We start from the raw sequence: 255,771 nt of genomic DNA on the forward strand, positions 1-255,771 counted from the left end.
TACAAGGGCATTTCTTACTTAGTTTGCACTTGTAAGACAAGAGATAAGCAATTTAGGAGTACAGGACATTCTTTTGTGCGGGCGGGGCACGTCCCCTTCTGGGTGATTGTGTGTGTGCATCATATTGATCAATGCCAGCTGGGGTGATTTCTGAGGGCCTCCCCCCCCCATGTTGACAGTCTGGCCTGTTAGCCTTCCATCTGTACTTTCTGCCTCTCAGGGTCATGATAAGCTAGCATATCTGGGCCTCAATGAGGGCATCAAAGACTGTGCTGTCAGCAGCCATTTCCGTGCCCTGTGTGCTCCTCGGTGGGGGGGGGGGGGAACGAGCAAGCTGGTTTGTAAGGGGGAGACTTTGTCTGGCTACATTCCACCCCCTGATGCACCACACTACATCCCAGAATGCAAGGTGGTGGTGATGCCAGCACCTTTTGCCCTCCTTGGGGGAAGTCTAAAAGTGCCCAATGATCCGATCAGTATGTGGGCTATCGCGGAACTGGCTAGGATCACTTGTCAGCTCCATGTATCGGATTTGCGTGGAGGAGATAGCCACATCAGTTAGTCTCCTAACGATGCACAGTGTTATGCAAAACACAACTACTATGATAAGAACAATCAAAATAGTGGTTACAATAGAATGCAGGAATGGAGTAAGAGAAAATTCTAATTGTTGAGCTAACCATTTTAACCATGAGATAGTTACAGCATGTAAGATTTTAACTGCATCTTTGATGGCAGATACATCCTGTTTAATCTGTTCTGAGTGTTTACCTAAAAGCAGCAAGATTGGTTAATTACAGCACAAATTCTTCCTTGTTGGGCCAGGACTATATACTTTGAGATCCACCCATCACTTGCTGACACTCAGACAGAGAACAATTAGACAGGAAGGCAGATGGGAATTATGGTCTAATCGAGAAAGTTCAAACCAGTTACCTCTACCCACACCAGCGTGGGTGGGAGGACGGGACAGAAGGGCCCATCTTAACCTTAGAGCTTCCTCGCACGCGATGGCTTCCACTCCGAGGAATTACAAGCAAGACACTCAGTTCCACGAAAGTTTAAACCGGTTACCTCTACCCACACCAGCTTGGCTAGGAGGACGGGACAGAAGGGCCCAGCCTAACCTTGGAGCTTCCTCGCTCCTCGGTGGCGGGGGGGCAACGAGCAAGCTGGCTTGTAAGGGGGAGACTTTGTCTGGCTACAGTGATGCACTGCACGCTCCAGGCAGTGCTGTGGGAGGGCCAGTGTGATGCACTCCATGTGGCACTGAGGGCTGGCTGCCCTCTTGTCCTACCCCTTCCACCCTCAACCCCACCCCTCCCAGAAGTGCAGAGCCAGCCCCTCCCACCTTCCCCACAGGTGCTGTTGATGTCCCTGGGTGGCAGCTAGCACACATCTCTCTCCCTGTGCCAACCATGGCTATACTCTTCTCTTTAGCTTCTTAGCTCAAGCAGTGCTTGTGCCTCTGCCTGGCCTTCCCAGAACAGGGAAGCACGCTCCCAGCTCCAGAGTAGGCATCGCTACAGGCAGTTAGCAAAACCTCTAGATTTGTCAAAACAATGCACATGAACAAAGCTTGGAAAATTTGGTTCATAATGGTCTAAGATCATGTCCTTTCTCCCTCTCTCCCCATACCCCTCCCTCTGTTCTACATCAGGGCCAAAACACAGAATCCATCTCATGCTTTTTGAGACCCAGCACATGTTGGGACCATGCTTGGGCAGCAGCATTAGGTAGAAGGTCCTATTAGCGAGGAGAGGTTCATAAAACCACCCCATTTACCTTACTAGTGTAGTGGTTGCTCCCCTCGCACAAGGTAGTAAAAACATGGTTTGCTATTCCAGAGCAGATCTGACCAGGTTTTTAAACCATGTATCCAAATTGGGAAAAAGACCTGAATATATCCTGCCATTTTACATAGGCTGGGGGACCAGAACCACATTCTGTGTTGGGGTGATGATTGTGACCCACTTCCATTAATGTGCAAATACACACACACATTAGTAGGGGTGGGTCTAGAGTGGGTTAATTTTAGACTCCTGGTAACTGGTGACAACTCATTGACTTGACTGGAAATTTCCTAGTTAAAGCCCATGAAGTGCTTTGAAAAACTACCAATTCATACTGTTGGAACAGAATTTATTGTAATTGTAATGTGTGTGTGCTTGTACAGCATCTAAAACAAAGGAGCCCCCGAGCCTGACTAAGGACATTTGATGCGACTGTAATACAAATAAATTTATTAAATGGTAGGGATGGTTCTTTGTTACAGATTCCAGTCTCGTCTGCAATACCGAAAGAGAAATTCTCTTGTGCCAGAGCAGAAGAGCTGCTAAGGGAATATTTACCAACCAAACTCGGCAATGTTACTTATGAGCCTGCAAAATGCGCCAGCCTCACTAATGCTTTAAGTGAAGAAATAAAACACTTGGTCAAACAAGTCACGCCTCCTCGGTATAAGTTGGTTGTCAATATCACCATCGGAAACAAAAGCAAAGATGAGACTGTGGGTATAGTGGTGACTAGCCAGTGTCTGTGGGACCCTCATTCAGACAATTTCACATCCTCCCAGTATGTGAATGCCACACTATTTTGTGTTATTTTGGTACATGCTGTTTATTTTGAATAACAATTGAAATATGTCTCCTTCACATAGGAAGAGCTTAGATATGTTACTAGCTACAAGTGAAGTGGGACACTCAGACACAGGTGTTTGATGACAGACTTGGAACAGTGCCATAGCCACAGCATACACAGTATGTGGAATCCCTAAAACAGAATAAAAATGCTAATTAAGATGAATTTAAAGATGTGGAGAAAGAATACGTGCACTGTACATCACGTGTATGCTTATGTGCACAAGATGCTTTGCCATGTCCTTTAGCCATACCTGACTATCACATATGAAAACAAAAAAGCAGACCAGTAGCACTTTAAAGACCCACTTCTACAGGGTCTGTCCCACAAAAGCTCATCACCTAATAAATTATTTTGTTAGTCTTTAAAGTGTTACTGGTCTGCTTTTTTGTTTTCATAGTATATAGACTAGCACAGCTATCCCTCTGTTACCGACCATCACATAGGCCGTGTCTACACTAGCCAAAAACCTCGAAATGGCCATGCAAATGGCCATTTCGACGTTTACTAATGAAGCGCTGAAATACACATTCAGCGCCTCATTAGCATGCAGGTGGCCGCGGCACTTCGAAATTGATGCAGCTCGCTGCCATGCAGCTCGTCCAGACGGGGCTCCTTTTTGAAAGGACCCCGGCTACTTCAAAGTCCCCTTATTCCTATGAGCAGATGGGAATAAGGGGATTTTGAAGTAGACGGGGTCCTTTCGAAAAGGAGCCCCATCTGGACGAGCCGCGCGGTGGCGAGCCGCATAAATTTCGAAGTGCCGTGGCCACCCGCATGCTAATGAGGTGCTGAATGTGTATTTCAGCGCTTCGTTAGTAAACTTCTAAATGGCCATTTGCATGGCAATTTCAAAGTTTTTGGCTAGTGTAGATGTAGCCATAGTGTTTTTCACTGGTTTGTCTCAAAGCGAGGTACGTAGCATTATATAACTGGACACACTTTTACTACCTACTATTGTTTTCCATTAACAATGTGATGTTTTAAAATGCAAACCCAACATTTTTATTTCCAAGCTCATCAGCTGCTGCAGCCTGTTACAACTGGCTGAGCCTGGATCTGCATGGAACTTGGAGGTAGTCAGGACTTGTTGCTAAAGAATCCGAGGGACAACGTCTAGTCTGCACCAGCCAAACGTTCTGCCTCTGGCAGCAGAACAGATTCAGCAACTCCACTTCCTTTGACTTTGACTAAGCACGGCACCTAAGCCTGTGCCAACTTTCAGAATGTGAATAACCCCATTGATTTTTGTGTATATAACAGTAAGCAAGTGTTGAAATATTTTGATTGAACTGCAGGTTTTATTGCTTCCAGAAATATTAAGCTATGTCTCATTGCATTGTAAACGTGGGTCTGCGGAACCTGGGCTTGTGGATTTGGTGTTTCCAAGCCTGTGCTTGAGTACCCACACTGCTTTGTGAACAATTGCTGGATCCAGGTCTCACAGACAAGTTACTGAATCCATACTACTATACAAGGCAGTCCTTCTGACTGGCACCTGTGACTTGACCTCTGTTTACACTGCAAAATGAGTGGGGTTGGACTTCAACCACAGCAGGACTCGGGCTCTGAGCCACCACCCGAAGAGAAGGCTCCTAGGGCCTGCATCCTGAATGTACATTGACCTGGATCAGAGTGATTTGGAATGGGGGCTCAGGTTCAAACCTGAGACAGAGCCTGGTCTTTTTTGCAGTACAGATATACTCTTGGCAATAATCTCTGGATTAAGAGAAAAAAGCAGTCCAGTAGCACTTTAAAGACTAAGAAAATAATTTATTAGGTGATGAGCTTCTGTGGGACAGACCCACTTCTTCAGATCTGGAAAATTCCTGATAAATGAAAACTAAGGGGAATAGACCTTAACAGAAAGATAGAAATAAATAAATAAATAAATGACAAATCAGCTAGATAGGACAGAAGAAGGGGTGGGGAGAAAATTACTTACTGGCAACTGCAAGCGTCTGTTAAGTGATCTGCCTGGGATCACTACAAATATCAAAGATGGGGAAACTGTCCTTGTAATGTGTAAAGTAATGGATATCTTTGTTAAGATCAAGGTGCAAAGTATTGAACTTGAGAATGAACTCCAATTCAGAGGTCCCCCTTTGTAATCTGGTGTTAAAGTCTCTTTGTTTTAGAATGCAGGCTTTCAAGTCGTGAATGCTATGGCCTGCTCCATGAAATGCTTATTGACAGGTTTATGTGTACTCAGATTCCTCATGTCTGATTTACGTCCATTCATTCTTTGGTGAAGTGACTGTCCAGTTTGTACAATATACATAGCAGAGGGGCACTGCTGGCACATGATGGCATAAATCACATTGGTGGAAGTATTAGGAATATGAGCCCCGATCATGTAACTGATGTGGTTAGATCTAGTGTTGATGTCTCCAGTGTAAATATGTGGACAGACTGGCAACAGGGATTGCAGCAGGGAAAAGTTCCAGGATTAGTATTTCTGTGGTGTGGTGTGTGGTTGCTAGTGAGGATTTTCCTGAGGTTAGGTGGTTGTCTGTCGGAAAGGACAGGTCTCTCACCAAGGGCCACTGAGAGTAAGGAAGTATGGTCCAGTATACATTGTAGATTGTCAATAATGCACGAGAGGAGTTTGAGTTGGAGGCTATAGGTGATGACAAGTGATGTTCTGTTATTGGCCTTCTTGAGCCTATCTAGAAGTAGCTGGTTTCTGGGTATTTGTCTGGCCCTGTCAATCTGTTTGTTTTTCTTCTCCTGGTGGGTAATCAAGTTTTATGAATGCCTGGTAGAGATCTTGAAGTTTTTGCTCCCTGTCCATTGGATTGGAGCAGATGCGGTTGTATCTAAGGTCTTGACTATAAACGATGGATCATGTGATGTGTCCTGGATGGAACCTGGAAGCATGTAGGTAAAAGTAGTGGTCAGTGGGTTTCCGGTAGAGAGTGGTATTGATTTGTCTATCAGTGATTTGTACTGTGGTGTCCAGGAAATGGATCTCTCATGTGGAATGGCCAAGGCTGAGATTGATGGTGGGGTGCAGGCTGTTGAAATCGCTGTGGAATTCTTCAAGAGTCTCTTTATCATGGGTCCAAATGATAAAGATATCATTGATGTAGCATCTAAATAGTGCACTGTGACATGGTTGAGTCAAAGAGCTTTTTGTGTGTTATTACCATGACAACAATGCACAGATCAGAGCAGAGTTGCTTACCATGTACTTTTCAATTACAAAATGAAACAGAAGACATAGGTAAAGTTAATGCTAAATGACTCTTTCATGGATTCTGAATTATTACTTCCACTATCATTCTTTTCCTTCCTGGCTGTGCCAAGTTACTGCAGCAGGTACACTTTTTCAGATAGCTTTATAAGGATTTTTAAAATAATATATAAAAATTATATTAAGGACCCTATATAAAATATTCTACACAAAAGCATATGAAAATATATGCATGAGAAACCCAAACTGGTCAAAAGACAAGACATATTGATGTTTGCATGGGAAACAGCTAACAGTTGTGTGCTTGGTCTGCACTTCTTTTCAGAGGAAACAAGTCTGGAACACACTGCTAAAATACAAAATAGGAATCCTTGTTGAGTCCTATGGCTTTCAAACATCTAGTCATATCTTCATTAAATGCTACTGAGCCACAAATCAGCACAAATGGCTTTCTTCTACAAGAATTTATCATTTTCTTAATCAAGTTCTCAGTTATATGGCCTGTGTGTGTGTTTTCCTGATAGCTCCAAGGAAGTTTTTCCAGGGAAGATTCCTGGAAAAGCAAAAAGTTTACATTGTATCAAGTTATTTTAAACAAAAATGATGAACACTTTAAAGAGGTAATGGTCACAATATTTTTTGATGGAGGTCCATGCCAAGGATTTGGTAAATTTCAAGGGCTGCACTCTTTTCTATTAATGATGGAGGTGTGGGCTTTAGAGAGGGAGTTGGGTGCAGAAAGTAGCTTGGGATAGGGCACTGGGGTGCAGCATGTGATGGGGGATCAGGAAATTTGGGTGAAGGAGGGGGTTGTGACCTGAAGTAGGGAATTGCGGTGGAAGGGGGTGCAGGGCCTGGGAAGGAGTTGTGACCTGGAGCAAGAGCATAGGAGGGAGTGCAGAGACTGGGTTTGTGACCTGGAGCAGGGGATTGTGGTCTGGGACAGCATGCAGGCTCTGGAAGGAAGTATAGGTGCAGAAGAGGATTCTGACCTGGAACTGGGGTGTAGGAGGGTGCGCGGGAGGGGGCCCAGGCGTGCAGGGTGTTTGGATTGTGACTTAAGGCAAAAGGGGGTTCTGAACTGGGGCAGGGGATTGAGTTTCAGAAAGGCATGCAGGATCTGGGAGGGGGTATGGGTGCAGGAATGGAGGTTTAGAAGGTTTGTGTTTTGACATGGCACAGCGGTACAAGAAGGGTTGTAGAGGGTGGGGTGCCAGGAGCAGACTTTGGCCAGGAGGTGCTTACCTTAGGCAGCTCCCAGCCAGCAGCCAAGTGGGAACTGTGCCCCCACCTGCAGATCAGAGCAGCCAATTACAGGAGACATGTGCTCTCTGCATGCCGTGTCCCCTTGAGGAGGAGTTTGGACCTCCATGCACTGCCTGTGCCACAAGCACAGCCCAGGCACATCCCATTGGCTGGTTTCTGGCCAATGGGAGCTGAAAGATTGTGCTGATAGTAGGGGCAGAATGTGAAGCCCCCTCCAGGGGTATGCAGATGCAGAAAGCTCACGGCCCACACAGCCAATTGTTTTGAGCAGCATGTTGGGGAACAGCAGGCAGGGAGCCTGCCTGAATCTCCCACTGGGCTGCAAGCTGGTGATGGGCCACAGCCTGGCATGGGCCATATTTAGGTCACCCCTGAATTAGCTAGTGAATGTGAGCAGTGAATGAAAGGAGCTAACAAATCAATACATGGGTTCTGAAAAAGAAGCCTTTTGGATGCAGTTTGCAGTGACTGTCACAGAGAGATGAGAATTTTATAAATACAGTTTTGCAGCTGCTGCAATGATTAATTTGAAGAGGGGAACTATTTCATGATGGACTTTCTAATAGAACTTCTGTCAAGACAGGTTCACTAGTAAGTGATACAGTTGAATATCTGGTAGTTAGGATTTCAGAACATGTTGTTAGACAGATGCTACTGGATCAACACATGACCTTGTCCATTGGTTAGCAGTCAATTCAGGTAACAGTTAGGCAAAAGCAGAGAAGGCAATGAATTATTCACCACAGAGAACCCAGGGATGAATGTATTTATATCAGAACATTACCTGGCTAAGGACGTAACATATTCTGACATTCCAGTACCGAGACTGATCTTGGAGAAGAGGTTTCAAGTAAATGTTTTCATAAGTCCTGAAGCAACCAATCAAGGTTATAAAGGTTTCATCATCTTCATTTTCTGTTATGTACTGGAGGATGGGGAGCATTGGTGCTATGCCCGTACCAGAAGCAATCATAAGAAGTTCTCCATACTAAAAATGAAGCAGAGGATTTTAAATGAATTACAAAAAATGGAAATGGGAAAACCTATTAGATAACTCCATTGCTCTGAAAGGGTACAATAAGCAGCTCTATAATATCTGAGATGTTCTCTAATGGGAGACTGTGTCAGCTACACGTACACACAAAATGTAGTTTTTTTCAAAGGCAAGATTTTACAAAACCCAAGTTGAACAGAAATATTTTCATGATAAGAAAAAATGAAAACTATTTTTCCTTGGATATAAACATATCCCTGAATTTTAACCTTGATTTCAACTAAAATACGCTAGGCCTCAGTTCAGCTACATCCACTGGTGGCAACCCTTGTCAGCAGTGGTTTATATTTCCATGGTAGACAAGCCCAGAGATAAAGATGAAAGCTTTCAAATCTCATACTGTAGAACGTAATTTGGGCACCTGCAGGAAGGAACTGTTTCCTCCTCTATACAACTGCTTGATGCACTGTTGAAGTTCTCTATCCTCCTCAGAGACAGTGGACATTACAAATAAATAATAGTAATACTTAGCACTTCTTATTCACCCAGCTGACAGCCCATACAAAATGTGGGGGAACATTATAATCCCTATTTTGTAAATTAGGAAATTCAAGCAGGAAAGGGCTTGATTTTCACACAAGTTGAAGGAGTTCAGCCACTTGCCCAAGCTCACAGAATATCTTTTGAGAACCCCAGTTTCCTGATTCCATTTAGTGCTCTGCCTGCTGAACTATTCTGCCTCCTTTATCCATAACCATGGACTGGATATCAAACTGCAAGAACTACCAGGTTGGATCTGATATGGCAAACCCTATGAATCCATACAAAATGAGATGAAGTGCTCACAACCAAATGAATTGCTCTCATTCAAGAGCTGGATTGAGGACATATGAGCTGGATCCCAACAGAAATCAAAGCCCAAAGTTCTATTACACTGAGAAGAGATATGCAAAATAAAGGGTCCGCTCCAACTCCTATTTACTTTAGTGGAACCAGGTCTTTCATGAATAAATCTATCTTAAGTGCTATGAAACTTTCAGCTTCCTTTTATGTAGCATACTGATTCTTTGGGACTGCCGTCAATGGGATTCTGGGGTGCTTAGCACACCTCAAATTTGGGCCCTACATGTTCCTACACTACCAATAATTCTGGGGTCTCCTGTGGTACAGTTTGCAAAACCTAATTTATGAATTGGTAAGTTACCTGAGCAGGCTGGAAGCAAGGCACAGGTATGTTGTTCTGGCATTATTTCTTGATATATTTTGACTGTTCAGTTTACTTTGAATGACCTACTTAAATTGCTAAGCCATCTCCCCTTTGAACAAAAGATCAATTTTGATGTATTTTGGCAACAAAGAAGAACATAAGTATAACAACCCGGGGTCAGACCTAATGTCCAGCTAGCCCACTATCCTCCTTCTGACCGTGCTGAATACCAGGTGCCCCAGAGGGAATGAACAGAACAAGTAATCATCAAATGATCCATTTCCTGTCACCCATTCTCAGTTTCTGGAAAAGAGGCACTAAGGAGACCATCCCTGCCCATCCTGTCTAATAGTCATTGATAGACAATCCTTTGTAAACTTATCTAGTTCTTTTTTTGAAGTCTAGTATAGTCTTGGCTTTCACATTATCCTCTGCCAAGGAGTTCCACAAGTTGATTGTGTGTTGTGTGAAAAAAAAATGTCTTTTTGTTTGTTTTAAACTTGCTGCCTATTAATTTCATTTAGTAACCCCTAGTTCTTGTGTGATGTGCAGGAGTAAATAACACTTCCTTATTTACTTTCTCCATACCAGTAATGATTTTATAGACCTCTATCATACCCCTCTAGTCATCTCTTTTCCATGCTGAAAAGTCCCAGATTTAGTAATCTTTCCTAACACGGAGAGCCGCTTCACACCCCTGAACATTTTTGTCAGCCTTTTCTGTACCTTTCCCAAATCCAATATACCATTTTTGAGAAGGGAAGACAATATCCACACACAATATTCAAGACGTGGGCATACCATGGATTTATACAGAGGCAATATGATATTTTCTGTCTTATTATTTACCCCTTTCTTAAGGAGTCCCAACATTCTGGTCACTTTTTGACTGCTACTGTATATTGGATGTTTTCAGAGAACTATCCACAAAGATTCCTGGATATCTTTCTTGAGTGGTAACAACTAATTTAGACTGCGTCATTTTATATGTATAGTTGGAATTATGTTTTCCAATACGCATTACTTTCATTTATCAATACTGAATTAACACTGAATCTCATCTGCCATTTTGTTGCCCAGTCAGGGTTTACACACAGTGCCTTTTCAAGTGCTTGGGGATCTCTAATGACCGGAATGACAGTTCTCATCCAAAAGGCAGAGAATAAGTACCAGTGCCCATGTTCATGGAAAATTTCTCCAAAATTTGATATAACCATTTTTGCTTTGATCTTGGCACCCGCACATGAGCTCAAAATTTGCAGCCTCCCCAGGTGGCATGGACATAAGACTATACATTTCACTGGAATCTGATGATATGTAGTGGGCCATATAAATATATCAAATGGGTGAGATATGGCCCTTGGACCAGGACTCTAACATCGTTCCGCAGGTCAAAATTGTTCTTGAATCACCAAAGCAGTTCAAAGTAATGCAAAACAAATTAGCCGGAATTTTCAGTGATAATTCGGACCAGTTTTCTTAGTTTCAGCACTAAGTAAATGAATGCTCAGCAACTCTAGCTAGGGTTATATAATCTCCTCTGCTCCTCCTTTTCCCCTCCCTCCTTAAATACTTTACATTCTAACAACATCCATTTACTTCAATCATTTTCAAGTGCAGTAGCACTGTACAGTAAATGTGTAAATCCTTAAAATAATCAAAATAGTAATGTGGTTGACAATCTCCCTTTGGTACGTCACACAAAGTGAATCCCACGTGCTGAGCCAGTCCATATCTATTACATAACTAACCTGATTTGGGCTATAAGGGAAGCCTCCAAATGGCCCTCGCCAAAAGACCATGTCTCCTTCAATCCAGGATTTTATATATTGAGACATTAGCCCAGCCTCATAACACTATTAAAAATCACACAAAAGGAAAGAATAATTACACTTTGTTGGAAAGTTTCCCAGCTTAAAGTTAATTACAAAATTATCTTTGCTTAAACAACAGGGGTATAAACATTTCAGGAGTTTTAAAAATGACAGTTCTATTTACAAAATATATAAACTTGTAACAGAAACAAAGACATTTAATTGAAATGATACTGGATCAAATCCAGCCTGAATATAATGTAAACACAATACACACTTATGAAGCCTAAGCTTACTAAAGCTAGGAAAGCCTATCAGAAAGCTCATTTACAAAGCACACAAAGAAGAACTCCTTATAGTCAAAAGCACAGCAAGCTTTCTTGTGTTCTCCAAAGCTCAAAACATGGCCATGTAACACTGCTATTAACTGACTGGGACCTGGATGTGCATTCTGGGTATTGATATTCAAATGAACACCACTACTTTACACTTTGTTTCAGATCTCCCAGATGCTACAATGGCACAGCAAGTAACTACAGAACCACAGACAGAGTTAAAATAGATATTTTTAGTACCAATCTTCTGAATGTGAAGGGATGCTCTGAGATTCTACAAAAATGTTGACATGGACCTCACCAAAAATGTATTCATGACAACTGTTCTTTTTCCTCACCTACACAAACCACTGAAAACAATGCTAGAGACGTTTGCGTGCAGACTTCATGTGTTACTGGCAGGATCAGAGCTTGCCTGCAACAGAGGAAGACACAAAGGGAAATGCTAAAACCATGGGGTCATCCAATTAGTCATGGCTGTAGCAGCATCCATGCTGTAAGATGCTGTCAAGAATATTTTACATTCAATGGGCCTTGCACCTGGTGTAATCATTTAACATGCTATGCAGAGAGAGTGGCAAAGGTATTAAATCAGAATGGTTTGCATGGTGAGCATCTTACACTCACCTTCCACTGCACGCATGGCAACACAAGGTATAAGGCAGTGGCAAAACATCCCTTTTTAGTTCATGTTCAGAATGGGATGTGGGAAGGAAACATTTGGACCCACAACACTCTTCAGGCCCAAATATCCCCCCTTAATCTAAATGAGACATGACTGAACTGGTTTAGAATTATTTTTTTTATAAATAAAAAGAAAAAAATATCTGCTGGGGTGACAGTTGTATGCTCAGTTTCACACCAAAAGAAACTGCAGCGTTATATGATCACTCAGGAGGATGTTAACAGTGTGGCTGGGCACTGAAGAACATGAGACCTAGGGCTAGCCATCTCTGATTACTGAAGGAACTGCTCCAGCCCACTTATGCGGTAGGACCTGAGGCAGACAGCTGATTCCCCAACAAGAGGCAACAAGAAGTTGTGTTAGAAAGTGAGGAAAGGTTCTTGTAGGGAACATAAGAACTCAGAGCCAGGAAGATGAACTCCAGCCAAATAAAACATGGGAGTGACTGTTAAATCAGGACCCAGCTCTGGAAAGGAAGGATGAGGATTTTGAGGGAGATCTTGACCGTGGGTTGGGTCCTAGAGGACAGAGGGTTTCTGTGCACTGAATAATTGGATCCCAGAAGGGAATATTTTAAATACTGTGGTCTGTTCACTTCTTAAGGGAGCCTGAAGAAATGGAAACAAAGTGAACATAAGCCACAAGTAAGGTGCTCAGGTGGTGGCTGACTGTTACAGAGCATTATGCATGGTAAATAGCAACTCCTTCACTCTAAACTGTAGTATCACAAATGTGATAGTGTAACAATAGGAAACAGAGGTGTTTGAACAGTACTTGGATTACACAGTAGTAATAATATAGTACTTCCCAAAATTGCCTGAATAGTGTGAAATATACTACAACCTACACAGCAAGTTATAAAAATGGGTACTTTTCGAGGAGGTGTTGCAGCTCTTCTATTACTGCCAGAGAACCACTACAGTTCCCTTTGGGATGAAAGGTTCTATATAAAAGAAAGGTATTATTACAATCATTACTATTATTACTGAAAGGCAAAACCTGTGTAATAAGCACATATACATGAAATTTCACAGTCAACCTATAAATGTACCCTATTAATGCAGCTCAAATGTAGCACTTTTCTCCCTGATTGCCACAATAATAGCAAAATACCCACCCATAAATGTCTTTCATAAAAGCTACATCCATTTCTAAAAGACTACATTCTATCATACAATGAATAACAAATCCTCAAAGGTATAAACTCTTGGGAGAGAGGCAGAGGCTACGAGGCTGTATTCTAATCTGCCCGGAAGCTGTAGCACTTAGAATTTTACACTTGAAGTGAAGTCCTTCCTTCCCAGACTGCACAAATCCGGAGAGAGATGTAAATATGATCAGAAGAAAGGAACTGATTTTGATTGTCTTTACAAAATAATTATTTTTGCTGGCCCTGATCCTGCAGTCGCTACTTAGGCAACACTTCCATCAAAATTGAGGGGTGAAATCCCAGCCCTTTGAAGTCAATTAGAGTTTTGCCAGTAGCTTCAATAAAGCCAGGATTTTACCCGGAACAAATCTCAATATCAATTTCTAAATCTGAAGACCACAAAACAGATGCTTTATGGTCCTATATATTTTTCAGCAAAATGAAAAATTACTCTGAAAAGCATCTTTAAAGCAAACAATTTCTTAACAAAGGGATGCCAGAGAGCTGGGCTCATTTCCTGTTGTATCACAGACTTTCAAAATCCTCCACTGGCATTTGCACTACATTCCCACAGCAGACTTCAGGAGCGAAAAGGGGCCAGAGGAACATCTTCCCCCCCAGGGTTTCCATGGACAGGATTTAGAACTAAGCCCTGATCTCATTCCCACCACAGTCAATTGTAGGACTCTGGTTTTGATTTTGTAAGAATCACTTAAGAATGAATATGTTGTAAATAACTTATTTACAAGACAACTCTTCTTTTTCAGTTTTGTGTATGTGAAATGTCTGCTCTAATCAGCAAAAAACAATTGCCCCAAAGTAATTACAAACATATGCCATGACACACACTGCTAATTATTATTTGGATTTATTAATAAAGAGTTCTGTACATTCAGCGGAAGAAAAACACAATCCCAAGTTGTTTACCATCTTACCTATCTAATATAGACTACTTACTTTTATTAAAACTTCAAAGTATCCTTCAGCATTCACAGAGCTAACTGGAGTATAAGCTCTCTGAACCTCCATACCATTCACCATCCCTCTGAGAAGAAAAGAAGATGGTACAAGAAACTATTACTGGAATCACTGATTGATACTCTTTGGAGAGAGGAGCAAAGGTTATTGTCTGAAACACACAGCAGCCATTCCTTCCTCCCCATGGGTCATCCTTTGCTGATATAGATGTTCCTTCAATTAGCTAAAGATCCAGGGAATGAAATGACGTCAGATTTCTCTGCAGACCTTTTACGACACTCTCTTGTATTCCTCTGTTTCTCTAGGTAAAGGCACCAGCTATGTCACACATGCAATATCTCCAGACAAATCAGGAAAAGGAGATCAACAAACATTTTGTGTGGCGCAGCTGAATGTGCAGTATTGTGACGAAATGCTAGAGTACTTGTAAATTTAGATTATAAATTAGTTGGGGTAGGGGCTGCATTTTACTCTGTATAAAATCCAGTAAATATATAACAACTGATACATAGTAATGATGCCTAATGACCGTCTATATCTGACACTGATCACTACAAGAAACTAGAACAGATAACAGCTCTTCATATATTGCCCCTTTCTGGCAAATCCTATGCCACGGGAGAGAATGTTTTTCCTGAACTCAGCTGGAAATCAGTCACAAAGCACATGGACTTTGGATTCAATAGTGCAATGTGCTTAGCCATCCCAGGGTACAGGGTCTAACACTCTACTCCTGAGTTAGTACCGATTGCTTTCATGCCTTCACATTGACAGAAATCATCTGCTGAAAAAATTATTTTTTCTTTTTTTCCTTCTTCTAATTAGTTGTCTTAACCATACTTAGTTCTCTTTTCCCCACCACCAACACAAAGCTAACGCTGAAGAAAAATGAAGTTATGGAGTGGTCTTTCACAATAAAATTAACAAACTGAATGAACTCATGAGTTCTTTCAAATGTATCATTATGAAAGCACAGAAATTATGAGTTGCTTGGTATGAAATCTTTGTATACTGACGAACTGCATATTAAGTCATGTAATATAGCCCGTTTAACTGGAGACAAGCATAGTACCTTAACACAATATGTTGTCCTAAACTCAATCCCAGGCTGCTATTTTCTGGCAGCTCAAATTTATACTGGTAGGTGTCCTCTGTTAGCTGTTCCACAGAGCTTATCTTGAAAGCAGTAAATGTATCTGGATTTAATCCTGAATTACTACTCTGCAACAACAACAATAAATAATTACTGGGGTAGATGGCATCCTACATTTCACTTTTCTTTTCTTTCTTTTTTTTTTTAAAGTGTTTAGTGCTAGTGAAACTTAGAACGCCAGAAAAATGTGCCTTGAAAACTCAAGAGACCTGCACAGATTTAGGCGGGTCTCTCTGCTGGTTTTTCCCCTCCTCAGAATACAAAATTTCTTTTCTTTTCTTTTTTCATGTTTTAAAGGTTAGAGTCCAGACCTTATGACCAGGAAGAAAACCTTCTAAACATGACTCAGTGCTATGCTGTTTTCCTGAATGTGCAGTAGGAACAATTGTAAGAGAATTTACCATTCTAACAGAAACCTTAACGCTGAAATCTAACAATGACCATTTTAAATATCAACATGGTAATTATTTCACTGCTGATTATGTTAGTAGAAATATCCAGCTCATCAGCATGGTTGGATTTATTTGAAAGAACATTTGACAGGAATAAAGCCATGCTTTGAAGAGGCAAATAACTGAACGTTACATAAAATATTAATTTTATTATCCTCACTATCTCAACCTGAAAAGGAAAGTGAACAGTGAATGCTATCATAACAGAACAGACACTGATGCTCTCATCTCTGTTTTTTTCCCTAAAAACTTGTTGACTCAGGCTGTGGAATCTCCCCATGTTCTGCTCTACACAGGTGCATACCATAATATCTAAATGCTTTCAGTAGTGCAATAAGAATGTGAACGTATCTATCGTGTGTGTTCTCTCATCCTCTCCCCAGAGGAAGACGTACCTGCAGGGAAGTGTCATGCTTTGGTAAGATTTTAGAGAGCTTTTTTAATATACACGTTGCTATGTATTTACGTGAGACACAGCAAGATCAAAGAAATGAACCTTGCACTTGGAAAGGAAGGTGATTAAGTTTTTGATAGCCCTTAAGTTTCTTGATGAATACATTCCACAGTCTCAGACTGGCCTGAAAGAAAGTTCTGTCTCCTGCACAAATGAGCTTTATCCTTATTGTATCAGCCTCAGGTGATGCGGGCTTACTGTAGTGGCCCCAGAAATGGCACTTTGATGAGATAGACAGCGAAATTCAGAGGGTTTGGCAACTCCCAGTTAAAGCAGGTACAGTGAGGGAGGCCTGAACTCTTCTGTAAAAGACCATAATGCAACATCCTCAGCTACACAGCTATCAAACACTTATAAATACAAATGTGACAGAAGTACTGACTGACTGATGCTATGAAGAAGGCCTTTGAAGTTCCTACCTCTTCCTTCTGTTTGGTCAAGAGGCTTTTGTCTTTCTTTGCTTTGGCTTCTTCCCATTGGGCTAGCTCCTTCTGATACACATCATAGACACATGGTTTGCAGCCACTGCCACAGCACTGAGATTGCAAGGGTTCAGTAGGCATGAGAGAGTGCCAGTCATCACCACTTTCGCTCATTACCTACAAAACACAACGCAAGCATCATTCATGGAGCTACATGTTTTAAGGAAGAAGCACACTTGAATCTGGTGCTAGCTATCTGCTGCTTTAAAGACGTCCATCTCAATATATTGAAAGATTTCACTCAAGAGGCATCCAAACTTTATTTAGCTGAAAACACAGCGGCTAACTTGATACCAGCAATTCTCCAGCTTCATGTGAGTGGGAGCAATCCTCTGCTTTAACACAGGGTTGTTATACTGCACAAAATGGCACACAAAGTCCTCTATCCTGTCAGTGACTGTACCCAATACCAAATGATGCAGAGGATGGTGTAAGAAACACCTTAACATTTTGGTGACTGGTTTATGCCCAGTAAAAAATGTGTTTGCATTGCATATATGTTAGATAGGAAAAGGAATTTAACTGTGGCAGTTCTCAATATTCATATAAATCACTAACGGCAGTGCTAAAGAATACTTTACACTTCTAACAGTTTGAGAACAGTGGGGAGTGGCATGGACCAGGAAACCACTTCCTGTCACTCCCACTGGCTGTGAACAGCAGTCCATGGCCAACAAGATTTGTGTTTTCTAATACCTGAGGAGGAGCTGGTAAAACCAGCAGCCGCAGCTTGCCAAGGACTAACTTTGGAGGACCAGATCTGGCCCATGGGCCGGTATTTGTCCACCCTGACCAAGGAGCTGGACATGATGGCCACTTCCAGAAGCCACCTAAGCCATCTGCCAGAGCCTGCACCCCAACCCCATGCTCCAGGTTGGAACCCTCTTCTGCATCCAAAATCCTTCATGGAGCCTGTCCACCTGCAGTCCTGAGCTACCTCCCATACCCAAAGTCCCACCAGGAGCCCACAATTCAACTCCATGCCCCAACTCTGAGTCCTCTCCTGCACCACAAATCCCTTATCCTCTGCTCCACCCCACACCTGCACTTTGAACCTTTGGTCCTCGCTCCACCCCAGATCCTGAGTCCCCAGATAGAGTCCCCAGTGAGTGAGGATTAGGGAAGAGCAAGCCACGCAGGGAGAAGAATGGAAGGGGCAGGGCAGAGACGTTCAGGTTTGTCCATTTAGGAAGCTGGCAACCCTGGGGCCTATTGGCCTTAGCAGCTGGTGAAAGGGGGCCTAGCATCCCCCTGGTTATGATTCTCTATAGGAACCTTACCAATTCCCAGCCACACACAATAATGAGTCCCAAGCCATGAAACTTGGTGTCCTCCTGTGAAACCTGGTCTTTGGTGCACTTTTCCCCTAAACCATACAGACTTCACAGGGGAGAGCAGCATCTCTTAAATTGGGGGTCCTGACCCCAAAAGGAGTTGCAAGGACACCAGGAAGTTATTTTAGGAGGGGCACAGTACTGCCCATTCACTTCTGCACAGACGGGGCAGACGTAAGGGTGGCCGTGGTGTGAGCCCCACGCGATAAGCTCGCACGGCTCCTTTCCGTGCCGGGCCCCCACAACGGCCCCCCTACAGAAGGGCGGGGTTCAACCGCCGAAAATAGCGGGATGCACCATCTCAACCGCCGCTGATCCCGGCACTGACCGGGACGGTCCAGCGATGTGGCAGGGCCTAGGTGCCGCCCCCAAAGCGCCTCTGCCCAGCTCCCCGGGCGCCACAGTAGTTGTGGAGGTTACCGGGGGGGGCGCCTGGAGACCAAGAGTCCCGCTTGGGGGGCGCAGAGCGAAGCTGACAGGGGCTGACACTTCCTCCCCGCGCCCGACTCCCTGGCTCGGCCCCTCGCACACTCGCCCCGCCGCCGCCCCTTGCCGGGACACAGGACCGAGACAGCCTCAAGGCTCGGGACCTACCGACGGCCGCGCGCGCGCTCTCTACAACGGCCCAACGGCGCCTACAGTCGCGCGGACAACGGGCTCGCGGGGCGGGCCAGGAAGCGCGTACTCACGGGCCATTGGCTGGCGGTGCCGTCAGTCGGCGGAAGAGCGAGCGCGCCCGCGCGGCGTACCCGGCATGCCCAGCGCTAGGGAAGATGGCGGCCTGTAGTCATTGAGTGCGTGGGAGCCCCCGTCGGGAGCCGAGTATGGCGGCCTTGTGGGGGCCCGTGAGGTCGGCGGCCGGGGCGCTGAGGGCGTGGGGCCCGCCCGGGCCGCACCGCGGCAAGACTGTGCACGCCCCGCGCAGGCCGCTGCCCCGCACGCCATGGACCGTCCGCGGGCCGCCCCCGGGGACGCCGCTGAAGGAGAAGCGGCCGGTGCAGGAGCAGATCCCCGGCCTGGAGCAGGTCACCTACGCGGGCAAGCAGCACTTCGTGCCCTGGCTGAGTCGGCCCCAGTTCCCGCCCTGGGACCGGGGCTGGCACCACCCCCGCCACTCCCCGGGGCCGCGCTACGAGGAGATGCCCCTGTACAAGGAGCGCGTGTGCTATGTGTGCCACCAGCGCTGCAAGATGCTGGAAGGTAGCGCGGGGGAGGGAGCAAGAGGGCCCAGCCCTACCAGGGCAGAGCAGGGTGTTGGGGGGACGGCGCTTACGGCAGCGGCCGTGGGAGAGTCAGGGTCAGTTCTCGGCGAAGGCCGTGCTTGCTTGCGTTACCTTCGGCAGCCTAGTGCGACCCTGTGCCTCACGGCCCCAGCCGGAGGGTGGGGAGAAGATGCTGTTGCTGCCATGTCTGCCCTCACCTTGCTAGTCTAACTATATGAGGTCTTCAGGTGCAACAAGCAATGGGGTCATGGTGGTACTTTGGAGTGGGGTGCAGGGCATGGCTTGATAGAGAGCAGCAGCTGAGGGGCAGCTACAAAATAAGGTAACAACCAGCCACCAGCCTGGAACTAGTCCAGACCTAAAGTGTGTCACATAACCTGACATCTGATTTTTGATTACTTTTACAGGACACAATTACATGAGAGACCTGTGCCTTGCATATAGGGGGTGTGGGTCCTGACCGAAAAAGGAGGTGCAGGGGGTCACAGTATTGCCAGCCTTACTGCTGCATTGCCCTCAGAGCTAAGCAGCCAGTGCATTGTGGCTGTTGGGTGAGTCCCTAGTTCTGAAGACAGAGCTAAACCACCAGCAGCCTAGAAGTCAGGATGGCAATACCATTTTGTGCTATCTTTGTGTGCTAGTGCTGGGAGCATCTCTACCTTCAGAACTGGGCTTCAGGCCAACAGCTGGGAAGGCAGCACCATCACCAGTGCCGAAGTAAGGCTACCAGTACTGCAACCTGCCTACAATAACCTTTTGGGACAGGACCCTTCCAATTACACAACCATAAAAATGTCAAATAGGTGAAATCATGAAATTTGTTTTTCAAAATCTTGTGACTACAAAATTGAGCAGAATGAACTGTGAATGTGGTAGGGCCCTACCTATGACCTTAGGTGGAGGTTGCTGCTTGTACTAAAACTGCTCCCATCAATTAGGCATTGAGTTCGTCAAACTAGCTGTAACCAAACTCGTGGTGGGGTGTGGGACCTGGGCTACCCCAAAATCACTCACACAAAATAATAATGGTGCACTTAGTCATCTAGCATCTAATTTTTCAGGAGAGTGGACCAATCAAAATACTGGATGTTTGTAAGGGGTACAGGGCTGTGCACAGTGGGCTTTTTTTTTTTTTTTTTTTGCTGAGAAGTTCCAGCTACTATGATGACTTAAACAAATATAAAGAAAGATGGGCCAGGGTACAGGGACTCTTTTCCTTGGTTATGGGTGGCAGCACTTAATTTCCACCAAATTCTGCATGCCTCAGAATACAAAATCCCATTAAATTTAACATGAAGTGTAAGATGCAGAGAAATTTTACCTCCTTTGCTGAGCAACAAGTACTCTTATTTTCTTGTAATTCATAAGACAGTATACTAGGATTAAAAATGAGTAGGCAAAATATTTCAAATATCTTTAAAATATTGTATGATGTTAGTCTACATGGTGTTAATGAGCCATACACACTTATTTCAGAAACAGTATGTAAATGAAAGTGGTCAGACTATACATAAAATTAATGTTCCTGATAACTTGGTCATGCTGAGATGTATTCTAGATTAGTGATAGCATAAGTGTTTTAGATCCAATGGCTAAGAGCATTTTTTATATTAATTAGTATCTGGCACTGTTAACACAGCTGAATCTCTTCAATAAATACATTTTGATTTGACTTCAAGGGGTAAAGCAAGCACTGTGGCTAACAAAGACAAAGTTAATAGAAGGCTTACCTCCAAAAGTACTTAGTATTATTGATGAACCAGCCAACCAACTAGAGAATCAGGATGAGAGAGTACAAAATGCAGTCTCCCATGCCCGTGTCTGGCATAACACTGAACTTATTCCCGAGAGAGAGAGTTATTGGTAAGTCCTGAAAAGTTAATGACATTTTTACTTATGATGCTGCCTTTTCAGGACAGCTCTGCTTCAACCAGCCCGTTAACATTGTTTTAACTATTACAAGCAAAACATATTTCCTGTTTGTTTAATGTTACTGGGATGATTTCAGTTTGTATCTGGTTGCCAGTCCTCACATTTTACAGTTGTACCTCTGTGCATATGCAAAACTTGTCTTCATCTTGTGTCAAAATGTTAGTTGGGTTTGTACAAACTTAGTTCTGTTTTATCACATCAGCTGATAGATGTCAGTTGTTTTAATAATAGAAAGTAAATATCACTCGACTTAGCACACGATTGGTATATCAGATGGATTTAAATATTAAACAACTGCATTAAGCATTTGGAAATGTTACATAATTTCATACTGAATGTTTTATAGTTTAAGTGTATTTATGCACTGAAATACATTGTACGTTCTGTATACCTATAACTTTCAAAGTCATTTTGCATCCTATCCTATTAATGCTTGTCTCTCATTCCAAAGCCCTGTACTCTTGGAAGACTTGATACATTTGTGTAGGACAATGGCTAGCAAGTATCCTTCCCTCTGTAAAAGAGTGTTGGCTAGAGACTACAGAGTGGCAGCTACATGGGAGAGAGGTTAGTAACTTGTTATTGGTGACAAATGCTTCTCTTCCCTTGTAACATTGAGAGGGAGTAGAAAAAAAAATACTAGCTTTAAAGCCAAGGAGATGGATAAAGACTAAAAGAAAGCTAACATCTGTGATACCAAGTGCCTCAGAATTAGGGATGTTAAAGAGCCAAAATTTGTGTCTTACTCAGTTAACCAGATACCAGCCCTCCCCCAGCTGTTCAGCATTTAAAAGGCTGAACCAGCAGTCAGGCTGGTTAAGTTTCTATCATCCACCTAGATGCAGAGTGGCAGCAGAGGGTGGAGGTGGGAAGAACCTGATCCCCAGAGTGGGGACAGAAGTTGTGCTATCCTCTGCACCAGCTCAGCCTTTTAAATGCAGAGTGGCAGTGAGCGAAATTGCTTGATGTCAGCACAAGGAGGCATAGAGGCTGAGCTGGCTACTCCCTATGTACTTGGGGAAGGGGGAGTGCAGCATGCACCTGTGACTAATAGGTAATAAACCAATAAGCAGATAGATGCTTATCTGTTAGTTGTCTAATTGGTTATTCTATTACATACATATGCTCCAAAATATCTGTTAGTCTGTGAGGTGCCACAGGACTTCTTGTTGTCTATTACATACCTGCTCAGAATCTTCTAGCTTGAACTAGTGTGTTAGGCATAATTGATGTAAGATGACTGGTCCCTTGACCTCAATAGTTTACAATCTGAACTTTATAGAATATGAACAACATTGCAGGGAGGGGAGACAGATAATGGAGCATGAGGAATATAAGCACTGGTTTCTAAATAACTTTTGTGCATCTGTGTGTGCAGTTGTTCAAGCCACTCAAGGAATACAGGACCAATAAGTATCAAATTGGATAAATAGAAATGTTCTCTAAAACATCTGTTTAGGGGTTGGGGTGGGGAAGATGTCTTGTGGGGAAAAAAATTATTTATGCAGTAATACTGTTGTGACACTTCATGATTGATTATACAGTGGTCAGCCTACAGTTTTAATTTTCCATAGAATATTAAACATTAGCAAATAAGACCTAGGCTATCTTTGAATATATGTTACAGTGCAATTATAGCAGTAGAAAAATAAATCTAAGTAATAAATGTGGTGGTAGATTTATTCTAAATTAAGTATCAGTGTGTAGTCAGTCTTTGATGTAATGTTTGTATGCATTTTTTTTATATATGTATATATAGGGTCATCTCTTCTTCAGGTTCGTGGATTGAATGGAATACTTTTGAATGCCATGAACCCGTTACAGCCAGTAGCCTCAAATGATGAGATTCTGGCTACAGAAAACCACACTCTAGAGCCCTTCTTTCCCATCTTTCCTACAATTGATCTTCAGGAAGTTAATGTATATGAAGAGCGAAACGATACAGGTAAAAGTTGTCTAGAACTTACCTAACCTTAACTTGAATGGTTTACTAGTGGACAGAAGGACAGGACTAAAATCTTTAACTTCCAGATTCCCCTCATGTGCTGAGGTTAGATGGTACATAGTTGTTAGACGATGGACCCAGTTGTCTAGTGCTAATATAGCATATTTTACTTTCAGGGAGGATTGATTTAAATCAATAAAAAAATATCAATTTTCCACTGAGTTCACATTTCTTAAACAACGTTACAAATCTGATCACTAACATACGTTAATTTACAGAGTACAGCATTTTACAACATTTAGGCAGGTATACTTTTTTAGATAATAAAAATCAAATTAGCAAATAGTACATATTTACCTGTGTCAAGTTGCAGATGCAGCAGCAGCACATTAATAAGTACTAAGTTGCAAACATAATAGCATTTGTTTTATTAAACGAGACCCTATGTTACATAAATTTAACATTTGCAATTGCAGCAGTCAGTTGAGAACTGAGTGCTATCCGTAAACCTTAATTTTCAAATTTTATTTATTCTGACAAGTCCTCAGAAGACTGTGTATAGTGTCCTTAAAACTTCTGCAACTAGCTCTCTTCTTCCCCATTCCCACTGCTATTTTGATTCGTAGACTGAAAACAAGTACAAATTTTCATGTTTTTTTCCATTCCCAGTCAGTGAGATTTATGTGCATAACACCAAATGATGGATATTCTCTGTGCCTGCATAGGAAGCTACTGCTGTGAAAAGTTGGCTTAGCAACTGATAACTGTTTCAAGATGCCTGCCTTAATTCATTTTATGAAAATTTAAGTGTAGTTGTAACATTTGAGATTTCATTATTTTTAAATTAGAAATTTAGTATTTTATTGCTGACTTTTAAAAAAATCAAAATACTTAAATCAAAAGAATCCATTGTCTTACTGTTAAAGCCTTGATTTTTATCCATTCTGCTTGCTTGTTCAGTGATAAGTCTCACCTGATTTAATAATTACTGAAGAGATTAAATACAAGACTAACTTTGTACTAAACAGAGAGGTAGGAGATCTGAAGAAGTGGGTCTGCCCCACGAAAGCTCGTCACCTAACAAATTATTTCATTAGTCTTTAAGTGCTATGTTTCCTTTTTTCGTTTTGTACTAAGCTTTTTTTTAATCTCATGGACCTGAAATTTAGGTTTTAGAGAGGGTTATCCCTACCCTCACGCTCACACACTGTTCTTCGTGGAATCAGCTAATCTTCGTCCAACCCGATTTAGACCAGAACAACTCCGGGCTAAAATGCTCATGTTTGCTTTTGGCAACGCACTGGCAAAGGCCAAGATTCTGTATGGGGTACGTATGGAAATGACCATTTCACCTCACTACTATAATAGAAGTCATTGTTCATGGAGGCTGTTGTAATATTATCTGAAGGTGCAGTACAGTCTGTGGTTGGAGATGAATAAATTGCAAGACAGCACTAAAGAGTTTTGCTCAGGTATACAAAATTGAAAATGGTGCAATGATCTCACACTGGGATTAGTAGGTAGATTATTGAAATATGTATTACCTGCACTTTACTGTACAGATAAGAGGTATCTGTTGCTGATCTTTAGTTTAGGTGCTTGTTTTCCAAGCTTTCCTACACTATCCCATCCTTGTGCCATAGTCCTAACTTAAAAGTATCAATGCTAGGTGGGAGTGGGTAGCATTATAGTTGAAATTTCCAAGCAGGATGGCCACAAATGTCGACTTCTTGTGATGTGGACACTTCTTCATTTGAAACTGGAGTGAAGCTCTTTAAAGTATTTCATAGGCCAATAAACAGGCACTAGATAGCAATGACTTAGTCACTAATGACCTGGATTAAAATGGAACTGGTGACCTTGAGGTGAAAGCCTGTGAAGTCTAAGTCAAGTCTGATTTTACGATATTTTGAAGTCTGCCATATCAACTAGTGACCTCATAGCCCAGAAATTTATAGTTAACCTTTACAGGTGTGTTCTAATTAAGATGATGGCCAGTTCAGAGTAACAGCTTGTTAGACCAGTAGCAATTATTTTTGTGTATTCATGAAAAAGTAGAAGAGTAGAGTTAAGAATAGACTGGCAAAGGGTAGAAAACAGTTGAAGCAACTGTCTTGGCTGCGGCTGAAGTGAAAAACTAGAATATTCATGTAATCCACTATAAATTTATGGTCCACTGCTATTTGAAAGAGAAATGTAATTAAAATACAAAATTCAAAGCCTGTTTGGATAGAGTAACTTTCTGGGTAAGAACCTGTTAAAGTCTTATCTTTAAGCCGAATGATAATTGTTGATTCTGCATCTTCTCATCCAGTACCTGTTGTAACTCTCTCTCCTCTTTCTCCCCCCTAGAATGATCCCAAAGTTTTAGAGCACCCAGTTGTAGTACAAAGCATTGGTACAGAGGGACGTATCTTCCAGTTCATGGTGTTTCAGTTAAATACAACGGACTTGGTCTCTAGCGATGGTGTTAAAAACCTTGTCTGGATTGATTCTGATCAGTATATGTATGACTACATCAGATATCGTCCAGGCTTATACAAAAAAGTTGTCAAGGTAAGTTTACAGGCTTGAGAGAACTTGTTTACTCACCAGAATTAGTTATTGGAAATCCTACCCCTTTGTGTATATATTTGAACTTTTGAGAACATGCACAGATAGTTAGGACAATAGGCTGTTTAGTTCTGACTATAACTTTGGTGCTCCATTGTGAATGCTTCTAGTGTTGTGCAACGGTCAGGACTGTGTGTGTGAGAGAGAGAGTGTGTAAGGTGTATTCAGCTACATAAAAAGTTAAATTGCAAGGACGGGACAACTTCGGTATATATACAGTTTCATTATATGCTTATTTAAAAAGCTATTCTCCAGTGAAGTAACTAAGAAAATATACGCCTGTATGCAATTGTCAGCTTCAATATAAAGTAAACGGAATATTATCCAATTAGATTAATACCAGTGGAAAAACAATCAAACCCACTTGTCTTCAAGTATAATGAAAGATAGTTGCTTGGCTAAGTATCAGTTCATTACAAATTGAATATCTATGTCTTTTCTCTGTAGCTTCCTCCTGGAATATACGGCTATCGACCTGACGTATTCAAGAAGTTTCTGGCACTGTATTTGCATGGAGCCGTGTAAAATTCGACTCATATCAAATCCTTTGTTTGCTTTCTGCTATTCATCAGAAAATTGTACAGCTAAACAAATGGGATAGTATATTGCTCTGAAATAGTTATTTAAGGGTTTAAAAACTAATATTTGAAATTAGACTTTTTTTCAAGAATGTGCTTTTGAATAGAAGCTTTCATTTCAATAGTTTAACTGTACCACTACTTCATTGTACATATGAACTCAGTGAGACTTACCCAGTATTCCACCATCAGCAAAAGGGATATGCAAACCATTCATTTTTCCATTGGTAGGCGCAGATGCTAGCTGTAGCAGCTGGCAGAGCAAAAATCCAGGTAGAGCAGAATCTTAGCACAGAATGTGTTGAGCAGGTAACTGTCTCCAAAGCAAACAGCACAACAGTTAACTACTAGGTTGCATTTTGTAGACAATACATCCCATAAAGACTTGAGAGTGTGGGCCTTCACAATCACCACACTTTGATTTTATTTCCCATATGGTTTTAATAACCTGTTGCTGAGCTTTTAATTAGTGACTTTAGAATATGAACTTATTGCCATCAAAATAAGAGTTTTTCTATAGGCAGGGAAGTGAAATTCTTCAGGGCAAAATGACTGGTAAAGAGCCTTGTAAGCCTGCCATGGATGGAAAGTGAACTCGCTCAGAAGTGAAGACACAGAGGCTGGCTTTTCTCAGAAATATACCCAGTCTGTGCCACACACACACTGCAGCCCACACAGCGTCATGACAGCTGTCTCCCCCATGTTAAGTATTTCTTTTTCACACTTAGTCTCTCTGTAGCCCCCAACCCCACCCCTTCTGGGGGTGCCTAGAGCTGACCTGTGACCAGTACCAAAATTCATGGCATGGCCTCCTCTTTGAAAAGTGCCTGCTCCTGTTCTATAGCTAATAGTTACAGGGAGTTGGGGGAGACGAGCAGGATTGAGCCCCTAAGTTTGAGCTCAGGTGGACAGCTTGAGTGGGTCTGTGCTGGAGCGGCAAGGGCCACACAGTGTTTTAGCACCTGAGCTCGTCAGTCCACACAGGGTTGGAAACTCAATCCCAGGTCCACTGTAGACATATTGGGGTGCTACTGTAGTAATTGGCCTCAGAACCACACTTCAAGGAGGGTGTTAACTCATCTGACCCCCCCCTTTATTAAAAAGATCCAAAAACATGCCTTAAAGAACAGACGAGTCCAGTCTGTTTAGCTTAACAAAGAAAAGGTTAAGTGTGCTGTGATTTACAATTTAAGTACCTATAGAGAAAACACATTTAATAATATGCTCTTCAACATGCTGATAAAGGGAGGAAAATCCAATGGATGCAAAACAAATTCAGGCGAGGAATAAGGTGTAAATTTTTAACAGGGAAGGTAATTCTGCAGTGGAACCATTTATAATGGGTTGTGGTGAATTGTGTCATGGAGAATCTTAGAAAAAAATCCAGTTGGAATTTTAACAATTGCTGTAGGAATTATTTTGGGAAAGTTCTGGGGCTTGTTATGCAAGAAATCAGAATGGATTGTCAATGCTACCTTCAAGTCTTGAAAAGCATAAATTTTTACCCTGCAGACACTTATGAATTTAAACTCTACCTTCGGATCAGTCATTTGTAACTGAAGGCAAAAGAGGTTGGATTGGCTGTGGCCCATAGGTAAGCGTTTTCTCACTCTGTGTTCCAGGTCCTCAGGACATAGGAGCTAGCAATAACTTGCACTATTTTTCAGGCATACTGTTGAATTGGTGAGCATCCTAGGGCCTCAAATCTGATACCAGTCTCTGCTTCCTTATCTCAGCTGATGTGCTGGCTAAAAACCTCCTAGGTGGTCTTTTAATAGGAAGCATTAGAGAGCCTTAGCCCCCTACTCAAGCTGTTTCACTAGTCAAATTCTGGATCAGCAGGAGTACCCAATAAATCCTGGGGACAGCTTCCATAGAAAATCAAGCTGAGAAATTCAGTATGCAAGGGCAAATGCTAAGGGGGGAAAAAATCAACTGATGTACCACATTTATCTAGATTATATTAATTCTGCTTGCCCAAGAGATGAATAGCTCATCTATTCGAATTGTGTTGGAATCTATTCTTTGCATATAATTACATAGGAATAAATCTGGATTAATAGCTGTACAAAAACTGTAGTGCTTGTCAGGTGCCAACGTTCTACAGCTCCAGTTCAGTCAGGCATTGGCTGTGTCACATGGCTCTCAGAACAATTAAAAGTAGTTGCCCTAGAATAGGTCAAGCCAATGGCCTACTTCCTTAGGTTCCTTTCCAGACTAGGCATCAGGCACTGCAGAGGAAACATCTCCCAGGAACCTCCATGAAAGTAGTTCCCTCCATTCCTGCTCTAGGTGCTGTCTTACCCTTGAGGAACTACTTTTGATCCTAGTTACAGTCTGAAAACAGCCAGTTGTAATAATGATGCAGCAGGAAGTTGTGAGACATGTCACCCGTGGCAGTGTCTCCCCTGCAACTGGGAGAATAACTGCTGCACCGTGATTTAGGCTACAGCATAAAGACTTGTGAGGAATGCACCACCACCTTTCAGCATGGCCCAGGCTGTGCACATCAATAGTTACGGAGTAGAAGTAAGCTCCCAGCAGCGCTTAGCAATGGGCTTTACTGAGGCAGCCCTTAGAGCAGCACCCTTCCTGGCTTTTTCCACTGATGCTTTAGAGACTCCCTCTTCTCTGCTTCTGTGGTGAATGTTGGGCCCAACCCTCCTGTGCCACCCCACCCAAATCAGCTTGGCACACCCTAACCAAGAGTGCTACTCACTGCTCCACACACCAGTCTGACAGCAGCGAGCCAGGCCCAGGGTTCCAAGGCTACGTCTACACGTGCCCCAAACTTCGAAATGGCCATGCAAATGGCCATTTCGAAGTTTACTAATGAAGCGCTGAAATGCATATTCAGCGCTTCATTAGCATGCGGGCGGCAGCCGCGCTTCGAAATTGACGCTCCTTGCCGCCGCGCGGTGCGTCCAAACGGGGCTCCTTTTCGAAAGGACGCCGCCTACTTTGAAGTCCCCTTATTCCCATGAGCTCATGGGAATAAGGGGACTTCGAAGTAGGCAGCATCCTTTCGAAAAGGAGCCCCATCTGGACGCGCCGCGCGGCGGCAAGGAGCGTCAATTTCGAAGCGCGGCTGCCGCCCGCATGCTAATGAAGCGCTGAATATGCATTTCAGCGCTTCATTAGTAAACTTCGAAATGGCCATTTGCATGGCCATTTCGAAGTTTGGGGCACGTGTAGACACAGCCCAAATGTCCCAAGCATTACTCTGGGTTCATTCATGCGTACAGAAGTGGGAAGTAGGCAGGGCAGCATTACACAGCCACCCAGCAAGGAGCCTGGATTCCCACCAACTCAACAGGAGCTTTAGGCTATGTCTAGACTGCAGGCTTCTGTTGGCAAGACTGCTGTTGGAAGTTTTGTCAACAGAGCACACATCCGACTTTGGGTCTCTCAGAGGAGATGAACTAGGCAGGAGCGTTCTGTGGACATCTTGGGCACCTCGTTCCGCAAGTAAGAAGGGATGTTTCCACAGAGGGTTCCCCCTCCACCTCCCCGCAACCTTTGGCCCCATGTGGATGGGCCAAATGTCAGAAAAGCTTGTCCAGACAGTTCCCAGCAACTGAAACAGCCTTAAAGTTCACACATGTAGGAAGGGGCCCACAGGCGAAGTGGGGGGGGACCAGAAAAACAAGCGTTTGGGTTGCTTCCCCACTGGCTCCCTCACAGCTGGGTAGGTGGTAGCTGGCAGGGCCAAGGGGGTTAGTGCAGTAAGCTGTAGCTGTGAAAAGGTGGTCTCCCTGCCACCCCAAACAAAGCCCTTCACCTGTTTGTGGTATTTGGGAACAGCCTCTTCTCATACACTGGCCATTTAGAATCTGGCGTTAAGTTAGAGTTGCCTTTGCCGGGTGGTGAAAGTGTTCAAACACAAGGCAGGTTTATGTACATATACCTTTAGGGCTCTCAATATCAGACCAGCTCCACTGCTCAGGACTGCTGCTTGCAGGAGTGACGACAAGGTAAGTGAGATGGAGCAGTTCAAGTGAAATTCAGACACATGCCTGGGGAGACCAAGTTAGGGGTGAGAGAAAAGAGAAGGACAACTTGGAAAGACAGTAGAAAGATCAATGGCCCATAGCTTCCATAGGAGGAACATGAACACCAAATTAAGGTCACAAGAAGCTCTAGGGTCCATTTTACAAAAAACATGCCATGCTGTAGAGCACAGTCCCACTGGTTAATAGAACAGCTTCGAGCACAGCTCACCCTCACCTTTGCAAGCCAGGGAAGCAAAGACAGCTTTCTTTGCATGAGCTTTGTTCTGGTGAACATGCTTTGAAATCTAGCACAGAAAGTGCCTGAAGCATGTAAAGCCGATCTCTGGGGTTGACACTCAGCTAAATATAGGCAGTAGTGGCATGTCTGGCATTGTAGTAAGATTGTAGAGGCTCCCTGGAGGAACACGCTGTCACAGATGGGCCATCAGTAGAAGCTGGACTGGCTTTGAACAGAGCAGACTCAGCACTGGAGCCTGAGACCTGGCTAGGGTTTGAGAGTGTGTCCTATGTAGGTACAAGAAGGCATGTGTGTCTGAATTTCACTTGAACATACGCGGTGACTATCATAGTATTTGCAACATGCTCTTGCTAGCCCCTTGTTTCCCTCTCTTGTGAGCAGAGACAAAATATACCCTCCTCCTCCTCCTTCAATTGCTGCAGTGCTGTGACAATTCTAAGGCTGGCCCCCGCAGGGACCAGCCAGAGTGTTTTGTGACAGGCTTTTCAAGCAGCTCCCACTCATTGATCTCCTGTCTGTACTGTTTCAACAGGTATTCAGGGCTTAGATAAAACATTTCTTGTGATGATGCCCTCATACTGTGCAAGGGGAGAGTTGTTTCTCAAACAATATGTTCCATTGAAGTGTGCCTGGTATAAAATCAAACTCTACAGGCTACTCTCTATAGTGCTACCAAGTCAACTCAGTACTCACCTGGAACCCCTGCTTGCACATCTCCTCCTCTTGCATTTAAATAAGGGAGATGCAGGTGGCAGGAAATGGGCCCTAGGCTGGGTCCCAGAGATCATTCCTTTGTGGAAGTTGGCAGTTTCTTATTGCTGTATTTTAGTAAATTAGTACAGAATCCCACAGGGGAGCTTCCTCTGTACTCCTGCTCTTAAAATGCAAGAAAACCACAGGTAAGGGCTGTTACCAGTGTTCCCTGTGAGTTGAGCACACGGGCAGCCAGCCAGGAGAGATTCAGGTGCTGCCCAGCTGATTAGCAGCGTTCCTGCTCCCGACCAAAATGGACATCATCATGCATTTCATGGTGGTACACCTCTGCATATGACTTGGTGCACAAAAAGTTTATTCCACCCAGAGGCAGAAAAAATTAGAGGGAACAGTGGCTGTTACTCCTCTATTTTGTCAGCTGAGCAGGGTCATGCCTGGAAGAGCACGCATTTGGAAGCATGCAAAGCACTAGAAAAACCTACTATTGAACGGAGTGGATCTGCTCCATGCATAATATACAGTTCGGAAGAACGTTACCCTGCACTAACATGCAGGAGACCTCAAGGAGCTCCTGGCAGCAGTGAAAGCTAGGAAATATTGTGCTCACCTCTCAGGCATGGGCACCATGCCAAAGTTTGAAGGATCGCCCTGACTGCAGCAGCCTGGACCTAGAACCTACAGCACAGTTCTTCCCCCACCCCCACTACATGAACTCACCCAGCCAGGGATCTCAAAGTCAAGCTGCTCGTAAGGGGCATGAGTCTCTTCTGCTCATCTGTCAGCTCCCAGTCTTCTGTGAGCTGGAAGCTAAATTCCTAGGCAGCACCAAGGACAGAATTAAAACTGTAAGCCAACTTTAAGTCTGCAGAGAATGTAAAAGCACAAACAAAAACCAGCACTTCTCCCATCTCTGCAAGAGCAGGGGTAGGTAGATAAAAAGCAATGATAAATAAGAATCATTTCAAATTAAATACAATTTAAATTAATGCATTTTTCCTTTTAAAATACAAATACATTTAAAAGGAAATCTGAACTGGTAACATGATTTAAGGCCTCAATTTACTATAATTAATTACAATATTTGCAGTTAATAAAAGCAATACTCAAGCAGTATATATTTGCTGCCAAAAGTTTTAAAGAAAAAATCAGACCGTGTAACAAGTGGAAGGCTCTGGCTGTAGTCCTGGAAACAGTTTTTGACGCTAAATCAGTTTGACGCTAAATCAGTTTTTGATAACAGTCGACTCTTCAGCTGGTAGAGTATGTTTTCATTCCAGTTTATTCAGCTAGTTCATTTTGATGACTAGTTCGTTCAAAGTCAAGAAACTGATTGGGAGTCAATAGACAAAAGCTTGTTTTCCTCTTCCAATCTCTAAATAAATACTAGATGTGAGAATATTTTAAAATCCTGAAGGATATGGTGACCACAAATCAAATCAGTTCAATCTGCCAAGTACTGTTAGTCCTTCCTTTGTTTAATAAGCCCTTTTTAAATGAGAAACCTGCTTTGATAAACACTCATTTTTCTTGTATGCGGCACGTTTGATATTTTAAAATTGTTCTTAGCTAAACAAAACCATTGTTGTGCATTTTTAACTTAATTCCAATTTCCATCCAAACAAGGCTTGACTATAAATCACAAATAAAAAGATTGATTTTTGTAAATAGGAAATGCTGAATTATGCATTGCTTAACAAAATACATAAAAATCAACAATGGTCAAATTCATACCATTCTATACCGGAAACCACTACTCTTATCTATGTGCCTCCAGCTTCTATCCAGGACCCACCACAGGATCCACCGTTTACAGTCAAGCCCTAAGATACAGCTGTACCTGCTCCAATCTCACTGACAGAGATAAACTACAAGATTGCTATCATGCATCTGTAAAACTTAATTACCCACCAGAAGAAGTAAAGAAGCTGATTGACAGGGCCAGACAAATACCCACAAGCCACTTACATCATGATAGACCCAGGAAGATAAACAGAACACCATTTGTCATCACCTATGACCCTCAGCTTAAGCCCCTCCAGTACATCATTGACAATCAACAATCTACACTGGAACATATTCCCTCACTTTCACAGGCCCTAGGGACCTGGGGCTGTGCCTGGCAGAGTGAGATTTGGAAAAATTATAAATAGATAAGACATTATCCTTCCCAAGCATAACAATGCCAACATAGACAGCAAGAGTGTGAATTTCACCAGCAGGCCCCCTTCCAGGGCATTTGGTGTACCTTACACCTCAGGAAAGTAGAGCTGGGAGGTGCAATTTCCAGCTTGAGGAGAGATGCCCACACTAGCTCTGATTGAGACACCATGCTAAATATTGCTTGCACCACTGCAGCTCTGGTCTGTCAGAAGGCTCGCAAGCTTCACTTGGATCCCATCCGAGACCATGAGTACATGGCCCCTCCTGCCACAGCTACTCCACAATTTTCAGTGGGCTAGCTCAATGAAAGCACATGCAGATGTGTCTCCTGAAAAGCTGCAGGTCTCACCTTCCTGCTGGGGTGGAGATACACCCCTAAACTTGATCAGGCAGGCCTCATCTTCCACAGCCATGGTAGAGGTTAATGGGATGCAACTACGGGAGAAAGGATGCCCAGGTCTCCATTTTGCATAATTCACAGAGAAGAGCATTTTTGAGTCTTAGACACAGGTGTTGCAGGAGAATGCCCAGATATGACAGTGCGGAGGGGCCCTGGAGGGACCTCTTTACACCAAGCAGTGATGGCCTCTGCAACACGTTCTTAAATCTGATAAACCACTGAAGGTTTACAGGCACAGTAGCCATGGTAAGCCCCCACTAAAGACTGATCAATCACCATAGATATGGCCAAAGATATGCGTAAGCCACCACCCCAATTTCAAAGTTACGTTTGAGGATGGTATTCTGCTTTTAAGTAGACTCGTGCAGAAGTGTCTGCGTATGTCTACACAGCAAAGTTATTTCAAAATAACAGACTTCATTTCAAAATACTTCGGTAGCATCTACACAACGCAACTGCTATTTCAAAATCATTTCAAAATAGCAGTTGGCTTATTTCGAAATTGGTAAACCTGCTGTCCTATGGAATAGCGCCTATTTGAAGTAGGGGGCTGTGTAGATGGGGAATAGCGCCTCTTTTGAAATAAGCCAAAATGTGCCCAATGGCTTTATTTCAAAAACAGACTCTATTGTGTGTAGATGCTGTATTTCAAAATAGCAGAGGGCGATTTTGAAATGCATTTTGTGTGGAGCAGTATTATTTCAAAACGAGCTCTTCCAGAACAGACCGACCCTATACGTCAGAAGGAGGTGCTGAAGAAGAGACAGTTTTAACGGCGTTGAAGAAAGGTCACAATAATTATTCTCAAATCTGCTCCATACGGATCTGACTTGCCAAGGTTCTCCAGATACACAGAATTCTCTTCATACTTGATCCAGCTCTGCGGTATCAGAGCAAAGGGAGTGAGACTGCCTCGCCCAAGTGGAAACGAGAGATTTCTAGAGGGAGCGTAATAAGGAACAGGCTGATGGAAAGCCAGGTGGCACAACACACTGCAATGCCCTGTCTCTCCTGGCTAAACGGGACCACCTGGAAGGTGCTTGAACTCCTTCATCACTGGGGATTCAGGAATGAGGTGTGGAAAGCAGCAGCTGGAGAGGAAAGTAGGAACAGCAGTACCAGGCACGAGGCCCCTGGACAGCAGCCGGCTGGCTTGCTGTTCTGGCAGCTGTACTTAGCTGGCACAGGGAAGAATCTGCAGGCTGGCTATTTTGGGGGAGGGGCCCCAAGCCAAGGAGCTACAGAACCAGCTGTCTAAATGAGCCGTTCCCAAAGGGCCATTAATGTGGTGTGCTGGGATTAGAGGATTAGCAGAGAGGAATTTGACACCTTCCTTGGGGTTTCACAAAGAGCATCAGTGACTTCATTTAGATCTGGGACAGGCCCTCACACAGACAAAGAGAAGGCTTAGTCAGAACTTTGGCTTGTCAACTGCTGTTTTAAAAAAAAATACAAAACAGCAACTCTCTCCAAGGTGGGCATCCATCTTGCTTCTTCAAGCTCTTGCACCCTCACTGGCTTCAGGCCTTAAGCAATCCAGGGAAAGAGGTATAAGACCACATAAAAGTATCTGGGTTTCTCTTTGAAGCAGGGCCCAGTAGGTGCCAGGGACTCTGCTGCGAATAGTATAGGTCAGATGAAGTGATGGAGGAAGGTTCAGCTGTGGGAGGGCAACCTCTGGGGGCTCCTTCACCAAAAGATTTTACAACCAGAATCTGAAAGTCATTTCTCCTCAGTGAGGAGCCATCAGAACAGCTTTGGATTTAGTAATCTAAACATGGTGATCGACTGAAGCAGCCTGGACATCTTGGATCCTGGCGGCAATGGAGGAGTCAGACCAATGCTCCTTACTTTCTGAACATACAGGAAGCTGGGGTGGGGGGAGCTGAGGGGATGATCTTGTCAAATGGCTAGTGCCCAAAAATCACAGAATACTCATGAGTCCTCTTACCCTCTGGTTGCTGGGGGATGGGCTTGTTTTCAGTTATCCCCGTCAATACCGTCAGCCCACTGCAGAGGCTCGGAGAAGTTCAGCCTTCAGATTGACAGCCCTTAAAGAAGAGACGCACAGTCTAAGGGTATTAAGGAATGGTGGGTTTCTGGTGTGAAGAAGCTCATCCATTATACCATAACTAGTGGTGAAATGGAAAAGGGAGAGAGCTCTTCCTACAGTTAACCCCGCCTTACCCTTCCAGCTCTGGAAGGGTGGCAGCCATCTTAAGAACACGCTACCACTATCAGCAATTCATCTTCCACAAGTCAGTTTGGCCCACAACCTCAGACCAGGTGGCCACGTCTGCTTGAACAGTCTCTTGTGATAGCTTCCTGCCTTTTCCCGGCATGAAGGAAGGAGACAGATGCCTTGTGTGGAACAGTGAAGGCTGAAACAAGCACTGCCACCAAAAACAGCTTTCATTAAGCAGGGTGGGATATGGGACAGGTACCTGCTTTCACATGGCTTCACCACTATCAAGGCCACATGAATAAGAACAGCTGAACCCACACCATGATACACATGTCTAGAGTGGGTGAGGAAAAAACCTCTGTGCATGTGGCCCATAACAGCAGTGAAACTACATGGACATTGACCTCCAGACAGTGAATATTGATACAAACAGCTCATGACATGACCATGAGGCCCAGCCCATTGTCACAAGTGTAATGATAAAGCTGATTTGCAGCCAGTCTTCTTCCAAGATGCAACCCCACCCACAGCAGGACCCACGCACTCTCTCATATGGACACTCAGGAAGAGAGTAAAATCAAGGTACTGCACGAACTGGGCACGACTTCTCCCAAGTCTTCAGCCAATGCAGCAGGTTCTCCAGGGCTGGAAAAAGCAGTGGAGACCTCAGAACAGGTGGCTGCTTTTGTGCAGTTTATCCTTGCCAACTAGGTTGAGGAAAGACACTTCCGCATGAGGGCCAGCTCCTCAGTGTGCTTCAGTCAGTGTAAAGAGAAAAATAGAAGACTTTCACTAACTCACATGACGTCCAGCCAGTTAACTAAAGGAAAGCTTGCCAGAAAAGGATAACACTGGATTTATTGCCACCTGCTGGGAACAGTAAAACAACATGGTGGGTCAGCCAGATGTGAAGAGGAGTACAAGACAGAAGGTTTGCTTACCTTACAGTAACTGCAGTTCTTCCAGAGGAGTTACACACAGATTCCCAGACGACAAGGGACCACTGTGAGCTGGTCATCTTGCTGGGTGACACAGGCCCTAAAACTTCACAAAACAATTCCTCCAGCCTGGTCAGGAGGCCAGGGAGCAATGTTATCGGCGTAGCACGAGGGATGCACCAACCCCAGAAAGGCACAGCTTCCTGGCAGAGCAGATGGAATCTGGCTCCCCTCTTGCCTGTCAATAGGCATGACACTGGGTTGTCCATCAGCATCCGTTACTGTCAAACCCTGGATGAAGACCTACCCAGATCTGATAAAACTTGGATGAATCTTTGCAAGAGGAAGGGCTTTGTCTTTGTCTCTCCAAGTCCTTCACCAAAAGAACACAGGCTCAACAGCACACTGGACCATGCGCTGAGTGCACCAGCTATTCACTGGCAAAGCAGTGGTGCAAGAGGGTCAGAACAAACCCCATTCATTTTAGACTAATGTACAGAGGGTCTGTCCTGGGAGACACCCCTTGTGAGGAATGGCAACCTACCAGTAGCGTGCTGGAATTAGGTATCTTAAGCCAACTGGCAAAGAAAGCCCATAGACACTCCATTAAACCCTACCATTTTGTAAGAGACAACTCTGCTCCTTAGAGAATGCAGATGCCCTGGGTGGTAGTAAGGAACTGAGGAGTTGCTGCCCTGCCTTGAAGCCGGGGACAAGGAGCTTTAGGAGGCACTCAACACACAGGCATGGCCCCCAAGAGGCTTTACTTCTGTCTGTGTGGACACTCACTGAAAGAACTTGGCTTTTCCCTCTAACTGCTGGAAGAATTTTTGGTTCATGGCTGTCAGACCAAGGAGAGAGATGGAGAACAAGAGAGTGTCAGAAGATTTAAATTAATCTCTGCTGCCCCCCCATCCCCAATCCCCAGGGTGTCAAGTTTACCCAACAGCTTTCAGAGGTCCTCTTATACCCAAATCAATGGATAAACTAGGTCCAGGATAGCAACAGATTCTGCTCTTGGTAGGTGCAGATGGGTTGCTGGGTAGCAGGAAATGCATGTTATCTACTCAGTAAGCAACCCAGAAACTCCCCTGTACTGTAGATGCCTACAACGGAGCTGATGCAGCTTGCGTACAGTCTAATAATTTGAAAATACTCTTTTAAAAATCAAATGTACAATGCTAAACTTACTTATGAGGTTTATCAGTTCTTTGTTGCTTTCACCCCAGGCCAAGAAACAGCTATTGATTTTCCAGCTGTTCTGTCTTTGAATCATAGGGCATGTGTCATGGGGAGGAACTCTGGAACAAACTCCATGTGTGGACATGCTTATTCAGGATTCAGGGTTGTAATTCCTTACTGAGAATTAGGAAGTGGATCAAGCAACTTTAGAATTAAGTATGATGTGAATTCAAAGCAAATTTATTCCCCATTAACTCTGTGCATGGAAATTTCCTTTCTGAACAACAGTGTCATATTCTAGATTACTTTCCACGTGAAGATGAGCCCCAAGAGTCAGAATGAGAAGGATTTCAGTTTTTATAAGTAACTGGCAAAAGTTGGGTTTCTCTACACAGGCAAGCAACTTGCACTGTAGCTTTCTCACTCAGGGCTGTGAAAACACACACAGTTACAGTGCTGTGAAACACCAGTGTAAACTGGCTTCCAGTGCTGCTAAACACTCCCTGTCCTGGGTGTGGTTTACCTAGGGAGAGCTCTGGGCCTTGATCACACTGATGTGTTAAAGTGCTGATGTGGCCATGCTTTAAACTTGGAAGTGTAGATGAAGCCCATGTAAAATTATATGGGCAGAGAACACACTTAGAAGAAACAGTAACTTTGCCATGCTTGGCATCTAGGTATCCCCTCAACATCACAACTGTTGCGACATGAAAAATATCAAAGTTCTTTCTTCATCAGCCTCATCAACAACGCTCAATGGCCGTTTGTGTCTGATGCCTCTCACTATTTCCTTCCAACTTTCCCGGTCCAGTGGGGAGTGGCTTAGTTTCTGTAAACCAGCTCCGTACCAATCTGCTACATCTACCCGTTCTCTGTGGGGTCTGCCTGTCCTATTCGAGCCATCCATTATGCTGAACACCAAGGTCTTGATTTTTCATTTGTTGTTCATTTTGCAGATATGCCCGAATAGCTGTAACTTCCATTGTATCACCTTCTGCAGTAGGTTCTCTTTTGGCTGCATCTTCCTATCTAATTCCTTGTTGGTGACTTTCTACATCCATCTTATCCTCAGGATCTTTCTAGAACAACTCTTCTCAAATGCCAATACTCTTCTCTTCGATCTTTCATTATCACCCACATCTGACATCTGTACAACACGCTGCTGAATACACGTGTTCAAGATGCTCAGCTTCATTCCTAAGCTAATCGCTTTGCTTTTCCAGATCTTATCCATCGCCTTCAAACTCACTCTAGCTTTCACTATTTCATTCTTACAGTCTAGATCAGGGTCTGCAACCGAAATAGCAAGAAGAGCTATTTTTTTTTTTCAAATTCAGTTACAAAACCAATCCTTCAAGAGCTGCCATGCACGTGAATAGGAGACAGACCTTAACAGATAATGTCAAGCTGTGCTTTTTATCACCCCTATTTTAGCAGCACAGGTACACACACCAGCTAGAAAGTTGTTACCCCCATCTCCAGGCTTTACCCCCAAATCTGCCTCCAATTCCCAGTCTTTACTACCCCCATCCCACAACCCTCCATCCACCCCCAGACTTACCCCGCCTGATCCCCAACCTCCCTGCCCCCCCAGGCTTAACTAACCTCTGTGCATAGTTTCGCCATGGCCATGGCCTCTCCCTGAGATCACTACCACCTCCTTTTCAGTGGGCTGTGAGGCCCTGGCAGGGGGAGGCTCAGCCAGCAGGAGAGCTGGGGGGAGGGTTGGTTGACTTCTGTCCACATAGGGTGGATTCCTGCCTGGCTGGCTTTCGCTTCCAGGCACCCTGCCTGCCACCACTGACTGCTCAGTGGCTTTGGAGTTGCTCCCCTTAAACAGAGTTTATTTTTAAATAAATAAATTCTGTTTAAGTGGCAGCTGCATCCAGAGCCGTGAGAGGAGGCAGCTGCTGCAGCTCTCAGAACCGCAAGTAGCTCCTCAAAGAGCCGCATGCAGTTCCAGAACTGCAGGTTCCAACCCCTGGTCTAGATCATACATTATGTTGCTCCCCAGACACATGTACTTCTGTATGTTCTCTAGTTTGATCCCATCTATGCTAATCTTCCTTCCCATTTCCTCATCTCCAAGTACCATTTTTTTTGTTTTCATCGATGTTCAGAATCGGTCCGTACGCTTCCCTTCCTCATTTAGCACCTGCACCGTTCTTGCTAGCTTCTCCTCATCTTCCTCAATGATAGCTATATCATCCATGAACCTCAAGTTGTCGATTCTCATCCTATGCACAGATATCCCTTCTACCTCTTCCTTGATCTTGTCCAATCGCTCTCTGAGGGAGTGATGAAGATATTCTCCGATACCAGATCTCTTCATCTTGTACCTCTACTAATTTTAAACCAACTTCCCATTTCTCTGCCCATTCTCACTGCTGCCTCTGCATTGCCGTGGATATCCGTCAACAACCGTATCGGTCTGCTGTCCACGCTGTACCACTCCAACACCGCCCAAGTCACTTTCTGACCTAAATTGTCAAATGTCTTCTGAAAAAAAAATCAATGAAGCAATTGTGGATGTTCTTGTGCTTCCGTTGAGCTTTCTCTGCTATCAATCTTAGTGCCAATATCTGCTATACGGTACTTCTATCTTTCCTGAATCCCGCTTGCTCATCCACTAGATGTTCTTCTATCTCCTCTCCGTCTCTCCATCAGTATCATCATCAGCACCTTGCCTAGATGACTTGTTAGGGCAAATCAAAGAAAAGATTAGGAATGCAGGCTCTGAGAAAGACCTAGAGAGTCAAAGGGATAACCACTGTGATAGATGAGCCAATTGACCAGACTGTTCTGGAAGAAGAGAAGATCAGTAAGAAGCAGATTATGCAGCAGACACTGAAGTTGGGCCAAGAACAGAGAGCAATGAAGATCAGAAAGACAGGTTACTCACTGTAGTAACGGTGGTTCTTTGAGATGTGTCCCCGTGGGTGCTCCACAATAGGTGTCGGGCTCGCCCAGCGCCCCAGATCCGATCTTCCAAGCAGTTTCTGCCGGATCGCGCATGCGCCGGTGCGCGCTGCTCCCTTGCGCGCTCCTGGCCACGTGCGCGATCCGGTCCCCGCCAGTTCCTTGACCAACTGCCTCGGATGCTCCTGCAAAACACTAACAGAGATCCGAAGCGGGGAGGATGGGCGGGTAGTGGAGCACCCACGGGGACACATCTCGAAGAACCACCGTTACTACGGTGAGTAACCTTTCTTCTTCTTCGAGTGTCCCCGTGGGTGCTCCACAATAGGTGACTACCCAGCAGTAACCCAAGATAGGAGGTGGGTAATCGGATTATGTGCAGCTTGTCCCCAAGAGGTCCGCTGTCGAGAGACGGGTATCCTCTTGGAATACCCTGTGAAGGGCGTAATGTTTGGCGAAGGTGTCATAGGATGACCAGGTCGCCGCTCTGCAAATGTCTTTTAGCGCAACGCCCTTGAAAAAGGCTGTTGATGCCGCCACCGCCCTAGTGGAATGAGCCCTGGGAGTGGCCAATAAAGGAGTCTTTTTGAGTTCATAGCACATTTTTATGCAGGATACGATGTGCTTCGAGATTCTCTGCGAAGAGAGACCTTCTCCTTTCGATTTGGGAGCGAGAGAGACTAGGAGTCTATCCGTTTTCCGGAAGGACTTGGTCCTGTCTACATAGAAGGCTAGCGCCCTCCTCACGCCAGGAGGTGTAGGCGCGCCTCTTTGTTAGAGTTATGAGGCTTTGGATAAAACGAGGGTAAAACAATAGGTTCGTTAATGTGAAACTCAGAAGAAACCTTGGGAACAAAGGCTGTATGCAGCCGTATGGTTACCGCCTCCTTGGAAAAAAACAGTGCAGGGTGGCGTTGCCATAACTGCCGCAAGCTCGCTCACCCTGCGAGCTGACGTGATTGCGAGAAGAAAGGTCGTCTTTATCGTAAGGAGGCGGAGGGGAACCGTGGCCAAGGGCTCGAACGGTGGTCCCGTTAGCGCATTAAGCACCAGGTCCAAGTTCCACGAAGGTGGAAGCGGTTTCCGAGGGGGGTATAGGTTTACCAACCCTTTGAGGAACCTGGTAACCATGGGATGGGCGAACACCGTGTGCCCTTCCTCTTTGTGTCTGAACGCCGAAATGGCGGCAAGGTGGACCTTTAACGAGGATAGTGAGAGTCCTCCTCTCTTGAGGTCCAGTAAATACTCTAATATCACAGGTATAGGCACCGAAAGGGGGGCCAGCTGTTTGGTAGAACACCAAGCCGTGAAGCGAGTCCATTTCCGCTTGTAGGTCTTCCTGGTGGAAGTCCTCCTGCTACTTTCTAGGACTTGCTGCACTTCCTCTGTGCATGTGCTCTCTAGGGAGCTGAGCCATGGATTAACCATGCTTGTAGTCGCAGGCCTTGGGGGGTGCGGATGCACTATGGACCCCTGGGCTTGCGTGAGCAGATCCGGCGCCACCGGAAGAGGCATCGGTGGACGGTCCGACATGCGCAGGAGTAGGGGGAACCATTGCTGTCGATCCCACGTTGGGACTATCGGGATCATTCGGGCTCCTTCCCTCCTGGCTTTCTGCAAGACTTTGTGGATCAGCACTGTGGGAGGAAAAGCGTAAAGCAGGGGGCCCCTCCACGAGATCGCGAACGCGTCCCCCAGGGACCCCCATCCCAGTCCTGCCCTGGAGCAGAATCGTGGGCACTTCTTGTTGTGTTGAGTGGCAAACAGGTCTATCTGGGGAAAACCCCATGCGTGGAAAATCGGTCGTAGCAGATCGGGACGGATCTGCCACTCGTGCATGAGTGCAAAACGCCTGCTCAGCTGGTCTGCCTTCACATTGTGAGCGCCTGGTAAGTACGAGGCTTTCAAGATTATATTGTTGGCGATGCACCAGTTCCATAACCGGACTGCTTCCGCGCATAAGGCACGGGACCGAGCTCCTCCTTGCCAGTTTATATAAAACATGGTGGAGGTATTGTCTGTACTGATCCCGACGACTTTGCCTTGTATATGGTCTCGAAAGTGTCTGCAGACGTTGAACACTGCTCTGAGCTCCAGTATATTTATGTGCAGTGACTGCTCCGTGGAGGACCACAGCCCTTGAGTCACCTCTTCGCCCATGTGTGCTCCCCACCCTATGAGGGAGGCATCTGTAGTAAGAAAAACCGATATTTGTGGTTGGTGGAAGGGTACCCCTGTTAGCAAGTTCTTGGGGTTTACCCACCATTGCAGGGATTTGCGCACCTCTGTTGTGGGCGACACTACCCTGTGAACGGTGTGTGCTGCCGGTTTGTATACGCTCACCAGCCAGTGCTGCATGCTGTGCATGTGTAACCTGGCGTTCTGTACTACGAACGTCGCCGCTGCCATGTGGCCCAGCAGCTGTAAGCACGTCAGGACCGGCACCATAGGGCTGAAGGTGATGACCTGCACGAGGGAGCCGATGGCCCAAAAGCGAGTCTCTGGTAGATATACTCTCGCTGTAATAGAATTTATGCGTGCCCCTATGAACTCTATGTCCTGTGTGGGGTCTATCTTTGATTTTGCCAGATTGATAACCAGGCCGAGCGAAGAGAACGTGCCTGCTGTGACGCGTATCATGCGTAGTACCTCCTCCTTCGAGGCCCCTTTGAGTAGGCAGTCGTCCAGATACGGGAATATAAATACCCCGTCTGTGCAGGTAGGCTGACACCACTGCCAAGGTCTTGGTGAAGACTCTGGGGGCCGAGGAGAGGCCAAACGGTAGGACCTTGTATTGAAAATGTTCTTTGCCTACCATGAACCGGAGGAATCGCCGGTGAGCCGGATGGATAGTTATGTGAAAATACGCGTCTTGTAAATCGAGGGCTGCGAACCAATCTCCATCGTCCAGTGCGGTAAGGATGGAGGCGATTGTGATCATCCGAAAGCGTTGCTTGCGCAGGTACTGGTTGAGGCCTCGAAAATCTAAGATGGGCCTCCAGCCTCCTGTCTTTTTCTCCGTGAGGAAGTACCTCGAGTAGAACCCTTTTCCTTGCAGTTGCTCCGGCAGTCTTTCCACTGCCCCTATGAGCATGAGGTGGTCTACCTCCTGCTTGAGCCTCGCTACATGGGAGGCCTCCTGGAGGTGGGGCCTGGGTGGAGGTCGTGGTGGTGGGAGCAACTGGAAGGGGATGGCGTACCCCGTGGCTATGATCTCCAGCACCCATTTGTCTGTGGTGATCCTTTGCCACTGGTCGTAGAATGGTCGGAGGCGATGGTGGAATAGCCGCTTTGGATGACCTTGTGCGATGGTAGTGATGGCGCAGCCCTGGATCTGTGTGTCAAACTTGTGGCCTTTGGCCCTGCCCCGAGGACGCACGGCTCTGTTGTGAACGTTGCCTGGGAGTTCTGTACTGCTGGTACTGTTGATGTCGCCCTTGCTCGTAACCCCTGTGGTACTGGGGACGCTGTTGCTGGTACTGGTACCGTCTTTGTTGAGGGTAGTACTTTTTCTTTCTGTATGGAGGGGTGTAAATCCCCAGGGTCCTAAGTGTGGCTCTTGAATCTTTACTGGAATGAAGGACCTTGTCAGTTGATTCAGCAAACAGGTTCTGCGAGTCGAAGGGAAGATCGACTATCTTTGTCTGCAGATCCCTCAGTATACCCGAAGTCTGGAGCCAGGACTCCCTTCGCATCACCACTGCCGTAGCTGTGGAACGTGCTGCTGTGTCCGCAACATCCAGGGCGATCTGAACTCCCGTCCTCGAGGCCGCGTAGCCTTCTTGCACGATGGCCTTGAGCACCGGTTTCTTGTCCTCTGGAAACGAGTCCATGAGGGAGGTTAACCTAGTGTAGTTGTCGAAATTATGGTTCTCTAAATGCGCTGCGTAATTTGCCATTCGCAACAGTAGAGTGGAGGAGGAGTAGACCTTTCTGCCCAACAGCTCTAGCTTCTTGGCATCTTTGTCTGTTCCCCGTCTTGAATTGAGATGTCTTTGATCTTTGTTGCGACGACTCCACCACCAAGGAATTTGGTTGTGGGTGGCTGAACAGGAACTCCATGCCCTTCGCCGGCACGAAGTATTTCTTATCCGCTCTCTTGTGGACAGGCGGAATAGTCGCAGGGGTCTGCCATATCATAGTGGCGGACTCCAAGATTGCTTCATCAAGCGGTATTGCTATTTTGGAGGAGGCCGGAGGTCTCAGATTTTTGAGGAGCTTATGGTGTTTCTCTTGCACCTCTGCTGTCTGGATGCCTTGTGTGAAGGCCACCCTCTTAAACAGCTCTTGAAACTGTTTGAGATCGTCCGGAGGATGGACGTCCCCCGGGGCCGTAGCCTCGTCCGGGGAGGAGAGCGAGGAACCACTGGGGTACACCTCTCTGGACCCTTCCGGTTCCTGTTGGTGATGGTACACCCTCTCGCTAGAGGCTTGCGAGGGAAAATCTCGGGGTTCCATAACCAGTCCCCCCTGAGATACTTGAGTCTCTGTCCCCGTTCGCGATTGCCCTCGGGGATACGAGATCATCTGTGGGGATCTTTCCCTGGTAGATTGCCGGTGGTGTCTATGCCCTGTGTGATAGGGGTGACCATGGCAGTATAGGCACTGTTCTTGGGAAGGTGACCTAGACCACTCCCTTGGTGCATACCCTCTGCGTCTGGGGGAGCGAGATTGTCGAGAGATCTGGGACACTGGAGAGAGCGATTTTGGATAGTATTCCAGCGGCTCAAACCCCAGGAAGGGTGAAGGTGGTCCCAGCCAGGGCGAGGCTGGTTGTAAAAATGGAGACGGGGGCTCCGGGTAGGCTAGGGGGGACCCCTGCCTTCTGGTTGGAGTCTGCAGCATAAGCGGAGGGCTGAAAGAAAGCAACTCCACAGCCCTGTCTGGAGAGGGGCTGCGGTGCCTCGTTTTGTGTGCAGCCTTCCCCCTCCCTTGAGGAGGTAACTCCGCCCCCTGGCGTGTAGGGGATCTCAGCCCCGTCCGCGCCGTGCTCGGCACACTCATGGGCGGTGCCACACGGGCGGTGTCCTCCGGTGCCTGCAGGCTGCGTGCCTGCGCGCTCTGCACTGCCGGTTCCCCAGGGGTCGGTGCCGCTGCTTGCGGTGCCACCGGTACCAGCGCTTGTTTAGCCGCCGCCCTGCCTGTGGTGCGGGGCGGCTGTTTGATTACCGGAGGCTGAGCCGCTTCCACGTGGCTCTCCATGCCGCCACCGATCAGCTGTTGCTGCGGCTGGGGGCTGCGCGCTCCTCCCGTCCCGCTCGCTGTTGCTGCCGGCAGGGATCAGGCTGGGGAGGCTTTCCTCCGTTTTTGTGCTGATGGGGTGAGGGAGGCAGCTTTCCTTTTATGGGCCCCGGAGGGTCCCTCCTGCTGCGGCCGCTCCGGCACGTCTGGCTGGAGGGCCTTGTTGAAGAGCAGCATTTTAAGCCGCATCTCCCTGTCCTTCCTTGCTCTGGCTGTTAGTTTTGCACAGAAGGAGCATTTCTGCGTGACATGGGACTCCTCCAGGCACCTTATGCATAGACTGTGCCCATCAGACACTGGCATTGCCTCTCGGCAGGACTCACATTTCTTAAATCCTGAAGAGGACATTGTTGGTGAGTCTTTCAGTTGTTAACGGGTACTTAACACCTTCTCTGTGCTGTTTTTCCCCTTCTCCGATGGCCTGCCACGGCAGGAGGGCTGATGGCCCTAGGCTCCTGGCCTCCGGTGTTCCGCTTATTACTGGGACTGGACTGAATGCCGTCCCGCTTGTTGTTTTTTTTTTTGAAAAATAACAACTGGCTAACTTGCAGTAGCCTAAGAACTTGAAAACTTTAAAGAAAAAACAGTTAAAACCATTGAATACGCTAACTTGGCCTTAGCCTAGTTCGGATTCCGTCTGCAGCCGACGGCGGTTAAGAGGAACTGGCGGGGACCGGATCGCGCACGTGGCCAGGAGCGCGCAAGGGAGCGGCGCGCGCCGGCGCATGCGCGATCCGGCAGAAACTGCTTGGAAGATCCGATCTGCAGCGCCGGGCGAGCCCGATACCTATTGTGGAGCACCCACGGGGACACTCGAAGAAGAAGGGATGTTTCCGAGAGGGCAGAACAGCCATATAGACTGAAATGCAACAACGTAAGGAAAGCGGCCAGAGAGGATAAGGTGAAATAGTTAGAGGAGCCATGTGAAGATATAGAGAGGTGTTACAGTGAGTGTAAGACCAGTGAGGTGTAAAAGATGATTAGGTATATTAATAGGAAGTGGCAGCCAAACCTGACAGTGATCGAAGACGAGGTGCTCGTGAACAAGGAGAAGATTGTGCAGCGATGGAGGAGACACTGCACTGATCTATAGGAAGCACAGTTGGACCCGAGTGTCTCAGAGAAAAGAAATATCACTGCTGAAAATTGAGCAAGACTGATATTTCCAAGGAGGAAGTAGAAAGAGCAGTGAAATGACTAAACAACAAGAGCCCTGGAAAAAAATCAGATCACAAGACAGATGATCAAATACAGTGGAGAAAGTATACTTCAGCAAATCCACTGACTGTGTAATATATCATGGAAAGAAGGGAAGACACCTAAGGAATGGACAAGATCTGTGCTCGTGACAATACAGAAGAAAGTGCATTGGCGTACAAGTCCTTCCTTGCATTCTAGTAATAATTACCATGATCACACCTTGCCCTAACAAACTCCTTCACTGTAGGATTTCAAAGCCATTTACAAAGGGCATCTCCTCCATTTTGCAGGTGAAGAACTGCAGTACTAAGTAACTCACCCAAATTCAGACTGAACAATTGTCAGAGCCAGGAATAAAACCCCAGTGTCCTGACCCACATTCCCTCCCTGCAGTGTTATCAGCTATCACAAAACTTTTCTGTTAGTCTATAAGGTGCCACAGGACCCTTCGTTGCTGTTACAGCTATTACAGACACTCAGCTAGGAGAACCTTCTTAAGTATGCATTGCTCAAGGTAAGGGGTATGTATATTTTCTAGTGATGAGCACAGAAGAGAGTAACTTTACACTGAACAAAGTCTGCATTTGTGGCCTCATCTTAAGACAATCTGCAGTAGCATTAGATGAGAGAGGAAACTAATCTAACTGCACAAATCCAAGGTTTGTTAATCCTGGGAATACTTCCTATGAAAACCTATGTTCCTGGTTTTCAAGAGGGGAACTGCTCTGCCAGTTGACCCTTATGCTAATGGACTTTGCAGACAGATGGATTTTTCCTTAGGTGCTTTCTAAACCACACAGGGGTTTCAATGCAACAATTCAACTGCGTTGTATAGCTCACCTTGCACCGAGTGGTCTGTGGGTCACCAGCAATGAAACCCTTCCGGGGCTGTAGAGACATTTTGAGAAGCAAGGCATTGGGTGCTGTGAACACAAGTGCTTGCAGAAGTGATTAAACACAAGTCTTCTGGAAAAAGAACAAAAACCAAAAAACACCCCCTGCCCCCAGCTAGAGCATTCAGAGTGTTGCAACAGGTTCTGGGATTGGGGTTGTTTTGTACAGACAATTCCATTTTTACACAATACAAGATGCAAAATATATTTCCTCCTGGAAGGTTTGAGCATTGGCCTTGTAAACCCAGGGTTGCAAGGTCAATCCTTGAGGCGGTCATTTAGGGGTCTGGGGCAAATACATTTAAAAAAAAAAAAAAAAAAAATTCTGTCAGGGATGGTGGCTGGTCCTGCCAAAAAGGGCAGGGGACTAGACTCAATGACCTCTTGAGGTCCCTTCCAGTTCTATGAGCTATGTATATCTCCATAAAAGCTCCCTAGAGATCAGCATTAAAGCACCATCCCTGTTTAAGAAATACCTTTCTCAGATGTTTATTAGAAATGATAGTTCAAACCATATTAAAAAACTTTCCAGAAGCAAAAGAAAAAAAAAAAAAGGAAAATTCAAGTCAAACTTACCTTCCCCAAACCAGTTAGTTACCAGAAATGGACAGAACAAATGTTGGATAATGGTTTGGAACAAACAATTAGCAGTTCACTAGCATACAAACCCTTAGTCAGCTAAAGGCTGAGAAATAAAACATTACTGAGGTTGTGCAATTGAGAACTAGTCCAAAAAGATTTTTCTCCTTACAAAAAAGATTCAACAGGGACCTGGTACAGGTTGAACCTCTCTAATTCAGAACTCTCATCTGGAATACATCCATAATCCAGCATGATTTTAGTTAGCTGAGTGACAACTTATTGTGGGCGTGGCCAAGTTTTCTGCTGTCCCATAAAGTTTGTTCACAAACATCAATCCTGGCTCTCAGTGTTCCATGCTGTTTTTGAGCTGTAATCTACCCATAAATGTCTTCTAAGAGCCCAGGAAGCAGTGTTGGTAATGTGGTAGAAATATTGACCTCCCGTGGTGTGGCAAAATTCTCTCCTCTGGCACAGGTCAGGTCCCAAGGGTGCCAGATGAGAGAGGTTCAACCTGTAATAGATTGTTCTACTGCAAGGTGGGAAGGTCAGGTTCAAAACCATTTCTGTACGTTGTCACAGTTGAGGGTAACTGCACCTCTGTTTGGTGTTCTAGGTTTCTGCCCCTCACCCATCACCACTCTTGCATAGAGGACCGCATCTCCCTTCCACTTGACCAGGGTTTCTCCAGGCATTAAAAATTCCCTGCTGACACCAATATTCCCAGCAAGCCAGCCTAAATAGGCCAGCATGTGCACTTTGCTCTCTCCCCAAACACTATGGATAGCTGACATTGTCACAGCTCTAAGCAAGCACATCTATCGTTAATGTAAAAGCATTTCATATAAGAAAAATAAAACCCTCCATATGCTGCTAATAAGCCTAGCAGAGATCACTCCAACTCCAAAACAGGCTGATCGGAGCCAGTCCTTGAAATCCCAGAGAAGGATTTTTCCTGCAGTTACAAACTTGTAACAACCTTAACTCAGAACCAGAACATTCACATCAAGCTGCTCTTTTGGAGTATTCTCCTCAGACTATCTGCATTAAAAGGTGATCTTGCAGTTGAAATTATGGACCAGGACCACTCTGTGTGTGCGTATGTAAATCAAAGAGGAAGAGGAGTGCGCTCTCCTTTGGATCAGAAGGGTAGCCAAGTTAGTTTGTATCTTCAAAAACAACAAGGAATCCTGTGGCACCTTCATAGACTCAGATATTTTGGAGCTTAAGTTTTTGTGGGCAAAGACTCACTTTGTCAGATGCATGAATGGGGGGTGGGCGGGGTGTTCCCTCTTTAAATCCTCCTCTGGAACCCCCCTGCCCCCCCCCACACTCATGCATCTGATGAAGGTCTTTGCCCACGAAAGCTTATGCTCCAAAACATCTGTTAGTCTATGATGGTGCCACTGGGCTTCTTCCCTTTGGAGTTACACCAGCACTTCTGTATGATGTACCTGAGAACAGCACAAGTTGACGATGTTTATAATTTGTTAACAACAAAGCTGTCAACTCTAACACTACTTTATCATTTCCTCCTTTGCTTACCTTCATCAGGGTTTTGTGCATCTCCTGCAGCAGACTGACCACAAATAAAATCCAGCTTCTTTCCCTCCCCTCCCCACTTTTGTTTTGCACATTTGCAGAACCAGTGCTGGCCCACAGCAGGAATGTTTTGGTTCCCCCTATTAAAGCATGCAAGCTCTTATGAAGGGCAAAGAAGTGCTTGAACTGTTCTGGGCCCCAAGCAATCACTCAGTCTGCTTGTGCCTACTGCCAGCGCTGCTTGACTGATGTCCTCTAGGAGATGTATTGTAACTGGCCTTTTCCACATGTGCACAAAGCACTCCCTGCTCTTCCAGGGATGATCAGCAATTGCACAAAGAGGCAGCCCTTGGAAAGGAAATGGGTGAAATTTTCAACTTCAACATGACAGATGTCTGGCAGACATTGCACGTTTTCCTAGAGTGAAATTCCTTTCAGCCCCCCATGCCAGCAGGGCACCAGAGCTTGAGCTGAGGAGAATGTCACCCCAGAAGTATCTGAGGTGACAACAGCCTGGTGAGGCACCACAGCTAAAAGTCACAGTGAAGCTGCTGCAGCATGGGTCTCAGTGCAGCCTGCAAGACCACCTGCAATACTAGGCACATGCTTGCATTGCTAGCCTGTGCTGCAACATCCTCTCAGCTAGTTGTAGGCTGGCTAGACAGCTAGTCTGAGCTGCCATCACACATCCAATTGCCACCTAGATAAGATTACATGGGTTAGAGTTTGCTCAGAAGTAGCTACCAGCTGGAAGAGAGGAGAGCACCAGGAATATATTAAGCTCCTGATCTGCAGAGCAAACCGCTCCCCTACTTCTCTCTACACTGGCTGCTTAGTGGGCTCAACTTCCCTTGCAACCATGGGGAGGAAAACCTCCTCACCATGCATAGTCTTGGGACAGTGGTCTTGTGCACAGCCTCTTCCACTCAGGGAATTTCACTTTGCCACTGAAGCTTCTAAAGGTCTTTTTAAAACCCAGTTGTCCACGTTTAACAGAAAGGTCCCAGGCCCACCAGTTCTCTCCTGGTGAGCAAAACTCACATGAGACTTATTGCAGTCGGTAGGCACCTGAGCTACACATTGACTTCCGGATTAGCAACCCACATCTTCCAAGTTAACCTGGCCCCACAAACCAGATCGAGGATGGGGAACTGCTGCTTTCTTCTAATGGAGAAGAACCCTGACTTTGTGATGTCTCAGATCTTCTAAGTCCTTGACAGGCAACGCCCTAAGGAAACTATTCATACCACAGAATTCATTTGGGCCAAGTCTACACTACAGGGGAAGGCTGAATGAAGGTATGCGATTTCCAGCTATGTTAATTATGTAGCTAAAGTCAACATGTTTAATTCGGGCTTCTGTGCTGTCTCCTGAGCATTCTCCACTCAGAGAGGCTGATGGGAGCCTGTGCTCCCATTGGCTTCCCTTATTCCTAATCGGGTGGGGAAGGGAGGGCAGAAGTCCCACAGTCAATGGGGGTGCCCTATAAATTTGATTCAGTGAGTCCCCACTAGGTGACCGCAGCTGGGTCGATCATTCTTGTAGCGCAGATGTACCCTCACGCCATCAACTTCCCCAGCTCTGAGAGGCCAAGCTGTGTGTGGCAGGCTCCTGAGACGCCTAGCTTTGAAGCTGCAGCCTGACTACCACTACGGCGACTCAGGTCCACTCCACATGTTGAAATGGCCGCCAGCATAAGGGCTATTCCAATTCACGTCCACGTCTCCAAGGCTGTTTCGCAGCCCAGAGCCCCGTGCTACAGACAAAACTCGGGGCCTAATGCAGCAGGGAAGAGAGCGCTAAGCTGCTTTGTGCTCTTCTGTTGCTCTGGGTTGAAGGAATTCTCCAGCAGCCCCTGGACAGCATCTCTGCACTGCTGAAGCAGCATATAAAAGATGCTCATATTCCACCACCTTCTTAATCCTACCACACTGTATTCAGCCATTCAGTTCCTGCCCTGCATCTTGTGGTAAAAGGGTTAAAAGGGCCAGTCCTCACAAGGTACACTCCCCCTTCCCCCTTAAAACAGTCCAGAAAGCATCAGAGTCATTTGGGGGTGGGGGGTAAGGAAACATCCATCTTTCCAATGGCAAGACTCAGTAACAAACAGCAGAGAGGTGAACTCAAATGTTTATGTTTACATTTATTACAGCATGGAGGGGGAAAAAAGAACCGTTTCATTCAAAAAACCATCCCATACCAATGAAGACAATAATTTAGCTATCCATTTTAAAATACATTAAAACCTGTCTGTCATTTCTCACTTCAAAAAACCAAAAAAAGAAAGAAAAAGAAAAAAAACAAGAAAAAAAAAGAAAAACCAAAAGGAAAAAGATGACCCATTCTGGAGACCACGGATGTATTAGCAATACAACAAATCTTCATTTGAGTTTTTAAATTTTTTTAAATATTAACCTGACTGTAACTATGAGACTGACACCTTTTGCCCACCCCCCCAATCCCACCCTCACCCCCATTGACCTTCTACAGGTAAAGCACAATTAAAATGCCTAGGAAAAAGAAGGCAAACATTTCAAAAAATTCATATTACACACTTAAAAAAAAGTTTGTCATCTCATCTCTTGCAGTCAGAATAATAAAAACCAGCCAATGTTCCCAAAAAAACAGCTCAATGAAGGGGTGCGGGGGGGAAAAAAAAAGAAAGACATCCCTTTAATAAAACATTATCAACAAATATCGTACACAAACTACAATGTATAATAATTACTTTTTTTCCCTCTCTTATTTTAGAACCAGACTACAAGGTAAGAAAAAACACTGAAACAAGATACAATGTTCTCAATAATCGGCACAAAGGGAAAATCCAGCGAGATAATATTTTACATAATATGATATACATGGATCAGAAGTGGAGATTTATAAAACAAAGACCAACTACAGGGTAGTGTAATGTACAGAGATCCCCAGACTCTGGTCAGTGTCACCTTGACATGATGGGCTTTTTACTTTTCTGTAGTCACCTCTACCACGAGAAGATAGATCCCCCACCCCCACCCCACCTGCTTTTGTTTTGATTTTTGTGTCTTTTATTATAGAGTGAGCCTACAGAATAGCAAGTACACATTTTAACAATTACTTTAGAAGATCTCCGTCCAGTTCCAAAAGCGCACACAGCAGAACCCTGATAAGATCACATCTTTTTTTTCCCTTTAAATACAAACCCCAAAAGTCAACAGATGTTAGCTTGAGATCCCAGTTGCCAAATCCCAGGTCAGATTAACCCCCGTGCCCCCCCGCCCCCTAAATTTATTTATTTGGAAGGGAGTATGGAGGAAGGATTCTTACAGGTGAAGTACTGAACTCTCCTTGTATTCCGAGAGGGGGAAAAAAAAGACTAATACAGTGCATGCCATGGTCACAGATAGTAAAGATCACAATTAATTCTTGAGGATGTGATCCTATGAGGGGCCAACTGCATTAACAATGTTCTATGGGGCGGAGGAGTCTCTTCTGGAGGAGGAGGAGGAGGCGGCAGTGTGCTGCAAACAGAACAAAACAGGCCTTCTGAACCAAAACTGCCAATTGTAAACTGTCCAGTTTATTTTCTTTTAAAAAAAATGACTACAACAGAGACATGAGATTTTGTATCTAGACTAGCTTCCTGGTGTAGCACAGCACAAACAGACAACAGGGTTAAAAGAACAAAGCAAAGAGGTTGGAGTTGGGTACTAGAGGCTTCCATTTGTTTCCAAAATAAAAAAAAAGTGTCATGTACATATATAAACCCTTCCGCACAAGAAGGATCTTGTCACGTCTTGAAATATTTTAAGTTTTGTCCTTCATGTTTTATGGAATAAAAAGTTCAGCCTTTTTATTGCATGAAACTAAAACTGGGGCTTGTCCCCCTCTCGCCGCTCTGCCAGTACACCTAGCATCTTCTTGCATAATTTCTTTTAGCTCCTCCAAACGGCAGCTGACTCTCTTTATCCTGGAGGGGAGGGAAATCACACACTCATCGTCATGCTGGGGGAATACTGAAAGAGAGACAAACGCAGAATGAGTACTGGGCAAACAGGACGGAAATACTCAATGCTGCTATGGGAAGAGGGGATAGGAAAGTAAGACTCAAGCTTATGAAAACTATAAAGCAACATAATTGGATATAATAAATCACAAAGATAGAATGTTTTAGAGACTCTTAATTTATCAGCACATAATCCATTCCATAACGTTCTTTCCAGGGAGAAAATAAGCAAAACAGTATGGGGTTGGAGGCAATTTAAATGCTTGCATGTATATAATGCTAAATATGTTGAGGGACTAAAGGGGAAGCTTCTTGCATTGGTAGAGCCAGAAATCCTCTGGAAATACTTCATTGATCTCCAAGGCGAGTGCCTGTTTGCTCACAGCTGAAGGCAAGCATGGTTAGCCGTGGCTGCTTGGGGGATGGTGGGGAGGTGTGTGTGTGTGTGCAGCCTGGAATAAAGCTTCTCCTGAGCATCACTAGACCCACAGTCCCCCACTGAAGTGCAGTTGTGTAAAGGGGGGCAGCACAGACCAAAGAGGTTTGTCTCCAACTCACCACAGCAGCTTGCTTTCACCGGAGTCAATTCCATGCAGACGATGGCCGGGGAAAGGTGTGGGGGGAGATGGGGACGAGACAAGAGTCACGTACACCTTTATTAAAACACCCTAACAAAAGGGCACCTATCTGGGTTCACAACCATGTGACCATTGGCGTCACATTTTTTCTCTCCCCTCAGCCTCACTTGCTACGCCTGGCGCTGCTGCCATCTTGTCTTAGTCTTTAAGCTTTTTGACTCAATACCTTGTTCACCCATAGACCTCAAACAGCAGTGTAAATGGCAGGGAAGGGTTATCCCCACTCTGTTTTTTTTGCCTGGAGAGGGGCTGCTCAGGAGAGATCCCAGAAGCACCCAGCTGATTAGCTGAGCGCCCACAGTGCGTCTATTGGTGGTGCGCATCCGCACATGCCTTAGTGCGCACAAAAATTATTCTGCCCATGGGTGGAAGAAACCAGAGGGAGCACTGACACGGGGGAGTCCTCTGCAAAGCACAGCTATTAAGCAACATTTCCATGGTCAAACAGCCCAGTCGGTAGCACACTCAGGATCAGAAGCCAGGGCTCCTTAGGTCCCAGCCCCCTGCCAAGTTCCCTGGACCACAGCTTGATCTGTGCGAAATGGCAACATGCTTTGACGACTGGAGATCAGCCCCACCCTTCTGGACCACAGGCTCCACCAGGATACAGAAACAGAGGCCCGTAAATTTGGTGACACCCAAAGAGAGGCAGCCTGGAGGAAGAGCACAGAAGCAACTCACATTGTCATTTTGGAAGGAGTGGAGGAAGTTGCCTCCCAGTTCACCATCATCTCTCGGAGTCCCCGGGGGATTGCTAATGCCACTTATGTTGTTTGGAGAATTCTAGAGACACACAAGAGAAGGAGAATGTGACGATGCCTCAAATAGATCACTGAGCACAGCCCGGCAAGATCCTTCTCCAGCAACTACGAACAGCCGGGGGGACAGCAGGACTGCTTTATGCAACTGTCCGCTGGGGCTGAAGCAAACGTCCCCTGGGAAAGGGCTACCGGACGGGAGAACGCCCATGTGTCTCTTTACTGCTCCCCTACACTGCAGCTTCAAATCACACGTGGATTTTTCTTGGGGCAGATGCTTTAGGAACGAGGGAAGGACTACAGTGGAAAGGAACATTATTTGCCATCACGGTCACCTCAGTTCACACTTACTTTTGGAAGTCCATCTATGTCACCTGAGCCTGCAGAAAGCGGGGAAGAAAGAGAACTCTTACTCGCCAGTTAGTTACATCCCTCGCTCCCCAGTAATGCCGTTTTCCTCCTGGGCTAGCCCACTCAGCGCTGGAGCACGCTGGGCGTGTATGCCTAGAATGCCATCCAGAAACAGGAGGCTGTTGCTACACGCAGCTACTCCAGGGCATTGCTAGCAGCAGGCGGCAACAGCCGGCAATGCAGGTCACAGCTGTGCTAATCCCACCCCTCTTCACATTTGCCTCCGGTAGAGGGAATGGCAGGCGGCGGGGGGCCTCAGCTGCCTTTCCTTTGTATGCTCAACTCCAGAGAGCTGAGGCCAGCCCACCTGGCTGCACAGGGCTGGGCACTCTCTGCCTAGCGCTGTGATAATGGCAGGTTAGCAGCAAGAGCTTTGGCTCTCCCTGAGGTACTCCCACATCATCAAACTAGAGCGCCGCTCCTACGCTCCAGGACAAGGCGGGAGACAGACACAATGGGTTAACGGGCCATGCTGGTAAGTTTAAGTGGCTCTTCTGACGCAGTCTATCACTGCTGCTGTGGCTAGAGCTCCAAGTTACACCAGGCGAGTATCTGGCCACGTGGGCAGACAGGCAGCTTGGCAGGTAGGTCCTGGCAAAACGGCTGCGCGGGACATGGGCCAAAGGAATCGGGGTGATTCTCAGGCCTCTGCAAGCTCACAGCCTCCAAAGTCAGTGACCAGGAGCAAGGCAGGAAAAGCCACCAGACAGCAACATTTCCCCGGCTGGATTCTAATCCCGAACGGCAAATCAGCATTAAGGGCTTGTCCCGGGTCAGGTCTAGCAGGCTTCCCGCTCAGCTGGCCTTCAGCTTACCTAAAGAGCCGTTCATGTGATGCGGTTCCATACCTCCCATGCCTCCCATTGGGCCGTCAGAGCCAGGCCCCATAGGGAACTGTGGAAGACAACAGCAGAAAACGTCACCCCACAATAAGAGACCCCCCACTACTCCTGTCGGGATCATGCAGCTCAGCCAACCCACTGGCACGGAGAGCCTCGCGACAGGACAGATGGCCTGCGACCCACATTCTGCCCAGCAACAGGAAGATGACCTGGTTCCCGCTGGGGCAGGACACAGTGTCTCTTAAAACTTCGCTCTCTCCAGAAAGCAGCAGCAAATGGTTTGACTGGTCGCAAAGGTTACGTCTCCATTGCAGAGACCGTGTCCACGCAGCTCCGCTGCCCAACCCCCCAGCGCAGACGGACAAGGGGGAGAGCAGGAGTTTTCCTGACAGCACAGGAAGGAAGCTCTCCGTCAGCATCTCTCCAGCCACCCGCGGCGGGGGGAGATTTGTTGGCCTAGCTGCATCGCTAGGATGTTAGGAGCGGTAATACTTGGGTCCAGCTGTTGGATTTGGCGGGCAAGCAGTGGTGAGACCTGCAATATATGGGAGGTTACAGGCACCGTGGCGGTCCCCTTCTGGGCATTGACTCGCCAGCGACAGAGGGACACGTTTGAAATGGAGACCAAGCGATGTGACTGCGGCTCTGGGCAGGAAGTGTTCACGGGGGCAGGACCTAGTGCGCTCAGCGCATGAATGGGACAGAAGCATAGATCTCTGCCCAGGGTGGCTGGGTTCTGCTTTCACCCTCTGGTCACAACCAGTGTATACAGAGAAATTAATATCCCTCCCTGGGACCGTCAACACCCACAGCATGTAAGATCCCCCCTCACTGCTCGGGAAACAGTGGTCATTGTGGTAGGGGATGAATCACAGCACCCAGCAGACCGACACAGGCTGGGTGCGACAAGGATGGGGGCCTCTCTCCCAACAGGTTAAAAGCTTCAAGACACTAGTGAGGAGGGGGGACTTCAAACCCTCCTTACAGGAACACTGTTACGAACACGTGGCTGAGACCCGGGCTCAGGTACATGCAGGTGGTCACCTTTTCACCTCTCCTGCCACGCCATCAGCACATGCTCTGCCAGGCATGCACCCATGTGTGTGGTGACCCCAGCTGCCGTGCCAGCAGCACGTGGTGCTGTCTCAATGAAGACTCATGCAGCAGCACAATGATCGTGCAGCTTCTGTCCCTCCAGCAGACACGGACACCGACAGCCACGGTTACACATCCTTGAAACCAAGGAACGATGTCTCCAGGGCATGTTACCCGCAAGAGACTCAGCCAAACATGCTGCGCCCTGCTCAGATGGGCTCTCCCTTTCACTCCACTGTGCTTGTGGCCTCCTCCTCTGGCCACGAGCCATATCCAAGATCGCCGCCCGCCACAACCACCTCCAGGCTGAAGAGCACACAACCTCGGCTACCATTGCAAACCCAGGCCCCAGAGCTCTCACCCCATCTGCCAACACATTTCGGCTGTAGCTGAGGAAGCCAGTCCCACCTGGTTTCCTTACATTGCCTCCCATCTTCTCCCGGTGCTGCTACAAACATGCCCCGGGATCAGCAAAGCTTCAATGTATCTCCTTTGCTAGATCCCCGTCACAGCCACCCAGGCTGTGACCATCAGCCGTCTGTCAGCGTGGGGAACGGACAGGCCTCCATTTGGGGCCGACCAATGCAGCTCCTGAAGTAGGCCAAGGGGATCTGCTCTTGAGCAATCTAAAACCCAGATGTCCCATGTATGCCCAGCTCCTGACTCAAGAGAGCAGGAATGGGGAAATCTCACCTGGCTCTGCCATCTTCCTGATGAACAAAACCATCAAAGCGAGTCAGCAGCCTGTACAAGCTGAAGGACAGTCCAGAATTCAGGCCAACTGGCAGACTCTGCTTGGGGAAGGCCTAGAGACCCAGAGTAGCTGGAGGGGCGGATGGAGCACTCTCATCGCTGCTGTAATGGCTGCTCCAAGCCAACGCTTTCAGCTCCTCCCTGACTGAGTACCAAACCCAACAGGCTTCAAGAGGAACTGTCATGCTCTGACCCAACCCCCTTTCTGGCACCCCCTCCACTCCTCCTTCTAAGTGGGCAGGAGTAAGGTCTTCCCTCCTCGGCACACAAACAGGAGGGATGAACCCTCACTGGATCCAGCCAGGGCAGCCCCTTGCACTTGGGTGCCACATCTCAGGATCCGCACCGAACAGCATCAGGCAGATTCAATAATGTATCAGCTCCCTGTTGCCATCAAGCAGCTCAGCTACTGCAAAGACATGGGGGAAGAGTTTCGGTTTATCACCCCCGCCTACCTCAGGCTGTTTCTCTGTCCCTACATCGGCAAAGATCACATCCCTGGCAACGGCCAAGGAAGTTCCCACTCAAGTCACTTTATCTACATGAGCTGCAGATGAGAGTCAAGCCCAGCAAACAGCGGTATAAACAGACAGGCAGCCCATGTGGGCAAAAAAACCCAGACCCACCAAAAACACTTCCTGGTGTATGTGCGCCAAGCTGCAGCACAGAATATAGCCTAAGGGCCTGGTTACAAAGCCCCTTAAGGTTATGTGCACACAGCAATTAAACACGGACAGCCCAGCCAGGTCAGGTGAGTCACTCTCTCGGGGCTGTAAATTTGCTGTGTAGCTATTTAGACTTGGGCTGAAGCCTGAGCTCTCAGACCCTCTCCCCAAAGAGGATCGCAGGGTCCTGGCTCCAGCCTGAACAAAACATCTACACAGCAATTTTTCACCCTACCGTCCAAGCCCTGCAAGTCCAAGTCAGCTGGCCCAGGCCCAGCATGGCTGTGCCACCGGTCTTTTACTCCAGTGTAGATGCATCCTTAAAGGGACAATGTCAATATGAAATAAATGTTGTCACTCTGGTCTGATCATCTGCAACACCCCCCTTCCCGTAATAACAAAAGAGTACCTTCTTTCTTCTCCAGTCTGTGGATTTGGGTTGTGACTGTCAGGAGCCCAAATCCCACTGATGTTCAACATATGCTTTGAAAATCCCTGTCTTTGTGCATTTGACTGCACTTCTTGTCTAGTCAGTTTTGCTGTTCTCCCCTAAAGAGTCAGCTTTCCCTTTGGTGTGTGCTTTAGTTATTATCTTCTCACCCTCTCAGAGGGGAAAGAGTCAAAAAACCTCACAGGTGATCACAAAACCGCCCCCACAAACTGACAAGAGAGCTCGAAAACAAGCTGCGATTGGAACTCAGTTCTGAAAACAAGTCACTTTCAAGTGGACTGTATCACTTTAAATGCAACTGCTCGCTGGGCACATTGCTGACATGATCTTGACCAGAGCAGCACGAACAGCACTATTTTAATGAGCATAAAAAATTAACAAAGTCACTGAGGAGTTAATCACTTTTTGATGGTTTGTTGTATTTCTATTTTGTAACCAATGGCTGAAATCAATTAAAGTGCTCTACCCTCAACTGATGAAGTTAATTATGATTTGTTATGGTATCTGATATGTAAATTATTAGAAAGCAGACTCACATTCGATCTACTGCCTCCAGGCGGTACTGGATTAATCATCGTGTAGATGTTGTCACTTGAATTGGTTGAATCTGTAGAACAGTGGAGCCCAGTAAGTCAGGGTGATTAATTCATTTCTTAATTAAAACAAACTCACGCCACTTGAACTCATTCTTTTCTATTTTATCACCTAAAATTCTCTTTAAGTACCACCATTTTCTGGCTAATTTGTATTTAATGAAGATTCACAAAGTTTTTAATCACAGAAATTCAACTGTGAAAATAATTCAACTACTGAGAATCACAGGGCTTGCTCCTCAGAAGACGTGCAGAAAGATAATTTGCTTCTGTGTATCACTTAAAACCTTAAAAATGATCCGAAGCAACCTTACTGCAATATCGGTATTAAAAACAAATCCCAGAACTGCGCGGAAGAGGAATCCAAACCTTTATAATGCACATGGTAACAGAGAAACCATTTTAATCATGACAAAATCTAAATGCACAAAATTACAAGTGTGCTGCAGTGACAGAACACTGGGGCAGTGACTAACAGCACACATTAACATATGGATTGTTTTATGATGACCTAGTCTGAAATGTAGGTCAGAGTTCTCATAAAAATGCAGAAGCAGAAAGACAGTCATAATATTACATTTTAGCTCCACCCCTGCAGCTGTGAAACACCACCACTACAGAGCAAGGCTACTTCCCTGGAGCCCACCCACCCGCCAGCCCCTCCTATTGATCACCACAATGATTACTAAATCAGCCTTGCAAAGCTGCCAGAAAGAGAAATTTACCAGCCCAGATGCAGAATCTCTGTGCCCACCTTTACATGGGAGCTTTTACTGACCCATCCAAAAAGAACAAAAAATTTGTGGGTGAGGGAATTTGCTTACCCCAGTGAACAGCATTTTGCAAAGCTGTTTTCAAAAACCCCTGGAAGTCCACATTATAAATCTCAACATCACAATGGCAGCCTCCACAGCCTGACATGTTCTTTTTAAGGGAGGAGGCATCAGGGTTAAAATGGGGTGGCAGTGGAAGCTAGGTGGGGAGAGTCTTTGTTTTTGGTTATTGAAATGATTTTTATTCTTAGTTTGATTTTTCTTTTTTTTTTCTGTTTTAAAGAGCAAAGAGAAGCTGGTTTCCATCAGCCCCTAAAATGGTACAAAATGATTCCTGCTTTTTGTTTGCTAACCAGCAGGAAAAGTACATTTTTTAAATCAAAGAACCAGCAGCATTTTGCACATTTCTAGGGTGGCATGTTAACAAGGCTGGTTCACTCTAGGACCACAGGGATTAAACGCCAAGTGACTGCTGCTTCTTGAGGAAACCCATGTGGTCACTGAGAAGGGCTCCCTGTTCTTCTACTGTGTGTGTACTCACACCTGCTTTCAGAGCACCCGCTCTGCCCAAAACACACACTCCTCAGGTGGAGATGTGAATACAAAGCCCCCACTAATACCAAAAGCTTCTTTCAACACTACTGCACAGTGGAGCAGCAGTTGAGTGTGAACTGAGGGGTTCGGGGGTTACCATTCCAAAAGACCCCATATATCTAATTTATTTATTGGGCTGAATTTGTAAGCTGTTGAATTTTACCTGCAGGACTAGGCATGATTGGTGTTCCTGGAGGACCTCCACCACCAGGGGGCCCCTGCAGACAAGATTAAGCACACATCAGAAACCACTCTGATAACATATACTGCAAGAGGTCAGTAAGATCCTGCTGCTGTCAGCAACAATGTCTCACCTTGGTATTCAGCCAAGCATTAATCTCCTGCTAAAACCTTTGATGCACTCTCCTAGCCAAAGTACAATGCTTTGTTTAAGCCCCGAGCAAAACCTGATTTTTTTTTTTTTAATAAAACGCGGAAGTATTTGAAAGGCACATGGGAGACAGTGGAAATCATTTTAAAAGAGGGCCCAGGGACACCATGCAAACTTTTCTTTTTTTTACATCGCCGGGGTGGGGGGGGGGGGCCTGTTCCGGGCACCCAGAACACACACACATTCTAGAAACAAGCACTCTTCACACCTTAGAATTTCTGCCTTTGCCCAAAGGTTCGGAACCAACTCAGGATAGAGGGACACACTGTACATTTAAATAGACTCAGTGTGAATGAAAATTCAAAATACAATCTCTCTCACGCACTCTCTCACACACACACACACACACGCAAAAAGACTCAACGACAAACTGTGCGTCCACTTGAAATCTGACCATGAAGCTGTTCTGACAAAGAACTCAGCCCCAGGCACTTACCACGTATGTACCAGGTGACGAAGAGGAATACGGAATCTAAAAAACAGAGCATAGGAAATAGTCACTTATCTGAATACATCATTTTCCCCAAAATAACCCTATTTGCACATTTAACTCTGGTGCCCACATCCCACTTTGTCAAACTGAAGCACAAAATAGGTTGAAATACACCAATGGCCACAGACAATTCCAACAATGCACTGAATATGCTCGTACCTCTGTTTTAAAACTCACCCCATCCCCAAAACCCTGATCGTTGGCAAGCTACAAAAGGCAACAAAAATTAAATGGTGCAAGAGCAAGGTTGTGGTTGTTCTGCACTAAGTCAGACATGTGGTCTCTGCACGACCAGGTGGCTGTAGGAGGATCCTGTCTCCTTCCTCCCCACCTTTTTATTTTGAGGTTCAGGCAGTGCTGTAAAGTATCACAACATTTCCCTGAATCATAAAGAAAGTAAACAGAAAACTGGCTAAGGAATGGATTAGAATGAAACACAACCTTAAACTTTAGATGCACCAAAGCAGTAAGCATATGGAAGGAATGCTATATAACATAAAAATCTTTAGCTGGATAGCTGTCCACGGTATGGAGGATGGTAAGTGTCTGTGTGGGGCTTTGCCCACATTTAAATTGGCTTAACTCTACTTTCTTGTCTTGATACTCAGACATTTTACTGTAACATCTGTAGACTGGCTGGCTCTAAAGATGAAGCTTTTGTAAGCAGTTGCAGAATAAGACTGGCAATAGCAGTCCTATTTGAAGATACGCTCAAGTGCAAGCTTTTGTTCTAGTCTAATAGAGATAAAAAGAGAAACTTACTGAATTAGCACTGCTGGGATTAGGCCATGGTCTACCAGCACCTGGGCCCCTAGAGGTTAAATGAAAAGAAAGGCTTTTTATACACAGCGTATTGAGATATAGTAGTACAACAACGCAGAACTGGGATTCCAAGTCATTTCAACGCAAGGATCAAAGCTACGGTTAAAGCATCATGAGTTTTGCCTTACATGTTAATTCCAGGCATGCCGGGGCCTAAAGAGTTGGGTGGAGGTCTCATTCCGCCGCCATAGTTCTGCAATGATAACCAAGGATCAGTCTACCATAACGAGAAGGGAAACCGGAGAAGAAAAGAGAAGGGGAAAAAACAAACAAACAAAAACAAGAGGGTTAGTGTGTGAAAATGAACTTTAATAAAAAATTAGATGACAATGAACATACAAGCAATTAAAAACTTTAAAAATAAACAGGACTGTGCAATCTTTCCCTGGACTCTCAGTAAGCTATCAGGGCCTGGTAAAGAATACAGAAGCCAGGCAGATTTTGCAATATGGCCTCCCTACAGGAACTGCAGACCAGACAGTGCAGTACTGGGTCATCCTAGACCAGGACCCGACCTCTGGCAGTGGCCAACAGACACTTCAGAGAAGACAGACTGCCATGGTCAAAGCTGTAATACAATTATTACAGAGGGCAGGAAATTCCCGCCCAACTCCAGCAGGCAAATCAGTTTCTGGCCTGTGTTCTTCCTTTTTCCCCCCTCTCTTTTAATTGGGGGTGGAGGGAGACAAAAACAAAGTAACTGCTTGAAAGATTATTGCTACAGTGTAACGAGCAAGCAAAGGGATGCACAGAAGAGACGCCAAGGGCGTAAATGTTTGCAGCAGCTTTCTAAAGATAGAAAAGGAACAGCCTAGCCTCCTAAGGTCACAGCTCACTTAAAAAACCATGTAGGTCTTAAAATCAATACAGAACAGGGTACATTTCAGTCATGCACAGGCAGATGTATAGAGATTTATGACCCACGGAGCTGCAAGAGAAGGGACTTCCATTTTACTACAGAACTGTTCCCATTGAGCAAATCACTAACTTGTGCCTCTTCATGGTAATGCCAACACCGCATCAAACACCACGTGCCAGGGTGGGATGGAAGGCGATGTGCAAGCCAGAAATGCTGCCAACACATCCACTGTTGTGCAAAACTCCCCAGCTCAGGCACCTGCTCTTTTTTACACCCGCCCCGGCTCTGCCTATCCCAGGAATCACCAATCAGCATACCTGATCATGTAACACCGTGTCTAGTGCAATCCCAAGCCAGAGGATGTTGTGGCTCCAGGAGCAGGAATCGTGCTGAATTTCCCTGTCTCTCACACTGCTGCTGGGCACCTGACTTGGAATCTGGGCACACCGTTTGCAGGGTACATCAGCCCTGCTAAATTCTTTCTATGGGTTTTGGCTGAGGGAGAATGGCTCTAGGAAGCTGCCACTCCCACACATCCAGCTAAGCCACCCAACTCAGCAAACCCACGCCTGTGAGAGGGACAGAGCCGAGAAGCATGCTGACAGCCAGCGCCTGAGAACAACCCTGCAGGCACTTGTTGAAATGGCCAATGAAAAGGATTCTCCCAGGGACTGGGCACTCCCTGTATTTGCAAGTATGGCAGTGCAAATAGCTTAGACCAACCACTTAAACAAACCACCACAGGGGTTTTTCCTTTCCAGCAGAGGAACAAATCTCATGTGGCTCTCAGGAGATGGAAGACTCCCCAGTTTCAGAGCCACTGAGTCCCATTTCTCACCTGCAAACTTTTACTCTCTCCTCTGGTCCCATCTCCTTGAGAGTGTCTCGCAACCCACCCCCCGCCTTCACTTGACTGTGTGCATCTGGACAGCTATCCCTCCGGGACGGGAATGGGGAGCGTCAGCTCTTATTTGCCCTTGGATGAAGACTCCTAGGACATGCTTACCCCACACACATCTTTCGGCAGCCTGGGGAGTACACACCCAGACAGCGCCCCCGCCACCCACCCTCTTGCCTGGGCAGAACAGCAGAGGAGACTGTGTGCTGCTTAGGCAAATAACAGTCCTGAACCCTCTGGGTGCGCAACCTGCAGGTCCCTTCCCTCGCCACGCCACGCCTCCTGACCGACACCATTTCCTGATGCAGGGAAAGGCCCAAAGCCCTGGCAGCTGCCAGCTACAGCCTTCCCCCATCGGTGGAAGGCTCCAGCAGGGGCACGCAAAGGGAGAAGGCGCTGGCAGCTTGCCACTGCCTTTCCCTGACACATGCTGCTAGGGATCACGGTGTGGACAGGGCCAGCCTTTTGCTTTGGCATGTGGCTACACATACCGCACATGCCCTCAGAAGAGGCAGCAGCTGACTAAATCTACACTGCTAAGAGGCTCTTCTCACTGTAAATCAGGAGATCAGTGTCCTCTCCGGCCAACTCCTTGCCTGCTCCCTGGGCTGGAACAATGCCTAAGATGCAGCAGCACAGCGTCCATCCTTATTTTTAACTTTCTCCAAAAACACATCCAATTAATTTTTGGTTGACTTATTTGGAAGTTTGGTTCATCATGAGACTGATTGGGAATTTGCATCTTTTTTTCCTGTTCCCCTGCAACCACATCTGCAGTTGCAACACCTAGGCCAAGTTCCACTGAATTCAACTCCACACAGACATCCTTTGGGCTGAATCAGGCCCTTTACCTTACCTATGCGTTTACAGTAAACCCTCGATACACAAGACTGCTGCCCCGACCGGGGTGGGGGTGGGGGGGGGGGCGTGAAGCACTCCTGTCAAGGATGGCGGCTTGACTCATGGCTGGTGCCCCCCATAGGAGTGGTTTCCTGTCAGGGCAGCGACTGCAGCTCAAGCTGCCACCCCTGACAGAAAGCCGCTCGCTGCGGCAGTTCTCCCAGCTGGGGACCCCGGTGCGCAGACAGAATCTCGCAGCATGGCTGGGAGGAGCTGGGGGGCACGCAGCGGCTTGTGGTGCCGTCTCAGAAAAACCCGACGCAAGCGGCGCTGCGCCTCCCCAGCTGGGAGAAGCCGGAGGCCGCGTGGCTGCCCCCCGTACTTCCCTTAGTTGCCTGCTCCCCCACCCCTCCTGGTCACAGGGCTCTTCTGCCCTTAGCCCTTCCACTGCCACTGCATGTCCTGTCCGGGGTCATATCACTCTACTAGAAGAGGTACAATGGATGGTCAGGAGCTGCAGGTGGCAGGGCAGTGCCTCCTGAGAATGGCAGCCCCACAGTCCTGCTCCTGGGCGAGATGGCACCAGTCTCCTCTGGACACTGCAGCACCTGACAACAGAGTCTGGTGGATCAGCAGGTGCAGTGCACACCTGTATTCAGACAGAAACGTGCATTTGCACAGGGCTCTGAGAGCGAAACAAGGAGCCCTCTAACAGACATGCACCGGGAGTTCTTCAGTGAGAAACGAAGCCCTGTAATTCCCCAGCTTGTAACACCTCTCCTGACCCAGAGCAGCCTACATCATGCTTGATTAAAATGCAACAGTTTTCACCTCTGCTTGTCCAAACTGGAGAGAGCCAGCAGCACTTTCCTGGCACTCTGCTTGGCTGATGGAAGAGCAGCAGATGCAGGTTTTTGTAATCAGACATGTGGGATGATTAGGAGCTTTGTGTCAGTTCTGGGCTGCGCCAGACCATTAAAAAGTGTCACAAAGCAACTGGAATCTAAGTTTGCCTGCTAAAAATGTTTGGGAATTTTTTTCCCCCCCTAAGGTAGAGGGAATCTAGCACAGTGTCACTCCTACACCAAAGGAGACTGACTAAAAATGTATAATCTATCAACTTCTCTCCCTTCTTGTCAGTATTCAGTTTTTCATGAGCTGAATCATTTCTTAACTATCTTCACACACGACCCATCTAATTCAACCTCCCCCAACTCCCCACAAAAAGGAACACCCTGTGCAACACACATTGTTTGCTGCAGGGTTAAACAGCACTGAAGACTCATCATAGGAAACAAGTCTAGGAGGATAAACCTTCATCCACGATATGGTACTACGGTGTTTAAAGTCTATCACAATGAATGAACAGGAGTGAGTCAACATAGTAGCATGCAAATTCACTTGTTAAAAATGAATCAACACAAAGAGAGAATATATTAACCCAGATTTACTTCATTTAAAATTTACTCATAATTGGACTGGTTTCCCTGGTTTGTATGCAACCAAAGAGGGATTTGGCTTCATTTAGGAATGACAGAAGATTTTGTCGGATGTCAAGCTAACACTCATACAAGTGAAAATTCAGGGGAGAATGATGTTTTGTTCACTTAAAAATGTGGTTTGTTTTTTTTTTTAAAATTATGTCCACGCTTAGCTGCTACTTCAAAGGAATCCGACATGTTCAGTATGTTGAAATGCCTGGGAAAGGACAAGAGCTTCTGAAACATGGCTGGAAAAAAGTCACAGGAAAAAAGAAAAGGTGTCTGAATTTTTCTGAAGCTCGTGAGAAGGTAGGCGAGAGATCACTCTGCATATCCCACTGTGGGGGAAAATCCCTAAAATGCATCAGTAAACTCTTCCCCCACTGAAAATCTCCAACATGAAGTTTTATTTTAAAACTGGGGGAAGGGAAAGGACAGGAAACAAAGAATGGCTTCAATGCCAGAGAACTGAAATTGCCAGAGGACGATAGGGAAGAAGAGAATGCAGTAGAGGGAAGCTTTTACGTCCTCATTATAAATAACTTACTTTTTTACATGGGCACTCCCTTTCTTAAGCGTTAACGAGGCAAGCTGGATAATGCATCCACCGTCTCTATCTACACGGTCACAGCTAAACAGCACTGCCTCCGACTAAAGAGCTAGAGGGGCTTCTGCAATATCCCTAAAGAGGCCATGGAGCACTGAAGATACAGCTGTTGGAAGGTGGGCTTTCCAGCTGCAACGCTCTAATGTAAAATACATTAGTGCTAATGGGGAATAGGTGGGAAGAACTCCCAGCTCCTTAAGCCCCTAGAGATTACGAGCAAAACATCCTCCAAACAAACTTTATGAGATCACAAGATGTGCTTTGGCGCTGGACAGAAGAGAAAATGTAATACTTAGGCTTACCTGTGGACCAGGACCCATGGGGCCCATCCCTCGTGGAGGATTCATCCTTTGCATTGGTCCTCCCATGTTCGGGTGCCCTATTGGGAGAAGAACCAATGAAGTTGTTATAGCAGAGTAACCTCACTGGGCTCAAAGCCAACAGCGAGATGCTGGCAGGCATCTCCAAGCCTTTTTACCTTGCTGTCGTGTAGGGTCCATTGAATTGGGCAGCAGTGGCTGCGTACCAGGAACGGCCCCTGGAGGCTAGAAAAATGGAAGTGGGGATGGGGGGAGAAAAATAAGCTTTTAGATATGTAACCAAAATATGCTGTTTAAATTCAAGCACTTGAGAGAATTCAGGTGAATTTGGTGTATTTTTCTGGGAAACAAAGGACTTGTTCTAACCTTCTGTGCTTACACACAGCTCTCACCTGTATGCATCTCCCCTGACAGATTTCTATAAATCTCTGTAATTTGCCTAAGTTTGCTCTTCTGGCCCTCTGACTTTGTTTCACATATTTAGTTTTAAAAACCCCAAATTTCCCCTCTTATCCTTCACACTATTGTACTATTGGTCAAAATTCCAAGCTTCTATTTGTAAGGAAACAGAAGTAGGGGACCGATGTGGTTGTCAGGGTGAGAGAATGCCTGATGAAAGCACTTCAATGAAATGATACTGATACCAATGTAATTTTGAGGTATACACTTGACAAATATGCTATGTAAATGTATTTAAGTTATGTATTTGCCAGTGAACAGACATTTCATCTGCAAAGACAATTTTAAAAATTCTCAGTGAATAGATTATGAAGATGGCCTCAGGAGTATTAAAAATGTACATTTACTCTCATTTCCTAGTATTCAGAATGCTGTCGATTTCTTTTTTCCAAGTCAGACGACACTTAAACAAATCTATTTAAAGTTCAAAAGATGACTTCCATGTATAGCTCCGCACAGATAAAGGGGGGAGAGAAAAAAACCCCAGAGATAGCATCTGCCTTGAGGAAGCAAATGATAAACAATTTTGAAACACTGTTGCCTCTCTCTTATTTGAATACCAACATGAAGCAGATCATGCTGTAAACATTTAGAGACTCTTCAATAAGGAAATACAACTGTTTAGGCAGTCTGGGCCACTTATCAATACCACAAGGGGAGGAAAAGTTTTTATTCCAAAGCTTTATAGATCTACAGCTTGGGAGACAGAAGTAGCAAAACGATAAACTTCTCAGATGTGGGTCACATTGCTATTAATGTCCTTCTCCACTTAATAGTTATTGCCTTGTTTCTTGCTTATCTGGCCCTGCTGTTATGTTTTTGCACCACTGGATCCACCCAATAACCTAGCTAAGCTATTTAAGTGTCCTCCTTGATGTAGCTTTTTTTCTTTTAATTAAGAAGAGTTCAATTAGTTTTAGCCTCTAAATTAGCTGAAAATATTGAGTGACTAAAAACAAAGCTGCAGAAAGCTGAGATTCTGACACTTCCATGCTACAAACGGATCCCTTCCAATGCCTTGCCACAAACACTTCTAGTACGGCACTAGAGCTTAAGACTGAAAGGAAGGGACCACGCAGCTCCACCTAGATGTTATTAGGCAAAATTAAAAAAAGTTTTGCAACACAAAATAACCCACCCCTTACGGACTGGACAGCGTGAAGACAGTGCTGGACTTATTTCAGCAGCAAGAGCTTGAACATGGAGGCCTGAATTTACAGAGCCTCTGTAAAACTGCACTTTGCAAAGGAGTTGGCTTTCTGCATTTCACCAGGCCTGAATAGTGCACAGCGACTGGTTAAGAGCAGAAGTTTAATCAGACAGTTTCACTTTCCTGTTCTTTCTAAACTAGCTGGAAGCTAGAATGTCTAGCAAAGGAAAATGTAAACACGCCTGTCTTTTCTTACATAAGCACATAAGAAATGATGGCGTAGCCATTCTCAAGCGGTGATACATCCCCAATATTCTAAGCAAGATGTCAAGCAGTTGAATTCATCCTCAGGTTTCCCATCTTTAGACTTGACTCCAATCCTCTTTCCTGAGCACTTTATGCCAGGCACCAGAGGCAAGAGGCTGAGTATGTGATCAAGGTCCTCCTTTGCAGGGCAGGCAGAAGGCCTCCATTGTAAAGCACTCCAGAAATAAGTTACGGAGAGTTGCTTAAAGAATTAGTTATTTTCCATGTGCAGGTTTCCTCTTCTTCCTGGCCTGTGAGATTTCACCAGCGCTAATGAGGAAGGCAATGCAAGGAAAGTGGAGGAGATGTATAAAGCTGGGAGGACAGACTCCTTAAGTCCTCCTTCCTCATTCCCTAGAGCCCCAAGAGAAACACACACAGTTCACTCACACACACAGTCCACTCGAACTTCACAAAAGGAGAGCACGGAACAGGGTTATTTTTAAAGATGCCCCATAGCACTGGGAAGGCTGGCGATTACAAGAAGTTTCATCTTATTTAGTACTTGGTAAGATAGTCCATGTTTATCTCTAGCAAACCAGTACTTTGGGTGTAGCAAATCTGTCTCTTGTAATTGACTCAAACTGATAAGGCAGTTGGCTTTAAGACAGCTTTCCCTTTCATAAGTTCTTCTTACAATCAATCAGGCAGCTAAACAGAGATACAGGAAATAAATGGATGCCTAAAAATTTCTAACAGCAAGAACTTGTATGCACTATTTGTGAGTTCCGGTGACAAAGTGATGAGCCACTTACTACTGAAAAAAATAAAAACCACTCATAGAAAAGTATTAAAACTATTAAAAATTAAATGGACATTTCTAAAGCATGTTCTTAAAACACTGTCTTGTTTAACAGAGTGTAATGCACTAACAAGCATTACAAGGTTTATTTTAAAATGTCTTCCTTTGTTAAAAGCAAAATGACATTATTGGAATAGAAACTAAGCTGTAATTAGCAACATTCTTAGGATATACTTACAACTAAAAAGGCCACAGTCTTAGAACTCCTGTTGATAAGTAGGCCATGTTTATAAATATACCACCACCACCCCCATTTTCTTTTAGCATGGAATAAGAAAAATCAAGCTAAAATTTAACCTAGCAGTGGATCTAAGTGTTCTTAGTGGACTTTTTCCCCCCCTAACACCAGGATCACGTGCATCATTTTGATTTTTGAAGGTTCAAAGAAAAATTAATGTTTTAAGCTAGCTTTATTTTAAGCCGCAACCAGTGACAGCACAACTTGGCTTACGTCAGCTGAAATCACAGGTGACAGTCAAAGGAAGCCAAAAAGTTGTGTGATCATAAAGGAGAACTCAGAATTGTGTACATGTAGAAGCATTCTGGACAGTTAAGGAGCTGTTGGCAGTGGAGAGAACACACTTTCTGTGCCGGGTCCTGAAACTGACTATGTTTTCGTGATTGTGTTTTTACCAGGAAGTGGTTTCCTGAGAGTCACTGTGTTATAAACCTTGTGGAGAGAAGAGAACATATTTGGACAGACTTTGTTAAATCAGTGAATTAATGTTATTTGAATGACAGATACCACAAAGACGTCTAAAACAAAAGAAACCTTCAGCTCTAGGGAAGTCTGGCCTCCCCACACTACCAAAGAAGTTTCAGTTTAAAATCCTTAACTTAACTCAGGTAACAGAGGCAGGAAATACAATACCTGGTTTCCCATTCTGATGGGGGGCCGGGGACCTCCTGCGTATCGCGGTGACATAAAAGGCTGTAATTATATGAAATTAGTTCAGTGACAGGATGCACTCACAGCATGGACATAAAGAGAATTGCTACATTCCATACAGACTCTGGTTACAATCCACACATTTTTCTGGAGAAATCTTTTTTTTTTTTTAAAAAAATTAGAAGCTGATAAAAAATGATCTTCACCCTCCATTTTTGCATTTTTCACAGACTTATTTTTGTTGAAGAGAAATTTGTTTAACATACTTAGAGTGATATAAAGCAGCTAAAATTAGTGCACAGGAGACCCAGGATGATTAGACATTTTCCAAGTTTAAAAAAAAAGAAAAAAAAGAAAATTGATAAATGAAGCAAAATAGCCCAGTGCCAAGAACCAAAAGCCAAGCACTTAAACCATGTGTTCCTATTAGTGCTATGAATGCAATTAAAAAAAAATACCCACACAAATCAAAATTCTCACACTATCATAGCTATATCATTTATATATATATATTATACATACAGCTATGATATTTATTTGAAACTTACAAATGGGCTCTCTAATCCACTGTATGTAATCAACTGAATGTGCCAAATCAAAAGAAACAAACATTTCATACTGCCTCTGGCATGATGCTGGAAGAATAAAATTTAAGGATCGGATCCCCAGCTGGCGTAAATCAGCAAAGCCCCATAAGAATCAAAGGTGCTCTGGTGAGTTGCACCGACTGACCATCAGACCCCAACAAGCTTACAGAACAAAAACAGAACGCAAGCCCCGTTATCACTGCCCTACATATTTCTAGTGTCTTTACCTGACTGTGGGGTCCCATCATGCTGTTAGGATTGTGAGGTGGAGGCTGTGCGTGTGGCGAGGGCTGAGAACCAGGTGGTCCCTGTGAGGTCAGACAGTAGAAGGAGGTTATAGATTAGCACATGAAAGCGCAGAGAGAGCTAAAAAGGATTTACTGGTGGATCGCTTGGTAGGGAAGCCAGTCTCATTTTCGCAGAGTTTCTTTTAATTTGTAATAAAAGAACAGTGAATGATGTATGCAGGAAAAAAAAATAGAACATCTGTCAAAGCACACCAGCAACATTACAGTAGATGGTTTAGAATTCAACCAGGCTGCAATGACAAATACCTTTGGATAGGTTTGTAAGTGTGTACAGGGAGAGAGAAGGGTTCTCTGCTGCCTTCCCATGCCTTCCTGAAATTAGGAAACACCTTAAAGGGCTTCCTCTGTATTTTTTGGTCAGTGGTTAACACAAGGTATTAAAAATAGCAGACAGCCACAGATCTCACTTAGGGCACATGCATGTTTGTGCCAGCTATTTTTGAAGTGGAAGCCTATGTTAGCTCCAATGAATGGAAGGCACAATTCTAATCCACTTCTACATGTGTTGTTACCCTTACAGATGCAATGCCCTTCCCCAAGACGAATTACGTCATGATGCAAGTAAAGTTTCTTTGGAGTAAAAGCAACAGTAAACAGGTCTAGGGGAAAAAAGGAAAGATTAGTTCATGTCGCTTTTAACACCGCAAGACAGCAGTTTCAGACTATTTTTTCCTTTTTGGATTGAACACCCATTTTTTAATCCCCCTTTTAAAGCATGAAATGAGTTTGGAAAAATGTGGGCTCTGGGCAAGAACACACTGATGCACATTAATGCAAAAAACAAAACAAAAAACAAAAACAACAAAAAAAGAAACCAAGTCCAAGAACTTGTAATTGGCACAGAAAGCAAATAAGCCTGGTAAGTATGTTATGTGAAGCAGCCACGCACTTCAGGAAAAGCACAGCAGCAGATGTTCTATACCTGCCACATTACTAATTTCAACAAGTGTTCGCCTTCTAGCTGCTGCCAGCAATGGCATGGTTTGTTACCATGAGCAATTTTCTTAATTAACAGACATTAATTAGCCATTTAGCAATTTTGCAAGCATTTGTTTAGCAGCTTTCCTAAACATGAATACCACTGTGATAATGGTACTGATTAGAGGGGTCCCCTAATTAACAGTACAGGGAAGGAAAATTGAAATCACATAAATTAAGAAGGGAGGGGAAGTTAATGAAGGCAGGACATTTGCACCTGCAAATCCTTTGTAAGACGGAAACTTGAGTGCAATGTAAATAAAGTAAGAGGAATTTTTTAAGTGTTAACGCAGAAAGACGCAGCCACAAAGATTACAGGAGAACCAGCCCACCGTCAATCTTCCATGTTCAGTACATAGGCGCATCTAAAGGAATCTCTCTTGCTTTAAATCAGGCTAGGCATAACTAACACTACCTGGTAATATAGGGTAGTACAATAAGGCAAGAATAGTTTTCATACCTCACCAGGCTGTGTCTACGCTAGCCTAAAACTTCAAAATGGCCATTTCGAAGTTTACTAATGAAACACTGAAATACATATTCAGCGCCTCGTTAGAATGCCGGCAGCCACGGCACTTTGAAATTGACATGGCTCACCCAGGTGGGGCACCTTTTCAAAAGGACCCCAGCAACTTCGAAATCCCCTTATTCCTATCTGCTGTTAGGAATAAGGGATGTTGAAGTTGCCCGGGTCCTTTTGAAAAGGAGCCCTGTCTGGACAAGCTGCACGGCTGCGAGCCACATCAATTTCGAAGTGCCATGGCTGCCGACATTCTAATGAAGCGCTGAATATGTATTTCAGCGCTTCATTAGTAAACTTTGAAATGGCCATTTGCATGGCCATTTCGAAGTTTTGAGCTAGTGTAGACATAGCCCTAGAGCCACTGTTTTGAGCAGAAGCCGTAACTCAAAAGGTGCAACACCTCTCTACGCCCCACCACCACTTCAAAAATACCCTCTGAATATTCTCCCCTCACTGGCATGTTCTCAGAATTGATATCACCCTCCCCCCAAAGAAATCATTGCACAGGAGAGGAGACAAAGCTGAAATCATTGCAATTGAACCTCAACCATGTCGGGGATTTCACTAGAACCTTTCGTGACCTTTAAACATTCCCCCCTTGAATGGAAAGAGAAAATAACTCATAAGAAGACAATTATCTACTAAATGCCAACTAGACAAACATAGGCATGGGGTCTGACTGGAATAGTGGATCTCACTAGGAGAAATCAAACACACGAGGGAGGGTGAATCTACCTCTCTTTTGTGATGGATCCACTATGCTAGACACAAGTCAAATCTCGAGGGAAGTTGCCAGTATTGTCACCACTCACCAGCCACATGGAATAAGTAAATTTGGTCCTGCATCCTGCAGTTGACAACATGCAGAGGGGCTGCTGAGCCTGTGAAGAAAGCCACTGAAGTCTATGAAGTCCAGCCACGTGCAGGGACTTGAGTTTAAATCACCACAAAAAATGCTCATGGTAAATAAAAACATGATTCTTCGTTAAATGAAAGGAACTGCAGAGAATCCCTCGGTAGTTAAAACTGCCACAGGATTAAAGAGATCCCATATGATGTACATTCAGGTAGCTTTTGAGTTCAAAAATGGCCATTTTCCACAAGAGGCATTTTCTCTATTTATAGGCCTCACCTACCCTTATCTTTACCATTGGTCTACTTCAGTTATGCAAACTGTACACCTTAAGGAGACATACAACTGCGGTACAAGTGCTGCTCTCCCGCCAATACTGGCTACTCTTCTTGTCCTGATGGAGAATCAACATTGACAGGAATAAGCTCGGAAGCTCATTTGTTACATCGTCACAGACATGATGAACTGATACCTGGTGGACTGATCTCTGCCAAGTCAATCCCTGATGCAGTGGAGATGTACCCATGGATGACACACCACTCCCTCTTCACCTTGGAGCATCCACAGAACAGAGGAGGGCGCAGCGTCCAAACTGACCACCAATTAGGAAGACACCTGCAAGATTGCTTAGAAGGCTGATGTTTCTCTATTCAATACCTTGCACTGCTGGCAGAATGAACCCCTAACTCTACAGCATTTCCCAGAGGGCTGATTCATCTCCCTGGGAAATGAGAGTTTCATCTCACTGCAAAACAGAAAGGCTCAGGCAGAAATTACCACCAAGACCCCTCCCTGAGCTTGAAAGGGCATTTCTAAGTGGCATACCAGCCCCTGAAAGGAAAAAGGAACCCTCTGCTCCTGGTGGAGCTCAGAGTTCTAAGCCAGGCACCATTCTAGGGCCGTCAGGCACACCCACCCACCCAGAGAAATCTAATCACAGGTCTTCAAAAATGCAGTAGAACGGAACTCTGCTCGCACAGCCCTCCCACCAAACCGAACGGCAGGCAAAAGCAGATCTACAGAGTCAGGAAACACCAAGGATGGCTGTTTGAAAGGAGCATTCGCGAGGGCCAGTGGAAGCAGGGATGCAGGATCTTTTCACGTGGTGCAAGAGGCATCTAGTAGCTTACAGCTCCAAGAAGTGAGACCCATTCAGGGTGCAACCCATGACCGCAGCAGGGGACGGTGTGGGGCAGCGAGGGGATGAGCCTCAGTGAGATCCTTCTCAAAGCTTGTGCGAAAAGCATTCTTTAGCGGGGTCCTAAGGTAAATCCTGGGGGAAAGAGGCATAGAGTGCTGGCAGGGACTTGCTGAGGCCAGAATCTGTACGTGACCCAGTAAGTCGAAGAAGGCAGCAGGAGTCGAGATCAGGAAGCCTGAGGGAACCCATAATGTGCAAGGTCCGGATATAGCTGGAGGAACAAACTGACGTTAGACTCCCTGAGAAGGAGCCCCTCCCCCTTACTTGATCATGCCTGCAGGGGAAAGCAGACCAGCAATGTCCTGCTGATATCCCCAAGGCTGTTCCAACCCATCTGCTAGCAAAGCAGCAGGGCTGGATTGCAGTAAAGGCAGATGCTGCCACTGAAGGGGATACAGGCCATCGCCAAGTGCAAAGACTGTCTTGCTGAACCCCCTGAGCATCCAGCACAGCAAGAGGCAGCTACACCACTGGGTGCAGCCAGATGCCAAAGGGGCAGTGATTGCCCTGGGGAAACCTTGGGTGCTCACAAGCACAGCATTCAAATTAAGAGCCCCTCTCTGAACAAGCTGGAGCTGCTCAGGCCCAGCCGGGGGTGGGGTCCATTGGTTGTCAGCATGCCCTGAAAGCAGAGTGTTTCAGCCACCACCCAGGTGAGATTCAAATGCCACCCAGCTGATCAGCAGAGCACACACCATGGTCCACAGCCATCTGCATGTGTTTCTTCTGGTGGACATACCCACACATCTTGGCGCACATAAAATTTATTCTGCTCACAGATGGAAAAAAGTTAGAGGGAATACAGCTGGCTGTTCTCTCCATTCCTGGCAACCAAGCTGGGGTGAGGGAACTTCTGGTAAGGTTGGAGGGCTGGGGGGGAAGAAAAGCTTGAGAAATGTTCTTCTGCAGAAAGAAGGGGAAACATCTGTTCTACCCCTGGCACGGAGGCTGGCAAGGCTGCAGCCGGGGGAGAGATCCAGTGAAAGCAGCACTGTCAGAATTCTGCTGGACTGGCCAGAATACTCAACGATGACAAGCTTGAGTGCAAAGCCAGGGACGACTCCTATGAGCAATACCGCCTCAGTAACTGCACTGCTAAAACCACTCTCTCCTGCCAGCCCAGGCACCCAGGGAAGCTACCAGAGTGAATGAATACTATTCTTTTGTGTTGGTGCTTATGCTGGGAATGGGAAGTGTCTCTGCTAACCCAAAGGTCTCCCACATGAAATCATGTGGCTTGGCTGCATATTCACCTTCTCAGAGGGTATGGTAGGCTAGTCTAGACTGCAGGCTTTGGGCAGGAGACCAGAGATCTCTTGGCAGAAATCTGCTGTATCAGGAGTGTTCTGCCAACCTCCCTGTCCTCCTCGTTCCACAATGAAGAATGGAAACCCCTCTCTGCCGAGACATCCTGACTTCTGGCCCTGTGTGGATGGGCTAATGTCGGGAAAGCCTCCCGACACAGCTCTTGGCAAGTACTACGCGTATTTGCATATCTTTTGCCAACAGTTCTCAGCAATCTAGACACGGTCACAGGAAAAAGAAGATGGTATAAACTGGCACCACCAACAGAAAAACCTTATTAGTTCCCGAACACCAGGTCACCTGCTGATCTGATGGGAATGGAGGAAGAATTGGCCAAGAGCATGACAATCGACAGGCTGAACCTCTCTAATCCGGAAGATCTCGCATCTGGCGACATCTGTAATCCAGCCTGATTTTAGTTAGCTGGATGACCATTTGTCATGGGTGTAACCAAGTTTCCTGCAGTTCCATAAAATTTGTTTCAATCCATCACTCCCAGCACTCAGTGCTCCCTGCTGTTTATTTAGTTGTAATTTACCCTTAGATGTCCTTTAAGAGAGGAGTAAGCAAAGGAGGTGTTGGTAACGCTGCTGGACAAAATTGACCTCCTGTGGTCTGGCAGATTCTCTCATCTGGCACCAATCAGGTCCCTAGAATACCAGACTAAAGAAGTTCAACCTGTAAAAAAAACTTTCCCTATCACAGGATGTATGGCTTCTTCTGTCTGTGTGCTTGGGAGGAGACAGACAGACAGACAGACAGAGAGGGTTGAAATAATTAATGTTAACATTTAACCTGTTTAATAAAAGGATAAATGATGGATTTCTTGTTTTGCCAGGCATCTCAGTAATATCTTCTGCCTTTATCTTAGACAGACCTCAGTTTTAGAACAGAATGGTCTACTTTTAATTGCACATGGCAGCAGGGTGGGGTGGGGGGAGATAATCAAGATCATTATTCTTAAAAGCATCATTTGGCAACTGATACAGGAGATCCACTGTCTTCCCCAAAATGTGTCTCTCCTTGGGGAGGTGGGGCGGGGCGGGGGAGAGAAGTGGCTAGAAGTGGGGGGTGGGGGGGGAAGAGAGAGAGGTGGCTAGCAGCTTTTAATTAAAGCCTTCAGGACACTTCTAACCAGTCAGCAGAAGTATGGGAAATAAACAAGAAGAATAAACATCACAGAAACTTGGTGGGATAATACTCATGATTGGAATGCTGGTATTGAAGGGTACAGCCTGCTAAGGAAGATCATCTGGCACAGAAGTTAAGCTGACTGGCCTGTAGTTTCCCAGGTTATTCTTGTTCCCCTTTTCATAAATGGGTACTGTATTTGCCCTTTTCCAGTCCTTCCTGCTTAGGAAGGACAGACAGGGAAAGAAGGGAGGAGGTGTTGCCTTGCATATTAAAAATGTACACACTTGGACAGAGGTGGAGATAGACATAGGAGATGGACGGGTTGAAAGTCTCTGGGTTAGACTCAGAGGAGTAAAAAACAAGGATGGAGGTCCTACTAGGCGTCTACTACAGGCCCCCTAGCCAGGTGGAAGAGGTGGATGAGGCTTTCTTTAAACAGCTAACAAAATCATCCAGGGCCCAGAATTTGGTGGTGATGGGGGACTTCAACTATCCAGGTATATGCTGGGAAACTAATACAGACTGTCCAATAAATTCTTGGATTGCATTGCAGACAACTTTTTATTCCAAAAGGTTGAAAAAGCTACCAGAGGGGAAGCTGTTCTAGATTTAATTTTAACAAATAGGGAGGAAATTATTGAGAATTTGAAAGTGGAAGGATGCTTGGGTGAAAGTGATCATGAAATCATAGAGTTCACAGTTCTAAGGAAGGGTAGAAGGGAAAACAGTACAATAGAGAATGGATTTCAGGAAGGCAGTTTTTGGTAAACTCAGACAGCTGGTAAGTAAGGTCCCATGGGAAGCTAAACTGAGGGGAAAAACGGCTGAGGAGAGCTGGCAGTTTTTCAAAGGGACATTATTAAGGGCCCAAAAGCAAGCTATCCCGCTGCGTAGGAAAGATAGAAAACATGGCAAAAGACTGCCTTGGCTTAACCAGGAGATCTTGCATGATCTCAAACTAAAAAAGGAATCATATAAGAAATGGAAACTAGGACAAATTACAAAGGATGAATATAGGCAAACACCACAAGCATGCAGGAGCAAGAGTACAAAGGCTAAGGCACAAAATGAGCTCAAGCTAGCTACAAGCATAAAGGGAAACAAGAAGGCTTTTTACAAATACATTGGTAACAAGAGGAAGACCAAGGAGAGGGTAGGGCCATTGGTCAGTGATGAGGGAGAAACAGTAACAGGGAATTTGGAAAAGGCACAGCTGTTTCATGATTTCTTTGTTTCGGTCTTCACTGAGAAATCTAAAGGAATGCCTGACAGAGAATGCTAGTGAAAAAGGGGTAGCTTTAGAAGTTGAAATAAGAAAAGAACAAATTAAAATTTACTTAGAAAAATTAGATGCCTGCAAATCACCAGGGCCTGATGAAATGCATCCTAGAATCCTCAAGGAGCTGATAGGAGAGGTATCTGAGCCTTTAGCAATCATTTTTGGAAAATCGTGGGAGACGGGAGAGATTCCAGAAGACTGGAAAAGGGCAAATATAGTACCCATTTATAAAAAGGGTAACAAGAATAACCTGGGAAACTACAGGCCAGTCAGCTTAACTTCTGTGCCAGGAAAGATAATGGAGCAAGTCATTAAAGAAATCATCTGCAAGCAATTGGAAGGTGGTAAGGTGCTAGGAAACAGCCAGCATGGTTTTGTTAAAAACAGATCATGTCAAACCAATCTAACAGCTTTCTCTGATAGAATAACGAGCCTTGTGGATAAGGGAGAAGCGGTGTATGTGATATACCTAGACTTCAGTAAAGCATTTGACATGGTCTCACATAATATACTTATCAATAAACTACTCAAATACAACTTAGATGGGGCTACTATAAGGTGGGTGAACAACTGGCTGGATAACCGTACCCAGAGAGTAGTTATTAATGGTTTTCAATCCTGCTGGAAAAGTATAACTAGTGGGGTTCCACAGGGGTCTCTTTTAGGACCGGTTCTGTTCAATATCTTCATTAACAATTTAGATATTGACATAGAAAGTACACTTATTAAGTTTGCAGATGATACCAAGCTGGGAGGGGTTGCAACTTCTTTGGAAGATAGGGTCATAATTCAAAAGGATCTGGATAAACTGGAGAAATGGGCTGAGGTAAACTGGATGAAGTTTAATAAGGACAAATGCAAAGTGCTCCACTTAGGAAGGAACAATCAGTGTCACACAACAGAATGGGAAAGAACTGCCTAGGAATGAGTACAGCAGAAAGGGATCTAGGGGTTATAGTGGACCACAAGCTAAATATGAGTCAACAGTGTGATGCTGTCGCAAAAAAAGCAAACATGATTCTCGGATGCATTAACAGGTGTGTTGTGAACAAGACACGAGAAGTCATTCTCCTGCTCTATTCTGTGCTGGTTAGGCCTCAGCTGGAGTATTGTGTCCAGTTCTGGGCACCGCAGTTCAGGAAGGATGTGGAGAAATTGGAGAGGGTCCAGAGGAGAGCAACGAGAATGATCAAAGGTCTAGAGAACATGACCTATGAAGAAAGGCTGAAAGAATTGGGCTTGTTTAGTTTGGAAAAGAGAAGATTGAGGGGGGACATGATAATTTTCAGGTATCTAAAAGGGTGTCATAAGGCAGAGGGAGGGAACTTGTTCTTCCTTGCCTCTGAGGATAGAACAAGAGGCAATGGACTTAAATTGCAGCAAGGGAGGTTCAGGTTGGACATTAGGAAAAAGTTCCTAACTGTCAGGGTGATCAAACACTGGAACGAATTGCCAAGGGAGGTGGTAGAATCTCCACCACTGGAGATATTTAAGAAGAAGATGTTAGATAGATGGCTTTCAGGGATGGTCTAGAAATTGCTTGGTCCTGCCATGAGGGCAGGGGGCTGGACTTGATGGCCTCTCGAGGTCCCTTCCAGTCCTACTCTTCTATGATTCTAAGTGTAAGCAGTGCAAGATGATGGTGATCATGATGATGATGGACTTAGCAGCAAAAAGGAAAGATTGTGAGGAAAACTCCTTATTGGGACAAAAAACAAGCAGTCAGGTAGCACTTTAAAGACTAACAAAATAATGCATCAGGTGATGAGCTTTTGTGGGGCAGACCCACTTCTCCTGAACTGAAGAAACGGGTCTGCCCCATGAAAGCTCATCATCTAATAAATTATTTGGTTAGTCTTTGGACTGCTACATGACTGCTTGCTTGTTTTCTTAGAATAGAGACTAACACAACTACCTCTCTGTTCCTTATTGGGAGACAATGATGTGGATGAAGATGTGACTATGGCTTGAGTGGATCAACTGATTAGTGATAACTAATTCACTTGGGAATGCATCATTCTTCAAGACTCTCTTTGCCTGTCAGGACAAGTCAGATTTGACAAGTAAATTCTCAAGCTGTTGCATGTTAGCAAAAAAGTTTATATTGGCTAATCCTTATGGCTTGCTTAATTAACTACATTTAGAATCTATCACTCAAGTACACAATAGAGAAAGACGCAGTGAGAGAAACAGAAAGTTGTCAGTTGCCACTGAGTGTCGATTACATAATACATGCCCCTTATTTTAGGGCATCATGATCACAGAGCAAAATGGCGATGCAGTAAGTCTATTTTATTTTAGTGTAACAGCTTTCCCCCAGAGAGCCTCATCCTGTATTTGTCGTCTCAAAAAACAGAAGTGATAATAAGTTCAATGAGGTATATGCCAAAATTGAGGGCACTCTCAGCACAGTCTGTACTGTTTTGGTAATTTGATTTAAATCAACAATTTCTTTTGGTAATTTAAAATCACCTAGATTTAAATCAATCTACTCTGCTTCAGACCAGGAAAACTATTTCACAGAACAAATGCTGCAGAGTAAAACAGCAGCAATTTGACAGAGAATGAATACCCCACCCAGCCTTCAAATTAAAAGCACGTCTTTCATTTTTGCCATTTAAATGTATCAGTTGTGAACAGGGTACTTTTTCTCCTCTTTTCTAAGCAAGCCTAAAAAATTTTTTTTTATTATATAGTACAGTTGAGCATGAGAACAGTTGCAGGTACCATTTCAGACACTCAAGAGTTCAACTCTGCAGTATTTGAAAACATTGGTGTATGGACTTTGGAACAGACCCATGCAGATATATTGAGCTCACTCTCCACCACCTCTGGCTTCTCCCTTAGTGAAGTGTTACCTGCAAACAATCATCTGGGATATAGCCACAAAGTTTAAAAGCAACGCTGATGGTCATGAAGCAAGTGTGCTTGAAATGCAGGCCACCCCCTTCTATGTGCACTGCCACACACACATTATATGGAAAGGTGTTAGAGAGATCCAGCCCCAACTCACAATGTCCTCTAAAAGGGGAGAGAGAACAATCCCTGCTCTTAAAACTGATCATTGCAATTCACAAAAGCACATTTCCTCTGAATTCCTCCAGAAAAAAAAAATGGTCTTGGAATGGGATCTGTCCGCATGCTTCCAAACAGACACAATCCTTTTCCCTGCTACCACTTGCTTAATCTTCAGAAAGTTCAGTTTGCCAAAATACAGCTCAGCGTGAAGAACAGCAGTTAACTGAGTCCTTCTCAAGCAACTCCAAGCCTTCCCCCACCCCCAACAGAGACAGGAATGGCCGCTGCAAGCTGCAAACATGTGAGAAATTGTAACATGCTCCCAGGTAATTCAAGACTTTGTGAAACATTTTGTTGGCAAGTGGCACACGGCAGTAAATCAAATCCTCCTGGCCACATTATCCTTCAACAGGAGTAACACTCATGGCAGCTTCTTCTGAATAATATGACTGCAGAGGTACAGTTTATGCAAACATCTCAGCAAATCCGGCATGTTCTTTTCAACTTACACTGCTTGCTCTTTCGACATGTTATGCAGCATAGGAGGAGCTGGAGGTTTTCAAACAGCAACAACAACCAGCATCTGAAAATGTTAGCTACTTCCTGTCTGCTGCCCTGGGGCCACTAAATCCATTGTGCTCAAATTAAACTGGAGCCTTCCTTTCTACTTTCTTCTGCTCCCGCACAGCCCAAGCCCTTCCAGCTTATACAGCAGAGCCTGAGATTCATTTTGTACCTCTTAAAAACAAAAAAAACAAAAAAAAAACAAAACAGAACCTCTGGATGTTGTTATCTCTAAATATTTGCAGATGTTCTATAACCTCAGAGAATTGTATTTCCACCAAGAGTGCCTCTGGATCTTTATTTTCCTCTCTTTTATTAAAATAATGGTTCTTTAGGTTGTAAATCTATTGGTGAACTCATCTGACTGATCACAATGGTTCAGCAATATGGAATGCTTTAAGGGGAGGATGAATTGGCTCCAATCAGGGCAACCACTGCTTCTATTATGGTGCTCAACATATATTACTTAACTTGTCTGACAACCTGGGGTTGCAGCCCCATAAAAAAGAAATCCTTTTTTTTTTTTTTTTTTTAAGAATGTCTAAGAACGTACAAGACTAATTATTAGAGATTTTAGTCCATATGAAGAGGAAAAACCCAAATGTTTTACTTTGCCCTCTCCAAGGGCAACCACTCTATCATATAGAGCTCTTAGCACATCTGCCAGCGATATTGTCAAAGGCTATGGTTTTGGGCTGGTGAAACAGGACATGAAAATAAAGACTGAAAGTGGAGTGCAATCCACAATAGCTGGTTCATCAAACAAACACAGGAAAAGCAAACGGGAGCTTGGAGACTGAATACGAATGGGCTTAGCATGGGCTAACTTTCACTGAAATTTGGACAACAGATAACATACTGGGAACAGAAACTGTGATTGAAGATCAGATTGGCAAAGGTTTGAAGCGGACATCTGACACAACCTTCTCACCAAACAAGCAAGAAAGGTGGCAAAATGAAGTCATCTTACAAATGTGAAAGCCTAAATCTGGGTTACGAGGGTGACTTGGATTTTTGTTATCAGATCAAAGCTAACAAGGAATTGTTTCTGTGTGGGTTACAAGACTGAAAACTTCCAGCTGCACACCAACGTCAATGATGGGTCAGAATTTGGTGGCTCAATTTACCAGAAAGTGAGTGACAACCTTAATATGGCTGTAAATCTAGCTTGGACAGCAAGCAGCAATAGCACTCATTTTGGCAGTGCAGCGGAATACCAGTTGGATTCCACTGCTTCCGTCTCCACAAAGGCGAACAACTCCAGTTCCACAATTTCTGTTCCCAGAGTGCTATCTGTGATTATTACAGTGTCACAGACCGTTTAGTCTAGTGCTTCCCAAACTTGCAAAAGCTGAGCTCCTTTTCAGAGGAATTAAACCCATTTCCCCTCCTAGCAGCCCTACTCTGGATAATTCTCTAGGGCAGTGGTTCCCAATCCTTCCAGTAACACAGCACATTTCAGTGACACAAATAGTTCCATGGCACACCTACTTTTTCCAGCTGAATCAATTGCTATAAACACATTTACATTCGCTACGGTTACAGTCTTTCTAGAGAGGTTAGCAACACAGTGGTGCATACAAGAAGCTAAACAAGGCTCAAATGCATTAATATTTCAAACCCACAGCAGAATACACCGTTTTAGATGGTGAGCACAGACACACATTCAAAATCTGCTCAAGGCCCTGCTAGGGATGTTGAATAAACAGGTAACCCGTGAAGGCAGGCTCTCCTCCTTGACAGCCTGTTGGAGCCAAGACCTGGCATTTAAACCGCCTCCCAGCTCTAATAGGCTCATGTCCTCTCTCCCCCTTGACACAGCAGGGACCCCCAACTCATTTGGCCAGGAAGCAGCATTTCAGTTGCCTACCAGCACGAAGGGGGATCTGCAGAGTTGGTATTTCCTCCCACAGTGCTCTGCAAAGCTGGTGCGGGATTGTCAATTTCCCCCTACCCCACCACAGTGGCTCTGAAGATCCATGTGGAGGGAAAATAGGAGTAATTTCATGGCACACCTGGATAGTTCTCAGGGCACACCAATGTGCCGCGGTACACTGGCTGAAAACCATTGCTTTAGGTCCCCTAGACTTTGGGTTGTGCTGAGGTAAGTGTTCTGAACATCAACCCCTATTCTTTCTCATATACTTTGATGCGCAATGAATAGTTAATGATATTTGACACATCAGCATCTGACTTTGCACACAAATGAATGAATGGGAAGGGCAGGCTGCACCTCAGACATCACTGCAAGTTGTCTCAAACTCTTCACAGCCATAACTACTGGAGACTATTTTAAACAAAGGATGAGAATCTAGGAAACAATCCGTCCCAGTCTTCCCCCACCCACACACTTTGGGAAACAATGGCTTAACTCACTGCTTGATAAACGTTGCTTCTCTTAAGTACCTTTGAGAGACTTACCATAGTGGTCTCAGAAGACATAATTACAGGTATGTGTAGGTGTTCTAGCCCATTTCTGTTACCACGTCTCATTACAGTGGCCTGAACTAAGTAGGCTAGGAGAAACATTTCTTTTAAAAACAAATCCATACCAATAGATAATAGAAGCCTTTTGTTGTTACTGATGAGCTGATTTCCAGCGGCTTTTGTAAGTTCAACTTCTCAACCTTCGTGTAAAATATTAAACATGGAAAATTGCACAAGAAATGTGTGTGAATTTAGTTTCAGAAGTAATTTAGCATAAATGGATTGTTTTATGGGCTGCATACTTTCAGATTGTTTTTAAAAAATAAAAAAAAACAACCTATTTTCAAGTACCTCTGGGGGTAGACAGAACAATGAAGAATGGTATAACAAGGCAAAGCATCAACACAGCAAGTTATTTAAAATTTATATTTAGCTGAAGTAATGTATCACGTTTTAAATGATATATCTCCAGGCACAAATTCCAACACAATAAATTACATTTTGGGTTCCCTTTTTATCATGAGATGTCTGAAATTGTATTTGTTAATTGGGTAGAATCTAGAACTTAACTCCCTTTTTAAAAAGAAAGAATTATAAGATGCCAGCCAGAAGAAGGAAATTACGAAGTGGGTCTTTGCCCACGAAAACTTATGGTCCAAAAAGAAAATCTGCTAATCTATAAGATGCCACAGGACTTCTTGTTTTTGCAGATACAGACAAACATGGCTGCCCCTCTAACAAAATTCTTTATTAGGAAAACTCTGGAATTCTGCAAAATAAGGTCAGAAGCATATAACAGAACCTTCAACTATTCTACCAGAAAAAACTAAGGCTATGGTTACACTAGAGAGTTTTTTCGACAAAACAAGCGGAATGTCCACATGCAAAATGCGTTCTGTCAATAGCTCGTCCACAAAACTCGGCACTTACGTCCTGCCTTTCAGCTATGAGGCTTAACACCGCTGTCAACAGATTCTGCTGGCAAAAAAGCATTGTGGGCATGCGGGGGAGGGTCAGCTTTCTCTCCACAGACAGGGCTTCCAAAACAAATGGGCAGCACTGTGCCTGTTTTGTCGAGAGCACGGCTGGGCAGTCTGGTTGCTCTGTCAACAGAGCAAGACACTCTTCCAATTGGCTTGTGTGTGTGGATGCACTCTCAACAGAAGTTTAGTCAGGCCTGTCAGGAAATCTCTTCCGACAGTGACTTCTGTTGAGAGACAGCTGTAGCGTAACCAGTAGCCTGAGAGATTAGAGGCATTTTCCATGGCAGCAGATACAATAATTTCCCCCTACTTTAGGGCGTCACACTTAATCAGGACAAAATTGGCAGGAGGAGAGGTGTACGTTAAAGGCTTCAGGCCTATCTTGCTATCCAAAGGATCAATGTGCTAATTCAACTCTCAAGCCACATGCACAACAGCGAGGAATGCAACTGCATTTCACAATGTGAACGACAGGAAACTTTTAAAAGAAAAAAACTGTCCTTCAGCAGCAGCATGATTCACCATGTACTCAGGTTCAGGAGAGAGGGCTTTGGCAGCAAGCTGCAGAAAATTCACGGTGTTTAGCAAACCATTCCTCAATTACTTGGAGACTCAAATGGCTGCCGGACACTAAGGGCATCTGAAATGACGACTGACTGACAAGGTTGGATTTAGGGTCCCACAGGTTGCAGAACAGGTTGGCTACCCTCCCTGCTTCAGATCCCTCCCTATAATTGTGACATTCCAGAATCATGGATGTTAGAAGGAGAGACCAACTAGAAGTGACGGAAGCCATCTGTTCCTTGGAAGAACCCAAATACAGACCTCTGCACGCCCAGGCTGGGATTTCACCAAGGCAAACAGCACTGTTTAGAAGACAATGAAGTAAAAAGACACACAGAAAGTGTTTAGAAGGCAATGATGTAAAGGGTGGAGAGGTGAAGAAACAAAAGGACAAGCCAAGACAATAAATCTTTATGCTGGTCCAAATTAATACCAGCGCCAGGTAGAGAATTTCCCCACAAGCAAAGCCTCTTTTCTCCATCTGATGGCTAAGCAAAATCAAGAGCTTTCATTTTTAAAGGGGTATGTGAAAGGCAATCCACAAGTTAGTCCTCCTGGTAACGAACGCACATGACAAAGGAGGCCAACATAGCCCGCTTCATCTTCAGGGAACTGCCAAGGACAGAACCTATTGAAAAGCCCAAGACACAGGAAACCTAGTGCCTACTAACCAGTTCCAAGTATGGGAATGAATCCTTTGTGAAACAAGAGTTGGCAAGTTCTTACCAGCCCAGATACACTGGAATAATGTTTATACACCCATGGTGAATGCTTCCACAAGCACCCACCACTCCCCAGGAAAGCTTTCTGCTGCTCAAACCTCCTGCAAGTTTACTCATGCGGGCCATGAGCTGATTTTCTGCTCAGTTCTGCAGAAAACAACTCCTCTCTCTCCATAACAACTGGGCCCTGGCTCCCCAGGGTTTGCTTGTTGGCACCTGTAAGTGGGATTGAGTTCAGCAGGACAATCTAATGCTACAGCTGGTCATCTCTGAGCTCTTCAGACCATTCTCACTGCTAATACATTTACATGGCAAGCTTTTGGCCATTGCTCACAAAAACTGTCTGAAGCACTAATATGCTGGAAAAATGGGCTATGGTTGTCAAAAGGAACCAGGCTGAATCTCACAGCTGAACTCTAAGTATACTGCTACAGCTTTCTATTCCCTGGAAAAGCAAGGAACCTTCGAAGGTCAAGTTATTCCAGCCCCCTGTGTTTCTGGCAAGAGAGCTCTTTGTTTCAGAAGGAAGAGAAGGAGAAGCTTGTAACAGAGGTCTGAAATTGGGATGATGCCTGGACAGAATATGAAGGGGACTATAAGAATCAGCCCCTTATCTCCTAGGAAAAGAGGCAGCATTTGTGGCAAGCCTCTGGATTGCAGGTCTCATGACTGAAAACCATGTTTCCCTAGCTGGGCTGAACATCTTTCCCAGACGCGATGGTCAACTGGACAAAGCCAGACTCTTCCTAAAACAGCTGCTGGACTAACACCACCACCAATGTTTAGTTCCATGCCCTTCTGGGAAGACATTTTCATTTGGAAGGAAGACAGAAGCTGCTGATGGAAAATGCAAATCCTCTATGGGGAGCAATGCTCAGGAAACAAGCTGAACCATGGCTAAAAAGGACTACTGAAAGGTATTGCTTACTAGAATTCTGCACCAAGGTATCACCACGGGAACCATTAATGATCTGATCTGTATGTGCCCTCATGTGGGCTGGGTCTGAGAAGCCTATTGGCAAGTATCTTCAACAGGCAGAACAAACAGGGTAAGCCCTCGCCTCTTTTCTCACTGGTTCCTAGTGTCATGAGACTTCCCCCTCTTAGGAGGAGATGGGTCGTTTTGCCCTTCTTGTGCTGTCTAGCTGGGGTCAGTCAGTGAAAGAGAAGGCAGGTCTGTGGCTGGTACAAGTAGTAGTGAGAGTAAGAAATCTATGTCAGGCATTGGTCACATTCCAGTTGAAAAGCCCACTTAATGAGACTAACTAGTGAAAAATGGTGACCCTATATGCAGCAGCAGAGAGCAAGGAAAAATCTCCAGTTCTCCTTAACTTCAACATCTTTATTGTATGCCAAGAGCATCTGTTCCTTAATACCATCTACCACCTTAATCTGTATACCAGCAGCATCTGTTCCTTAATACCATCGTCTCCTGGTGGCCTCAGGCTCACACTCCTACAAAACCAACAACGATGTGGTCATATGAGTGGCACACTGACCCCACTAGGGTGGGCTGATGCAGGCTTCATTCTCTGATCCAGCGGGGAGACCAGGCTTGAATGGCGATACATGTATTTCCATGCATTTAGCACTACTCTGTGTTATGGATGTCCTTTTCCCCAGGCAGGAGACTACTGGGGAGAGAATATTGTAACTATGGCAAGAGAACTGCAAGGATCTGGCCTCATAGCTCCAGAAGGGGATTCTTCACATAGCTCAAGGCATACACTGGTGGTGTGGCAGCCCAGCTATTCTGATCTGGGGAACCTAGAACTGCAGGGTCAGATTTACTCTCTCTTTTGGTCAATCCTTATTAACTGGTTAAGCAGCAATCTGGTGCCTACACCAGTAGGAGGTTTTTTTGTTTTTTTTTTGGTAAGGGAAAACAAAGATAAAAAACAGTCAGTTCCCTCCCCGTATTTTTAGAGAGAAAACAGACTGCCACTGGTTTATTAGCAAGCCAAGGCACATGCTGAGCTTTATTACACAAATTGGGAGAGATGCGTTTATGCCTGAAACCCAAGGAAAAAAAAATAAATGAAGTGACAAAGGTACCCACAGCTTTTCCAGCATAAGAGAAATAAGTAACAGACACACTCACAGAATTAAATAAGAGCTACTCAGAAGTGTAATAATCAAGGCTTTAGAAATATTAATGAGAGACATCTGCTGTCATACCCAAAAAAAAAGAAAAAAGAGCATGGCAGCCTGAAAGCTTTACCTAGGCGATGTGTTCTGTATAGCACCTCAATTTCTCCTCCGTTAGTCTCCTTTCTGTTTTACCAACAGGATTACAAGCTAGTAAACAAACGCATTTATTCTGGGTAATCAACACTAAGGAGGTGGCTGAAAAACGAACTCAGAAATCCCACCATCCTTCACAGCTCCCAAGATCTTGAAGCATTAGGGGGCAGTATAGGAACACTGACTAGCTACTGCTTTGTTATGGTGCATCTCTCACACTAACTGCTGATGCATAGCTAACACGGCAACAGACATTGATTTATGTTCAACTTTCCATTTCATCAGAGTGTGTTACAGAGCTACATACAGAGTTCAAACTTTGGCAACAATATACAACCACTGTGTCTTGAGTTTGTGTGTGCACCCCCCAACACACACCATTTATTCATCGCTAATAAAGCCATAAACTTTCCTTGGCAGCTGTTGAGTGGTAACCCTTTTGTCCATTGCTAGGAACAGGAGAGATCTATGCTACTGCTGTTGACATCAGGCAGAAATTCTGTTGTCTAACTGTGCTGGGAAGAGCTTCCCCGATCTGTCTGAAAATGACTGAAGGGAAAGTAGGTTTTAGTACTGCGGGTCACTATTTGGAGGGGAAGGGAATTTTAGTAACCAACCATAGTCTGGCCCACCTACAGTCACATGGTAAACATATCCGCTTCCTGCCACTTGCTCATCAACATTCCCAGCACATACACTGGCAGACAGCACTTGTGAAAAACAAGAAATCCTGTGGCACCTTACAGACTAACAGATATTTTGGAGCATAAGCTTTCATGGGTCTTTGCCTAAAAGGTGCCACAGGACTTCTTGTTGTTCTCCAAGATACAGACTAACACTGCTCTCTCTCTGATACTTAGCACGTGTGAAAGTGTTCCATTTTTATCAAGAGGCCAGCAGCAATGGGGATCTGCCCGTGCCTTACTCCCCTGTGTCCCCAAGCTTCAGCCAGCTGAAGGCTGCATTCACCATTTGCCACCAGCTGAAACACCCCAGCTAATTTTTTTTTTTGTTTTTCACTTTTTATTTTAAGCAATGGAAGAGACTGCTCCAACACAAACTACCCAAGCTGTGGTCTGCAGCTGGGTCATGGCATGCTAGCCTCTCAGGGGCCCCATCATCTTGGATACTGCTAGATACCAGAACTCTGCTGGTCCTGCACTAGGCCCGCAGGCTAAAATGGAAATGGTTTTGCTGTGGGAGTTTTTATGGACCTCACCAGCCCTAAAGCATCTCTCATCCTGCCTTAGGATGCGAGCGCCTCGGAGGCTCAGGACTGTAGGCGCTCTTTCAGATCTGCTCCTTCCCAGTGACCCCTAGGACTGCAACCTCCACATCCATTCCTATGCATCCCAAACCAGCCCCCTTCTCTCAAGTCTGCCCTACTCGTCAGGCTTTTGGCTCTGGGGATGTCCACGCTCCTGTCCAAACTAACCACCCTCCAAATGGACTTTATTTTTGCCCGTAATCTCCACTGACAACTCTACAAGCCTTACAGAAAGACAGGGCTGATGTTACTGTTCTCTATGACTGTTCTTTTTCCATCCTCAGCCCTTCACTGCCTACCACGTTTCTCCTCGATGACTGGAGCTGCTACTTTGGTTTCATACATGAGGCCTCTTCTTCCTTTAACCCTGCAGCTTTTAAAGACAATCCATCCTCCTTTGGTATCTACTTGGTATGTAAAAGGGACAGGGGAGGAATCACCTGTTCTGTTCTTCCCCTCTGGGGCACCTAGCATCGGCCACTGTTGGCAGACAGTATACTGGGTTAGATAGACCTTTGGGTCTGGCCCAATGGGGCCAGTCTTATGTTCTTATCCTCAGTCACCCCCAGACCTTCCCTTCCTGAATTATCTTGTAACCTATGTTAAGCTCACTCTGTGAAAAGATTGCATCTAGAATTTGCAAGTGCTGTCTAAATTTAAGTATTACAGAATAGCATCAAGCTACTGGACTGCATACTAGCCACTAACAGACAAAATCCAATGTAGCAAGACAAGTCTGAAAATCAAAAGGGAATATTCCCTACATTACACCAGCTGGGCAGCCAACAGTCTTTGCAGGGCCAGGCTGGGGAGAGACGGAGGGTGGGAGAGAAGAGAGGGAGCTGGGTGGCTCCAGGCTGAAAGGGCAGGTCTGCCGAGAGCCTCTCTCGTCCAGCCCATCCAACCTGCTGAGGGTTCCACAGTGATTTAAAGTGTCCTGGTTCCAGCCACAGTAGTAGCAGCAGCCAGGAGGCCTGGGCCCTTTTAAATCACCAGGCCCTGGGACACCTGCTCCCTCCACCACCTCCTGCTGCCAGCAGGCAAGTCTTCTTTGATCTAAATTCCACATTATGACTTTACTACCTTTTGGTTTGTTTCTTTGCCTCCATCTGCCAATGGGCTTGTCAGCTTATTGTCCAGGCAGACAATATTATGGTAGAAATCCTCCAATACTTCAATGTTTGCATTTCCTGCGTCCTTTCAAGCACTGCCCTTATCAATTCAGTATTCTGTTCTCCCACAACGATCAGGAATTAACTAAAAAAAGCTGCTAGTGGCTCAACACAGAATCCCGCTGGCAGGACTGCACAGAGCAGGCAGGATTTGCATTCTGAAGTGTATCAAAAAAGTAAAACAATCTCAACACCTAAAACAAATAAAGGTGTTTTGGGTACAAAGTTCAGATGTTGCTAGAAGGTGTCATCTTTTCCAGGGGTGAGCGAGATGGCAGCTGTGGCAGCTTTCCGGGAAGGAAAGGTGTGGGTAGAATGTGGGGGGGGGAGGTACAGACAGCTTTTCGGGGGGATCTAGGAAAGCACAGCTAGTGACAAGCAAACCATGTACAGGGAGTCCTGTAACCCACCAACGGACACCTAGGCAACCACAGAGGGGGGGGCCAGGAAAAAAAGCTAGAGGAAGGGAGGAGCTGACATTTCATCTTCCACTCCCATTCCACACCTCTTTGGCTGAGTAAAACATGTACCATAAACCCTCGATCTAACGGACTGATAGGGCAGAAGAAGAGGTGTCCATAAGTGCTGAAAGTCTGTTAAATCCGAATTCTCGCTGCTAATACGTGGTTATCGTGTGTGATGATACACTGACCTTCCCAGCCCATCGTTCCCTCCCCCGCCTGCCCCGTTCCACCCCTACACCTCCACCTCCCTCTCCCCAGTTACTGAGAAAGGAGCTGCATGCCCAGCCCAGCTCCTTCTACCATCCATGGCTCCTGGCACGCTCAGCGCTGCAGCTCCGCCAGCTCTGAGCCTCCCACGCGAAGGCAGAGTGCGGCTGCTGCCTCCGATGCTGAGGCTGCTGCTCAGCACCACTGTAAGCAGTGGCGGCCAGGTAGCAACATGATCTGTGCACGCAGGGCTGAGGGAGGCGAGCCCCCTTTGGCCCCGGAGGCTCCAGCCGCTTTAGCTAGTCACCCACACTTTTGGGGGGGGGGCCATGTGTGCTGGTAGACAATATTCATTATTTCCACAGTCTGTTAAATTGGGGTCTGTTAAATCAAGGGTTTACTGTAACTTCTGCATCTGCTGCCGCTTTTAGGCATTTTGGAAACCCCAAAGAGATGTGAAGATGCAGGCTGGGGGTAGGGCAGGACCCATTCCTCACACTGCAGAATGAAACTACAACCCTGGAAACACATTTGTTGTATACAAGGGACAGATCTGAAAATTGCTGGCAGCAGCTACAACCTGCAAGGCATCTTTTTTCCTGTTAGTTTCATCCAGTATCCAAGAGGCTGGCTATGCGGTTGGTAACTCTGAAATAGGCCAATCAATATTAACATGTTCTTATTTTGACACAAGCATGCTCAGGAACTGGGGGAATGTCAAACCGAAAGATCCCATCTCCCCACGCTTGCACATCAGCTGCAGTACTGCCATCACAAATCACCATCAGTTTATTGAGTTAAGCTGTCTATTACCCAAGAGCTTCTTCTATATACAAACCATGAACCCAGATAACAAAAAGCAACTTGCCAGGATAAATACTGCCCACCAGCCAGTCCGACTGTTATATGAACAACCACTTAATCCTTAAGAAATAAGGCCATAAGGCACCAAGATTTCACATTGTAGCAACCAGTGCAGGCACACAAAGAGCTTCCAGAGAAATTAAGAACATCTTACAAGTAATAAATCTTAAAGCTTCCATTCCAAACGCTCTTTAGGTCCTTCCCATTAGGACCATGTATATATTATACCACCATGTCTCGAAGCAGGGGAGAAGTAAAATGAACCACGGAAATGGAGAGGACACTTATAGAACTCAGACAAATTCTTACAAGGTGCCTCCTTGACACGCAATGATTTTTGACTCATATTGAATCTGCTTCTGCCTGTGGCTACAATTTAAGCCAGTGTTTGTTAAATGTGTTCAGTGATTGCAGTTGGAAAAAATCAAGTGGTTAACCAGAGGGAAAAGGTTTCCAGAATCAAAATCCTGCATGTTTTGAATTATGCACAAGTTTGTTATGAGCGAAGAATAAATAAAAATCTCTACCAAAAAAAATCATTTTGGAAAAATGTCAATTGGAAAAGAAAAAAAAGATCAGTAAGAAAAATGTGTTGTGCTTACAAAAAGCAATGCAGAAGAACAGCAGAATAATACAATGAACCCTAAAAAAACAAATCAAGAGATAAAGCATCAAACTTTTTTTCTGCGACCCCTCTGGAAACTGCAGTGCTGACATGAAGATATCAAGGACACGCACATGCACCTGATACCACCAAGAAGAATCAGGAAGTTCCAAGCTTACCTGAAAGAATCCTGGAGGGATGGGACCTCCTGGCATTCCATCGTTCGGAGGAATGTTTCCAAGCACTGGACTTGGAGCTGCAGCTGCACTCTGCAGGAAAGAGAAAGATGGACAAATTGATTTCATGTCATATTTAAATGGCAGCCTCTTCTGCCTTACTCCACTATAACAATTAACCCACAACTGATCCCTGCTAGCGTTGAAGAGGTATGAAATCAACCCTCACTCTCTCTGCCCGTTTACCGAATACTGCACTTAACCCCTCAGCTAAAATGGCAGCCCATGAAGGCTGTCGGGTATAACATCTTGGGGGCAAATGTTGGTTCAGTCAACTCCCTGCAGTGTCTGTCCGGGTGCAAGAGGGCAGAAATTGAGCCTAGAGACTTTTTAAAACAAACCAGCAGTTCTGTAGCACTTTAAAGACTAAGAAATCAATTTATTAGGTGATGAACTTTTGTGGGGCAGACACTTCTTCAGATCATGAAAGCTCATCACCTAATACATTATTTTGTTAGTCTTTAGCATGCTATAGGACCTTCCGGTTTGCTCTGTTAGAATACAAACCAACACAGCTACCTCTCTGTTACTTTTTAAAACAACTTCTCCACACCATCTATGGTAAGTAGGTAGTACAGAAATCCAACAGCAATATTGATGAAGGAAGAAATCAGCAAAGATAGCCTCCGCTGAGAGCATCAGCTTAGTTTTTTGTTTTGTTTTTAAAAAATAACTCTTCATTGTTTGGAACAAAACTATTTCCCTGCTCATTTTCTGCCCCCAGCGCATCACTGAGGACTCTGAACCCATTCTCCAGGGCTTCCAATTAAAAAAAAAACAAAAAACAAACAACCTCCCCCCCACCCCCCAATGCCTCCCTTCCCATTTATTTACTTCCTTGTTCCTGCACCAGTGTGCTCTCTCTGAGGTCAGCAAGCTTCTGGGAATGGAGTTTACATTATCCATTAACAACCAGAGGAAGAGCTCATGTTGCAATTTGTCCATGGCCCTGCAAAAACTAAGGCTTTTTATAAAAATATCAGTGATAGTGTTGTGACTCCACTGGAGAATCTGATTTTTTAATTTTAAGTTGTGAAACTTGAGCAAACTATTTAAAAAAAAAAAACAAAAAAAAAACTTTAAAGGCTTTGCTTTATTTTTCCAGGATTTCTCAGGGTGTTTTGTTCTGTCCTCCAAAGAGAGATGCACCCTTATCCCCCACCAACTATGCCATTTTATTATTTATGTCCAGGGAAGTGTTCTTTAATAACTGCAATGTTCAGCTCCATCTACACGCCTTCTCACCAGGTTCCTCCCCAACCCTATGCCTTTCTCTATGTTCTAATTGCTTGGACTGTTATAACGGTCACTGTATGTCTCTGCCGAAAGCTTTTCCTGGTAGACAAATGACTTGGTTTTGTTCAGCATAGTGGACAACCCCTTGCATACACCAGAGGCTACAGGTTTCTTGGGGAATATTTGTTCCTGTTCTAGCAACTGTTTTAATATATACTCCCTCTGTATTAACGAGAAGTCCTGTGGCACCTTCTAGATCTGTAAGATGCCACAGGATTTCATTGTTTTTGCAGATACAGACTGATATGGCTACACCTCTGATGCTTGTCCCTCTGCATTATATAAACCGTGGGTCAAAGGGGGCTTCTTTGACATTCAGATGGATGGGCTGTCAAACCACCACCACCCTCTGGGTTTTGCTGGGTGACGTGGCCATTTTTATGGCAACAGAAAGTAAAGATAAACAGCTGCAAGACTAAACAACCCCACATTCCCTTTCAGCTTATGAACCTCTTAGCCTGCTTTGGCCCTTGACCTGTGGGAATGAACTGAGGATCTCAAATTTGAATTGGGCAGGATTTGCTTGTGTCAAAAGATCAGCAACACACACAACTGGTTGGGTACTTCATGTAAGTGGCAGTTTCTACTAGAAGAAGGAGCAGCATTATGTAACGCTGCTACACAGAAGGAACTGGAAGATTTCATCCATCAACATTGCAGCTGACAAATGTCCCTTCTAGGTCAGGAATTAAAATTTTGCTGTTGCTCTTTTATCCATAGACAAAGAGCCGATACTTCCAGTACCATTTTTTAAAGACCACAGTAATTTGAAAACCAGTGTAATTGAGTTTAATGCAATCAGGGATTACTTTCTTTTGAATTTTTATGAATGTGTGTACTTGATACTCCATAGTGATCTCTCTTTTCCTCTAGTCATTTAAAAACGGCACTCACAAAAGGGGGAGAAAAAAGAAAACAGAGCAAGATCTCTAACTGTAAACATCCTCCTTCCTCTTAATATAAGTCCCACACCCACAGGTCTCCCCTTCCCACTACAACTTCTCTAGAGAGAAGAACAATGGAGAGTCCATTTGTAAAAAGGCAAACTGCAGCTCTTCAAGTGTCATTTACTTAGTGGCAATTTTGACAGATGAAATAACTCAGAAAGCATTCCAGGGACCAAAGTAAGCCTGTGTGGCAAGTCTGGACCCAGACAAAACACACCAGAGTATTTCACCCAATTAGCAGCCCACAAAAGGCCTCAGATCAGAACCAATGGTAGGGAGTTGAGCTTCAGAAAGGCCCATGTGACAGTAGCGCATCAACTAATTGAAATCCTTCTCTCTCACCCTCTCCCTGCTCCCTGCCACATCCTTCGCTCTAAGCCTACAGCCACATTACTGTGCCAGATCAACCCGCCCAGGGTCAAGCTTCCGTGGCTTTGTTTCCTGCACGGTGTTTTCTGGGCTCAAGGTTGACCCCAGAACTCCTCATGAGTGGTGAGGATTAAGGAAGGTTGACAGGAAAAAATGCTCCAGTGACCTTCTTCCATGCAGACAGACATAGCAATCAACTGCTGGTAAGCCCACTTTAGCTACACCACTGGCGTAGCTAAAATTGTATATCAGCGATTGACGGCTATGTCCAGTACAGACATATTCTAAGTGTCATTTGTTCTATGTATTTAAGAGAAGGTGGGGAGGGAAGCAGTGTAACAGCATTTTAAAATTATTCATCCAGTTTCCAGGTTTGGGCAGAAAATCTGCCTGGAGGCCACCTACCTGTATGCCTGGGTTTCAGTTCAGTGTTATCTGAAACTGACAAACTGTCTACATCCCACTGAGAAAAAAGGCTGTGCTGCCAATGCGAAGTTAAAAACCCAGCACAGGAGACTGAAGCAGCAAAACTGAGTGGTTGACCACATGGGCAAATTACTGTGTTGGAATTTTCTTGTGCAGGGGTGTACGTGTGTGTGTGCGCATGCGCGCGCACACACACACACACACACACACACACACACACAGTGCAGACAAAGCCTAAGTGATAACGTACTAGACATAAATAAAGCGCTTCAGACACATGGGATCATGATTATGTACGCGTGTTTTGGGAGAGAGAGATGACGGCCTGATTGTGTGGGGAATATCCTTGCTAGTGAAAGTGCATACTAGTTTCCACACAGAGTCAGGAAAGCGAATGTTTTTACTGAACTATTGCTTTAGGTTCCCCTGCCTTTCCAGGTAGCCACCTCCTGCTCAACCAGCAGCATGCAAGGAGTTGCAAAAGTCGCAGCTAATATCTGTGCAGAATGGTTCTGGGGCTGCCCAGTCAGGGGCGAGTGCTGCTTTTGACTGCATGGGTCTGTAGTTTGCCCCACCTGCCTGCTTTACAGTTTACAGCAGAACTAGTAGAAAGCATTTTTAGTGAAGATTACAGACAACAAAGATCTGAAAGGAATGGACGGCTTTTAAAATGTTGTTGTTCAGCCAGAACATGACGACAACCTCTCAAAACAAAGCCATCCACAGCAAATATCATAAGCCCCTGCTTTCACCCTTGCAAAGCTGATTTGGGCCAAAAGAAGTTCACAGGTGGACTTAAAAAATGAAAAATAATGTTTATAAATCACTATTTAAAATTGATTAAAAACAAGCCTACTTTAAATTTAATTTTTAAATTGACCTAAGGTCCTAAACTTGATAATCTATTCAATAAACACAAAAAAAACTTTTAGGAGTCCACATTTTCTGCCAAATTTTAAAGACAAACCACTGACGTGTTGGAAGTCCCTGGCTAAGCTCCGAGAACAAGAACATATGGAACCGCTAACCCAGCTTTTGAACAATCTTAGTTTCTTCTGCAGGTACAAAAAGAACATGGTCTTCAGCTGAGTTCATTCAAAGTTAAGAAACCAAGTGGGAGCTAAAAAGGCAGGAGAATTTGTTTTATCTCAACCAGTCTAAATAAAACACAGGTGTGAAAGGATGACCTCTACTAATTCTGAAAATCCAGAAGAACATAGCGACCAGAAAGAATCAATGGAATTGGTTACCAATTCCATAATAAACCAGTTTGCTTCAAATGAAAGACGTCTGGGCTTTTTAAATGTATCTGGAACTTTTAAGGTAGTTTCATTTAACGTAAAAAATTGACATGTGAATTTAATTCAATTTAAACTACCATTCAAGTTAAAAAAAATCACTAGTAAATGACAAATGCTATTCCCTGACACAAAAAAAGATGAAGATTAAGTAGTTAAACAATGCAACTTCTTACAGAAGTGTGTACACCCTTTAAGCCAGGGCAAGACATGGTGCGTACCAGCGTAGCACATCTACTGGTACGTCACTGGCATACCCTCCCCACCCCAAAAAAATCATAGACAAACTATTAGGCCATGCTACATTTCTCTCACTTACCCATCACTCCCCTTCACTGTTCTTCTGCCCTCCAACCCTTCATTCATTTGCAAAAAGTTACCGCTTCCAGCTGTGTCCCATTCCTTGCAAGTAGCTTTAAGGAAAAGCCACATGACCCACGCCGGCTCTCCCAAAAATAAGCCTCTCAAATTCAGCACTATTCCAAGCCACTGACATGCTTCAACCAGGCTCCTTTGGACACATGTGTGGCCCCAGCTGTGCAAGCCCAGGTTTAAAATGTGACTTGATAATGGAGAGAGGAAAGAATCCAGTGCCTTGGAATACTACAGATGACCTCACACATACCGAGAAAGCAAAAATGGAATAAGAGGTGAAGTGATGTTTACCCAGGCTGTTTAAAGCCTAGGTTTTTGTTACCACTTATCTAAGTAACACCCTCAGGGGAAAAACACCTCTTACCATTGTGGATTCAACACCCCTTCAGCACAAATTAAGGGCTGAAAATGCAAGTGTGCCTCAGAAGCACAATCCTTCAGATGAAACATCGAAGACCAGCTCTGACATTCCTGGTATTCGCAAAGTTAAAAATAACCAGCAGGAAAAAAACAAACCCACCCATTTCAGCCTGTCTGTATACAGCACAGAACAGCCAAAAGAAGGGCACAAATCCAGTTTCTCTCCCGCTTCACTGGTCAGATTTTAGAAGTGACATGAAATCTTAATTCAGGCCCCCTGAACATACCGCAGTTTCTGTGCAAGGCAGATGAATGGTTTTAATGAGAAAATATATAATACTCCACACCAAACGGCAGCAAATCCACTTAAAACTTCCTTTATAAAGCCCTCTATCACACAAAATGCATCTCTCCAAAGAGGGCAGCATTGCAATAAAGCTGGCAGACAGTATTTTATGGTTTCAAGTGATTTCCAGCACACCATAATCCCCTGGTGGGAAACCTCCCAAAGCTAAGCAGATCCCAAAGCATTTTCAAATAATACAGTTTGCATATCTGGTCACTTCAGGGCCCATCTACACTGAAGAAAAACCTATCTCCTGTGGAGAGCAAAGGCATTGGAAACTGACTGGCTGCTGCCAGTAGGCAAAGAGGGTATGGTTTTCAACACCATGTAAAAGGACCTAGATCAACCTCAGCTAAAATACTCATTTATCAAGGCTATAGTACGCTGTTCAGCACACATTGATAATAAAATCACCATGGCTGCCCTAAGCAATGACAAAGACACCTACACCACAAAATGGGTTTTGCTAACGTACACAGACCCTTGGTCTAATTTAGCTAATACATCTTCCTGCTTGGACCAGAATGTTGCATTGCATTCTCTATGTGAGAGCTAAGGAGCAGAGTAAATGGGGCACAATGCAAATGTTTTCAAGCACGTGCCCATTTCCTGTGAAATCCCAGAATTATGTTTCCAGGATACCTCCTCCCACGCCCTGTTTATATATAAACTTCCATGCACATGTGGCAGTTGGCAGAATTTAATAATTAAAACCCCACCAGTGCCCTGAGAATATTTGCAGGATGGGAGCCAGATTGGCCAGTACTTGATGAATGACTTAAAGGTCCTCCTCCACAACAGCCTACCTTGGAGAAACAGTGCATGGACATTTGGACCAGCTCTGCAAACAGCACCCGTCATGAACAAACTGGTAAAACTCCACTACAATGCCTTCAGGACCCACACTACCATTCTCTACTTCAAGGTGGCGTCTTTCCAGCCAGGGGTGGTCCCTTCTCCACCAGCATCCACATCTGAATTTATTACTGGATTTCTGTGCCCAAATCCCCCACTAACACCACCTCCTCTCCTCCACCCATTTCATGTGTATCTGGACTGTTAACTCTTCAGGGCAGGGACTCTCTCTTTTACTATTGACTCATAAGACCATGACTGGAGGTGTTCAGGTACTACAACAATACAAAACTCGTAGTCCATAAGGGAGAGGACTGGTGCATGGTGATGCAAGAAACTAGGAAAAATGGGAACAAACGGCAACTGAAATGAATGATTGGGAAGAGGTATTCTGCTCTAGAACTCTAGTTGAGCGTTTTGCAAAGGGAAATGGGCCCATTGATGGAGACACAACATTAGATTGAAGATGCTGGATATCTTAGAATCAGAAATACAGAACTAGACGTGACCATCAAAGCTTATCTAGTCCAGTTCCCTATATTCGATGAAGGGCTAGGTAATAACTAGACCATCCCTGACAGGTGATGGTCCATCTGTTCTTAAACCCTGAAATGATGGAGATCAAACAACCTCCCCAGGCAATTTTTTCCAGTGCTTAACTACCTTGACAGGAGACTTTTCCTATTGTCCAAGCTAAACTGTCCTTGATGCGATTTATGCCCATTGTTTCCTATGACCTGAGGTTATGAACCATTTTTTACCTTTTTCTCTGAAACAACCTTTCATGTACTTGAAGACTGTTATGTCCCCTGTCAGGTGCCTCTTCTCCAGACCAAACACATCCAGTTTTTTCAGCCTTTCCTCATTGGTCATGCTCTCTAGACCTTTAATAATAATATTTGTTGCTTTCCCCTGGAGTTTCCTCCAATATTTGTTTAGGGGAAAATCATGCTATGGCCAGAGGCACGGACTAGATGACCCCATTGATTTTTCTTGTTTGTTTGATCCATTTTCTGACAAAAGAAGGATTCTTCACCCGGGAGGAACCTGTGGTCCCACTGAGCCAGTGCATCACACTAAGAACAGCTAGATTTTCCAAGGGGCTGAGAAGCCACAATTCTTACTGGCTACAGAGGAAGCAGGCATGCTAAGGAGCCTGGGAAAGTTTTAATTTTTAGGACACCAAGAACTACAAGGACTTCTCTTGTTGCTTTCATTTGGGTGTTACATAAAGGAACAGATTTCAACTTTATATCTGCAGTTCCAAGAGTATGGTAGGTGACAAGGTGGAGGCCTCAGAGCCCCTCTTACTTAAGTAGGCAGCATGAAATAGTTAATTTGAATCTGCATGCTGCTAAATGTTGAACCTCTCTAATCTGGAACTCTCTCATCCAGCAACATCTGCAGTCTGGCATGATTTTAGTCAGCTGGACAATCACTTATGGACGTGGCCAACCAAATTTTCCATGGCCCCATAAAATTTGTTCCCAGCCACCAGTCCTGGCTCTCTGTGTTCTGTGCTTTTATTTAGCTGTAATTTACCCTTTAACGTCTTTTAAGAGTCCAGTAAGCAGTGGAAGTATTAGTAGTGTGCTAGACAATATTGACCATCCATAGTTGGGCAAATTCTCTCATCCTGCAGTGGTCAGGTCCTGAGGCTGCCAGATGAGAAAAGTTCAATCTATCATTAGTTCATTCCATGACTCCTGCTACCTTCTTTGGCTTTACATATTTCATTTCTCAGTAACTGAGAAAGGTATAAAAACTCCTAAGAGAGAGAAGGTGGGATTTAGCAAAAGCACTCCCCATTGGCTTAGCTCTGGTCCTACTAAAGAAGCAATGCAATTGTAATGCCTTATTAAACACTGTGAAACATGAGAGGCAGAGCTAGACCCATTTGAAGGGTGTCAAAAAGCCCACCCATACATTTACAGAAAGAATGTAAAGGAAAGACAATAGAGAAGTGGTGCAGTGAGTAGGGTCTCCACAAGCACGAGAATGGGAGCTGTTTCTTCAACAGCTTGGGCAGAGCAAGCTGTAGGTAGCAAAGAAAAAAGCAAGGCAGAAGCCGACCTGTGCAAAGCGGCAATACTCAAGAGCACGTCTTTATTACAGGCCAGATCAATGGGCCAGCGATCGATCCAGTGGAGGTCGATTTATTGCATCATCTAGTACAGATGCAATAAATCAACAGGCGATTGCTCTCCCGTCGACTCAGTGTGGTAAGTAGATCTAAGTACATCAACTTCATCTACGTTACTCACATCGCTTAAGTTGTGTAACTTGGATTGATCTCCCATGGTAGTGTAGACAAGCCATCAGATTTGATGCTGAAGGGCATTCAGATATTTTACATCTGATGGGAATAATTACTACGTTAATCAGAGCTGACAAAACAAACTCATCCAATCACTGCAGGTTTAGGCCCATGAACTGCTGTTTGAGTTACATCTTCTTTGAAGTCCCCCCCACCCCCTTGACACATAAAAACTATCTGCTGTAACTGAATGCGTGATAGGTCTTCCTACGGTGGGTATATGTAAAATACAGATTATGAGGGATACAACAGGTAAACATTTATACAATGCAAGATTAGAAAGAATTCTTGTGCAGCTATGTTCATTATCAGATTATACACACATGCTGTTTTTATTTGTCTAGTTATGTTAAAGGCTCTTTGCCAGCCTCAATAAACATGCAGTATTAGGCAAATCACATCTTGTTACATGCATATTGACAGTCACTTCTGGGCGGTAAAACCCTGTTGGCCATTACATGATAGGTCACAGCCACTGCCGCAGGTGTAATTTAGAAAGCAAACAGAGTTAGCACATTCAGGACACCTTGTACCCAAGGATCTCTGCATTCTTGGCCAAGCCCACAAACAGGGGTACAGCCCTGAGAAACTCATTGGCCCGACAAAGCACAGTGGCAGAGTTAGGAGTAGACAGTGGGGCTGACAGCTCAGCGGGGGGCCCTGGGAGTACAACACAAGTTCCCTCCTTGCCAAAAAAATCTCACGTTCTAAACCTATTGGGGGTGGGGATTGTGGCCAGCTTGATCTTCCCATCTTGCTAAATGAATGTGGGGGAGGGAAGACCCCAGGTCTGGAAAAGGGTTGAATTCCACTTCCTTAGACAAAACAAACCTCCCTTTCCCCCCAGTTGTGTTTCTTTATCTACTTATTGACCTCAGCTGATAGCTTTATTTAGTTGCCTGTTCATTCACACCAACTTTCCTGTGGTGACAGTCCATGCCAGACTGACCCTGCTCCAAGCAATTCTGGGAAACAGTACCTCCAGGTTTAAAAAAACAAGCAAACAAAAAAAAATAAAGACACCCCACATGTACACGTGCAAACACTAAATGCACCCAAGCGCCTCTTATCACTCAGCAATGCCTGGGATTGGTTACATCTTTCCAGACCCTGTACTGATGCCAGCATTCAGCGTTCATAGGGAGTAGACAATTTACCTCTGTACAGAGGCCTGAGCTACGCCCAAACCATTGTATGTGCCCTTGAAGCATTCCTGGGTGTTTATACTGAGTTTATCATTTGCTCAACACACAACTCGTGGACCGGTTTTGAATACATCTATTTAAAAAAGAAGCCAAAGAAACCAGAAGCAGCAGAACAGTGAAAAATCTGGATCACAGAGTTTTACTTTCCAAACCTAGACATGCAGTTAACACACCAAGTTGGTTCTCCAGCAGATGCCGTCTAAGCCTTTAAATCGCACACTAATTGCGCTAATTGAGCTAACAGTCTTTGTTTCGTCTCCCTACCCTGAGTCAACCAGCATCTTCTGGTACTGCTGTAGAGATCCAAGCTGTTGGCTTTAGTGTTATTTTGTCAGCCATTAAACGATTCATCAGAGTCATTAATTGATTTATTACTGCTGCCTGTGAATATAGCTTTGCAAATAAAGAATGATGTAGGTCAGAACGCAATAGAAATTGGACAAAACAACACAGCTAGGAGCTGGATACTTGAATTATCTGTAGGAGAGCACTCATGCAAGCCCCCTGACACCAGGGTACAAAAAAAGCCTATGTGTTGCTTGGCGGTGTTGCCAAAAGCCCTGCTAACTGGAACAGCCTATCAGCAGGGGGAAGCTGCGGTACTAAACACCAGCCTTCCAGTGCATGCGGAAGCCATTCAAGCTGTCACCACTGCCAAAAGCTAATAATCATGCACTCCTGTAACACAATCCCCTGTAACTGGCAGCAGAACGAGAAACACAACAGCAAAGGATATGACAATCGCTGAAGTGTTTGAGGTACGGGATACCCAAATTGGGCTCCAGCCAGACAAACGTTCAATGGAAACGGCTGCTTTAAAACCCCCGCTCGTTGAGACGTGCCTTTCTCTAGCACTCTCATGGGCTACTAATTTGCTGTGGAGCCTGAGCAGCAGATTTACAAGGAGCATGCTGGAACTGTCAACTGCCTCTGTCCCTCTTCAGGAGCAAAAACCACCCCTCACCCCTCTCCCATATGCTCTATGGAGCAAAATTTTCCCTGGATAAGATATGGGAGTACAGCTTCACCTGCAATCAGGCCCCTGTAAATCTCATGTCCAAAAGGCACAAGCAGCCAGAAACATCCTTGTACTAGGTCCGGGCATCACCTCCTTTGTGTACAGGTACCAGAATCAGTCCCCATGCAGTACAGGTGTCTGTAATGCCACCTCCCAGAGCCACCGGCAGCCTGTGCAGATTTGTCCAGTAACACAGGAAGCATAGAGGAAAAGGGTTTCCTGTAGTGAAGCATTATCATATCCAATGCATGAAATTCACACACTGAGTAGAGAAAGAGTCTGAAGCCCAAAGGCGTTATTGGCTTTAAATCAAAACATATGTAGCACTTATGGGCAGATTAAAAACAGCGTTTTCCTAAATTCACCTTTAACACGAAATCCACATAACCTAAGTCTGTATTGGGGGGAATACCCATACATATAACTGTTCCCTAAGCTGTCTGCGCCAGAGAAATGTTCTCACGTGGCTCTGTGTGTTTTGGTGAAGGATCTGGAGTTTGTCATTCCAGCAGAAGGTAATGATGGACGCGCCACAGGAATAGTTACTCCGCTCTTGTATCTCACACCTCACTACTGGTGCAATTTACACACATGCAGACAGGGCCCAGGGCCTACTATGGAGAAGACAAACAGCACTTCACTTTCCAAGTCCAGATTAACTATGACAACAATTTGCCTCTGTTTAGGTGGAAGCCCTGCGTGCTGGGAAGTGTCAAGTGAAGGGGGCTGTCGCACGCACTGACCTCTAAATGAGACACAGCCTTCCTCCATACCGCATTCTAGCTGCAGCCTGGAGTCACCCAGCATGTTATTTTCCCCACACAGGGAGAAACCACAGCTTTTCTGCCACAATGCACCTCCATGCTACTATGCAATGGAGGACTGTCAGAATTTAAGGCAAGCAGGGACCATCAGACCAGCTAGCTTGACCCCCTGCATATCACAGGCCGCCATCAGCACCCACCTCCCACTCGTTAATGTCAAAGACCAAGACATTACAGCACGCAAGAGACCAGAAAACAGAAGCCCACTCACCTCTTATCAGTCATGGTACTAGCACTATAAGCGTGGAGCAGATCTGGACTTCAAATCAAAATCCCTCTGCTAATAGGTGTTCCTCTTTCTCAAATTCCACAACTGCACAGCTTACCCAAAGGTAACAAGACTGCAGTCTGCTGGGCATGTTCCGTTACAGTATTTGGTGAGCCCTTTTTAAGACATGGGGCAGAGTTTAATGTGTAGTTGTACTTTAAAAAGCAACTTGGTAATGAACTGGCAGCATCACAGGGCTTTATCTTTACTGCCTAACGAGGACTCCTTTTCAGATGTGCTTGCACTACCAGTTAAAAAGGACAGTACCTTTTCCTTACCACCAGCTTTGTCAACTCAACCCAGGACTGGTGAGTCAATCTGCCTGCCTACTCAAGCATCCCCAGAAGGATAAAAGATTCTGCACGCAAAACTCTGCCCTTGGTTACACATACGGAACCCCCCACAGCCTTCAATAAGCTTGCTCAGGAGTAGCTGATTGGAACTATTGATACACAAAAAGAGAAGTAATAGAGTCCTGCTCACTTGGTTTGCTGCAGAGCGTTGCAGGGCTACTAGGAGTAAAAACTATTCTTGCCACTGAAGTTAGGCGATATGCAAGTATGCACAAGTGGCAGCTCTGCAAAGCAATGCTACTGCATTTTCTCAGACTCACTTTTCAGAGCACCTACCCACTAAACAAAATATGCGCTCCTGCCTGTTTATACATTTCAGTTGTCTCTTAGGCTATGACTATATTACAGCGATTTGTTGACAGAAGGTTTTGTTGGAAGGTATCTTCTGACAAAACTTCTGTTGAGAGGTTGTGGCCAAATTGCCAAAAGCTCTGTTGACAGAAAGAGACAGGACTGTCTGGCCACTCTCTCGACAAAATGGCCAACCGGAAGCACAGCAGACGGCTGCCCTGTGTCCTGAAAGCCCTGTCTGTCGACAGAAGGCCCCCCGGAACGTCCAGACTGGCTTTCTGTCAACAGATATCTGTCAGAGGCTTTTGCCTCATGGGGAGCAGGATAAGACAGTCAACAAAAGTGCCGCATTCTGTCAATTTACGGTCGACAGAACGTCACGGGAAACTGGACGCTCTGTGGGCTTTGTCGGCAAAACCCTCTTGCATACATAGCCCAATAGAATGAGATTGTCAGTCTCCTGAGGCATGGTCCGTAGCACCCTTCAGTGCTACAGAAATGCAAAGAATAAAAGTCAGCTGAGGCACTGACGTAGTCGAGCTGACACACCATTACACAAACTACAGCATGTTCATGACCATTAGACCCAACATCTAAGCACTCATAGCCAAAAGGAAACACTAGTTGTAAAATACCAGTCAAGTAACAAGCAAACCACAGTGTCTGATCACAAGACAGGCGTTAACTGCAGAGGCATGGGGCACTGGGGCTTTCAGGGCTCAGAGTGAAGGGGGAAGGAGGCAAACTGCAAAGAACCCCCTGAAAGCAGCAAAAGAATGAGGTTCCATTGTCAAACTGCTCCCCACTGAAGCCCTGCCGCATCTGATAGGTACGGAAGAGCAGTTGTGTGGTTAAGGCATTTGACTGGCACTCAAGAAGTTTAGATTCTATTCCTGACTCTATCAGAAGGTTCATGGCTGACACTGTTCAGGATGTCCCATCTCTGTGTGTCTGTTCCCATCTGTACAATGGTACCAGAGCACCTCCAGCACTTGAACAGGAGTTATCCTACAAAGATAAACCCCATTTGAGTGCTTGAGGTGCTGTAATACCCTGGTGATAGGTACTGAAGGAAAACCCATTTTAATGGACGCTCAAACTGCCTCCACATTTCTCAACTGCATTCAGAAGACTTGGTAACTGATAAAGCTGGCAAGAAAAAGAGGTTATGAGTATTCATCCCCTCCCCCTGGCTCTCCATGGAGCGATCTGCTTCTGAAAGTTGATCAGTTATGACCTTCCCAATCCACAGTTCAAACGCATAAGTCCTTGCTCACTGATCTTGGCACTCATTCCCATTTATCTTAAGATTGTCTTAATGGTAGCGTTGCCCATCATTGCTCACTTTCGGATGAAACACTTGAAGATCTCCATTTAAGACCTGTTTCCCAAGAGTTCCCCCTTTCTGTATTATATGGCGCTGTATTTCTCTCCTGAAGAGGAGGAATTGACTTCCTGCCCTCTGGTCTTAATCCAGGCAAGCAGAGCCCTGAGGATCCCCCAACCGAGCCACTTCTGCTCAACAATAAATGGCACATTACACTTCACCCTATTTTCTCCTATTTGATCCCATTCCTGCTGCCTTATGGGTACTTCTGCAGCAAGTTCTTAAATTCTGGGGCAAGAACCTTCTGCTTGTATTCAGTGTAAACGATACTTCCAGTTCAGTTACTGGAGTGTTTCTACTGGTGGATTTTAACACCACAGTAAATAACGTTGATAGTGAAAATTATTCTTTTTTTCTGTTGGATTCTGCTCTCTAGCGTGCTGAACAGTTTGCCATTACAAATGTGCCAGATGTGTGTCCTTCCCACGCCTGGGCAGTTAAAAATGCTATTGCTTCTGCAGCCACACATCCAATCCACCCTTTTCCTTCTATCCCAATGGCTCATTCACATATCCACAGCCTACTTGCCACCTCCATTCTGGTCCATTGGCGAGGAGGGAGGGGTGTTAGCTCTGCAATCCTCCAGCCCTGCCAAATGGCTCACCTGCCTGTCTTTTCACCATCACTCCCCTTTGAAGCCCTCTACTGGCTTCCCATGGTCTGGTGTGTCAGTGTTATAGGTCTTAATCCTTGAATTTGAGGGCCCACATCTCACGGCACCCCACCAGGGATACCCAAATGAAGGCCACTTCCTTAGTTTCTCCCAAGTCTGTCCCTTGTACCTCCCACGGTACCCATGCAGGAAACACCCCTTGTGAAGTCAGTTCACCGAGCCACCACTCTCCCTCCTTCCCTTCCACATCTCTCCTGCCATAGCAAAAAGAGCTCCAACGAAGTGCTAAAACTAAGTGGAACCATCAGCGTGTGCACTGCCTCACTGTGACACCTCACTGTCACCCTTCTCCTTTCTCTTCCCCCTACCCTCAACTGCAAGAGCCTCATTAGTTGAGGCCTGTGCGCTCTCTTTGTGGCAGGGATTGAGTCTTCATTAGCGCCAACACAGCACCTCACTTGCTTCAGGGAGCTGAAAAAATAAATGCCAGGGAACAGAGGGCATGATTTTCCCCTGAAAGAAATCGCATACACTTCTTAACCTCCAGCGCTAGAGAAAGAGATAACAACGCCGACCAAAGCCCCTAAGCAAGCCACAGATGAGTCACATCTCAGGCAGCCTTACAAGCCTCCCCCCGCCCCCACCGCCCCCCACACGCCTGATCTACCACGCAAGGACCTATCCTCCAGATAGGAAAGGAGGGTGGCCTGCAGGCTCATTTAACCCTTGATCTTCCAGCTGAGGTCGCCTGATGGTATGCTATTACCTTGAATCTCTCTAATCTGGCACCCTCAGGACCTGAGAATTTGCCAAATTATGGGAGGTCAATATCGTCAAGTAGCATTACCAAACACTTCCACTGCCTACTGGACTTTTAGGGGTAAATTACAGCTAAATCACAGCACAGAACACAGAGCCCAGACTGGTGGCTGTAAACAAAACTTTGTGGGACTGCAGAAAACTCAGCCAAACTCATGATAAATGGTCATCTGGCTAATTAAAATCATGCCTGATTACAGATGTTACTGGATGAGGATTCTGGATTAGAGAGGTTCAACCAGTTCAAGTTTGGGATGAATTGGACTAAAGCTCATCACCATAGGTGGTAGCTAGTTATATACTTATGTCTGGCTTTCCTTCTCTGGAACAGGGTGTCAAACAAGTACAAACCGTTCTATCAGACTCCAGACTCGGCAGAATCTAGCAGATGGGCTGGAGTGAGACAAGACAGAGTCGGGAAAGCTAAGGAAAAAAAAAAATGGCTGAGCATTTGCACATTAGGCTCAAGATAGTCCCTTTCCTCGCCTGCCTTTCAGCATGGCCCCAGCATGAGTGTGCCCTATTTAACAAGGCAGCCCTCAGACAATGGCACTGCAAGTAAACACGGCACTTTCATTTTCTCCCCCTTGTCAGGATAACCACACTGCCATCATATCATTTCTCTCCCAAGTCACAAGTGGCACGAAGCAAAGCTGCTTAGCGGGTCATGCCATTGAAAATTGAAGTTAACCTCAAGACACTTGGGTATATATTCCCCACTTGATTCACAGGCTTAATTCCCTGCTTTGGGTCTCACTTCCCAAGCCAGCGGGGAGGGCAGGCTATGGGGAAGCTTTGTCTCCAGTCAATGCAACACCTGCTTGATGACAGGGAGGGATTTTTAAGGTCCAAAGGGAGCTCAGCAGAGCCCTTAGCATCAGATGATAGTCATAAAGGCAGCATGCTGGAGCGGGGGGGGAAGACCTTAGTGAGGATATAGCTTTGTGTAGAACATACACGATTTCTCTCTCCCTCACACACACCCCTGCTACCCACTCCTCCAGGTCCTGATTTTCACAGCTCAGCTATTCCAGGAAATAATCTTAAAAGCAGGGTATGGAGAGAGAAAAGAGCAATTCACCCAGAGTGGCCTCCAATAGGGTCTCTGTGCAGGGACAGGTTAATGAGACAGGACTGACACGTGTATTCTGCTACGATAACATACTGAGCCACATCAGATCCACAAAGCCAGGAGAGACTTCTCAGCCTGAGGTGAAAGCATCAGGTTCTCTCTCATTCCAAGTTGTATGAGGAGGAAGTGCAGGGAAAGGAACCTACAGTCCACAGCCAGATCCCTTCCCTTTCTCCCAGCTCTTCTAGATGGGAGTTTAATTAAATGAATACATTTCATCAGGGAGCATGAAGCATAGTACTTCGGACAGCTGCTCCTGGACTCCACTGCCAATTGCTGCTGGTTTCCTGCATGGCTGTGGCCAGGTTATTTACCTTCTGCCTCAGCTCGTCCATCTGCAAAAGAGAGCCAGCATTACTTCACCTACCAGGGCTGCTTTATTCACATTTGTGGAGCACTCCGCACCCTTCGACTCTCTCAACCAAGTTTTTCCAAGAGTTGCCTGCTGCCTGCACCAGAATGGCAGGAGGGAACTGGTGCGGGTGCTTCCAGGCCTAGACACTAAGGGTACATCTGCGCTGTGACCAAACGCTCATGCTGCCAAGTTTAAAGCACAAGTCAACTGGCTCGGGCATGGGTCTAAACATTGCAATGTGGACCTTCAGGATTAGACTGGAACCTTCAGAGGTCACAGTTTTCTAACCCAGCAGCCACAGTCCTATCAGTGACTCATTTCAGCCATGAGTCTTATCACAGCCTGGCCTAACCCCTACAGCAGTGATGGGCAACCCGCAGCCCGCTGGGGTTCCATGTGTGACCCGTGAGATATTTTGTTTTCTGTTGCAGGGTTGCCAGATTCCACTGGTGTCCTCAGCCTAGTTTTCACCCCCTACTGGTATTATTAACATCACACCCACATAAAGTAAAGGGCACAGGAACCGAGATGCATGCTGCCCGCACGCAAAATCAACTGTGAGAGCGGTGGGCTCCCTCTGCATCCTATCAAAGCGCCGCTACAGTTCAGCTGACAAATCCTGCGAATTCTACGTATGTAAGCGCAGTTAGCAAGACTACCCTAACACAGGAGATCTTGGTTGCAATGAACTTGTGGCCCAGTGAACTGAAGGAGAGCCACACGTATGACCCACTTGTAACCTGCACACTCAGCCCTCTTCACAGAGAAGGAATAAGTGTCCTCTGCAGCCTAAGCTGAGAGCCCGCTGGCTTTTAGCTCAAACAGTCGTGGCTCTTGCACAGAGCTCCAGGGGTCCCAGGTTCTCATCTGCCCGTGGCCAGTTGCGCACTCACAAGCCTAGGTTGCCCATACCTGTCCTAGGCCGTGTCTACACTAGCCCCAAACTTCGAAATGGCCACGCAAATGGCCATTCGAAGTTTACTAATGAAGCGCTGAAATGCATATTCAGCGCTTCATTAGCGCGCAGGCGGCCGCGACACTTCGAAATTGACGCGCCTCGCCGCCACGCCACTCGTCCCGACAGGGCTCCTTTTCGAAAGGACCCCGCCTACTTTGAAGTCCCCTTATTCCCATGAGCTGATGGGAATAAGGGGACTTCGAAGTAGGCGGGGTCCTTTCAAAAAGGAGCCCCGTCGGGATGGGACGCGTCAATTTTGAAGTGCCATGGCCACCTGCATGCTAATGAAGCGCTGAATATGCATTTCAGCGCTTCATTAGTAAACTTCGAAATGGCCATTTGCGTGGCTATTTTGAAGTTTGGGGCTAGTATAGACACGGCCCTGGAGTCTCAGAGGTGCTTTTGGGGATACTGAAATAATTTTACATGAGCAGTGACTAAATATTCAGTGAGTCAGCAGTGACAGTACTTCACAAACAAACCAAAATCTCAGTTTAAAATCTGGCCTGGAAGTAGGCAACATGAATTCACATCTCCAGTACTGACTTTCAGAGACAGCGGAGTCTGACTGGTGATGTGGTATCTATCTACGTCGCTGCCCTCAGTATAGGCTGCCAGAGCATAGAAGAAAGAATTAACTTACCTGTCAGGACTTAAGCAGACTACATAAACAGGTAAGACTGAATTTAATTGGACTCCAGTTAAGCCTTTTCATCTAATTAAAGTTGCCATGTTTTATTTATTTTTATATAGATATAGAGAGAGTGAGGTTTTAAATTTAACAGCAGTCTACCACACCTCACAGTGACCCGACAGCAGCGTACGGCAGTATGTTGACCACTTCATACAGATCTAAACATCAGACGATTTCCTGGATTAGTCTCACCTTTGGGCAAGTAGTATCTGTGTTGTATCAATAGAACAATTCCCCCGCCCTCTTTTTAGGGGGTCACACCAGAGAGTATAATTGTTTTACAGGTGACAATTTGTTGCATGAAAAAACTGCAGCATGCTAATAACTCAGAAAATTTTAGCAAAACAGCGAGGGTGTGCTGGGAAGGGGAAGGAGTAATTTACACAACGGTTCCAGCAGTTAAAGTTCAACCGCTCCATCAATCAGCTTATAGCTTAATAATGTTTTAAAACATTATGTATAAAGTGTTTTCTTCACTAACATTTTGTACCACTGTACCTACTGTTTCCAAAACTCCCCATGGGGGTAAGAGGGAAAAGACGAAAAGGCCATGGATGAAGAATCAAATATTTGGGAACGTTTCCCTATTAACAGTAATAGCACTTTACTATCACTCATACAGCACTAAAAGCCTGTAACTGTAATAATTCAAGCAGGCTGCCTCTCTTCCAGAGATTTAAAAGCAAGCACTGAAGAAAGTATGAGCCATGGTCAGATAATTCACATTTAACTCTCTCTTTTCCTGTCAGTAATTCTCTACATGTAGGACATTTTTACTCTACCTCTTAAGAAAAACGTACCTCTGAGTAATCAAAGAATGTGTCCAGCACATTTAAGGGTCTATGCCTGAGTCAGTCTAACTTAATATCAAATTTAGCATGAAACTTCAAATAGGGATTTGGGCGAGCTAATTATTTTGCTATCACCAAATTAAGACAATCAATGAACCAGAAGCTGTTCACCATATATGCAGGAATCACTGTGCCATGCTGCCCTATGCAAGTCAACTTAAACCCTGGAACAGCCCAGGGATGCACTTTCTTCACATGCTTAAAAACTTCAGCGTCACATCAATTCAAATCGACCCCAGACTAAAGACAAAACTTAGGGGCTTTTAACCACTGAAAAGAAGGAGGGAGGTGGTGCAAAAACAGGTGGATGGCAATCTTCCATCTCAGGTCAAATTCACATTGCTAACTCCAACCAAACCCCCAAACACTGAACATGGGTACACAGTAAGCTCTGTTTTCACTAGCATTCTGTTACCTGGAATTCTCAGTGGGCATTTTAACCATAAGACATATCACACTTCATTACTCATTTACTGGTATCAAAACAGAGTTTAAGTTAAAAGATAAAGTACGGTTTAATTAATTTTCATATAAGCACAGTACATGTACAGTGAAAGTTAAATACAGTATATTGTTTAGTTAAAGATCAAGTAAACTTTAGTTACATTTTCCATAAGTACAGTGTAGTGAAAGTAAATATAAATTCAGAAAATACAGTATAAGTCTACAGTGCACAATACTGATGTTGTGGGTAAATAAAATACTCTGCATACATTTGTTTCTTAAGAGCTAATCTTGTTTCGCTTTAGTGGTACGCATTGGTAGATATACCTCTCTATTATACAGAATATTTGAACATCTGACAACCTCCCAGTCCCAGAGCTGCTGGATATGGAAGAGTGCACTGTATCACAAATATACATTCAGTTATGGTGAATGTGTCTATGTAACCTAGTTCCTTACAAAGATGATGTAGTCATTTGTGGAGGTTCCTAGAAGGAAAAAGAAGAGGCTATGGTTTTGTCTGCTCTCAGTAAAAGCACTACACGTTTTGGAATGCGATGTTAGGTTTTACTCTAAAAACCACGTAATAGACAGACTAGGACAAAGATTTGGGTTATTGGTGGAAGGAAGAAAAAAAATTCCTGAAAAGGACTGACAGAGTGAACAGTACTGGAAAGCCAGGGTTCTCATCTACTCCTTCAAGGTGTACAGAGGAAAGGGTAAAAGGAGTATTTACTACAAAGGAGACTTTTTAGCGACTAGGAGTTCAGTCTACTTAAGCCAATATTTTATTAGACTTTTATAATACACCATCTCAGATAGCTGCACACCAAGGAAATCCCTAGAAGTAACAGTTTGTCTCTCAAACCAGGAGCAAGCATGTAGTTTCACTCTTTAAAACCCATATTTTCACATACGAAGCCAATGCTTTTAAAAAAGGAAACACTCAGTGCAAGCCAATCGTGTTTCAAAGTAACGCGGAGGTTGTCCCCCTGCAATGGATAATTTCAGATGGCAGCTACACCAGAAGAGCTTCAGACTCAAAACAATAGGATTTTACTCTTTCAATGCCATGGCCCCCTTATCCCCGGGAAGAAAACCCCTTCAGCCATTTACAACTTTGTAAATAATGATCTTGGTAGCATCTCACGGACAGCTGCTCAACAATCTTGACAGTGTTACTGCTAACATTTACAAACATCCTTACGCAAACACACATCATTCTCTGCTGATCTTGCTTTAGCTAAATATATCCCAAGGAAATAGCTTGGCAGTGCTGCAAAATTTCACAGCAACCAAATTTAAAGAAAAGGAGAGAGAGAAAAATCAAAATGAAAGCTGTAAGACAATAGAGTCAGAAAGCAAAGATGGGCAAGAGACTCAGCATGCACACAAAGGTTAGAAAAAGGCCAAATTTTTAACTGGCAATTTTTTTTAAAGAAGTGATGCATGCTCAATAATGGTCCAAAAACCCATTTAAATCGATCAGCTACTCCAAAAGACAGGATGCTAACCTGAAGCAAGGGAGAGCTCTGTTCATGCATCCTCAAAATCATTCCGTCAACTGGTCAACTAGCAAACTCAATTCCAGTTAAGCTTCTCTGGGCCCCTTACAGTACTGGATTTTCCTTTTTTTCTTTTAAAGATGCCATAAAACAGTGATAGAAGGGTGTTTTCAACCTCATTCTCAACTGCTTGTTTTTTTTGATTCACAACTTGTTTTAAATCCGCAGACTCCGGGTTTTGCTTCAGCTCTCAGGGGGGCAGAGCAGTAGAACTTCCCCAATAGCAGTTTCATGGCTCATACAAGAAGCCAGGAACAACAAAGCACTTAATTGTTTACAGTTTCGAGCTTTCCTGTCTTATAGACTAGCTCTGAAACCTGTAGTCCCCTTTCAGACTACACTGCCAACAATCATGGCAGGTAGTTCTAGTTTTGGAAACAGTAGATCAGGGTGAGCCAACTTTCTCTGTTGGGCCCCACTTTTTGTCCCTGCTTCCAGTAGCCCCCTATACCCCCCCCAAACCTGTCTAATGTACTTCAAATCAATGGAGATTTTCGTTATGTTCATATAAAAACCCTTCCAGCACATAAGAAAACAAGTCTGTAGAACGTAAAAACTTAATTGATCTATAAATGTGAGTACACGTACATAAAAAGTGTGACATTTCAACATTTTTAATGAGACGGATGAGCCTGAACCCCAGCAGCCAATTGTGCTGCACCCCCACCCTTAGGAAATATCATCCCCCCCCCCCCCCAAAGGAAGTCTGCCCCTCATTGCACTCCCCTGCAGTAGATTATAGAGGCCGGACAAAGAGACAAACACAGGTCACTTCCCATATGTTTGTCTGGCACATTGTGGGCATTACCATAACCCAGGATAACAAAAACTACACTAATGCAACATTGTTTTCATGCATCTGAGAACATTTCTGGAAATGTAAAAAGTTGCAGTGTCAAGAATAAAACAAACCGTGAACATTGCCTGATGGATCTCACACTTACCACTAAGGGGAGATTTTAGAAAGCACACTAGTCCCATTGACTTTCAATGGATTTTTCTTCGTATCTCCCTTTCCCACCTTGGAGAAAGTCCTCTCCCAAAGTAACTAGGTACAGCACTAGACTATTACACAACTTCCTCACCCTCCTGCCCAGATCCAGAACGATGCCTGTACTTACACAACTTTGGGAAGTGTTTCATTGTGCATGCATGGCCACACTTTACACCTACGAATTAGGAACTTGTTTTTAACTTGGTTCACAGTAATCACCACTCACTGCAGATTTGCTTCAAATTTGAAGAGTTAGAGACTGCATATTAAATAGATTCACAAGGCTAGAAGTCAGGAGTAACTGCAATGAATCAAGCCAGAATAAAGGTCTAATTCATTTTGTAAAAAGGCAAATATATTTTTAAACCTAAAAAAAGAGCGTTAGCCACATGTGTGTATCACAAAAACGAGCTGAAGAAATTTGCACCAAGTTCCCCCCAAAGTTGATCTTCTGCAGTTCCTCAGACCCATCCCCACCCACCGCCCAAAAATTACCTTTTTTCAGACAGTTACTAAGTAAATTCATAGAGTTTCAACAGAAATCATTTTGCAGCCTGAATTACAACCTTCTCAATGTGAACACACCATTCTCAGGTTTCTTCAGCTGGTAGACTGGAAAGAGCTGGCAAATATAGGGTTTCTGAATTTATTTTAATGCCAAATCTCCAGCACAAAATCAATTTTCAATCTAAACATTTAAAAAAGTTTATGAACTTCCAATGCTGTCAAACAAGCGCAAATGATTTTCACTGACGCACACAATTAGCAACTTTAAGAATTATATAAATACATAGGTATATTAATTACTATAAATTCTGCTCTAATAATTCCAGCAACAGAAACACTAGGCTCTTTTCCAGCAATCAATACTATCCATTTAAGGACACACCTGCCAAAAATTATATAAAATAATTATATGAAACTTTCATTAGATAATGCAATTGCTTAGGACAATTAATCTACCATTCATCCATTACCAAGTGGCCTCCAGTTTTATTGAACTCATTGCAGCACGACAAATCAACACCAATAAATTCTTTTCCTTTGACACCTTAACCCACAGAAAATAGTGTCTATATTACTGCAAGAAAGATTTTTTTGGAGGGTTTGGGGGTTCCAGATACACTGGTCACTTCGTAGTGCTCTCTGGACTTTCTCTAAATCTTATGTGGGTAGGTAAAAAGCAAGTATATGGCTCAATTTCAGAGTTCTTAAACAAAAAAGCAAAACAAAGCAGCTGCTAGGAGAAGTAGTTTGCCAGAGTTTCTGCAAAGTTGCAAGCATTGAAGCAGATGGGTGTTTACTCCTTGCAACGCTTCTCACTTCACGTGCTGTTACTACCACATTATAATTACGCGGGGTCATTCAGCCACATGCTCATCAGCATACTCCCCTTCTGGACACACACATGTACTTGCATTTCATCTTCTTTTGTCTCTACCATAAAAGCTGCTTTTACCTCATTCAAAAGCAGAGGAGCTCTTGGAGTTCTCTTACTTAGCTACCATTGAAAAAAGACTGAGGAACTATGCTGGTCTAAAACAGGAGTGTGGCAATAATTTTTGATGGGGAGGCGGCCGATCCAAGAATTTGGAATGTAGGCAAGGGCTGCACTCTTCCATGATATTGACAGAGGAGGTGCAAGGTCTGGGATGGAGCTTGGGTGTACAGGGGAACTTGGGGTAAGGGACTGGGGTGTAGGAGAGGGTGTGGGTTCTGATTTGGAGCAGAGGTCTTGGATGCAGGAGGGGGTTGTAACCCAAGGCAGGAGACTGGGGTGCAGAGTCTGGGAAGGGATATGGATGAGGGGAGGGCAAACGGTTGGGGTGAGGGAGGGTCTGGAGTGCCAGAGGCTTTAATTGGCAGCTCCCAGCCAACAACCCCGCACGGCCCTGAGACAGGATCTCTGCCTGCTGCAGCCCTAGGATGCCCACAACTGCTCACTGAAGCTCTGTTCCAGACTCCAAAGGGAGGGGTAGACTTCTCCTATCGTCCAGAAACCAGGCAATGGGAGCTGAGATATTTTGCAAGGGGTTGGGAGTAGCAGGCAAAACCTTCCCTCCACAGCCCGAGCAGAGAGCTACATGGAGAAAGATGCTCAAAGCAGGGGCTGGCTTCTGTGTGCCTGATCCAGCCTGTGGCTGGATATTGCTCACCCATGATCTAAATAGACTGCTAAACCTGCTCCCCCATCCCAAGTGCTGTCTCCTTAGCAGCATTTACATTAACCCCAAATGGACAACGCACTGCCTTGGCCCCGCTACTACGCTGAAAGTTCTCCCTTCTCATTAGTCAAACATCCACCTCCCCCGGTGGAGAGAACAGGTGAGGGACACCACCACATGCCTCTTCCTCACTGGCACTATTTAGGTATAGCTGGTGCTGAAGTACACTTGGCGAGTTTTGCCTCCCTCAGAACAAAGTTATGACCTTGGGACCCCCCCCTCCCCAAACACACACATGACCAGGGGGGTGGGAAGTTCTCCAGAGGAATAAGCAGCGTGTCCATTCACAAAGAAGATCCCTTCTCAGGGAAGCAGCCGTACCCAATGCACAAGGCAGCTTTCCAAGAGCACCGTACCTCTTCAGGCCACCACAGCCAAGTTCATCATCAGCGTTCTCCGCTGCATAGCGAGAAAACCACACTAACACGGCTGGCCAAACGACAGCTGTTACCCAGTGCAGCTCGCCAAAGAAACGCACAACTGGCGCCAAAAGGCATTCTGGTTTTATTGCCACCTCAACTCTTAGGTGTTCATTGATCGGTCAGGCCTGGGTTTTACTTGGTCCCTGAAAATCTGTTCTTGCATCTTCAATCCCTATGAGTTATTAGTGGTGACCAGAGGGATGGCTACTGCTCTGGACTAGAGTTTAGGATTCAACTGCCAGCTATACCCAGGGAGGCTGGAGCTGTTTATACAGTGGGGGTACTGTGAGCCCTTGAACCAAACTGAAATCCTGTATATAATGGAAGCCACTTCAGGTTGGGGGTGCCACAGCACCCCTAATTCCTGCACCCATGACTGTACCCTAGGTAACTCGCTTACTTTGTTTCGCAGAGCCCACGTGAAAAGGAGCACCACTTCCCCATCTCAGAACGAAGTTATCACAGTAGCTGTAATGAACAGGATATGCTTAGATGCTAGTATGACAAGGTCAGATAGGTAGGAGGGCAGATTCCTATGCACCTACCCAGAGAGAACCATATGAACCATGATAATAGTCATACAAGAGGTAGAAGGTTCAATCTGTGAGAAGTTGCAATGAACTTCAGACCCTGCACTGCATCTGGTGATAAAGGCAGTTAAGCACCTTCCAGTGTCTGGTAGTGACGTGGAGGAGGAGAAAATTCAGTAGTTGTAGAACAGAAGTAGCAGCAGCAGCCTTGAAAACACACACACATGCCCTGAGGATGCAATTAAGGGATTAACTATCTAGGTGAAGCAGAGAAGGCAACAAATCGCATCACCACAGGTCTTCCCAGGTTTAGTATGGGTCAGCTCTGCCCTAAGCCTGCATCGTGATCTTTCTTGTATGGGTGCAAAGGTACTGAAAAGAAAGGCAGAGCATGACAGTGCTTAACACCATGCCTGCTTGTGAGAAAAGGGAGAACTGGCACTTTATGCAATAGCTGTAAGGGAGCAGAAGGAAGAGGGTTACACATTCCAGGCAGTTAATTTTGTCTAGGCTCAAAATGTACATGAGCCAACAGGCTACATCTCTGGGTAGGGGCTACAGTGGAATGTGATATCACCTGAACTCTGTCACTAGGGTAATCAATTTTAGAGGTTTAAGTGATTTTTAGGGCAAGATAAATCTGAAATCTGTTTTCCACTTAAACCTTGCAGACAGAGCCACTGCTTTGCAAACAGCTTTGAAAACCACTGGATATATGTATGTTTAGATCATAAGGGCTGCAGAGCAGTGGCCATATTTTGCTTGCTAAATACCATGCAGTTATGGCACTATATAAATCATAATTAAGTGAACAGGTGTAATACGTCTTTAACCCTAAATCCCTTGTCAAAAGCCTGATGGGACTTCCGTTTCTTCGTGCAAACACACTTCACTGTTGCTGTGTCTGCCTTTTTATTTGGCCCACTCAAAACTGACATCTGGAAGGGGAGGAGGAGAAGAAAAACTGTATTTAAAGTGAGAAGGAAAGAAAAACCCATGGGAAAGAATACCCTGACCTAGATTTACACTCATGAGGTTTCTTTTTTTAAAGAAGTCTCTACTTATCCAAAATGTTCCCCTACATTATGCTGCTAGGACTAATAGAGGTTTTGCCAGTCATGGTGAGCTACAGAGAATGCTATGACCTTTTGAAAATCTGCACGATCAAGATGCTATTACTCCACAGCAAAAAGCACCACACAAGAGGAAGTATTTTGTCCAGCCTCCATCCCCATCTAAACGATGGATCTTATCAATAAAGTGACAGCCGCCCTATTTGCCAGAGTATCTTGAACAAGCATGGACAGATCATACAAAGTTACCAAGGCCATTAACTTTACATTTAAAAGAGCTTAGTGGAGATAAACAGTTCTGAATCTCAAGAAACCCAAAGAAAAGCAACAATAAATAAAATTAGAAAAAAATTAATAAATGAAATTGTTAGTCTTTAAGGTGCTAAGGGCATTTGGGGGGGGCGGGGGGTTGGGAGGCTATAGACTAACACGGCCATCCCTTGGAGACCAAACAAAAGCCATTAGTTTTCAGGTTTGCTCCAACAAACCTCAAAAGTTTTCAAGGGTTAGCAGGAAACTATTTTGTCAGTACCGGATCTCCTAGTTCTGAAAGTCAGTTGCCTTGGGGAAGGGAAAAACCCCTGTGTTAGCTCTAGAAGCATTCATGTTAATATAATTTTTTCTGACTTGCTATGTAGCAATTTATAAACTCTGGCTTCACTATAAAGGTGTGAATGCTGCAGAGAATGACTGGTCAGTCAGGTGCAAGGGAAACAATGAGGTGACTGCAGGATCTGAACTACAGACTTCAGGGCAAGTTCTGGGATCACAAATCAGAACACTTTTTTCCTGCGGGAAGTTTTCCTACCTTATATATTCATTTTCTGAGATGGGGCGTGAGAGAGAAATCAATGAAAAATACTATGGGCTTTCTCCCATCCTTGTAGTGCACTTCCAAGCATTTGAATGCCAAAATATCGCTTTTGCTTAAGCCCGATTTTACTGCTAGCAGCTGTCTGTCATTATTCCACAACACCAATGGAGAGTTTGAGAGCGCTCTTGCAGACCAGGTGAATGCCATCTGCCTGTCCCTGACAAGATGCCCATTTCACTTAGACACAAAGCAGACGGCTATGTGGCCACCATCTTCGTGCAATAACATGAAAAACCTTTTGAAATGCTGCTGTAACCTTTCACAGATATTCAAACAGGCATTGTGTACCTACAGAAGCAGCAACACTGCTCCCCTAGCATCTCCACATTTCAAGCCCTCACACTGGAGAGGGGCATGCTTTCGGAAAGGCCTGTAATTGACTTGCCTACTGATCTGTGAAGAGTAAGTTTTCCACAAAAGCCTTTCTATTAAAAAAAAAAAACCCACCACCCACCTTCCCCTCCCAATGTAACAAAAAAATAAATAAATAAATAAAAAAAATAAAATTACCATTTGCAGTAAGTGGGTTTATAATGAATTCTATAGAACGTTAGTGATAAGTATGAAATAGGTCGACAAGAGTGGGGCAACAATGGCTTAAATGGAGACTAACAGGGCTGAGATAGCAACTCCTTTAACAGTCCTTCATTGCCAATTGTTTGCTGTCTGTGTCCCTTCTCAGGCAGCTCTGGAAGATGATCATTACCAAAAATGCCATCCTGTGCCTTCAGACACCCCTACTACTTGGACACTGGGGCTAACAAGTTTGGCAGAAGCTACCAGCCAAGCTAGAATTGACATAGACCACACGGGCACTCCTGGACAAGAATATCAAAGCTCTGGTGGTGGAAGACTGCAGGAAGCCAAGAGGATCACAGAAGCTACAGAGTTATGTATGGCTAAGCAGGTTTGTGAGACTATCCCAGCTATAAACCCACACAGGGTCAGGCCCGATACTCAAGCAGAGGCTAAAAATGTGGAGCTCGGAGCTGGATAAGAGCAAATGCAGAACACTTCTCAACATCCTCCCCTCTGCTTTGCTCTCAAACTTCAGCCATGGCGTATACTATACAACAAACTACATCACTCTGAGGCATGGAAAATCCACAACCCTCGGAACTAATTTTCTTGCTCTAACCAAGTGGCCTCAATGAGGGGTACTTGCACCCCTTGAGGTACTCAGAGGTCTTACAGGGGGTACATTAACTCATCTAGCTAGTTGCCAAGTTTTACAACAGGCTTACGTAAAAAGCACAAATCGAAGTCAGTACAAACAAATTTCATACAGTGACTTTTTTGTTCAGCTCTGTGTTTTACACACCTGGGTTCAAACACAATATTTATGTTCTAATTCATTTATTTTAAAATAAAAGCACAAGAAACTGAGCAATTTGCCAGTAATAGTGTGTTGACACTTTTGTATGTTACGGTCTACTTTTGGAAGCGAGTCATTTTTAAAAGTGAGGTGAAACTCTGGTCTTGCATGCTCTCAGCAGACTCCTGAAGGGCTACACTTACCTGGAAAGGTTGGGAACCACTGCTTTAACCCAGGCAATTATTCAGAAAACTTCTTCAGAAGTTCTAGAACACTAAACATCCCAGTAACATGACACTGCAGTGCAACTTGCTCAGATACAGTAGAACAAATGCGTGCCTGAAAGTTGTAAGCACTGGGGGCACTTCTAATTTTTTTAAAGGAGATACTTTAGAAATAAAAGGTTGAGAAACACTGCTCTAACCCACAGCACAGACAGCACTATGTCAAGAGGAGGGCTTTTCCCATCAACACCCCTACTGCCTCTCTGAAGCTGGAGTAACTACACTGACAGGAGACGCTATCCTGTCAGCAGGAGCAGCATCTTTACTTAGCACTATGGCAGTGCAGCTACCCCACTGCAGTGCTGTAAACATAGACAAGCCCTCGGTGACTGGAGTAATACACAAGTCAAATGGAACTCCCTTATCTAGGCCTTCTTAGCTGCAGGGATTGCTGGGCGAAGGGGGGCTGGTGGTGCGAAGCACATCTGGATGTGCGTGTCTACACTGGCACAAATCTTCGAAACAGCCAAGCTAATGGCCATTTCAATGGTTCAATGAATATTCAGCACCTCATTAGCATTAACAGGCTTCCGGCGCCACAACACTTCCAAAGTGCCGCTTTTGAATGCCCACAGTGCGGTGCAGCTACATGGGGGTCCTTTTCAAAAGGACCCTGCACCTTTCAAAATTCCCTTATTCTCCTCAGCTGAAGGGGAAAAGGGGATTTCAAAATGCGGAGTCATTTCGGAAAGGACCCCCGTGTAGCCCTGTTGCAAGCGTTTGAAAGCACCGCTTTCAAAGCGCTGCCTCAGGAAGTCTGCTAATACTAATGAGGTGCTGAATATTCAATTAGCACGGCTATTTCAAAGATTTGTGCCAGTGTGGACACGGCCAATGTGAGTGCTGGGGAAACTAAGGGCGGTATTGTCATGGCTCTTTGTGCAGGAATAAAAGTTAAGCCAGTATGGAGAAAAGGGTAGCAGAACCTTGTCCTCACTGTCTTGTCTGATAGTCCCGCGCCAGGGGCAGTGCCCAAGGCAGCCAGGCAGGACACCAGGGCTCTGTTCGCAGTAGGGTTCCTCTACGCCAGCTGGAATACTTTTGTGAACGCGACGCTCTTAGTTCCTGGGAGCAAGTCCCAGCAGCAAGCAGCTACCCATGAATCCTCGCTCCTGGCTTGTCAGTAAGGGAGATGGCAGCCTTGGTGCTCTTCTGTGCCCCTAACCTGCCAATGGATCCATAGGAGAAGATCCTGAGGTCACAGTAACATCCACTGGGGTCAAATGGGCTCGGAAGTCTAGCCACTTAGACCTGGCTGTAGGGGCCTGAGGACTCTGTTTGTATGGGCTTATGGCTAAGGGAGCAGGAGAGGAAGATGTGACTAGAGGCCACCCGCTGAGGAATCCTTGTGGCAGTTTGTCCAATCACCTCCGCAGAATGAGGGGGTTAGCGGGGCCGGCTGGGCTATACAGGCCATAACTCAAGGCAGCAGAGGCTACCAAACGTTTAGCTCCTGAACGGCTGTCACACACTGCCATGCCCAGTCTGCCCAGGTCACAGCAAAATCCCTCAAGTCAGCCCTGAGCTGGCAGCGAGGTTAAATCACAAGGTGTATCAGAGGGCAGCTTGTGGGGCTAGGCAGCACTGGGCTAGAAAGGGTAAGCCACAAAAGGAACACAGCTGAGAAGTGCTGCAGTGGATCAAAGCCCCAACGAGCCTGATTTAGTACTGCTTGATCCTGACAAAGGAGCGGTTTTCCTTCAGCAGTCCTGTGCATTATAATTCAGCCCACACAAGCTTTACAAGGGGGCTCCCTCAGTGAGCCCTCAGAGCTTTTCACCCTGAAGGCATTTCAAAGGCCCGGCAGGGCTTGCAAACAGCACATCCATTTTGCAGCTGTGTTCTTTGAGAGTGAACCAACTGCTGTCCGGGTGCTGTGAAGCTCTCAGGACAGCACATAACAGTCAGACCGGGGAGTTACCGTGAAGTTCTTTGTCAAGTATTTTTGGGCAGGCTTTTTTACATTAAAAAGATGAACTTAAAAAGCTTCCCAAAGAATCCTCCTGAGACCAAGTATCTTTCAAAGCTACAAGGGAAACAGAACTCACTAGCTACCCCAGCCACATGTGGGGCCATGTAAAGGTTAAACGTGATGTCGTGTGCAAGGGTACATACCATCTAAGCTGCCTGCCTCCCAATGCCCCTGCACAGACAGGTTGAGCTTCTGTAGTCTGGCACCCTGGCGACCTGCCCAGTGCAGAACCATAGGAAGTCGATGCTGTCTAGCAGCATGACCAACACTTCCACTGCTTACTGGGCTCTTTGAAGACACTTAGGGATAAATTACAGCTAAACAGCAGAAAACAGAGCCAGGACTGGTGGCTATGAACACAGTCTGCAACCACAGGAAACTTGGCCACACTCATGATAAGTGGACACTCAGCTAACTAAAATCACGCTGGACCAGAGAGTGCCAGACTAGACAGGTTCAATCTGTCTATACAACCTTATCCCCAAGTCCTTGGCACATTCCTTTACATAGGTCGCATCAAGAACAGCTTGCAAGGGTCTTCGATTTGAACTGCCATGTATGTGTAGCCTGGAAATGTAGATTGTCTGCAGGAAGATCCATCTTGATTGGTTGAGGCTTTTCAAGATCCCACTGATGCGCCAATTCCTCAGACACACTCCTGTTTGGAAGTTCCCACATGCCGTGTGCAGTCCATGTGTTCTCTGAATCTCTTGCAAAGGAAATATTTTGACTAAACTAACTGAATTTGGGGACGCATCTCTAAGTCTGATCTGACAGGCCAGAACAGACCAGGTTAAATTTAAATTAATTAATTAATTAATTAATAAGTACATTCACTCTCCTAAGTCCCAGGCTAGCAATCTAAAGGTTGGATGATGACACATGAAAAGAACATCTGGCACTTATTACAGCACTTTAAAACTTCTGTGTGCTGCATGGGCTTCAATCAGCCCCCACAACACCCTTCACCTGCCTCCATTTTACAGCTGCAGATAAAGTGGGTTCGCCCAACAAAACCCAGGCTTTGCTTACACATACAAGCGGTGCCAATTTAACTCAGCTGCTTGAGAGTAAATCCATCAGATCGAAGCTTCTAAGTTGATCCAGTTGAACTGGTGCAACACATGCATGTAAACAAGGCTGAAGGGAATCAATGGGCAGAGGCCAGCAGGTTCCTGGAGCCTAGAGCCATGCTCTAACCACTAGGATGCACTACCCACCAAGTGTTTACATGCTCCTGTGGAGGTGTTACTGTGCCACACTCAGCCATACCTAGAGGAAGAGACCCTGCTTCCATGAAGTCACAAGTTAGTCAAGAACCAACAGGACTGGAGCGCCCAGGGGGAAGAAAAATTAGCAGATGCTTAGCACCCACACGCCCTCATTTCCCCTAGCACCATTTACCTGCTGGCAGCTCCTCCTCCCCCCATCAACTCCCCCTCCCCCGCCCCAGCATCAGCTGTTCCAGGTACTGGGAAGGAAGTGGAGGAATGGGGCCTGTTTAGGGGAGGGGGTGGAAAGAGGCAGGCAGAGGTGAAGTGGGGGTTTCTCCAGGGGTGAAGCAGGGGCAGGAAGCAGTGGAGTAGAGGCAAACACTCCCTGGGTTTTGAGGAAGTTGGCACCTATGCATACAATCAAGCACAGCTACACAAGTGAAATCTGATTTTGTTAAATACTCCCATCAAGCGTCCCCACCCAGCCGTCCGTTCGTGGACTTGCCTACGTCAAACACTTGTGCTTTTAGAAGCACGCGCTGGCCTACAACACACAGTGCAGCTGCCCAATGCCTCAGAACTGAGCTGAACTCGAGTGACGGGAGACCTCTACAGAGAGCTGCCCTTATCTGCCCTCTTTTTGGGGAGGGGGTGGGGCAACAACATTAAATTTTTTAAAAAAGTCAGCCAGGCATTCAATTCAGAAGGCCAAGAGCTATGGCTCCCCCTCCTTCCAGCTTTTGGTCTGTGCACATTTGTAGTCAGTCCTGAACACAAATTAGACTCCATTTACCAAGCGGGTGGGAAGATTTAGGAAGATCCAACCCCCTTTTTGGGCGGTACCTGGTCTCCAATACAATGCAGCAGTAATGGCTGAATAGCGCAACCCAGTGCCAATCTCCCCTCACACGGTTTATTTTCACAATCGCATCTGTTAACCAGCACAGTAGCATCTGGACACCTTAAATTATCATCACTTCCAAAAAAACATGGAAGAAGAACCCCCCACCCATGCAAGGTGATTAATTACCACTAACCAACTCTACCCAGGGGGTGTATCTACAACTCCTCTCCCTGCCGTGACGAACACACCAAAGCAGATGGATTATATACCAGGTCCCAAGTAGCACCATTTGGCTTAGTTCTCACATCCTCTAGATCAGGGGGTGCAAAGTGGGGGGGGCAGGCCCCCTGGGGTGTGGGCATGCAATTTCATAAGGGGGTAGCAGCATGACTGGCTGCTGGGTCTCAGGCTCATCCATCTCATTAAGTATTGAAATCTGTTAGAGAGAGAGAGAGAGAGTGTGTGTGTGTGTGTGTGTGTGTGTGTGTGTGTGTGTGTGTGTGTGTGTGTGTGTGTGTGTGTGTGTGTGTGTGTGTGTGTGTGTGTGTGTGTGAGAGAGAGAGAGAGAGAGAGAGAGAGAGAGAGAGATTTATATTGCTTACATTGTAAATGTGTTTACATTATACCTACTTATCTTCTTACACATGCCGAAAAGGTCTTTTTTCCCCCCCCATATAAACAAACTTCCATCAGTTTGGCTTACGTTAGACAAGATGGAGGGGCCCTGCTAACTGTGGGTAAGAAAAGCAAGGCCCGACATAAAAAGTTTGCTCACCCCTGCTCTAAATATCTGCAAGAAAATGACTAACCTGCAGATTCACTGTTTGTGGCAAAAGCACCAGCAGTTCTCCCCTGGAAGTCAGCTCCTCCATAGACTTTCCATAAATAGGTCAACAAAGTGCTTTACAAAGGAAATTAAGGTCTCCTTTACATCTTGCAGAAAGCATTGGGGGTGGGGGACAACCTGCCAAAGCTCACCTAACAGAGATAGGAACACAAGTGAGGTCTGCCAAGTACCAGCCCAATGCTCTATCCACTGGGCCACACTGTCTGATACCCTATCCAGTCCCATCTTGTGATTGCAAAGGGATCGGATGCCTGTTGAACTCTCTTCAGAGCAACGCTAAAAATATTACGGGGTGCAAAAAAAAAAGGGAAGGTTAGCAGGCAAAAATTCAGGCTACACACTGACGGGTTTATTTTTTAAAAACAAATACAGGACCTGTTACCATGGAGGAGCTGGTTTATTGCAGTTGCCTGTGGGGTGCAGCTCCAAAAGTCAGTCTCCCAGAATGAGTGCTTATTGGAGGCATTTTAAAGTTAATAGAGTAGCTTGAGCGATGCACAGTAAATTTGATGTAAGTTACCATGTAATTCAGCACTATGTGCTATCAGTGGTGGCTTTCTTCACACTCTGAGAAAGCCAGAGACTAATCTTTCATAGAGGCCAGTCAGACTTCAAAGTACCAGTAGGAAAAGTCCTTTTGCTAGGAGGAGGGGGAGGGTGGGTCAGAGCAGTTCGATTTCCAGAGCGATTTAACTCCTAGGTATGTTCCAGAAGAGGATACAGAAGATGCATACATGCAGGCAAGCGGGGTTAATGAACGCAACTGTATGGGGAAGGAAAAGCCTCATTTGTGCATCAACACTGTGCAAGATTTTCAAGGACAATTCAGTACATTTTTCAGCTACTGTTAGCCAAGGACGCCTTGTTTTCCCTTTAACAGGGATCTTGGAGTCTTCAAGATTTCAGCTACAGCTGCCAAGTTTCCACCCCCAACAAACTGTCTTGACCACTAGCCAGAACATTAAGATGGTCTCCAGTTTAGGTGGTTTAGCTGAAATACACTTGATGCTGTGAAGTTCCTGGATGGGGATTTATCTGCATGACTCCCCCAACCCCTTGAACATCTTCAGGGCTAACAAAATCCTCCCACGTTCCCCAGAAAGTTTGACCTTTCAATATCTACCACCATTCCACGCTTGCTTCCAGGTTTTTACTGAACCAGGGGGTTAAACAGCCATGAAGCCATGCCTTTGCTTAAAGCAGTGTTTCCCAATTTTGTGGCACCCCTAGGCTCTACACTCTTCGGTCCCCAAACTCACCCCCTCATCTCCAGGCTTACCCTTTCTCCCACCAGAGGGATGTGGCTGTTCTGGTAGCAGGGCGAGTGAGGGACTCTGAGGCTCCTTGCCCTGCTGCCGCTGAAATAATGGAACTAAATTGGTTGGTTTAACAGCCGGATCCCTCCCACTGCCCTGCCAGCTGTTAACGCAATTAAACTAAGTTCTACTGTTTCAGCTGTGGCAAGGCAGGAAGCCGCAGAGGAGTCAGCTATTGGAATGGAATTAACTCGCGGAACCCTTATTTTCGCTTTGTCGAACCCCGGGGTTCCACGGAACACCACTTGGAAAACACTGGCTTAAAGCATTAGGTATTAAAACAAATATTAAAAACAAAATTAATACAAAAAACAGCATTAAAAACCAAACGAAGTACTTCTTCATGCAGTGCACAGTCATCCCGTGGAACTCCTTGCCATAGGATGGTATGAAGACCAGAATTTTAACAGGGTTCAAAAAAGAACTAGATAATTTATGGAGGACAGGTCCATCAATACTTATTGAGGACAGATAGGAATGGCATCCTTAGCCTTCATTTGGTAGAGGCTAAAAACAGGTGATAGGGCAAGATCACTTGATTATTACCTGTTCTGTTCACTCCCTCTGGGACATCTGGCATAGGCCATTGTCAGGAGACAGGATACCAGGCTAGACGGACCTTTGTTCTGGCCCAGCATGGCTGCTCTTATTAAGAATCTGTGTTGGACCCAACATTTACTTACTGTAGCTTCGACTCCAACCATCTCTGTGATACAAATTCACAAGCTGCTGGCGGGGAACCCCACAGGCCACTGCTTATCTAATCAAGCTCTGCAAGGTTGCACATTCCTTCTGTAGCAAGATTCTGTAATCTCAAAACCAAGCTCCCGATCCTGCTAAGGCTTACACACTTTATCATCGGACCCTAAATCAAAACCAAACTCTCTTTTTAAGCTTACTGGCGTCTGAATAATGAATTAGAAGAAAATGCCCAGGTAAAAACTTCAGGGCCCCCCTAGACTTTGAGAATTTTAGCTTGGACAGGAAAGTCAGTTGGTAATGCTAATGCTACTTCGTTCCAAAAGTTCGCAAAATTCACTTCTTTTGAAGATGCCTCCCCTTCAAAAGAAAAGTTATCAAAAGCTGGTCGCTTTTGCATCAGTTAAGAAGTCAGCTGACTGAAGCAAGCTCACAAATAACCTTAACACGGCAGCATTCCAATCTCTGCCTCTCCAGCCAACAATAAATTAAAGCACGATACAGAGACAGGGCTGAATTAACAGGGGGCTTTAGGGGCTGCAGCCCAGGGCCTCAGGCTGAGGTGGGCCCTGCAGGCTTTTCTTTTTATCTGGCCCACACGTTGCACTGTGGGCCAGACACCATCCTTTAAGCCCTGGTGCCCACCTTCCCACAGGGCTGCAATATGTGAGCACTGGCTCGCTGCCCTGCTCCTCATGGCTGTCCCTGCACAATACCTCCATCCCCACAGGTCCCAATGTCTGGGGACCACGAGGGCGGGTGATGCCTGTAGGCTCTGGCGGCATGCACCGCTCAGATTGGCCTACCCCTTCACTGAGCAGCTGGGCATGCTGCCCACCTCAGGGACAGAACAGCACTGAGCCGGGGAAGGTGGGAATCTTGCCTTCGTCCCACTGGGCCACTGGTCAGGAACTTCCCAAGGTAAGCGCCTCCCAGCCAGAGCCTGCGCCCCTCCTCCGGCAACCTAACCAAGAGGCCTCTTCTGCACCCAGAACTTCCTTCTGCATCCCAAACTCCTGTCCTATCCCTGCCCCCACTGCAGAGCCCATCTACACAGCTGGAGCGTCACCTCCTCCATCAGACCCAGCCCTGAACATGCTCCTGCACTTCAAACCCCCAAGGGGCTCATAAAATTCAATGGCCCCAGACCCAGAGGAAGGTTAATCTGGCCCCGTGAGGAGCAACAAGCCCTAGCAGCAGGAGATATTAGTCTGTCACTTTCCAGGTGCAATACGAACCCATGATGGGCTGGGACTCATTTCAGAAAGGAGTTAATATCACTGGACCTTGTTTAGAGACTTGAATCCCTGACAATGTTTTCTCTCTCTCTCTCACACACACCCACCCACCCCCCCACCCCCACCCCCACTAGTTCTGATAGAAGAATCCAAAGGATTAAACAAACACTGAGAAGAGGAAGTGAATTAAACCTGTGTGATTAAGCTGTCAAATTTGTTCAACTCAAGTAAGAAGCATGGTCAAAAATCCCAGCACTGGCTGAATCTGACTTGAATCCCTGCTAGTTCATGGGTGTGATTTAAACAAGAGACTTCCTGTGACTACAAACTGCCCATAGAAACCTCTTCCTCGGATTGTTTACTTTTTTATTTATTTTGCTTTTATCTGGTACGCAACTATCGCAAGATGCTGGCCACTCTGGGCATTGGGAACTGGAGCCTGGACAGCTGAGACTGTTCACATGAAGGTGACAAGTGAATCATCTCAGAAGAATTGAGGTTGTTCAGCAGGCACCCTTTTCCTTTAGCTTCTCAAAAGGGCTGCATTCCTGCTGCATTTTCCAAAGAACTGAAAAACCCCCAGGGATTTTGCCTATGCACAGAGTCTTAACGCCTACGTGCACATCTGCACAGAGCAGGCAAGGACCCAGTGTGGATGCTGCTGTTACGGAGACCGATTACAAAGGGTTCCATGCTGGACTGCTACAGTGACGAACCCATGCCCACAAGCTGGGCAAAGAATGACCAGCAGAATACTGAGACAGCAGAGCTGGCAATTCTTGAGGCGGCTTTGCCCGATGGTGGCAGTGGGCCAAAAGCACTCACGTCAAAGGCAGGATTTCTTCTGCGGCACTCCCCATGCCCTCCTGCTATCAGACATACGGCTGTTCAACAGCATGGCCCCAGTGTAGGGCACTCCAAGGCAAATGGCCCAATGGTTTACTGGGTGGTGGAACACTGGTAAATCAGATGGTGGCGATAGCTTCTAGAGGTACTCTCTCAACTAAAGTCAGCCCAGTGCTTTCCAAAGTAGTACAGGGTGAAATTTGGCATGCCTTGGCCAGCTGTAGGAGAAGACATTTTACCTCACTACAGACATATTGGCCCATGTTTGGACATTAGGAAAAAGTTCCTAACTGTCAGGGCGGTCACACAGTGGAATAAATTGCCAAGAGAGGTTGTGCAATCTCCATCGCTGGAGATATTTAAGTACAGGTTAGATAGATGTCTATCAGGGATGGTTTAGACAGTACTTGGTCCTGCCATTGGGGCAGGGGGCTGGACTCGATGGCCTCTCGAGGTCCCTTCCAGTCCTAGTGTTCTATGAACAAACCAGAGGTGGGGAAAGTACCCCAAAACTTACTTGAGTAAAAGTGCAGCTGCTTTCATGTTTGGGTACTTGAGTACAGTCTAGATGCACTCTGGGTGTGTGTACTTTTACTCAAGTAGCATTCCAAAGGAACGCTGACAATGAAAGGGGTATTTTTAAAAAACGCCTCCCCCTCACACAGCCGTCTCCTCCTCCCTCACTCCACAGACCCAAAATCTACGTGGGAGGTTGGGGAGAGAAGAAAGAAAAGTGGACCACATCTGTCCACTGTCCAACAGGGAACAAAAAGAATCTGGTACACCAACAAGGCCTACCAGCTTCCAACTACGAGCAACTGCAGGAGGTGGAGGAATTGAGCTTGCAGAGCGACAGGGTTTTTCCAAACTGAATTTGCATTGTATAATTTGGGAGCAAAACTGGAGGGAGGAGAAAGCCGGTAGAATGCTGCAGGAGCTGAAAGTTGGAAGGTTTGCACACTGCTAGCTCCTTGCACTAGAAGATTTCCTGTGGAGCCCTGGAATAAAAGTCAATGTGGCCTCTGGTAGATTTACATCAGCTTCTTGCCTTAGTGTGAGGGACTGTCAAAAGAGGCCCAGTGCTCCAACAGCAGAGCTGTGACACATTTGGACGGAGGCCACTCAGGGCTTCTTGACACCTGACTGTACAGTTTCAGACAAGCATCACTTATGTGCACTAAAACTGCTTTGACAAGAGTTTAGAAATCTTTTCCAACTTTACTATGTACAGCTATTTGCATCATAACATGGATGCACTGGGGGGTTTAGTAACAAGATGCAGAACCTTTCAGCTGAGATCACAGGTTCATACCAAGCTAGGCTGGAAGTAACCAAAGTCTGATAACCAACATTAGCACAAACTTCTGGTGGCTGACTGGAAGCATGCAACACACTCCCCCTCTGTTCTGTGGGTATCCCAGGAAAACGACTGCCACTGTAAGTCAACCCCTGATATTTGCATGCGTGCACGCGTGCACGCGCGCCCACACACACAGACAGATTTCCTCAGACACTGCGGCATTTAATGAATGCATCAAGAAAGCCTGTGAAAACCAATGAATGTACTCCATGCATTAGTGCAAAGCCACGAGTGATCACTTAGCTACAAGCTAGGCAATTCCCATCATGGGAAAGCTTCTTCCACATAGGCAAAAGGAAGTGACATCAGAGGCCAAGGACTTTTATTAGCACAGCACCTTGCTAAGCTTTACAAAGCAACAGTGTGGATTCTAAAGGTTCTCTTATTGCAGGGAAGGGCCCTCCTATCTTCCCGCAGGCTGCAGCTTTTGTATTGCCTTTACTGCAACAGCCCTGACTGGATTCACCAAGGATCATCTTGGAGGGAAGCCTTCGAATGGCGTTACTGCTGATATTACCTTGAGGCATTAACAGCAAAAAAACACCCCTTCCTTGGGCCAGAAAGGGACTGGCAGGGGGAGCGACATAATGCAGCTGGGAGGCAATCACAAGGATTGGCTTTTCCCCCCCCCCTCCCTTTTTTTTGGGGGGGTGGGGCTTATTTTGAGAATGTTTTGATAGCTCTGCCACAAGAGGCCTTTCCACTTCCACCAAACTGGAGCTAACAGAGAGAGAAAGGGACAGGCAACAGTCAAAACCTACGTATGCCATAGAGTGACCCAACAAGGCCAATGGCCCAGACTAAAGCCCCGTTCATCATGCACCATCCAGGGTGTCAGTGTGTCATTCAACCAAGAACAGAGCTATCTCCAGTCTGTGCACATACTGAAAGCCATGCAAATCCACAGATAGCTACTTTACATCCGCAGATACGTACGTAGATACAAACTCTGTATCCACGCATGGCTCTATTTATATCTACGCTGCAGTTGGAGGTGGGACGGCAGTTCAGGCAGACCTGTAGCTAGCTTAAATCTAGCTGGATTGCTAACAGCAGCAAAGACACAGCAACTCCAGCTTCCACAGGGGCTACACCAAAACACACTATCCCCCAGCCCCAGCTTGTTGCACACCCTCACTGTTTCTTTTAACACACACCTACCTGTGCTGCTAATCACACCTCCAACTGCAGTGCAGAGAGCCTGGGAGAGACAGGACCTACCCAGCCCACAGGTGCAATCCAATTTCTTACTGTGATCTCAACTACATGGAAAGGGAGCAGATTTCAAATCAAGACTAAGTAAGGGTTGTGCTTGTCCAACTTGAGACACTCCGAAGACTTTTAAGAGGTTGCTCTGAACTTTTTGAATCAGGCTGCCTTCGAGCTAGTTCAACTGAGAAGCCAGGGTGCCGAAATCACTAAAGCCTACATGCAAATCTCAGCTTTAGTGCAAGAAGGGGGTGCCAGAATTAAGGCATGATGCGTATCACTGCTGTATGCTAAGTGTTTTGCACTGCATGGTCACCTCTTAAAAGGGACATAAGGAACCAGCCTGTAACAGCAGATGTAAACGTTGATAGTAACACCTATGATTACCAAAACACAGATCAGAGAAGAGGCTCCTCCATTTCTGTTTTATCCTGTGAATTTGACAGCAGGTCGGGTTACAGCTTCACCAGTTTGGTTTGAGCAAGTCTCATACGCTGCAATAAGGGAGAGAAAACAACTGGGGGGAAAAAAAAAATGAACATGGCTACAAACCCACACAAACTCAGCACAGGGCTTCAGACACAAAATTTTTAACTCTTTTCAACATACCTACTGTTTCTTAATATACTGTGGGATACTTAATATCTCTCAATATACTGTGGGATTCACTTACATGACAGCCACTTTTACAATAAAATCACCAGTTTTGACTGGGTCTCAAACATGGGTGCTTAAAGTTAAGCTCCAAAATAAATTTAGATGAATTCTCAGTTCCCAGTAATTTCATGTCACAATAAGGGGGAGAAACATCTGAAAATCCCTCTAGAATCATCTGTTTGTGTGAAGGAGAAGGTAGTCAGTGCTTTTGAATCTGGCAGGCCACGCTCATTTAGGAGCCTTTACATGGTTTCAGGAGCATAAAACCTTAACCCTATTTTTAAAATTCTTGGTATGAGTCCGTGCTTACTCTGTGGTTAATGAAAGGGAGAGGAACAGTTTCAGTAACTATGCTTAAACCCATACAAGAAGCTCACAACTTCACATTAGCAAGGCTTTAAGGAACAGATTCGTTCAGAGCAAGGTCATTAACCACACCCAGAAAGCCTTGGGTGTGTTCTCCTTTAGGAATAAATTAACATTTCATACTTTCTTTGCAGACACATGCTTTTCTTAAGCTGACCCTCCTCCTCTAGCTCATCCCAACTGTTGGAGAGATCAGGCAAGTTCTCAGGTTCCAGACAGTTATATCAGGAAAGTGAAAACAAACGTCTGATCTGATCAAATAGACTCCTCTCTAGTCAGTTGGGCTGATCAAGAACACTTCTGCATTTGTTTTTATTGGGGGCATTCAGAACTAAACCTGTACATCAAGCCACCATTATCTGGAGTACATAGATTTAAAATAGAAAAAACTACAATTCAGGCTTCTGGTTTATAACACAAACAACTGTTTAAAAGCCGAGACCAGCCAAAATTAGGTTAGAAACTAATCAGTTACATATTTCTTTATGGTGAAATGGCCCAGTCTCAAAAATTTTCTTCCACATAGTTGCTGGTGTATGCTAGACAATGAGCGAGGACAAGCACAAATGTAAGGGATATTTTGGGGGGCAAGAATAGGACAATGACAAAAAATTCTTAATTTTGAGCAAAAGCTTAAATGAGAAATGCCTACATTTTTGAAATACATGAATATTGGGAGGAGAGAGGAGGAGGAGGACAGAGAAGATTTGCCGACACATGGAAGGCACAATATACAAACAGGAAAAAAAAACAAACTTTTGTAAGCAAGGTAAGTAGTCATACTTGAGGTAAGTCTACCAGGCCATTCTGTGTTGGATAGATGCACAAGACTAGCCAGATTGCATAGTAAAGATGTTGCCACAGGGCAGCCCTACAGCACAGACCAGGGAAATAGTTGCAACCCCTCAATATCAACAGCAAATTGGGTTGCACAAGACTCATGTTGCAGATACTTCTTGCCAACTGGCAATGGGCAGAGAAGACCAGGATGTATTGACACGTTAAGCAGACACAACATCGAGTGTACTGTTTAAATCCAATGGTTTCCAACTGAGGTCACAGAACACTGTTCTCCTCCTCACCTAGAGTGAATGCTGTCTCGGTGCATATCCTCAACCAGTGTTAGTGCACCGCAGATCTTCTCACCCCATGCACTCAGGATGGGGATGTGGGAATGAGGATGTTACAGTGTGGGGCAAAAAAGCAAGATGGTGGGTTAAAACACCATGGAAGTAGTTGACCTATTGGCATAGATGGTGTTCTCCAACTCCTAGTAATTGAAGTATGACTAGCTTCCCTACCACATCTGCCTATTGCTTTTTCACCACACCCAGAGACTGCAGAAATACCACATTTGTATCCACTATCATAGTCCAAGGATATGAAGTGACTATTGGTAGATTTGCAGGGCTGTAAGCAGACCCTTGTGGGCTGGCCATGTATTCTAGGCGCACGAGGTACAGGTTGAACCTCTCCCACCCAGCACCCTTGGGACCTGACTGGTGCCAGACGAGAGAATTTGCCAGGCCACAGGAGGTCAATATTTTCTAGAACATCACTAAACACTTCCACTGCTCACTGGGCTCTTAGAAGATATTTAGAGGTAAACAGCAGCACAGAACACAGAGCCAGGACTGGTGGCTATAAACAAACTTTATGGGACCACAGGAAACTTGGCCACACCCAGGATAAGTAGGTGTCCCTCTAACTAACACCATGCCAGATTATGGAGTTTGCCAGACAAGAGAGTTTCAGATTACTTAGATACAACCTGCAATAGCTTTTATTCAACCAACTGCTATTGGCGACAGACGAGGCTGCACAGAGACCTTTTACCTCACCCACCTTGTCTCTAATATCCTGGGACCAAAGTGACCACAAGAACGCTGCATAGAGGGATAACTAGCAGCTACAATAAAAACGAGTCAGAGTCTGCTTTCTCCTTCACTAAGTGCCACTTTTAATTGGTCATTATGTGTTCTTTAAAACATAAGATGAAAGTAATTTGTCAAGACTGGCTCTTCATTGCTGGCTTGTGACGTACTCAACATCGAGGTTTTCTGGAAACACTGGTGTATAAGATCAGCAGCAATTTCCATTCATGTTTGAAAGTATTTAATTGGGAATGCTGAAATTGGGAAAAGCAAAACATGTCTTCAAGGGTCTTTTCTTGCTCTGGACCCAATATCCGTACGTTATAAACTGAGTAAAAGCATGAGTTGAAGTGCTACTCATAACAAGGCTGCATCGGATAGGTTTTATAGTTGGTTAAGCACCCTTGAGCACTGTACCTCAAAAGCAGTAATGTGGGTATGATACATTGAGCATACTTTCAGGTCGAGCTTGCAGGCTTAAGTATCCATTAAGAGGGAATATCATGTTGGTGAGAATACAGAAATTCTGTCTGGGTGAAAATGAGTAAGTTTTTGTGGAATAAAGTAAGTTTTATAATGGAGCTCCATGAACTGCTCCCTGCATTCACAGGTGCTCCGCTCTTTGGAGGAGTAAGAATGGCATTAGGGTGAAGAAATGGGAAATCAGCACTCCTTGTAGGCCTGCTTATCGCTGATTTAATTCAAGTCAATCCATGGCTCTCTCTATCCATGGGTACACTTGGGTGTAGCGCACTCACAAATATGCTGAAGGGAGGTTAATTAACTGCTTATAAAATACTTTAATGGGATAGGATTCTGCAACCCTAGTAGGATTCACCAAAACAGTACCTCTCCTGGACACTCAATACCACATACTCACAAGTCCTGTTTGCTGGGGTTAAGTCTGGATAGGACAGTTATGCCCTTGTATTCCTCTGACATCAACTGCATTTGGGTGCATACAAATGTAATGCTCTCCTGGGTGCATATGCTGAATTGGATGCATTTAAGTATGGTGTCCTGTCCTATCTTGCCAAAAATCATTCTTAAGCTGTTCACTACTGCAGCATAGCTGGCTCTCCAACATAAATATTAACCCTCTGTTCTAGTAAAGGTTTTACGTTGAATACAAATGTTCTCAATGTCAGGTTTGCTGTCATTTGAGATATGAAACCTCAAATATCCAGATGTTGAAACAGATTCTAAAACATCATGGGTTTGTTCTCTCAGAACTTCCTGGGATAGGGGCGGGGAACCCAAGATGGACTTCCAGGTTTTCTGCTGATCTAAAACCCCTAGCAAAAACACACTGCCTTTCACTGACAGAGGGTGAGTGATACCAGCCTCAAACTTGAGTGCCCATCACATCCTATGGTGAATTCTACTGCAAATGAACAGCTCTGACAGCAAACGAAACATGTCATCAACTTCCCATAAAGGTTTGAGGTCCACAGCTGTTGGTCTCAAGATTTACAGACTGACGTGACCTCAGCTCTCTTCCAGTGCTTTGGGAAACCTCCAGTTTTAGGGACAGATTAATGATATGAAATTAATAGAGCGGCAGTATATCTTGCTTCACAATCTGAAAAGTTCTGCATTGAGCAGATGAGTCCAGTGGATTCGCAGTGATTTAGCACCTGCAAACGGATGTCGCCAATATGTCAGTAAATCTGCTAAATTAGGTGTTTTTAGGCAAGGGTGATTTTTAAGCTAGATTATCTGAAACGGTGCCAAATTTTAACCACCCGTTTAGTCCACTATGGAGAAAACCGACACATTCAGAACCAGAAACTTATCTGTATATGAAATGAGCATGTGAGACAGAGCCTTTAAACAGAAAGGCACTTTAGCTTGACTTCTCTGTTTGGAGGGGAAGCAAATGGGTCACTTCCCCAATGCCCGTTTCAACGTAGGAAAAAGGAGTCACATAGCCTATTCTGCTTCAGACTGATGTAGCCAGTGCTGCTGAGGAAGCAATGTTTTTTTCCTGGTGTGTAGAGAAAAGATGCCACAGCTGTGCTGAGGGACAAGGCATGGGAAACTGTTCCATTCCTGCACATGTGTGAAAACTGACAGCCCTGGCTGAGATTTTTATTAGAGACCAAACCCAACTTGCATAGCTTTCGACCCAGTCAAGAGAATTTCTCCAGCAATCTAAAAATAGGAATGGGCGGTTAAGATGCTAACATTTCAGAACCACGAGTGCTGGTTGAGTATAGCAGCATTTAAGGAGACTGTTGGAATCATGGGGGACAACACCTTCAATGTTTTTTTCTTTCCAAAAACGGTGCATTGATACACACACACATTTTATTAACAACGGCAGCTGGACGGACTAAAGATACCATCCAATATTCCTTTAGTGCCCCATAGATGGCAGCTGGACAGACTTAAGCTGGCTTCAATATTCCTTTAGTGCCCCATCTAGGTGCAACACAGGAAAGGTACAAGTCAGACGTATGACCTGAGCATTTTGAGATAACAGCAGAAGACTCAGTGTTGTGTGTGCAGATGCAACATATCCGTGAACAAATCACTCAGGCTACGTTTACACTATAGTTGCTATTTCAGGATATAAATGTCTCCCAAAATAACAACTCCGCAGCTACCCCCTGTGCTCAAATTAGCAGCACTATCTCAAGCACAGTATTTTGTTTCCGCTACCCCTTATCACGAGGTGGCGGCAGAAACCTGGTAATAGGTGCTTATTTCAAACTCTGGTGCCATTTTGATGGCACCCAGTTCAGAATAAATTAACAAAATAATTTACGCAATCTGCATTGTGTGAATAGCACAAATTATTTCAAGTTAGGGAGACAGTCTAGATGTAGCCTTCCACCAAGATCTAGCCTCTGCATTTTGGAGCAAAGCTGATAAGTATCCATACCAAATACATGAGAATAATGCTCTCTTGCTACTCACGCTGAGGATTCAATCAGAACGCTGACAGCAAATGCTGAGAATGAGCCATCTTCACGCATGATAGGAAAGGGAAAGTGAAGCCAGGAAGGAAAGAGGGTATAAGAAGCAAGAGATGTGAGGTAAGTTGGCAAAACATTCTCTGGTGGAAAGACTACTCAAAATGTATAGTTCGTAAGATCATCGATTAAACAAGTACTTCCCGTGGAATTTTACCTGCTCACTGGATGGTCAAATACTAGTTGGTAAACACAAAGATTGTTCTCTCCTAGGCTTCAAATCCATCAAAGTCAGACACACTTAACTGTCTGGACTTATAGGACTTCCTTGACTTAATTTCTGCTCCAGCACATTACCTGTGATCTCCATTAGGCACACAGATTTTTTTTCCCCTGCTTTTTGACTGCTTAGGAGTCTGCAGCCTATGTCTCTGGAGCTATTAAAGGACTCCTTTGGGGCTCCCAATACTATAATTGCAAAGTAAAAACATACCACCTCCTGATTATTTTCAATGAATATCTAACAGCCCAAAAATGAACAACCTGTACCTAAATAGCAGACTATATGTGATCTCAAAATGTTAGATAACTCCCCCTGGTGTCCTCCAGAGAGGGCAGGTTCAGGAGTGAAAGCCAGGAAGACAGTGGTGTGTACACACACCTGCCCATCCTCCACCCGCCCCCGTGGGAGGAAACAGAACATGCAAAAAGTTTGTGAATGTCTTGCAGTAAACATGTACCATATTACAAATCTTTGTATGATGGGATGTTATTTATTAAAGACCATCTTGTATTCACGTACATTGCAGCTCTTGAATTACTGAATTTTCACAAAACAAAAACAGCAGTCATGTACCACTTTAAGGCTAACAAAAGAATTTATTAGGTGATGAGCTTTTGTGGGGCAGTCCCATTTCTTCAGATCTGGCAATAGTGCTGTACTGGAAAAAGCTTTTTACCAAACTGGAAAAAAAGGCTCTTCTTGCTATTTTGATTGCAGACCCCTGGACTAGCTCCAATAGCAATGTTTCATGTATTCAATAAAGAGGCAATTCACCATCTACAATTAAAACAAACCGTACCTAGGTTTTTGATTCTTTTTAAATTACAGAGGGCATGATGGCACACACGCATTTATGAGCCTGACTGGCAGGCTTCAGCCTCTGGTTAGCACTCTCTAGGCAAGTTTTGCAAATTTTTCAAACACCCATGGGGTGCCGTCACATTTTGGTCTTAGCTGCCCTTAGGGCAATTAAGAGTCTCAAACTGACTCCAGTAAGCCAAGAGAGATTCAGTACATGGGACCTAAAAATATTACCCTCTGATCAGCTGACAACTGTGAGAAGCCATACCCAACAATGAAATGGACGGGCAAAAAGGTAAATTTGATTCACCAATGATCTGCCCCCTCACGGTTAGGTACTTCTGTGGTTTGCCTGTATTATCTGACAACAGCAGGAGCACATTTTCTGGATCCAGAAGTCTTCCCCAAGGGAACATTAAGATAGAAGATTTAGACGGGTGGATTGCTTTAAATCAAGGCGATTTAAATCACTGATTTAGATCATGATGTCAATCACAAAAAAAAAAAGTAGTTACTGATTTAAACCAAGTTACCAAAAAAGCGAAGACTGACTGTGCTTAGAGTGCACTTAACTTTGGAGTATGCCCCACTGAATTCACTGGCACTTCTGTTTTTTGAGAACACAAATATAGGATGGGGCTCCCTTGGGAAAACTCAGATACGTTGAAACAAAATAGGAAATAGACTTATGGTATTAACACGACGGTCCATGACCACAATGTTCAAAAATGAGTAGCATGTATGGCGAGATATAACACAAGAAAATGACACTCAGTGGCAGCTGGCAACTCTAGATTTTTCTTATTGCAATGTTCTATGTTATGGTCAAGAGATAGAATCTAAACCTAGTTAACTGAGGGTGGTTTTACACTAGGCAGATAAGTCGATTGTAGAGACACATTTCTAGTTACAGCATAGCTAGAATTGACTTATCCATAATCAACTTATGGGGCCATCTTCACAGAGGAAGGCGGATGGGAGAAATTCTCCCACCAACCTCCCTTACTCCTTGCGATACTGAGAAGTATAGGGGGTTGACCGCCAACCCCAGATAGTTCAATTTCACATATCGCTACCAGGGTGCAAAACCGTACCCTGGAAGATCGACCCTGACTGAGTTGATCCTACGTGTATTGTAGATGTACCCTCAGCAAACAAGCCATAAGGATTAGCCAAGCTATTTTTTTTCATAGCAACATTCAGCACAGCAAACAGCTTGGGAATTTACTTGTCAAATCGCACTTACAGTAAGAGGCAAAGAGAGTGTCTTGAAGAATGATGCATGGGAAAGTGAATCATTTAAGTTACTAACCAGTTGATCTGTTCAGTCATACCCATATCTTCATTCACACCATCTTCTCCCAGTTTCCCTTATGCTGCTTCATTCTTGCGTATTCCTACCTACATGGCTTACACCTGATGCATTTTCTTCTCTCTCTCTTTTTTTTTTTAAATAAAAAGACAGGGAACCAATTCAAAATATTCCCTGAGGGGATCTCTTATGCCCAGAAGCCATGACCAGTTTTCTGGGCTTGTTTAGTTTAGAAAAAAGAAGATTGGGGGGGGACACGACATGATAGTGGTTCTCAGGTATCTAAAAGGTGCCATTAAGAGGAGGGAGAAACCTTGTTCTTAGCCTGTGAGGGTAGAACAAGAAGCAATGGGCTTAAACTGCAGCAAGGAAGGTTTAGGTTGGACATTAGGAAGAAGTTCATAACTGTCAGGGTGGTCAAACACTGGAATAAATTGCCTAGGGAGGTTGTGGAATCTCCATCTCTGGAGATGTTTAAGAACAGGCTAGATAAATGTTTATCAGGGATGGTCTAGACAGTACTTGGTCCTGCCAAGAGGGCAGGGGGCTGGACTCGATGCCCTCTCAAGGCCCCTTCCAGTCTTAGCATTCTACGATTCTATGAAAAGCGCGAGGGAGTACAGGAAGCTGTGTGAATGCTGAATAACGTCTTCCCCTTCACTTTGAGCCCACCTCACTGTTCCTTTCTATGCTGCCCTCCACCCTTTGGTGTTAAAATAAGAGACAATATATAGTAATGTCTTAACTCCTCTGCTCCTGTTGTTTGGACTTCTATGCTTATAATTTTTCAGTTGCCTAGGTAGAAGACTGGGGGAGGGGAGGGGGGCACAACTAAAAAAATACAGACACAGAAGTCCAAAGAGCAGCAGCAGATGAGTTAAGCCAAGGTCCACCACCACATAAGCACAGAACAAACCGTCCTATCCAGCTTGTGTCTTTCTTCGCACATTACTTTTTAGTCTGCTGAAAAACAGCAACTGAAAGCCCAGAACGGAGCAGAGCCATTACACGCATCCCTCGCCACACGAGCACAATTGGTTCCCAACTTTCTGCTTGTAGATGAAAACTCGTAAGAGACACACTAATTCCTATTAAATTACAAGTAAAAATATCTCTAATTGGCTCCTAAATCAGGGAAGGAGTGGCAGCAGGTGGCGCTGCTTTTGAAGGGTAAGTTAACATTGGATTGGGGAGGGTTACAGGCTGGGGGCAGTTTGGGGCCATGAGCAGGAGGAAGGCTTAAATTCTGGTGGGGGTGTTCAGGCTGCAGGGAGTACAGGTGGTGGTGGTGGGGGGTCTGGCTGCAGGGCCAGCAAGGGGGTTTGGCTGCTGCAGTTTGGGGCAGCGGTGGGGAGGGGCAGTGTCAGACCAAGGATCTGGCAGAGGGGTCTGGCTGCAGAACGAGTTAGGCTGCCACTGCTGCAATACAGGGCAATGCGGCCGGCAGAGGTATCTGGCTGCAGGGCTGGTTATGCTATCAGGGGGCCAGCCTGTCAGTGGAGCCAGTTACGCTCCCACGGTATGGGGCCGCAAGAGGGTCAGGCTACGGGACTGAGGGTCTGGCAGAGAGGTCTGGCTGTGGAGCCAGTTAGGCTGCTGCTGCCACAGTACAGGGCAGCAGGGCCGGTTATGCTGCCATGGGGCCGACAGGGGTGTCTGTCAGTGTGGCCAGTTATTCTGCCGCAGTATGGGGCCAGCAAGGGGAATCTGGCTGCCGTGGTTTAGGACCATGGGGCTAGCCGGGGCGGGGGGAGGGGGGGGTCAGGCTGTGGGCCAGCAGGGGGTCTGGCTCCAGTGGGTTGGGGCTGTGGGGCTGGTGCGGGGGGGAGGTCAGATTATTGGGGGTTGGAGCTGCAGGGAGGGGCTTACACTCGTATTAGTGGGGTGGAGTTCACTCTGAGTGAACTAGGGGAGGTAAAGGTGTCCCTCGTTTAAGTGAGTACTCATAAAGTGCTCATTTAACAAGGGATGAGTGCAATTCATTTTATGAGACTGTCAGCATGTGTAGCACGTTTATGACTAAACCGAATTTTAAGTTATTTTTAAATGATAATGTTAGTATTTTACGGGCGATTTTTTAAAATCAAGAAGTCTGACAAAATTTAAAAAAATCAGTTTTAAATAATCGATTTTTATCTACCCTGGATCAGAGTGCCATGAGCTCCTGTCTCGTCCATAATTCATCCAGCTCATTTATTTACATTCCATTCACCCTGCTCACTAGAACAAGACAGACTGCACACCCCTTCAATGCAGAGACTTAGGCTTGGTCTACCCTAGGAAAGTAAGTCAATTTCATATATGCAATTCTAGCTAGTGCAATTTCGTAGCTAGAATTGACTTACCCAAAATTGACTTATCTGGCTGTCCTCACTAAGGAAGGTTGAGTTTCTCCTATTGACCTGTCTTGGTTGACTGCTGACCCTGATAGGTTGATTTCACACGTCCCTACCAGCTGCATGAAATTGAATCCTGGAAGATCCGCCCTGAGCTGGGTGATCTTCCAGGTAATGTAGATGTGGCCTAAGTAGAAGACCTGGTCGGGGGAAGAAACTGAAAAAAAATATAGGCACAGAAGTCCAAACAGCAGCAAGATGGTTATGGTCACCTGTAATCACTGCAATTAACTTTACTAAGCTGACTTTGCAATTTCAAGACCCATGATCCACTTTTCTTCCCTTCAGTGCAGCTACCCCAATGTGTTGTGCTGCAAATACACTGGCTGAGGGGAACCGTGGGGCACGAAGCTGAGAAGCCTTCCAAATGTAATCCTGGATGCAGCACCGAGACCAGGGGTTACTGGGAACCCTGAAAAGGAGCCTGAGCCCGCTCTAGACAAGATGTTCTTCTGGAGGACTGGAGCGGTTGCCCTTCAGATATCTGTATTAATCCCTCTTGTAAAGCAACCATTACACATGGCTCAGCACAGAAGCCTTCAAGTTACCTTCTTGCGTGTAGCAGGGCCCACTGTTAAGATTTTCTTAAGGTGGAAGCGGTCCCCACCCAGAGCGGCATGCAACTGACAAATCCACCTTACAGGTTTCCCCTTCCGGCTCTCTCCAAGCAGTAGAGAATGCTTCACTTAACCAGAGTCCTCCCATCTGCTTTTGTTTTCAAATGTGTTCCTCAGTCCTGGCCTCTACTCAGCCCCTCAAGTCAATGGGCATCTGTTCTCCTCCACCCCTTCCAATCTGCCCCAAACTGCCATTCTGACAGCCATCAATCAAGCCGTAACAGGCTGACCACAAGACCCAGTGGGACATCATTTTCAAGTCAAATGCAGCACTTCGCATAAATAAAGCTCTGCCCTGTTTTTATGATTCCACAGCTGCTGCTGGGGACTTTGTATGCAACAAAAGTGGGGGGAGGGGGAGAGCAAGGGGAAAAAATGGCAATTCTACTTTTCTGAGTCATAACAATTATGACGTTGTGATAAGAAATGCTTTTCTATGAATTTTTAAGTGTCAGTAATCCTGTTTTGCAATTGTCTCCAGGGAAAAAGGCAACAGATTGAATGAGACTGACAGCTATTTTCATCCTGACAAACACAGCTACAACTTAACCATCCTAGCCGCTCTCACCCTATTCCAGACCCTACTTTGCTTCTACACTTCCTTTGGCCCCTCAAATAAAGGGCTTGCCATTTAAATACATTTCCACGGGAGATGCTTTTGTATGTCTGTGGTTTTGAAAGCCAGTATTTATATTTAAACACAAAGTACAAGGATCAGCGTAAGGAAGCTCTCAAAAAGCATTTGTCATACCGTCTTCGAAAATAATCTGCAGAAAAGTCAGGGAACACAAGAAAACTCAGACTATTGAGAGCCCATGTCTCTACTGGCCCGCTTTGTTAGAACACCATGGTTGTAGGTTCAACACGGGGCTAACGCCAAGCAACCCGTTCCATTGTGCTAACTATTAACCCACAGATGTGAGCAACATGCACCATTATCCCTTGGAACAAACAGCTCCATGGGGTTACCATCTGTACTAGCTCATTCTTACCAATGGTTCAGGGCAGGGCTCCCTGTAAGCTGAGTGCGTGGGTGGCCACCCAGGAGAGAATTAGGTGCTGTCCAGGTGATTAGTAGAGTGACCACAGCCTCTTCCAATGGGCAGCATGTGTTTCTATTGGTGATGTACATAAAAATTATTACACCCATGGATGGAAAAAGTTAGAGGGAACACTGGCCCAGGGCCATATGCTCCAACATGACTATGCTCCAACTTCAGCAAGAAGTCCTGTGGCATCTTATAGACTAACCGATCTTTTGGAGCATAAGCTTCAACGGGCAGAGACCCGCATCTGACGAAGTGGGTCTTTGCCCACAGAAGCTGATGCTCCAAAATATCTGTAAATCTGTAAGGTGCCGCAGGACTTCTTGTTGTTTTTGAAGATACAGACTAAGGAAGCTACCCCTCTGATACATGCTCCAGCTTGCCTCCTGCCTCCTTCTATGAACGTCATGCTGTAATCACAATGACTAATTTCCTGTATTCCCATTTCCCCACCAACATCAGAACAGAAGATCAGAAATGTCCACGGGGACTTTCTGCCATAAAATTACCCCATTTCTCATTTGAAAACCAGCATTTCAGCAGTTCCAACAGAGCACAATGTTAGTGATGCAGTAACTAGAGTCATTTCTAGGAGGGTTGTTGCAAATACACAGCCAAACCCTTTTCCAAAGTCACATCTGAGGCTATCTGAAGTCTGGTTAGAAGCGTCCACTGATCCATGCACCTGCAGAGAGCAGTTTAGCCGGCCACAAACAGCTGAACGAAAGCTCTTGCTCCACTGATTACAGCTTTGAGATCTCTGTGTAAGGAGACCATCAGACTTAAATTCAGTGGAATTCAATGCCAAAATAGGTATCAGTACACCTACTAAACTCATAGGTGCTCTGCCATATAATTTCTAAGACAAATGAACACTGCACACAGCAAGTAACTGACTTACTAATACACATCACATTTCAGGTATTGGTGCTGTTTTTTCAAACCCTGATCTGGACTAGTAGTATGTAAGTGAAATCCTGTGTATCTGGCATATTTTGGTTACTTTCATAATGTCTGCTTTCAGCAGTCATCTTGGGGCATCAGGAGCATTAGATTAACAGGCCAGAAAGACAGGAGACAGGGCAGCAAACACGTTATAATGCTTCAAAACTAGTTTTAAAATGCTCTGCTTTTAAAACTAGACCACAGATCACAATAAAAAATGTAGTAACAACTACAAATGTGTCTCAGTGATAGTCTAAGTATGCTCCGAAAACAAGATCCTTAAATCAAAGGTGTATTTTTTTAAAGCTTGTTAGATTAGGAATAAACCTGTTTATATTTTACCTTTCATGAAAACAGCACCATCGCCAGGGGTAATGCATGCAAATGAATTTGTTTTCTATAGAATGAAATTAATTATGAATGATGCAAAGGAAAGCTGCCATGAAAATGGTGTTTAGTAACTTGATGTTCTGCTGAACACAAATTTTTCTCTTCCACTAATTTCTCTGGAACCTTGCATACAAGTCTGTCTTTCCCTCACTCAGCTCTACACATTCTCTTGGCCCCAGTTTTTGACTGGTTCATGATTATTGCCTATGTTCAAGTGAGCTATGTGAGAAAAGAGCATGTTTGTAGATTTTTGGTTTTGAAACCCTGCATTTCATTATATGCCAACACTTTGCGGCAACCACTAGACAAGGGTAGCAACCCATGGCACGGGTGCCAATCGAGCCAATTTTCATTGGTACAGGAGGTGGGAGCTCAGCCCCACCCCTCCTCTTCCTCCCTGCCTCTGGCAGCTTGATCAAAGCTGTGCTGCCTGTGGATTAACAGAAGACAAGCTAATGCTACCAACCACCACTTAAATGCTAAAGCTCTGCAACTTAATTAAGCAATGAAGCTGTTAAGTAGGACTTCCAGTGACTTTAAAAAGTATCACTGGCACTCAGACCATACATAGAGGTCCAAAGGTCAAATTTCAGCACTCCGCCTCAGAAAGGTTGCTGACCCCTGGGCTAGACCATACTGTAATCCACACTTGTCATCCGACCAGGTAGCGCTTCCCCCCTACCTTTGAGAAAGGAACCACAAAGAGACTACAACTGTATCTGCGTCTGGGAGGCGAGAGGTGCACACTTCAGGTCTGTGTCAGTTCAGCTTAAAAATGCTATTTAATTGGGTAACAAAGTTTTATCGGATAAACAGGGAGAGAGCCCCACCAAGGAGAAAGCAGCGAGAGCAGGAGGAAAGGCCTCAGCCCAAGACTGCCTCGTACAGTTCATCTCAAACTCACTTACAGGCAACCAGAAGGTCACATATGCTCCCAGTAACAAGTGTCCTGCACCTTCATACTAGGCCCAATAGCACTCCATCTTCCTCTGCCAGTGCCAGTCACTTATCTGCCTTTTCTGCAACCTTTGACTTCTTCCCTCCAAATCTCCCAAAACAACTCTGTGTGTGTGTGTGTGTGTGTGTGTGTGTGTGCGTGCGCGCGCGCGCCTCATCATCCCTTCTCCTACACTTTCCACATCAGCCCCATTCGTTGTCCTCTGACCCCGACCCCGACCCCTTCCCCTCCACAGAAACACATCCTCAGCTACTTCCTCAGCTCCCCTCCACCTCAGCTTCTCTTCATCACTTAATGCCCCACCTGCAACCCCTCTACTCGTTTGGCTGGGAAGGAGGGACAGGGGATGGATCAGCTGATGGTATTGTTCCTTCCCTCTAGGGCACCTGGCATTGACCACTGTTGGAAGACAGGATACTGAGCTTGACAGACCTTTGGTCTGAAACAGGCTGGCTGTTATATTCTGACATTTTCCTCACTGACTCTGCTCCCAAAGAGGGTCTCTACGAATCTCCTGCAAGCCAAGTTTTTAAGTCTCCACTTTGTCCAACATTTCTGCTGCTTGACATCCTCTCCTTGACCTCTCTATCCTCACTGGGTCTTACACATAAGTTCGCCGCCTCCTCCTGACTGCATGGCTCTGTGGATCTTATTGTTCTACCCCAGGCGTCTATGCTGTGGGTTTGTCCTAGCCCTTTGTTCTTCTCCCTTTACCCGATGTCTCAATTCAGCTCACAAAATTCAGTTATTCATGTGCTGAAGACTCAAATCTTTCTCCAGAGCTGAAGTTTTGCCTTTGACACTCAAGTCTGCTCAGCATCCAACCTCATGTGCCAGTCTGCCAGATTCTCAATGCTGCGCTTCTTACCAGAAGCCTCCCTGAGCTTCTCCACAAGACCCTTGTCCTGTCCTCATTCAGGTGTCTCTGCTGTGCTGCATAGTACAGTCAGTCAAGTTTGCCTTGTTAGTCAGACCTCAAGCTCTTGTGAACCAGGCATGAACAGCAGAACCCTGAGATACATGCACTCAACTTGTGTTTATCTCAGGTTAAGGTAACTGAGTGGCAGGGAGCTGGCACCTGGGGAAACTGACCAGCTGCTGCACTGGTTTCCCAGTTCCCATCAGTGGAGGGGGGCCAGGAGCCAGACTGATGCCTGGTTCCCAGCTCCTCCCGACTTGCACCAAATTGGAGTTACGCGACGTTGCCCAGGAATGCAACCTTCATGTAATTCAAGGACCTACTGCACAGTTTTTGTAAACTGCCCAGCACAAAGCAAAGCACCTCTCCCCCCCAGCCCCAAATCAGGCATAAAAAAGGGGACCAGATATCTCTGAGACGCCTAAGCAACAAAAGAGCAATGCTCAACATTCTGGGCTGCCAGTTTGTAGAAGCACCACTTGTAGCAAGAAGCCAGGTTTCCCTGCATTCCAGTCCTGGGCATTGCCCACTACAAATTCCTTCTCTTCATGCAAGACTCAGGGAAGTTGCTGCAGTGCTGAACATAAGGACAGGCTGGGGGTGAGGTGCACATGTGCATGCCCTCACTGTTTCACACCCCTGCCTACACCCAGCTCTTCAGTTCCACCCGCCCAGAAGTGCTGGGGCTGAGCTGGCAGCCCCGAAAGCCGTGGTGGTAAAGCAGCCAATGCACAGCATATAAGAAGACTGTTCTGAGTGTAGCAAGGCAACAGACCTCAAAGTAAAATAAGCTGGCGAAGCCTGGCTAGTCAGATAATCGATACTATAATTGCTTCCATTTTGGTAGGATGCACCGTTCTGATCAGGTAGCCTCACGAACCTGTTCTGAGATGAGGGGCTGGTCCCCGCCCAGTGCAGGTGCAGTGTGCTAAGTGCAAAGCAGAACAACGACAAGCATGAAGGAGGAGCGTGGGGGAACCTGGCCCTGCACTTACCAGAGCGCAGCCGCAGAGGTGCCAAAATGACCCTGAAGGGAAGGGCTAAGGTTAGGAGCCTGGGGGTGGAGTAGGGGAGGGAACCAGACAGACTCCAGCTGGCAGGAGCAGCTGCAAAAGCCAAGACCGTGGACCATTCCGAGATCCTTCTACAAACAGAATCGGCTGGGCATTCTCCGCCTGTACCAATCAGCTGCTTGCTCTAAGTCTCTGCCCTTACTTCCCACACCTGCTCCTCCTACCTTTTTGTCCCAATCCTTGTCCCCTGCTTCCCTGCAATAGACCCCCTTTACTTCTTTCCACTCCGCTGATCTCCCTGAACAAAACCAACCCCCAAAACAGAGAGATGAACCTGTTATTGGCCTGCCACCCGGGGCACACCCTATCTGTGCACCCGCATCCCCACCTTGCAGCTGGTTTGTCTGTTTAGCCTACAAACTGTTCAAGACAGGGACACTCGGCTGCTGTTTTAAACAGGCCTAGTGCAGTGGGGCCCCTTTCTTGGTAGGGCCTTCAGCACCATCAGAATAAACATAATTAACAAGGATGTTAAAATGGTTGGCATCAGGATTTTAGATTCATACTGTCTGGGACTAGCTCAGTCTTTCCCTGCATGCTGCCTTTTCTACATCTAGTATTTCTGTTAAACACTGTGCTGTGACAGCACCTAGATCACCCTCCCCAGCATGCTGGGTGCTGCATAAACATGGGGAGCCTGAGTTCCTGACTTCGAGAGCTTTCAGTCTAAACAGACAAACAGGTGGGGAACAGAAACATGGGGAAGGAAAATAACTTGACCACGGCACAGGGCAAGTCAGTGGCAGAGGCTGGTATAGGAAAGCAGGTCTTAATCCTAAACACAATGTCCCAGCCTTGAGTTCCTGCTGCTGCATGAACAACGTAACAGACTAGGAATGCAAGAACGGCTTCTAGTCAGGGTTGAGGATCCTCACATCTATGTAGTGCCTCTGCTCTCCAACGGGCTGGAGCACAGTCATCTGGGTCGACCTAGGCTTAAGTTATTTAAATAGTCAGAACAGAGCAGTGGCCAATGTTCTCTGAGCTTTCCCACTTCACTCAACTTAGTTCTGTGACTAGCACAAGTCTCCTGTTACCTACATCAGGTCTTTTAAAAAAAAAAAAAAATCTTTCAGAATAGAACCATATGAAGTTAACTACTGTCATGAGCAGTGAGCCTCCTAAGGTCTCGCCCGCCTCCCGCATATTGCAGCACTCATTGTTGTATCTGACATGTAAACAATCTGGTTTAGCACATTTCCGTGGTATTTTAGGGAAAAGGGATTGGAACAGCTGAATTTCCCTGGAACCAAGACGTGCTGAAAGAATGCCAACAAATCCTGACGGTCTATCATTAGGAACACGGTGAAAGGCTGGAACGAGAGACATGGCAGGAGCTCACATTAACTAAACTTCAAAATTAAAATTTATTACAAGATGGCAAAGACTAATTTTGGCTCACAGGAGAACAAGAGTTTTATTTTAAAGAATGTTGAGACTTTTGCGGGTAAAACATATTGCCTGCATGCAACAGCATCTTCACCCATTATCTGGACAGAATCACCTGAAAGTCTTAGCAGAAACTACGCCCTCTGCATCACCTGGCATGTCCCTTGGCCACACCTCTCAAAGACAGCTTAAATTCAACTTCAATGGGGAAAAAAAGTAGCATCCTAAGGGCCCTGCAAGTCACCTTTAATGGGAGCAATGTTGTGTATCCGAGAGCACTCAAAGGATTAATTCAATTTAAAGGGAAGTTGCTTCTGGTTAAGCATTTTCCAGTGCGTGACCAAGACAGACAAGCGACAACAAAATGTTAGACACAATTTTGTTAGCGTGAGAATACTGGACAGTGCTGCGGGATTCAGCCCCCCACTCCGTTTGAGACAGAACAATGGACTATATAGCTCAAGCCACAAATATGCAGCACCAGAGGTAATGGATCACAAGCTTACAATCTCTGGTCTTCATAAGAATCCAACAAAAGTCTCTGATTTGGTCTTCTAGTAGTAGGCATCCTTCAGTCTACATGGACTATGGATCGCACCCTTCATAGTTCCATTTGGAATCATCATTTGCAGCGTCGACTGTGACTGAAGGCCTACACGAGAGTGACAAGTCCTTGCTGCATCTGTTGAACCGGTATCTGTTACCTCCCATGTTGGTTCAATGCTGTTAAGCGATGCTGGAGTACCTCTCCAGGCGCAAGCCTGGGCAATTTTTTGGGACCCTGGGCTGCCCAGACACTAGTGTCCCCCTCTTGGCTTTACTGATATATTCCAAAGGAGAAGATAACCTCTACGCCTGGTACCAGCTCAGCTGCAGGAGTTGCCGGGTCAATGACAGAAGCTGGCACAGAACCGCCTTAGGGCTCCCCTCCAGATTTTCTTTCAGGGCTTACTCCCTTAGCCTTACTCCTTCCCAGGATAACCCACAAGGCATGGAGGCAGCTAGTGCAGGAAAGATTTAAGAGCAGGGTTCTCTGCAAGCGGCATGCTCGGGCAGCCCCTCGGGAGAGAGCCAAATGCTTCCTGGCTGATTAGCAGAGTGCCCACAGCTAGGCAGTGCGTTTGTGCTGGTGGCGCAAGCCTCACGGGGCTTGGTGCACATAAAAAAAATTAATCTGAACAAGGATAAGACAGACGAGAGGGTGAACGTAACATGGCATGAGGGCACGTGAGTGCCGCAGGCCAGGAGCGATGCCATTCCAACCCTCACTCTGCCCTGCTGTGCGCCCATTACAACCCCGGCTCCACGCACGCTGGGAAGCGATACTCCCGGAGCGGCCGACAGGAAGAAGGGGAAGATAGCACGACCTGCTCGTCGTTTCACAGAGGGCTGCCAGCTTTTGACTCGCCCAAAACCAAAAAACACCCTTCCTCTGAGGTCCGGTGCTGCCCTGCCTCTTCCCAGGCCACGACCTCACACGCTCCATCCACACGTCCCTCACCCGCCGGGCTGGGGGAGGGCTTCAGCGAGGGGTGCAGGCTCGTTGGGCTGGTGACTGGGGCAAGAGGGGGCAGGCTCTGGGTGGTGTTTACCTCACGTAGTTCCCAGCAACAGCAGCAGCAGCTCTTCCCCCTCCGTCCCCGCCGCCGCAGGCAGAGGCAGGCCAGGCAGCTCTGCACACTGCCTCATCTGCAGGCACCGCTCACGCAGCTCCCATTGGCCATAGTTCCCAGCGCATGGAAGCTACAGAGCCAGCAGCTGGGGAAGGGGCAACATCCAGAACCCCCTGGCTGTCCCTATGCCTAGGAGCCAGAACAGGGACAGGCCACTGCTTCTGGGAGCTGAGGCAGGCAGGGACCCTGCCTTAGCCCCACTATACCGCCAACCAGGAGCACTGACTGGAATTGGCCTGGTCCCCTTTGATCAGGTATTCGTATTCGGTCCAAGTTACACAACAAGTTTCAAACCAAGTCTCACACCTAAGTTTGTTACATTGGACATAAGTCCTCCTGAACAGCTGACCACAACACCTCCCTCTAGGCAGGCACATCTCCATGTGCCGTCATTTGAAGGATCCATATGACAAAACCCGAAGCCCCCAAAGGACCACAGAGCCGGGCACTGTGAGAATGAGAAGAGACAATATGCCCAGAGTAGCAGCAAGGACAAAGGCAGAAGAGTCACTAGCAGAGCAGGGACTCCTAAATCCCAGTTCTGTGCCTCAGCCACTGAATCACCCCTCCCTCTCTCCAGTTAACACGAATACTCTGCCACTGCTGATTCATCAACTGTAACTACAGCACTCTGAGGGCTGTGTGAAGCCCCAGTATACAGGCAGCTAATACAAAAATCAAGCTGGGCGGCTGCAGAGCACAGAATATGGGATGTATGCCACTGTCCAGCTCTGTGGTCAGCACCTTAACACCTGGGGCCCTGTGGTGGAAGGGACAGCTGCTGACCCATGTTTTTCCATGAATGGACTAGTTCAGTGCAATTCAAGGGACTGCACAATCCACCTGGAAGCAGAAATCTCTTGCACATAGGCCCAGTAAGTCACTCCTTAGACGAGCATTTAAGCTGGCAGAAAACCTCCAGTGTGCATGCATAGGATGCAATTTTCAAATGCTTGTAACAGTAGAATCAAAAGTCAGCGCCCGCCCAACGAATGCCACCATTGCATCCCAGTTCGGCCAATATCCATGCCAAGCTTCGGACACCAGGCAGTACTGTTCTAGCCGTGTTAAAGCTGCAATCATTTCACAGTTTTTAAACAAGAGGAAGAAAACCTTTTTTTAATTCAATCCCAATCCTGACCTATTGTTTTCTTTTTTGGCCCAAATTTTTTTCCCCTTTGGCAAAAGATTAATGATCCTCAGACTGTCACAAAAGCTACCAACTGAAAAGAGAGGCTTATTGTACTAACTGTTTTGCCACTCTCTCTGAGGCATCCGTTAACACTAACAGAGATTACACTTCATGTATGAAGTGTCTGGGGTCTTTAAGCACTGTATAACCAGAAGATATTAAAACAAACGAACAAACAAACAGTCAATTTACGTGCAAATGCATTTTAGATGTGACAGAGGGCTTACCAGAAAGAGGAAGGCGACACTGCTTTCTTTTGCTAAGGCTATTGTAATTTGGCTCCCAAGTGTATTAGACCTTATTAGGATGGGTGACTGAATGGCTCAGGGGATTGATAATGGGATATGCAGAGACTTTCACCTCTAGGTCACCCACTAGTTGAAATCCAGCCCAGTTTGAAAGCTGTTCAGGCATCATCCCTTCTGTGGAGGACACAAACCTCGAATCACAAGTTGGCATCCTTGTCAAAAGCAGAGGTCCAGGATGGAACAGGCATGGAGGCAGCCGCCCTCCCCACCTTGGGAGTGCTGTATTATGTCAATCACAGGAGCACACCACATGTTCTTCCTTTTCATTTGAAAAACATCTAGGATGTTCCGACTCCAAGATCTTAAAAGCCTGACCAAACTTGTGTCATTTCTACTTGAGCGATACCTGTTCTGAGAACAACGGGATTTGCTCTTTAGGGCTCTTAACCCAGAACCCTTCACAAGCAGCACACAGACTCAAGGGAAAAGATTCCAGTGTTGCCAACACACAACACTGGGCCCCACAGAACAATGGAACATCCACCGCCCACGTGCAACACGCCTGCAAGGCCTCAAAGTTATCGCCCACGGCAAGACATTGCTCAAGGCCACAGAAAGTACCATGGGATCCCCAGCAGAAAAGTCTAGAAAGCAGCTGCAATTTTGTCCAGTTTGGTAGCGTTTTGTTTTGCTTTTTTTTTTTTTTTAAAGGAAAAAAAAAAGAAACCCAGGTTAAGTGGAACACTTTAAAGCCCACGCAGGAAAACCACTGTTCTTCCAAGCCACATCACCCCTCTGTTTCATCCAGTGGCCTCTTCACCCCCCACTAAAACTAACTCACATTGAAGATGCACATGTACCCCATGCTACTTATCCTCACCACGATCTTCCCACTTCCACCCCAGGGCAGGGACCTAGTTCTGCCCTGTTTGCGCAGAGTGAACCTCTCAGCCAGAAATGGCCAGTTTCCCAGCCTGGAATGCAGTGAAAGTATCAGATTTCACAATTCCAAGGAAGCTGCAGAAGAGCTCTGCACTTTCCCAAAGTTGCTACTGGGCGACTGACGGCCCCAGGCAGCGAACCAGCATGTTCCAACATCGAACCAGGAGGCAATTGCTATCTTTTGACTCAAGAGGTTTAAGACGTGACCAATTGTTTTCAATCTATGGCACTGTGTGTGTAAATAGGCGCGATCTCCTTAGGGCCGTCTTACCTAGCTGGATACAAAGAGTATTTCATATCCTCCCTTGAGTCTACTTTTACACATCACACACTTTTCACATGCTGAAGTGCCACTGTGAGCTCTGAAATAGAGGCTGCTACCCATCCCACATAGGGATGAACTTTAGCTGCAACTACTGTCCTTAGAGCTTTATGAATGAAAGGTGCTACACGTAAGAGTAAGATATCAGCACTGGCTTCTGCTGAAAGCAGTGAGAACCCTCCATAGACCTAAGGATTTCATAAACAAGACACAGTAATAAGGCAAACAAATCCTTTCATTAAAACTGGTTTTGATTACAAGGATGCATGAAGCATATTGCAGAAATTGCCTGATAAGACTATTTGGATCATACTAACCTTGGTAAAACGTTCACAGCACTTGCACAAGTTTTACTGACAGAAATAAAACACTTTCAATAAGACACACTTTTAGGTGGCCAGAAATGTACTGAAGTGTTGAACTGTAATATCTGTTGTGGTGAAACAAGACACTTCAGTGCTCACCTAAATCCTGCTTGCACTGGGAGCCTGCCCTGTTTTCTGCAGCCGATGGTCACCTACTGATGCTCTAGCACAAAATCCTGCTACACACAGGGCTAGAAGCAGTTTGTGCCGCCAACCACTGCTTCCAGCAAAGGCACATTTACAATAGTCCAAATCTCAGGTTTCCTTGTCTGCATTTTGCATTTGCACAACTGCAGCTAACCCTGGTTGTCTCACTTTTGATTGCTGGAAACTCACAGCGTCAGCAAAGCCGTAACTCTGGGCATGGGTGGAAGGGAGACAACATTAAAGCCATTTCTTTCTGCACACAAGGTATGCTCCCCCCTCCTACAAGGGCAAAGGCCCTGATCCTGGAAACACAGTTGGGGTAAACCCACTTAGCTTAAAGTTACTTTTGGGCATGAATGAATCCAACAGTGTCACCAATTTGCAGCAAAGTAGCAGTATGGCAATGCCCAGCCTTTGCACAAAACCGTCTCAAACATGGCAATCTATTTAAGAGGGCCTACAATGAGATGAGCCAGGGTTCTGCAGGTCAGTGGTACGGGATCGCCTTGGTCAAGGGCTGTGTTTGCCTTGTTGGTTTCATTAGCACCCAAGTGACTTCTCAAACATGTCAGAGTACGTGACAGCTCAAGTGTCAATTACAGGCTCCAGAAAGGAAAATAACCCTCATTCTCCTGGCAGCTTTATAGAGAAAGTGATCACTAACCAAAGGAGTAACTCTGGCCAATAGCTGGACAGACTATAATCAATAAAGACCAGCTACGTGAACGCAAAATGCTCACTGCAAAGTCACAGCACAAGCTTGCCAGCTGAAAATTGTAGCCATATGAGCACTCCTCTAAGGTAAAGCCAACAGTCATGTTCTAGCCCAACTACAGGACCTACATCTACACTGGAAAAGCTTCTCTCAGGATTGCCCAAGAAACCTATCAATGTCCATCTGCCAGCCAGTTCGCACACAGTTGGGTAATAAAGCCACCCCATGATCATATGAGGCTTCAACCTGTTGTCTATTGTTTACCTTCCGATTACAAGCAAGGCCCTGCGTGGATATAAAATTTGTATATGCGTCCATATCTGCAAAAGGGAACGGCAGGTACATGTACTGACATCTGCAGAGGCAGCTAACTGTGGATAAAAGGCAGATATCTGCAGATTTGGAGGGCTCCGTTTGTAAGCTCTTTTGGAGAGTTGGTTCCTTCGCTAATGTTGTGTCCAGGAGTTGGACTTGGGAGTTATTTTATGGCTGTAAATCACTAAAAATTAAAAAAAAATCTCATGGGTTAGGTGGGGAATCTGAACAGTTATCGCCAAACAAACAGCCTGGTAAGAAACTGCCACATTTCTGCAGAGTGCCCAAGAACGCCTTTTAAAAAAAAAGCAAGACAACTATTTGGGCTTTTTAGAAGGTACAGTAAAAGCCTGGAGGACTCAACCCATCATTTCTCCACCCTGGCCTAACATAAAGCAAGTCAGAACCAGGGATATCTTCAGCCAGAGCCCAACCTTCCCCCCATCAGAAGGGCTGACATCAAGAAATAAAACCAAAAGTCCTTAACTTAGAAAGAATCTTAAGATACTAGCTGTGCTTCAGTTTGCTTGGCAGCCCCTTCCCTTCCAACTACCTGTGGGCATCATTCAGGCCCCCTTCTGTGACTGCTTTTACGAGCCATGGGTTAAGCCTTTCCCTGCTTGTTTTGGTATTAAGAATCACAAGCTCATCAGGGAACATGTTCTGGATCTGCCCCCCTCTTTAAAGCATACTGCAATACAACAGTGCATTTCTCAGAAAGGCAGGGTGAGGGGAATCTAAACAACTCTGGCATTGCTGGGTCCAGGCAAAGCGAATTAGAAAAAAAATTCAAACTGGAATTCAAATTCTTGTTTAAAAAACAATCAGAAGAGGTGTACCTCAGGCAGCGTGCTGTGAAAACTTACTCCGACCTCCTAGAAAAATCCTCGCTTGGATGGAAATGTGACATGCTAAGCTTCAAGAAGACAAGAGAGGAAAGTTTGTGGTAGTGCATTTGATGAAAATGAGGCCCCACGTGGATACAACAGCTCCCCTCCGCCAACATTTACTGGTAATACTGGTCTTCTAGACCCCTTTACATCTCTTGTTTATAACTGAATGTGTCCAGTGCAAAACCCCATCCATCCCATGCTGGTAAGGAGGAGAAAGGTTCTCTTCCCCATGGACATTTTCAACACCACCAAGTCACTAAGCAGCACAAGCCTTGGCAAAAGTCCCAGAACACATTTTGCAGAATTTCTGCATTCTTCCTCATTAGGACAGTCTATTGACTATTTCCTTTAGATTGGAAAGCAACCTTCACTGCTTCCTCCAAGGCTGGAGGGGAAAGGAGCTTGGAATAATCTTTCCACGAAGATGTGGCACTGAAATCAAGAGCTACCCAGAGAACTAACAATTGCACTGATTTAATACTTCTGTCTCTCCCCCCCTCCTCCCCCCACCTGCCCCCACTGGAGACAGAAGTTATTTGTGGCACCAAGCGCCTTGGTCTCAACTTACATCCCCAGCAAAGATTTGTTTGGATTTTTTCCTCCCACCCCTCCCTGGACAGCATAAAAAATAGCTGAAGACAAAATATGCTAGTGAATGGTACCTGTAGCCCCTCTACAGATGGTATGTCAGCTGTATGGCACTACTCAGCCTTCCCGAACAGAGACTGCCACTTTGGGTATGGCTGCAGTGCGGCTGGGAGCCGAAATTAACATGCACTAGCTCTGCCGGAGCATGCTAGACACTGAGAGTGGATGCAACACCCCCCTATGTGCCCGGGACCTTCACTAGATGCAGTCTATCAGCTGAGATAGAGACAATATTCAGGAGGAACAGAATTTTGGTCAACGAGGGTATGTGTGGAGGGACAGGATGTTAATGGCTCCTCAGCCACTAGGAGTGACTGCACCAAACAAAAGGTGAAAGACTGCCAAACCACCCCGAAGTACAGCATCTGTGGCCGCATTTCTTAGACGAGTCTCTGAAGAATTGTGGGAGCTCTGAAAAAAATCCCCACGAAGAGCAATAAAAACCCTAAAAAGGGACTTTGCATCTTGATCCAAGGTCCTTATAAGCTGAGCTCCTGAGGGGCAGAAATGTAAGTGTCACCCAGCTCTTTAGCACCCACAGCCAACATAATGGGTTTCTGCTGGTGGTGCCCATGTGCACAAGCCTTGGTGCACATAAAGCATATGCCACACGTGGATAGAAAGCATGAGCAGGACCATTGCTGGGAGAAAGAAGTTGCCACAAAGGAAAGAAAATAAAGGATCAGAAGCAAAGACATGGTACCAAGAACCAGACCCTCTGTGGGGGCCATTTACTTCTAACCCAGAAGGCTGTAAAGCAAACCAACGTCCCAGGTGGCCACTGGGTTAAAATGGGTTGGATTAGAGACCCACCTGGCACACGAAGTATTCTTCTGGTCATTGTGTCCTTAGACACAGTTCCATTACTGCAGCCGCGTGCGACACCTCACTGGGAGAATGCGAGTTGCTGGCCCACAGGGTTACCAAGGACAGTTGTTGGGGAGCCGGGTGTCTGCTCCAAAAAAGCAGGAATAGACACCCCAGAGGAGCTGCCTGGGTTGGGTGCCAGTTCCTGAGTGGTGACCTTTCTACACTTCTTCCTGGCCCAGATGCCAGGCAGGCCCTGCTGCTCTTGCTTGTTGTCCCTAATGTCCTGCATCCCCACGGATATAAAACCTGTATTCATGCTGGACTCTGCCGGGCTCCCTTTCACATCACTCAAGTTCACACTCACCCCATCAGCACATACAAGTGCAGGGTAGCCAGGGTGCCTTTACCAGGGCATTTCTGACTAGCTTTAAGGCTACTACCTTAACTGGTGAAGACAGTCAACAATCTGCTCACACGCCTTTAAGCCTCAGGGACTTTCAATTCCCTTTCCTCCCTTCTGCTGAGAAGGCCGCAGGCTGGTGAGTGGGGTTAGTAAGCACCATATGGAAGGGAGACATGGGGACTGGCCCTGTGAGAAGCACAGTTTTAGCACAGAAGCTGTGTGCTTTGCCTGGAAGGGAGCTCACAAGCTTTAGTAACGCAACACCCCAAGTGCTGACCAAACCTGCACCGAGCATCTGAACTTCTGGCTACGCACATTAAGCTATGACAGTATGTCAGTAATTGCAGAAAAGGCACCACCCAGCACTTGCTTCAACTCCACCCTTGCTTCAACAGGCAAGGACCCAAAAATGCCTCTTGAGGAGCAAGATAAATGAGCTGTCAGAGGCAGAGAAGGGAGAGCATTCACACACAAGCAGGGCTAAGAAGTGAGTAAGCACTGAGTGGAGGCACTGGAATATATTACCTAGGGAGGCTGTGGAATATCTGTCACTGGATATATTTAAGAGCAGACTAGAGAAACACCTCCCAGGGATGAGCTAGATGGTGCTTGATCCTCCCATGGGTTCAGGGGACCGGACTTGACCTCTCAAGGTCTCTTCCAGTTCTAGTGGTCTTTGATTGCATCCCAGGACAGTTCTTACTACAGACCCTGTTTACCTCAACACAGACACTTCAGGCTGGAGTCTGCCAAGAGGCGGGACAAAGTTTCACAACAGCTCTGGGGAGCAGAGAGGCCTTTTTGCACTCTTCCCACATGCGCAGCACTGAGCATGTGCAAGGTACTTAAAAAGATTTACTGTGGCAGGAGCCAAAGCTTAACAGATCTATAGGAGGCAGCCTTCAGACCACTTTCTAGAAAGACTCTTCACTGTATTTTGGCTGTGGGTCTTTGCTGCAATTTTCCTAATTGATTCATTAGCTCTCCAGTCAGTCAATGAATATGTTTGGGAAAATCATTAGGGTACAAAAAAGCCAGCTCATACTTGACTCGGTATGCTATGTAATGTGAGGACTAGAGCCCTCACTCACACACCAGCTCCCCAACCCCACTGTTTCAGCCTTAAGCTGCTAAGCCCTGGCCCCACCCCAGAGTCCCCCCAACACCCTTGCAGCCAAACCCTCTGCCCAGGGCCTGAGCCCCCTCCCAGACTCAGAACCCCTCGCCCCACCCCTGCGACGTGAATTTTGTGATGGGCACCAGTATGAAGGTGATGTAGCACAACCAGGCTGGTGCCCATCACAAAATTCATTCCACCCAGGGGTGGGAAAAATCTGAGGGAACGCTGCTAGGAACCCAGTGGCTGACAAGGTAGATTGTGGAGATCCATGAAAGCCACATCCAGGGGTCAGTATCTTGGCACAAAGCACAGCCTTAGCTTTCCAGGGCCGGGAATCCATTCAAGCTGTGCCCATTTGATTTGGGGGAGGGGGGCATTTTCATATCAGCCCCCAGCCAGCAGATGTCTGAAATGTGAAGCCCTCACCCACAACTACTGGCTTTTGGGAAGGAAGATAAAGCTCCTTCTTTCTGGCTGGAGCTGTGGGCCTCTGGGACTTCCCTATTGGGCTTTGCACTCAGATTACAGGAGACTCCCACCTCCTGCCAGCAGCCTGAAAGCTAACGCTCTCCCCTCCCCCCCCGCCCCCCACCCCAAGCCCTGCCTCCTTCCCTACCCCTCAGGGCTTCTCTCACTGGAGCCAGCGAAATCAGCAAGGCTCCTGTCCATTTCTCTGCAGCATTCCAAAAGCTGACCTTCTTCATTGAGGTTTATTAGCAGCATCTACCCATGACCAAGGTGCCTCTAAAATTAGGAGCACAAAGGATAACTCTCTCTAATATGCCATTTTACTGCCAAAGACACTTCACAGTAGCCTATCGCTAATGCAGCTCCTAACTGCCTTCTCCAACTAAAGATCTACCATCACTCTCAATCCCTCACCTTTATTCATTCTTAATACTATCCCGGCACCTTTACAGCATCCCCTCAAAAGATGCATCAGGCCAAAAGGAGCACGTTCTAGAGACAGGGGCCCCAGGGGGACTAGCCCTCCTAGAGCAGCCACCATTCCCAGCATACACTGCAATACTGACAGGTGCGCTGGTACCAGGTGGGCAGACAGATGGTCTTTTGCAGGGCTTCTAGTCTCACATCCTGCACACCCCAGGTCACCCTCAGCATCACGATGAAAATTAGACCCAAAGTCAGACAGCCCATAAGAAACTCAACTATTATGTCACACAACCAGCCAACAGGAAGGGCCAAAGGACACCAATGCCCCAGGCCCCTGCAAAGGCAGTGGAATGGTTTATGACCAATACCCAGATAATTCTGTAAAGTGGCCCCCCCACACACACTGAGCCCCCTGTAAGGCATCAGTTCCCCCTGTTATGTTACAGGCCAGGATTTCCATTTAACCACATTGTAAACAAAAGTTGGCGTTGCTACTCTGGGCCATCAGGCCTACCACGTCATCTCTGGAAGCTGAGGGGAGAAGGGCTCCAGTTTCCAAATGCTACATATTGCTGAAGGCATTTTGCACAATGGCCTTTCCTACAGGGACTGTGTGCATGTGCAGCTGACAATGTAAGGACTCCAAAGAACCTGGTGGCAAAATGTTTGAGAGCATTTACTAACCCAAGTACCAAAACAAACACTTCTGCTGCTTGCTCTTTACCACAGTGGACAACGAAAAGCAGCTCACCTGGTGAGTAGACTGTAGCTTTGATAGACCATTTTCATTGTAACACTGTGCAGCACTGAGTTATAGGTGTGAGGAAACTTTGTGTCTGGTCACACTTTTCGTCCCTGGAATTAGCAGGGAACCCCCAACCTGTTCTAATGCCATCCAAACCCAGAGAAATTTTGGTTATGTTCATATGGAAGAAAAACCCTTTCAGCATGTGTAACAAAATAAGTCTGTAGAACGTAAAAACTCTATTGATCAGTACTTAAATGTGACTACACATACATAAAAACAGTAACATTTCAGCATTTTAAACGAGACAGATGAACGTAAGACCCAGGAGCTGATCGTACTGCATCCCCCTTACGAAATTTCATGGCCCACGCCACTTTATACATCCCTGGACAAATACATACAGTACAAACTTTGCTCGTGTGCTAGTTCTACCCACCTTTTCCAGTTCTAAAGAGTTCAAGTATTAGAGGAAGCATTAGTGAAATTAAGAAGCTACCCAAAAAGACACAGCAATAGAAACTGTGGAAATACAAAGAACACGATATTAAACCCTGAATCCCCAAATGCAGCCAAACACCCACTCGAAGACCAACTTGCTGTAACAAAGATTTCACGCACACATCTTCAAGGGAAACAAAAACCAGGAGACCTAAACATTCCCAAGCACCAACATCTGTGTCAAGCAATCTCACACTGCCATTCATAGCAGAACCCGCTTTATGACTTGATAGCGAACAGAGCATGGCCATAAAGCCCAGTCTGGGGTGACTGGAGAATTCAACCGATTAGGGAGAAACATTGACTTCTCTTCCATGCTAGAGTACTGTGGCCAAGCACGCTGCTGAAAGGCAGGCAGCTGTGGTAAAGCCAGCCTCCCACACAAACCACCTTAGTCCAGCTTTCCTAGTAATGCAAACAGCAAAATCCAAATGAGAGAATGTATTGGCTGGTAGCAGGGCAGCCTAAAACATCCAAGACACACTACCTCAACCCCCAATGCTCCTGAGACTCATTCTTCACAAAGGCATGCTGGTAAGTCCTTTTGTCAGACCAGCTCACTCTCCACAAGCTTGTAGAGTCTTTATTCGGTTTATTTTCACCCCACTTTAGATATACATTAGCCCCTTGCTCTCCCCACACCCCTCTCCACCACACTTTTTGGTTCAAACCGGAGTTTCCTATTTAAAAGCATGTTGATGGGTTTGCCCCTTCTGGTACTGCCTTACCTGAGCAGATCAGAAAGGAGTTTGGTTCACTAGGTTTTCAAAAGTACCTAGGAAACCCCTTAGTTCCTGGAAAATAAAACATATTCTGCTTAGTTAAGATGAATCCCTTTAAGCAAAAAGGAAGTCCTTCTCAGAACACACAAATTTAAAATACCTCTCTCGCCTGGCACACGTGAAACCTGACTGACACCAGATGAAAATTTGCCAGGCGATGGGAGGTCGGTATTTTCTAGAAGGTTACCAACACTTCCACTGCTTAGTGGGCTCTTAGAAAACATTTAGGAGTAAATTACAGCTAACAGCACAGAACACTGAGAGCCGGGTCTGGTAGCTGTAAAGAAACTTTATGGGACCACAGGAAGCTTGGCCACACCCATGATAAATGGACATCTGGGGCTAACTAAAATCATGCCAGATTACAGAGTTTGCTCGACAAGAGAGTTCCAGATTAGAGAGGTTCAACATGTAGTACATATCTGTCTTGAGATTTGTGGCTCATCTACAAAAGACTAGCGAAGGAGAAACATCAGTGCCTCTAAACCAAGTTGATTTATCAATTTTCTATATCATAAACGACCTGTGAATTGCACATTGTCTCCAAAAAGACCTGTATCAGAGCCACACCATCACTGTCATTTTAACAAGGAACCTCTAGCTGGGCCCAAGAAATTCTGAAGTTGTTTTTATTTCAATTATTTGCAAGAGGTATGGTGAGTCAAGCCTACAAGCAGCCCTCTGCATTGTTCTGGCTAATCCAAACAGTTTTTGTTTTGTTTTGGAATGCCAGTAATTCTAGTGGCAGGAACAGCAGCTTTACACTCAGAAATGAACCAGCCGGAGAGCTGCAGCCTCATGAAATAATGAAATGCCAAACCAACCCCTGCATCTTCCACAGTCTCTCAGGTCACCTACCAGATTAGAAGGCCTGTTGCTACGGCAACCATATCTTGCAAGTGCTAGCTGAACTTCCCCATAATTTTTAACCCTTTAACTAGAACAGGAGGGTAATGCCAGTAACGCAATCCATACAAATTTGAGACTGTTGCTTGTTAATATATCAGAAATGTATTACCTTGAGGTACATTGTTTTAGCTATTTTCCTAGAAATTGACATTATTACTAAATAATATAAAAGAATTCCCCCAGCAAACTTCATATGCATCCAACAAGGCAATGAAAAAAAGAAAATCAGGTTATGTATGTGAAATATGAATGTGCAAAGCAAAAAAAAAAATGGAACTTTTACTACCCCTTGTGAACAGAATTAGTGGACTTGTATTACCAAAGATGGGTAAACCCTTCTGTGACAAACAGAAGGCAGACTGAAGCCACGCTAAGGGCGACAGATGGCCAATGCTGTACGAGCACCTTCCAGTTGCCTAAAAGGATCTCACTGTCAAATGACAAGGTTTCTCTTCCCTCCTCCCCCCGCTCCCCTACACCCCAACACAAAATATCTTCATGATAAAAAGATGTCCAAAAATGTACCAGTGATGCTGCAGGCCCACATGGCTCTGTAGAATAGTGTTTCTTACAGTATGTTCAGCCAACAACTTCCAGGCGTGCCAGGTGTATTTGGAAAAAATACACTGATGGTCAATATTTTCTGTTATTAAACCGACACAATCTTACTTCTTCACTGCTCCAATACCTTATTACATTATTTCATTTTGTTTTTTGTTTTGTTTTTTTTTGAGGGGGGGAGAGTTGGGGGGGCATGACTTTTTTTTTTTTTTTAAAGAAAGTTTTCATAGGTGTTCCACGTTAAAAATATTGTTGTTTGGTGTCTTGTGGTCTCAAAAAAAGGTTAAGAAACACTGTTGTAGGAAGTTCTCTCACTTACAGGGGTGGAAGCACTGTGTATCTGTATACACAATGTTTTGTAGCAGCACACTCAGAGAACCTCAAGTAGAAGGCTGGCACTGCCAGATGTTTTGTCAACTTCTTCCGTCATTTGAGAGAGAGAGGGACTTTCTAGGAATTCATCATAGCTGCAGGAAAAACAAATTATCAGCAGGTTTTAGTTGTTTACGGGCCTTGAGCAGGATCTTTAAAAATATCATCTAAATCAGAGGAAAAGTTCAAACACTGGGATATGCCAGGCGACTTCCCATTTCACTGGGAGTAGCCAAGTGTGGGATCCTGCTGCAGAAAGTTCATTTTTCTACCTCCTGCCCTCATGCGGCTAAGTAAATACACCTGCTTCATCTGAATCGCATCTACCCCGGCAGCTCCCACACACACCAGGACAAGGTGAAATGGACTACGATCTTTATCAGTCACACTCAGCCCCCAATTCCACCAACTAAACAAGCACTGTGTATAGCAGTACCGACATGGGTGTGATCCTCAGGGCTAGAAAAAGCAGTATGTCACAAAGGAGGGTAGAATCCAGTCCTCTGCTCCCTGAACAACAAGAGCTAAAAAAGTTTCTAGAGAAGGACTGCAGAGACTCCCTTTTGACCTTCCTAGAATACGATGGAAACAGACTCAACTGTACTCTGCCAGAAACAAGGGGGCAAAGACTACATGCTGGGGAGAAAACAAGGCTCCCAGAAGGTTCTCCTTCCTGGAGGGGTTGAGAGCCTGGAACAACAGGCACACATACGGACCCAGAAGGAGAGGGAAGGGAAAGATGCACAGAAGAGAGAAGAAAAATTGAGAATGGTACAGCTCAAAGGTGAAGCGGAATCAAAGTGCATTAAATCCTTGAGGGAGAGAGCACGCACTAAGTTTTAGTCACCCTCAGTTGTGCTCAGAACCCTTTGGAATTCCTCCTCCCCCCACTGCCATTTGAGAACATCCAGTAGGGAGGACAGGCAACTCATCCCTACCCCTCCTGGCTAGTTCCCACAAGCTCCTGGGAAAGGGAGGAGAATTCCACATTTGGCCTTCGGGGAGCATTCAGCACTGCTGAGGAAAACAACATTGCTAGGTTTTGTGTTTTTTTTTTTTTATTAAGTTAAGTAAGAGGGCAGTCTGCCTACAGCGCCCAGAAATGTTGGAACAAGCGACAGAATGGCAACGGGGTGGGCACGGCAGCCACCGTTTCTGGAGTTTATCGCTGGGCTGCACACTGAACCTGAATCTGGTAATCTGCCAGCTCTTGTTATGTAAGCGATACAGATATGGAATGCTTGAGAAATAACCTAATGGATTCTAAAAGGGACAAGCACCCTGCATCAGCTACGGGAAGAGCTCTTCAGTGCTGCCTCATGATCCCCAGAGAACATGCCACGTATCCCTAAAAAAAAAAGGGAGAATGACACCCCTGTTGGATAGCTGTTGCCCCACTAATTTGACATGGGCAGCAAAGAGCATTGGGTCTGCAGTCAAAGCAATTTAATACTCTGTCATTCGGAGAGTCAAAATCTCTTCAGAGAAGAAAAAAGCCTCAACTAGCAATAGTATGAAGAAAGATGCAATGGAAACGTTAACCATGTAATTGCCAGATTCAAAATATCCAGCCTCATCCAAGTTTAAGGCCCAATCAACTATCAACAGCTCACTTCAGACATTTGATAGATCTGCAACAGGTTGCCCAAGGTGTGAACGTAAGACAATAACTGCACATTTCTCAACCGCTCCCGTCGAGAGTGATGTTCCTGTGTTCCAGAGAGTCATGCCAATCCTTCCGGTTTTCCCGAGGCTCAGACTGGAACAAGTTGCCTACCTCAAAGTTCATTCTAATTTGCTTCTCATTCACAATTTAAAATGAGTAGCACCTACTGGTTGTCAAGAATGCGAGTGCTAAACACACGAAGGTCACGAAGAAAGAATGTCCTGCAGTCCTCCTTTCAGGCAAAGTCCCCACTGAAGTCCGGGAGATTTTTGCCCTAAGTGTTTTTTGCAGGGGGCGGGGGCGGGCCACATCACAGCAAGGCTCAGAGCATGAATCCCATGATGACTTGTAGAGGAAAGTACCAAAAAGTCAGGCACTGATATATAGTCAGTGCCATCAAAGTCAAGGCATCGCTGTACGACACACAGCCATTATTAAGGGATGGGGCTGGAAACTGTTTTATCTTTGCAACTTATCTTAGGAGAGAGAAAATAAGCCATCTTCAAATAGCCAAAGTGGACTAAAGCTTCACTACAGCTTTTTGTCTTCTTCTGCTGCTGCTGCAAGGTTCTGCTTCCCCACACTGCATTATGGGTAAGGACCTAGCCACCATCACTCATGGTCTCTCACTGGACTTCTCCCTTGGGTCAGTTCAACCCCCATCCCCACTGACCTTTTAGCAGAATTGGCTTTAAACGGTTTAGTTTGTCTGGCAAATGCAGAAAGGGCCATGCCATTTTAAAATCACCCCCCAGCCACTGTGCTGTAGTCTGAAGACCCAATGCAAGGACAGTCTATAGGTGGACCATGGGCCAGAATCAAGACTGCCAGACACTACTGAACAGACCCTGAAATCTTCTGATTTACATCACTCTTTTTTCTCTGGCCTCTAGACCTCCACTGCACCTTCACCAAGAAATCTGGAATTTGACAACACATTGGAGTGGCAACCACAGCCCACAAGGCAATCATGCTATGCCGAGCAGGTACACCCGACTCACCAGCCCAAACGAGTTTCAACTGGCTTTTCTTGAACGCATCACCCAAGGCCAGTTAGTGCAGATGTCTTGTGTTTCACTGTACCAGCTGTAGAGTGGACAGGACTGGGTGAAGAGCTTTGGTGAAGAGGCACTGTACCACTCTGCTGCATGCACCTACCCCCCTGTCCTAAGTACATCTAGCTAGCAACAGTTGTCCAAGTAGGTTTGTCTTACGGAATAATACAGGCTATCAAAGCTTTCCAGCTCCCTGAATTACTATAGTTCTGTAAGCTTGATCCTCTCAACACCAGTGCCCGCTCCCCCCATCCCAATTACAAACAGACTCCTGACATATGCGATTTCGACTTAGTTGTTCCTTGCATTAAAAGTTGAAATCATGAGCCATGGGGAGCTGGGAACCAGGTGGCAGCTTGGTGATCAGCTCCCCTGCGCTTGTGGGAGCTGGGAAACTGACCAGCACAAATGCACTGGTCAGTTTCCTGGCTCCCACAAGTGAAGGGGAGCTGGGCACCAACCTACCACCTGATTCTTGGCTCTCCCAACTTGAGCTGAATTTGAGTTACATGTGGTTGCCCAGGAACACAACCTACACATAACTTGGGGGTCTACTTCACATCCATTAGGGGTGTGTTGTTTCCCCCAGTCTTGGCTAGAGAAACCCACTCCTTTATAAACACTGGTCATTTACCACATTAGGCGAGTCTATACTAGAAATCTCTCCCAAACAGCTTAAGACTAAAGCAATTTACAACAAGCCAGCAGCCTCACTCTGTTCCCTGACTCACCCACTCAAAAGCCATAAAGCTCCCTTTTGCTGCTCTCAGAGTCCAGATAACACACTTTCTCAGCAAGACAAGCCTTGTCAGGGAGACCTGTGGTCCTGACTCGGGAGCTGCAAATGCACACGGCTAACAACATTCCCAGTGATGCCAATGAAACAGGTTCATTTTTCCCTCTGAACACACCCATTCCTGCTCCTTGCCAACTGGCTTAAGCAATGACTGAATTAGTGAGGTATACCCATGCTCAACATCTGTAAGCAGCTACATTTACAACCAGAAATAATGAGGAGTGACCTTCTCTGCACAGAAAGACATTTAGGTTCTTTTATTACAGACATGTGGACGAGCAAAATTCATTATCTGCACTAGCTGCCCTTATAACCAGATTAAACACAAAGGCATTTATTTGTATTCCTGGACCTGACAATGCGCTCGCCCCCTTCCACTGCAGTAGCCTCTCCTTCTTGACAAACTAGCAGCATTCAGACAAAACTCATTATTTCTAACTCAGAAGCTAGTCTTCATGCATATACTGAGCTTCATTCCCCCCCAGTGCCGGCCACCATCCAGAGTTGAGTTTTTCAGCACTCCCCAGACTACTGTCCACACAGATCACTCGCTGGTCACTTGCTGGCTGGAGTGCTTATTTAGGGTACTTATACAGCTCCCCCCATTAACGTATTTAGCCTCAAATTCCTCTGCATGGGCAAAGTTCCATCATCCCTATTTTACACGTGGGGAACTCAAGGTCAGAGACCTGAAGTGATTTTTCCCAAGGTGACAGGAAGTTGGGTGTAAAGGAAGATCTGCTCCAATTCCCAAAGTAGCAGCCTAACCACCCATCTCCCTTAGAACGAGATTAATCCCATGGACAGCTATGTCCCATGACCTGGCTATGCGCTCTCCCTTTCATGGCAGCAGCCTTTCCTTCATCTTCCAAAGGAAGTGGCCTGTGTGGTCACATGGTGCTAGGATCATTTCTTCAAGACACTAAAATGTTTCAGTACTTCAGTGACTTCTCCATGGGTGCATGTTACACAGGCGCACATGGGATGGGAAGCAGCATGTGTGATCATGAGCAGCAAGGGAGGCCATGTACAAAGCATGATGAAGATGTGGTACGCAGAACTGGTGTCATCTGCTGCAAATACTGCAGAGAAGGGTCCCAAGGATCTAATTATTTAGCAAATACCCAAGTTACGTACATGGCTCCTGGGTCATTTCATATTCACTTATATCCAATGCATGTTGTGGCAAAAAAGAGGTTGCAATACATCAGTCCCTGAATTATGCAAGAGTTGTGTTCCCACGCACCCTCGAAGAACTTTAATTTCGTGTAACTTGCAGGGTCAGCTTTCTTCCCCAGCGGAAGGCAAGTTCTGCAGCCGGGGAAGCAGCAGGAGCATCTGGAGCTCTTTTTGAAAGGTAAGTCCTGGGGGTGGGGTGGTGGCAGTTGGGGAGGGTTAAGCCTGGTGATGAGTTAGGGCTGAAGGATAGGGGTGTTGAGCCAGAGCCATGGGGCGGGGGGGGGGGGCAAGGGTTATGAGCCCGAGCCATGCACATGGCAGAGGAGAAAGGTTGCACTAGGGCTGCCTGGGGGCCTGCCAGGGTGGTGGGATTTAGAGAGTTGCACTTAACTCATGTTAATGTGAGTTAAGCACAGCTCGAAATTGCACATTTCAAGGAATTACTGTATAAACCTGCATCTCCCTGCTTTATATGTTGCATCCAGTGGTCTGCCCATATCCCAAGAGTTTCTAAGGGGTCTCAGAATAAGGACAATGTGCCTCCTACACCCTCCACCCCAGAGGCAGTGGCTGATTCTCCACGTTGAGTGCACTACACTGCACGCACCAGGGTTCCCCGCATCTCCCCGTCCCACACACAGCCTCCGTGTGCCACCTTCCTCCTCAATTTCAGGGACATACTGCAACATAGACCTCCCTGCCAGAGCCCGCATGCCCCCTCTTTCTTGCTCTCCAGCAGACCTGGGTCATTTACCTTCCCCCAAGGCCACAGGCTCTACCCACTTGCCAGGGTGCTCCACTATTTCACTATGCCAGCACTGGTTGTGTTATCCATGACCCTTGCCCCCTCTCTTCCATTTACTGAAGTCCTCCAGCTGTCCCCCATGTCTCAGTTCTGTGCCTGCCCCTCACTCCTGCTCATTCCCAGGATTCCACGTGTCTACTCCTGACACCCTGCCTTCCTTTTTTGCTCTTCTTTCAGCAAGTCACAAAACTCAATAGGATTCTGACCATCAACACGCAAAACGTTCCCCAAAAGGCTGGAACTGATCAGACGCAGCATTTCACCAGACCTGTGTTACACCCACACAGCGCCGTGCCGTTAAGTCAGCAGCGTTTGTAAGTCAACAGCGCAACATTACCTGAGTAACATTTAAAACTTCATATGGCAGGTGAGAGAAGGCAAAAAAAATACTTGTTTCTCAAAACATCTAATATATTGTGGCCCTCTAAACAGGGGGAAAAATGCATTTCTGTTCCTGACTCTGTGTTCTTCGTGGGAATGATGCATGAGCCCTTGTGTAACGAAGGCTCAAACAATACCATTTCTCCGCCCCAGTCATTTCCTACAGGGCACGTTCAGTACAAATCAGCAAGCCACACAGTGATAGCCTGTTATTTTCATCAGATTACGCTAAGCGTACACGGCTCACAGACCAGTCTTCCACCTGGCATAAACCATGTGCTTGAGTCAACTATCTTGCTGAACAGTCCCTGGTTGCTCCTCCCAAGCCCAGCACTACATCTCTGTAACAAAAGGAAGGAGACTGAGGAGTACGACTAGTTGCTGAGAGAAACAAGAGACTGGACTGCAGGAGCTGCCACCCACCCAGAACACCCTAAACCTGGACAATGCAGAGAGCAAAGTAAGCTGAAGCACCATTAAAAGTTAAAATTAATTAGCTGGCACATTGACAGAGAATCCATTGTGCAGCACAATGAAGCAATCGAAAGTTTTATATAAGCAATGTTGCAAACTCCTTAATGACTGCAGGTAAAAGACAGGCACGCTGTTAAGACATGCCGTGACACCAGCCAGGCTCCAGCAGAAGCAAGAGTAACACTTGTTTTAACACAGCTCGTAAAGCTCATCCGTGGTGCGTCCCACAAGGCTTTAAGAGAAAACACTGGACTGAACAATACAAGTAGCGTTCACCACTGCCCAGTATTCCAGGGCTCACTGTGAAAGCAGCACATTCAGGAAAGAAAGGGTTTCTGAAGGTTTCCTCCTGGCTTCCAGACACCACAGTACTGCACCACTCACCACCTTTCTGACCAAGTCACTACAGTATCACTGAGTTCACAAAGCAGGTAACAAATGTCCTGGATAAGGCCTCAAGTCCAAAATTCCTCGGAATAAAATTAAATTAGTTTCAAGCCACAGCCCTGCAGCCAGCATCCTTTTATTAAACTACACCATGTCAGTCACCAATACCCACCCTCTCTGCCACGAAAAAAACTTCTCTTTAGTACTCCCCATACCAAATACCTTCTGCCTCTATTATCACAGCAACGAGCAACTCACTCTGACAAGATTTATCTTCACCACGCCGCAATGCACACAAGTACCACCATCCCCATACAGCCAGGAGGAAACTGAAGCACAACGACAGTAAGCAACTTGCCCATGGTCATAGATATAATAGAAGCTAGGTCTCCCAGACTAGCACTCTAACCCTTGTTCAATTCATCCTCTCCTAAAGATTAGTTTCCTACTTGTAAGACTTGCCAAGAACCTCTGGCTTCAGCTTTACTCCAAGGCTATTAAAAAAAAAAAAAAAAAACACACCTCATTTACACTGGCCAGATGATGAAATCAAGACAGATGCTGGGAGATGTACAGTTGTTGTTGACATGACAGTCATAAGGCAATCACGACCTTGGCTCCAGCTTCCACAGTGAAATGAGCTTTGTGTTCCAAAGGGTTTGCAGGCATTGTACAGGTTGCACCTCTCATCTGGCACCCTTGGGACCTGACCAGTGCCAGACAAGAGAATTTGCCAGACCACAGGAGATCAATATGGTTTAGCAGCATTACCAACACCTTCGCTGCTCAGCGGGCTCTTTGAAGACATTCGGTGTAAATTACAGCTAAATAACAGCACAGAACACAGGACTGGTCGCTGTAAACAAACTTAATGGAACTGCAGGAAACTTGGCCATTACCGTAAGTGCTCGTCCAGCTAACATCACGCCGGTTTACGGATCTTGCCAGAAAAGGGTTCTGGATTTGACAGTCTCAACCCATACCAAAGCCACTAGAGGTGTAGGAAACACCCATTTCAAGACAAGCCACCCTGACTGTAAAAGCTTTTCCCATTCTCCAGCCAGGGTGTTGATATACACGTGAGACAACTTTGAAAGACCCGAGACAGACCATGGATGAGTCAAAAAGAGAACGAATCAGCTGTTCAGCAACGGTCTGCATCAGAGCAGCAGGGATGCTGCTCAGGATTCTTGCAGTACCTTGTGCTGGACAATGCCAGAGGTTGGGTATTGGACCAGACTGGACCTTGGTTCTGATCTGCTCTTACAGTTCCTTTGCTCAGAGAGCAATAGCTAAAACCACCGCCTATCCTATGCAGCCACGCACAGCCCCCCTGCACCAAACTCCTAAAAACAGCCATGACATCTCAAACTCTCTTTATTGCCTCACATGAGAAACAAATCCGACCACCAGGAGCTGTTCCACACCAAATAAGTGACATGGGACCTGTGGACTTGAACCAGCAATGGCTCAGCTTGTACCCCAACACTAAGACATACAGCCAGAAGCATCAGGGAGAACTGGAGACTCCCCCAACATACACTTGGAAGAGCAGCAAGACTTAGGTGGGCACAGAAGCTAGGCGTAAGCTGCAGTGCAAACTGTCCCCTTGCTTCGTGCAAAGGCAGGGGCGAACACAGGCTGCATATCAGGGAGGGAGGGAGGCTAGGGAAAAAGGAGGGATTCATGCATCTGCCTAGCACCTGGGAGATGTGGGTTGTTTCGGGGCTCAGCCAATCTGGCCACTCAACTGGAGAGAAAGTCACCAGGGAACAGGTGCAAATGGCAGAGAAGCCTGCAGAACAAAGCCACGCTTCAGGACTGCTAGATCACGTGTGTTGAGACTCACGCTGAGGTTACTCCTCTGGTTCAAAGTGGCGACTCTGTCACAGTTCAGTGTCTCAGATACAAGCATGCAGCCTTACCTTGAGATCAAGGACCCTTCGGCGTGACTTACCCAGGGACCCCAGCTGTGCCTGGGAGGTGGGGGCCTGGACGCAGGAGAGGAGAAGAGCCTATAATTAAAATGCCTTACTTCTCAGGCATGCAAGTGCAAACACAGAAGTGGGAAGCAGAACACTGGTTGCCACCACTTTGTGAGCCCTAAGGAGGAAGACTAGTCAAATCCAACAAGAAACTTGTCCACTGGCACTAAGAGGCTGCACATGCAGCCATTCCAGCCTGCCTCCGGGGCATGATGAGGTGGGATAACCCACAGTGCCAGAGAAAGCCCTTCTGACACAGCCAGGCTTCTGCGGCATGTGGCTTGGTCAGAGCAACACAACCCCAGAGTGCTTTTGAATGCAGTTGTATTCTGCCTTCAGATGAGATGCTCTGCTTGGGGTGCAGCAAGGTTCAAGCAGCTATTTTCATTTACTTTGTGCCCCATTTTACAGCGAGGTGCATCCCCAAAATAGAGTAAAACCTTCTGACCCCAAATCCACAGGCTACAGCATTTCCAGCAAGGAAGTTCCACACTCCCCACTTCCTAATTTTGTTCACTGCAAAAAAAATATCCTTCTTTCCCCTTATCCCTTTCACTTAATTTGCTCATCCCAGCACCTAACTGGCTAAACCAAGCAACAAATTCCTTGCGATAAATAAAAAACCCCATGCTCTTGCATCCACCCGGTAAACTGGTGGGTTCATTTAACTGGCTAATATTCTGAGATAGCGCTATCTCCTGTGTTCAGTACTTCCCAGTGTAGAACATCAGCTACTAAATCCTCATCACCTCATGATACCGGAACGATGCTCATTTTGTAAAATGGAAGCAGCGGTGACAAGGATGAAGTTACAAAGCCCATGCAGCAAGTCAGTGCGAGAACCCAGCAGCCTAGTACAACTACTCAATCCATCTTACCCCACTGCCCAGAAACCACTCATCCTCCCCGGGCCAAGAACCATAGAACTATGTGTGTTGCCCATAAGATACTTCTAGATTATACTAGAGTGAAGACTCAATCATACCCATTCTGTTGGAGACCATAGCAAGAGAGAACTTAATTTCAAGTTTACTTGGTAACTTTAGCACAAAAACATAAGAATTAGGTGTAGCAACCAGGACGTACAAAAACATCTTTCATATGAGAAACCCGCACGCTGTTGTAAGAACAAGTTAAACACCTCCTCTCTCTTTTTGGGTAGGACGGTGCCCCTGGCCATGTCCCCTTGCAAAGCAGGTTTCGCTTCCAAGTGTATGGGTGAGACAGCACTGGCTGTAATACATCCTCAGCTTTGAAAGTTTATTTGTATTTAGAAAAATAATCAGAGGTGCAAGCTCAGCCTTGTGAAGCCGCATAAAGTAAACGCTGAAGCAGAGACGGCTCAAGGGAAAAAATGGTGACAGGCAGTAAAGATGGGCAGCAAAAGCTGATTTTCACTACAAACAGCTCCTGCATCCTGGGAGGATAAACGCTTGAGATCAAATATTTAAGGGTTTACACAAACATTTTTTTTTTAAATGTTAGCGTAAGCCACAGCCAGAGGTCTTCCTTTGGACTTTATCTTGACACTACAGGCTGCAGAGTCACTGCCTTTATAAGACATCAGGAGCTGTTAAAACCCCAATCCCTTGGCAACTAGGCTGTCTCCCTTGTGGACCTCCCTCCTGCCCTCTTAGCAAAAACAAACCCAGATGACAGCTCTTGTGCAGCACCAGGCAGAAGCGTATGTCAGCAGGATGGCACGAATGAACTGTGTGGGTTGAAGCAACACTGCACGCAGCCGGCACCCAACAGCAGAAGTGGCAGAGCCCTGTTAAAATCTGCATTTTCTGCCGATTTCTTTGTGCTCCCACTGCCTTCCTTCCCTTCCCCCACCTTAATCCCCAGGGCAACAATCAGTTATGCAAATAACAAGCCCTGCCCCCACTGCTTCCACTCGCCAGTCTAGCTGCTCCGCATCTGCGCCACGTCCTTTACTCGCAAGCCACAGTGTTTCTATTGTTCGGCCCATGCAAACTCTGTGCCACAAATGTTCCCTTTCTGATTGTTACTGTCTCCAACAGAGCACCTCTTCAGATTTCACCTGGTCTTTGTTCTGATGTGATTTAGAAAAGGGGGGGGGGCGGAAATCATCTGCATTCTAACAAGGTAGGTGCCCCCCATCAAACCAGACACAAATTTAACCCATTTAAGCACCAGACAGAAATCAGGAAGCAAAGTTCATAAAACAGGGGCCCTCAAGCTTAGCCAAGAAATGAAATAAAATGCAATAGGCTTTGTTCATTAGGATTTCTACAATATACATGCTGGACATTCAACTCCTACAGAAAGCCCAGTGCCCATCATAATACTCCTGATCCAGCAGAACTAATTGATTTCATATTGGGAAAGCAACCAGAAAGATTTATTTACAAGCTCTGCACTTGGATGAGAGAGACACACACCAGCTGTAAGAGTTGCTAAACCAGATTTTTGGTTTTTACCTATGACCTCCAAGTATCCTGAAGCAATGGAGAACATTGGCAAACAGCTCTTAAAAGGGTTCAAAAGACACTGGAACTTAAACTTTTCATATATTTTTCCACAGCACAAAAGGACATGCTAATTTTAATTTTGAAACCAGAATGTAATATCCAACATCTAGGTTAGGGTTTGATTTTCTTTTTAAATGGAGCTTGTTGGAAGTCAAAATATTAGACGTTAAAAAGGGAAAAGATCTACAGGCGTCACCCAACATTCATCACCCCAGCCGGGAGAGCGCTGTGCTTTTAAAACCACACTACCACTATTCAAACTGAAATGCAAATGCAAGCATCAGCCCTGGGAAGGCAAACTCTGAACAGCAGCCTGACAAGCCATTGCTCACTTGAGTATTTCTCCTCACACAAACAGCGTACAGATGGAGATTCCCTAACCTGTGTCCAGTCTGAAACATCAATATGCCAAAGAGAAATCTACAGATATAAAAACTGAAGACTTATAGTGTCAATAACCTCAATTTGTACTACAGCTTCCATCATTGCTTCTACCAGCCAAACGCATGCCTGCTTTCTAAAAGAGAGATGGCTCCCGAGCAGATAAAGCAGAGACAGAAAACAACTTTTAAAAACCATCTGTCTTTTCACGGCAATTTCCATGAATTAAGAGGAGTGACGAAGGCAGGCAATCCTGCAGGTCAGAAGAGTGTTTGATGGCTCCATGCAAAGCATTATTCTCCCTGTCAAGCCCTGTTTACCACCCTCCCCCATTCCTTTATTAAAAAGGTACTTTAACAACACACATGGCCCAAGCACAAAAGTAAATCAGGACTTACAGTACCCTAGCACTCCTGCAGAGGGACCTGTGTCACCCCCTACTTCCACGGTTTTACTTAACCAGCTTCAACGCCTGCAACGCATCTACTGCCCAGACTCTGCTAAATGAAACTTTATGTCCATGTCTCACCTAAAACTTAAGAGTGATCTAGCCACGCTGCAGAGCTCAGATCTGCGAAGCACATTGCCCCGCGTGTGATGTCGTGAAGTTGACCCAAGGTGCAGCATAGACTCGGTAGAGCATTCCTCCAGGGAACTAGCAACTGCCTCTCTGAAAGGTGGATTAACTACTTTGATGGAAAAAAACCCTTCTGATGACAAAGGAAGCAGTAATGCTCTGGCAGCACAGCCATGCTGCTCTAGTGTAGACATACGCTTGGTCTCTAAATTTCCCCTTAGTCTTCATGGGGCACAAAGAGCACTCCAGGATCTGAGCATTGGCCATCTGTGAGGAGTGAAAAAGCTAAGTGAAAACTAAGGTTAATAAAACTTCAGGTTGAACCTCTCTAATTTGGAACTGTCTTGTCCAGCAACATCTGTAACCCAGCATGATTTTAGTAAGCCAGATGTCTGCATCTCACAGGTGTGGCCAAGTTTCCCATAGTCCCATAAAATTTGTTTACAGCCACCAGACCCAACTCTCAGTGTTCTGTGTTGTTAGTTAGCTGTAATTTACCCCCAAATGTCTAAGAGCCCAGTCACAGTGGAAGTGTTGCTAATACTGCTAGACAAAATACACCTCCCATAGTCTGGCAAATTCTGTCCTGCACCAGTTAGGCCCCAAGAGCATCAGATTAGAGAGGTGCAACCTGTACATACATGCAAACAGCAGGCACACAAAACAAGAGCTTGAAAGGCTGCATGTCAGGCGAGAGGAAGATAAAGGGGACAGGAAGGAGTGATGCTCTAGCCATATAAAAATGGGGAAGTAAGTCTTAGTTTTTCCAAAAGGTTTACCCACATTTGTTTGAAGGAGACAGCACAAGGTTTTGGGTACAAATTGATTTGACCCATCCTCCCCTTGCCAAAAGCAGATCATGCTCTGTCTCTGAGAATGGGCCCCACTCGCATCAGCTCCTTGGCACGTACATTATATGTTCACCCCGATGCAAGTGCTAAAGATCACATGTTCACAGACACAGACCTTTGTTTATTTGGAGACAGGAAATTTTCTTAAGTCAGGGCAGGGCCAGAAGGGGATGTTTTCTACACAGGGGAGAAAGGAAGTCACCCCAACCCACTTTCTGCTACAATCTTGGAAAGTACTCTAGCCATGTGTGGCCAGGAGAGAGCACAGTATTCAGCCTGAGTATGCAACCCCCTGGTCTGCTCCAGGCGTTTTCCCCCAGACCGTGCATCATGAGGATCCAACCAGGCATCAACTCCAGCTCATCCTCACGCAGGGCGAAATTTCATTTTATTTTTTTCTGACCAGAAAGAGACCTGCTTCAGTAAAGCCCAGGAAACCTCAAATACACTGTGTGCTGCACTGCTGAGGTAGTGGCTACTCCTTGCTCCTCCCATCCTGCTGTGTCAGGGCTTAAAGCTGGGCTCTCATCAAGTCACCAGGGTAAAACACATCACCCCTCCCCCACAGTTAGCTGAAAACCAGCAGCATTTTCCGTTTAAAGAGACAGCAACACTCCTCTTGCACACTCCTGTTTTGTTTTGCATTCCCTCCGTCCCGCCCCCCAATATGATTCCCGCAGCTCTTCTTTCAGCCTCAAACTCGCAGCCTTGTGCCATGACAAGACCACCAAACAGGGAAAGGGCTTGCTAAGGTAACAATCTTCCCCAATGTGCTGAGATCTGAACCAATTATTGCTCCCACCCGTTAAAAGCCCTGCTTGACCCACTCTCTGCTCCTCTTCTAAGTTATGGCAGAATACAACCTGTATGCCTGTTTACACCAAACCTGGTGAGCAGGTTTCAATGCCAGCTCATGACAACAGAAGACAGCAAGTGACAGATGTGATATGAATTTTACCAGGTAATGGCTGTGCTCTGACAGATTAGTTGACACATGGGAATGGGCTTCACCTTTGGGTTTACGTAGGTTGCCTGAAAAGCTGCATTCGCTCACTCCCCAGATGGACAAAAGCTGTTTGCTAGGCATGGCTAGAAGATGATTCAGAAGCAAACTGCTTTCTTTTTGCATGCCCTATAAATGTTATGAAATGCACAATTATAAACCCCTACCTGTTGGGGTTTGTGGATTATTTTAACAATGGCCGAACTGAAAGGCTACTTTCTACCTTCCCCAAAGACAAAGAGAGAGAAGCAAACTGATGTACGTTCAACTAAAATGACTCCTTATACCATTGTTATTGTAAACAAAAACCAAGCAGTCCTGTAGCACCTTAAAGACTAAATTTCATTTATTAAGCAATGAGCTTTCATGGGTAAGACCCACAAAAGCTCATTACTTAATAAATGAAATTGTAGTCTTTAAAGGTGCTACAGGACTGCTTGATTTTATTTATTTTTTGTGAAGCTACAGACTAACACAGGTACCTCTGTGAGACACTTTTGTATTACTTCTGATCCAGTACCTGAAGGGTCCCCTCCAATTGAAGAGTCAGGCCCAACTGTGCTAGGAGCTGTGTACACACAGGAAATCCGCACCCCAAAAAGCTAATGAACTATACAGAGAAGTCAGAGGGAAACCACAGACAGAGGGGATGTGACCTCCCAAGGTCACACAACAGATCACCAATGGTACAAATGGGAACACAACCTATGGCTGCCAAGTATGAAGTCACCGCTATGTCCACTCCCCTTGTAAGGAAACAGCATGGGTTGCAGGGAATTTACAACCTTCGCAAGCATTTCTTCCCTTACTTACATTGACCAGTGTTTTGGAACTGAAAAGGGGGGAATAAAAAGTCCGCAATGAACTCTCTTGACAAAGTACTCATCTGTTTCAGAAGGGGAGGGATATTAAAGTCACTTTTGATTCTACCGTAAATCGGTAAATAAAATCATAAGCACCAGCCACATGTCAAAAGTGTATGCTTTTAAAGGGCAAGCTCCACTCTGAGGCTCTGCTGCTCAACAGCAGGAAACATTAACGCAAAATGAACTGTCTCTGCGGTTTGCTGAAGATGAAACCTCAGAAAGCCATCCAATAGCATGGTACAGCCAAAGCAGTTTGTCATGTGTTAACACTCAGACTCGGGACATTTGATATTTAGTTGCACAACATGGAGAATGGGGACAGTTTTCTGTCCATTCTCTCACAGCCAGATTGCAATCAATTGGATGAACCCATTGCGGTAGTCTTCTCTCCCGTCCATTAATCCCTTACCTGGTTCCTTAAGGACAGGACATCATCTGACAGTGGTGCACACACACCCTTTGAAATCCTCTGCACAAGCAAGAATTTCACAGTTATTTCATTTACTCGGCATCTAGGCAAAGGTAACATTTTATTGTGCTTCACAGGCCTCTGCAGCTGCAGCACACAAACACACATGCCATGTTCTGAAATCCCAAAGGATTGTTAGCTCCCTCGGACTGGCCAACAGCGCTTTCGAACAGAGCAAGAGGCTGCTGGAAAAGAGAAAACATGTAACAAAAGGCAGGAGAAAATCCAAGTTTCCAAGCAAAGGAAGGAAACCATCACACAAACAGGAAAGCCTCGCTCATACCCCTACATGTTGCACTGACCTAACGAATCTTCAACGGCCAACCAGAGAGGAGAGAACTTTTGTCCCGGAAGCTTCGGTCTCATTTCGGTGGTTGCACTTAGTGGGTGCTGGTGGCCTGGGACATACAGGAGATCAGACCAGAGACCCTGATGGTCCCCTTCTGTCCTTCAGCTCTAGCTTAATTTTGCTCTCCCTGAACAAGGCCTGCTCCCTGTACACGTACGCATTGCTGCATACCTTGCAGGACCTGGCTGGCCCATACCGTGCTTTTGACAAGCAAGCACAGAGCCCCAATGTAAGAGATTCCCCCCTCTCCCGCCTTCCTACGCGAACTGCATCTGCTCCATTTTCTTTGTTCATCTGAAAGGACCGCGACGGAAATGAATGAATGCTCGACATGCTTCGCATGTAGCCAGAGCTACAAATCTGCCAGCGTCTGGGCCCTCAAACACCGCCCCCCCCCAGCCCCAAACTTTCACGGAGATGGGGGTCAGTCTCAAGAAAACACACTAGAGCCCCTGGGAGGAGGATCTCTGCAGCAAACCACCCAGAACAGCGCCACCTGGCCGCCTGGCGTTCTCCACGGCGGTGTCCTCCCACAGCAAACAATGGAATCCTCTATGACAAACTTTTCTATTGCCAGCATAGCAGTTCCCTCCCCACTAACCACCTACTCCTTCCTCAGTGGCTTTGCTTTCCAAATGCAAAGGCGTTTCCCCCCCCACACCCCACCCCATGGTGATCAAAGCTAACACAGCATGGGGGGGCTGGGGGAGGGGAAAGGCTACTGGAAAGGTGACTCATTTCTGTATCAGTAACATCTGAGCACTACACGTCAATTGGCTAAAGGCTGGTCAGAATGGCCTTTAAGCAAGGGAGAGCAGGGAGGAGAAAGAATGACACAAAAGCCTACACCTCCACAAAGCTGACACAGGGAGAGGACATGGTCTCGCCAGGCAGAATGCTGAGGGATGGGGGAAGGAGGTGAGGAAGAGCTGAACAGACCTTTGAGCATTTTAAATCTTATGTTGAGAAGCATGAGCAACTCCCTTGGGACACTCCAGCGCCCCACAACTACCACTGCACCCCACAAATGAAATGATCCAGCCACAGCTCTGTTACAAGAGACAGGCTAGATTTGGATCTATCAACAGCCACAGTTTGTGGTGGACTCAACTTCAGAGCTATGAGCTCTCACAAGGAGGTGAGGGAGAATCCCCTTCCACCACAGAAGAATAAATTCCACGTGTGTTTGTTTCCCGGCTAGAATACGAAGTGATTGATTTTGCTGCTAACGAGCTTTAAAAAACAATTTCTGAAATTCTGAAATGTTTTTTTTAAATGAAACTTTTTTTTCCCTCCAACCAAACTCTTCAGCCCTTGTGGATTTAACCTGAAGAAAGTTCAATTCTTCCCAAAATTTGCTGGCATAAAATAAATGTTGCTGCTTTACTTTACAGAGGCAGTCAGAAGCAGAGGGGGGAAAAACGTCTGCTTCCATTTGAAACTGTCAAAATTAGCATTCAGTAATTAAAAATCACACCCTTTCTCTTAATAACCTAACCAGCATGATACAATCAGGTTGTGCCAACTCTTTAATCTAATTGACTAATTACAGATTTTAATGTAGTCAGTTACTGAACAACTGTTGACAATTTGTTTTCATTAGGGACAGAACAGGATAAATATTTAGGAACCCCAATCACAAAGAGTACAAGGCGTAAATTCTGCAGCATGATCTCAAGTTTAGTGCACTCCTTCTTCCCCCATCAATATCAACCAAACTGAGGTATTGCTTTTACAACCACACATTCTCCCAGCTCTGCTGCAACCACCCAAGACTTATTTAAGTCTTGCTAGGCATGTTTATCACTTAGATGCAAAAGAGATGATTCTGTCTGCAACAACCATCAGTGCTCTCTGAACAGGGCAACTGTATACTGAGAGTTGAAACAGTATATTTTAATGATACCATTTTTGCTTTTACACATCTTAACTATCAGCTACCCAGACAAGTTTATCAGCTTTGGCTCTTTAAAAAGTGAACTTTATTTTGGGGGAGTGGGACTGGAACACCTAAAAAGTTACATAAGTGTCTGCTTTGAAGTTTATCAAAAAACTCTTAAAGACAGTTTATTCTCATTGAGCAGATAACCATCCTTTTCCCCTCAAATGTCTCCATCCACCAAGAGATGGGTAGAGACAGACCATAAAATCAGCAGGTTATACCAGGATGGGAGAAAATTCTACACTCTTCTTAGGGGATGGGGGTGGAGGGTGTTACTGATAATACTGGAAAGGTGCAAAACATTAAGAAAATTCCTCTATTCAGTTACCTCCTGGGAAACTCTGGCCCTATTGAATGGATACGGACATGGCTTGGAGACAGAGATGGCACTTTTCTTACCAGAGAACCTGCCTGTTTAGTTTGTATCTGAGTGAGCATTTCCTTAGCAATCCTGCAAGGGAGTGACATTGCTACCAATCCCCTCATGCAAGGTCCTCTTTTAAACAGATAAACTTAACTAAATTTGATTCTTCACAGTTTCTGCATGGAACAGGGTCTGCTCTTTGCAGCAGCAGGGCCGATGTTCCAATGTCATGGCCGCTGTAAAGGATCCTATGGCCAAAAAGGGTGTAACTGACTTCCTGGTTGGCCGCTCACAGTGCTCAACTCCTGTCAATGCCAATCTCTGGGGACAAGCTTGTGAACAATTGAGTATGTAACAAGCTGGCATGTGTGTACCCCAGTGTCCCACCAGAGGGAATCCAACTGGCCTCACAGGCCCTATATTGTTCACCTCTGTACCTGAAGGGACTACTTCACAAAAGCCAAGAACAGCTCTTCCATTGATGCCAAGGAGATGGCAAGAAGTACACACATGACCAGTGTAGACTAGATACTGAATATCCAAAACTCCTCCCCGCGATATACCAACTGACTGTTCACATGAGCCCACAGTTGTCTTACGATTACACACACACACTTTGCATCTCTTAGGTTAGTAGCTCTCAACCATGGGCATGTTCCCCTGAAGAACGCAAAGGTCTTGCAAGGTAGGCCAACTCATCTAGACGTTTGCCTCGCTTTACAACAGGCAACAATGACCAAAAAAAATTACCCAATACAGCAGTCCATCAAGTTACGCAAGGGTTGTGTTCCCACACATCCTCGCATAACTTGAATTTCACATAAGTTGGGGGGGGGCTTCCCCCCCCCAGTGGAACACACATTCTGCAGCCAGAGAGGCAGCAGGAGCACCTGGAGCTCCTTTTGAAAGGCAAGTCCTGGAGTTGGTGGGGTTAGTTGCGGGGGGGGGGGGAGGGGTGTTAAGCCTGGCGGTGTGTTGGGGTTGTGCAAAGGCGGCAGGGGGTAGAGTTGAGCCAGGGCCACACAGCCCTGTTGGGGGGGGGGGGGTTTGAGCTGGAAGCACACATCGGGGCGAAGGGGTGAGCCAGAGCCCCGCATGTGGGGGTGGCAATTGAGCCAGAGGTGTGCACGTGGGGGTGGGGAGTGTCAGCTGGAGCCATGGGGGTTTAAACAAGGGCTGTGCAGGGCAGAGCAGGGGGTTGAACTGGGGCCATGCAGGGAGCAGGATTTTGAGCCGCACTTAATTCACATTAATACAAGTTAAGTGCAACTTGAAATTGGACATTGAGGGATTACTGCAGCAAAGTCACAGCAAACTAAAATTTCACACAGGCAAGGACTTGTTTTACACTGTTCCATCTGCTGAAACGGAAGTATGGTTTTTATACGCCCGTGTTTTATTTTATAATTGCGGTAAAACAAGAAAACCAGCAACTCTTCTAGGACTAGTCTGCTGTGACACTTACTTGCTGTGACGTATATTTAGGTCTGACTTTGTAAGCAAGTTGTTTAAGTGAAGTGAAACTGGAGGCACACTAGACTGATCAGATGCAGGGTATAGTACGCTGGAAAGGTTGAGAGCCATGGTCTTAGGGGCTCATGACATCCTGCCTTCCACTAAAATGGGTGGATTTAAACAGCAAACAATGGTGCGCCAATAACAGAGGACAGGGACAAAATGGCTCTTAACAGCTACAACGTATAGATTGATACAACTACAGTTTAGACCAATGGACAGAGGGGGAACAAAAAACACTTTTAAGAACACCAAGATCATCTCCTACAGGCACTGGCTTAAAAGGCACCAAACAAAGACACTGTAAAATCACATTGAAGCTACCCAGGCTAGTGGAAGTTGCAGGCAAAAGACCACCAAAAATATCATTTTTGTTATTATTGTTGGTCATGAAGGAGTAACAGGGGTGCAGATTTCCTCTATAGCTACCTTAGTACACATCTCATCCCTGAAAAGTTAACTCCCACAGTACAGCACCTGCAAGGAACAGTCTTGGCTTGAGAAATTGTTCACTTTAGTTTTCCGGGTCTGTAAGACGCTGTCCAGCTCCTAAACCTGGTGTGCAGCCATTGAGGAAGCATGACTGAAACACTTATGATCGCCTTCAGCCCAGACAAGGCTCTGCTCAAAGAGCCTCAACTTACCTGATTCCCCTACTGAATTACAATTACGCCTATTAGCACCAATAATTTAAGGCTTTCAGAAAAAATTACAAACACCACACCTGCTGTTGCTGCAACACTTCAGGCAACAGTTCTCAAACTGTGGCTCAAAACCCTAAAGTGGGTTATGACCTTGTTTTAATGGGGTCGGCAGCACTAGCTTAGAATTGCTGGGGCCCAGGGCCAAAGGGGAAGCCTGAGGGTTTCAGCCCTGGGCAGGGGACATGAGCTTATAGGCCTCCTGCCTGGAGCCAGATCTCTTGGGCTTTGGTTTGGGGCCACCGCCAGCCCGGAACCAGCCACACCATCTTTTCCAGAACTATTCACAGCTTTCCTTGCACTGCCTGTCTTTCAACAAGACAGGAGGGGTTGGACAGGAAGAGCTGGATTGATTTACATTTTCTAAATTCATTTAAATTGCTAAAAGAGAGTCCTTTACTTTATGTGCAGCCACGTTATCCAGCATTCTAACCCATCAGCTGCCTCAGGGGGACAAAACACCTTTGGAAACCTATATATGAATGGTATTGGAGGGGGGGAGGCGTTAAACCTCATGTGACCGAGAGAGTGGTTATTCTCAATGCTTCTCCTCTCACAAGTTCAGCTTGAAGGAGGTTGCGCAGACAGAATAATGCCACAAAAAGTACGTAGCGACAGTCAACTAGATTTAAGTTCATTTTCTGTAGCTTAAGGCCAAAATCGACTAAAGTGGTCTGGTGATCAAGTTTTCTGCAATTCCCCATTCTGGGTATTAGCTATTTGACAGAAATTCACTGCGGTATTTAAACTGGCAGTCATCACAGCTAACTCAAATTGTATTGGCTTTCACAATGTTGAAATGCTGAACTGCAACCATCAATCGGCCAATTCTGAGATAACGTGGTGGTTGAAATTCCCTGTCATGCTGTACAATCCTTTTGTAGCTCACTGGCTCAGAAGACGCACAATGAAACCTGCAACAAGAGTGTCTGGCAACACAGTGCACACTGTAATACGAGTGTGCTTACAGAGGGGCTTTGCCTACAAGATAAAGGCAACCGTGCCAACAGCAGTAACCTCCAGAGAGAGTATAACATTTTCTATTGGAAACGCACACAAAAATACTGAAACTAGAGACAGATTTTGGATATTTCTGCCCCACATGCTGCCTTTTGCTGTTTCCACAACCCCAAACACCTGAAACAGAGAAGAAACGTGTCCCATTTGATCAGATTTTCACGGCATGTAAGATCCAGAAATAAAGTATATTAATTGCTAAAGTTTGAGTGCAAAGTTCAGACCAGGTCAAATTAGAAGAGTCAACTGGAAATCAATGTGTGTGGCTCAAAATGAATGTTTTTAGTGGTTTTTAACTTTTGGATGAACTGTTTCTGTATGTTGTGGAACATCAACTACAGCAAAAGAATAACAACCTCCTTACATTTGACACACACTGGAAACCCTTACAGGCTGAACCTCTCCAATCTGGCACTTTCATCTGTCAGCACCCAAAATCTGACATGATTTTTAGTTAGCTGGATAACCATTCATCAGAGGTGTGGCCAACGTTCCCATAGTCCCATAAAGTTTGTTAAAAGCCACCAGTCCTGGCTCAGTGTTCTGTGTTGTTATCTAGCTGTAATTTACCCCTAAATGTCTTCTCAGAGCCCAGTAAGCAGTGGAAGTGTTGGTAATGCTGCTAGACGGTATTAATCTCCTGTGGTCCAACAAATTCTCTCATCTGGCATCCGTCAGATCCCAAGAATGCTGAACAAGAGGCTCAACCTGCAGTATTTTACTTGGTCTGAATAGAATAATATCCCCTTAAAGAGCCCTGCTTTATGGATAGGCTCTACTACCTGGTACACCACCTCATCAAAAGCACAGCATTTCTGAAACCAAGTTAAGAGCCCATACTCAGTAGAAACTACATTTCCTAACCAGGGAAGGACCTGCGTTAATCAAGAAATCATAAAAGACTGAAGTGAAAGAATGATTTTTTTTTTAAATATTAAAACTTCATGGGGGAAACTGGTAATTTCTCCTGCTGCTACTATTAGTTTTCATAAGGTTATATTGGAAAGTGAAATGGAAATTACACAGCATGCAAATACCACACTTAATGCTGTGCTAATGAAGTATGCTGCTGCTCTTACTCCAAAGCGCATTCCCTAAGCCAGCTGATCTTGAGATGTGCCTCTTCATGTGTCCAAATGACCACACCTCCAAGATAAACAATGGGAAAGCAGCATAGAAGGGAAGTTTGCCAGGTTTTAAGTGTATTTCAACTGACATATAATTTTTGTGCTAGTTGTCAGGCACAAGAGGTTAAGGCCAAAACATCTAGACCTGATTATTTTACAGTGTTCCATTTACACAAAATTAGATAGTAATCCACTAGTGTATATTGGGGTGGGGTTGTGAATGCAAAGTCTTCTGGTGAATCAACATCATGTTGCGCAAGGCAGACACGTGCAGCCTCTAAAAACCAAGGTTCTGTAACTGGTGAAATTTAAACATGTTCTTCAAATCTTTGACTTGCTGTACAATGTTTTTTTCACATGCAGTACATGAAATTAGTTCTGACCGCTCTGTTCATGATTTGCTAAAATAGATCTTCTTAGCCTCACATTAAATAAAAGAAACAGTAACTGTTAAAGCACTCTCCCTAGTCCAGTACGCCCTTCAAGGAGTTCCCCTTTAAAACTCCACACCACGCAGTTCCAAAAGCAATGAAACTTTCTCTAGGCTGCTTAGGAGACCTTTCTGAATCAGTCATTAACAGGCTGAAAGGGTTGCTGCTTAAGTCAAGTCAAAATGTTACAGCCAGCCCCTTCAGGCCCAAGGAGCAAGGGACAAGGACGCAAACCCGGATTAAAACCACTGAACAGATTCCATACCTTTGGGTCATGCAACGTGCAAGATTTGCAGGTAATTCTTCACACATTTTCAACAATGTTTTCAGCCTCAGCAACAGCTGTTCTGCTTTGAAACAGTAATTTAAGAGAAAGTTCAGATGACAAACTCCCTTTAGACTTGGGTACTCCTTAGGAACCCTGGGAAGAAACAAACATTCTCCCCCTACCACTCTTCCCGGAACAAGAAAATCCTGTCCCTCCTCTTCCTTCTCCACTACATTAAAAGACTGCCACAAACATCACCCTACAGCTAAACGCCAATGGAAAATACAAATGCGTCAACAAGAGATCGCTTTGGTGTTGTGATGTAAGAAGAATCTAGCGTCACAGCCCCATGAACGTGCTGTCTGTTTGCATTTTCAGAGCACTCACACGAGAGGGATCAGCCAAGTACCTCTCTCTCAGAGAGGCACCGCTCCTAATCGCAGAAAACTTACATCGTTTGCTCCCTTTCTTTGGTCAATATTTAAATTTTATACAGGTACTTTCCTCACCCTGAAAAGTACACTACATACTCCTGCTCTGAAAATGCTGATTCTTGAGAGAAAAAACCCTGAAACCTCTGCACTCAGAAACAACTTGGAAAGAAAATAATCAACCCCTTTAAGGCCAATGAGAGGGTGATAAGAATAAAGCATGTAACTAAGAGGAGGAAGGGCAATGGGATGGAAAGAAAGAAAATCTTCTTATGCGTCTTCATAATAAAACTAAAAAGGTAAAGTACTTAGAGCTGTTCCGAAACTGTATTACACTGAGAATTAAAAAAACAATCAGGATTGTGTCTATTTGCTGTAAGCTTAAAGCAATATATATTAAAGAAGTTTATGTGAATCTAATACACTCGTGCCTATTGTTAGAATTATTACCAGGCTAAAAAAAAAAAAAGATTAATTTCTCTAAATACACTAAATCCTCAGACACTGTTATAAGGCTGCTGCTAGCATTGCTACATCTTGCCTGCCAATACCATTAAGCACACCTTTTGCTGCGCACCCAAGACACAACATCCCCCCCCGGGCCCCATCTCTGATCTGCTGTGCCAATCATGGAGCCTTAATACAGTCAAGAAGTTGAAAGTTACAAAAAAGATGCTTCCAAAAATGACTGTCCACAAGGACGCTACTATTAGCTCCAGCAGAATTGTCAGGAACTTGTAGCTCAAGTGGGCCTTAATATGAAATGTCTGCTGGCAAGCAGTCACTTTGTATCCCATACTCTTGATTACAAAGTCCAAGCTTTAAATTTAATTTAAAATAAATAAATAAATATAACTGACATTGCCACACCACTTGAAATGCTCTGAAATCTGTAGCCCACATGGAATGGCATCTGGGATACAAGAGTACTTGCCAAAAGGTCAGCAAGTCACACAATAGGTCTCCTTTTAGGGTAAAAGGCACCACAAAAACACACAGAGGCTGTGTCTGTACTAGGCTCCCTACTTCGAAGGAAGCATAGTAAGTAGTGTTTCAGGAGATTAATAATAAAGTGCTGCGGTGCATATGCAGCACTTCATTAAGCTAATTCTCCCCCACAGCAACTTCGAAACGTTAAACTTCGAAGCATCGGCTTGCATGTAGCCGCGGATAACCTGCTGGTACTTCAAAGTTGCCCAGGCACTTTGAAGTCCCTTTACTCCTCAGACACTTCGAAGTACCAGCAGGTTAGTCATGGCTACACGCAAGCCAGCACTTCGAAGTTGCCATGGGGGAGAATTAGCTTAATGAAGAGCTGCATGTGCACCACCGCACTTCATGAATAATCTCCCGAAACCCTACTTACCATGCTCCCTTCGAAGTAGGGAGTTAGTGTAGACAGCCAGAGTGAAGTAAATCAGGGCAATTTCTGTCCGTTTCTCTTCCCGTGTCATCAGGGGACAGCTCAACAATTCTGGGCTGGGGGAATCAATTACATATCTGCATCCTAAGCCACTCAAGATATTCTTTTTTAACCTGTTTTGAAAACGTCTGCAGGCTTGATGGAAATACCACCTGTAATATACTCTTGGCAAATATTCTCAAACAGCTAGCACTTCACTATTTCTTTCCCAGGAGCATTTATTATTTGCCACCCTGGCAACAAATGCCTTACCAGGCAACGGACGGAGCAGCTGAGAGGTCTTCACCGTAGTCCATAACTCGTGCACTAAGTCATGCTTATTTGTCAAATCCCCATGTATGTTTAGCAGCAACTGGAAGATGCACAGGCAGGTTCAAAGTAGTAACATAACAGGGAGGGAAAAGGTTCTGTGCCGTTTCCTCCTGAAGAGGCTAAGAGCTGGACTGGAAGAAAATGACTGTGTTTGCTGTTACAGGTTCAACTTCTGTAGTCTGGTGCCAAACGAGAGAATTTGCCGGACGATGGAAGATCAATATTGTCTAGCAGCATTACCATTATGTCCACTGCTTACTGGGGTCTTAGAAGACATTTAGGGGTAAATTACAGCTAAATAGCAGCACAGAACACTGAGAGCCAGGACCAGTGTCTGCAAACAAACTTTATGGGACCGCAGGAAACTTGGCCACATGCAGGATCGGCAAACATCCTGCTAACTAAAATCATGCCGGATTACAGATATTGCTGAACAAGAACACACTGGACTAGAGGTTCAACCTGTAGTACAATAGATCTCCCTGGCATTTTCATGCATCAACCTAGCCCCAGAGTGCATCAATGCCTTGGTTCAAATTCCCCTGTCCCTATACCAGCAACTTACGTTCAAGTGAATGCTAGAGCCTAAAAGAGTCTCACCTGGGCAAAAGCAGACAACTCACTTTGCTCCTCCATAGCAAAAAGCAGTCATGTAGCACTTTAAAGACTAATAAAAAAATTTATTAGGTGATGAACTTTCATGGGACAGACCCACTTTTTCAGATCATAGCCGTACCAGAACAGAGCTCCATATACATAGCACAGAGATCCAAAAATTGTTACCAAGGTTGGAAATTCAGAAAAATTGAAATCAAGGTTGGCAAATCAGAAGAGCAGAGGGATGGGAGTTGTGGGAAAGTTAAGAGTGAGAAAAAACATCCATGCTTCTAGCTTCCATCCTGCACAAACTACATGATCCATCCTTCACAGTCCAAGCCCTGAGATGCAATTCAATCTGCTCTGATCCTACTGACAGAGAACGAAAACTACAAGGTCTCTTCCAAACATTCATAAACCTGAATTACCCCCTGGGAGAAGAATAAAAAAAAATTGACAGGGCCAGACAAATACCCAGAAACCAACTACTCTAAGATAGGCCCCAAAAAAGCCAACAACAGACCACCACTTGTTGTTACCCACAGCCCCCAACTCAAACCACTGCAACACATCATTAAAAACCTACAACCTATCCTAATTCATGATGCCACACTCCAGAAGGCCCTAGGTGAGAGTCCTGTTCTTTGCTATAGACAACCTCCCAACCTCATGAGGATTCTCACTAGCAACCACAGGCGATACCACAACAACACTCATTCTGGAACTTTTCCTTGCAACAAGCCCCATTACCAACTTTGTCCACATATCTATTCTGGAGATACCATCACTGGACCCAACTACGTTAATTACAGAATCATGGACACGTTCTTCTGTTCCTCAACTAACATTATACATGCCATCAATGCCCACACGCCATGTATATAGGACAGACTGCAAACACTCTTCAAAAAGAATGAATGGACATAGAGCAGACATCAAAAAACTCCACATACACAAACCTGTGAGCCAGCACTTTAACGGAGTGGCCATCCTGGTAAAGATCTGAAAGTCTGTGTTCTGCTGAAAAGGGATTTTAACAACCATCTGCAGAGGCAATGCTCAGAACTAATATTCATATTAAAATTCAACACATGGTTTGAACAGGGACAGCAATTACTTGACCCATTATAAGGACTCTTTCACATACTTTGTTTTATGTAATCCTCCCCGCCCCACTCTTCTGATTTGCCAAGCTTGAAAACAAGTTTTGGACCTCTGTGCTTCATATATTGAGTCTATTCTGGTAGGGCTATGATCTGAAGAAGTGGGTCTGTCCCACAAAAGCTCATCACCTAATATTTTGTTAGTCTTTAAAGTGCTACATGGCTGCTTTTTTGTTTTGATAGTTTACAGACTCACACGACTATCTCTCTGCCACTATTTCTCCTCCATAGCTGTGCCCTTGATTGCCCTGGGGTCGACCCTGGCCATGATACTTTATATGGCAGAAACATCAAAGACAGAGGAGTCTCACTAGTCAATCCTGATTTCAGTGCCAACTGCCTCAAAACATTCAAGAGCATGAGCAGAGCTATGCAACTGCTGCAGTTAAGGGGGTGCCCCTTGAAGGCCACGCCAACACAATGGGGCTCAAAAAGAATAAAGACTTTTCTCACCCAAGATCCTCAAAAATCCTTCCACTCTGAAGCCACCCCGGCCAGCAAGCCAGAAAGATCCCATCCCAGAGGCAAGTTGCAAAGTTTCCACGTGTTTCAAGTACACAGCACTGGCAGAGCTGCTTGGGGCAATGTCCTCACTAACAGGTTCAGATAGCTGCAAAACTTCCATCAAACAGCAGTCCTGTGACTTCTAGTCAAGGGCTGCTCAGTAAGCACTTTGCTCTATATTACAAGAAAAGCCAGCTGCAGACACCCTTATTGCGCACATCTATTTATCTGGGATCCTCCGGACATGAATCTGCAGAACAGTCACCTTCTCACATCCACTCCCAGAACAAAGTCTTTTCAACCAGCTACTGAAGTTAGGTTCAGTTCCCAGCTGATACCTAAACCATTCTCAAGTAATTTCACTGTTCCAGACGCAGCCCTCAAAGAACAAGGCCTTCAACAAAAAGGGGTTAAAGAAACACTGCAATGCAGCCTTAATGAAATGAAATACCTTCATATTGATATTTTTCAGACCAAGTTATTGGATGTAAAGAGCAAGCATCCCAGTAGCTTTAAGTGCACTTTCTCTGCACTTCCCTCCCTGCATAAAGAAACTGCACTTGACAATTTTTCCCTTTTCAGAGCCATAGATGATGTACTTTTTTCTGCGCAACAAAAAGTTTGCAGATATGTCCTCATCATGAGAATTATCAGCAGTGCTCCCCCAAAACACAGCTACAGTAAAATGCTTTGCTGTCCATTGCTATGTAAAACTACTCAATTCTCCCAATAGCTGGAACACCTCTAAGCACTCAAGATAAGTATCTGAGCTAATTTACATAATTGCAACATTATGAAACACCGTTCCACCCAGTCAGAACACCAGTGATAAAAATCACACACACACACACCCCCAACTGCCAATTGGCTGCATTTGCTTTTCGTGTGCTGAAGAGCTTCAAGCTATCTGACCCCACTATTATAACAAGGATTAAAAATTGGTTACTCACGTAATCATGAAAGGCTTTTGCTTCACTTGAATGTTCACAAGTATCTCGCCTTTCAGGAGCTGCACAGTAAAGATCCCAAAATACGCTGCATGGCACAAAAAGCAAAAAAGGATCCAGTTACTAATTATTACCTATATACTCAACAACAAACATACACTGGCATAGTACAAACTGTGCCAACAGTTCATTAAAAGAGAACAGCTTTCCACCTCAATTGACCTGTGGTCGAGAACATTTAAAGTACGTCAGAATCGTGGATCTAATTTCATTCCCTCCAAACTTTCTAGCAACATCAACTCCAAATAAAAGCATTTCAAATGGTCTCCCTTAAGCATTTTAAGAGGCAAAATTAGTACTGGTAACAATTGCAGCGAGCTGGCAACGTGCTGAATAATTCACGGACTTCTAAAACATCAATGTAATAGGTGATCAGCATTGTCACCTCAGAGTGCCTCTTCTCCCCTGCTCTCAGAAGATGTTCCAGTAGCCTGAGATATCAGCCTGTGCAGATCTCCTGCCTCCTTTCCACACCACTTTCAGTAACCTTTGGAAGAATACCATGTGTATTTTTAAATTCCTGTATCAACCTCCTGAACCTCACCACCAAGTAACAGGTCGGAAGTATTCCCACAAAGAGCGCGCCACACCACCAGCAAAGCCATACAGCAAACTCGATTTCACATGAGCACTCTTTAGGGTTGACTGCCTACAGGACTTCCAGGAACAAACATCTCAGGAAGTGCCCTTAGACTGCTTTCCCTCAGATACATAGCCCCACTGTGCTGACTCACTGCTTCTTGTTGACCTGCATCACTGCATGACAGCATCTTGCCACTTGAAAACCTGAAGATGACTGGAGAATAATTCAGGGACAGTATTAGCATATATACAGCACCAAGCATTCAGATTTCAGATTTGCAGAATCCAAAAGCCTTAATTCTATAGCACGCTCCCAAAACCCTTCTACTGTAACTATGTTGCCCAATATGCCGGCATGGGCAGAAGTCAGCCTGCCTGCCAATGTTCCCTGTAAGCTGAGAACTTGGGCAGCAACCCAGGAGAGATCCAGGTACCCCTCCACTGATTTATTCTGCACATGGATGGAAAAAAAAAAAATCAGAGGGGACACTGCTCCCTATGCATGCAATATAAACTCACCCTCCCCTCACCATATATACGCCCCTCCCCCCAATAATACCACAGGTCTTGCCTTCCAAAACAAGTCCGCATTATGCACTCTGCACGTACCAACTGCTTCTCTCAGCTAATACAATGTTCTCAGTTACTGGAGATGGGAGCTCAAAGTAGCTCCAGCCTCAGTCTCACAAACCCAGACCTAGGGTGTATGCTCTGAAAATAGAGTAGGCATGTATGAAAACTTCATTTTCCTCAACTCTGGCCATATGACCAAAAACTCCATCAAGCCAGGTTTTTGTTTTTGTTTTTTGAAACTTCATATACACCTTTACCACTCACAGTGCTACTGCAAACTTTTAAAAATGAAAAATGCATTTGAAATCCACTGACTAACTTCAGAAACAGAATTACTCTTCCCTTCCTTTTGGGGGCACAACAAAAATTCTCCAGAAACTCTAGAGCCCTGCATGGTTTGCCACAACAGAACACCTATGACAAAGCCAAAAAACAAACTCTGATGGGTCTGTTATTTCCTTCCACCAGTTAGCCCTAAAAGGGAAATGGCATCCTCTCCACTCATCCAAAAACAGCCCCCAAAAGATCAAGTCATCCAGAATCACCACCATCTTTAAGGAAGCAAGAAGAACATTCTTTTGCCCTTGCTCTTTGATGATGTAGAGGGACCAACAACATTTAAAATAACCTGATCATCCAGCACAAATAAAACAGAAACCAACAGGAAGTTCTCCCCTCACAACAAAACAAAAATTTCTACTCATTATAAAAAAATCCAATCCTTTACACTGTTAGTAGATGATATTTATGTTCTCAAACGAGACAAGGTTCAACCCAAAACTTTTATGTAGGCTATTTTTTCTTGTTGTTGGATTAAGATCAAATATTTATCTTTTGGTTTTAGAGGAAGAATTAGGAATGCACACTTACCACCACCACGAATGCAGAAACCCAGGAGGCTCTCCTAGCGTGATATTTTTTTCCCATCGGATCTACAAACAAGGAAGCATGCAAACCCTTTAGAGGAGGCAGGGTGAGAACCAGCCAGGCCATACCGCCAGATAGTCAGGAGGCTCTAAGGCCAACCAGCAATAAATGGCAAAAGGTGATAAAAATTCAAAATGGAGGCCACAGTGGCTGCTTCTGAAAACAAAGGCTATCAGGGGAGGGGGGGTCAAAAATAAATAGAGCCACTTACCTCTGATAAAAAGGTCTGTGCTGACTTCTGCGCTCCTACATGCAGCAAATATTCGTAGACATATAAAGCTAACCTGCCAAGGGACAGAGAGAGAGACACCATTACATTGGCAAACACTCCATGAAACCGTCCCACTTCAACACCACACCACGGTGCCTCCTGGTCTCCTGGGAGATCCATGTTAACCCGTGGCAGGAAAGGGCACGCTACCTGCCTCGGAGTGGGGAGGGGAGAACTGCTCCTTCCTCTTTCACTTCCCCCCGCCCCCACAAAAACTGACCCTACTTTAAGTGGAGGAAACAAAATCACTTCTCAAGGCACATGCACAACTCACCACGCAGCCAGTATCCCAAGTCCCAGACCTGCCTGCAGCCCAGAGCCTCAGCACCTCCAACAACAACAAGGGTGGGGGGGATCTGACGCCAGGGGTGGCTCAACCCTGGAAGTACGTGGGAAACCTGAGCATCTAGAGGGGCGTCTCCAGTCCCTTTATCCCCAACTTCCTTTACCTGCCCTACCTCGCGAACTCCAGGAGCGAGCACCAAGCGAGGGGACAAGACGGGGCACAGAGCTGGAAGCAAGTGATCACGAACAAAGCCCCTTACCCTTTCAGAGACAGGGTCAGACAAAAGGACAGGGGGAAGCTGCACACCTCTCCTCTCCCGGGTCAGAGCAGTCGGAGCAGTGCCCTGGGGGAGACCCCCCCCCGGAGACTGCAGCCTCCAATCCAATCCCACCGCCCCGCGCCAACGGAGGGACGAAGAGGACGCCAGCACCAGGACGCCCCAGCCCCGCGATTCGCGCCGCAGCTGCGCTTACTTTTCCCGAGCCTGCCCGTCCGAGGGCACCGCCGAGCCTTTGCCTTTGGCGAACATGGTCCGCAGTGAAGAGGAGGCGAAGCCGCCGCTGGCTCTGCCGCCACTGCCTGGGGTCTCTTCGGTGTCGCTCGGTCTCCCAGCCCCGCTTCTTTCTCTGCGGATCGCCCCGGCCCTGGCTGTCCCCAACGATCGCTCGCTCCGGTTCAGCTGTCAAAGCCCCAGCCCTGGCTTGGACCCCATCGCCCCAGAACCCCTCCTGTCCCGGCTACTTCCCCTCCTCCTGCTGCCGCCGCTGCTGCTGCCGCCGCCGCCGCCGCTGCTCCACCACCGCTACTCCGAGCTCAACCGAACGTGGCTACACTGTGGATGGAACGCGGCGGGCGTCAACGTTCCACAATTGATACACGCCCCGGCCTATCGGCGAGCAGTGGGGGGGGAGGGGGCCGCTCCGCCCCCAAGCGGCGTGTTAAGGTGACACGGAGCTAAACGTGAGCGCGCGCCTGCTGCAGCCTGGCAGGAGCGGCCGGGTTCAGCCTGCTCGTAAAGGGCCCCCGGGGGTGCGGGACTTCTGCTGCTGGACGCCGGGGGCTGTGCTATTCCTTCCCAGCTCCCGCACTCTCTGGCTTGCTCTTCCCTCCAGTCCCCTTCCCTGAGAGGCCTAATCCCCATCTCCTCCCCGCTTTGCGCTCCTCAGCCATCCGCCCTTCCTCTCTGCCGTATGCCAGCTACATCCACCCAGCTTCCTCCCCCAGGAGCCATCCCCGCTCGCTCCTTCCCCTAGCAACTCCCTCCATCTCCCCCGCCGTTCCCCTGCTAGTCCCCAGCAGCCAGCTAGCCAAGCGCCCACCCCCACCGTCCCCCGGCTTGTTCTTAAATCCCTACCCTGCGCTGGCCGCCCTAATCTCCTTGTGTCCTCCTCCCACGTGCCCCCCGCCGCTCACTGTCCCTCTTGGGGCTATTTGTGTCCCTCGTAGGGAAGCGCTGGGGGCTCTTAGGCAGCAAGCCCCCGCTGATGGGCGAGGCCTCGGAGCGCCGCACTCGGGGGACTGGGGGAGCCTAGCGCAGTGCCGGAGTCACGGGAAGTGGCGGGGGGCGGGGAGCCGGTGTGTTCGCTTCATAAACGAGGCAAACTTGAAAGTCCAGGATGGGGGAGGAAACTGACGAGGGCTCTTGCGCAGTGACCCAGGGGAGCAGCCTGGCGGGAGCCTGTCTGAACCGACAGAGCCACAGGCCCCAAATTGTAATTCAGTTCCCCCTCGCTGCCTCCAGAAACTCTTGACTGGCTGTTTCTAACCCACTCTTTAGGGCCTGTTTCTCTTTAAATATGACAGACCCTGGTTGATACTGTCCCTTTAAAAGAGAGAAACTGAAAAAACTGTGTAAGCGCCCATTGGCTGCAGGTTTGGATACCTCCTAAGGGGAGCCTTGAAACTGTTCGCCTGGCTTGCTTTTTTTTTTTAACTGCGCTGTTCCAATAAACAAGTAACGCCCCTCCCCCCTACATGCCTATCACCAAACAATTAGAGGCTAGGTCAGTGTCCTGGGGAAAACACAGTGGAAGTAAGAAAACTCAGCCTCACAGTTAATCTAAACTAAGAATCACAGAATCCTATGCACTGCCGCTGTGCTACTGTGCATTTGAAAGGGGACTTTTGCACACACTCCTTCCCAGCATGTGTGTGTCTGTCTGGAAAGGAGACTAGGTGGGTTTGGGGGGGGGGGGGGAGAGGGCGGAGTAATGTTCCCTTGAATGCAATGGTCTCCCGAGAAATTGCGGGGAGATAAACCCTATGCACTCTCCTTGACTTAATCTGTTCACTGCGGGGCCACTGAGAAATTTATGTAGAAAGGTAACATTCAGAAGGGCTGCTGAGCAGTCTCCAGTGGAAACTCGAAAGTTTTAAATAAGATTTGTGCGTGTGACTTTGTGCCAGAGGAGGGGCGCGGGGGGAGGGGTCAGAGAGCAGGGGGGGAAGGGAGAAACACAATCTACATCGAATAAAAGGGGGTTCCCAGCCATTTATGTACCAGGGGTACATCGGGTTTTTCTGATCCAGAGATAATCAAATTAGTCTGCTGCAATTGTTAGTGTGAACTTCCTTAAACCTTTTGGTTTGTAGAACACAAAGGTTAGCTCTCGAGTCTACCATTCGCTTATCAGCCTAGTTTTAACAATGTCTTCTCTGCCATTAACTTGAAAGGTTATTGTTAGATAAGTATCAGAGAAGTAGCCGAGTTACTCTGTATCTTCAAAAACAACAGGAAGTCCTGGGGCACCTTAGGGACTAACAGATATTTTGGAGCATAAGCTTTCCTGAGCAAAGACCCACTTTGTCAGAGCTGATGAAGCAGGGTCTTTGACCACGAAAGCTGATGCTCCAAAATATCTCAGTCTATAAGGTGCCCCAGGACTTCTTGTTCTTGTTAGACATGGGCTAGTTGTGCTGATTGGGAGGGGGTGGATATAGTTTGGGGGGACATATTTGGACAAAATTCACTTACTGCTGAAAAATGCTTCTTCACCATTACAGAACACCCACTTGTAATTCCTGCAAAATTCCTTAAATAAGAGACGCTAGGGTTAATAATAAATGATAATTCATTATAAAAATAAAATAAAGCAGTACCCATACTTCTCCCTGCCTTCCCCCCGACCCCAAAATAAAGCCTGGCAAGGTGTTTGGAGCAGTATTTTATGGAAAGTGTTGGCATATACTTCAGGGGCTCAGCTGGTAGATGGAGATGGCTTTCAGTAAACACTGCTTGCTCCTGCTGCCAGACATTTGCACTCAGCTCCTTCCAGTGGCCATCCTTCCAGGGAGAGCTTGGCTCCAGACTGGTACATGAGGCTAAGTAAACATACAGAAACAAAGAGGAAGCCGTGCTAGTCTATACACTATCAAAACAAAAAGCAGTCAAGTAGCACTTTAAAGACTCGCAAAATGGTTTATCAGGTGAGCTTTCGTGGGACAGACCCACTTCTGAGGATGTCCCACGAAAGCTCACCTAATAAACCATTTTGCGAGTCTTTAAAGTGCTACTTGCCTGCTTTTTGTTTTTAAACATATAGACAGTGTGAAGAAGGAAGGGGGGCTAAGTGGTATAGGAAGCACCAGGTGAAAAGTGCCAATATCTCTTTGTTCCCTTACCAATACTGTTAAAAAGACTCAGGGGGTAGCTGTGTTAGTGTGTAACTTTAAAAACCACAAGCAGTCTGTGGCACCTTAGAGACCAGTACATGTATTGGGGTCGTGAGCAGGAGTGCGAGGAGGGGGGACTGTGCATGTCAGTGTAAGGTGTGGGCTCTATCTCTTGCTTTCATCAAAGCGCCACCTCCTCTTTACATTAGTCCCAGCAATGCCTTCAAGACAGAGGGATACTGACATCATGCAGAGGGACAGTTTCCCCACCCACCTTAGGAATGTCAGCTGATAAAGTGAAGAAGCAAAGAAGTAGAACAGGGGCAGCCTGAGGGACAACAGATCCTGTTTGTGAACCAGGACCAGAGCAGTGGGCTTTCTCAATAGAAACTAGCTTTCTTGTTCTTTTCTTTTTAATTTTAAGTGAAATTACTTAATTGAGGAAAACGTCAACAGAAAGGCCCTGTCTTTGGGCTGAACGCTTGAGCCAGTTATCCTCTGCTTCATATGCCATTTTCACAGACATCCGTAGTGAAATAAAAGAAATCTCTCTCCCTGACTGCCCAGCCTCTACTGCTGGATGCTGCAGTGAAGTAGGAGGCCGATGTTTGTGACATCACTTTGTTATCAGGGGAATTTGAGTGAGGGGATAAATTCAGCATTCTGACTTCACAGCAAGCCCCAATAGGAGCATGATGGGCTGGAAAGGAGCCAACTCCCATCTCTACTAAACATCTTCAAAAATGAGGAACTGTGAACACTATTAATTTATATTTAAGCTGGTGATATTTGCAAGTTCAACACAGATCACCTGCAAGTGCTCCCACCAAAAGCTACCTAAAGCAAGAGCCACACTACTGCAGGAGATCAACTATCTCAGGGTTGATCTTCCAGGGTTTTGTTTTGCACATGCACAAAATGGTGCTTTCCAGAGTCTAAGCTGACCCTAAAACTTCTCAAGAGTGGTGAGGAATAAGGAAGGTCAACAGCAGAAATGCTCCTGTTGATCTTCCATCTATACAGACATCAAAGTCAGCTCCCAATAAGTCAATTTTAGCGATGCAAATGGCATAGGAAAAATTGCTTATCGGCAGTTGACTTCTATGTCTCACATAGACATAGCCTTAGTGTAGTTTTAGGAGTAAAATGTCCCAGACAGCAACGATAATGGATATTCCACCATATTTGCATTAGTTCTATGCTATAGTTTAGCACATTTTAAGCTGTCTTCCAGCATCTCCCAAACTATTAAAGGTTCACCAGATTTGTTCAAAGCACTCTAATAATAACCTGGTCACTTGCAGAGTGCAGGGTGGGGTTTAGAAGGAGCTTCATGCTAATGGGGACTTCACAGCCCAACTGGCTAGTCAAAAGTCATGCTGTGTGTGTGTATCCAGAATAACCACTCCGGGCACAATTCAGCAACCAACCCCTCCCTTAGATTAGCATGCCCACCCACTTTAAATACTCCAAGATGTAATGATTTGTTTAGACAGACTAGAAAGCCACTCTAGGGAATAGTCTTGGATCAGTAGGATTAGATACTTTTACTGGACTTTTCCATTGTGATTTGATACTATTTAAAACCCCTCTGGTTTCTAAATTGCTTGATCCCTCAGTCTATAAATAGAACTCCCACTGAAGCCCAGTGGATGAATTTTGAAAGTGGGACTTGCAGATCTCAGCAGGCAGCTAAGAGTTGAAATCTAGGATCTCCTTCTCTGCTGCTGTTTGCCCCGTCTATGAGCAGTCTCCCTCACACAGCCTATGTCTGCACTATGAAATAAAGTCAAATTTATTGAAGTCAACTTTTCACTGCTCAATTTTATAATGAAGATGAGTTTTGCAAATTTCCAGAAAGTTGGCACAGTGTGTCTCCATTGCCTCTATAGAACAAGTTGACACGGTAGAAGTAATCCTTTGCAGTTCTGTATCAGCCCTTGTTACGGGATTCAAAGTCCTTTACAAGTTCTAAATATATTTCAGAGCTCGGTGTAAGTATCTGATTCATTGTACACTGGAGAATCTGAGGCAAAGGCAAGTTAAGTGGCTTGACTAAGATCAAGCAACAAGTCTGTTGCAGAGTCAGAAATAGCACTTGGGAGTCCTGATTGTAGCCACAGCTCTAATCCTTGTGCTTAGCATTCAATCTCTTCTCTGGAAAAAAAAATCAAGCTTTTGTAAAGTTGTATTTTATAATCTTACCTTTCCTTCTCTTCACCTTCTGATGACCATTTCTATGGAAACCTGAGCATAAACAGGAATGGAAAGCCAACCACTAAAACTAACAAAAATTCCTGTTCTCTGCTACTGGCTTATAGTTACAGTTTCCACGGGAACAGATGTTGGATCAGGGGAAAAAAAAAAAAAAAGCTTGAAAGAAACCTTTTTTCAGACTTTGCCTCTACCTTGATGTTGCTGTCCTGACCTCGCCCTGTTAAGAACAATCAGAAACTTGCTTCCAAAGTCTATAGTACTTGAAGCTGGTTAAAGAGTTTTTCAAATTCAAATAATATTAACAATAATCATTTGCACTTTGGCTCTAATTCTGAAAACACTGACGCACTTCGATAACTTTACCTGCAAGAGCAGTCCCATTGCTCTTCCAGACTCAGCATCCTCAAGTCTCACAATATTCCTGCACTAAGGCCCCAGTCCTGTCATGCCTACCTAAGTAATTGCAGTCATTCCATTGGAATGAATGGAATTGTTTGTACCTTAGTCCTCAAAAGACCCAGGCCCCAAACATTCTGAGTAGCAATATTTAAAACAAATCTCCCTCCAGCATGCTTTGATTTGGCTGAACTAACAAGATCTTTAAAAGCCCCTGGAAGCTTTTTTTGAAAATTAAATAGATCTGTTCTTTAATTTGAAAACTAATTTCACAGGAAGTGTTAGTCTTCAAGGTGCTACAGGACTGCTTGTTTATTTTTTTTCTGTGTGAAGCTACAGGCTTACTCCCTCAGAGGCAAATACCACGAAAGGCAACACTGGATTACATGAGACCTCCCCTTCTTGGCTGGTTTAGGCTATTCAGTATCTCCTCAGGTGTGTGGTCTATGTAACAAGTGACTGAAGCAAAGCTGCATTGTTTTACCTGATGCAATAATAAATTGTTTCTATAGAGTAACAAATTCTCACTCTTCCTCTAAGCCTCAGCATTTGGATTTGAGATCAGCACTCGTGCAATTTGGCCCATCACAATCTTTAACTATAACCGTATAGGCTTCTTCAATGCATAATTTGATTTCCTGGAGTATTATAACTTAACTCTTATCAATACCTAATAGCCAGAGAAGCACAGAACACTAGGACAGGAAGGGACCTTGAGAGGTCATTGAGTCCAATCCCCTGCCCTTGCAGCGTGACCAAAGGACCATCTAGACCATCCCTGATAGATGTCTGTCTAACCTGCTCCAGTGATGGAGATTCCACAACCTCCCTACGCAATTTATTGCAACATTTAACCTTAACCACCCTCACAGGAAATTTTTCCTAAATGTCCAACCTACACCTCCCTTGCTGCAATTTAAGCCCATTGCTTCTTGTCCTATCCTCAGAGGCTAAAAAAAATAGTTTATCTCCCACCTCCTTGTAACACACATCCCAGCAATTTGATTGGTTGGCTCTGGTTCTCCCTCACTAAAATTCCCTGAAGTGCCAGTTAGGTGCAGAGTCCATCACTTTCTTCCTCAGTCCTGCATGATGATGCTTGGTCCTTTCAAACAGCTCCCCCAAAGGACAGCCCACAACAGAACTGTGCCAGGTAGTGGACAGCCTGATGAATCCAGTTAGAGAGCCGAGTAGGCCTTGACAAGAAGCGTTTCCCTTTGCTAAGATTGTTCGGACTGGGACCAGAGTAGCAGATCTATCTGTGCAGGAGCAGCTGTGTATGTCTCATCCTATTTCGCTTACTGATGCTCTTGAGGTGGTAGGGAAGTTCTGCTTAAGTTTGGTGATTGAGACACACTCTGCCAGTCAGGGTGGGTAGGGGCTCTGTAGGTTCTCTTGTAGTGCTGGTGGCAGTGGGTGGGCCTAGGCTAGGGTGTGCCCACTGCTAAGCCCCTCCCACAGCCTAATAGGAAGGGCTACTGGACACCGACTCAACTAAGCGCAGGGGACAACTTATGAAAAACAGGGATGGGTGATGCAGGCTATAGGTTTAAAATGAGGGGACTGAAGGGGGAAGCTGAGCAGAGGACCCCACATAGGGCACGCTGCTCCTCAAAGCTGTCTAGGGAGCCAGTGGACACCACCCAGAGGGCCTCTGCCCCGATGCGTGTCACAAGGGAGGAGTGGAAATAGACCCCACAATCACAGAACATCCGCTCGTCCAGCAGCTTCCTCCTGCTGTTGTAGATGGCCACTTTGCCCAGGATGGGTTGACGAGGAGGTCTTTGTGACTTCATGGGGCCATAGATGGGGTGTGTGAAGAGGAACAGGTGAGGGGAAAAGTGCAGTCAGAACCTCAGGAGGAGGTTCTGGGGGAGCCAGAACAGGGGCTACAACCTGGCGCTCCCGAGGTAGGTGTGGACCAGGTTTTCCCTTACACTGCAGAAGGGACCGGCATCAGGGACGGGCATGAACCACTCCAGGTACACACCTATGCTCATGGCTCTGTGAAGGAGCCACCAACTGATGTCCCTGGTCGGTCTGAGGACCAGGGTGGAATATAGGCTGGCCCCCTGGGGTTCCTCACCCTCTTGTGGTGTTAAGTAGTCCCACCATTTAGTATCAGGGTGGGACTCCAGGCTGAGGAGATGGAGGATGGTAGAGAGCCCCAAACACCTACCATGAGGATGACAAGGTACTGGCAACTCAGACAAGAAAACTGTTTGTCTTCCTGTACTCAAGACAAACAAAACCCAAACAACCCCACTGCTTGCTGCTGGCAACCACCACCACCACTCAGGTTTTTTTTTTTTTAAAAAAAGGGAAAAATGACTATGATGGTGTTGAAGGAACGTTGACAAAAACTAGAATCCTCAGATTGCGGAGCCTTTTCCACCTGATCTTGGTGGGATATGGAGCCTGAGCTGACCTCCTCTTGTTGGCACATATGAACATTTTCCCACTGAATTGTTTAGATTCATCAGCCACCCTTGCTGCTGTCAGTTGTGAGGTACTGCTGACAAGCATTTGGGTCCTGGGATAGATTGAGAGGCAGGTCTGCCAGGAGAGATTAAGTTGCCCTTGAGTACGTTCCCATTTCTTCTTTCACAAAAGCAAAGGACGATGGCTTAGCTGCCCCCTGGGTCTACTGCGAGATTCCCTTTGCCATCCACACTGTTCGGGCTACTGAGGCACTTAACAAAGTGTTTTGCCTTATGGTCAGGTAGCTACAGAAGGTACAGTCACCTCTATGTTGCTGCTTCGTTGGACCTGAATGCTTTCCTGGTGTCTCTGTAAATGGGGATACAGAGGCCATGGGAATTAGCTGGTTGAAATGCAGCTGGGATACAATGGGAAAAGTCGGGCTGCTTGGGACAAAGAGGCAACAATCAAAGTATTGTCTTCAAGTGTGTGGTGTCTATCTGCTGTTGACTTCTAAAGATTCCAATCCCAAGGTTTATCTAATGCTGGGTTGCTTCTGGCAGTACAGCTAGCTATGGGGAGGGCAGCTGAGCTGTGCTTAGCCGGAAGGTGTGACCCTTGCAATCGGATTGAGACTTTGCCTTGATTAGCCATACATTTGTCCCCCCCATAATGGATTACTGCAACGTGTTTTTCATTGGGCTGTCCCTGATGACTGCAGTGACTACTGAAGACAGCTGCCTGTCTACTTAGCATTGTTTTTCCCATGGAACACAGTACACCTGTTCTGTACTGTCTGTGTTAGCTTCCAGTTTGTTCATAGGTTCAAATCTTAGGCAGCAAGAATGGAAATGGTCCATTGACAATGGATTCACAAGGCACCACTCCTCACTCCACCCTGGGTTTCCTAGTTCCATGGACCTAATGATCCCCTCCATTTCTTATAAGGCAGAATTCTGGACACAATTATCGATAAAGATTGGAAGGCAGCTCACTGGAATAACGTTCCATCAGAGACAGGAAGTGTACATCAGTAGCTCTAGAAAGTTAAAGAAGGAAATCAAAGACTGAAGGCCAGCAAGTTGATTTGTCATGGACATACAAGCCAGTATGAAGTGTCTCTTATATGGTCAAGCTCTAGAGCAGGGATCAGCAATCTCTGGCATGGGTGTTAGGACAAAAAAGGAATAAAGTAGCACTTTAAAGACTAACAAAATAATTTATTAGGTGAGCTTTTGTGGGACAGAGCCACTTCTTCAGACCATAGCCAGACCAGAACAGACTCAATATTTTCCATGGGTGTTAAGAGTAGCACATAAGCTGATTTTCACTGGCATGCAAGCCAGGAGCTCAGCCCTACCCCTATGCCCCTATGCAGCCAGGAGCTTGCTCAAAGCCATGCTACTTGTGGATTTACAAAAGACCAGCTAATGCTACCAATCACCACCTCAACGGGAAAGCTCTGCATCTGAATGTATTTATTAAAGCAGCTGTTGTAAGCAAGACTGCTAGTGACTTTAAAAAGTAACACTGGCACTTGGACCATACATAGAGGTCAAAAGGTCAATTTTTGGCACTCTGCCTTGCAAAGGTTGCTGACCCCTGCTTTAGAGTAATGGTGGGTGGCCTACAGCCTGCATGTGACCCACCAGGGTTCTACATGTATCCTTTGACACATTTTAGCTGTGTCTACACGTGCACGCTACTTCAAAGTAGCGGCACTAACATCAAAATAGCGCCCGTCGCGGCTACACGCGTCGGGCGCTATTTCGAAGTTAACTTCGACGTTAGGCGGCGAGACGTCGAAGTCGCTAACCTCATGAGGGGATCGGAATAACGCCCTACGTCGACGTTCAACGGACCGTGTAGACGATCCGTGTCCCGCAACGTCGAAATTGAGGGGTCCTCCATGGCAGCCATCAGCTGGGGGGTTGAGAGACGCTGTCTCTCCAGCCCGTGCGGGGCTCTGTGGTCACCTTGTGCAGCAGCCCTTAGCCCAGGGCTTCTGGCTGCTGCTGCTGCAGCGGGGGATTTATGCTGCAGGCACAGGGTCTGCAACTCATTGTCGGCTCTGTGTATCTTGTGCTGTTTAGTGCAAGTGTGTCTGGGAGGGGCCCTTTAAGGGAGTGGCTGGCTGTTGAGTCCGCCCTGTGACCCTGTCTGCAGCTGTGCCTGGCACCCTTATTTCGATGTGTGCTACTGTGGCGTGTAGACGTTCCCTCGCTGCGCCTATTTCGATGTGGTGCTGCGCAACGTCGATGTTGAACATCGACGTTGCCAGCCCTGGAGGACGTGTAGACGTTATTCATCGAAATAGCCTATTTCGATGTCGCCACATCGAAATAGGCTACTTCGATGTAGGCTTCACGTGTAGACGTAGCCTTTGTTTACTGTTGCCCATGTGCAGGGTTGCCAGATTCCACTGATTTCCATCTTTTTTTTTTCCTACTGGTATTACAGGTTTGAATCTCACCCCTGGTAGCTCCTGTCTAGGGGCTGGACTTGATGACCTCCCAAGGTCTCTTCTAGCCCTAGGATTCTATGAGTTTATGACTCTACCGAAGAGACATGCGTAGAGGGCAAAGGCATGTGAAATGAGGTGAGTGCTGGTTGCACACAACATTGATTTGAGATTTGTGCTCTCCTTCTGCACCCCGTCAAAGCACTGTTCAGCTGGCACATGCCACAAGTTCTACATACGCAAATGGAGTTAGCAAAACCACTCTGTGCTGGGCAACCATCTTGCGGCCCACTGAGATGAAGGAGGGCCGCACATGTGGCCCACTCACTAACCTAGGTTGCCTATCACTGCCCTAGAGTCAAGGAAAAAGTAAATTATTTCCCTAGGACAGCTTCCTCCTTCTTGGGTGTTTTCAGAGTCTTGCTTGGTTTTAAATATTAAAACATCAGGACCACTTTAAAATTCTCTAACCATTGTCACTGCTTTTCTCTGAAGTCTTGTCATCCTACCAATCTTGGTTTCAACTGCTTCGCTTGAGGCTGCTGTCATGTTGCACCCTTTTCCCTTCCATCCTTTTAAAGAGTCACCTTCTCTTGCTGGGAATGTGCCAATGCCCCAAGAAGGACAAAAGCAAGACTGGAATTATGGGGTCTGATTGGTGGGGAAAGAGCAGAACACACCAACAATTGCTACCCTTTGCAAAATGGCCACTTGAAGGCTGTAGCTTCTTCTTCTTCTTGTGGTTGTACACCAGACTCTCCAGCTGAGCCTGTGACCACTAAGCCCAACTCAAGAATTTTCCCCTTGTTCTTTTTTTAAAAAAAAAAGAAATTCAGTATAGCTCTTTTTATAGGTCCTCATTTTCCTGAAGCTCTTGCAAGGTGTTGCAGTGAAATTTTGATACTCAAAGGCTACTAGGTTTTCCATTTAAATATCCCCTTTCAATGGTAAATGCTTTGTACACCCAATGGCTGACCAGCCTTTTCCTGAGCCTTGCCCCTCCCACATAATTTATTTCTAATAAACAAAGGTAAAGATGGATTACTATGTAAACCACACTGGCCATGCCAGATTCTAAATAGAGTCACTGCATGCTTTCTCTCAGCATCTTGGAATATATCAGTATTTTCCACTCCTGGGCATGTTTCATGGAATCCTTTCTCCTTTGTTTCTTTTGTTGGTATTTCCTTCCATTTTTGTTAATTCATTTTGTAATTAGATTTTTTAAACTCTCCTGTATTTAAAGGGGTAGCCGAGTTAGTCTGAACCTTCAAAAACAAGAAGTCTGTGGCACTTTGTAGACTAAGATATTTTGGAGCATAAGCTTTCATGGGGCATCGTGCATCTGATGAAGTGGGTCTTTGCCCACGAAAGCTTATGCTCCAAAATATCTGTTAGTCCTGTGGCACCTTATAGACATCTTGTTGTATTTAAAGGGACTATCTAATCATCTTGCTCCTTTTTAATAGAGTTCTTATGCTACTTTGTCTGCTGGCTCATTGCCCACTACCCCTACGTGTGCTGGGACCCAGGCTATTACAGAAGAACCTTAGCATTACACACACCTCTGGAATGGAGGTTGTTTGGAATGCTGAAATGTTTGGTAATGGAACAAAACGTTAGGATGGTTCTTTAAAAATTTACAATTGACCATTGACTTAATGGCTACGTCTACACTAGCACACTACATCGAAGTAGCCTATTTCGACGTAAGAACATTGAAGTAGGCTACTTTGACACGTATCATCTTCATGTCCTCCAGGGCTGGTGCTGTCGATGTTCAGTGTTGAAGTAGCGATGGAGAACGTTGAAAGGAGCAGCCCAGGAAGGAAATGCAGAGCATCCACACACACTCAAATGCTCCCTGTTGAAATAAGGGGCCAGCAAAGCCCCAAGCCGCCCCTTAAGGGCCCCTCCCAGACACACTCGGCCTGCACAGCACGAGATCCACAGAGCTGACAACTGGTTGCAGACCCTGTGAACGCAGGCTGCTGCTGCGTGCGGTGACCATAGAGCCCCACAGGAGCTGGACAGAGCGTCTCTCAACCCCTCAGCTGATGGCTGCCATGGAGGACCCCGCTATTTCAAAGTAGCAGGACGCGGATCATCTACACGTGCCCTACTTCGACATTGAACATCGAAGTAGGGCGCTATTCCCATCTTCGGATAGGAATAGCAATTTCGATGTCTAGCCGCCTAACATCGATTTCAACGTCGAAATAGCACACGGTGTATGTAAGCGTGACGTGTGCTATTTCGACGTTGTGCTGGCTCCTTCGAAGTAACCGGCTAGTGTAGACGCACCCAATATGTCTTCGAAACTTTACTATGCAGAAGAAAATGCAACTTTTAATCATCTTAATTTAAATGGAACATGCACAGTAACAGTTTTCTTACCACATCATATTTCAGGCCATATGTACTTTACCTGGAAGTTCATGCCTGGTAGGAACACGCAAGAAAAAAAAGATTGACCTGTGGAGGTCTGCAGTTGACTCCCGTATTCCTTGAGATAGGAGGTCAATGGGAGAAACTCTCCCATGAACCTTCCTCAGTGAGGACAGCTAGGTGAGTCAAGGTCAGATAGAAGGATTCTAGCTGTGCAATTGCTGTAGCTAGAATTGTCTCTCTACAATCAACTTACTTTCCTAGTTTAGACAAAGCCTCTGGTTCAACTTTCCCTTCATTTTTTAAGTAGTTTACACTGAACACAGTACTATACAGGTTTTTTTCTTTTTTTTTTTTGGTCTCTGCTGCTGCCTGGTTCTTTGCTTGTGGCTCGAAATGAGGTAGGTGGTTGACCCCTCAATTCATAAGTCCGGTGTTTGTAACTGAGGTTCTACACCCAACTGCATCAATTCCATGGTTAACAGGAATATTGCATTAAGTGTATCATTTCTGCTATCTCATGGGCTATTTCTGATTGGCAGCAGTTCTGATAAGGAATCACACACGATGACCATGGCACTTGGGTGAACATCTCTGACCTAATTTAATGCAAGCATTATCCCTGCCAGTTCAACCATTCAAACGGCGCCAAAATTGGATAGCCTCACAGCTCTTTTGATTTTGAGTGTAGAAATGCACAATGCTGCTCCCCCTCTTCCTGTACATTTCACATTTTTTCCTTCTTTCAGTTTCATTCTTTAATTCCATATATACCTCAGGAGGCATAATTTTCCAATTACAAAGCAATTGTCCACAGCTGTAGATTTAATCTCTTATAGGCCTCTTTTCACAAAGCTCCTTTGTCCACGCTTTAACCCTATCGAGATAATGTATATTGAGTTTTTTCCCCCCCCCCAGTAACGCCAATAGGACCTAAGTCCCCTTATCCATTGTATGTGTCTTCATGTTACCATCTTTCATTGTTTTCAATGACTTTAGCCCATAAGGTTAGGCCTGTAGCTCTTTGGCTCAGACCGATTTAAAGGGCCAGCCATAAAGAGCCCTACTGGGAAAAAAGTTCTTCTGTAACGGCCACCTTGTAGTGACAAGTGTTAGAAAAATATGCGGTTGTGAAAGGAGCAACTCTCTATTTCAGTAGTAGGCTACAGTCTCTTATATTGCTACAGACCCCTCTTCTGTTCCTTAGGGATCCTGTGTTTCTAGGTGGCTCCTTGCATGCCCCAGAGGCCCTTTGTTGCCCTGGGGGTTCCAAAAGGCAAGGGTCTCCCTTTACTGAGCTATTTTCATCATTGGCCAGTCTTGAGTAGGGGCTGGAGTAGGCTCCTCTCCCCTGCTCTCAGGCTGCCCCGGGTTGGCCTGAGATGGTACCGCTCTAGGGGAAGGGTGGGGGAGTCTAATCCTACCCAGTGCCCTGAGCTCTAGCTCAGAGACCCTAGAATGGAAGGGAGCAATATTTCCCTGGGCCTCTGCACCCACCACTTCCCTGTGATACCTCTGCTTCATTTGACCTGTCCAGCTCTGCCCATCTCTCAGCCCTCCAATCTCCTTCTGTCTAGGCACATCTTTCTCCCTGCTGCCTGGTGGAAAGCCTTTTATAGGGAGCCTGGAGGCCTTAACTGGTAGCAGGTTCTTGATTGCAAGCAGTGGCTGTCTGACTCCTAATGAGCCCCAGCTGTCTATCCAGCCTCAGGTCTGCACCCTCTGGCAACTTAGGAGGGGAACGAAAATGTGTTCCTCCAGCATCCACAATGTTCACTCTCCATCAGGCATTTGCCGGCTGCTGCTGCTGCTGCTGGTCTGCCACCATATGAATAAGAACATAAGAATATCCACACTGGGTCAGACCAACAGTCCATCTAGCCCAGTAGCATAGCTTCTGACAGATGCCAATGCCAGGTGCTTCACAAGAAATGAATGGAGCAGGTAGTCAGTCATCAAAAGGTCCATCCGCTGTGGTCCATTCCCAGCTTCTGGCAAACAGAAGTTAGGGATACTTCAGACTATGCTTTTGCACCCTGCCCCTCTTGGCCAAGAGCCACTGGTGAAGCTGTCCTCCAGGAATGTATCTAGTTCTTTTTTGAACCCTGAGATAGTCTTGGCCTTCACACTAATAATTTGGAAGGTATTAGGTGAAGGAGCTCATGTTTATTTCGGATCCTATTTTAGTTCACAAATGTCTCATCTTTACAAGCACTCACATAGGCTTGTGGAATTTTCCATTCAGAATGTTACATAGATTGTGAATGAGGTGTCTCCTTTTCCCAAGAACACCACTCTAATTTCAACTAGTTCCTCAAGTCCCTGAATCATTCTGGTCACCATCTGCTGTACCCTCGCTATTCTGTACATATGTCCTTTTCCTTTCCTCCTAAGAAGATGAGAGCTGAGCATGAGATGCCAAGTGTGGCTGCAAGCAATACCTTACAAAATGCTGGAATAATTTTTTCTGACTGGTCTTCAATACCTCTGATTAAGCAGAGCAGAATTTAATTAGCTGTTCTGAACTGCAGTTAATTTTTGTGCCAAAGGTTTTAAAATTTCAGTTCTCCCAGATCCTTCCCAGTCTCTTAGGCTACGGCTGTAGCTGTAACTCAAAATAACTGATGCAATGTGCACAAACGCAAATTGCGTAAGTTATTTCAAGTTAACTTATTTTGAATGCAATGCTGTCCAAACGAAGTTATTTTTAAATTTCTGCTACCCCTCTCCTGGTGAGGGGTAGCGGAAATGGAATACTGCTCGAAAGTGTTCAGCAGCAGGTTTGCTATTTAGGGATACAAATGTATCCTGAAATAGCAACCACAGTGCAGCCAGAGCCTTAGTGTTTAACAGTATATATGCTCCTGCATGTAGTTGGCCAAACACGACTCCATTCCCTTATTACTACATCTTTCATCGCCCAGGTGCTAAGAGGTAATATTATTTTTATCACATTAGCACCTAAATATGTGAGGATCCAGGCTTCTCTATTGGTAGAACCACATCATCATTTAAAATACCTGTCCCAAAGATCTTATATTCTAAATAGACAAGACAGACCAATGGTGGAGGTGGAAACAGGAGAGGTAAAGCAATTTGGCCAGTGTCACAGAAGGTCAGCAGCAAAACTAGGAAACCCCCAACTCAAGTCTCTGCTCCAGGTCAAGCAGGGCATGGAATTGAAAGCAGCTCTCCTGAGTTGCACATGAATGCTCCAGCCCTTGGGCTATAAGCAGGGGTGGGGGAGGATTTTGCAGAAAGGACTGACAAACTCCAGGGGAGACTGCAAATTTATTGTCAGCCTTTTTTTTTTAAATACGCTATGTTGGGGCCTATTCAAATTTCATTCCTAGCTATGCTGTTGTTATAACCAAGCAAAATGATCACTATTATTGACCATGGTTACTGCATTAAGAAAGACAACACAAAAGACAGAGCACAAGTGATAGGTAACCAGGTTACTTCTGGCATGATCTCTTCTGTTTGCCTTTTTTGTGGAGAGCGTCTATCAGAGACTGTGCCCTTGAGAGAGAACGGCTCCTGGGGCATTCTCTGTTTGGTATATTAGAACCAAAGTGTATTGTTTCCCAGGGTTGTTGTGAACTTGGTCTGAATTTACAAGGAACAAGCAGTCCTGTAGAACCTTAAAGACGAACAAAATTATTTATTAGGTAATTATTTATTTAGTAATGAGCTTTCATGGGTAAGACCCACTTCTTCAGATTTTGAAATCTGTGGGTCTTACCCGCTAAAGCTCAATCCCTAATAAATAAAATTGTTAGTTTTTAAGGTGCTACAGGATTGCTTGGTTTTTTTTTTTTTTTTTTTGGTAAAGCTACCAAGTCTGATCAGACCCTTAATAACTATTTATGAAAATGGAAAATAATTTGTTTAAGGGCAGGAGGATCCTGTCTAGACCCAAACTGTGGGAATTAGGTGCCTAAGTACTGTTGCAGACTGAGCAATAAGTCCCACATCTGTTCTCTGCTTTCACTCCCTGTTTAATATGCTAGCTTCTGCACATTCCCTTTTTTGGTGTCCATCTCTCCCCACACAATCTACAGGGAATGGGGCACCCCACTGTAGATTGTGAATTCAACTAGGAAGCAGGCTGCTTAGGTGTTAGGACAGCTGACTCCCCTTTGAGACTCAAGCCTAAAGCGATCAGATTGCTGCTTCTAATCTCCTATTAAGATGGACAACCATTTCCATTACTAGGTTGAACCCGTTCTCAGTTGACAGTCAGCCCCATGACAGGGCAGCATTGACACCTGCAAAGACTTTATATGCCAGATAGCAAATGAATTAAAAGCAAAACACCACAAGCTAATCACACGGATATCTTGGATAAAATCCCACTCCTCCATCCCATTTTCTTACCCCACTTGTCTACATCAGAGTCAGCTGGTGAGTCAGAGGTTTCTATTGTGTTCTACACCTGCTTTCTCTCTAGCCCTACGCTCCCTTAAAGGGTTGTCTAGCTTGGCAATTAAATATCCCCACAATGAGATAACCAGCATCATGGAAAAATCCTCAGACAGCTGAGTCATTATTGCTCCCACAGTGCAAGACAGCCTCTGTGCATAAAGTGATCAAAATGGAGGGGGTGGGAGAGACTTCTTCCGGCTGTTGCAGGGGAGCTGGTAAGTGTGGATTGGGTTTATGCAGAAACACAAATCAGGCTGATAAAACTGTAGGCTACTTTCATTATGTAGGGTAGACTTCCTGGTGACTGACTCTAGCATGTCAAGATGTGATGCTCTGGGTGACTAGTGCTTGGGTTTCCCTGATTTTTAAAGGGTAGTGATAGTGAGGGATGGGCTGGGTGCAGGGATGGGCTGCTAGGTAGTAGAAAGATCAGTGCTAGCTGGAGGTGAGGCCTAAAGGCTTGTGCTCCAAACAGTGGTAGGGAAGTGGCTATCTCCCAGCTGAGTTCTAGTCTCCTACCCTAGTGAAAGGAACAGTGCTCTTGCTTGTATCATTACCCCTCTCACAATCTGCCCATTTGTGCATAGGCACTGCTGGGGTGCACCCTTGACCTGCCCACCCTGTGTTCCCTTTCACTCTTTCCATCCCTGGGTGGAATAAATTTTGTTATGTGCACCAAAGCATGTGTGGAAGTGCATGACCAATAAGAACACCAGCTGCTGGCTGTGGGTGACCTGCTAGTCAGCTGGGTGGCACCATGAGTCTCTCCTGAGTGGTCATCCAACCACTCAGCTTACAGGGAGCTGCTGGCCACCACTCCTTAGGGGCAGAGGACTGTTCCTGTTCCTATTTTGCAAATAAGGATGTTCCTTTACTTGCTCAAGGTCAAACGGGAAGTCTGGGGCAGAGGTAGAATTAGAATCCCGCTTCAGTCCAAGTGCAGCTTTCCTCCCCCTGCTTTGATCTTGTATCTGATGCTGGCCTTGAAAGCTCCTAGGCAGAGTTAATTTCCCTGGGCTGTCTCCATTGTTGACTTGACTCCACCACTGATCTCTTCCCCACCTTGCCTTGAACTCCCTTGTAAAATTCTACCCAGGTGGGTAGGCATGTGTTCCTCACTGTCAGCTCCAGCTTTGTTTCCATGTATCTTTGCACTTCTCGGCTTTGTCCAGGACAGACGGCGTTAAAATACCACGTGTGTGCTCTCCTCAGATTTCCAGCCTGATTTCTAGATCAAAGGACCTTTTGATCCTCTACTTTGGAGGTTTGCCCATCACTCGTCTCAGTCTATTCATCGCTACCTATTTCAGGAGTCTGAGTTCTAATGGGCCTGGTACTTTGCCTATCTTGGTAACTCTAATCTCCTACCTAGGCTGGAAGCATGCGTGTGCTAGCTGAATTGATTTAAATGTGGCTCTAGCAAGCCCATTTCTAAGCCAACCTCTCTAAACCACCTGAGCCGAGATGTTTTGTAAGGGTGTTGTAAAGCCGAGCTGGATTAGCTGAACTGGGTAACGATGTGCTAGTAGATCTAAAATGGAATTACAACTTACTATCCTATGCAGAACTTGCAGGCTATACTTGTAAGGCTGGTGACACAGGCAGTGTGTGGGGGTGACTGGAATAGTGGGCTGCAGTCTGAGACTCATGCTTGGTAGTGTGCTGACATTTGTCTCTCTTTTGGATGACTGTACCAACACTACCATAGATACCCAGTTGGCTGCCTCTGGGCTGATCCCTGCAACCAATCATTTGGAGCCTGCTGGGGGGTGGTGGGAACTCAGATTTGTTCCATGATTTCATTTTTTTTCCTCTTCTTTCCCCCCCCCCCCCACCCCCGTGGTATGTAGGGCTACCGTATCCCTTTTCTATATACCATAGAACTGGAAGGGACCTTGATCAGTCCAGTCTCCTACCCTCACAGCAGGACCTATATCAGCATCTCTGACGGCTTTTGAATTTAACCTGACCCAGACTCTTGAAAGCTACCTCCTCAAGGATTGCGCTCACAAGCCTGGGTTTACAAGGTCAATGCTCAAACCACTGAACTATTTGAAAAAGGGATTGTAGCTGTGCAGGGCAGGGGCAAGAGCCTGATCGTGAGAAGTTGGTACTCAAAAGGTGGTGGTTTTTCCATGTGAGCCGTGACAGCACTGAGAAACTGATGTGGTTTGGGAAGAACTGCTCTTATCTAAAGAGCCAAGTGGATGTGCTAATGAGGGATACTAAAGGTGGAGCACAGCCTCCAGGAGTGTGTGTGTGTGGAGATTCTTGCTTGTCTGTAATTCATGTTGTCCCTATTTTAGTTAGGTTTATAATAGTCGCTGATTAACACCAAAAACAACAAGAAGTCCTGTGGCATCTACTAGATTAACATACTTTGGAGCAGATGATGAAGCGTTTTTGCCCATTAAAGTTTATGCTCCAAAATATCTGTTTAGTCTAGAAGGTGCCACAGGACTTCTTGTTTTTGAAGATATGGACCAGCTTGGCTACTCCTCTGTTGCTATTATCATCAAGCCATTGTACTGATGACTCTAAATACTCTTCTCTGTTCCTGTCAGGTTTTATGCAGACACAACTGCCATCTGCAGTAGGACACGGGCACTTCCCAAGTTAGACTGGCATAGGCTTTAATTAGGGGCACTTCTGGCTGAGCTAAACCAGCTGTATTTAAAGGCCTTGCAGATTCTGTCCCCAGTGTGGAGGGAGCCTTTCTTACTCCATCTGTGAGGTGATCCCTTGTTCCTGTCACATCTTTCTTCCCCTCAAACTGTTCGTCTGTCTCGGGAACTGCTCCCTTTAATTCCCCAACTGCTCCTTTAGATTTTTCTGCAATGTTTGCCTCTGCTGCTAAGTTGCCCTGAGGAAAGTTCAGCTGAGGTCCTGCCCAATGGTCCCACAGATGTCCACCTTTCATGGAAAGACTTTTTGCTTTAGCTCTTCCTTCTTTTCAACTGGATTCTCAAGTTCTGACTTTCCCTCAGTGGGTCTCTTATTAAACTCTGAAGATCTTTACCTTTTCTTCTTCCTTGATACCCGACTTCACCACCTTCTTCTGTTTGTCTCTAGCAGTGCTCGGTTTCAGTTCTCCACTCAGCTCCTCCTCAAGGGCTGATAGGATGGAAGAAGCCAGGTGACCTGCAGAGATACTGCCCTAACCAGGATGTTGCAGAGCTGAGTTTGGCTTGGGTTCCTTGTGGAAGAGGAGTACAGTGGATTGTGGGTAGGGTTTCCGTAGCTGAACTTTAAAACAAGAGGACACCCTGAGAGGGAGTGTATAATAACACATTGTCTCTTGTTGATCACTTGATAACAAGTAGGACATCTTCATGTCACCTTCCTATTTGTGAGTATTGATGGCTGACCAGCCTGGTTCTGGAGCTGCCGGTCTTTTTGCAGAAGGGGCGGGTGTTGGTGGCTGTTGGAGGGGGCTAGGGTAGTTTTTGCTGCTCTTTTCTTCTTTGTGTCTCCTCTTCTGTGCTGTGGTAGGACCCCTCCGATTGTGCCACCCATGCACTGGTTACTGCTATCCACTGGGGATGGTCCTGAACAAGGTTCTCCCAAGGGTCAACCCCAATGTTGCATTTACAACATGAGTTGGGAGATACTGATATACTCCCTCTCAGGGGTGTCCTCCTTTTTTGAAAGCTCATCTTAGGTAACCCAAATTGTGGGAGGACCACGGTTCATGTTGTTGGGAGTTACTTTGAAGTAATAGCCCCAAAAACAGCAAAAATCAGGAGCGAAGGGGTCAATGTCAAAATGCCGCTTCATGGAAGACTGAGCCGCTGTGTGGGTTAGCAATGGAGTAGGAGGTACTCCTGCCCGGAACATCTGGTGGCACCAATGCTATAGTTAGTAATCAGGGCAGAGCTGGAAGGAAAAGAGTTTTTCCCCCTATGGAACGTTCAGCCCTCAAGCTCCAGGAGAGGCAGAGCAGTAGGAGGGTATGGCTGCCCTGGAGTCATATTACAGCAGAACAGTGTCAGGGTAGAGCTTGACAAGACCTCCTTTATTTGCCACTGAGTTGTAGTGACTGTGGGTTGGTATGGGTTTCTGTAGCAGTCAAGCTTTTTGCTTTGTAAAAGCGTTTCCTGCCCCTTCCAGTTGCGTAGGGGCTTCGCTGAGACGAACCCACGCAGGGCGGTGTTCTGAGCCTGCAGACAGAGCTTCAGGGTTTCTGCTGATGGTCTTCTCTTTCCGCAATAGCAGAGGGGAAAATGGCATGTCCACATCTAGAGTCATCTTTTCCCGTACACAGAACATGCAGTCGCAGAAGGCACTTGAAGATTGAGGGTGTCACTAGGTCTTAAAGTCCACTGGGCTGCTTTGTCCTATCCTTGTGCCTTGGATAGTGACAGAGAGGTAGCTGTGTTAGTCTGTATTCTAGCGAAACAGAAAAGCAGTCAAGTAGCACTTTAAAGATTAACAAAACAATTTAATAAATTATCTTGTTAGTCTTTAAAGTGCTACTTGACTGCTTTCTTGTTCCTTGGGTCTGCATCCTCTGGGGAGGATCTAGGTGACTGAAAAGCTTGCTAGAGTATCAGAAGAACCTGTAAAACAGCCATTCAAGAGGAGGACTCTGCCCACTTAACAGGCATTTGCCAACCCCCGTCAGTTTCTGACATTACTCTTAGTCGACAGGGCCTTTGTTAAAATTTGTCTTACACACACCTCTCATAGAACTGGAAGGGACCTTGGGAGGTCATGAGAGCCAGTCCCCTGCCCCCTTGGCAGGACCAAGCACCATCCTTGACAGATTTTTTTTTTTTTTTAAATCTATTTGTTCCAGACCCCTAAACGGCTTCCTCAAGGATTGAGCTTACAACCCTCAGTTTAGCAGGCCAGCGCTCAAACCACTGAGCTTTTAAAATATCGCTGAAGATGATAAAATCCCATCACTAAAACAAAAGAAGACACGGTCTTCTTCCCTGCCCACCTGGCTGCCATCAGGTGTTGGAGCACCAGTTTAATAGCATTTTGTAGTGCCCCATAAATCCTGAGGAGGACTCTGCCCACACCTCCCAGTCACAGATGAGTATTTCAGCTTTCCTGCTGACCACCAAAGTCCATTTTAACAGGCTGCTGCTTGGGGGTGTCTCTCTGAACAGCAGCCCAATCAGGCAGTGGACTTAGTTACAGGGAAGAAAACTGACAAATGGGCTGGGGGAAGGGCTGAGTAATGGAGTGGTGTGTTGCACACTCTGAAAGCAGCTGCAGGGATGGGGAAGGTGAGAAAGAAGGGCCTATGGAGACATTGCATGAAGTGGACCAGTACTAGCTACAGCAGGGGTCAGCAACCTTTTTGAGGCGGAGTGCCATAATTTGACCTTTTGACCACTGTACAATCTGAGGGCCAGTGATACTTTTTAAGGTCACTAATAGTCCTACTGACAACAGCTTCACCTAATAAATAACTTAAGTTGCAGAGCTCTGCTGTGTAGGTGATGGTTGGTAGCATTAGCTGGTCTTTTGTTAATCCAGCAATGGCCTGACTTTGAGCAAGCTCCTGGCTGCCTGGGGTGGAGGGCAGTGAGCTCCTGCCCCGCATGCCAATGAAAATCGGCTCGCGTGCCACTCTTGGCATGTGTGCTGGAGGTTGCTGCCCCCAGAGCTAGAAGCTGATCTGAAAAATGGAGCCCAGAATATGTGAGGAGGGTCTGGGGATGTTCCCACTGGAATTCGTTAATGGCACTTCCTCACTGATCTTTTGTCTCAGCTAATAATTAATGGGAAGAATCTCTTCCCATTCCCCACAACTGTGTGGGTGCATGGGGGCATGTTTGGGAAAAGTCTCATAGAAAATGACTTCTTTGTATACGCCTTACTGTGGGAGCTCTGCAGTGTGCTTCAGTTACCCTACAGAAATTCTCCATCAAATTCTGTAGCTTTTAAAAGTAATTTCTATAAAGCCCCTCTTCTGTCCCTGTTACGTTCTATGGGCCTTCTCCAAAAGGGAGGAAAAGAACAGGTTAAAATGTCAAGCTTTATCTGATGCTGTAGAATCAGATGGCTCCCGGAGAGCAGCCAGACATCTGGGGTCTTATCCATATGAGACCTCTACATCTTTACCTGTTGCTGGGAGCTTTCAATTAATACACCAAGTCCAGATTCCTCCCCCCACCCTACCTCCAACTGGGCCACCACTGGATCCTAGACACACATTCACTTCTGGGCTCCTACCTCCTCGTCTGAATACCAGTGAGCAGCTGGTATGTACCTCCGTGGACATTTCAGCTGGTATTTCTGAACTGTAAACCTCTTTCTAAGGCCAGCCTTTTCTGCTTGCTGCCTTCTTGCTCCTGTTCCTGCTTTATGTGCTTTGCTGCTCCCAGCAGAGGCATTGTTTGCTAGAATAGTCACAATGACAGGAAATGCAACCGTAAAAGTGAGGGTGGGAGGCACAGAGGAGGAGATGGAAGGAAAGAAACTTAAAGATGGGGGTGGGGGTGGGAAATCCACTCCAGGGAGTGCTAGCAAATTCCCAGCACTGCCTGATTGCTTCATATGGTCAGAGAAGGAAGCGGTTCTTCTGCTTCTTTCCTTGCTCCTGGGCTCTGCTGGGAATCAGGGATGAGGCCCAGCTGCCGGGGGAAACGACCTCTGCCCACACAGCCACTGGTTTGGATTTGCACATGAACCAAAAGAACCGCTTGCTTAAGTGGCGTTGTGACTGGGTTGGCCAGGTCGATGGCATCATTTGCTCACATTCAATCGGGCTGCTCCATGGGGCGGTGGTGGAGCTGTAACAGGACTGCCGCAGCCGCTATGGTAGTTACAGAAGAATAATCGATGTGTCTCGGGGTCTGTGTGGTCTACTGCTAGCTGGAAAAACAATAGAGTGGGGCATTTAAAAAGGGCCAGGGAATAGGTCGTCTCTTAGTAGAGAATTGCACCGTAAGGCTACGCTAACCACGGAGAGTTACAAAAGCTTTCATGTCGGGTGGGTGGAACAATAGCTCTGGTACAAGTGTGTCTCCCCCCTTGACATCCCCACCAGTTCTGTAAACACTGCACTTGTGCTAAAAATGTTTCTGATGGTGGTATCCTTGCTGAGCTATTACCAGCAAGCCCTGCGGTAAGATGGCTGTCTCCTAACCTGTAGCTTCAGAACTTGGCTCCTTTAGCATCTCTGCTTTCACTTAAGTCTGTGGGCAGTATCTCCTTACAGCTCGTACTTGTTCCCAGACCAGCACCTTGCAAGTCATGCCACGTAGGCTGTATCTATACTCGGGAAGTAAGTCAGTTGCCGATATGCAATTATAGGTGCAGTCATGTACAACATATCGGCAATTGACTTACCTGGCTGTCCTCGCTGAAGGACGACGATGGGGGAGTTTCTCCCATTGACCACCCTTACTCCTCACCTCGCAAAGAGCACAGGGCTTGATGCTGACCCCGATAGGGACACACACAACTGACCTATCAAACACGTGAAATTGAATCCCTTAAGAGTGACCCTGAGCATCTTCTGAGCTCATGTAGATGTAGCCTTAGAGGTGTTTTTTCTGGCACTCCTCATATAGCATTTCCACCTCCTCCATGTGCACTCCTGAGGCCTCCGATCTGACCTGTCTGATGTACAGCGTCTTTTAAACGCCAGTGTTTGTTCCTAGCTTGTTGAATTCTTTGTTTTTCCTTTTCCCCCTCTTATTTTGTATTGCTTGCTAGTCCCCTGCTGAATGTGCCTGGAGCTGGGGCCCTCCTGTTCTGATGCTGCAGAATACCTTTTGTCTGCTGGGTGCAGGAAACACAAGGCTTCCCAGACTCACGTTTTCCAAGGAGCTATGGAAAATACACTGGTTTAAACTGCTTAATTTTTTCCCCCCCCGGCTTCTTTAATTGAAACAGTAGTTCTTTGTCACAGCAGTCAAATCAGCTGTGATTTATTGGTACACAGGAAGCTAACCCAGCAGGGAACTGAGGGTGTCTCTGCTTTACTGAGATCATCTGAACGGTGGGGAGGGGAGAGCGAAGCAGGGTGAGGAGCTGCAAGAGCTATTCTGGGGAGCAGAGCCAAACTGGTTTGCATTAGAGATCAGGCTTTGCAGAGGTGGGGTGGTGGGGACAATGCCTGAAACTGGGTTCCTCATGTCCAGCGTCACTGACCATGTGGTTGGCAGAACACATGGATTTTTGTATCCCATCTTCCATGCAGTGGCCCTGGACTTGCCTGATGGCTCTGAAGCAATGTTTTAAGCTCTCTGTGTGTATTGTATTGCTTGCAGAATTCCCTAGTTCCGAGCACCCCTTTTGAATACAAGTTGCACTCAGAAATTAGCTGACATTTGGCCCTGCAGGCTTAATGGGAAGGCTGTGGTGGTTTGATGCACACTGCGGTGTGCTGGTAGAGGAAATTGGAAGGGTGATGTTGCATCTAGTGGTGGGAAGAGGCAGAAAGTTTGGATCCAGACCAAAACGTTGCCTGGGTCTGAGTGTACCCAGATCTGAGGGGCTGGTGGGGGTCAGTTTCTAATAATCAAACCTTAGAGCTAAGCGGAGGCTGCAAAATATGCTGGGACTGTTCATATGAAGCTGCAACTTGGTTTGACTGTTTAGGTTATTTATGGACATGTAAGAGGCTGTCAGTATTGGCCTGATCTCCCCTGCTCGGCTGGCAGGTGGTGGTCCAGGTCAGAAAGGGTTAAATCTGCTCCTCCGTCTAAGTGCATCTGAAAAACCTGCATCCGGTGAGCAGTGCAGTTCTGCCAGGCCAGCCCCTGGTGCAGACAGCGCTGTGTGGATGGGAGGTGTCTCCTGGTGACATAGATGCTCTTCTGAGCATAGCAGCACTAGCGCAGAAGGGGCGCAGCTGCGTTAACGTGGCCTTGGGAGGCTCTCTGGCATGGGGATTTAGGATCTGGGCCTGGGCTCCAGGTTTGCACCAGGGTTGGTTGGTAGCGCCCAGAATGGCTCCAAGCAGAGGCACCCGGCCTGTAGGACAGGCCAGGGTGGCCACCCTAGGCCCTGTGCTTCCGTGGGACATGGGGTCCAGGGTGGTTTGGGTTAGTCTGGGGCCTGGCCTGGGTAGCAGTGAGTGACTGGCCCCAATCCCTCCACACTCCACCCTGCTGGTGCCCGGCATCCCTTGGGAGGGGTTGGAAACCAGGGACAGGTGGGGGTGGAATGGAAGTGGAGTGGGCTGGGGCCAGGTCACACTCGGCTGCTGCCAGCACCAGACCTCCCACTAAGCTCCCAGGCCAGCCTAGATTCCACCTCCCATTGAAGCATGGGGACCCCTCCCAAGAATGGGAGAGGGGGTGTGTGTGTGTGTGTGTGTGTGTGTGTGTGTGTGTCAGGGGTGGGGGTGAGATGCTTGTCCTGGTCTGCCCTATGGATGGGGATGGCTCTGAAAATATGATCCCAAACATTAGTGGCCTGGGCCCCCGTGCCGAAATATGGGTCCAAGGTGTCTGTGCACCGCTAATATAACTTGCCACCCATGGGCTGTGTCCCTGTAAAACTGCTGGCACAGCCAGGCCCCCAGAGAAGACTTGATGGAATCTTTCTTGGTCTCTGGATAAAGCCAACCGCAGGAAGAGGGTGACTCCAGGCTTCATGTGTTGTGTGGACTCTTCTAGAGGAAGTGGGAAAGGCACCCTGCTGACGAGACGTTCCTATGCCGCCAGTCATCCTGGCGCCTGTGCACCTCACAAACCTTGGTTTCTCAGTGCCCCTTGACTGTCTCTGTTCTGCAGGTGCTCTAGTGAACTAGTTTATTGGCTGCAGAGTTTGTGACGAGCGAATGCAATATGTAGATCTCCAGAGACTTGTACTGAAAACCTGACTTTAGTATTTCATTATCCAAAAAGGCCACATGATACATTTCTGCTTCCTGTATGCAATCAAACAGCTCCTATGTTGACTGTCAAGTACAGTGATGGGCAACCACCAGTGGTGAGTGGGTTGCATAAGTGGTTCTTCTTCACCTCAGTGGGCCACAGCAAGCCATGGACAACTGGGGTTCCATCTGTGCTTGCTAGAAAGAGGTGATGGTTTCCCTGGCTTAAGTGGTACTGTGCCAACTAGCTTGTGGACACTTGCAAGTACCCCCTGGCTTGCAAGCTCCTCCCTTCTTGGTAGAGAGGTTGGGTGAGCTCTAAGCCGATGACCAGGTTCCCAATGCACTATCTAATGAGGCAGCGTTCCTCTTGGAGCAGAGACAGGAATGTTCCACTATGGGATGGGCCTTAACTTTGAGCAAGATGTGCTGTGTTGATGTAATGTCCCTTTTGGGAAGGCTGGCAAAGCTGGTTTTGAGCTGTATACCAACTACCTGGGACAACTTCACTTCACCTGCCGTCAGCAGGGAATGGAAGTGGCTGGATTCTAATGATCAGAATTAAAATGTGTCAAGCAGGACACTGAGGAGAAATGCCCGGTTCCTCAAAGTCTCATGGTGCTTTAATGACAATGAGTCATCAGGACACCACATTTGTCCTCTCATTGGAAGGAGGGAGGTAGGCATGCAGGAGCTCTTGGTTGCAGGAAGTCTTTCTCCCAATGTGTCTTTATGGTGCTGATCATGATGGGGCGGCGGGGGGGGCGGCCCAACCTTGGTTGTGGTCTTTAGCTGGTACTGTCTTGTGTATATAACATAAATTATGCCTGATACGCTAACTCCAGGCAACCTTGGTCTGCAGGTTACCCAGCTGCAAACATCTGAGTAAGATGCCGCAGAAGAAGACTAGCAGCAGAAGATACGGGTGGCTATGGAGTGCCGGCGGAATGAAACTGCGAGCGCATCAGAGATCCACTGTGCAGGTACAGCAGAAAGAAGTGTCCTAATGACCCTCTGCAATGATGCAGGACTTTGTATACAAGGCTCTTGATGTGCTTTAAGTTGTGTGGTGCCCAGATGAGGTAGATGGTACTGGGGAGTCTGAGGCACTGAATGTGGATGGGCTTAAAGGTATGCAGCACATTACAGTCCAGTAATAGTTAGAGACTGTGGACTAAGATGAGGACCCTGTTGTGCTAGGGGCTGTATGTATATGTGGTAAGAGATGGTCTCTTCCCAGCAGAGCTTGCAGCTCAACTACAGCAGACAAAGGATGTGGGGGGGTGGCGACAGGGGGAAGGAAGGCATATCCCCACTTCACAGATGGAGAGCCAAGCCCCAGGACTTGCACAAGGTCACACAGGAAGCCTGGGTTAACGCTAGGTCTGAGCCCAGATTCCCATGTGGCTAAGCTACAGATCACCCTTCTTTGTGAGGCCATGCTGGTTTGTGACAAAGGTGGGAGAACGGCAATTCCCTCCTCCCTGGCAGTTTTCCCTTTGTTATCAAGCGCTGATTTGGGCTCTCCCACCAGACGTCCCTGCAGCTGCTCTTGCAGGAGGATCGCCTTCCTTCTGGACTCCTGTCGCAGTCTGCCTGGGAGGAGTGGGGCCCAAGGGGTGTCTGTCCGTGCTGATCTCGGAATGAGCAGTATGCACAGCTTGTCCTGCTCGGGGCGGGGTGGGGGGGCTGATTTGTAGGGTCCAGAGCTCAGAACAGGATGTGCCAGAGTTTGTTCTCTGGCTGCTGAGCAGGCAGGGCAGGGACACTGGCAGGCTGTTGAGGGGAATCGCTAAGGCTGAGGTGCCACTAGGCTGAGGACTGGCTTGAGGCAGGCTTGTTTCTCTCTGGCTCGGTCTACACTAGGCCGCATAGTTGATTGCAGGTACACAGTTCTAGCTATGCAATTGCTGTGGCTAGAACTGCATACCATCTGCAATTGACTTACCTGGCCCTCCTCGCTGAGGAAGGTGGATGGGAGAGTTTCTCCTGTTGACCTCACTCCTCGCAATAGTGAAGAGTACAGGGGTCGACTGTCCAACTGCCGACCCCGATGGGTCCAGAGCACTTCAGGCTTTAGATGTACGGGCACATCTGGAGGAAGAAAGTGAGGTTCAATTTGCCCAAGTCATAGGTGAGTCATGGCACTAAGGGGTCTCCTGATTACCCCCCTCAGTACAACGCTGCATCTCCCCATCGGATAACATCCTTGCTGGTAGTTCCGCCAGTCTTCAAGCCTCCCTGGGAAGCTGCATTAACTAGCTTCAGCCAGAGAAATAATTGAATGGTGCCATCCTGCGACGTCAGTCAGCTTCTAAGGAAAGCATCCTGAGCTGCCCGTCTGAGCCAGTTCCAAGCTGAGAGCCCTGGGGGAGGGGTCAGCATGGGGAGACCCCGGTATCAAGAAGCAGCAGGGCCGCGTATGACAATTCCCCCTGCCCCGACTGAGATCCGAGCCCCGTTTTGGGCCAGGTGCAGCAGCAACACCTAGTCGCCCTGAAGGGTTTCCAGTCTAAGGGCCTGTCCATGCTGCGGGCCGGGTGTCTGGGTGAGCAGATGTGACAGCTGGATTGCTAACAATAGCTGTGAAGCTGAGTACATAGCCAAGGGTACCAGCCAGACTTCTGCCTGGCAGCTACTGGGGGCACACTACTGTTTTCAGCAAGCTGGCTCAGGGAGGCCTGCATACACTGCAGTCAGTGGTGTGCAGCTGGAAACAGACAGGACAGACCAATGGCGGGAGAGGAGGAAGGTGGAGAGAGGGGCTTCTGGCCAATGTGAGCTGCAGGGGAAAAGCCTTCAGGTGAGCACTGCCCCAGCTTGCCGTTCCCTAGCTGGGCAGGGTAAGAGGGATTGCAGTGCCCAGAGAGGTTTCCTGCCCCCAGCCTGCCAGGCAGAGTCCGTGGGCTGGATCTGGCCCTGGTTTGCCTGGATCTGGCCTGCAAGGCTCAGGGTTGCCCCTGCTTCACAACAGGGGCCTGGCACTAGCACTCCCGGCTCGTGGGAGGGCCACGGTGCTGGAGGGCCAGTGTGGGTGCCCTGCTGCAGTGGGTGGGGTTAAGCCTTAAGCCTCACGGGCTGGTGGGCTGGAGGTTTCCCTGCCCCTGGTCTGGATGGTGCTTGGCCCTGCCATGAGTGCAGGGGACTGGACTTGATGACCTGTCAAGGTTCTTTCCAGTTCTATGATTCTTGTGCCTGAGCTCAGGGGCTGGTTTCAGAGGGGCATTCTGAAAGCCTACTGGGATGGACACAAGAGAACTTGGCTTTGTCTCCTCCAACCCTGCCTTGTAAAGAAGACTTCACTGTTGTCTTGTGGGCAATGGCCTCTCTGCCACTGGTGATAAAGGACAGATCTGGTCCCATTAGTACAGTTGTTGTGGAAGAATGAGGTGGATACTCCCTTGACTTGACTCTGCAGCTGCAACTTAGTTAATGATTGTGAGGCTGCTCAAGTTCTGCTTTCAGACCACCTACCTAACCTAACTCTGTGCTGCAGAATCTTCCCTGCTCATGCAAAAGTCAGAAGGAGCCCAGCTTGACAGTGAAATAATGGGTTTGGGGGTTTTTAACAGCCTGCTGATTAAACTTGGTGAATTTCAGCTCCAAGTTGCTAGGGACTGACAAATGTGTTCCCCTTCCGTCTACCTCCAAAGCATTTGTCCACATTTCTTGGCGCGGAACAGCAAGGTGAGGCTAGTGTAGCAATTTAGGAAGAAGATTTCCTTCTCCATGAAGAAGGAATGTAGCTGTTAACTCCCATCTGCTGCCAGAGCAGAACCCCTCCGTCACTAGGTGCACAGGGAGCACGATATGGCTTCATAACTGAAACTGAGGCTGGGCCTAACCACACGGCCTCTCCGATGCAGAAAGGCTGGTTACAAACAAGCACAGGAAAGGCTCTTAGTTTGGAAAAAGCCTTCCTGTGAGGAGTGAGCCTCCGAATAGTAAGTCCTCGACTCTTCCAAGCCCATCTGCTTCCTAGAAATGCCCTGCTGGTGGTTGTCGTCACCAACTCCAGGCATTCGACATCATGAGTCAGGCTCGGACGAATCACATTTGCCTTCTGGGGTCTGAATATCAAGCACTTTTCCACCTTTGCTCTACAGCCGTGAGGGCTGGGATCTCGCCGGCTTAACGAGAGCAGAGGTTTTCATGGCCTTGCTGGGCTTTTAAGAAAACCATTGACGGCCTTCGTGCTCGCGAGAGATTCATGGCTGATGGTTGGTGTGATGCAGGGCCTCTCTGACCATCTCCTCTCCACGCAGAAGGGCAGCGAGGGGGACATAGTGCTGCCTGTGTGCAGTCCTGCTCGCCCCAGGATATTAAGAATGTGGTGAGTGACTTATTACCCACATGCAAAACATTCAGCAGTGTTGGGCTCCTTAAAATTTGGGTCTGTGTCCACCTGCCTGCCTCTTTCTATCCCCATCCTGTAGCTTAACTAGATCGTCTCCGGAGGAAGCAATCCCTCCACGCTCCACCCTGCAAATGTAAAGGGGAGAGAGCCTGCCAGAGCTATTAGCAGAACACTGCGCCTGTGAAAGAGTCATTCGGGGGCAATGAAGCCATTTAACAGGCGTTTGCCAACCTCAGGTATTTGCTGTCAGTTTCTGAACTGACCGTGTTAGTTGACAGGAGCTTAGTTTAAAATTTTGCTTTAATATTTGCTGAAGATTAGAAAGCCCCATCTCCAAAAAGGCCACTGTCTCTATCCTGCTGCCATTGGGCATAGGGGTACCAGTTTAATAGTACTGCGTAGGACGCCATAAATCTTATGGATGGCCCTGAATAAAAGACTTTACTTCCCCCATTTTGTGTCTCGGTGGAGCTGCTCTGTAAATTGTAAGTGCTGCCTGTGGGGGTGGCTACTGTGTAAGGAGGGTGCAGCTGAGGAACAGGCTGTCGGGAAGAGCAAGTGGGAAGGGGAGAAGATGAGCATCGGACAAACCAGCCCTTTATGAATCCTTGAGGGTTGCCACAGGACAATGGCAAAGCCACTGGCTCTGAGCCTGGCTTGACTGCCTGCTGAGCCCGTGACTGGTTTTCATGAGCAGGACCAAGCCTGAGAACCAGGCAAGGGATGGGAGGCTGTATGGAGGGGGAAATTAGTTGGGGAGGTGCTGTCTGGAGAGGAGCCGGGCTAGGAGGGGGTCTGATGAAGCTAGCGCCTGCCTAGGTTAACGTTGGGGAAGATAATGTGCATTGGGCAACTGGCGGCTTTAAAAACCCTTTTCTCTTGTGCTCTGTTCCCCTTGTGGTAGCGGCCAATACTGGGGTTCAAAGAGGTTTCCTGGTTGCTCTGTCCCGTTTTTAGCGCCTCAAAGGGAAGAGCGGGAGGTGCTGAACGCCATTGGAGTTGCTGGGTAAGCACAGCTGATGCAGAGGGTACTGCAGCCTGGATCCTGCTCTAGGGGTGGAAATGCTGCAGAATGCCACCCCAGGAGAGGCAAAGACATGAAGCCTGGTCTTGGGGGTGGGGAGCTGCCCTCGGGGATGGGACAGAGGTGGTGTGATGGACTGGGGGGAGTGCATGTGTGAGACAAGCAGAGCAGCTCCCAGTGGCTAAGGATGACCCTGGGGCTATAATCTAGGCTGGCAGGTAACACCTCTGCCCTGAACAAAGAGGAGGGAGGAGCCAAAGTGGGGGTTTTTGAATGGGAGGAGGCAGTTGGAGCTGGAAGGCAGCCAGGCTAAAGGGCTGGGGGTGGGGGAGCTACACCCCAGAGGGGCACCCCTCAGGCTCCTCTCCCCAGGATGGGTTGGAATGACTGTCTCTGACTGCTGCACTGACTCTTCTGTGAGAAACTGGGCCTCTGTCACCTAATAAACCTCCTGTTCTGCCTGCTGAGTGAGAGTCACTCCTGCATGCAGATGGGGTGCAGGGCATGGGGACCCCTGAACCCCATCACAGGTGGTGCTGGTTGCATGATTGTGAGAGGCTCTGTTTATTTTAGCAGAATGTAAACTGGCTTCTTTGGTCTCCCTGAGACTTCAAAATACATAATTTATACTTCCTCTAATGCCGCTTTCGTCTAAGGAGCTCAAAGTGCTCCCCATTAAGTCTCTGTCACCTCTGGGAGTCAGCTAAGTATTCTTCAAATGGGTGAACTTAAGGTGCAGTGAAATGACCTGCCCAAGGTAACTGGCGTCTGTGATGGGGATGGAAATGGATCCAGGAGGCCAAGGGTCTTGCTTTCCTACAGGGATGTGTTGCACAGTAGTGAGCTCCTGATGCTATCACAGGGGTTGTTGACCCCAAAACATTTGGAAGGGGAAAAAGGTGTGTGTGTGTGGGGTTAAGTGGCTTTTTGTTGGTGGTTTCTCCCCATACATCTTGCATTGCCACTAGGCTGTTTGCCCTAAAGGATTATTCCTTTAGACCCATGATGGGCAACCGCAAATGCTTTGTTAGCTGCATAAGTGGCCTTCCTTCACCTCAGTCAGCTGCAGCTGCCCATGGACCACTGGAAGACCAGCTGTAGCCCCTGTGTGTGCCCACCTCCCCTACGTGCCTCTCGCGCTCCAGGGCACTGGAGCCCCACCCTTCCTATTCTTCCCCTCTCCCTCCCAACCTCTCAGAGCACCACACGTTGCCTGACTCACTTCCCCCTTGTCCATCCCAGAGCCAGAACACTGGCAAACAGCTTCTTGTAGCTGTTCAAGCTCTGGGAAGGAGTGGGGATGGGACACAAATCAGGTGATTCATGACATTCCGAGCGCTGGGAGGGAGGTGTAGGAAGTGCAGGGCTCCAATGTCCTGGTGCATGAGAGGTGTGAGGGAGGGGGCACAGTTGGGGTGGTGTCCACAGGTGGCATTCCAGTGGGTCGCATGCAGGCTGCAGGTAGCCCACCACTGCTTTCAGCCCCATTTTTACAAATAAACCCTTGTGAGAATTGTCTTCCAATCTTTCAGTAGAACACCACATTTTGGACTGGGTTCAAACACTTCCCTGCATACTATCAAAACAAAAAAGCGGTCCAGTAGCACCTGAAAAGACTAACAAAAGAATTTATTAGGTGAGCTTTCGTGGGACGGACCCACTTCTTCAGACCATAGCCAGGCCAGACCAGACTCACTATTTAAGGCACAGAGAACCGAAAAGAGTACTGTTCTGGTATGGCTATGATCTGAAGAAGTGGGTCTGTCCCATGAAAGCTCACCACCAAATAAATTATTTTATTAGTCTCAAGTGCTACTGGACTGCTTTTTTGTTGTGATAGTCTATAGACTAGCAGGGCTCCCTCTCTGTTCCCTGCATACTGAGAACCAAGGAGTGACACTGACCAGTCTGGTTCTGCCCTTTCTGTGGAGGGAAATAGCCAGAGCGAACAGCAGGCACAGGGGAAGGCTCAGAAGGCTTTACAACATTTTGGATTAAACTAAGAGGCTGTGTCTAGACTAGACCCCAACTTCAAAGGGGGGAGAGTAATTAGGAGGCCGGGAGATTACTAAGGAAGTATTGCGGTGCATATGCAGCACTTCATTAGGCTAAATCTCCCCAGCAGCAACTTCGAAGTGTGAAACTTCCAAGTGCCGGCTTGCAAGGAGTAAAGCGACTCCCAAGTCGTGCGGGTACTTCGAAGTACCTGTGGCTACACGTTGAACTTGCCATGGGGGAGACTTAACCTAATGAAGTGCTGCATATGCACCGCGACGCTTCTTTAGTAATCTCCCCACACCCTAATTACCCTTTCCCCTTTGAAGTTGGGGGCTAGGCTAGAGACAGCCAGAGTGTTGTCATTTAAAAATGACTTCATCTCTGGATCTTAAGTCCAGTCTTCAGTGGCATTGGGGGTCAGCATCTGACTCGCCTGGTGTGAATCTGTCCCTACTTAGTGTCTGTGGAAAATAAACTGGTTTTGGAGTCATGGTGCGCACCTGTGCAGGGCTGGCTGACTTGTTACAGATGAGGGTTTGTTAGAATACTGCTAAGGACTGTCTCCCAAGACTCTTGCCCAGTTGAATGCACTTTCACTCTATGATTTTGAGCTATGGGGATGCATAATTCAGAGGCACTGAGACCATATACTAGGGCAAGTGAGGGCTCTGCTCTACAGCCTTGGCTGGGGGCCACTGGCTTTTAGCTCATGTGGTAGAGCACAGAGCTTTAGGCCCTAAGGTCACAGGTTCAGGCCCTTCTGCCCATGACCTGAGTGCACTGGCTTTACAGGTGCATGCAAAATGGCTCAGAAAAATACTTTAGAGGAGACTGAAATTGTATATTCACTGTCCAAAGAGGTTCAGAATTTTAGTGAGGTAACTAGTTTATGCTGACAAGATTAGATGCAGGTAGTTTCCACTGCAAGGTAGCTAGGTGAGGTCAACGCACCCCTCCTTGTGGTTCCCTTTGCCACATGGCTGTAAAACTGCACCTTGTCTCCACTCAGTTGCTAGAGTAAAGCACATTTGTTACCTTGTGAGAATGCAGAAGGGCCCTGAGCATCAGTGCCTGTTGGTGTTAATTCTGTTAGTTGTTGTAGCATGGGAAGACTGACTGACTGAAAATGGGGCTTCAACGTGCTAGGTGCTGTACAAACAGGGTCTGAGTCCCTGCCCTGAAGTGCTTAGAATGGATATAGACCAGACTGACAGGGAGGTGGCAGTGATGGATTTTTGAATAATGTGACAGCAGCAAAGGGCATGTGAATCCCATGATTTTTTTTTTTTGGTGGGGATGGGGGTGGGGAGTGGAGGAGGGGGATCAGTTAAACGGGAAGGAAGGGAGAGGGGACCTGCAGAGGGAGTGGGGATTGAGGGATGAGGTGGGGAGAAGGGGGCAAGCAGAGCAGAAAATTTCAAGGAAGGGGTTGGAGTTAAAAAAAAAATCAACATTCAGCAAAAATGGCCAGGAGTCCAGTGACACCGCAAAGACTAACATATTTATTATGGAGTAATAATTGCCTTGTGTTTGCTGAAATTGACTGACTAACATGATCACTTCTGAAATCTGTTGCAACTCAGGAAGGGTGTGTGTGTGTGTGTGTGTGTGTGTGTCAGAGAGACAGACAAATGCTGCTAGGAAAAGCCCTTGGTGCAGCCTGAGCCTGAGGCGATGGGCTCAGGCTGCATAGGGCTAACAATAGCTGGTTTGGGCTGGATCCTGGGCTCCAGTCTATGCGACTCCTTTTTAGCTAGCTGCTCATGCCTGAATCTGTGGCTGGGGCTTGGAGACTTGGTGCTCTGGGCTTCTCTTTGAAGTGTTGATGTAACTTGCCCTCAGGCACCAGGGGAACCAGGCCATGTGGCTGGCACTTTAGAAAAAGGCTCCAAGAGGCAGAGTTGTGTCTGGGATACAGACAGATTCCTGGGGTGGGGAGAGAGGACAAAACAAAGCTTTGGTGTCAAAGTTCACTTCTCCATTCTCTACAGACTTTTTTTTCTTTTCCCCCTGTGGCTGCATTGGCAGTAGATTAGCTTCAGCCTGACTTGCTGGGGAGCCCTTCCTTTGTCTACATGTGCCCAGGAGCCCCCAGAAGCCTTGTGGGTTAGGAGGTTTGGCTCAGCTGAAATGCACCTACACGGAATAGTGTCTTACTCCACAAGTGATCCTGGGGTCAGGGTAGTATTCAGTGTAAGGGTATCGCCACTGATGTTTTCAAGGTCTCCCTGTGACACTGAGGAGTCTCTCCTGGAGTATCGGAGAGGTAGCCGTGTTAGTCTGTAGCTTTGAGAACAACAAGCAGTCTTGTGGCACCTTGTAGACTAAGTCTTCTTGCTGTTCTCCTGGAGTAGTCAAGCCTGACAAAGAGATTGGGGAGGGAGAGATACAAAATGCTTGATCCTTGTCTCCAAACTAACATCGACATGGTCACCGTGTGTAACTCTGCTCCTAGCTCCCACAGAATGGAGCGCTCTGGCTCATGGCAGTGTAGGTCATGGTGGTACTCTGTCAAATGGAGCAGTTGTTATTGTTTACCAGTGCAACACTCTGTTACTGTAAGAGATCCACCTAGTGGTGGCATTTCTACTTCTTGAAACATAACACAACTGTTGTAATAATGAGCCCTTACCACGCTGCGTCTCCTTAGTACAAGGTGGTGGCAGCCTGGAGCGAAGAGTCCAGCAATATGAACTACCTCCTGCTGCGAGAGGAAGTGTTGCTGGACAAAAGTTAAATTTTTTTAACTTATTAAAAGTGCGTGGAATGACAGAAGGAGCCTTAAACCTGTGGTGAACATTACCACGGGTGGTAATGAAAAATGAGGTGGAGGCTTTCAGGTCAGTGTTTGAGGCTGAGGTGGGGTGCATTCTGGATGTGCTCTTCCAGAATATCTGTGAATACCATTCCCTAGACAGGATCTTGCCACTGAAAGGCAAGTGTTTCCCACATGTACTGTAGCAATGGGAGACGATAATACAGAACCATGGCGTACATCTAAAACTTATGCGTTTGAAGAACTGTTGGACTCTGATCACTCAGATAACAACCAAGGTATTTGCAGAGCTTTCAGTCACTCCTACTTTGAAGGAATGATTGAGAGACTTGAAGATGATCAGTCATAAATTCAAAATAACAAATAAACCAGGAAGACACAGTAGCTGGTCTGGATGAGAACTGTAGCTACTTCCAGAAAGACAGTATTACATAACAAATTGCGACATCCACTGCAGGCTAGGGCACAATGGGACTTCTTGAGCATGCCTGTGTCTGCATTCAGGAGAGGCGCTGTATTGCGGCAGACTTGCAGGTGCCGACCCAGATGCTGAGCTAAGGGTAGTCTAATAATCCATGCTTTTGGGCACTTACCTGGAGTGAGTCCATCAAGACTTGAGTTGCTCTGAGCAAGCAAGTATGCCTCATTCATGAAGCAATGCTAGAGTGAGGGAGGTTTCGTGTGCCTTATTTCTCCTGCTGCATCCTGAAGAGACTTCAAGACTTATGTAGGGACCTCCAGGTCCTAGAGGACAACTTCCCAAGAACTTGATGATGCCAATCCTGAAGTTCCCCTCCCTCCTCATGATGTGAATACAAATGACTTGCTCTAACTCTGTGCTCAATGCAGCCCTCTAAGACACCACACACACACACACACACACACACACACACACACACACACACACACACACACACACACACACACACACACCCTTGTAGAACTTGAAGGGACCTTGGGAAGTCAAGTTCAGTCCCCTGCCTTCTTAGCAGGACCAAGCACCATCCTTTTTCCCCCCCCCCCCCCCCATTTCTCTCACACTTTTGATATGAGGTTCCCCTTTTTCCAAAAACCAAATCTCACAAATTGTGGGAAATAGGATAAACACACCCTGTTGTCTGCCTCTTTCCTGTTGCTATTTAAACTGGGGATGAATGTTAATTGCTGGGACCAAGCCAGGTATCTGTTGTCTCCCTGAAAATCCCCAAACAGTTGACCATTCTTGTGACTCTTAAAAGTTCACTCTCGCATGTCTTGGGATGAAATCCTGGTGACAGGAGCCACACCAGTTCTGCTGTAGGAAGTTATGGCTAAATAAATGGCTTCCACTTACAGCTCAATGACCACTTCAGCTCCAGGAGTTTAGTCACTGATAAACTCCATAAATTTTCAGGAATAGCCTGTTTTATCACTACCTGTAGTGTCCCCATTGAAGACTACAAGGTGAAGCCAAGGGAGAGTGGAGGGAAAGAGGACAAGTTAGCATGAGAGAAATGGGGTGCTCACCTTGGGGTGTGTTTTTTTTTTTTTTTCCCTGCTATGTCCACCTTGATTACTGTCTTTGGTTCTCTGTGCCTTAAATATTGAGTCTGTCCTGGTCTGGCTATGGTCTGAAGAAGTGGGTCTGTCCCACAAAAGCTCACCTAATAAATTATTTGGTTAGTCTTTAAAGTGCTACTTGACTTTTTTTTTTGTTTTGATCTTTTTCAAAGGTGGGTGGGTGGGAAGTGACTGAAGGGGAAGAGAACAAGACATTGTGAAGACCCCCTTTGAGATGGCAGTAACGAGTTAATATATATGATGTTCACATTTGCATTGCCCTTCAGATATTTCTGAAGCTTTGTTAGGTGTAAGGAGGCCACAGCCAAGCAATGTTGTATTTCAAAAGGCACAAGGAAGAGTTTTATTGCTGTCTCTGCCTGTAAGTGGGCTTCTGTGAAGTGATTTATTTGGACATATGATCCAAGTCTCTGCTCCACTGTTTCATTTGAGGCATTTTATGACCTGCTGTGTATGGTAAAATTATGAAACGACATCTCTTTGCACTGTGAGGCAAACCAACTGTGATCTCGATTACCAGTGCAGGAGAAATATCTGTTTGGCTTTTTTTTAAACTTTCACCTTCATTGTGTCCAAAGCTGCTTTTTTTTTTTTTTTGTCACCCACATGTTGCCTTCATCCCAACAGATCAGCTGACCTTGAACTAGGTGAACCTTGACTGTTTGTCTCCTCTGTTCATGGTTCTGCCACCCAGAGTGACCTCACTGATGGAAGGGGTGGAGAGAGAAATCCCCATAGATTAAATGTGCTGTAAGATACACCTGCCACAAAAAAAGATCAGTGGTGATCACCTGGAGAATGTCCAAGCTTCCTGGTGGGAGGGTTTAAGAGCAGACTTTGTTCGTCAAAGAGATGACCTTGTTCTGTCTCTCTCAACCCTGTGTTCTTTCACATGGTGGCTCTTGTTCCATATTACCTGTGTAAATTTGCCTGGGTGACTTATTTGGGATAAACTGTAGATCTTTATTTTCTGTAAGCCATATATATCAATTTTGCTCAGGTATCTTCCTTCCCCTGACAGATCCGATGTTAAAAGCTCAGATTTTCTTTCTGCAGGATATTGCTTTGAGATGTTGGGCTAACTTTACTGATTGGACTGCAGGTTGCACAGTAGGATTTTTTTTTTCCTCTCTGAGATTTATACTGAATTCGTTTGCTCTTTTTATAAAGAGCAAGTGTCAAGCCACTTAACACTGCTGGCACTACCACAAACTCTGCCTACATTTTAGGGCAGGAATTGGTAAGATCTGTCCTGTAGGCCAGATCCAGCCTCTAAGGTTGCAGGCGTGTGTGTATAGAGCTTTGGGTGCTGCTCCCACCCCCAGCATAATCACTCTGCTCCCACGGACTGATTTCATTCACTGCCCCTGCCCTGGAAAAATCCCTGAATGCCTATTGGCACACAAGTGGCCAATGGGAGCTGAAAGATTTTTCTGGCAGTGGGAGCAGCGCACAAAGCCAGTCAAAGGGAGCTGAGAAATTTTTTCTGGGGGCAGCTCCCATTGGCTGGACCGGACCAGACCCGACCCCTTCTCCTGCTCCTCAGTCACCTACCCTAAGCTCCCTTCTGAACCCAACTTCCGTCCCAGACCCCTGCATACCAAAGTACAGCCCTTGACCACTTGCCAAACTCTTGGAATGCCCCTGCCCCAATAAAAATTATTCCCCACCCCGATTTGAGAGCATGGAAACCGTTAGACTTCCTCTGCAAGCTAGAGGAGACATTGAAACAAAACCCAAATCTGGGTGGTTTCCCTAATCAGTAAAGGGAATTCTAATAGTGGACAAAGGCTGCCTCTATGCTAGGGGGCCTATTGCAGCTTAGCTGCAGCACAGTAGGTAGGCAAGCATTAACCTGCACTGTCGATGCAGACCACAGTGATAGAAGGGGGTTTGGTAGTAATACCACCTCACCGAATGGTAGTAGGTACATAGAGGGCAGCGTTGTCCCCTTAAGCTACCTGCATTTCCCCCAGGGGTTAGATCAGCAAACAGTGCTTGGGGGTGATTGTTACACCTGCACACTGTAGCTACTTTAGTCCATACATGGCACTTAGGTGGGCCCTAGAGCCTCTATCTGGTGCAGCATGGCAACTCCACGTTCCATGTCGCAGTAGGTAACATTTCTCCTCCTGAATGAATCCTTGTCGTCAAGGCGAACAATGACAGGTAGATTGGATTTGCAGGGGGCAAAACAAGGAGTGGGACACATGGTTGGACCTACTTGGTTTTTAGAAGATCTGGTCCAGGCAGTGTCTGTTGAAGTCAATGGAAAGGCTGCTCAGTCCGCATCAGGACTAATGAAGTGGTGCTGTGAAGAATTAGTTTGGGCAGGAAAGCTCCGGGAGGGGAGCTGATCAGGTTGCTGTGGCTAGGTTTAAAAGTTTTTAAGCTTGAGAACTAGATCCTAATGGTGCCAAAAAACTGGGAGGAAGAGAAGCAAAGGGAGAGGTACTCAAGTTACACGGACCGGGATAGCTCAAACGTCAAACTTCCTGCATTCGGATTCCTCCAACTTGTCTTCCCTTTTAGCCGTGTTCTGCTCCCTGGCTTTGTTTTAGAAAGGCCTTATAGACAAGTGCTACTTCTGAACTTTGATTCCTAATTTCCCTGGCTTGCGTAAATGGCCGTTTCCCTAACGAAAACCAAGTAGAGCTTTGCATGTTGTTTTAATCCCCTCCTCTGGTCTCCTTTGTCAGTGAAATGGTTGAAAGCTCGCTTCCCATGGGTTAGGGTAGATGGGAAAGCCGGCAGAAATAGACTTGAGGTCATGTAGCAGGTTGGCATGTAATGTCTCATACAGAGCTAAATGCTCAGGGCTCTGTGCTTTCTCCCACTGAGCGGAATTGTGTGCATGTCTCTGGGATCTCAAAGTCCCTTACTTCACAGTATGATTGGATTTTAACGAACCGTTTTCAAATTCTAGTGATGCTTTCTCCTTTGGAAATAGGATGTGGGTGAATTTTTCTGGCTATCTTGGATCTGTAATCTGAGATCCAGATTGCTGCTATTTTTAATAAGGATTTATTCAGACCAGTTACTGGGAAGAAATACTCTTGATTCTGTGAGATTTCCACACATCAGTGGCAGTGGAGAACACTCTGCATGGATTGCATTTAAATGAAGTCATCACAAGGAACCATTCCAGACAGTGTCTGGCGAAGTTGAAATCTACCTGAATATCCTTTTTCTTAAAATACCTGGAACTTTTCCTCCGTGTTTTGTGGTGTGTGGCCACAGGGCAGAAGGTGGAACCTACTGCCACAGTAAGGGCATAGCCTAGGGGACAGGTAATTGTGGCATTTACTTACTGCCCCGTCTAGGAACTTCACAGCTTATTTGCAGGCACATGTCTCTAGCTAAAGATAGCTCGTGTGCCACATTCAGTCGGCCTTGGCTGCTTATTTGTGGTGTCTGATAGGAGCAGTAGCTCATTGGTAACTGAGGACCTGAGGGGGAAAGCAACAAACAGAAAAACCAAAACAATTCATTCTAGCCAGTCCCTCACCAGTGTTGGCAGCATAGCTGACCTTAGTAAGATTTGATCCAATGGCAAACAATTCCTTATGCCATTGCTGAGCCCTAGAGCTACCCAGCCATCTTCTGTTTCATTGTGCTAAGTCTCTGTCTCCCATATTTACATGCTCAGGGTGGGCGTTTAATACTCATTTAGAAGTATAGATTTGTAACTTCTGTGAAACAAACCAGAGGTTCTTTTCCCTATCAGTCCTCTAGCCTGCAGTGGATGCTGCTGTCAGACACCAGTGCAGAGAACTGCAAATGGACTACTGATACTCTTCAAATACTGTTGCAGACCCCAAATTGTTCCTTAGTCTTAAAAGTGGCTAATGATCTGGGGTGGTTTGTGCGTGGTTTTTTTTCCCCCTTTTAAAATCAGCGGAAGAGCTTGTGACACTGATTTCCCACGCTTTCAGCCCAGATTCTTGCCTTAAGGAACTAAGTAAAGGAATGTCAAGAATAAGTACAGCCCAAGTGAGACACAAGTACTCCAGGAAGCTGTTACCAGGAAGGTAACCTGACTATGGCTTGTATTCAAGTATTGGAGGGGTAGCTGTGTTAGTCTGGATCTGTAACAGCAACGAAGGGTCCTGTGGCACCTTATAGACTAACAGAAAAGTTTTGAGCATGAGCTTTCGTGAGCACAGACTCACTTCATCAGATGCTGGTTATGGAAATTTCCATAACCAGCATCTGATGAAGTGAGTCTGTGCTCACGAAAGCTCATGCTCAAAACTTTTCTGTTAGTCTATAAGGTGCCACAGGACCCTTCGTTGCTGTTATGGTTTGTATTGGAAGTCTGCTTCAGGCATATTAGCAATAGCTGTCTGAGTATTGTAAAGACCAGTCACCCCTTTACAGACCTGCTGGTAAAATTATAAGTTGTTGGTTTTGTTCTTAAGGCTAGAAGGGACCATTAGGTTCCTCTAATCCAACCTCCTGCATGACACTGGCCATAGAATTTCACCCATAAATTCCTTTCTCAAGATGAATATTTTTGTGGTTGAAACTAGAGGAGCATCTGTTTTAGAAAGACTTTTTGAATTTGGTAGGATGATACCAAGTGATGCAGAATTGTAATCTGTTCCAATGGTTTTATTATCAGCTCCCTTAAAAACCTTTTTTTGGCATGGAGGATAGTGGCTGTACTAACATTTCTTGACTATCCAAAACTTCTGTTGGAGCAGATTAAGTTCAGTGGAAGATCTGGGTTTATAAGAATTGGACTCCACCGGGAAATCCTTCTTTAAATGAACTTTTTGCAGCCAAGTCAGAAACCTTAATTGTATCAATGTGCAGAGAACAGCAAGCATAAAACTGCCGGGTATGCTACAGCTAGCTTCCTGTTTACCACAAGCAGCTGCATATATAGCCTTAGGAAGGTTACTGCGTGTTAGACAAGCCACTAATAACATAGCAAAGTATCCAGCTCTCTTGACACTTTTCTTTCAACCAGTTAAAGATCTTCTAAATGTTTTCTATTTCTCTGTTCTTGGAAAACATATGGACCTTGAAATTCTGGAGCCTCTAGAAAATAAACTTTATTGTAAGAAGGGCTCTTTATGGAGCACCTAGACATGCAGCAAGAAAGTAGGAATCTGCTTGCAGATACTCTAAGTGCATAATTAATTAATTATCTTCATTAATATATAAAGAACAGGAGAACTGGGAATGCCCCTATTATGAAAACAATGAGTTGCACACCAAGTTCACTGTCTGTTAACATACAGATGTATTAGGCATCTGTTCAACTATGTTCTATGCCCAATATGGCTAAAGATATCTGCCTGGCGAGAGTGGGTTTACAGTACATGGGTTTTGTCCACCTCCGCCAGGCCCGGTCAAGTTCCTTTTTGGTTATGTATCCCTCCACAGATTCTTGAATCCTAGCTCATCCCCCCACCATTTGCCCTGCAAAACAGCAATGATGCTAGTTAAAACCCAAGTTCATCTTTCCATTTCGTTGAGCTGTCAGCTGGTGGGATGATACCACCCCCAAAAACACGGGGAAGGGATGAGCTCCCTTTCTGTGACTTAACACTTCTGCCCATTCATTTTCAGATTGTGGTATGAAGATGTGTTTTTTGTCCTTGGATGGAGCAAAGTCATCTCTGCTGTTTGGTGCCTTGGCAAAGCCTGACACTATCCTTATCAAAATTATTATAGAATAACCCCTAAAGCTAGAGGTGGTCAGGACTTGTGGCTCTTTCTCTCTCCCCCCTTTCCCCCTTTCCTGTTGCAAAACCTTGACTTTTAAAATTAAAGTGAAACCCAAGGACTGGGACAAAGCCACGCCTGTGCCAACATCAGCGGCTTGGGGGCTGAACAGTGCTGGGGGCTGCGGGGGAGAGGCTTAGCCATCTCTCCGGCAGCAGCACTCTCAGGGTTACACAGACGTGTGTAGAGAAACGTCTCCCGCAATTCTTGTGTGGAGCAGGGAAGCGGGGGGAAGAGGAGAAGGGGCATCTTGAAACTGCTGGCTGCTGGTTGCTGATTGGCGGAACCCTCTGTCTCAGCGTTCCATCCACGGAACCCTCCTCCCGCTGCTTTGTCCATCCCGGAAGGAATTTCCTCTGCTGCTTCTATTGTTGTTGTCGCCGCTGCTCTCCTGCCTGTTTTGGGTCAGACCAAGTAACCATAGTATCAAAACTGTGACCCACGGTCCGCGGGGTTTTATCCCAAACACCCTCCCACAACCCCACTTCCACGTCTCTTTGCATGTTACTTACTACGACTTCATAGAACACAGGAAAAGGGTCTGTTTTTTCCCACTGCAGGGATGGTTTCAATTAGGCATAGTGTGAGGGGCTTGGGTTGGTGGGGTTCAAGTTATCCTCGGTAATCAGATGCGCAACTTACTTGCTCCCGTCCAGCTCCCCTCTCTCTCTCTTTTTTTGAAATGCAAGTTCCCTCCCCTCGCTGGAGTGGGTGTTAAGGGAATCTCAAGTGCAAAGACACCCTGCCCAAGTGGGGCTATTTCAAAATCTCTTTGGACAGTTGGCAAATCCTGTTTTCTCTTGCGAGGAAGCTCGTTCAATCTGGGACCAGTTCTGAGGCAGCTCTCCCATTCAAAATGGTTGTGGTGCCATACATTGAAAATCCAATTCTAACCATTTCCTCTGTCCCATAAGTAACTGCCCCAGCGACAGGGAGGTTTTTTGAAATTCTGTGTTTTTCGAGAGGGGGTGTCACTGCAGTAATATGCAAGGGAAGGTCAAAACCAAAAAACTCAGCTGTATTGGTGGGCCATTGCTATTTTAATGCACATTAAGCTGCAAAGGGAGAAGAGAGAAAGGGACGAGGAACCAAATATCTGGGAAGGTGAAAACTAGACTTCCCTCAGGCGTGCTTGGGAGCTGCCAATGAATGCCTGGGGTGATGGGGAGAGGAAAACTGAGAAGTGTATTGCCCGGCCTGAAACCCTGACGCTTCTGTTCTGCAGTCCCAGCTCTCCTCCTCCTCCCCAGGGCTTTTGTGATGGCTAATTCCTCCTGAGGCTGACATTTGGCACTGGGGATGGGAGGAGGAAAAACCATCCTGGAGAATATGAGCATTCACCACGGGCAAGCTTCAGAAGCTCAGAGCAACGCTGCCCCCTGGAGGCATCTGCATGCTACTTCAGTTCCTTTCCCAGAGGGAGGACTTTCCTTACTTAGAAGCCTGTTGGTGGGAGAGGTAATATGGTGATAGGAGTGGTCAAGACCATTTGCTGTGCCTGGTTGTTAGTCTGTAATGTGGAGACATTTTTAATGCCCATGGCTTGGTGAGCACACGTTGTCCTTCTGCTAGTGTTATAGAAGCACTTGGCAGCTGGGGGAGGGGCTGGGAGGCATATTTTGTACAGAAGAATGTATTCTCTTAGAAAATAGTCTCTGGTGGTGACTTAGAGCCATCTAGATGCTCAGGGTCTTGTGCTGAAATGTACAGGTGATGGGGAGGGAAGAAGAGCCAGGCTGGGAGGTTGCAGAAGCCAAGCGTGACATGGCAGCAAATCATGTCCTCACAGGCATGGGGACAGAAAGCATGCAAGGGGAGGGCTCCGTGAGCAGTCAGGGAAGAAAGCTGCTGCAGTTGTCGGGGAGAGTCTTTTCCTCTCTCCCCCCCGCCCTCCTTGGATGCGATTGGGAATGGGGAGGCTGTCTGGACATGAAAACCACTTGTGAGAAAATGAGCATTTGTGTGAAGTACTGGCCCTGAGAGGAAGGCACCGCAAGGGTGCTGGCACTACAAACCGTCCTTGCAAAACACCTCTGTCCTAACCTGGAGGGTGTACCTAAGAGCATTTCAGTCTCGTCTTCCCTAGCGGTCCTGGGAGTGCCAGAGACAGCCCTGTAGTGTGAACTCTGCCCGTGCTATTCTTTGGCTAATGTATGTTAGCACCTCTACCAATCTTTTATCCCACTTAGCCTGGATGAAAGGCCATTCAGTCCCTCCCCTCTTTGCTTCAAATTCTGATAACTTTGCTGATCTACATTATGTGATAGGGAAACCTTTTTGCCAGGCAATTGAGCGAGACTGTGAAATCATTTCACACAGGCCACAAACCAGGCATAGATAGCTGCTTTAGATTATTACTGATCTGGGCTGGATTTGGCCTGATGAGCTAATTATGGAGATACTCTTCTCTCTAATTCAGGTCACAGGAAATGACCTTTCCTCACAGCCTTTGTTGAGGTTCTTTCCTGCCTGGAACCTGCATAGTTTGAGGTGAATTCAGAGCTGGTGAAGGTGCCAGGTGATTCCTTCTAGCCACAAGGGGTGTAGCCAGCAAACTCCTCGCTGCTGATCCTTGCCAAGGTGACTTTGGAGAGGGGGGACCACCAGTGGTGAGGCTGGTTTACATGTGTTTCGTTCAGGGTCATCCACTGAGGTTCCAGCATTCTTGTGGGCAACAGAATGGCAAGTGTTTTTTCTGAAATGTCATGTTAGTAGGTTGATCCTCCCGGGGGGAAAAAAAGGATAATTTTGCAAGTGAATCCTGAACTGGCCTGGATAGTTGGGGAGATGGAAGTGTTTCTCTGGGAAGCAGGATGAAGAGTGTAGGCTGAGCTTTCCTGAAGGAGGAGCCCTGAGTTAGTGGGTTCAAGCAGATTTCTGCTCCATTATTGTTTCCCAGGACAGGGGGCCAGGAGGGTGAGTTTCTCCTTCCAGGAGGGCATGATCTCTGTCTGTAGTAGAGGCTGAGGAAAGCATACAGCATCCCTGCTGAGATTTGTGATCTCATTCTAGCAAAAGGAAAAGCATTTTATGTTTCTCCAAACTGGTGGGACTGAAATATGAGCTCTCAGGTAGAGGACTCAGGTTCAACTCAGGGTCTTTTTGGTAAGATCAAAACTGAATAGTGTAGGTACAAAAAAAGGAATAATTTGAGTATCGGTTGATGGTTGTGCTGAAAGAATGTCTTGTGAATTTTGGCTGGCCAGATTTTAGTAGTGCAGTGCCTCATAGCTAGTGCCCAGAGACTCCACTCAACAGTCTGGAAAGACTGACTGACTGGCAGGGGTCTAGGGGGTGAAGTTGTGCTTGGTCCCTCTAGCAGACACAGAACGGGCCAGGATGCTGATTTCCTGATCCTGAGGGAACTGACTCCCACTGATGGGCTAGATGGAGGCTCAGCATCATGGCAATGAAAGTGGACAAAGCCTTTCAAGAGTGATGCAGACAAGGGCCTCTGATAGCTTTGGCTTCCAGCCTAGAACATGGACCATGGCAGAAGCATGGCTGTAACAGTCAATGAGGCAGAAGAACATTCTGGGTAACAATGTGAGAACAAAGCCTACCAGTGTGCCTCAGAGTTCCCTTATTTCTAGTACAAGCAGTGACTTGTGAGAGGTAGGCTTTGGCTGAGCACGTATCCATGCAAAGTCACCTTTGGAAGTGGTCATGGAATCGGGCAAACTACCTCCTGGCTCAGTGTGGAGGCACTTGAGTTTGGGGCCCTCCTGGGAGCTGAGGGCTGGTGTTGGCGAATGATTCGAAGTGATGCGTGGCTTTGCTTTTTTGAAGACTATCTGGCCTCCCAGTTGCCGGCCTACTGCCCCCCCATGGCCACTTGAGCTTCTTGGTGAGAGCAGGGCTGCAGGTCTGAGCATCCTGCTCCAAGGGCCTTTAGCACTTGAGCTAGAGGAGCATCTTTGTTAGGGTGTGTCACTTCACACATGGTTCATGTTTTGTTTGGCCTCACATAGGATTGAAACTGCCGGTGAAAGGCTCTTTATCCATATTACTGCACAGTGAGGCAGGTGTAGTTGTACACCCAACGTCTGTGTTATGTGTTCTGGGTGGTAAGCACTCTCAAAAGGCTGCATTTGGCTCCCTGAGTAGCTGCAGCCTGTACAGAGGAGATGCACTGTGCTCTCTTCTGGAGATGCTAATCTTGTTCTGTTCTAGTCATTCCCTTCTCTAAACCAAAAATCTTGCAGATTGAAAGTGTGCCAGTTGTACTTGAATAGAACTCCTGTGCCAGCCAGTTGCTGGCCTAATTTAATCTAATCCGTGGCAGTAGGAGCAGAATCAATAGACCAGCTCTTGACTGAAGGCACATAGGGTGGCAGTGAATTTTTGCTATTGCTTGGAGGTAACGAGTCTTAATCAGCTTGTAGATGTCGCTCTAGCTCAGGAGTAGCTGCTGCCCACACTTCAGCCAAAAGTAGCTGATTGTGCGTACCTGAGCAAGGTTTTCAGTCAGGTGTGTGAAATTATGCTGGTACATTTTCACGTGTCCGGTTTACCTGTATTAACACTGAGAAGCACATGCCAGAAGGATATTTGTGTATGCCTGCAGTTGGCTAGCTGGCTATATGCACAGGCACACAGGAGATATAGAAGTTAACGTGGGAGGTGGCTTGTGTGTTGAGAGGAATTACACATGCCTAGCTTTGAAAATCTGCCCGCCCTTGCTACGGTGGGGGAAGTGTCCTTTAAAATGTAACAACTGCATCCTGTCATGTCTGGCTCATTTCATAGAACAGGTCGTACAGGCTCTGAAAGGGTCCCAGATGCACGGATAGCTGGAAATCCTGCCTTTTTGTAAGCAACGATACAAAAGTGTAAGTATAGACCAGTGTCTGGGAGGCCTGCTCTTACACTGGGTGGCTGGACTTGCTACTGACTTGCTGCCAGCTCCCAGCCTATGGGAGTGCAGGGCCAGTGTTCAGGGCTGGAGCAGCATGTCAAGCCCCATGGTTTACCCCACCTCAGCTAGCAGCCTGACCTGTTGTCCACTTCTGGGGCACAGTGCGGTGCCCCGGGACAGGCAGGGACTAGCTTGCTCAGCACTGCAGCTCCACTGACCTGACTTCTCATGGCCTGGTAGGCAGAGCTGAGCTGCCAGGGCTGACAACCAGACACCTGGTCACTCTAACCTCAGTCTAGATGACCAGCATGTGTCTTCCATGAGCTGCAATAGTGAAGCACACTTGTGCAACATCAGTAACATCTAATTTTTGGTCTAAGTTTTTAATATTTGTATTACTGTAGTGCCCTGGAGCCCTGCTCATGGACCCGGCCCCTATTATGCTAGCTCAGCGGTCAGTAACCTTTCCAAGGCAGAGTGCTGAAATTGATCTTTTGACCTCTATGTGCAGCCCGAGTGTGGGTGATACTTTTTAAAGTCACTTATAGTCCTACTTATGACAGCTACATTAATAGATAAATTACCTAGCAAGGTGGTGGAATCTCCATTCCCTGGAGGTTTTTAAGTCCCAGCTTAATAAAAGTCCTGGCTGGGTGATTTAGTTGGGGTTGATCCTGCTTTAGGCAGGGGGCTGGACTTGGTGACCTCCTGAGGTCCCTTCCAGCCCTAGGATTCTATGAAATTAAGCTGCAGAGCTTTACCATTCAGTGGGTGCTTGGTGGCATTAGCTGGTCTTTTGTTAATCCACAAGCTGCCTGGCTTTGAGCAAGCTCTCGGCTGCAGCGGGGAGGAGGCGCGGGGCTGAGCTCCCACTTCTCATGCTGATGAAAGTTGGCTTACATGCCATTCTTGGCTCCTACGCAGGCAGTTGCTGACCCCGGTGCTAGGTACTGTACAAATGCAGAACATGGACTGTCTGTAACCCAGGAGTCTGGCCTAGGGGTTAGAACAGGAACCAGCAGTCAGGAATTGGAGTTGGTCTGGCATGAAGCAGGGCAGGGGTAGAGCTAGGACATCTAGGCTGGAGTTGCAGCTGTGGGAGAGTGCTTTGGGCCACAGGCTTGGCTTCGCTGCTTGTGTGTGTGTGTGTGTGTTCGTTCCACCTCTTTTCCCCCAAGACCCCACCTTCACTCTGCCTTTTCCTGTCCCTCTGCTCTCCCCCCATAACTACCATGAAGCAGCTGTTCTGTGGTTGTCTGGTGTAGCCCTCCAGGTTCTACCTCATCCCACCCAGGCCAGGGCTTTCCCCTGCAGGGGTGGGATCCTCCCAGCAGACATTGCTCCTCTTCTCTGCATAGACTCCAAGGCCAGAAGGGACCTCTGTGATCTTTTGGTCTGGCCTCCTGTGTAGCCCAAGCCAGAGACCTCCCCAAAACAATTCTTGGAGTCAGTCTCTGACAGCAGCCTTCAACTTCCTGAAGGGGGGCTCTAAAGAGGATGGAGAGAGACGGCAGAACAAGGAGCAATGATCTGAAGTTACAGTGGGAGAGGTGTAGGTTGGATATTAGGAAAAGCTGTTTCACCAGGAGGGTGGTGAAGCACTGGAATTAGAATGCATTACTGAGAGACGTGGTGGAATCTCAATTCCTAGAGGTTTTTAAGTCCTGGCTTGACATAATCATCCCAGCCAGGACTTAGTTGGGTTGGTCCTGCTTTAGGCAGGGAACTGGGCTAGATGACCTCTTGGGGTCCCTTTTAGCTCTAGAATTCTATGATTCTATGCTGAGTACCCACACTTTTCCTGTAGCACCTATGGAGCCCACGCCTTGGCTTTGGGCAGCCAGTCCCGCAATTGCCAATTCCAAACAAGCATGGGACTGAAAAGTGCAATCGATAAGCAGGGTGGGGATTTGCAAGCCTGTGTCATTGACGCTGATTGGGGTTTGGGGCAAAGAATGCCAAGGAGTGACGTCCAATGGGAGTCGGGAGGGGGAGGCAAACCCCAGAGACCCATGGGAAAAACTGCCAGCTGCGACTGCCTGAGAGAAGCCAAAAGTTGCTTGTAATAAGTTGCTTTGGCAGCCACCATGGGTTGTGGAACTGATGTGCTGGGCCTCGTAGCCAATTAGACAGGCCAGCTGCACCCGTTAGGTTGCCCGGAGACTGGCTGCAGGCCCTGATCCCTGACAGCAATAATGGGAATTCGGTGGTATTTGGCTATGGAAAGCGCCTGAATCTTCCTCTTGTAAAATTCTGAAGTGAGGCTTTGTGACTAGGGCTGCATTAATACAGGCTAATGAGGGCATTGCTTCCATTCTATTCCTGAGGGAATTCGCACCCCCAAAATTATGTTCACTGTGCATTTAAAACTCTGCCCTTTTTGTCCACAAATCACTGCAGGAGAGCTCTGCTGCCACCTGGGCCCCAGGACCTGCCCCTTTCTGCCCCACATAGATGTGGGAGCTAAGGTTGCAGGGGAGGGGAGCACACTGCAGCAACACCCCAGCTGGAAGGGGGTTGCGAAAGGTTGTCAGTGTGGTGCAGTGGCTCTCAGCACCAGCATACCAGTGTGGACAAGCCGACCTGGGGGGGTGTGGGGCAAGCTGGGCGGAGGCAGCTCAGGGGACGGTCTGTGGGGGAGGGTTCTGGGTGCAGGGGCAGTGGGATTCTGCAGGGGATCCACATGCAGGTGTTTGGGGCTCGGCAGCGGGTGTATGAGTGGGGAGATGTGGTTCGGCGGGGGGGCGGTTTGGAGTGATGGGGCTTGATGGGGCGTGAGTTCAGGTTCAGCTGGCTGGGGGTCTGGGTTGGGGGGCTTGGAATGGGGTCCAGCTGTGGAGGTAGGGCTGGATGGGTGGCCGTTCCAGGGGCCCACTTAACAGGGGAGTCCCAGCTGTTGCCAATGGGAGGCCACGTGTGACTCCCAATCCCCTGCATGATTTCCCTATCTGCCTTTCTGCTCCACCCCTCTCCCACCCTGTTCTGTCCCCTTCCATTCCCCATGGCCTTTTCTCCCTGGCCCAGCCCCGCTGCAGGCATCACACAAAGGCTCCCAGCATGAGTTCAAGTGATACAAGGACCCACAAGGTGGCAGCCAGCTGGAGGGCCAGTGGATTAGAGACACAGCCCCCTTCTGGTGGGTGGCTCTGCCTTGCAGAAAAGCTGGGTGGGGATAGTGGCAAGTAACTCCGTACATGCCCCCACATGCCTCACCTGTGTGTGTGTGGGGGGGGGGCAATTTTCTCCCCCCTCCCCACATCTGCACCTACGGTCCCTGGCTTGTGCACATCTTGCCATTTCCTGCTGGGAAGCACAAGACTTCGGCAGGGGCCCGGAGCTGCTTTCTGCAGGGGTGCAGCCCCCATGGCATTTCCCCAGGACTATCACTGGGAGAAACGATGTTTTCACCACTCCAAAGTTTGCTTAGCCAAGACGAGGCAAAATCCTAGTGAAGACCAGGCCATTTGCAACTTGAAAAATGGGGTAGCAAGTGGAGTTAGGCTAAGCCCCGCATGGCCATGCTATCCCTGTCAGTAGCAGGGAGCCTAGTCCTGCTCTGACCTAACCTGCAGTAACGCGTCTGAGTGCAAAGTTATGCAGCCTGGGTTTTGAACATGTTGGCCACCTCCAGCATTATGGAAAAGGTCAGCTCAACGAAAGGATTCTTTGGGAATCCCCTTGTGTCCTGACCTGGCAGCACCTAGACAAGGATTCAAGCCAGCAGCTTCAGGGATGGCTGTATCTGTGCAAATCAGGTCTCTTAGGCATGGTCTATGGTTGGGTTTTCTTAAACTGTGTTCTGCGGGACACTGGTGTTTTCATGAACAACTCGCACGTGAGCAGTTGGAAAAATACACAGATGGTATGTAGTTCCTGCTGTTAAAACCAGATACAATGTTACCTCTTCATGGCTATGATACCAGATTAAATTTCTGCATTTTGTTTTTTCTGCATGTGTTGCTGTTTAAGAAACACTCATCCACATTATTATGAGCCATAGCTCTAAGTGAATAATGTGGCTCAGGCTGATTATTCTTTGGTCTGTGTACTGCAGTATCCAGGTCTGCCAACAGCAGGGGAGTAAAGGGGGCAAATAAAGCTCTGGGCCCTTGAAAATGTCACAGCAGCGCTGGTTTGGCTGCCTGTGGCTGTGAGGGAGTGGTGACAGGATCTGGGAGGTGCTGAGGGCTGATTACTCTTGGCCCCACCCCTTGTGGTCATGCAGTGCCAGGCCCCCCATCCATCTCACCCCTGGGCCTGCAGCAGCTTTCCGTGCTGCTGGAGGTATCATCACTGTGATAAGACAACAGCTGATGCTTTCCTGTCGACTCTGTTTATTCCTCTCGTTCTGATGGAGTCCGGGAGTCAATGCATCACATCTGCCCTGTTGGATGAGTTGCTGCCTGTCTATCTGATGGGTAGTGAAGCCATGCCCTGAGTGAGATGCTGAATGGGGAGCTAGTTGGGTGATATAAATGACCACATTTGAAACACTTTAGCCTGGCTGGCTGCTACAGTTCAGGTCAGCGTGTAGTGAGCTTGTTGGAGTAGAGTCCTGCCAAAGAACACAGCTGTTCCTTGATTCTAGGCTGTGCTGAAAAGGCCAATGTGTGAGCTGTTGATGGGACAACCTACTCAGGCTGCATCTCTGTGGGGAGGATGAAAGCTGGTTGCATCTGTTTCTGCTGCCTCTTTATCCTATGCTGGGGAAAGAACTCTATGAATCAGCCTCTAGGGCCAGATTAAGTCTAAGTGTTGTGTATGTTGCTGCTTCCATCTGATAAGCTTCAGGGCTTTGGGGTTCCTGGGTTCAAACCACTGTTCCCTCTAACTTCTTCCATCCCTGGGTGGAATACATTTTGTTATGTGCACCACCTATAAAAACACAGGTTGCCCACTTTGGGTGGCTGTGAGTGCTCTGCTAATCAGCTGGGTGGTACCTGAACCTCTCCTGGGCAGCCGCCCAAGTGAGCAGTTTACAGGGGATGCTGGTTCAAGTCCTGCTGTCAGCTTTGTGAGTTGGGTTACATGTCTGTGGAGCTGGGATGGTGAGTTCAGCCCACGTGGTGCCTGGCAGGGCAGGGCAGGGCAGGGCAGGGGTGGGGTGGTGGTCAAGAATGGTGACAATTAACTTTTGCTTGCTGAAGGCTACTTTGAGACTTTTATTAGAGGTCTGTGTGGCTGTACATCTATGTTCACCCTCTATTAAGCCAATGAACATGATGGCTTTAAAAAAAAAAAAAAGTTCTTGTTTAACATACTCCAAAGAAGCAGTGAAACTGCTGCTAGGGCAGAGTCTTTGCTCCAAAGTAATTAACAGTTTTAATCAGTAGTGTCACGACGACATTAAATTTCGATTTCTTTGCATGAGAATCCTACTGATGAATGAGACATGAAAGAACCAGCACATCTGGGAAGCAATGGTCATTTCTCACAAGTGTATGAAATC

At 46.1% G+C, this 255,771-nt stretch overlaps 3 protein-coding genes and 1 pseudogene across 10 annotated transcripts; 2 read left to right on the forward strand and 2 right to left on the reverse strand.

The window, feature by feature from the left end:
• Nucleotides 1-2,226: 2,226 nt before the first annotated feature.
• Nucleotides 2,227-18,801, reverse strand: CYB5RL (cytochrome b5 reductase like). 5 transcript variants are annotated; one of them, XM_075003378.1, is made up of 8 exons: nt 18,735-18,801; nt 16,744-16,923; nt 15,338-15,486; nt 14,245-14,332; nt 11,055-11,159; nt 7,887-8,090; nt 7,082-7,127; nt 2,702-2,772 (listed from the first exon to the last, which is right to left on the reverse strand). In XM_075003378.1, exons 2-7 carry the CDS (start codon nt 16,918-16,920, stop codon nt 7,083-7,085), a joined length of 768 nt encoding a protein of 255 aa, XP_074859479.1. In that variant the 5' UTR covers nt 16,921-16,923; nt 18,735-18,801; the 3' UTR covers nt 2,702-2,772; nt 7,082. The 5 variants fall into 5 exon arrangements, with proteins under 5 accessions (XP_074859478.1, XP_074859479.1, XP_074859480.1 ...); XM_075003377.1 differs by lacking the exon at nt 7,082-7,127 and having other exon boundaries at nt 2,227-2,772; XM_075003379.1 differs by lacking the exons at nt 2,702-2,772; nt 7,082-7,127 and adding an exon at nt 3,524-5,510.
• Nucleotides 18,802-18,888: 87 nt separating this feature from the next.
• On the forward strand, nt 18,889-28,502 carry MRPL37 (mitochondrial ribosomal protein L37). Its single transcript, XM_075003253.1, has 7 exons — nt 18,889-19,340; nt 21,043-21,226; nt 21,747-21,862; nt 23,055-23,240; nt 24,410-24,567; nt 25,593-25,796; nt 26,301-28,502. The coding sequence occupies exons 1-7, from the start codon at nt 18,965-18,967 to the stop codon at nt 26,376-26,378; spliced, it is 1,302 nt and encodes a 433-aa protein (XP_074859354.1). The 5' UTR covers nt 18,889-18,964; the 3' UTR covers nt 26,379-28,502.
• A 24,268-nt stretch (nt 28,503-52,770) lies between these two features.
• On the reverse strand, nt 52,771-201,529 carry SSBP3 (single stranded DNA binding protein 3). 4 transcript variants are annotated; one of them, XM_075002447.1, is made up of 18 exons: nt 200,777-201,529; nt 199,958-200,030; nt 199,690-199,751; nt 197,608-197,692; nt 95,958-96,047; nt 73,325-73,405; nt 72,493-72,552; nt 69,063-69,129; nt 68,887-68,963; nt 64,028-64,116; nt 63,840-63,888; nt 63,021-63,056; nt 62,357-62,411; nt 60,770-60,840; nt 57,243-57,321; nt 56,368-56,396; nt 55,940-56,041; nt 52,771-54,630 (listed from the first exon to the last, which is right to left on the reverse strand). In XM_075002447.1, the coding sequence occupies exons 1-18, from the start codon at nt 200,830-200,832 to the stop codon at nt 54,601-54,603; spliced, it is 1,191 nt and encodes a 396-aa protein (XP_074858548.1). In that variant the 5' UTR covers nt 200,833-201,529; the 3' UTR covers nt 52,771-54,600. The 4 variants fall into 4 exon arrangements, with proteins under 4 accessions (XP_074858548.1, XP_074858549.1, XP_074858550.1 ...); XM_075002448.1 differs by having other exon boundaries at nt 64,028-64,092; nt 200,777-201,527; XM_075002449.1 differs by lacking the exon at nt 73,325-73,405 and having other exon boundaries at nt 200,777-201,528.
• On the forward strand, nt 83,386-85,640 carry LOC142017887 (non-selective voltage-gated ion channel VDAC2-like; annotated as a pseudogene).
• Nucleotides 201,530-255,771: the final 54,242 nt, after the last annotated feature.

The sequence above is a fragment of the Carettochelys insculpta genome, chromosome 9 (assembly GCF_033958435.1).
Source record: "Carettochelys insculpta isolate YL-2023 chromosome 9, ASM3395843v1, whole genome shotgun sequence".
In the NCBI taxonomy this organism is placed as follows: domain Eukaryota; kingdom Metazoa; phylum Chordata; order Testudines; family Carettochelyidae; genus Carettochelys; species Carettochelys insculpta.

Bases quoted from the DNA above. Each gene is read 5' to 3' on its own strand.
- MRPL37 (XM_075003253.1), top strand. From the start codon at position 18,965: ATGGCGGCCTTGTGGGGGCCCGTGAGGTCGGCGGCCGGGGCGCTGAGG. The intron at 21,227-21,746 runs GTAAGTCCTGAA...CTCATTCCAAAG, and splicing joins CCCGAGAGAGAGAGTTATTG to CCCTGTACTCTTGGAAGACT. The intron at 24,568-25,592 runs GTACGTATGGAA...TCTCCCCCCTAG, and splicing joins AGGCCAAGATTCTGTATGGG to AATGATCCCAAAGTTTTAGA.
- CYB5RL (XM_075003376.1), bottom strand. From the start codon at position 16,920: ATGAGCGAAAGTGGTGATGACTGGCACTCTCTCATGCCTACTGAACCC. The intron at 14,333-15,337 runs GTACTATGCTTG...TTTTCTTCTCAG, and splicing joins GGACAACATATTGTGTTAAG to AGGGATGGTGAATGGTATGG. The intron at 8,091-11,054 runs GTTAGTTATGTA...CTTCATTTTTAG, and splicing joins TCCCTTATAGCCCAAATCAG to TATGGAGAACTTCTTATGAT.
- SSBP3 (XM_075002447.1), bottom strand. From the start codon at position 200,832: ATGTTCGCCAAAGGCAAAGGCTCGGCGGTGCCCTCGGACGGGCAGGCT. The intron at 68,964-69,062 runs GTAAAAAGGCTT...TTCTCCCAATAG, and splicing joins GGACCCTACACGACAGCAAG to GGCACCCGAACATGGGAGGA. The intron at 63,057-63,839 runs GTAAGTTTCTCT...TCTGTTTTTTAG, and splicing joins ATCCCAGCAGTGCTAATTCA to ATTCCGTATTCCTCTTCGTC.